Genomic DNA, 288,358 nt, shown 5'->3' on the forward strand with positions numbered 1-288,358 from the left:
TGTTATAAAATTTTGTTTAATATGTGCTGATGATTTGAACACATACAGACAAGATAATTTTTATGAATTTATGGAGATTAATTATGTCAAAAGACTGAATATCTCGTGTTAGAAAAAAAAATTAATATTTAGAAGATAAATGATTTATTTATTTTTAAATAAAATATTATATTTAATTATGTGACAATATATTTTTATCAAGCATTTTTAATCGTTAGCCTGACAAATAAAATAAAAAAAATCCCAAAAATAGGAACAGTAGTATATTTTCCTTACAAAAAAATTAAAATAAAATAAAAAATTATATTATATTATATTTTCTTTCTGAAATTATGTGGGGGTGGGATGCTCGTCGTGGCGGACTGCCATTGGAAGAGAGATGAACCCCACTTCACTCCTGGCCAATTGCAAACTGGTCCCTAAAGTTCAAACCCCAGGTCAAAGGCGGTCCCAAACGCCTCTCAGTCCCTTGGGCTCTTTACTTCGGAACTAAGCAAATATAATACAAATCTAATAAAGCATTAAGGCAATCGCCATTCTCTCCGGCACCGACACGCCCGCCGGTTGACGATCCTCTCTGTCTCACCGACGGGTAATGTCACTGGCTGCTTTGGATTCCCGATCTCCATTTAGCTGTCCCCCAGTACAAATGGAATCTCAGCGACAACAGCTATTTCCCTTTTGGAACCCTAGCCCTAACCAGCCATTTCCTTCCGAATTCGGCGGATTTTCGGGGAACAATCTTGACAAGGCCCGTCTTGCTTCGACGCAGATGGACAGAGGTTCGGAGATTGCCACCAACGGTTCCAGTTCTCGTGGCCGTTCCAAGCCGAGGCTTGTGAAGGTGAGGAGACAGCAGTGCAAGTCTACACCAGTGCCACCGTCTAACGCCCCGGGATTGAATCCTTTTCAGTCTGTTGCTTCAGAGAATTTCAATCAAGTTGGTAGTGGTGCTAGTAGGGCGTCAAATGGGTGCAATGCTTCAATCGCGGATGACAAGGTTGGGAAAAGCGATAATGTCGGTTTTGTGTTTGGTAAAGATTCCGAGAAGAATCCGTTGACCGGAAATTTTGGACGATCTTGTGCCGACGGGGTGCTGAAAGTTAGTGAGCCGAATTTGGATTCAAATTCATTTCCAAAACATGAGGAATCTAGTGGGCGGTGTGGTGGCAGTGAGTGCAGGAAATTTGAAAACAAGGGATTCCAGTTTGGTGCTAATACCAGCGGCTGTAGTTCCTTTCTCAATTCGAAATTGGAAAATGAGAAGCGTTGTGAAAGCTATGGAAGGTCTGGGGCTGTTAATTCGGAAGAGCTCGACAAGATTGGTTTTGTGTTTGGTCGTAACTCGAGTTGTTCAAGGGCGACTTTGGTACCTGAAAAGAAACAATCCAGTGGAAGCGTGCATCAATCAGGTTCTGACGAGCTTGGGAAATTCAATGATACTGGTTTTGTGTTTGCTGCTAATAATAATTATTCAGCTTTAGATAGAAATCCAGAACAGAGAGCACCAGACGAGAGTGCAAGACAACTGCACTCCGACGAGTGTATGAAATTAAAAAATGAGGTTTTATCCAATCTGAGTGCTGCGAAATTGGAGTTTGAGGATGGAAGAAAAATGACAGAAGATGCCGAATCAGAGCTTCATAAAGTAAAAGTTACTGATGTTTTTAAGTTTGGAAGTAGCAGAGAGAAAAAAATCACTTTCAATGAGATCACTAAACTCAGCGGGGAGATGAACGAAGTGAACGGTGGAGATTCTGAAAATTATGCTGACTTTGCAAACCCTGCTACTACTGATAACTTGGATTCTGTTGTAAATAAGAAACTCACTTTTGTGTTTGCTGCCAGTGTTAGCACCACCAGTGCTTCTGGGACAAGCACAGCATGCAAACTTTCAGATGATATGAGGAAATTGACCCTTAATAATTGTGAAAAGATTCATTGTTCTGATAGCTCTAAGGATGCTAATATTAACACTCCTGGCAGTTCCAATCATGTGTTTGTATTTGGACAGAATCAGAAGTCCCAGGGTTCTAGTATTGGAAATCAGGGAAATACTTCTTATGATCAAGTCAAGGATGCAAATTTGCAAGGTCCTGGGAATGACAACGCAGATGAAGAGGTTGATGGAATAAATGTTCAAGCCATTGATGATAATCTATTTGTATTCGGAAGCAGTAAAGATTCTACTCCAAAACCATTTACTTTTCAGGCAGGGGTAAATAAAAGTTCAAGCGGACCTCAGGATCTACTTAACAATGATCCTTTAATGGGAAAAGTCATGAATCAGTCTTTATTTTCATCAAGCCGGCCTGGTTTTGAAGCAGCGCCCGTGGGCAGATCTGAAAATATTGATAAATTTAACTTCACAGCCACAACATTTGGAGTAGAGGCATCCGCTACAGACTTTAGAACACCAGCTGGGGATACGTCTTGTTCATTTTCAGTGAATCTATATCCTGAGTTAAACAAAAAGTTGGAGTTTGGTGAAAAATCTAGATCCAAGAGATGGAAGAAGGTAAGAGGAAAGTTGAGGCGGGCTATTCCAGTTCAGCAGCAGTTGAGGCAAAATTGTGTGTCAAAACAAGGATTCCAGCAAAACCTTGAGTCTCCTGGCTGCAGTTCACCGATGGATTTTTCTCCATATCAGCAAGACAACCACGCACCTTCCACCAAAGAGCCCAGAAGTTCAGCAGATGTAAAAGATGATTATTTGGCAGCTAATATCAGTGAAAGTGAGAAAAAGAATGAGCAGAAAGATGTTCTTGAGAATGATTGTGAAAGATGTTCTTCTGATTCTCCTTTAGAAGAAGTTGAAACGAAGTGCACTAGTTCCAAAGATGAACAGTTCAGCAGTAGCAGTGGTGGTGTTGGTGTCAGTTCAAGCATGAACAGGGAAGAAACTTTGTCTAAAAAGCAATTTAGTGTTGCCTCAACTACGGAGGATGTTGGTCAGAGAAATTTTACCTTCTCTGCATCTTCTGAACAAGAAAAACTTTCAGCAACAAATCGTCAAAACCGAAAAAAGTATAGGATGAGAGTTGGTTGCCGTCCGAATTGTACAAGTAGGAAAAATGATACTGCATCTTCCTCCATCCATTTTTCACCTCTTGGAAGCAATTTTTTGCATGTTAATCAGGTAAAGGATAATGAAAGGAATATGTTTAATTCTGAAACGAAGGGGAAGAATAAATTTAAAGGGGATGAAGAAAATGAAAAGCAGGGGTCCTTTGCTGTTACTGAGGAAGCCTGTGAGAAGTGGCGAATTAGGTACTTCTTGTATCATATCATGATAGTTTATCTGCTTCTGAGACTGCCCACAACGCCCCCCCTCTCTCCCCCCCCCACCCCAATTGGTTTCATTACCAACTTGGTTTTGATGCTATGATTTATTATCATATCTTGTACTTTAGATATCATCAGTTGTTACTCATGTTGAAAGAAAATGATTTTTACCAGGGGAAATCAAGCTTATGAGAAAGGAAATATGTCAAAAGCTGAGGAATTTTATACAAAGGGTATAGATTCAGTCCCTCATAGCAAGGCATCAGAATGGTGCATTGAGCCTCTTGTGCTCTGTTATAGCAACCGTGCTGCAGCAAGGATGTCTTGTGGAAGGATGAGAGAAGCCTTAGGTGACTGTATGATGGCTGCTGCACTAAATCCCAACTTTCACAAAGTCCAAATTAGAGCTGCAAAGTAAGGCCTTATTTTGTGCCCTTATTGTGTATGCAATATTTCCTATTAATGCATGTTTGCATATTTTCTATATTCAGTATTACTAGTTCTGGATTTTGTGCCAATTTGTTTATGTTCAGTTCAGCTGATGATGGGATGATTGTGGGCCTGCATGATTGAATTTTCTCTCTCTCTCTCTCTCTATATATATATATATATCTATATCTATATATATATCGTATCAAGTCCTGTATATGTAATAGGAACTGGCTTTAGCAGGCAGATATCTCAAAAACTGTATTTCTTACTGTTATCTTAAATATCTAAACCATGCGGGGATCTACCGCAGAGAGGAGCAAGTATGATACTTCTTGTGAGACTCCTGCCTCATCAATAAAACTGGAGTCCTTGGCTATTAGTTTGGGTTTTCCATCAGGATTGATGTAAACCAGGATGGAAAAAAATCTCGAGTTCAGAATGGTTAGATGGAGTTCAACCAAATTGGGGGTAGGGTGGCTTTGAGATAAGATTTAGAAGAATCATATTTTCAGTTGGAAAATGAAGTCTACCTTGTTGACTTTGAGACTGGAGTCAGAAGAATCACACTTGCTTTTGGGAGATGGGACCATGCAGAAACATTTTAAAATTGTGTTCCCTGGTACTTTACTACAAAAAGATGTCCGTTATAACTTGTTTCTAACCATGGGATCCCTCTTATATTCTCATTTGTTGGTTCTTGATTACCACCTGAGGCAAAATGCTGCTGATGCTATGTTTGACATTGAATGCCCTACTAATAAGGTGGATAGAAGAGTTCCTTGCTCCAAAAGATCTTGGAATGACTACGTTTGTGTAGACTCAGAGTAATGGGAACTAAAAGTTTTCAACTTTGATGGCATTTCTGTTGGTTGCTGAGCAAGAAAAGTGTGCCTGGAATAGTGTACTCTGTGCGACACAACCTTCCTGTTGATTCTCATCCTTGGTATCCACTTAAACAGAGGTGTGTTATAGGGAAAATTATCCGTTCTTGATGCGTAGTGGAAATTTAGTCTGCTAAAAGAGACATTGTGACAGATCCTATAAGATTTTTTTGTTTTGATTTTCTTCTTTCAGAGCGAGCAGTTTTGTGATTTCTCCAAAATATGAGACCATGTCTTAATTTTTTCATAGAGTTTATGGTTGTTTTGACACCTAAAAGTGTTACTTTCCTATAATTTGACCTTCTTTTGCATATAATTTGTTTTTCAATAAATATTGACTAGTTAACATGTGCTTTATTTTTAGGCATATCTGTATATAACCAGAATCTATGCTTTTACTTTTAAGTGTATCATAAAACAACCGGAACAGCTTCAGAAATTGAGAAGTTATTCTTGCCCATCTTTCATGCCTAGTTGATACATCAATCATCTTATCCAGTTATGTACTGAATTACTAATATATGTTTGGCTTTTTTTTTACCTTTTAGTGTTGGTAGATGAGAAAAGTTTGGATTAAAGGCTAGGAAAGAACTCCCTCAAATCTCATATACTGTGAGTAAATAAGCCATTACAAAACTAGTGACTCCAAAAGATACCATACAACCAACATAAGATACATGTCCAGGTTTAAGTCTTGCCAAAATATAGGTAACTAAAAGGTGTGTACACGGCTACACTTCCAAAAATAACTGGGAGCCTAGCTATACCACCATCTAAGACAGCTTAGCAATTTTGTTCACTCAACTAGTTGATGCCCCCCCAAGAAAGATAGGAGTGAGCAGAATCTGAGTGGTTCAGAATTCCCAGGTAGTGGGTGAAGTATGAGGGTAAAACTAAAATGGCAAGCACACTTGAAGGTGCTGTTTGAACAGGGACAGGTGCTGTTCTTGTGCTAACTGCTTGGTTTTTGTGGACTAAGTCCTGTAGGGGGCCCAAATTTGAAGAGTTACTGAAGATAGCACACAAGGCCATTTTCCATGAAATAAATAAATATTTTTGTTCAGGAGTCTATTTTTAACATTTCAAAAGTTCAGATTAAAACAAGGCTCCTAGGTTGGTCAAAATTTGGAATTTTCAGAAGGTGTTTAGGATACTATGTCATGTACCTACTACTACAGGGGGGTTATACGCTGTATTGGTAGTTATGGCTGTGATTGATTGTACCTAGATGGTAGCTTAAGCAGTTGTACCCATTTGAATTTGGTGGCCTTTTGGCGCCATTCTTAGTGGCTAGGATCACAGTTGTTAGAATCTTACGATTCACGATTCGAATCGCACGATTCGACTCGATTCATATAGAAATCGAGTCGAATCTATAGGGTGAATCTAAAATCCCTTAGAATCGTACGATTCACGATTCGAATCGTACGATTCGACTCGATTCATATAGAAATCGAGTCGAATTTATAGAGTGAATCGAAAATCCCTTAGAATCAACTATGAATCGGATGAATCGACCGTGAATCGCATGAATAGCACGATTCGTCCGATTCATCCAATTCGTGCGACTTCATCTGCATGTGTGCTTTAATCAAATATTCGTTCGATTTGGCTATCTTTGAAAACAAAGAAGATGATGAAAATGATAATGCTCTTGAACTTGAAAATGAAGATTTTTGATAACTAGTGAAGATTATGGACAATGGAGTTTATTAGTAACCTTATAGTTATAGGTTTTTTTTTTTTTTTTTTTTCTAGCTTGTTATTTTGAAAGTGGCTTGGTTTGGTGCAATTTGAATTTAAAGACAACATAAATATACTTTTGCCTTTTGGTATAATTTTAAACTTAGCAAATATATTTAGAAGTTTATTTATCTATTTATATTTAAAAGAATTGATCATGGTGGGCACATTATTTATTTTCTATAGATATATATTATTTATAATTGAAATTGAGAATGTGTACCGAATCTTACGATTCGATTCGATTCTCGATTCACGATTCATAAAATAAGCATTTCGATTCTCGATTCGAATCTCGATTTAACAACTATGGCTAGGATCAGTATATAACAACTGATCCTGCTAATTCAAAGGCGTCAAAGAATACATTTGAGATAAATCTATTTTCCCACTCCAAATTCTCTCTCTCTTCTCTCGATCCTTCCCTCTCTCATTCTCTGTTCTACTCTCTCTCCCTGCATTCCCCTTCATTTCTCCCTAATTCCCTTCCCAATTCTCGCCAATTTGGCTGACCGAGTGCAGTGTGCATCATCAAGACATGGAATAAAGCATGATTTGGAGCGATCCTTTTCAGAGCTCCAAAAGCGATCTGTGTCCGACCACATAAGGTTTGCATACAAGCTAAATGCATGGAAGGAATATGGGAAATGATATCTTTGATGCCACCTCATGTTTGAAAATGAAAATTCAAGTGTCTACATATCCGAAGTGCTGCCCCTCCTCTTTTCTTAGTTTCTTTCCCTCCTCTTATTGTCAGCTAGCTGTATTTAAATGGCTCTTCACTCTCTGTCCTCATGACCAGACAATTGAAGAACAAACATATACAAGAGCGTATAGCTTGGTGTTAAGGGTAACAAGATTAAGGTCTTTGTTTGGCAAAGTCTAAAGGTATTTTCAACTTAATTCTTGTGCTCAACCAAATGCAGGCTTAACAAATTATGAGTAACTCATTAAAAATGAAATCTAGTATATCACATAAGGCACTGAATTCTCAGAAATAGCAGTACAGAATATCACACACCCAGTTAATATAATCTGTGTTGGGGACGTTGGGGTTAAGATATCATGCACACGGATGTGATAGTTCTCCAGTCTTACAATATAAACAAACTTTGTATACGTGTTTGCTTGTGGCTTTTGTCATCTTACATTTTGTGAAGTCAATTGCACCCCATGTTATGAGTTTGCCCCTGGCATTGAGCTTTGCCGCTTACTGCTAGCTATGGGATGAAACTGTGCTTTTGTACGTGTTGCTTGGAGAACCATTCGAGTTTACACCAAGCAATTGTGTCTTTGCACTTTCAAATGTGTTCCCCTGTGCAGGATGCTGATACTTTTTTAGTTGGTGAGATAATCCATTCTATAGCTGTCTGGTTTTTATATTTCCTCCAATTGTTTTATAGATTGCTTTTTGGTGTTCCATCCATTGAGCTTACCAAAAGAAGTTGCTGCCATAGCAAGAGATTTTATATAAAATCAGGTGTTTTTCTTTTTGGTTTGATCCAATTTTATTGTTTTTTTAATTTGTTGTGTTGTTTTTGATGATTTCTAGTTGCCATCTTGCATTGGGGGAAGTTGAAGATGCACTCCGATATTTTAGCAAATGCTTACAGTCAGAGAATGATGTCTGTTTGGATCGTAGAGTTATAATAGAAGCAGCCAATGGTCAACAAAAGGCTCAGGTACCACATTTGGGCTTTAACCTTTGCTTGTTTTGGTTTCTCATAAATCATATATTAATTGTTTGACAATTTGTACACTATTATAAGAAGCTTGCCTATGTGGATGCCAAAAATGAAGGACTACTCTTCCAAATGGTACCTGTCCAACATGGTATTCCATTTGTCAAATATTTAAGTCGACAATTTACAAATACTTGGGGAAGTAGTTTAAAAAATGGGTGCCCTTAATATACGAGCTCCCCACTTTGTGAGGGTTAGGGAGGGTTTTTTGTATGCAGCCTTGCCCTTGTTTTATAAAGAAATTGCTTCTGAAACTCAAACTAGTGATATGTTTCCTGTCAAAAGGAGCACCTCACCATTACTACCAAAGCTAGCCTCAAGTGCAGTTGCACAATCTTGAATGAATTAGACAAACAAGAACCACAGTATAAGTTTAAGAAAAGAAAAAAAAAAAGAATACATTCAAAAATAGCTTTACAAGAACAATGCGGATTTATGATTGTTAGTCCTCCAAGTTTTTTGGAGTTCAATTATCCAAGTTCCTAACTTTTATAAGTAGAGTTTTCTAATATATATGCTAAGTTTTTCAATCGACCTTATTTATTTTTGGCTAGTTAAGAAGGGGAAACCTGGGTGACCTTGGTAATCATCCTTATTTTACATTATATAGAATTTGACTTATTTTCATGTTGATATACAAGGCGTATTACTTAATTTATTCAATGGGGTCCTTGTCATGCTGTATCCTAATTATCTTGAAAATTACCTTCTTGAGGTGTTTGTTTCTTGTTGTGTATGTGATGAAGATCGTAGGAACAAATATTTTGGGCATAAAAAGGGAAATTAATTTTTATCAGTTTATTTATTTTTGAAACAAGCTAAAAACCTCAAAAGCTTGATTGATTTCTATTGAACACGAGGAGAGAAATATATACAGCTTACATCCTACTTTTTCTCTTATAAAGGAGGAGAAAATTTAAGTTATTTATCCCCTAGAAACTAAGAAGATTTATCTCCTAAAAAATAGGAACAAGATCAAATTTTAAACTTTTAGAATTATCTATCTGATTTAAACTTCAAATCATGTGCTTTTTCCTTTATCCTCGGCCTCTATCCATCTGTTATGCTCCATTTTTTACTTTGAATCTTCTAATCTTGTCCAACGCTCTCCCTCAAGTTGGAGAATAGATATAAGTCATTCCTAGTTTACCAATTAATGTCTTAAACCCTAGTCTAGTCACAACTTTTGTGAATACATCAGCTACTTGATTAGTGGTGGGAATATAGGATAAACTAATCCCTCCTTCCTCAATCTCCCTTTTTATAAAACTTTGATTTATTCTCACATGCTTTATCCGATTATGTTGAACTGAATTTTTCACAATGCTAATAGCTAATTTACTATCACTGTATACCTTTGTTGGTTGAGATAAAGGTATTATCAAGTCTTCCATTAGTCTTTTTAACCAAATCACCTCACAGATTCCTTGAGCTATGGCTCGGAATTATGCTTCAACACTACTGCGAGCAACCATTGATTGTTTCTTGCTTCTCCATGTGACCACATTTCTCCATAGCTTGGTACAATAACTAGAAGTTGACCGAATGTCCTCACGTGACCCTACCCAATCTGCATAAACAAAGCCTTTAATTCCCCTTTCCTTAGTTTTCTGGAACATTAAACCTTTTCCAGGTGTCCCTTTGAGATATCTTAGAACATGAAACACAACATTCATATGCCTTTGAGTAGGAGAATGCATATATTGACTAATTACACTCACTGCATAGGCTATGTATGGCTTAGTAAGTGACAAATAAATCAGCTTTCCAACCAACCTTTGGTACCTTTTTTTTTCTACAGGTGTATCATTATCTTTTTCTTCAACCTTCCAGCCTTTTCTAAGGGAGTCCCAGCAAGTCTGCATGCTAACATTCCTATATCTTTCAGCAAATCAAGTGCATACTTCCTTTGTGAAATGAATAGGCCTTCTTTGCTCTGAGTCACCTCCATTCCTAAGAAATATCTAATGGTCCCTAGGTCTTAACTTCAAATTCAGCCTTCAATTACTTCTTCAAGTTTTTAATATCCTGCATACCATCCCTTGTCACAATAATATCATCAACACAAACAATTAGTATGAATTTCTTTCCATTTGCTATGGGTTTTATAAACAAGGTATGGTCTTCTTGTCCTTGTTTATACCCTAATCGGTTTAGGGTCATGTTGAATTTCTTAAACCAAACCCTTGGAGATTGCTTTAAACCATATAGAGACCTTTTAAGTTTACAAACATTTCCATTGTCAACTTCATGCTCAAACCTTGGGGAGATCTTCACATATATTTCCTCATCCAAATCACCATTAATAAATGCATTTTTAATGTCAAATTGGAATAGGGGCCACTCTAAATTAATAGCAATAGAGAGTAATACTCAAATGGAATTAAGCTTAGCAACGGGAGTAAAAGTCTCCTCATAGTCAATCCCATAGGTTTATGTAAACTCTTGGGCCACCAATCTAGCCTTATATCTTTCAACACTCCCATCTGTATATGTTTCATAGTAAATACCCACTTACATCCAACTACCTTCTTGTTTGGAGGCAGTTTCACGATATCCTAAGTATCATTTCCAACTAGGGCAATTATTTCTTCCATAACAACAACCTTCCACTTAGGATCATTCATAGCACTTTGAATATTTTTTGGAATTTCAATGTTGTCAATTTTTGCAACAAATCCTCTGAACTGAGGAGACAATTTTGTATAAGTCAAATGGTTAGAAATAGGGTACTTGACGCATGATCTTACCCCTTTTTGTAGAGCTATAGGAACAGCCCAATTCATATCATCCCCCCTTATAGTATTGTTGTCAGTGCTTGTGAACAACAATATCCTTTGATGGACTAGCCTCTGGAAGTGATGGTTGACTATGTTGAGATTCCTAATGTCCTTTAGGTTGTTTGGAGTAGACAAGCAGAGGGTCGTTGGCTGTTGAATTTGGGGAATATTGAGGGATAAAAACTGTCATCTCAGGTTTAGAGGTAATATGAGAGTCAAAAGGAGAATTAGGAGCAAAGATTAGAGGAATTAGAAAGAAGAGGGTTTGCTAGTGTGTTGTCAAGAGTTGATGCTGAGGATGCTCCTCCTTGAGAACATATTGGCAGTGTAGGATTAAGAGGGGATGGGAAATGAGAGGATCCCTATTGGGTTCATTAGTTACCTCTCAAGAAGCATTAGGTTGATAAAATGGAAGATCCTAATGGAGGGTGACATCGATGGACACAAAGAATTTTTTGTTTGTAGGACAATAGCTCTTGTATCTTTTATGGGACGGCGAATACCCAATAAAGATACACTTGAGAGCCTTGGGGTTTAATTTGGTCTGAGAGAGACTATTGTTGTGAACATACACAATGCATCCAAATATCAAAGGATCAATTGAAGAAAGAAAGGGAGCATTTGGATATATATCACGAAGGATGCTGAGAGGAGTTTGGTATTGCAAGGTTTTAGATGGGAGATGATTGATCAAATAGGTAGCTGTAAGAACAACTTCCCCCCACTAGGAATGAGGAACATTGGTAGTAAACATCATAGCTCTGGCCATATCTAGGAGGTGTCTATTTTTTCTTTCAGCCATCCCAACATGAGCTTTGATGAAAAATACCATGTTCGGACAAGTAGTTAGTGAAGTCATGAGAAACATATTTTCGGCCATTATCAATTCGAAGGATATGAATAGAAGTTCAGAACATATTCAAAATGAATTTGTGAAATCTTTTGAAAATGCTGCTAACTTCTTATTTTTCCTTCATTAGGTATACCCAACAAGGTCTAGAATGGTCATCAATGAATGTTATAAATTATCTGGAACCAGTGATATTAGGGTATTTAGAAGGGCCCCAAATATCACTATGTATCAAATGGAATGGTTTAGAGGGCTGAATAAAGTGGTGAGATCTAGGCTGTTTTACAAGAGTGCATGTTCACATGAAAAATTTGTTCTTTATTGATGAAAATTTCAGGATACAAGGATTTTAGGTAAGGAAAACTAGGGTGTCCTAAACATTTGTGCCATAACAAGACTTTGGCATTAGTTGTTACATTTAGAACAACTTTATTTGTAGAAGAATTGGGAAAATCCTCTGCCATATAGTAAAGGCCATCCCTAGCCTTAGCACTACCAATCATCCTCCTCGATGTTTGATCCTGAAATAAACAATAGGATGGGAAAAATGTTACACTGCAGCTTATATCCTTGGTTACCCTATTGACTGATAGTAGATTGCATTGTAATCCTAACACATGTAGGACATATTTTAGCCTTAGTTGTGAAACACATACTGTTCCAAGTCCCAAGGCAGGGGAGGTTGTGCTATCAGCCATAGAGATATCAATAGAGGAGTCACAAGGGGTATATTCAGTCATTAAGGTGGTGTTTTCTTCGCGTTTCAATTTTGAGTTTTGAATTCATTTTTAGTTTTGTGTTTTGAGATTTTTGAAAACGAGTTTTTTTTTTTTGTCATTCTAAAAAATTGTTTCTTAAAATAGAAAATGCGTTTACTTTGAAATTTTGAAAAACTGTTTCTTTTTTGTCATCATGATATTTTATTCAATGAATTTAATTATTAAATAATAAAATTAACTCTTTTTAATGAAATTCTATTATTAAAATAAAACAATAAATTTGATTAATAAATTACTAGCATACATCTTAACAATAATTTATATTAAATTATGCACTTAATAATATACTATATGTTATCCTATATTTTTAATTTTAATATAGATATATTACATTTTAATTTTTTTTAAATTAATATATAATTTTATTTTCAAAATTTAATAATAAATTTTTCTTCTTTTTTCTCTAATCTTATTCTTCGGCGCTCTGCATCTTCTCCATCGTCGGTGACCACTGTCAGTCGGAGATTTACACGATTAGAGCCTACCATTAGAAACTCTAAGTCAATGAGGTTAACATACATGAAAATGAGCTAGATTTAACAGCTGGATTTTCATAGATCTAATTTTTAATTTTCGACCATAAGTGAAAAATGCACTGCCAGTTTCCATCGGCCACCGTAGCCAGTGGTTTCTGGTGATTAGAGGCAACCACTTGACACCCAAGGGCCCATCGACCAATATACCCAAAAACTAGCAAGATCCAACAGCCAAATCTCCCTTGATCTAAGCTTAAACGTTCGATCTACCTGCCTATATACGCATTGCTAGTCGCCACCGGCTACAATGATCGGTGGTTTCCGGTGATCAAAGGCAACCACCTGACACCCAAGGGCTTATTGACCAACATACCAAAAATCAGCAAGATCCAACGACCAAATCTCCTTAGATCTAAGTTTAAACGTTCGACCCACCCACCTATATACGCACTGCCAGTAGCCATTGGCCATCGTGGTTGGTGGTTTTTGGCGATCAGAGACAACCACTCGACACCCAAGGGTCCATTGACTAACATAGCCAAAAACCATCAAGAGAAGGAAGAGAAGAGAAGAGAGGAGAAAAAACCAACAAGAGAGCAATGGGGGGCGGTTGACAATAGCTTGCACCGCTAGTGGTGGGTGTAGTCGACGACGATGGTCGCGGTGGTGGGCGCGATCGATGGTAGTGGCAGTGGCAGTCGACGATCAAAGGAAGAGAAGAGAGGAGAGATGCTAGGTTTGTGTGAGTTTTTTTTTTTTTTGGGGGGGGGGGGGGGCGTTGGCTAGGCGTTTTCAGCGTTTTGGGTGTTTTTAGCGTGTTTTGGCTGAAAACACCTACAACAACAAAATGTTGTTGTGGGTTTTCTTTACAATTTTTTTTTCTTATTTTCGAAAATGCGTTTTTGAAAATAGTAAAGTAAATGCGTTTTTAGTGTTTTGAAAAACTGAAAACTCAAAATGGGTTGAAAACAACAAAGAGAACGTAGCCTAAATTTACAGAATTTGACATATGATCCGATGCACTAGTATCTACTATCCACACATTCTTAGGAAGCCCTTTTGAAATTAGGGAGTAGTATTGAGAATTACCTTGCAAGGCTATGGATGTTGTGGTCTAAGGATTAGGAGAACTTGATGAAGTGATACCTTGATTAAGCAGCCTATATAAGGCTTGAATCTGCTCTTCGGAGAGGTTCAAGTTTGTGCTATTTCTGGTTTGAGTAGAAACTACAGCAGCATAGGCTGATCTTGGGATTTCCTTTCTGATTTGTGGCTTCCAACTAGCTAGTTTTCCATGAATCTTCTAACATGTCTCCTTTGTGTGGTAGAGTTTTTTACAATGGTCACACCACAATTTTTCCTTTCCTTGATTCTTTGATAAGATCTCCCCCTGTTTGACAGTAGCAAGAACCGAATTTTGATGGTTTAGGATAGGATCATTTAGTTGCTGAAGCATTACCTTCCGTCTGCCTTTTTCTCTCCTTACTTGTGCAAAATACTTCTCTAAGGGATGGTATGGGCTTTGTACCCAAAATCCTTCCCCAAACTTCATCTAATTCAATGTCAAGGCCATGTAGAAAATAAAAAATATGATTCTTTTCTATCATCTTATTGTATTTGTTACTATCAGTTGGGGATTCCTAACTGACAATATAAAACATGTCCATTTCATGCCATAATTCCACCAAAATGTTAAAATATTCAATAACATTGAGATTATCTTGTTTGGATGTTCTAATGGCTGATTTAATTTCAAGACATTGGGAGGATTTTTCCAAGTCTAAGTACATCTCTTGGACTGAATCCCATATCTTCTTTGTTGTCTTGTAAAAGAGGTATGTTTTGCCAATTCTCGGCTCCATAGAATTTATTAACCATGCCATGATAGTTGAGTTTTCCACCTCCCAAATGCCCTAAGTAAGTGGTTGCAGGTGTTGGTGGAGGGGGGACAAAACTAGTTAGGTACCTTGCTTTGCCTTTTCCTTTAATCACCAGCATCACCGATTGAAACCACTCTCTAAAATTACTCCTATTCAACTTGTGTTGAGTAATTTGTAGAGGGTGATTATCAATAGGATTTGTGGAAAAATTTGGTGGAGGAGGAGGAGGAGGAATGGTGCTCGGAGAGCTTGTGGCTGAGGCTCTGGTTAGGGTTGGATTTTGTTGGGCTTTGGCCATGAGCTTGTAAATAGCCAATACTTCAATGTTGTTTAGGATAGGAATAGGGCTTTGATACCATGAAACAAGCTAAGAATCAGTATTCTGAAACGTGCTAGGCGCTAGTTGGTGCCCGAGTCGGGCACCAGACTAGGGCCTAGCTCCTAGGTGGGGCCTGGAAAAACTGTTTTTTTTTTTTTTAACATTCTTCATAAATATTGATACTAAACATACTGAAATCACAAAACAATTGTTCATATACATACTATTAAATAAAATAAGTATGGGGTATTAGTATAATTAACTTAAAAATACTTGTATATGTATTCTTTTGTATTATACACTTTTGATAGCATATACACATTATTTTATTCACATTGTATCAGAGCAGTTGCTCGTTCTTCCCTTCGTTGGCTGCATCTGTCCATCGTTCAAGACGCGACCACCGTTCTTGCGCGGCCACTGCCTTTGTCCAATCAATCTTTTGCCAACCGCCTCTTCTCTCCGTCGGCCACCTCTGTTACACGTTTGCGGCCAACCCAAAGTAGCTCAAATCTGCCTTGCCATCACAACCGCTGACCGTCGATCTTCACGCACGTTGTCGTCCTCTCGGCCACCTCTGCTCTGATCGGTCATTGCCTTGGTCACACTCGGGAGGTTAGGCGTCGATTGGGCCCGATTAATCGGGTTCGACGCCTAGGATGCCGATTGGCATGAATTTGTAGCAGCCAAGGGTTGCTTAATGCCTTGACGGTGTCGGCTGCCTTTTTGAACACTGCTAAGAACCTCAAAAGCTTGATTGATTTCTATTGAACATGAGGGGATAAAAATATACAGCTTACATCCTACTTTTATCCTATAAAAGAGGAGAAAATTTAGGTTATTTATCCTCTAGAAATTAGGAAAATTTATCTCCCAAAAAATAGGAACAAGATCAAACTTTAAACATTTAGAATTATCTATTTGGTTTAAACTTCAAACTGTGCGCTTCTTTCTTTATCCTTGGCCTCTATCCATTTGTTATGCCCTTTTTTTAACTTTGAATGACTTATCTCGTCCAACAATTTTTAATTTAATTTCTTTTATTTTTGAAAATCCTAATTAGATTAGGATTATCTTTATAATCTTTAATTAGATTGGGTCAAGAAATCTTAGTTAGAGTAAATTTTTATCTAATAGTTGTCTATAAATAATCCTTTAGTGATGTATTGTAGGTCAGACTTCAATGAATACTATTAACCAATGATATTTGGTTTGAGTAATTAGGATTGCTCGTTTCTTTGGTTTGGGTTCTTCATCACTTGGTATCAAAGCCAAAAGTCCTGAATCGTTTTAGGGATTTTCTGAAAATTTTCTGGAATATTATTAGAAAATCAACTAGCTTCATCAACCATCATTGTTTGTTCCAGTACACAAATCTGCATCGTTGAAGTTCTTCATGCTTTCAGCAAACTGCACCATTAACTTTCTGCTATCAAGGCCATCGTCTAGAGCCGACGACAGTCTTCTGCACTTAGCAGAGCCCTTGTCGGAGAAGACAAGACCCTAAGATACAACCTCGCCAGAATCCTCACAACCTCTAGTTATCATCAACAAAGTGGACATCATGCTCATCTGCCATTGGTCAGAAGTCCTTCACTGTTGCAACACCTTGCCATTATCTCATCGAAAGACCACAACATCACAACCTTCGTGGCCTACTCATCCAATTGTAAGCCATTCTTTACTTGACCCTTAACAGAGACCCAATTTCTCAACCCATCATAGAGACCCAATTTCTCAACCCAAACCCTACCCCAGTTTTATTTAACCCTGAAACCCAGCAACTGGACCCAAATCTCCCTTGAAAATTGGCAACCTGCCCCTTTAACTTACTTGTTCAGGCTGGCCCAAAGTTTTCTCTTATGATCCATTAGCTAGCCCAACCCCATTGCCACTACACAACCCACCTTGCTGTGAACCCAACTACTGATTAGGCAAATTCCAACCTATTGCAGGAATAATTAGATCTAACCAAAATTAAATTCAACCTTGCTTTGGTTGAAGGCACACTCTTCACTTCACAAGCTTGATTGATATTTAGTAAATTGTTCTAGGTCCATTTAGTTTTCTTTCACAGCCAACGAAGAGAGAGAGAGAGAGAGAGAGAGAAATTCTTTACCTAGTTTGTTGCATCTCGAGTAGTTTTTTGTTATTTGACCTTGTCGTCTAATTTAAATTTCTTAGTCTCCTTTGTGCGCCCTGGCAAGTTTCTTGTTTGCATTTAAGTTGCGATTTGAGTATTCTCAGCATTCACTTAATTTGTTAAATCACTCTTTGGCCTTCTCCCATTACTATTTGTCTACTTGTCCATGACCCCCCAACAAACGTGAACAACCTTTTTCCACCACACCAAGATCTTCAGTCATTACAAAATTCCATAAAATCCATTGAAACTAGAATGAGCAATCTCGAGTCATTTGAGTACAATGAGAACATTTACTAAATAGATGGCATAGGTCCTCAAAATACTATATAAGCTAAAGAAAGATGATTTTGTAGATTTCCCCCATTCTAATGAGTTTGTGCATGGTGCATTCAATACTCTTGGGATACACATTGCTGCCAATAAGATTCCTCACTCACATGAGACACTGCCTCCTTTAGAACCTAGGCAACCCCTCGATAGAAAGAAATACACGTCATGAAGCACCTATGCATGACCACAGGTTCCCAAACTTTGAAGAACCCGCAGGTGGCAATCCTAGAGTAGGCACACTTCGTGAAAGGAATCTAGAAAAAGAATATAGACAATCACGTCTACCCCATAGGTATAGAAAGGAAGAGGTTGATGAAGAACTTGATATGGTTGAACAGGTCAACATTGTGAGGTGTGTGCTAACTGAGAGTGGCCATGGTGATGAATGGAAATGGACAAGTATTTTTCTAACATGCATTAGGAGTGGTGAGAGAACTTGCATACTAGTTATTGATGGGGGCGGCACCATGAATGTGGTTTCTAAGTCTAGAATTACTTGACTCAACCTTACGGTAGAACCACATCCAAAACCATTTGAAGTTGCATGGGTGAATTAACACAACTTTTCTAGTCATCGAGAGATGCCTTGTCTATCCAATTAGGTGACTACAAAGATGAAATTTTCTATGATGTGTTGCTTATGGATGTTGCCCATATCCTTTTAGGTCACCCTTGGCTTTATGATATGAGTGTAGTTCATTATGGGCGAGAAACTACCTATGTCTTTAACTAGAAGGGTAATAAACTCATATTGATCCTTGCTAGACCTTTTAGTAAAGGCACTATGACCAAGCCTAAGCAAGCACCACTAGTCCCAAGTAAAAAGTACATCCATCTTATAGCTACTAAGGCATTTGAAAAAGATTGTCAAGAAAGTGAATATGGGTTAGCCATTGTAGCTAAGGAGTCCATTTTGAGTTCCTTTGAGAGTTTGGAGTTTCCATCTCATAAAAAGTCAATGTTAGAAGAATTTTTTAATATCATGCCCAATGAGCTCTTGTTACCTACCACCTATGAGGATATCCAACGTGCTATTGAACTAGTTCTTGGGTCTTAATTACCTAATTTTCCCCATTATAGGATGAACCCAAAAGAGCTAGCTAAATTGCATATACAAATGAATGTCCTTTTGATTAAGGGATTTGTTTGACATAGCCTTACCCCTTGTGTTGTACCCACCCTTTTAACCCCAAAGGAAGATAGATCTTGGAGAATATGCATGGACAGTAGAGTCATTAACAAAATCACCATCAAATACCGATTTCCCATTCCGAGATTGGAGGATATGTTAGATGGTTCTAGTTGGTTTTCAGAGACTTGCATAGCAGGTATCATCAAATTTGTATCTGGCTTGGAGATGAGTGGAAAACTACCTTTAAGGCCTAGGATGGACTATATGAATGGTTAGTTATGCCCTTTGGCCTATCCAATGCTCTTAATACCTTCACGAGACTTATGACACAAGTACCCAATCTCAACCACCTCAAACAAGTTTTCCTAACTCTTCGGGTAGCCAAATTATATGTTAACCTTAAGAAGTGTTCCTTTCTACCACCTTATATACTCTTCTTAGGCTTCATTATTTTTGCCCAGGTGTATTTGTTGATTTTGAGAAAGTTCGAGCTATTAGAGAGTGGCTTGAACCAAAGACAATTTTGAAATTCACTTCTGCCTTTTGTCCCCAGCCTAATGGACAAATTGAAGTTGTGAATCATAATTTGGGAGACTTGCTTAGGTGTCTTGTGGGAGAGAAGCCTGGTAATTGAGACTTGGTTTTGCTAATTGTTGAATTTGCTTATAATAACTCAGTTAATAGGTCTGTTGGTAAAAGTTCTTTTGTGATTGTTCATGGTTAGTCCCCTCACACCCTATTGATGATTGATCTTGTACTCTTACCCATGGATGCCAAAATTTTTGAGTTTGCTGAAAATTTTGCCCAACACATCCATGCTCAAATTAGAATGAATAATGCTGACTATAACCTTGTTGCTTGTGTACATTGTAGGGCTTGAGAATTTAACAAAGGTGATTATGTCATTGTCCGTATTTTCCCTTATCACTTCCCTAAACATTCCTTCAAGAAATTGCATAATTGAGTTAGTCCCTTTCCTATTGTCCGCCTATTCTATTCCGCAAGTGGACAGATCGTGACAAGTAATATAGTGATGAATAGAGTGTCGTACCCACGAGGACTAACTTTTAATGTTTACTCTAACTGATTTAACCTTAATCTAACACACACATTGATATAGCTATTAACAATGATTTCAATTGCAATGAAAACTAATTTACTAATAAAAGATGCAATTAAAACAATTTCTTTGATTCAAAAACTCACAAGGATAAGGCACTAGGGTTTGTGAATCCACCGTCGTCCTTCTATGATTCAATTGTTCATTACTCGGATCTTGTTATATCTATTATAGGATCCTACGTTGTTTGTTACCATGTCTAATCCATATTGAATCTCTTGTAAGCAATACAAATCACAAATACGCTTCAATGGTGATGAGACATCAAAACGACATTATGAATATAACAAACAATCAACCCGAATGAACAAGAAAATAACAAACCGAGATTGAGAAAGAACACTTAGCAATGCATTCTTACAATCAAAAGAAAAAGAAAAGAGTTGGAATCCATAGCAGAGATTGAGAAAGAAAAGAAAAATACAACCTAAGAGTATAGTCTTCAAGTTGCCTTCCTTCACCTCTTCAATCTTCCGTCGGCTTCTCTTCCATCCAAAAAACTCCCAAAATCCCTCAAGAATAAGTCTTTATATAGTGTTTTTTAGGTTATTAAAGTCGTGCACAGTGAAAACTCTTGTTTCCTATTGATTCAAATGGAGATGGGCCGAAATCGTGCTTTGAATTGAAGTTCAGAACTCTATCGCGGTCCTATCACGGTATGCTTGTTGCTGCAGACCTGTGAGCTCCAGATAACAATTCCTAAAGCGGTATGCATTCCGTTGTAAGACTGTGAGCTCTAGAAACTAATTCTTATAGCGATCCTACAGTAGAATGCATACCGCTGTAGGCCACTAGATTTCTTCCTTAGCTTCTTTCTTCTTCGCCTTCCACTTTTCGCTCTTGTTCCACTTTCACTTTCTCCACCTCATTTCGAGTTGATAGCTAACCATGCCTTCAAGTTTTATTTCCACTCCTATCATGCACCGAAATGGTTTCTTTTTGTTCTATGTTCGCTTTGCATGTGATGTGTACTTATATTGATAATATTGAGCCCAAAATGAATAGCAATCATGTTCATTGAATACTTAAATGCTAAGTTTGGACAACTAAATAAGAGTGCAAAATATACTGATCACCTATCATTTGAAAACTTAGACCTAATGCTTCTTTAGTTGACTTACCTAATAATATGAATATTAGTCATGTTTTCAATGTAGAAGACGAAACTATTTATTGAGGCACATTTGAGCCTTCTCTCTTGCCTACTAGTGTTCTTGTAGGCCACCAAGTTCCTTGTATCCCACACATACTGCAACAAAAGGATGTGATTGATCTTGTGCTTGACGATGAGATTGTGGCTTCTTCCCATGGTGGTGGTTATTGACGATTTCTTATCAAATGGAAAGATCAACCAAATTTATATATTACTTAGATTACTGAAGAGGATTTTCAAGTCTTAGATCTTGAGCTCTTAGAGTGGTTCCTTCGGTCTAAATCGTTAGAGTTGAGTTCTTTTCAACTGAGGGAGAATGATGAAGATCGTAGAAACAAATATTTGAAAAATAATATTTTAGGTGTAAAAAGGGAAATTAGTATTGTTTTATTAGATAATTTATTTTTAATTTGTTTCCTAGTTTCTTTTTGATTTTTTTATTTCCTAGAATCCTAATTATGTTGGAATTATCTTTATAATCTTAATTAGATTGGGTCAAGGAATCTTAGTTGGAGTAGATTTTTATCTAATAGTTGTCTATAAATAATGCTTTAATAATGTATTGTAGGTCAGCCTTTGATGAATGATATTGATTAATAATATTTGGTTTGAGTAATTGAGATTACTTTGTTTCTTTGGTTCAAGTTTTGCATTAATATGTCTGTTTGTATCCATGTTCTGTAGTTGAAAATACATTTTGAACTTCAAAATCAATAATTCAGTGTCAAAAAATTGCTAGAATATACTAGATCTATGGATTTTTTGGTTATTGGAGAGTAGAGCATTTTCTAGTTTGTCTCTTTCTACTTTTGTGCCTTTTTTTAGATTTAAGCACTGTACCTTGAGTCTTTTAAATCTAAAAAAGAAGTTTGTATATGGAAAATCTTAATTTTAAATGCATTTTTTGTATTTGAAGTATGTGAGAAGAAGACCAATAGACAACGAATGGATGGAATGGAAGAAATTTGTAGCGAAAAAGGTAGTGGTAAAAAAAGGGTGTCCCTAGTGCATGAGGCTCTTCACTTTGTGAAGGTTGTTTTGGTACGTAGCCTTACCCTTGCTTTTTGATGGGACGAGAGTGTTTGAGGAAGATAAAAAGAGCTTGGCTGGAAACCCTTAGGCATGATACAATGATATAATGGCCTTATAGAAGATATGGCCATGGATATAAATAATTGTTGAACAAGAATTCATGTAGCTTGCCCTGCCTATTGGAATTAAGCCTTGTGATGATGATGGTAATGATTTATCTCTAGTGTTTGGTTGATCATAGAATTTTCATAGTTCTTTCTTGAATTACTGACTTTTTCTCTCCTTATGCAAGTAGCTGATTTTGTTATGGAGTGAAACATATCATTCTTTTGTGGATTCCTCTCTCTCTCTCTCTCTCTCTATATATATATATATACATATATACCTACTGTTTGGCTAATGAAAACACCTAAAGAGTTAATTTTCCTGAATGCAGAATGTGGCCAACCGCATGAATAAATGTGCTGAGCTTTTGCGACAGAGAACATCCAGTGCAGCAGTTAGTGCTTTAGAAATAATCTCTTCGGTCTTGCCTATGAGTCCTTACTCAGAAAATTTTCTTGAAATGAAGGGAGAGGCTCTTCTCATGGTGTGTTCCCTACAACTAACGAAATTTTTTAATTATTCAATCTCTTTTAATCAGTTAATGAATTTTTATTTCTTGAAGCTTTGATTTTTTATATCTGAAACTTTGTTCACAGCATTTTATCTAATTTATGGTGGCAATGTAACAGCTTCAAAGGTATGAAGAGGTAATTCAACTCTGTGAGCAGACTCTCGTTATTGCTGAAAAGAATTTTTCTATGGTAGTTGGTGATAACAACAAAGTTGATTGTGGACCCAAATACAATAACTCATCTATAAGGCTGTGGAGGTGGCGTCTGATATCTAAGTCCTACTTCCATTTGGGAAAGCTTGAGGTGGCTCTTGATTTTCTGGAGAAGCAAGAGCTATTGAGATCTTCTGAAGCAAAGTATACCTAATTTTCATCATATACAATTACAATTTCTTCCTTTATCCTACTCTAACATAGCATACTCATCTTCAGTTTGAATATGATAGTCAAATGTTTATTGTTTAGGTATGGAAGCAGTACTGAGGAATCGTCAATTCCATTTGCTGTAACAATTCGTGAACTTTTACACCACAAGGTATTTTGGAGATTCCTTTACCTCCTCTTGTCAAGGTCTGAATCATGAGGTTCAGACATGGTGTGATTCAAGACAATTGGAAATCTCTGAAATTTAATTGCTAACCAGGCAAAAAGCTTGCTGCAAAACTGATAGGAAGATAATTTGGATTCATTTGGTAAATGGTGTCATGGGAAGATGAAGGCTTTTCAATTCCCTGATTATTTTAGCTTTTGTTTATGGAAGTCCTTTACTGCACAATTATAGGAAAATGCAGCAATAGAAAGAAAGATTTGAATGATATTAGAAGTAGGAATAGAGAGAAGAAAAAAAGTAAAAACAATAATTACGAGAAAGAAGATCAGAAGATCACACAATGCCCTTTTATTCCATATTCACCAACTTGGATGAGTTGAATGCAAACCTTGAAGAAGATATTGAAATATTCATTAAAAAATAATTTCTATACCTCAAATCAGATCAACTGTGACTTAATAATCTTAATGGTAGAATTTAGAAACAGAAAAGTATCCTAACCTGGCAGCTGCTCAAGAGTTGGGACGTAATGTTGGTATTACCCACTACAACATTGTCCTACGGTGTTGCTAAAGTATTGTCGTAAAAAAACTTCAAATACATCCCAACCCTTGATTCCAAAAAAATATGAGCAACCCTAACACGGTAAAACCTAAAATTTCCATGAGCACTTCTATATTATTTTTTGATTGAGACTGAAGCACTTCAGGGCCTTAGTTTGAGGCTTTTGGATTGGTAAGTCTTTTTTAGGGTAGAAATAGTTAAATGTTCACATTTTTCCTTGAGAAAACCAACACCTTTAATTTAGAAGCTGGGCCATGGATACTGTGACCATTGTGTTTTAGGTGAGAACATGTAGAATTTTACCTGGAATGTACTTTAATTTTGCCTTGTACTAATGATTATCTCGATGTTAGAAAAATTTAAGTATCCTACCAGAGAGGCATATTCATTTTATTGTGGCAATCCTTCATATGTAGTGAATCAACTTGCTCCAATATCAACATGCTTCAATAGTAGCTAATGAAGCAGCCTTGATGATTGATGTAACTTAAGGAGCAGTAAGGTTATGGTGTTTGGTGTTTTGTGTGCTTAAGGGGAAGATCACTTTTTTTATCATAGTTTGGCAGTTTTTTTTAAACTAAGCTGAAGTTAACTGCTAAGCTGCCCCCCACCATGGAAAAAAAAAGAAAGAAATTTTGAATAGAATTGTCTAAAATATTTAGGGATGACGGGCTACAGAGGAACAACCTTTGAACCAACTACAGAATATCAAATTTGGAGGTATATGCTTCCTGAAAATAAGATAAAATGTGGAAGATTGATTAAAATTGTTAGGCATGTGAGAATAAGACTGTTAGATGCACCTGTGAGGCAAGTGGGAGAATGGAGGAATTGTAGCAAAAGAGGGAGATGGACTAAAGAAAACGTAGTGGGGAACCTTTAAACTTAACATAGGATGTAACTGGAATTTCAAACGTTTACCTCAATATGTTGCGTAATACACCAAAACTCACTGAAACATTTCAAGTCATTGTCTTGTTTTTATTATAGATTAGGAAATTTAGGAAAAATTGAAATACAGGACAGATAAATTAGAAGAGAAAAACTAGTCACTGCATATTCTCTTGTTTTGCAAATTACTTGTAGGAGTCTTTTTATACAAATATTTTAGCTAGACTCTAATTATAAGCTACTACTATAGCAGCCTACCCAGTTTTTTTTTTTTTTTTCTTTTTTTTTTCTGTAAATCTTATTTTGCAAGTCAAACTTTTAAAATCTAAGTTTTTTTATTATTCATTATCCTTAAGGTTGTTTTAAGACAGAAAGTTAACCATGTTCTACTAATGACCTCCCACATTTTGAAAACCTTGTAGCATTTTGTTTATATTATATAGTAACATTGTTTATTTGTAATTTTATTTGGTTTGAATTTATGCATATTCAAAATTGTAGGTACTTGTAGTTATAATATCAAATTATTAGACATTAAATTATTGGGAGTTGAATTTATTTATGAATTTTTACTTGCAACTTCATGTAGATGGATGTATACAACCTGGATATATTCTATTATTCAAGCATTTGTATAGATTTTCAATTGTCTGTCTCCAAATTTTTTCTAATATTTCTCAATTTGTTTACTGTTTTCCTTGTGCTTCTAAAAGATTTCCTAACCATTTCCATTTCTAAGATAATTGAAATAGTGCATAATCATCATCAACCGCACCTTATTGTAACCAAATTAGGATTGGTGACACAACATTGATAATGTCAATTGACTTCTAAAAGTCACATTGACAATACAAATCCATGCAAAAGAATAATGTGACAAAATTTTACACTAGATGCCTTTTTTGATGCAACCCTCTAGTGAGGGTATGATGAGATAAAATTCGAACACCATCTTCATATGAAATGTTTCATAAGATGGTAGTGAAATGAAGATAATTGATATGGTTATGATCCATCACATAGTTGATATGGTAAAATCAACCTATACAACATAGAAACATGACTAATAATTGAAAGAGAGCATTTAAATAATATTTTGATACTTGCTTGAAAAATAAATTCAAGCCCTCAACACTTAACTTCTAAGAGTTAACAAAATATATTTACGGTTGCGATACTGGGTAATTACTACTAAAGCTGTTCCTGGTGCTGTTAACCATTAATTGGGTTATGGGGGAGTCTGGTCTCAGTGCTTACCTAAGCTTTGGTTCATGCTTCAAAAAGAGATTGTATGAAGCTTTGGCTGATCCTCCACCCCCCCTCCCTTCTTGTACAGGGTTGAAACTTTCTTATGCAAACTATTAGAAGAAAAATAAAAACTTCTATGCCTCTACTTAATGTAGTAGTTTGTTTGTGCTTGACTTATTTCTGTTCCTATACTGCTGTTTGCCTATGACTGTAAATGTCGTAGTACAGCTTCCTGTAAGGAGTATGATAATTTTTCCCTATTGTCTTGTCTGCAGAATAAAGGGAATGAAGCCTTTCAGTGTGGAAGGCATGAAGAGGCGGTGAAACATTATACTGCTGCTGTACCAATCAGTGTTGAATCTCGGCCTTTTGCAGCTATTTGCTTTTGTAACCGTGCTGCTGCATATCAAGCTCTGGGCCAGATTACTGATGCCATCGCAGATTGCAGCCTAGCCATAGCTCTTGACAGAAGTTACACAAAGGTTTAACTTTAAAATATAAGCTATGTGGTCTTCCCTAATATTCATGAAGTAGAACTAATCTGTTAATAATCCAACACAACTCGGTAGCACAAGGACATGATAGGGACTCAACCAATTTTAAGTGATGAAAATGGACTGAGAACAGAGAGAAGAAAATAATAGGAGAGAGAAGGCTACATGCCAACACCTAGATTCTTTGGCATTTACTTCTGTTAGCCAGAGTGGGAACAAGTTGTGCCCGCAGCTATTTTGAATGAGTCCTATGATGAGATCATGTCCACGAGCGGCTATTTATCTACCCTAGCAATGTGCTTTTCTAACATAAGCAAGAGTAGGTTCAGCATATGACTAATAACTTGAGGAGGTTAGTATTGTTGCTTTCAGAAGGATTGGCTATCTCAGAATCCAATATTCTTGAAACTTAATTTGTTTCACGTAAAATAATTTCTAAATAAGACTTTCTAGGAAAAACTAATTATTGGTAACATATTATTTTTCTTGATTTTCTAGTCATTTGATAGTCTTCAGTTGAAAATTACTGGGAAATGTTTCTCCATTGTGTTTTTTGGATTTTATCGTTGATGATAGTTATTTATTTTTTGTACATACACACACATATATTTACTTGATTCTAGTTGAAGAAGGCATTTTTCATGGAAAATTGAATCAGTACCGTCCATTAGCACATCAAAGGAAAAAACATGCCTGTGCAACTGGAGAAGAGTTGAAACTGAAACAACTAGGCAGCATGCCCGAGGGATATGGTGGATGATGGCATAAAGGATGAGGAAGAATTAATGACAAAGGAATAGAAGACCAGAATTTCTATGTGTTGAAGATTTGTAGGTGAAGTCTTCTTTATTGTGTTATGAAAATATATACCAACAAGTTGACACGCGAGATGGAGGAAGAGCTATCTATATAAACTAGCTAAGGCAAGATAAAAAAACACAAAAGATTTGAGCCAGGTGGAATGCATAATAGGTGAAAATCAAAATATAAAAGTAAGCGAAGGGGTGATCAAGGAGAGTAGAAAGGAGTATTTCTCAAAATTATTTAATGAAGGTGAAGAAACAAGTATTATTTTGGGCATCTTTGTGACTTTGAGGAAGATAGGAAATATATGTTTTATAGATGTATATGTCTAAACGAAATAAAACAAGCATTGAAAAAGATTATGAATTGTAAAGCAATTGGGCAAGATAATATCCCAATAGAAAGGATGTTAGGCAAGTGGAGGAGGAGCGCTTTAGTTCCTATTTATAAGAATAAAGGAGATGTCCAAATTTGTGAAATAGAGGAATTAAGTTAATGAGTTGCACTTTGGAACTTTGGGAGAGAGTAATTAAGCAAAAGCTAAAAAAGAAACCAAGGTGTCTGAAAACCAACTTGGTTTCATGCTTGGTAGGTCAACAATGGAAGCTATGTACTTGTTAAGGTCCCTAATAAAAAGATATAATGATAAATAAAAAAAGATTCTACATATAGTATTTATAAATTAAGAAAAAGCTTATGACGAAATCTGGAGAAAAGTTTTATAGGGTTCTTAGAGAGAAAAGAAATCCAAATTTCCTATAAATGTTATTAGAGACCTGTATCATGGAGCAAAAGCATGTGTTAGAACATATGAAGAAGATATTGAGACTTTTCCAATTATAATTGGATTATTTCTAAGAGTTGTGTTATGCCCTTACCTCTTTGTTCTAGTAATTTATTAACTATCCAAGTAGTGGAGGTGCCTTAATGTCTGCTATTTTCGAAAGACATTGTCTTGGTGTATAAAACAAAAGGAAGGCTTGAATACTTAGCTCGAGATGTGGAGGAACATTTAGAATCTACAGGTTATTATAGGGTAAGCATATTGAAAAATGTTATGGTGAAACTTGGATCAATCATAAAAAAGATGGGAGAGATTAATGAGGATATTACTCATAGAACTAAGATAGGATGATTAAAATTAAGAAGTGTGTTCCATGTTTTATGTGATAGTAAGATCTCATTAAAGTTAAAAGGAAAATTTTATAACAACTATAAGTCTAACTTTGTTATAGTAGAATAGAAAATGTTGGGCACCAACATCTACAAAACATGAACATAATAGAGATGAGGATATCGTGATGAATGTGTGGCTAAACAAGAAAAGATAAAAATTAGAAATGAGATTATTCATATTAAAGTGGAGTGACTGCTATTGAAGATAAGATGCGTGAAACACAATTAAGGATTTTTGGTTACGTGAGAAGAAGACAATAGAGACCCTTGTGAGGAGAGTGGATGGTGTTGGACAATTATTAGAAAAAGAAGTAGAGAGATCAAGAAAAACTTGGTGAGAGACTCTTAGGTATGATGTGAATTATAAGTTCCTTACAAAAGATATGACCATAGGTTGAAATGATTGGCAAACTAGAATTTTACCTAGTAGGATTAAAGCTTCGTGTGTTGTTGTTGTAGTTTTGCTTGTGGATAAAAGCAAGAGAAGAATTAATGATCAAAGCAAAAAAATAATAGGAAAAAGGCATTGAAACATTTAAGTTTGGAAAGTTCGTTGAAGTTCTTTTCTTTTTTTTTTTTCAGTCTATTTTTGTTTGGTGGATAAGACAATTAGAGTTATGAATCCATGTCCACATGTATGCACTTGATCCTAAATTGAAAAGGGAATCTTGCATTGATAATTGGTACCAAAGAGGGGTATATGTTCATGGCCTAGGAAGTATGGCCACTTCAGTTTGGGTGTCAAACCCATGTTCAACATGTATCAGATACTAAAATGTCACGAACCGGTCGGTGACAAGCTGGTTACGCTCCGAATAAGAATGAGAGTAGGAAGAGAAGGATAGAAGAATGAGTCAGTAAGGGAGAGTAGAGAGAGATGAGAAGGTATGAGAGTAGGGAGAAATTCTGTTTCAGTAGATAGATGCCTTCTCCAGAGAACTTTGGAGAGGATATATGCTAGCTGGAGGTAGGGAGAGTTGGCCGTAGCAGATTCCCATCCCCAGGCGGTTACAACAACCTTTTTGTCCTATTCGCCTACCTTGCTCGTGGCCTAAACTAATTCATAACAGAAATTACAAAATAGCAATAAGGTAACATTTGGCTACTACAAAAAGAAAAAAAGATTCCCGGCTGATTCATCCCTTCACATAAAATTCCACAGACATGCTGGGATATGTGTTGGGCATGCTAAATGGCTCAAAATATTTGTGGCTCTTGGATATAGCAACATCCCTGTGTATTATATGGTTATCAAATGGACTTGAGGCCTTGTAGTTATTATACATTTTATGTGGGAGAGGCCTCATACCTTCATAAACTTCAAGGACATTCAGGTTTTAGTTTAGAGTTCTCTGAATACTTTTTCTCTAATCCAAATATTTTTTTGTGGGGGTTGGAGAAAATGTGATTAGGTTGAACGGCCAGGTTTCTTTTGAAAGCATGGCAGGAAGAATGTATATTACAATGTTAGCAGGTAGTTTATTTCATTTCATGGATAGCATGGGTGGGATAGGTGTTGCATTTCTATAGTTAAGTTCAAATCCTGGTAATGTGGGTTCTTTCAGTCAATGAGATATCTGCTGCAAGGAGATCCATCATTTTTTTTTTTCTTTCTATTCTGGTTATGGAAGTATTAGTAGAAAGATAGGTGCGGTAATGCAGGGTGTTATGTTCGGGTTTTGAGCGATGATGCACAAATATGGTGACATGAACATGATAGGAGATGCAGTAGACAACACAATCACTTCTCAGAAAGTACAGGACATAACATGGTAGGGACATGTCAAAATTGTATCTTTCCTGTATGCCATTACATTAATATTTTATTATAGAATATATCAAATATATGCAAGAGAAGATTAATTAAAACTAAAAAGGAAAATGCTAGAGAGCCAGACAGCCTTACCGACAGGCTTACAGAAAGGGGGGAAAAGGACGAAATTGCCCCCTCCTCTCATCTCCATGCTCTGGTCTCTCCTCTCGCCTCTCTCCTCTCATCTCCCTGCTCGCTCGCCTCCCATGGCCGCCGCCTCTCCTTTGCCTTCGCTCGCTGTCGCGCCTCGCCTCTGCCTTCGCTTGCCGCCGTGCCTTGCCTCGCCTCGCCTCTGTCGTCTCGCCGCCATCGCCTCGTCTCGCCGATTGTCGCCGAGATGCAGCGAGGCGTGGCGGTGAGCGAAGGCAGAGGTGAGGCGGCGACGGCCATGGGAGAGGAGGCGAGCGAGCAGGGAGATGAGAGGAGAGAGGCGAGCGAGGAGGGCAGTGGCCCACTTTGCAAATTTGCAAAGTGGGCGGGGGCAATTCCGTCATTTTTTCCCCTATTGGTAACCGCGTTGGTCACCCTCTCTGGCCCTGTAGAACGACTCAACTAAAAAAGAAACTACACTATACTATGACATACACATTAATCATGACAATCAAATTTTCATCAAAATGATAAACTATACAAAAACACAAATGATAGAAAGTATTTTTGGACTTTTTTATGTCAAAATAATAAGAAATGAATTTCCACATTTTTCATAATGGATAAGGGAAAAATTGAATCCCTTTTTTGGAAAGCTCTAGTCATAAATAAAGTTAATATTCCTGGTGCTAGAATTCTTAACATTAAAAAGTCTTTAAGGTATAAGAGATTTAGGGGTAGCAAACCCACGGCATTTTTTATGTTTTATAACAATAAGATAAAAAGTCCAAGGTATAAGAGAGTATTTTTATGTTCTTCAAATAGATTTCTGCCTAACACATCTCTCTTAGGTATTCTTCTTTGATAATTGTTCTACCTGTGTGTTCCTGTACTTATCCAGGCAGTTTCTAGAAGAGCCACTTTATATGAGACAATAAGAGACTATGAACAAGCAGCTAGTGACCTTCGGAGACTGATCTCTCTCCTTGAAAAGCAATCACAAGAAAACATTGGACAGTCTGGCACACCAGATGGACAAAATGGCAGCAAAGACAAGCAATTAAAACAAGCTCGTTCCCGTCTTTCCTTAGTGGAAGGAAAGAATAAGAAAGGAATTTCTTTGGATCATTATCTCATCTTGTAAGTCTTCTGCTTTATATTTCCTATGAAATCTTTATTTTGTAGTGGCCTTGATTTCTGTTTGAAGATTTGTTTGCAGCATAAATTTGGATTTCTTATTGGTACATCATCTAATTCTTGTCTTTGGTAGTTTCCAACCCAGCAACTGCCTTCCTCTCGCCGCCTTGCCGCGTGCTGATCGCCCTTGTATCCTCCCTCCTTCGTGGCGGAGAGGGAGGATGAGGATGCAGCGATGGTCGGCGAGGCAAAGGCGGTGAGAGGAAGACAGTTACTAGAGGGGGTCATGGGAAGGGAAGGGGAAGCAATTTTGCAAATGGGTGAGGGCCATTTTCATCATTTTGGTGTGTCTCGGTACCCCCCTCGGGCAGTGTAGAATAATCCTAAATATAAACCCTGACAATAATAAACATAAAATATAAACCCTAAAAACAGTTTAAAAAAAAGTCAGGCATGCCTAAGCCCAAGGCTGTGCTTGAGGGCCTGGTGGGCCTAGGCATGCCTGGGAGCATTCCAGGCACCAAAGGTGCGCATGCACCTAGGCGCACCTTTAATAACACTAGTTGAAAGCATAGTTACAGAACACCAAATGAGGACCAGCAAGACAGAATTGAAAATACAAATTATTGTCTGCTTGGCTTTGTGATTTATTACTTAAGGTTGAGTCTCTGCTTGTTAGATAAGACTAGTGTAGGGGAATGACCAATTGAATCTTGAGTTCTTGACAAAAGAATTGAGTAGTAGATTTGGTTGTATCATGTAGTCCTAAAAAAATTTATCTGCATCACTGGAAATGTGTATTTGTCTCTCAGCACAACATTTGATCTTGGAAGGAGTTTGTTGAATTGAGTGGAATTTACTTTCAGTGGCATATACCTGCTGACCTTCTAAGATCCTCATTCCATCATTCCAATTGCAGGGGGATCAAACCATCAGATACAACAGCTGAAATAAAAAAGGCATACCGGAAATCAGCACTGAAACATCATCCAGACAAGGTCTTTTGGAAATTTCAATTAGTTGTCATTACACTATTAACCCAATAGTTCTTCTTAATGGGTTTTTATCTATATATGTAGGTTGGTCAATTCTTGGCAAGAAGTGACAGTGGATATGATGGACAACTCTGGAGGGAAATAGGTGATGAAGTCCACAAGGATGCTGACAGACTTTTTAAGATGATTGGAGAGGCATATGCTGTACTCTCAGATGAGACCAAGGTCTGGTATTATATTAGTACTTCGTTCTATTGAATTAATTATCTTTAAATACTTAGATATATACAGACACCAAGGCCCTCCATATAGTTCCAAAATTAAAATACTTGGATCAGTATCCTCCCCATTCATGCGCTTTAATTCTTATCAGATCATATGAAACATGAACTTTAATCTGACTTCTCAGAGGTTAATACCGTAATATCTTGTAGCTGAAACCCATGAATAACAAATGGGTTGGGGAATAAAACTCTCAGGAGAAACAATGACTATAAGTAGTACAATGGTTTTATAAGTGGACAATTTACTGTTAATAGAAAAATTTTATGGATTTACAAATTAAATTCTTCTTGACTTGAAGAATGTTAATGATGCGAAAACTTCTCCGATACTTCTGCTGAAGCAGCATTTAAATGATTAGCTACAGTACTAAAACTATTTCTGCTAGGCTTGGAAGATAATATGATTAATATCCTCTTTAGCCTGGTTCAAAAATGAGTTTTGAGGCTCATCTGTGAACGGAACCTAGAAACTAGACTGTTATTATCTTTCTGCTGAAGCAATATACTCTGGATCTTCCCTTTCCAACTGACTTGAGTTCAGTCGCTCCAGCTCCCGGTTGGTTTTCATTCTGAAAGAGTTGCTAATGTGAGTTTGTGCCATCTCGTTTTTACAGAGGTCACAGTATGATCTTGAGGAGGAACTGAGGAATACCCAGAAGGAAAGCAGAGCTTCTAGGGGATTTTCCGATTTTCATAGCTCTCCATCTGAGAACGGTGCAAACAGGCGATATTCACAGAAGTTTTGGAAGACACACGGGAGCTCACAGTATCATTGGTGAGCAGCTGTAGATAGGAAGACGAATGGGTACTCTTTTTATCAATGGTGAGAACTGAGAAGCAGTGAAAAGGATATACGTACTATTTCTTGAGCCATGCATGCTCTTAGAACCTAGAAAAATCACACAAGTGATCCCACGGACTCGCCCTCGGCCTCGGGAAAAGATGGGGGTTGACTGGCCTGCAAACATTGATGGCAGGAGAGTTCTGATGGAAGTGGTGATGGTGGCCTTGTTCTTGTTTTGTTTTTGAGGATAACTTGATGAAGAAATACTAGGAGGGAATAGCTAACAGTGATTTCTTCTGTGTTTTTTTGGTTTTTTTTTTTTTCTTGTGCCAACTTCAATGGGGAATGGAAAAGCTGGCGCTTGTTAAATCGGGTTTGCAAAGTGAACTTTCCTGAAGGTACAGGTTTAATGTACAGGTTTAATGTCATGCTTGCTGTTATTAGGTTGTTAAAGACACGGCCATTTGAAATGAGTTGTCACGGGACACAGCTGTTGGATGTTGAGGGTAAAACATAAAATTTTGCTGCCAATATATATATATATATATATATATGACCGACTTAATGAAAGTCACGACTCGTGATAACTATTTGTTTTTAATTGATTGCACTTTTGTATACCATAATTTGAAGACAAAGTGAAGTGGATGATGTTTTTTTTTTTTTTTTTCTAGTGAAGTTGGTTTTACTGTTTAGCCGTTTAGGGTTTTGATCGTCGGGCTTACCATCAAATCATATATGCTTAATTAGTTTTGGTAGTCGATCAAATGCACCGTGTCTTGTTCCAACCGTCACGCACGCCCTGCTCTGAAATAAGACAAAACGTGATCTTGTGACCCTCCTTAGAAACATTCCACGGCAGTCTTAAATCGGTGCCTAAAATTTCTATATCAGATGCCACCAAGATTGGTTCCTCTTCCATACATTCTATTCTATTCTTTAGTATAGGTTCATTTTTTCACTTTAATTATTTAATTTGATGATAAAATAGAGTCGTCGTCGACGTTTAAATCTCAGGTTGAAATCTTGGCGTATGTACATATATATATATATTTTGATTTTTTTTATACTTTAATATTTTTTTTTAAAATTATTTAATTATACTCCTGATTTAAAAATATTCTAAGACATTCAAAATGAAGCGGATTGCAAAACGGTAGCTCCAATGTAACTGCTAAAATGACTGTATGACTGACTGTATCCCCCATCAATTGTGAATTGGGTTGGGATTTAAAATAAGAATATTAATTTCTTGAAAAACAGTACCAAGCTCTACCGCGTATCACTATCAAGTTTTTTTTTTGGAATGATGCTCCATCACGAACGCCCCCTCTGTTCGGCTTCACAATTTTAGTAGAGGATGTAAATCAAGAAGTCGTAGCAGCCAAGATTAGAACACTAACACACCACAAATATAAGGGTGAAATTTTTTTTTTTCATACTCGCCCTGACCTGATTATGTCCCTGCGATCGTATCACTATCAAGCTTAATTCAACTTAATCTTATTTGTATAAGTTTTATTTATTTGTTTATATTTTGCTGGGCTTTTTGTGTAAGTTTTTACTTCTTTGAAACATTAGCAAATTGGGACCCTAAATGGTGGAACATATTTTGGGACATTTCTCAATTAAATAAAAATGAAATCTAAGTCTCTGTTTGTTTGGTGAAAAATATTTTTTTTAAAAAAAAAACACTTTCTATGCAAAATAAAATACTAAAACATAAAGGAATTTAGAAAAGTGACTTCACTTTCCAAAGCTTCCAATGCCTTCTCTGCCTCTGTCCACCAAGGGTAGCCTCGCGCCGTCTATGCCAATTGGCCTCTTTCTGTCTCCATTGCACTTTATCAGCCTTTGTTTGCATTGTATTAGTCGTTGTATTTGTCGAGTTTCATCTTTGTCTAGATTTGTCTTTATATATATATATATATTTGTAAGTAAAATTAAATAAAATAAAAAAACACCATAAAGAGTCTACAACTTACACTAGAAGATACCCCAGACACAAAAACACCAAACACCCCACATCAAGACAAAATAAACTAGCAAAATATAATAAAATGAAAGAGAGAAAAAAAAACCTCATGTCGGATCCATGAGCACCAGACAAGCATCCTCAAAATCATGCTTGACTCAAACAAGAGCATTCAACTTCTTCTTTTCTTTCTTGCAGTATGACTTGGTCTTCACATGAACATAGTTTAAATAAGAATTATCATCTCTATTAGATGTAGAAACATCCTCTTCAATTGAGTCACCCTTGCCTCGATCTCAACAACCACCTCATTATTCCTATACAACACCCCCTCCATATCCTCATTTGATGGAATATCCCTATCTTCCTTCATAAGTGAACTAAATTCATTCTCAAGCAGTAATCCCATATCCTGAAAACGAGTAAAAATAGCCATAAATGCATGCTCCATGTTTACTTAGAGCATCTCTCTGTGTCATCATAATGATTGTTGTCTTCGTTCTTCTTCACCTATATTTGTTTTTATTGAGATTCGCCTCTCTCAATCTTTAGTTACATTCTCGAAGTCATATTTCATCTTAGCCGTCTAGCCTCTAGCCAACCACCGTTATTGTCTGACCCTTTGTCCGGCTCTCTCTCTCTCTCTCTCTCTCTCTCTCTATATATATATATATATATATATATTCCTCAATGTGTTTATTATGTTTTTATTTTTATTTTTATGTCATAAATTTGATGATAAAGAAAAAAAAATTATTGTAATTTTTTAAGTGCTAGTCAAATACTAAAAATTGTTTTCCAACAACATTTTCAAATTATAATCAAATAATAGAAAATACATTTTGAGAATTTATTTTTCAAAAAAATGATTTTTCTAAAAAAAAACACTTTTTTTTTTTGGAAACAAAGAGAATTTAAGAGTAAGACAACAATGTCTTCACTTGAAATTGAGTAGGTAGGTGAACTAGTTCTTGTTGTTTTTTGACTGGCGACTATCTTTTGCTCTCTAATTATAGATTTTGCTCTCTGTACTTGTAACATCTAGTCACTGTGTGACCTCTCCTTTTGCTAGAATTGAACAATTGGGATATGATGATGATAAAAGTATATATGTGGAAGATTAAGAGGGTACGTACGTTTATCCTTTCTTTTCTCTACATTTGATTTGTTGGATATCTAATACTATACTATAAAATAAATCTTCAACTTCTAGTTGATTTGTTTTCAAGATTAACTTTATTTCGTAGTTATTGCAATTATTTTAATTTTTGTGTTTATATATTTATTCATATCTATATAAAAATACAAAAATTCCTGCATTAATTGTATGACAAGCATTATTTAACAGTAATATTATACAAATGGATGGAATTACTTTCATTCTTTCATGAAAATTCTATGCTTGTTCAGTGCCATCATATTTAATTCTAGTTCTTACTACAACAAACAGGCAACCGAAGCCCCTATAGCTCAGTGGTAGAGCGTCAGTCTTGTAAACTGAAGGTCTGTAGTTCGATCCTGCATGGGGGCAGGTTGGTTATTCTAGTAAAGGGCATGTTTTTTTTTTTTTTTTTATTTCTTGGCTTTGTTCTGAAACTGTTAAATTCTATGGTTTGAAATGAACGATAGAATCATGTTTGTAATTAACTGTTCTTGTGAGAATCTAATCTATAGTTTAAAACTTTTTGATAGAATATTATTTTTAATTTTTACTGTAGAACTGAATTATTGAATTACGTATACGTTTGAACTTTGAAGTAATGCCATGCCATGCCACGCCAACAATAATGCTTCAGCCCAGCATCCTCACTGTTTTGTTTTTACATTAACATCAAAATAATTCATATTAATTGTTAGAAGTGAGTGTGTGTGGTTTTTGTCTTTATTTTTATTTTCTTTTCTTACTTGGTCCCCAAGGTGTTCTAGATTTTCTTAGCCCCCAAGGTCTTCTAGAAATACTTGGCCCCCAAGTTCTTTTAAATTAGATTGGTCTCCAAGTTTCCTTTATTGCTAAGTTTATGGGGTGCCTATATATATTGGTTGTGTTGGCTCATTTTTGCGTGTGAAGTTTTCCATTTCTCCACAAGCTTTCAAGTTGTTCTCTCTTCTCAAGTTTTGCCTCCCATCTTGAATTTTCTTCATTGAGAGCAAGCCCGTCTTGAGTTCTGCTAGCTCCGGTTGTTCGTGACTGCCGTTCACCGGAGAGGTCGTTTCATCCTGCTGAGACAGTCGTCGTAGTCTGCTTGCCGCCGGTGCATGGCGCTAACTGTCTTCAGGACAGCGCAAAACGCGACTCGACCTACTTCTGTTCCTGCCTCTTCCACGATCCAGAAGTTTGTTCCTGATTTCTTGTCGTTCCAGCTGGGAGCAGTGCTGTTCAACCATCTTCTCTTATTTGTTGTTTTAGTCTGGTAACCTCTGTTGTTGTTCATTTAATTATAAGCTCTTGTTACCGTAAATATCAGTTGTTATAATAATGGTCAAGTATATAGTATATGTTTCTTGTATCGTAGTCGGTTAGAACTACTTTCTTGTATCAAGCAAGTTATTTTTGTATTACATACGCATCTATACTCTCTATATTCCTAACATTAATTACATACGCACAAAGGGTAGTGTTGGGTTGGGTTGCAAAATTGTATCAATTCGTTGGTCAGGTAAGAAAATCCATTCTGATGACTCAAAATATAACCATTATGTTATTCTAATAACGCTTTTTGCATAAAAATTTTACAATTTTTTTTTTATATGCTTGCTTATTAGAATTCGTGAGCTATTATAGGTGTCAAGAAAATTTTATCTAACAAACACTAAAAGAAGTACTTACTTATAGAATTCTATCATTAAAAAATTATTTGTTGATTTGTTATTATTATTATTATAAAAATAACACCGAATTAGAACAAAGTCGCAATTAATAATTTGAGAAAAATAATAATAATAAAAAAATTAGATACAGATTTTACGTAAAAAACCCCCCAATGAAATCAAGATAAAAAGCCTCAGATAAGGATAGGAGAATTTACTACAGAAAAATAATAAGAGTTGTAACCTTCTCTCTAAATTATAATGAGATAATAACAATAATCTTTTCTTGAAAATAGGAGAAGACTTTCTGATATTTTTAACTCTATTTTTCTCTCTGCAAGGGATACTTAGGATGCTCAACAGATGAGCTAGGACATGTTAAAAAAACGTGTTGGTGGTGCCGCATTTCGACGAGTGCGATTTTGTTCACCCTAAAAAACGAGGGTGATGGTCACCCTCGTTATTTTTAGACTTAAAGATGACGGAGGGCAGGGCAGGCAAACATTACCGCCCAAAATTTTACCCCCCAGGTAGCCAAATATTACCGCCCCCCTTCCTTCCATCTGGGTCTCTCTCTCTCTCACTCACTCTCCCGCTCCCCAACAATAGCACCGGCGTCCTCACCAGCACACCACCGACGTCGGACCTCCGGGGTCCCCCCACTAGCGGCGTCTCTCTGTTCTCGCCCTTCTTCAGGTAAATGTTACTTTAGTTTTTTGTTTGGAAATGCTCCGACGTCTCCCTGTTCTCTTTTAACGATTTGCTTTCGTGCATCTTTGATTTTTTGACGTTGTTTCACTCGTTTTCGTGCATCTCCGAAGTCCTATTCAATATTTAAGTTTACAGTTAAGAACATTGATTCAATTGGCTTACCAGTAGAATATTACTGAATATTTAGTTTTCATGTTCATTGGAGTAATTTCTCGGAGATGGAAGCCACTGTCTTATATGTATAGCTCAAACTACTACTTATACTTTTGTCCGCTAAACTTGAACCATTATTTTCTATTTGAAAAATTTTGTGGTTATTATGATTTTTTACTCTTTCTTGAAATATGATATATGTACCCTTAAAATTTTCAATTAATATATATTTAATAGGGAATGTAATGTTACAATTAAGACTCTAACCGTATAAAACTAATGTTACAATTAATGTTGATTAGTTGTTTGCTTTTGTGTTTTTGTTTCTTTTGTAATCAAAGATGGTCTTTTTCAAAACTAATTAGAACTAATAGAACTATAATGAGAGAATAGATGGTGAGATAACAGGATCAGCAACTTTACATTTTCATACTTTCCACATTGTGAGATTCTTGATATGTTGTTAGTTACATGTTCATACTTGACATGAGAGTTTCACCAAAGCAATCCAAACTTTTCTTGAACTACAGTAATGCAGAATTCACCATAATTTTATCTACCCTCACTTGAAAACAATCTGCATTATTCTTCACAAATGGGTAAAAGAGCATGTCAATAAGAGCTACTCCAACCTTGTTATAAATGAATGACCTTATTTTTAGTTTTATCTTTTCTTGTATTGCTACACCCCTACCGTAACATCTTCTTCTCTATTACGTTTATATTTTGCACATATGGATGCTTTACTGCTCAAAATGATGTTCCATATAACATAGCTGGCCTTGTAGGCATCTTATAAAATTTTCCTTTTAGAGGGTTTCTTTATTAAAAATTTTTGACAGCAATGATAATAACGCATAATTGATGGCTAAGATTGCCGATGAGAGTTTACTTTATTAGGGTACCCTACCATCACACATATTAAGTAGATGAAAACCTAGCAAAATTTTATTGCAAGTCAATCTAGTAATGCAATGATCTTCACTCAACCCTATTGACTTATGAAAGGATATTATAGATCATAGATTTATTTTACAAACAAACAGTAAAAAGAAATGCATGGGTAAAAATGCAGACACCTACCCAAAACTTGGAAATAATGATCAATTAGTTGTTACCTATGAACTGCATAGCACTGTTAACTAAAATAAAAGTGCAACTTACTTCTAAGGATGCAGTTCATATGAAGAACACATGTGCATCATCTGTCATTATTCTATTTTTGTAATCAGGATTCACTTGCACTTTGGTATGGAACTATTCTATTTTTTTATTCATTTGTCAGTAAAATTAGAACTTACTTCTAAGGAAATAAATTCAGACCAACTTTTATCTAATAAATCCACAAGATTAGCTTATTCACTTGTGAGTTAACTATATATAATTCGTCAACTATACATATTAACTGCTTTTAAGACCTAAAATTGATGTATTTATTTATTTATTTTTTTGTGTTCTGCAGAACATAAAGATGGAGTATGTAGTTGATGTTAAAGACAGGGTACGTGGCAAAATAAGCAACCGATGTAGGATACAAATGATTCATGATGTGTATTACAGTTTAGATGCCGAACACAAAGACCTTTTTACAAAATCATGCTTTGGACACTTATTAAATGTTGCAAACATGAAAATAGCTCTGCAAATGGTTCACCAGTTGATTCTTAGGTCGGTCAAGACCTCCAAACAGAATGAAGTATGGTTCAAATTTGGGAACCAGCTTGCAAGATTTGGGCTCGAAGAGTTCACTTTAGTTACAGGCCTTAAAGCTGGAGAATTGGAATTTGAGGATGAGAGCTTAGGCCTACAATGCCATCTTTTGCAGAATCACTTCAAGAAGAATAAAGGAAAAATAACGAGAAAACAATTGTTGAGTGCGTTCCAAAAATGTAGTGATCAGCCTGACAAGTTCAAGCTGGGCCTTCTTTTAATTTTGGCATATGTTTTGTTGGCCACTGAAGAGAATACAAATTTGAACTTGTGGTGGTTTTATTTGGTTGATGATCTAGATCGATTCAACAACTACGCCAGGGGAAAGAGATCGTATAAATATACAATTGCGATATTCAAAAGTGATTTGGGGAAAAAGTTGAAGCAATGTGGAAAAAATGATCGATATCCATACAACTTTCACGGATTTCCATTTGCAATCATGGTAATGGTTTTCAAAATTCTTTTCTTGTATAATGTTCTAATTAACTTGTAAACTGTAAGAAATGTTTTCCTTTCTACAGATTTGCGCATTGGAAGCAATTCCCGGTCTTGGGGAGGAGTTTGCTCACAAACTAGAAGGTGATAGAATTCCAAGAATGTTGGGGTGGGAATTTGAGCAGCTTATGCGAGAGGGAGAAAAAGTTAACAGGTTTTTGGAATATGAAATTACAATGAGGAAGGTCAAGGTAAATTGCACATTAGTTCCTACATTGAAAGAAGCTGACGAAGAATTTTGGCAGGGAATGACCCCTCTTGATGATGTAGAAGATTCCAGAGTGGATAACAGCTTGAATGAAGATGGAGGAAAAGAGTCTAAGGAAGATGCACCATCTATTTCCATGCATCATCAGCCATGCGATCGACCATCCTCTTCTCATAATAATAATGTAACTCAGGTTGATATACAAGAAATGAAAGAACTTGAGAGGAGGCTACTACGTGTGATAACAGATCGATTTGATCAGTTAACAGGCTGATGTGATCGGATGGAGACCAAAATTGATAGGTTACTCCAGTTGGTTGAAAAAGATGGGTTTCAGTCAGAAAGAGGCAATGTTCGTGAAGATTACAAGGGCCAAGAGGAAGAACGTGTGTTTGAGGGTTGGTTTATTTTTTCGTTTCGCAAAGTCTTGAAAATAATTAAATTTTGATTGATCTCATTTCGCAGGCAAGCTCTCAAACCCTTCAACTGCCATAATTGTTTACTAACGAATGCCTCGTGTGTTGATCGCAGATTTTGAACACAATTTGGATGAGCAAGTTCCTGTTGAGTTTGTGACGCCAAATCAACCAAAGCAGCCTGCAGAAAGCTGCACTAAATGTATGTAATTTGTAAATTGAATACGAAAGCAACTATTGATGTATGAAATGATTGTCGACTGAATATTGTTTTACCCAATTTATAGGTGAAGTGGGAGAATGTTGTGCTGTTTTTGTTGAGGATGATATGGATGATAAATCACCTAAAGGAAGAGGGCATAGGAGAAAGAGGAGAGCACGTGCATTGTGTTCCCCATTCACTAATCCCTTAAGAGAAGGAAGTTGTTGAATGTGAAGGTGTTTGAACCGTTTCGAGAAGTGGATCTTGCAAAAGTCAGTGATCTCACAAAGTGGTTGGAAAAAGCTTCACCAAGGTAATGTATTCTCTTATTAACCTTCTCCTAGTGCTCTTCGGTCTTCACTGAAGTTTTGATTTTTCTATCGTCTCTATTATACAGTGACGATATGCCATTAGCAATCTGTGACGTTCGGAGGAATTTTTTTGATGATTTGCTTAATGAGAACGGGTGGCTTATTGATGACGTAAGCAGAATTTTATAAGTTTTATATGTTAATATTTGATTTCAAATTATTAATTGTGCTTTTACGTACAGCATGTGGATTCGGCATTATTTCATATAAGAGAGCGAGCAGTGAAGTATGAAAAACTCTTTCGACAAGACTGTGCCATTATGGACTCTGGATTTTGGCAATTTGTGAAGAAGGCCTACCATGAAATGGGGAATCCTGGCAGGAAAAATTTGGAGTATGAATTTGGCAAAGAGTTGGTTAATTACGTCAAAGGGGTAATTCCTAGTCTAGGAAAACCTTGGAGTATTTGTCGTCATCTTTATCTTCCATATTGTATCCCGAGATCACATTGGTTTGCAATCGAGGTCGACCTGCAAGAGCGACAAATCAACATCTTGGATAGCTTACCGAGTAGTGTACATGATGCCCAGCTTAGCAATTACATGAAGCCCGTACGGATGGTCATACCATGGCTTATGAAACTACACGTAAATGAGAACTACAACACATCAATGCTAAAGTATAAAAGGGTCAGACCACTTCCTGAACAAAACAATGGGTAAGTATTTTTAGCGAAACATTGGTTTGTGTGCGTTGATTGTTTGACTAAAAATATCTCTCAATTGCTTTGCAGATCTGATTGTGGGCTTTTTACAGTGAAGTTCATCGAATTTTCGTTAGCAGGACTAGATCTGAGTCTTGTTTAGGCTGAACATATGATGATGTGGAGGGTAAAAATGGCAGCTGAAATTTTTGCATGGCATTTTGACCCTTAGCTCAGATAGTATGGTTGAATTTCTTTTGTAAAATTGCTTCTATCATTGCTAATGTAAAATTTGTCACATTGCTAGCCTTTTTTTGCCATAACTTAGCTGTTTTATGGGCAATTTTGTGGACATATTTTTGGCACTTTGTTACATATTTATTTTGTAAAAAGCGAGAAGTAAGCTATATATATGACAATAATGGCACATAAGTCATTCTTGACGCTATCCTCGACGTGGAAAATGCATGTTTATGTATGGTACATAAGCTATATACATCATTTATTTTGTCTTATAAGTTATTTTGTAACTCATGTTTATGCATGGTTAAATGATAATGAATGCAATATCATTTGTGAAATGCATTATCTCGATTTTTGTTATGTCTATAAAATAATAATAATGCATAGTTTTTGTTGTCTCCAAAATAATAATAATAATAATTTTTTGTTATAATATTTTTATTTGTCTCTTATGATATAATATGAGGTCTCCACTGGTGAAATGACTACATTTATGCCACTTAAGCAAGATATGATCGTTACAGCAGATAAGCCGTTTTAGTTTTATTATAATGTTGTCTATGTCGTTATGCGTCAAAACACTATTAGATGGGTTCTACATTGACAAAATCAGTACATTTATTCCACTTAAGCAAAAGTTAGATGTCTTTAGGTGATGGAATCGAGTTGAAGGCTAGATATGACAATAACGGTACATAAGTCGTTTTAGTTTCACCATAACGCCGCCTATGTCATAAGAGGCCGAAATGAGTGTTCTCGAGGTCATGATCACAACTAAGCATCCAAACTCCATTTAAGATGTTATTATAACCAAATTAATATTTCTGGGGCAACAAATAATCGGAAACAACCAAGATATGACCATAACAGCAGATAAGCCGTTTTAGTTTGTAATAACGCCGTATGTGTCATTATGCATCAAAACACTATCGGATCGGTTCTACACTGAAAAAATCAGTACATTTATTCCAATTAAGCAAAATTTAGATGTTTTCAGGTGATGGAATGGAGAAGAAGGCTAGATATGACAATAACGGTACATAAGTCATTTTAGTTTCACCATAACGCCGCTTATGTCTTAAGAGGCCGAAATGAGTGTTGCCGAGATCATGATCACAACTAAGCATCCAAACTCCATTAAAGATGTTATTATAACCAAATTAATATTTTTTGGGGAAACGAATAATCGGAGACAAGGAAGATATGACCATAACAGCAGATAAGCCGTTTTAGTTTGTAATAACGCCGTATGTGTCATTATGCATCAAAACACTATCGGATCGGTTCTACACTGGAAAAATTAGTACATTTATTCCAATTAAACAAAATTTAGATGTTTTCAGGTGATGGAATGGAGAAGAAGGCTAGATATGACAATAACGGTACATAAGTCGTTTTAGTTTCACCATAACGCCGCTTATGTCTTAAGAGGCCAAAATGAGTGTTGTCGAGATCATGATCACAGCTAAGCATCCAAACTCCATTAAATATGTTATTATAACCAAATTAATATTTTTAAAGGCAACAAATAATTGGAGACAAGCAAGATATGACCATAACAGCAGATAAGCCGTTTTAGTTTATAATAACGCCATATGTGTCATTACGTGTGAAAACACTATCGGATCGATCAACGAAAAATCGGAGCCCCTTCATAAATAAAATTTTGAATTCTTTAGAAGTTAATTATGATTAATTATGTCATGACTGATGGTCTCTAAGTTTGTATACTCTTCCAAAAATGATTTTCTTAAATGTTATATGTATTTAAATGGTTTCACGGCCAATTATCATAATTTGTCGTCAAAATAAGATAATTTGTCGACAAAGTGTTCATTGTCCGAGATTTTATATGATAAAACCATCTCTATGTGTCGACAAAACTTATAAGTTAGTCGACTAAATGTCATCTATCGGTCGACCAAGCATATGTTTTCTTTTCTGTTGGTCGAAAAATAGCCTAGCATCGGTCGACCAAGTCTATATTTTGTATTCTGTTGGTCGACAGAATCCTAGCATTGGTCGACCAAACGTGCGTTTTTTATTCTGTTGGTCGACAAAGACAGCATCGGTCGACCAAGTCTATATTTTGTATTCTGTTGGTCGATAGAATCCTAGCATCGGTCGACCAAGTCTATATTTTGTATTTTGTTGGTCGACAAAGAGCCTAGCATCGGTCGACCAAGTCTATATTTTGTATTCTGTTGGTCGACAAAGCACTCGATATCGGTCGACCAAATGGGTCGATCTATTTAAGGGTTAGGCGACCATTCGCATTCGAAACCTTAGTTTTTCTTTGAAATCTGACCGATTTTTCCTCTATCTGGCTCCCTTGATCGAACTCTGCCCGCCCTTGTGTGATTTCTCTCCATTCTCGGCCATTTCATTTTCTTTGATTCCTTCTCCTTTCCCCTTCATCCTTCATCTCATCGGTGTTCCTTTGTACGATTGTCTCCGACAATCTGACGACACGTGCATCTATTTCATTTGTCATGGCCAGAACAAAGAATCCGGGCAAGGACAAACGGAAAGGCAAGGAAACTGCATCCTCGAGCCATCCACCGCCTCCATTTATGCCTCAAATCCGTCCTTTCATCTCAGCAAGTCAACAAGAAAGGTATTCAATTAATTTTGAATCCAAGGAAATTATGGCAGGACGATATTTGGATATAGGGTTTTTGCAATCAACTGGTTTTCCATATATTGAAACCCTTAAGGAATTTGGTTGGTGGAATTTTTTGATTATCCATAGAAGTATCTATGAGGATCTAGTTAGGGCTTTTTATTCAAATGCCAGCAATTCGTATCATAAACGTCAATCACATGACAAGTTCAAGACAAATATAGGGGATACGAAATTTGAAATTACTACTCTTGTGATCCATAACAAGTTTGGAATTCCTTTGGATGGTGAAGATTATGCTTCTTGGACCCAGGATTATGTCAAGGCTAGTCAAGAAGTCACTGGAGATGACACCCTCACTACTAGAATCACTGACACAAACCTGATGGATTTGAACACTAGGCTCTTACATCTTATTTGTTGCCAGATGATATATCCTAGAAATGACAGTTTTTCATTTGTCACTAGAATGGATTTATGGCTGTTACAATGCATTAAGGCAAAGAGAAGGCCAAATTTGTGTCTATTAATGATCCACTTGATGATAGAATCATTTTCGGGAAAAAATAGAACTTTGCCCTATGGTATGGCTATTAGTGAATTGTTGGATAAAGATGTAGGCAATCTGGACAATGAGAGAAAAACCTACTTATCTCCATTTCAACACATCACTGGAAACACAGCTATTAGAATTGGATATCACAGGGTGAAAGAGGATTGGGTAAGATATGAGAAGGCAGAGAATAATGAGAAAAAGAAGAGAAAAACATCTGAAGGACCATCAGTGGATTCTCAAGATGAGACAGTCATTCAGGGGTTAGCAGATCTCAAATTGGATATTGCAAGAGTGGACCATAACTTCTCAGAATTCAAGGACGAAGTCAGAGCTGATTTGCAGAGCTTGCATCAGCAGCAGCAGGAGATGTCATCCCAGTTGGGCAGTTTAGTGCAAATGATGCACAGGCAGTTTCCTCATCCTACTTCATCCGCATCTCTACCGTCTGCTTCTCCTCATCCATCAGATCCATCCTCTCCTTCTTCCATTTCCCCTGATCCTTAGATATTGCTTTTGTCAGACATTTAGCTCTCGAGTATTTCTCTTTGGTACTTCAGCTTAATGTGTAATCTTAGAAATATTTTATTTTGTATGCATGTCTTCTGACTTTACATCATGCATAGTGCCTGTTTTCTATTTCATGCAATGAAGCGTCTCTTGTTACCTTTATCCAGCCTTATCGTAAGGGGGAGTCTTTTCATTCATAGTTCTTGTTGATCATGACAAAAAGGGGGAGACACATTTAATTATGTGAAAAATGTAAATTGATTTTTTTTGTGTTTTGTCATGACACATTTTTTGTTCTTGTTGATCATGACAAAAATGTAAAAGGGGGAAACACATTTAAGCTATATACATCTATAATCAATTTTATGAAGTTGTGAAAAACGAAATGAAGTTGACTTGGTCGACCAACAAGTTGAAAAGATCTCAAGTGTTTCTTAACAAGTGTGGTTTTCTAAGCATTATGATTATTTTCTGAATAGGTTGACTTGGTCGACCAAGATCAAGCCTTGGTCGACTAACAGTGTGTTTGTTTTTGTCTTGGTCGACTGATTATAAGCATTGGTCGACTAACAGTATATATGTTGCGGTCTTGGTCGACTAACCTTAAATCTTGGTCGACCAACCTTAACCCTTGGTCGACTAACTGTTTGAGTCTGTCGACAGATGGGTTCCCTTGGTCGACTAACTGCTTTCCCTGTTATGGTCTTTGTCGACTAAGTGACATGTTCTCTTTATGACTTGGTCGACCAACATGTTTTATTTGTCGACCAATCCGAATGGGCAGGAAGCCTTTCAAAATTAAGATGGTTACGAGCAATCCAAATCTGATAAATGGTGCTGCCCAACACAATGCATTTAAGCCTGCTATGCCATATGTATTGTATTTTTTTGTTTTTTTTTTTTATCAACAGGTAAATATATAGATCAAAATGTACAATGTACACCGGGCATACCCGGGAAACAAAGCAATTGCCTCAAACTGAACTAAAACTTGAGGATACAAGGTAAACATGGCCCTGTATTGTATGTTTTTATTCACTACGTGTTGCGGGCCATTGGCTTTTGCGTTGGGTCTTGTCATTGTATCAATACACCTAGGTATGCCCAGTGATATCTTGTACACTTTTTGATCCATACACATTTACCTTTGATAAAAAAAAAAAAAATTACACCATATGTCAAATTACTAATAATAAAGCAAAAAAAAAAAAGTTAACTCAATGTACACAAAATATTATATGAGATTTCAATTAACACGCTCAATGTTAACTTCATTTTTTGGGCTATTGGCTTTGAAGGATCAACATCAGTTCCACTACAAATATTCTTACCCAAGTATTGGGAAGACAGATAACCAACTGTATCAGATTCTTTTTTTTTTTTATCAAAGGTAAATAGTATAAATGATCAAAGAAATGTACAAGATACACTGGGCATACCCAGGCAAGAGCAACAATGAACAAGCTAACACCCAATAGCTAAAGACTCAAATAGAGTTAAAACATACGGATACAAAGAAAAAATAACTCTGTATACATCTGTTTTGACTCTAGAAAAGATGGAATCAGCTATAGGGGCTTTGCCTTCGAAAATACAATAATTCCTTGCTGTCCATAAATAGTAAACAGCACTAGCAAAAGTAATTTTCTTGGCTTTACATATCCAAGAAGACCCACGAGCATCCTTTTTCAGCCACTTAAGGCCACTAGCCAACGATGACATCTGTCTTCGAATACCCAACCAATCTTTGACTCGGTCCCAAAGCTGTAAGCTGACAGGGCATTGAAAATAAATATGCTGAATTGATTCAGCAAAGCAACCACACAGCCCGTAGGAACTGTCCGTATCCAAAAAAGATAATTTATCTCTTTGTGAGCAGCTTTTTTGTCGCCCCAAGCCACAAAATAAATGCATGTTTGGGCTCAATAGCAGATTTCCAAATGACACTGGCCCAAGCTTTCGGCTGGCCTCTTGGCCGAAAATAATCATAAACAATATCAAGAGAAAGCGAGATACCTGGGCCCCAACTCATAAGCCGAGCAGCGGCTTGCTCCACGGAACCTTCTTTCTGGCAAAGGTAATCACGAAGAGAAAAAATTCTCTTAAGCAGTGGAGAGTCCCTTTTATTAGGGACCCACGTCCAAATGGAGGAATTCTTTAAATAAATCTGGTGGACCCATCTCACCCATAAGGAATCCTTTTTATTATGAAAATTCCAGAGAGCTTTGATTAGCAAAACGGAGTTCCAGGAGCTTAAATCTTTCAAACCCAGCCCCCCCTCAGCTTTAGGCAAGGAAATTCCCTTCCAAGAGACTAAGGAATGCTGCGAGTTCCATAAGAAAACTCTGCATAAACGGATGATCTTGTCAATAACACCAGCTGGAACGGGCAAGATCGAAAGCCATAAACACTCAGCGCCTTGAAGAATCGATCTAATGAGCTCCAATCTCCCTGCATATGACAAGGAAGAACACTTCCAAGAGCAAATATAATCAGCAATCTTATCCAAAATAGGAGCATAATGGACCATTTTCAATCTTTCAGCAGCGAGAGCAATCCTAAGATAACTGTATCAGATTCTTGTTTTCTCCTTTTGGAGTTTGCAATTCCCCTGTTCTGTTCCAGTAGAGGAAATAGAACACCAAAGTCACATTACAGATGAAAAAACACAGTGAATGCAGCATATTTTGTTTCTAAACAAAAGGTAGAAATGATCATCAATCTTATGCTTACTATATACATGGATAGTCCCCCGAAAAAAGAAACTACACTGGAGTAAAAGGAGTCCTCCCACCCCCATTTTTGGGTGAGTGGGGGCATACATTAATTAAACAAATAACTGGTTACACATATCTTAGTATCTTTTACAACCTCAAAAGAAAAAACTGAAAAACCTAAACTGTCCAAGAAAATTCACCATCAAGCTTCAAGGGCTTCTGCTTGTTCAGCATCAGGGTTTGGTTTATTTGACGCATTCGCCAATTGAGTACTCATTTTCGTTGCTTGTCTCAAAAATCTTCTGCTAGGAGCCACTCAAATTGGTCTTCCCATACATAACTGTTATAAAACAGGTGCTCAAGAATAAGGTTTTGCACAGCAGACAAAGTCTAATATGCTTTGAACCGACAAATAAATAAATAAAAGAAGATAAGCAGCACAATATAGGGAAATGACATCTTATAGAACAAATTAGGCAAGCACGAGTAACTTCTCCAAAACATACCTTTCCTTCAAAAGCAGTGAGAGTAGCTTTAGCCTCCTTGGAATTGGAGAATACAAATCCATACCCAACAGACCTTGGATTTTCATGAAATATAATTTCCGCAAAAACAACATTGGCATTATCAGAATTGAAAAACTCCTTAAGATCCTCATCCGTGATTTCGTATGAAAAATTTGCAACAAACAAGTTGCGGATAGGCACGGACTTACGCTGCATGGCAGAAGAAGGTTTCTTTTTCCATGGCCTCGCCCAATTAAGCTTAGGATGCATTGTTTAGTTCACACTAGCAACTTCAAAATCTGAACAAAACCAAAGCTAAAGAAAGATTTTCCAAGGAATTTTTGAGTTTTCAAACAAACTAACCTTACACTTAGTAACTTACACTTAGTGAACCACTGCCTTTTACAATGTCGATTACTTCATAATGTTTGATGTTGACGAACTCACAACTTGTTGGCTTGTAGTTATTGTCGGAGATGCAAACATTTGTAATGAAGAAGCCTATATATGTATATATATCATGGGTTATGTTAACAAGTCTATTAGAAAAGTGTTCTCAATATAAAGACCTACAAGTTAAAATAGGTTATTAATACATCTAGAATTGATGTACCTCCTGTGACATTAAGAAATCATTTGAGAGGAATTCCCTTTGTTGAGACGTTGTAACATTCCACAGTTGAAACATGCCTTGAAGTGGTAAGCTTGCATGTGGATGTGTGTCTCTTAGATGCATCCATTGCCAACTATTATTGTTACAATATCCTTGTTGCGCCATTCCAAACACTCCCTACATAAATATAAAAGAAAAATATTGATCATTCACAAAAAATAGCGTAATTAAAAGGAGAATTAACAACAAACATTTCCTTTATAAAAATAAGATCGTTGTTTACTGCCTCTACAACATGATTAGAGTTTAAGGCTCCTTCAGTCATGACATGGCCTGCATCCCTATTACCTGTCATGCCATCTTCAAAAGACATCGTGTTATTTTTCTTTATCACATACATAAATGAGTGTAAATGAATATATTAATGCAAGTATACAAGTAGGTTTGGTTAGCAACTGACCCATTACTTTTGGTGAATTATTCTTTCGTGATTTGCTTTCCAATGGACCTTTAATTCTTTTGCTAGATTGGCCTTTCAAGCGTCTTTTTGTTGGCTCTCTCAATTGTGCCTCCTGCTGCATGTTTGATACCGATTTATGATGTGTGTCGATTCGAATACTCTTGTTCACATCTTCATTGGAGGCTATAAAGGCGTCAATCTTTGCTTCTACTTCTACCAATAGTGATTTGCTTAATGAAAAAACATCAATACACCTTGAACCCTTGGACACAATTCTTTGTGAAATATGTGATAACTCACTATAATGAGCTGTTAGCATTGGATCGTTGTCATTTGGAATTATCTCTCCCATGGGATCACAAATAACTTCATATGTAGCTGCTCGTGTCCATCTTTTCAAATAGTATTCAGGAGGTAAACTTTTGAACTCTAAGTGGCGGAACAACTTCAATGCATGCGAACAAAGGATTCCATTGAACTCAAATTTTTTACATGTGCATGACACTGTTTGTTCCAAGTGGTTGTATGTAAGTGTGCAAATCCTTTTTCGACCTTCAATCTCTTTAGCTCTATAGGTACGAATAGTTCCATCATCATTCTCCAATTCCAATGACAAATCAATGGTTTGCTTAATACATTCTTGAAACCAGTAAAATATTTTTTTTGTATATTTTTTTGCTGCTTCACGCTCTACAGACCAATTACAAATAAAATTAGGTGTTGTTTGTTGTGTTAAATGTTCAGCCTCCCTTTCTTTTTCACGACGATTATCCATGGCCCTAGAGTATAGACTTACAAACTCCCGAAGAACAATTCTACCATGATTAAAATAATCCTTCAAAAACTTATTGATACTTTCATTTCTCTGTGAAGTAGTCATGCCAGCACAAAAGTGAGCATGACTATACACTTGAGCCCATTTCTTTCTCAACTTATATGTTCTTTGCAACCACTCATTACCTCTTAGCCCATTATCTTCAAGCAATTTGTCCCAACTTTGTTCAAATTCTTCAACTGTTTCTGGATTGTAAATACAAGCTTTGAATTGTGGTGCAAATGTTTTATATCCATTATTACTCAAATTCTTTGCAGCATTTTAACATAAATGCCACAAGCACAATCCATGGTGGGCTTCAGGCAATACCGTATCAACAACACTTGATATAGCTGCAGACTGATCTGTAAATATGCTTTTCGATTTTTTTCCTCCCATAGCCTCAAAGAAAGTAGTAAACAACCACATTACCGCATCAATTGTTTCACCATCTAGTAGACCGCACCCAAAAAGTGATGTTTGCCCATGATGGTTGATGCCAACAATTGGTGCACATAACATATCATAATTGTTTGTTCGAAATGTTGTATCGAAACATATCGCATCACCAAATATCCCATAATCTCGTCTCGATTTTGCATCACAAAAAAATACACCGCATATCTCACCATCTTCATGGGTTCGAAAAGAGTAAAAAAAAATGTTTGTTTTCCCCTTTCTTTTGTTTGAAGTATTCAAGGAGACATTTGGCATCACCCATCTTGAAAAATTTAGCCCGTGTTCTTTGCAATAAATTGTTACAATCAGCTTTTGTGAAATTAAGGTTTTGGGCTCCACCAGCTTCTTCACACATGTAGGAGAAAATTTGTCCTTGTTTTATTCCAGAGGAACGCATTTTCTTCATAAGTTCAGCTTGTGAAAAATCGATTTTCCTTTGAGACCTCAAATAATGGGAATGCTGAAGTGGGACAAGATCATGAGTATGCTCCGATTTGAACTCAATTAGTCTATACTTATCGTCGGGAACCAGTTTAATCACAAATTTTGCCTTACAGTCAAATCGCCGAATATCTCTTTTTTTTTTCAGGTGTCTTGATTTTTTTGGAAGTGCCCTCACATGAACAAACTAGTGCTTGCCGTTGGATTTTATTTTTGTCAGATCTATTCTTGTTTGTTCTTAATATCCTAACACTGAAGCCAACTCGCCTTGCATATGTATTATAGAAATCATATGCTTCTTTTGTTGTGTCAAATGTCATTCCAATTTTTGGATCTACTTCGCAATTTATATCCTTTTCAAACTGATCATTTGAAACCCCATATCCTTCATCAATTATAGGAGATTTCTCATCATCACTAAAATTCAAGTCTTGAATACTCATTCCCTCACACGAACTAGTGATATTTGCATCCATCACTAAAATCCAAGTCTTTAACTATGACAAACTAGGCTGTATGTTTTAAATAAATGAAAGAAAATAAAATAGTGAGATAAACTACATTTGTGACTTTTTAGCACTTGATACTTAAAAGAATAGCACTTCCATAATCACAAACAATCATACAATATTGTCAGTGCTAGTGAAAGAAGATTGATAACAGTCAACAAATGTTTGCAAAGAGAATAAGTTATGAATTTGATATTCAGATGAAACATACTAAGGCGATGTTCGGAAGTAGAAAGAGAGAGAGGATAGATAACATAAGCCCATACAATGGTAATCGAATGATAAATAGAAATTAAGAGGATATAGTTTAGGTTTTGGGCAAGTTCCACATTCTTTCTTATTTCTTATAATCTTTAAAAGTTTAATTAAGTACTCTGCAACATACATTCAAGTCAGCATCTTGTTACCCATTACTTCATTATACATCTAAAAATTTTAAGGGTACATATATCATATTTCAAGAAAGAGTAAAAAATCATAATAACCACAAAATTTTTCAAATAGAAAATAATGGTTCAAGTTTAGCGGACAAAAGTATAAGTAGTATTTTGAGCTATACATATAAGACAGTGGCTTCCATCTCCGAGAAATTGCTCCAATGAACATGAAAACTAAATATTCAGTAATATTCTACTGGTAAGCCAATTGAATCAATGTTCTTAACTGTAAACTTAAATATTGAATAGGACTTCGGAGATGCATGAAAACGAGTGAAACAACGTCAAAAAATCAAAGATGCACGAAAGCAAATCGTTAAAAGAGAACAGGGAGACGTCGGAGCATTTCCAAACAAAAAACTAAAGTAACATTTACCTGAAGAAGGGCGAGAACAGAGAGACGCCGCTGGTGGGTGGACGCCGGAGGTCCGACGTCGGTGGTGATGCTGGTGAGGACGCCGGTGCTATTGCTGGGGAGCGAGAGAGTGAGTGAGAGAGAGAGACCCAGATGGAGGGAAGGGGGGGCGGTAATATTTGGCTACCTGGGGCGTAAAATTTTGGGCGGTAATGTTTGCCTGCCCTGCCCTCCGTCATCTTTAAGTCTAAAAATAACGAGGGTGACCATCACCCCCATTTTTTAGGGTGAACAAGATCGCACTCCATTTCGACACCCTCCTCGTCCATTTTATTAAAATTGTAGCTGCTCACTGCGACTGTCTTTTGATTTTTATCTTTTTTTCTTCGACGCCTTTTGACACATAGCTGCACTTTACTCTTTGTCTCCTTTAATTTCAAAAGGATTGTACCTCCAATCTTCTTTTCTTTTTCGCACATCTGAACGCAACAATTATGTATTCAGAATCTATATATTTTGTCAAATATAATTAATTTACAATACCAAGTTGTTATAATGCTCATAAGTACGTCCATAGATTTTAATTAATATAAAAAAATTCTCTATTATAATAAGTTGATTTAAAGTTCATGATGTTATCACAAAAATCTAATAAGATATCATTTGAACTTTAATTTAATAACAAATTGGATGTGCCTGATAGGTGCATCTTAAACCAGCTTGGGTATTAAGCAATGAATAGGGTTATGAATTTTAAGCCATCTGACATCAAGTGTCACTTGGACTTTAGTCTTATCTTTCAAACCAATAGAAAAAACATGAATAGTTTTGGTTAAGTGGTTAACCATTGAAGCCGTGCCCAAGTCAAACTCTCATCCAAGTGTGTGTTTTTTTTTTTTAAATTAACATATTGTTAGAATATTTTGGAGAACGATTTTATATCATATAGATCTTTTATGTATTCTTTGTAATGTTTTTATATTTATTTATTATCTATTTATTTTAGCCACATAATATATATATATGTAATTGTTCTAGACAATACCAATCAAAATACAGTACCATATCAATACAATACATTTTGATACTTTTCTACTTAATTTCTTTTTATCTTTTCTAACATATATATATGGTGTTGGAGAGCCATATTTTTTTCTATCATGAAGCTATAGATTTTGTTTTTATCTTTCTCAACGTATATAATAATTAATTAGTAATTCTAATTCTATACAAAAAATGCTACATCAAGTTCCTACGTAATAGCATTGCTTGGGGAAGGATAACTTGACGTGTTTAAAAAGATGCAGCTGTGAGTTGTCTTAGTCTAATATTCTTCAAACTAATTAATTAGGTATCTATTAGCAATATATCAATTAATTCATTAGTGTTTGTCAATTTCATGTGTCTATCATATGGATGTACTTGTGAAGACCATTACTTCGATGTGGTACTGTTATATATAGATAAATTTGTTTGCACTTCATAAAAAGAATTCATCTTTCTAACGTTTCTAGGTCTATTGTTATCTTCATAGAAGAGGTTGGCAAGGCTAAGAATAGAGTCGTTGACTATGTGGGCATTTGAGGAGACTAATTGTCCTTCTCTTTTGTTTTTATCAAGATTTTTTTCTTGATCAACAAATATTAATCATTGAGGGTGTATAGGTCTGCTGACTCTGCGTGCATAATTATATATATAAATATGAGTTCAATCGAGTCCAAATTATGGAGAAAAAATCTCTTAGTTAAATCTTTCTTTGAGCCATGGCCAAGTTGTCCTTCAATTCATTCTCAATTCTCCTCTCTCTTTCCTTGGCTTCCTTCATTCTAACTTCACATAACCTCTTCTCCATCTCCACTGCTTTTGAAGCTGAAGTTGGTATTAAATTTTTTTCATTTATTAATTCTTCACTCCACTGCCTGACTGCCATCTATCAGTCTGTCTATAATTTATGCATGTACATACATATAGATCCACTGTATAAAAAAATTAATTCCTTGCTATACACACACACACACACACTCTTACAACGATAATATATACCGTTAATGCAACACAATATACGTACAGATGATGAAACAGCTTTCAGCTACGATGAAAGTAGTGGAAACGGACCATCAAGATGGGGGCAGCTCAATCCGGAATGGCGAATTTGCAACAATGGAACCATGCAGTCTCCCATTGATATTCCTGTCTCAAAAGTGCCGCCTCGTATGGGCAATTTGACGATAGACTACAAGCCTGCCCCTGCCACACTTCAAAATAGAGAGCACGATATCGCTGTAAGCACTCGTACTATAATAAACAACTCCTCTTTCCCTTTACACAACTTTCAATATGGTTACCCCAAGTCTACACTCCAAGGGTAGCCATTGTTGCTCTTTCAGTTGATACGATTGTAAAAAAGAAACACGGGATCCAGAATAAACAACTGTATATATATATATATATATATTGAATATGTATGGTTGTTTATATAGGCATTTATAGATAAACATACCTAAAATAAAGAAAAAGTTAACCAAGATATATATATGCGCCCAATTAACTCAATCAACTCTAAAGAATATTTAAATTGGCAATAAACTAACTAAATATAATTCAGACTTAAACTAATCTGATTCTAATTAATATGGTCGATCGAGACCATCTTTGGCAATGATAGTGCTAAAATCCTTTGAGCCACGAAACTGGTGGCAATGGGGTCGTCCTCCTGTCTTGTCTTCAGGTTTTTTGGAATGGAGATGCAGGTGGAATTAACATAAATGGGATTGATTTCAAACTCCAACAATGTCACTGGCATTCTCCTACAGAGCACGCCTTCGATGGAATAAGGTCTTCTTTTTCTTCTTCTTCGAATAGTTTAAAAAAAATAAAAAATAAATCCGTCTAACGAATATTTGTATATGCAGGTACCAGTTGGAGCTTCATGCTGTGCATATGAGCTCCAATGGAACAATTGCTGTCATTGGAGTTCTATACAAATATGGCTCACCTGATCCTTTCCTTGCCAAGGTATACAAATAATATGAATATGACTATGGATTGAAATGATTAGAGAGCTCAAATCTTATTATAATATGTCTTCTTAATCTAATGGAATTAAGACATATGATTGTTATTGTTAGTTATAATGAATTCAAAACAATGAGTGATGCATATTTAACCCTCGCGGGAGATAATTGAAAGAATAGCGATGGATGAAATATATATATTATTTTTTTGCTTTTAAAGCTGATGGCCATCAAGTCGCTGGGGAAGGAAGACGAAGACGTGGGGATTGTAAATCCGGAAGACATCAAGTTTGGGAGCATAGAGTTCTACTACAGATACATAGGTTCTCTTACTGCCCCTCCCTGCACAGAGGGTGTTGTTTGGACTGTACTCAGCAAGGTTCTTTCCTAACTTAATCAGATTTATAAAATAAAAAAAAAAGCAATTGAAAAAAGATAACAAAGGTGGAATTATATATATATATATATATAGATTTCTTTTCATATTCCTTTCAAGAAGAAACCTTGTTCCAAAACATAGCCTGAAGATATCTATATGTTAGTAGTACCAAGCAAACTGTTAAGAAGTGATCAAATAAATCAGTTTAAGTTTAAAATTAAATTAGTCTGAGTTAGATTGAATTTATGTCTTCAATTCAGATATTCTTTAGATTTTATTGAGTTGATTAGCATTATTTGAATTTTGTTTATTTTTTTTATAAATACCTCTGTAAATAATCATATATAGACTTCATTTTAAGTTTAATTTAACTGCTTATTGTTTTAGATCTCCTGCTTTCTCTAACCTAAACGTTAGCTAATTAGTGTTTTGCTTTTGTTGTGGTGGTGGGGGTGGGGGCAGGTTAGAACAGTTTCAAGGGAACAAGTTCAAGCATTAAGGGATGCTGTCCATGATGTAAGTGCATTTTATCAAACACCACCCCACATTGGGCTAAACATTTATACTTGATTTTTTTATATAATTTTATATATAATATGAGAAATAACTAAAAAGTATTTATATTAAGAATGTGAAAATATTTCAATTCTAAACTTTATATTTTATATGAAGTGATAATTATTATCAAGTTAATAATATATATTATACTCGTTTAGAAATTGATGATTTATTTAGTTTTAATTATTTATTGTTTTCCAGGGATTCGAATATAATGCAAGGCCCATACAACCACAGAATGGAAGAAACATTTTGTTTCTCACTTCCAAGACAGGGTAAAATTAAAATACAATCAAATAAGGTTGAGTATGTACCCAAATAAATAAGTATCTTGGAATATGGCATGGTTTGTCTCCATGCATCTTGAATGAAGTAATCAAATGAAGGCTAAATTTTATGTATTTATTTATCTAAATTATATTGATTATTCTTATATTTTTATTTTTATATACATAACATGAGTTATACACCTAATATACAGATTTTATAATAAAAATAAGAAGTTCCATATGCATAAATATATATATATCCCTAATTTACAATAAAAAAGTTATTACATTAAACAATGTCATTATTTTCACTAAGAATTACGATATTAACAAACTCAAAAGACTTTTTTTCTTTATTTGGTATCATCAAAGTATAAAGCAAACATTACCCTTAAATAGTTTTAAGGGACATGCTTCATATGTGGTGCCACCTATATTTTCAAAATTCATAGAAGGAGAGTAAATAATAAATGGGTTCAAAATGAATTAAAAAAATATCAAAAATAATTTGTCATGTCATTTATCCATTTCGACGTATTCCATTCATTTTGTTATTTCTCTATTTGCAAACTTTTTCTAAATGAATTTAAAATTTCAAATAAGTTTCTTTTTCAAAAAAAAAAAAAAAATGTTCAATGTTCCCCGGAGGCACCATTTAATTTTGTTTGTTAAGTAATCAATGGTGGAATTAGCTACACAAAATTTTATAAAATTAATTACCATATCTATGTAACATTAGTATGTTATATTGATATATATATATATATGTACAGTCTTTTGTAGTAGAATATATTTGATGTTTGTAATTTGTAGAACGCCCATTGCAACTTTATTTCACAGTCTTTTCATCAGTTAGCCTTTATATATATTAATATTTAAAATAGAACTCCGAAATGTTTGCAAACACTAAAACTTCATTCGACGAAAAATACTTCTTAGAATAATAAATAAAGAGGCTATACGATGATTTGAGAGGAATGGATGGATGGTAACGATTTAATTCATCTCAAAATTTATTGACATTCACAATTGTACTTTCAGTAAAAAAAAAGAAAAAAGAAAATAGAGCGAGGCAATTATTCTGCATGCATGCATGCCAATTATTCGCTCATGCAATTGTACTTTCAGTAGGAACATGTCTTCTTCTGCATGCATGCCAATTATTCGCTTATGCAATTCCAAGTGTTCGTGTAAGTGGGTTGAGTTGCAGAGCGAGGCAATGTTTTGTTGTTAGGGCCACTAAGAACAACTCTTCTAATTTCAAATTAATTCTTCAACCCGATCGCCAGAGACTCGACAAGTAAAGTAGATGATATCAGAGGAGGAGGACATGTTTGGTCGTTGGAGACACTCGTTGGAACAGATTTTTGATAGTAATATGTTTTAATGTTAAATCTAGATGATATCATCTAAAAGGATATTTTGATGTACTCTTGTATATTAATTATAATTTATATCATGGCACCGTATCTTTATTTATGTCTCCCTCTGATATTATGAATGAGTCTTTACAATTCTTGTTAAGAAATTTATTTTTAAGTTGTTAAAAATCTGTGAACAAGGTTATTTAGAACAATATCTCTAATCTAGTTGATGCATTTTTATTGAAAAATAAAAAAGTGCATGTAACCATATTTACATTGCACCTTTTTATTTTTCAATAAAAATGTACCAACTAAACTGGAAATTCATTTCTAGTCTAGATAAATAGCACTACTTTTCTTAAATTGTTCTTCGTTCTTAAATTCCTTAAATGAGGATTTTAATCAATTGAGTATAAACTACCACATAAGTTTACTACATTTGATTGGTATGATAAATTAATAAAAATGATGATGAGCCATAAGCCATAAAGTATAATAAGATGCATCAGCAAAAATATGGATGACTGTTAGTTGAATAATGTATCGAACTTGACATTAATAACAAATCACATGGTTAAGAAAATTAATGATTTGTTATTAGTTCTAATTGTGTAAGTGATCATCTGACTTAAACCAATATAATTGTCTTGTATATTAGTGTTTGAGATTTGTTAGAGTATGTCAACTTACCCTAATCGTGGGTGAGAATGTTTTTTGATGGTTTTCTTTTACTAGTATATGAAACTATGCGTTTGCCAGATAAGATCCATGACCTTCAATGTGAGGTGAACGTGTTATGCAATTTTATGTTGGATGGTAATAGAAGTCCTTGGTCAAGACTTGAATGATTGAAAAATAATTTTTAATGTGTCATCTCACATCACACCAAATAAGATTTATCATATATATAGACAGCATTGGTTGTCTAGGCCTGCCTAAAGCCCATGCCCATTTCAAGCCACTTTGTGAGCCATGTTCATTTCAGTTTTTAGATATTAAATTAATTAAAAAATAAAAATAATTAAAAATAATAAATTTAAAAATTAAAGAGACATTAAGGGCCTCATGCCTATTTCAAGCCATTGTAAATTTTTAATTAATCTCAATCTCTCACATAACTTTCATCTATAATTAATCTTATGAGCATCACTACAATTTTTAATTAATCTCAATCTCCCACATTCTTTTATTAATAATCAATCTCATTCCTATGCATCTCGCAGTGGCACCCATCCCCTCACAACTATTTCATGTATTTTTAATTAATTTCAATCTCCCCCTTGTATGATTGTATTACAACTATTTACATGTGCCTGGTAGTGGCTGCGACTCCATTGTCTGCCTCAGTTCCTCTCCTTCTTAATTTTTATCCATCCATTGTCACTAGCATCTACTATCAATCTACGCAAGCATAGGTCCTTAATCCAATCAATTTCATAACTATGCCTTCTCTTCAGCTATTCCATTTTTGTCCTCATCATATCCTGCTGTGTGACTTATCAAGTATATCTTTTGATTTTTTTTATTAACCCTTAAATTATCAATTAATTTTGTGTATATATTTCAATATTTGTGATCCCTCTATTATTAGTGAATCTACACTAATGGATTGAGAATGGTATTTATTGAAAAACATATGTTTGAACAAATTAATTGTAATAGTTTAATTATTGATTTTTTATTTAAAAATGTTAAGAGTAAATTTAAAGTGAAATATTATGAATTTTATATAATAAAAAAATTTATTCGTATTAATTTTATTTATAAATATATTCGTAAAGGACTCCATAAATAATTTTGCTTAGGGCCCTTAAAATCTCAGGGCCGGCCCTACATATAGAATCGAGTTAGTAAGTTTAATCAGCTCATAGCTCTTACTCAATCAAGATATTAGTAATGAAATAATTGAATTACATGATAATCATCAAAAAAATAGATTCAATCAGAATTGATTTCATTCGCTTGACAACACTCAAGATCTTTAAGGTATTTCAAGAATATATAGAGATTCTCAAAAGAATATAGAGAAATTCTTGAAATATATCAAAGAGTTCAATTAACGTCAAAGGAATTTAATGTTTCCAAATTATTTCTTGATGGTGAATCTAGAAAGTTACATGCCTAAAAGTAAAGTGATAAAATAAGTAATATTAAGCTTGTATTATGTTATTAATAGTTAATAGAGGAGCTAAATCCAACTAAGCATGTCTTTCAGCATAAAAATATAAAATGATCAATTGATTTTCCAAAGCTAAAACCAATTGCCGATTGCTTTTTAAATTTGAAGAAACTATCATATGCATGTGGCCACAGGTCGATAGTTTTTGTTCGACAAATTACTAAGAATAATTTGTCCATTAACTTCTCACATCTGCTATATTCTTAATTTAATGGATTATCAGATAATTCCATTGAATTATCTAAAGCTTTGCATATAAATAGAGAAATGGAAGAAGAGATGAAAAAGATAAATCTCTCAATAATTTTTTATTTTTCTTCCATTCTCTTCTCTTGTTCACGAGCCTCATTCTCCTTCATTTAAAAACAAAAATAAGGCTGCACGTTTCCTTTGATAGTTTTCAACTAGCACAAGGAAGCATCAAAGGCTTTTGCTACCTCACTTGGTGTGGGCAATTTAGGCCCTCTTCACTTGAGGAGAAATTGGTCAAGTTTAGAAAGCAAACACCAAAAGCTTACTCATCAACGGGTAACAATACTTAATTTGTTAAATGTTTCTTGTATCTTGCTAAAACAACTAAGCTATATGAAATTATATGTTCTTTTACTGTGCATTTGAATGCACATATATTTTAAAATCACACGAACCCCATATGTGAATCCCAACAATCTCTTCTTAATATATGGGGTAAAACCATCTCTTTCGTTTGAAACATAATAGCGACAAACAACAGGCAATAAAAAAAAAAGAATAAGTATCCCAAACAAATATGTTTTTGACAAATTCTATTCTCACACAAAATTAATTATCATATATTCTCATTAAGCACCCTTTGGTATCCTTTGAAAGGTGTTTGTGAGAAGTATTTAATTCATTGAATTCTTTTATGCCATTCATTTAAGTATCAATGAGTACTTTGAATTTGGCTATCTATACAATGTATGTACATTGAAAACAAAATAAAGCAATCAAACACTATTTCTTGTTTTTCTTTTTAAAAAAAAAAAAAACTGAAAACAAATAACGTGTCATATGACTCTTAAACTTTTTTTTTTTGGTTGATGGCACTTGCTATATTTAATAAAATTTTTTAAAAAAATCAAATTTATAATTTTTCTGCCTTTCCAAATGCCAAAAGGCCCTCTTAAATCAAAATCATTGTATGTTTATAAGCAAGTTAAAAAGTTAAATTCATGTAGTGATCACACAAAAATTTCAATTAATTATACACTTATTTTATTTAATTAGTTAAACCAAATCTATACAAGGTTAGAAGAACATTAAGACACAAATTAACAAGTGCAAGGAAATCGAGACCTGTAGTTTAAGCAATTGTTGATTAGAAGGGAGATTCATAGCCATTTATCTACAACATGTGGTCTCTTGATCCAATCACTATGAGACAACTAACTTTACCTTTTCCTAACTTAATGAAACCAAACCCACATAAAATTGAAAACATTAATTTGAGAGACCAGTCAACGATAATAGGAAAAGCAGCACCAACCCGTTCACCACTTCCAGGCTTACAAACATTTCTCGTGTAAAGAATAGCCCACTGCTCGTTTATCTTGCAAGCTTCTTGTGTTAGGCTTGCGGATCATTTATTAGGCTTATTGGAGAAGCAGCGGCCAAAGCTCAACACCAAATATTCCCTTTTTCAGGTACCAAGCTTCGAATTCTTGGTCATGTGCATGTTTTTTTAAAAATATAATACTACGCCTACCAAAATTCAAGCAAATTTAGTGATATCTATATTTCTTTTAACCACACAATCAATTCAAATAAAATTCTAAGTTATGAGGGCTCAACTGTGAATTCCTCCAGTTCTGAAGACTGTAATACAAATTAAGCTGTGAATCCATTTGGTCCAAGTATGAAGTTTCAGCATCTAATAATTGTATAACTAAAGAGAAATTTAAATAAAACTAACAAACCACTTGAAAAGGGAAAATGAGTGGCTTTATTAAAAATGGGGGAAAAGACAAATGAATCTGTATTGGCGTTGGTGGGAGTGGGGAGGATAAGGAAGAGTTGGCATAATTTATGAAAAAACGAGTGAACACGTAAAAAAATTTATGCATTCACCTAACGCATAATTTAATGCATCATTTGTGGGCTTGCGTTGCGTATCCAATAATAAAATCTTCTAAAGTAATTGTGTTATACGTAGGCATGCCATCTAATAAGAAAACTGAATGCTTTAATTAGTTTAACCATCCATGCCTTCATCAAACTGAGAAAGTACTGTGGTCTAACATTCTACGTATACTATTATATATATATAAACAGTATATATATATGTATATAAACAGATGATAATACAATTAATTATATATTATCATAATATATATATATATATATATAAACATATGATAATCCATTAATTATATATTATCATTACACGAGGGATGCTGGACAACCCAATGAAGGAGATGTTGCTATGAAATGTTAAAAGAAACAACTGGCTAAAAAAATTGACTAGAAAAGTAGAAACTATTCACACTCTAGTCTACGACTTAATTAGGCATTGACCCAGTAGTTAATTTTTAAGAGTTTGCTAATCCTATTAATAAATGTAGTTCTAATTTCATATCTGTAAACAATGTGGGTGGCTACATGCATCTCACTCATTTTAAGTTTTGTCTTACATGTAATATTTATAATAATTATTAGTTATTATTTTTATTAGTGTCTTTTTTTTTTTTTTAAAGGAAACTATAAGGCACAAGGTAAGTGGTTGCATCGAAATGAGTTTAATTAGGTTAACAAATTAGATTAATATAATTAAATAGTCTAACATAAAGATTTATTAAGGTACTACACTCGACTAATTTAAAATATAAAAACTAAACAATACCACAAGAAGCAAAACCAGACAGCCACAACAAGCCAAACAAAAACTAAGCCACAAGCAATGGAACATAATCACCATGCTCTGCCTTAAATCCCCTAATTGAATTAATTCAACGAACAAAATAAAGTTAATCTTCGAAATTCACAAAATAGAGAGAAGACAATTTTCGCCTTGGATCAGTGAAGGGAGGAAACAACTAACTGCCCTCCAATGCCATCGTCGGACAGGAGCCTTCAAGATCGATAAAGAGGAAGGAGAGGAGGGCAGGGTGGGCAAGGTAGAATAGGGCCTTGAAGACTAGGGTTTTGAGAAAATGGAATTTTGGGGGTAAAAGGCTCAAAAGAGCCCATGGAAGGGGAAGAGGGGAGATCAAATCATAGTAATGAACTACGGGAAAAATCAATCAACTAGGCTATAGCGGAAACGGAGGAGGAGGTCGGCAGGGCAGCAAAAGAGACGGCCAATGCCTATAGGAGGCTGATATGATGACCAACTTTCCACTCCCTAAGAACACTAGAGAGAGCATACTATTGTTATAGTTTACTTTTTTTGCTCTATGATATTATTGTTAAAATTTAAATAGAAGAGGAATATGAAGACTACAATTATATACATATATTCCTGTGGCTGTCCGAAACATTTGACCATTTTCTCACGCAATCTTTGTTCTTGCCTTCCTTTTCCTGATTGTACAATATGAATTAATTATCCCATGCATGCATGGTTATAAATGTGCGTGATTTACACTTGGATTCAGTGCCCAAGCAGAGAGAGAGAGAGAGAGGAGCCAAGCCATGGCCATGTTCTCCTTAAGTTCATTTTCATTCCTACTCTCTCTCTCCTTTACTTCTTTCCTTCTGTCTTCACATATCCTCTTCTTCTCCATCTCCACTGCTTTTCAATCTGAAGTTGGTATTCCCTCTCTCTCTCATGCATATCTATTCAAGAAATTCGAAAACCCTTTTCTCCGAAAATTCTGTTTGTTTTTTCCTCTTTTCTTCGGAGGTTATTCTCTTTGTATTTGTTGAATCAGAAACTTCAACGGTGCTTGGGAAGAAAGGAAAGAAAGACTTTCTCTGAATCCTTCGCTGACCATGGCTTTCAAGAATTCATTATATCTTTAATCAGTTCCAGTATTAATGCATGCCAGCCCAAAAGGCTACTCTTTAGTTTTGAACTTCATTTTGTTCTTCTCTCTCTCTCTCTCTCTCTCTCTCTATATATATATATATATGAAAATTCCTACTTATGCAAACACTGTTAATGCAAAATAGAGGATGAATCACCCTTCACCTACGCGGAAGGAAGTGAAAAAGGACCAGCAAAATGGGGGCAGATCGATCCGAATTGGCAAGTTTGCAACAGTGGAAAGATGCAGTCTCCCATTGACATCCCTTTCCCAAAAGTTCAGGTCTCCCCTGATTTGGGCAAATTGAAGAGGGACTACAAGCCATCCCCTGCCTCTATTAAAAATAGGGGTCACGATATCTCCGTAAGCAATTGTATTTTAATTTTAACAGATTATAATATTCTCTTCTCTTTTGTAATCAAGATTCAAAACTTCCAGAAATAAATTCTCAGACATGGTGGCTATGGGTACTCGATGATAACAAAAAATAAAAATCATAAAATAATGTTAACACGTGTTTTTCAATTGAAAATGGCCTTTGTCTTCAAGTGTTCTCATAAAAGCAGATGCTGTTTCAGGTTTCATGGAAAGAGGAAGCAGGAAAAATTAACATAAATGGAACTTACTATGAACTCCTCAAATGTCACTGGCATTGCCCTTCAGAGCACACCTTGAAGGGAACAAGGTTTTTCGTCTCTTCATCGGATTGAAAACAGTGATTCGTAAAAATAAAAAGGCCTCGTAGTTCAAAATCTGATACATACACCTCTGACTCTGAGATTTAGACTGAATTATGAAATGCAGAAAAAGAACACTCCATCTAGTATATATTTGGATATGCAGGTATGAGATGGAGCTTCATATTGTCCATATGAGCTCCAATGATGAAGCAATTGCTGTTACAGGAATTTTATACAAATATGGCCGACCTGATCCTTTCCTTGCCAAGGTACAAGTACTCTCAAAAAGTGCCATATAATGCACACATATAGATGATTTCTACTTCTGCTTTGGCTACAAACAAAATTTGCCAAAGCATTACAGTTGCAAATTTTATAGAAGTCATATTTACAAAAATTGGACCTCACCAGATGGAATTAAGACATTTGATGATTGTTCTTGGTCTTTATAATCATTTTGAACCAATAATTGGTATATAATTATTATAAGATTTTTTTATTTTTTTTAAGCTGCTGGAACACATCAAATCGATTGGGAAGGAAGAAAAGGAGCTGGGCATAGTAAACCCAGGAGACATCAAGTTTGGGAGCAGAAAGTACTACAGATACATGGGTTCTCTTACAACCCCTCCATGCACGGAGGGTGTTGTTTGGACAGTACTCAACAAGGTTCTTTCCTATCTTCATTCGACACTTGCAAAATTAATGGGATCTAAATCTCAACTCAAGCAATGGTTCAATTGGTGTTGGAATGAAAGGAATTTTAAGTTTATCTAAAATTCACGCGTTTGACGTGCTAAGTTATGTCTTTTTTATGCTACGTCCGCCACCTTTTTGGGTAGAGTCCTAGCTTATCTATGCGTGAGAGTCAAGTGCGCATGAAATCGTACTAATCAAGCAAAACCTAAAACGACTAAGTTACCCCAAAAATGTAATAGGATAGAATTCTTTGAAAGCAAAAAAGGGAATATAGGTCAAGTTATTTTCTTTTCATTTTCCTTTCCAGTTGAGAAACCTTGATCCAGAACATAGCCTAAATATGTGTTTATATATATATAGTACCAAGCAAACTTTAGCTAATTTAATGTTTTGCTTTTGTGGTGGTGGGGCAGGTGAGAACGGTTTCAAGGGAGCAAGTTAAAGCATTAAGGGATGCTGTCCATGATGTAAGGAATTTTATCATTCTTTCAGCTTTCCACTGTTGTTTTATGTTCACCAATCTTTCATGTTATCAAAGACATTGTTGGGCCAAATTTTATCCTTTTGACTGCTTTTGTTGGCTGTTTTCCAGGGATTTGAGGCAAATGCAAGGCCAATACAACCACTGTATGGAAGAAGCATTTTGTTCTACACTCCTAAGATAGGATAAATAAAATCAATACTCAACTCCACAACCAAGGTTCTGTAGTGTATGTTCTCAAATAAGTATCTAGGATGGCATTGCCTGCCTCCATTTTAAAAGTAAATGATTGTATTGACTAAGTTATAGTACAAGGCTTTATGCTTGGTATTATTTGTCAGTATTGACAAAGTTACAATACAAGGCTTTACGCTTCGTATTATTTGTCTTCACCTTGAAATCGAAACCAAATCCCATCTAATGATTCAAAGCAAAAGAACAAACATTAAATAACATGAATATAAGTTAACCCAACGAATTTATTACAAGAAAGTGCAAGGAATGCTAGAAAAAGATACACGCAGATTAAAACACTGTCAATACACTCCAAGCCACAACTCTTCTACAGACTACTTTACATTCTAGGCGATGAGGAAGGACAACACAGTTAGCATAAAAGATTCATAAGTGAAGGTCGCTGATCCTGAATAACTAGTGTCCTTCTCCTTGAATTTCTCCGTCAGACCCTGAAACAGAGATACTCCCATTCAACTCAATGGTAAATGAATCCACACAATGAGCATTACTAATCCAACCAACCCACTGTAAATGTTTTTTCTGGAATATAAAGAGGGGGCTGGGGGAAAACAAGTTGCAGACGCTAAGAGTTTGTGTGATGCAGTTCAATTGATGCTATGCTAAAAATAAAGTAATGAAAGTCAAATTTCTTTATGAGGAATATATTTTTGCTTATGAATATGGACTACACTTGTAGCCACAGTAAGATTGCTCCTTCATGACTGAAAGATTATGAGTCTGAGTTGGTTGCAGAAAAAGTGTATTTGCAAAGATATACAAAGAAAATACCATGTACAAATATAAATCTCTCCTAATCCTCACAAAGTAGAGAACCTCGTGCAGCATGGCAGGGATGACCTTAATATTTTTACTTGTTCAAAATCTTCTTATTTTAGATATTATTGAGGCTTTAATGATGATATCTCAAAACTTTTAAGTAGTTACCAACAGTATTTTATACAGATAAAATTTGGTATTGAAACTACAAGGCAATTTGGCTTCATATGGACAATATGAATGATGTTTTCTTCTGGAAATTGACTATATCTCATCCATGTAAAGTTGCCTTGCCCTTTTTTGCAATTAATGTTTTCTTATTATATTCTTCCTTTTAAATTTCATCTCTTAATCACTGTTATTCTCTCCTCTTCCTTCTCTCTTCCCTCAAGTCCATCCTTATTCTTTCTCTTTGTTGTACTTCTTTCTTCCTTCTCTCTCCATGACAAGAGTCACTCAGCCCACTACTCTGTTTTCCCCCACAAGTTCTTATCTCATTTTTTTCAGGATTCTTTTCTATTTGTGCAGGTTGTCCCATCATATCTTCCATTTTCTCCTCCTTCCTCTCAATTTCTGCATCTTCTTTCGTTTGCTAATACTTCTTCTCTGTTCTATTTTTACTAAAGGCATCCCAATGCACAAAGCTATCCACTTTGTGAGGGCCGAGGGGGGGTTGTATTTGTATGCAGCCTTTCCCTTTCTGTAAAAAGGCTACTTCCACAACATGAACCCATGACCTTCCAATCATAAATGAGTTAATCTAACCTTTGCTACCAGGATTTACCCTCTCTCTACTCTATTTTTATTATTATATCTTTTCTTTTTAGGCGCCTCACGTGTCAAAGGAAGCTCCATAAGTCCAGGCTACATCACTATACAGCTTTATGAGTATCCTATCCTGTACTAACTAGACACCTAACTCAAAAGACCACTTCACCCACTAGTTCACACAGTACAAATGCAGCAAACCTGTTGGGATGAGCCAGAAGCTCAACCCTAATCAACCCCTTTAAACTCAAATAAAAAAATGACCGATTTCTTACACAAATGAACGGACAGAATCATACACAAAGCATAAAGCAAATTAACAATATCAACACAAGCGATTTATCGTGGTTCACCCGTTAAAGAGGGCTACGTCCACGTTGAGCTCCGACAAAGGGAGTTCACTGCACTATAGGGATAAAAATTTATAGCCACCGATTACAAACAAAAACAACTCTCCAATCTCACTATACAAAAAACAATCTCTCAGAAATTTAACTCAGCCCCATAACCACAATCTAAGGTTAGAGGCTTATAACTTAGAGAACAAAACAAAATGGAACATCTATACAGAGAGAATGAGAACAAGAGAATAATCAAAAACAAACCCTAGATGCAGCGGATAATCGGAGGCCGTCTCTCTTACCATCCCGAGGTGACTGTAACTGATATAAATGAGACTCAAGCGGTGGAGATCACGTCGTATAAAGAAGAGAGCAGAGCATCGACGATCGGGGAAGAGGCAAGCTAAAAGACAAAGAGAAGCACGTCAAATGAAACGGCAAAAGCGGTTGCCGTTTTGGACCTCCACCCAGGGCCCAAAACACTGTCGTTTTGGGCAGTCATAGGGGTTGCCAAAAGGCCTTCCTGCCTTTGTCAAAAACGTTGCCGTTTGAAGCTTCACTTAAAACAACAATCTCTACCTTGAAGCTTCAATCATTAAGGGACAATCCACTAACAGTGCAACAAGCTACAACCTATGCCATCATTACTCAAGATGTTTGGTTTTTCAACCAACTATGACATGCAGCAAGTCCAAACAATGTTTGAACTTGGCTACATTCACAATCTTTGTCCCCATATCAACTGGGTTGTTTTCTGTTGGGACCTTTTGAATAATTACACTTTCCTTGGCTACTTGGTCCCTTACAAAATGAAACTTAACGTCTACATGTTTGGTTCTCTCATTATATACATGGTTCTTACATAAATGTATGGCACTCTGGCTATCAGAAAATACTACAACCTTACCTTGTAACATATGAATCTCTTTTAACAAACCTTGGAGCCAGATGGCTTCTTTGAAGGCATCAGTGACAGCCACATTCTTCCTCAGTGGAAGACAGTGCAACCAGAGGCTGCAACTAAGACTTCCAATTGATGCAATTGTCTCCTAAAGTAAAGAAGAAAGAAGTTGTAGATTTTCGAGAGTCCCTGTCACCAGCAAAGTTAGAGTCCACATATCCAACAAGATTAAAAACATCAAAATTCCTTTTATAAATTAACCCAATATCAGCAGAGCCATTAATGTACCTTAACACATACTTTCAAGCTTCCCAATGAATTTTACCAGGGTTAGACATTAATCTACTAAGTAGAGAAATTGAAAAAGCTAAATCAGGCCTAGTACTAATCATTGAGTACATTATGGTTCCAATGACACTAGCATATGGGATTTTTTCCATTTTAAGCATTTCAGAATCAGATATTGGGCACTGTTTTTTAGATAAAATAAAGTGACCAGGCAAAGGAACATTTACTGGTTTACAACCAGACATGCCAAACTTTTGAACAGATTTCAACAAATAATCACGTTGATGAATTTTCAGACAAGAATTACTCCTATCCCTTTCAATAATCATTCATAGAATTCTTCTTGCAGGTCCTAAGTCTTTCATATCAAAGTGGGTATTTAACAGAGATTTTAACTCACAAATTTTAGACTTGGACTTGCTGATTAATAAAATGTCATTAACATACAGCAGCAAATAAACAAGAGTATCAGATAACATGAAGTAAAAGCAGTTATCATATTCACTTCTGTTAAAACCAATCCCAGTTGCAAAATTGTCAATTTTTTTATACCATTGACGTGGAGATTGTTTTAACCCATATAAAGACTTTTTTAACAAACAAACATGATCACGATGTTTCTTGTTAAGATAACCTACTAGCTGATCCATATAAATTAGTTCTTCTAAGTCCCCATGTAAGAAAGCAGTTTTAACATCCAGCTGTTCTAATTCTAAATTATACTGAACAACTATTGCAAGCATCATTCGAATAGTTTTAAATTTAACAACAGGAAAAAATATTTCAGTGTAATCAATACCTTCCCTCTGGGTAAACCCTTTAGCTACTAATCTAGCTTTAAATCTTAAGGGATCAGAGGGTAACATACCTTCTTTAATTTTGAACAACCACTTACATTTCACCAGCTTCTGCTTCTGAGGTCTTGGGACCAGTTCCCAAGTGTTGTTTGTCATCAAAGAGTTCATCTCTTCGTCCATAACTTGCTGCCATTTTAAACAGTCATGGGAGTTAACAGCCTCCTCATAAGAGGTAGTCTCACTTCTTCTCATCTCCAAACCTGCCACTAAGGCACAGTAAACTAAATCTGAGTAAGAATATCTTACAGGAGGCCTTATAGTCCTCCTTCTTCTGTCCCTTGCCAGCTGGTAGTCCCTTAGGTTCAGGTGAGGAGAGTCATATTGCTCTTCTTCACCTTCAGAAGCTACAGATGGCTCATCATGATCACTTTCATGATCAGAGGGTAGGTCAACTTCAAGGTTTGAAACATCTGAGGAGGAAGTAGTCGGAAGATCAGGAACATCTACCGGTTGCTCCACCTCATTTTGGGTATTACCAATTATAGGGAAGTCATCTGGGGTGCTAGGTGTGGGATAGTCTTCCAAATTTTCTGATTTACAAGTGAAGATAGATTCATTGAATATAACATCTCTGCTAATTATTATCTTAACTCCATTTGAACTCCTATCCCACAATCTATATCCTTTTGTACCATCTTGGTACCCCACAAAAACACATTTGATGGATCTAGGATCCAACTTTCCCACTGATTGGTGAGCATATGCCTCACAACCAAAAACCTTGAGATAATTGAAATTTAATTTTGTCTGTCCATATTTCTTCAGGACACTTCAAGTTTAACATAGTAGAAGGGCTACGATTTATCAAGTGGGCAGCAGTGGAGAGAGCCTTCCCCCAAAAGGTTTTAGGTAGGCCAGCTGTAAAAAGGAGACACCTAACATTCTCTAACAAAGTTCTGTTCATTCTCTCGGCCACCCCATTTTGTTGGGGTGTGTTTCTCACGATTTTATGCCTAACAATGCCATGAGAGTCACAAAACTCATCAAAGTCTCTATTACAGAATTCTAAACCATTGTCAGTTCTTAGAATTTTAACCCTCTTGTCAGATTGGTTTTCTACTAAGGCTTTCCATATTTTAAATTTATCTAAAGTCTGATCCTTAGTTCTAAGAGAAAAAACCCAAACCTTCCTTATAAAGTCATCCACAATGGATAGAAAGTACCTGTTCCCACCAAGAGTAGACTTTTGAGAGGGACCCCACAAATCAGCATGCACATACTCTAAGCATACCTTCGCCAGGCGAGTTCCTGTATGAAAACTCATCCTGTGTTGCTTGCTTAGGATGCATGACTCACAAAAGTTCAAAGGATCTGTAGACACTGAACCAAGGTAGCCTTGGTTTGTTAGTGCCTTCAGACCTTTCTGACTCATGTGACCAAGTCTCAAGTGACAGAAATCTGTCTTATCAGCTTTAGCCATGCATGCAGTTGAAAAATTAACAGAGGGTAATGAATAACCATTTAAAACATATAGACCATGTTTTTTAGTACTAGTGAGAATTAGGTGTTTATTCTTAAAGACATGCACGTATCTAACATTTGTAAGAATCTTAATCTTGTTATCATGCACTTTCAAAGATATATCACCCATGCCTTGAACACAACAAGTTTGATTGTTACCCATATATACAGTTTTTGTTTCTTTGTTACTAAAATTTTGAAACCACTCAATGTTTGGGCACATGTGAAATGAACAATCAGAGTCCATTATCCATTCATTAGCAACAGTTGAACTAGAAATAGTAAGAACTTCAGCTAGGTTATTGGAGCTGTTTGCAGCTATCAATGCATCCCCCATTGTTTTTGTTTCTTTAACAAGTCATAACAATATTTCTTTATGTGACCCTCTTTCTCACAATGGTAGCATTTTCATTTAGGCTTTTGTTTAACCTTTTTACCCTTACCCTTAAATCCTAAACCTACAGTTTGGTTACTATTTCCTATGTTATTTCTCTTATCAGGTTTACCTTTAACAAACAAGTTGTTAGCTGGTTTCTTAGATGCATTTAATTCTAATTCTTTTGCCTTAATTCCTGAAATAACAAGGTCTAAACTAGGCACAATACCAGTATATTGTAAAGCATGTTTAACCACATTATATTCATCAGGCAGTGAATTTAAAAGGATCATAGCCTCACTGGTATCACCAAGGGCTTAATCAGTTCCTCTTAACAATAAACTAAGTTTGGTAAACTCATCTATGTTTTCATCCATATATTTAGAAACATTCATCTTAAAGTTAAATAGCATACCTTTTAAATAAACTAAATTTGGAGCAGACAAAACAGAGTATAATGAATCAAGTTTATTCCACAGTTCAAGAGGGGTATTCATGCCATCTACTTTACGTATTACACTATCACCAAAATGCAGAAAGATAAGATTGAATGCTTCTTCCCTTACCTCAGCAGCTCTTGTGAGCTGTTCTGCTGTCCATTTCTCTTCGTTGGATTCAAGTGCAATAAGCACTTTATGATGAGAGAGCAAAACTCTCATCTTTTTTTTCCAACTACCGAAATCGCTTTTACCATCGAATGTATCGATTTCAAATCGGGTTGATGTCATCTTCGCCTTGCACGAAGGTACCCTAGGAAACCCTAGACACTGACTAGACTCACTCAGCAAAAATAATAGACCAACGAGAGACTTACAATAAACCCTAGGAATCCCAAAAACAAAACGACACCACACCAGTAAACCCTAACTGAGATAAAACTCAGTCGTAGGTACTGCGAGTATAAAGGTTCTGATACCACTGTTGGGATGAGCCGGAAGCTCAACCCTAATCAACCCCTTTAAACTCAAATAAAAAAATGACCGATTTCTTACACAAATGAACGGACAGAATCATACACAAAGCATAAAACAAATTAACAATATCAACACAAGCGATTTATCGCGGTTCACCCATTAAAGATGGCTACGTCTACGTTGAGCTCCGACAAAGGGAGTTCACTGCACTATAGGGATAAAAATTTATAGCCATCGATTACAAACAAAAACAACTCTCCAATCTCACTGTACAAAAAACAATCTCTCAGAAATTTAACTCAGCCCCATAACCATAATCTAAGGTTAGAGGCTTACAACTTAGAGAACAGAACAAAACGGAACATCTATACAGAGAGAATGAGAACAAGAGAATAATCAAAAACAAACCCTAGATGCAGCGGATAATCGGAGGCCATCTCTCTTACCATCCCGAGGTGACTGCAGCTGATATAAAGGAGACTCAAGCGGTGGAGATCGCGTCGTATAAAGAAGATAGCAGAGCATCGACGATCGGGGAAGAGGCAAGCTAAAAGACAAAGAGAAGCACGTCAAATGAAACGGCAAAAGCAGTTGCCATTTTGGCCCTCCACCCAGGGCCCAAAACGCTGCCATTTTGGGCAGCCATAGGGGTTGCCAAAAGGCCTTCCTGCCTTTGTCAAAAACCCTGCCGTTTGAAACTTCACTTAAAACAACAATCCTTTCAGGTTAACCAAGTTGCTTTTTGGAACCTGGCTAGACTCAACATTTCCCTATATTAAGTTAGTACACATCTGAAACCTCATATTAGTGTAGTGCAAAATCATTCTCCAATGGCAACAACCACTAATGATAATGGTGATGTCACAGAAAGCATACCTTAACAATGAGGCAACACTCAATAAAATTATCATATTCAATGGCCTTACTCCTTCCAACAGTTTTATCAAACTTGGACACCAGCAATTCCAAAACAACTGGTGAAACTGCAAATCCAAGGCTCAGCGGTGCCTCTAGCGGTTCTCCCATTTCAATCTTGCCACTTCGGTCCCTATCAAATTTCTCAAAGATTGCCTGAAACAATGAAATCCAAACAGACTTTTAAGTTATGAGGGCTCACTGAATAAAAATTCACAAATTTCAACACAGATGACAAAACTAGATGACTCAACATACCCTCCAGTTCTGGAGATTGTAATACAAAGCTGTGAAAATAATAAGAATTACATTATTCCCTCTAAGGCGATAATAATAATAATTTATTTTTGAAAATAAAAGAAGACTCTAATATTTTTATCTCTCTATTTTTCTCTCTCCAAGGAATACTGAGGGATGCTTGACAAATAAGCTGGGAGGCAAACCCATTTATAGGACTCCCTTACATGTTAAAAAACGTGTTGGTGGTGCCACATTTCGGCACCCTTCTCTTCCATTTTGTCAAAATTGCAGCTGTTTACTGCGGCTGCCTTTTGATTTTTGTTTTTTCTCTTTAACACGTTTCGGTACATGGCTGCACATTTTCCTTTATTTCCTTTAATTTCAAAATGGTTGCACCTACTTTTAACTTTCTTCTTTTCTTTTTCACACATCTCAACGTAACAATTATGTATTCAGAATCTATATACTTTGTGACATATAATTAATTTACAATACCAAGTTGTTTTAAGGGTTTTAAGTACATCCATAGATTTTAATTAATATAAAAAATTCTCTATTATAATAAGTTGATTTAGAGTTCATGATGTTATCACAAAAATCTAATAAGATATCATTTGAGCTCTTAATTTAATAACAAATTGGATGTGCCTGACATGTGCATCTTAAACCAGGTTGGGTACAGCTTACCTTATGAATAGGGTTATGAATTTTAACCCATCTAACATCAAATGTCACTTGATGAAAAGTTTAGTCTTATCTTTCAAATCAATAAAAAAAAGAATCATGTTAGATGTACAATCATTTTGTACATCTTGGACTACATAAGGAAGTATTATGACCAAAATACCATGCGCCTCATATGTGCCTCACGCACTTCTATGCATCTCATGAGGGGTTTTTTTGTCATTGACATACCTTTATGTAGCCCAAGATGTACACAAAGGTGTATCAATAACATTTTTCTAGAAAAAAACTTGAATAATTTTGGTTAAGTGGTTAACCATTGAAGCCATGCCCAAGTCAAACTCTCATCCAAGTATTTTTTTTTTAAATTAACATATTGTTAGAATATTTTGGAGAATGATTTTATATTATATAGATCTTTTATGTATTCTTTGTAATGTTTTTATATTTATTTATTATCTATTTATTTTAGCCACATAATATATATATATATATATGTAATTGTTCTAGACAATACCAATCAAAATACAGTACCATTTCAATACAATACATTTTGATACTTTTCTACTTAATTTATTTTTTATCTTTTCTAACATGTATATATGATGCTAGAGAGCCATATTTTTTTCTATCATGAAGCTATAGATTTTGGTTTTATCTTTATCAACGTGTATAATAATTAATTAGTAATTATAATTCTATACGAAAAATGCTACATCAAGTTCCTACGTTATAGCATTGCTTGGGGAAGGATAATTTGACCTGTTTAAAAAGATGTAACTGTGAGTTGTGGTAGAGGCTGTTTGGCTTAGCGGTTTGACCGCATACAAGTCATTTGTGTAGCTGATCCGCTATGGTACATTTGATGGTTAACTGTTTGGTTTAGTGTTTCAACTTATACGCTTTCCCACTAAAAAGCTGCTATAGCAACGTTTAGCAAAAGCTGGTAACCCTCAACTTTGTCATAAAACTTTGCTTCATTGACCAACAAAAATACAAAAATATCATTCATTACCGTTACCCAAAGCTCTTATCTTTTCCGAAGCTGTGCTCTGCCATTACCGCTGTTGCTACCGTCGCCCCTCCTCCATACTGACATCGCCATCGTCGTCATGCAACTGGGCGCCGCAAGCAGCTTGTGTTGGTGGGTCACGCTATCACCACATCTAGTTCCAACCTCGATCTCGCCATCACTTCATCTGGTTCCAGCCATTGTCTCATTAAGTTCTAGCCATCACCTTAGCTGGTGGGTCGCGTCATCTGGTTTCAGCCATCACCATCGTCTCATCAGGCGCCGCCTCCTTCATCACTGGTGGCATCCCCAGCCTGTAAGTGTATACAGGTATATATATATATATTATATATATATTAATGGTACTATTTTTTAAGAAACAAATAAAAGATGTATATATATTATATTGATATATTTTTTAATAAGTATGTATAATTTATCTATTTTTTATTAAAAATAATATTTTTGTAAATTTTATTTGTATTATTTAGCATCACGTCTATTTTAGTCTTTTTGTCAAGTTTTGACAACTTATTAACTTTTACAAACTAAACGCATAACTATTAATTGATAGTTTAAAAACATATTTATCCAAACAAGCTATCAACTTAAATACTACATAACTTTTATACTAACCGCTAACTAACTTAAAAGCTCCAATTAAAAAGGGTAAGTCAAACAGCCTGAGTCCAATCTTCAAACTAATTAGGTATCTATTAGCAATATATCAATTAATTCATTAGAGTTTGTCAATATTCATGTGTCAAACATATGGATGTACTTGTGAAGACCATTACTTCGATGAGGCGTTATATATAGATAAATTCGTATGCACTTCATAAAAAGAATTCATCTCTCTAACGTTTCTAGGTCTATATTGTTATCGTCATAGAAGAGGTTGGCAAGGCTAAAAATAGAGTCGTTGACTATGTGGGTATTTGAGGAGACTAATTCTCCTTCTCTTTTGTTTTTATCAAGATTTTTTTCTTAGTCAACAAATATTAAACATTGAGGGTGTATAGGTTCGTTGACTCTGCGTGCATAATTATATATATAAATATGAGTTCAATCCAGTCCAAATTAGTAGGAGAAAAAATCTCTTAGTTAAATCTTTCTTTGAGCCATGGCCAAGTTGTCCTTCAATTCAATCTCATTTCTCCTCTCTCTTTCCTTGGCTTCCTTCATTCTAACTTCACATAACCTCTTCTCCATCTCCACTGCTTTTGAAGCTGAAGTTGGTATTAAATTTTTTTCATTTATTAAAAATCTCTTAGTTAATATATACCTTATTATTAATGCAACACAATATACGTACGTACAGATGATGAAACAGCTTTCAGCTACGATGAAAGTAGTGGAAACGGACCATCAAGATGGGGGCAGCTCAATCCAGGATGGCGAATTTGCAACAATGGAACCATGCAGTCTCCCATTAATATTCCCGTCTCAAGACTGTCGCCTCGTATGGGCAATTTGACGATAGACTACAAGCCTGCCCCTGCCACACTTCAAAATAGAGGACACGATATCGCTGTAAGCACTCATACTATATATAATAAACAACTCCTCTTTCCCTTTACACAAATTTCAATATGGTTACCCCAAGACTACACTCCAAGGGTAGCCATTGTTGCTCTTTCAGTTGATACAATTGTAAAAAAGAAACACGGGATCCAGAATAAACAACTGTATATATATATTGAATGTATGGTTGCTTATACTGGCAAGCATTTATAGATAAACATACCTAAAATAAAGAAAAAGTTAACCAAGATATATATATAAGCCCAATTAACCCAATCAACTCTAAAGAGTATTTAAATTGGCAATAAACTAACTAAATATAACTCAGACTTAAACTAATCTGATTCTAATATGGTCGACCGAGACCATCTTTGACAATGATAGTGCTAAAATCCTTTGAGCCACGAAACTGGTGGCAATGGGGTCGTCCTCTTGTCTTGTCTTTAGGTTTATTGGAATGGAGATGCAGGTGGAATTAACATAAATGGGATTGATTTCAAACTCCAACAATGTCACTGGCATTCTCCTACAGAGCACGCCTTCGATGGAATAAGGTCTTCTTCTTCTTCTTCTTCTTCGAATAGTTTAAAAAAAAATAAAAAATAAATCCGTCTAACGAATATTTGTATATGCAGGTACCAATTGGAGCTTCATGCTGTGCATATGAGCTCCAATGGAACAATTGCTGTCATTGGAATTCTATACAAATATGGCTTACCTGATCCTTTCCTTGCCAAGGTATACAAATAATAAGAATATGACTATGGATTGGAATGATTAGAGAGCTCAAATCTTATTATAATATGTCTTATTAATCTAATGGAATTAAGACACATGATTGTTATTGTTAGTTATAATGAATTCAAAACAATAAGTGATGCATATTAATTAACCCTCGGGAGATAATTGAAAGAATAGCGATGGATGAAATATATATATATTTTTTTGCTTTTAAAGCTGATGGCAGACATCAAGTCGCTGGGGAAGGAAGACAAAGACGTGGGGATTGTAAATCCGGAAGACATCAAGTTTGGGAGCATAGAGTTCTACTACAGATACATGGGTTCTCTTACTGTCCCTCCATGCACAGAGGGTGTTGTTTGGACTGTACTCAGCAAGGTTCTTTCCTATCTTAATCTGATTTATAAAATAAAAAAAAAAAGCAATTGAAAAAAGATAACAAAGGTGGAATTATATATATATATATATATATATAAATTTCTTTTCATCTTCCTTTCAAGTCAAGAAACCTTGTTCCAAAACATAGCCTGAAGATATCTATATATTTGTATAGTAGTGCCAAGCAAACTGTTAAGAAGTGATCAAATAAATCAGTTTTAAGTTTAAAATTAAATTAGTCTGAGATAGATTGAATTTATCTCTCCAATTTAGATATTCTCTAGATTTTATTGAGTTGATTAGCATTATTTTAATTTTGTTTATTTTTTATAATAAATACGTACCTCGGAAAATAATCATAGATGTCAATTTAATTTTAATTTAGCTGCTCATTGTTTTAGATCTAGTACTACTTTCTCTAACATAAACGTAATTAGCTAATTAATGTTCTGCTTTCGTTGTGGTGGTGGGGGTGGGGGCAGGTTAGAACAGTTTCAAGGGAACAAGTTCAAGCATTAAGGGATGCTGTCCATGATGTAAGTGCATTTTATCAAACACCACCCCACATCGGGCTAAACATTTATACTTATATATAATTTTATATATAATATGAGAAATAACTAAAAAGTATTTATATTAAGAATGTGAAAATATTCCAATTCAAAACTTTATATTTTATATGAAGTGATAATTACTATCAAGTCAATAATATATTATTCTCGTTTAGAAATTGATGATTTATTTACTTTTAATTATACTTTATATTTTCAGGGATTCGAGTATAATGCAAGGCCCATACAACCACGAAATGGAAGAAGCATTTTGTTTCTCACTTCCAAGACAGGGTAAAATTAAAATACAATCAAATAAGGTTCACTATGGTTCACTATGTACCCAAATAAATAAGTATCTTAGAATATGACATGGTTTATCTCCATGCATGTTGAATAAAGTAATCAAATAAAGGTTAAATTTTATGTATTTATTTATCTAAATTATATTGATTTTTCTTATATTTTTATTTTTATATACATAACATGAGTTATACACCTAATATACAGATTTTATAATAAAAATAAGAAGTGCCATATACATATAAATATATATCCCTAATTTACAATAAAAAAAAGTTATCACATTAAACAGTGTTATTATTTTCACTAGGAATTACGATATTAACAAACTCAAAAATGGTACTAGACACCAAAACCAAAAGACTTTTTTTCTTTATTTGGTAACATCAAAGTATAAAGCAAACATATTACCCTTAAATAGTTTTAAGGGACATGCTTCATATGTGGTGGCACCTATATTTTCAAAATTCATAGAAGGAAAGTAAATAATAAATGGGTTTAAAATGAATTAAAAAATATCAAAAATAGTTTGTAATGTCATTTATCAATTTGAGTATTTAAACATTATTATTAACTATTAGGGATAAGGATGGAATTAGCTACACAAAATTTTATACAATTAATTACCGTATGTTTGTAACATTAGTATGTTATATTGATATATATATATATATATAATCAGATTTAAAATAGAACCCCAAAATTCTTCTAGGAAGTAGGAACATGTCTTCTTCTGCATGCCAATTATTCGCTTATGCAATTCCAAGTGTGCAAGTGGGTTGAGCTGCAGAGCGAGCGAGGCAATGCTTTGTTGTTACGGCCACTAAGAACAACTCTTCTATTTTCAAAATTCTTCAACAGAGACTCAACAAGTAAAGTAGGAGGAGGAGGAGGAGATGTTTGGTCGTTGGAGCCACTCGTAACAGATTTTTGACAGTGATGCCTTAATGTTAAATCTAGATGATATCATCTAAAAGGGTATTTTGAGATACTCTGATAAATAGTAGTACTCTTTCTTAAATTGTTCTTCCTTCTTAGATTCCTTAAATGGAGATTTTAATTAATTGAGCATAAACTACCACATAAGTTTATTACATTTCATTAGTATGAGAAATTAATAATAAAAGATGATGAACCACAAGCCATAAAGTATAATAAGATGCATCAGCAAACATATGGATGATTCTTAGTTGAACAATGTATCGAACTTGACATTAATAACAAATCACAGGATTAAGAAGATTAATGATTTGTTATTAGTTGCAATTGTGCAAGTGATCATTTGATTTAAACCAACATAATTGTCTTATATATTGGTGTTTGAGATTTGTTAGAGTATGTTAACTTACCCTAATCGTGGGTGGGAATGTTTTATGATGGTTTCCTTTTACTAGTACTAGTATATGAAACTATGTTTTTGCCGGATAAGATTCATTACCTTCAATGTAAGGTGAATGTGCTATGCAATTTTATGTTGGACGGTAACAAAAGTTCTTGGTCAAGACATGAATGAATGAAAAATAATTTTTAATTTGTCATCTCACATTACACCAAATAAGATCTATCATATAGATAGGGTTGGCCCTGGGCATAGGCTGTCTAGGCCTGCCTAGGGCCCATGCCCATTTCACGCCACTTTGAGGCCATGTCCATTTAAATTTTCAAATTTTAAATTAATTAAAAATAATAAATTTAAAAATTGAAGAGACATTAAGGGGCTCATGCCTATTTCAAGCCATTGTAAATTTTTAATTAATCTCAATCTCTCACATTTCTTTTATTAATAATTAATCTCATGAGCATCACTACAATTTTTAATTAATCTCAATCTCTCACATTCTTTTATTAAAAATCAATTCTATTCCTATGCGTCTCGCAGTGGCACCCATCCCCTCACAACTATTCCATGTATTTTTAATTAATCTCAATCTCCATCTTATATGATTGTATCATAACTATTTGCATGCATCTGGTAGTGGCCACGACTCCATCGTCTGCATCAGTTCCTCTCCTTAATTTTTTATCCATCCATTGTCATTGACATCTACCATCAATCTAAGCAAGCATAGGTCCTCAATCCAACCGATTTCACAATTACGCATTCTCTTCAGCAATTCCATTTTTATCCTCATCATCCCATTGTGTGACTTATCAAGTATATCTTTTGATTTTTTTTATTAACGCTTAAATTATCAATTAATTTTGCGTATATATTTCAATATTTGTGATCCCTCTATTATCAGTGAATCTACACTAATGGATTGGCGATGGCGTCTATTGAAAAACATATATTTGAAAAATTAATTGTAATAGTTTAATTATTGATTTTTCATCTAAAAATGCTAAAAGAGTAAATTTAAAGTGAAATATTATGAATTTTATATAATAAAAAAAATTATTCGTATTAATTTTATTTTTAAATATATCCATAAGGGGCTTCATAAAAAATTTCGCTTAGACCTCCTAAAATCTTAGGGCCGGCCTTACATATAGAATCGAGTTAGTAAATTTAATCAGCTCATAACTCTTACTCAATCAAGATGTTAGTAATGAAATCGTAACACCCCACTTCTCTAGAGCGTTAAATAACGTAAGATTCTGGGGTTATTTTTTTCTAATCAATGGAAACTCAACACAAAGTTATTCCTCGAAGATCTTGTTACACCTTCTCAGTATATCAACTATAAACCATCAATAAACTAAGACAGGTACATCATCTCAAATGCGGAAGTTAGATTGAAATCTCAATAAATCATAACCGAACCCACTTTATTTATAACATAAAGTCAAACCAACGTTTTACATGACGTCCTCAAAATAAACAATATAATTGAAACGATATAATATAAAACATCCACTAATCGTCGTCACTCCTTAGCGATCCCTTTCTCTTTCGCACCACTACCTTCACTTAGAAAGTTTGAATATTCCAGGGACATAGTCCATATTAGATGATGAATCATCTAAGTGAGAGTTCAAAAACGCATTTTTCATGAATGAATGCAAGACATAAAATAAACCAATACACTCAGTAAGCCCTAGCCCAAGAAAATCCCAAGCGCTTAACCCTACCACGAGAAAAAAACAATCTCTCTAAAAACTATGCCACCATACCGACACATCAACACGACGCGATTCTAGCTTAAGAGGGGCAAGTCAATGCATCTCTCCAACATCTCGGGAACAATTGTTACCAACTCCCGGCCCAGGAGGGTCACATCAACGCAGGAAATCGCCTCACCACATTTACGTCGGAGATTACGTTCCCACTCTAAGCATCCAGGAACCACCATACAATCCCAACTCCAAAATTTCACATGGACCACCTAGTCATCCTAGTGCAACTTCCCTAATCAAATGGCCTAGTACGAAAACCAAGGCAGCTATCCCGGCATACACACCAACACAAGATACCCCTATTATTTCGTCACGCCCTTGGAGAATTATGGCTACACTGTAACACCCCACTCTCCCAGAAGGGCGTTACGTAACGTAAGATTCTGGGGATATAATTTTTTTTTCCAAATAAAAATCCATCACAAAAACCATTCCCCGAAGATCTCGTTACACCTTCTCAGTATATCAACTATGAACCATCAATAAACTAAGACAGGTTCACCAACACAAATGCGGAAATTAGATCGAAACCTTAATAGGTCATAACCAAAATCACTTTATTTATAATATAGAGTCGAACCAACGCTTACATGACGTTCTCAAAATAAACAACATAACCGACATGACATAATATAAAAACATCCTCTAATCGCCGTCACTCCTCGGTAATTTCAAAATAATTATTTCCTCAACCATTTTCCAAAATATTTCAACACAATAAATTCTAAAATAATTAAATAAAAATTTTGGAATCGAAATTATCAAAAAGCCCCTTGTCACGCGCTTGGCGCATGTGTGAGAGTGAAGGTTGGCGCGTGGCTGCACGCGACACCGTCTTTTTCCTCGAACCAGTCGCCGGCAGTTGTTCCGATGACCCCAAAATCGATACCCCCTTAAAGCCCACGAAGAATCGATCTCAAACCCACTGGTTTCAGGTCGAAAGGCCACCGGAAAAGGCCTCGAAAGTCGAGTTGCAGGTCCGGCGATGGCGGATCGCCTCTAACCCTCAGCCAAGCTCAAACAGCCCTCAATGCTCATAAAAATGCTTCAAAACACTCACAATCTCTTCTCCTTGATACCAAGATCAAAAGCCCTCTATCAAAGCTCCCAAAATCGTACCAAAACGCGGCCAAATTGATGACAAAAATCTTGAAGTTTCGGCCACTATTTATACCCAAAACCCGGCCATTTTTCGACCAATCGTCGGCCATGGCTTGGTCCCCAAGCCTCACACCGTCGGATACCACCTCCCCCAAGCCACCCTCGGCCATCCCATCGCCTGAAACGACAGCCACGTGCAGTGGCAGTGCAGCGGTCGAAATTCATTGTTGTGCGTTCACACTGCAACTTCTATTAATTATACTTTGACCCCATGTTTTCATATAATCTCATTTTAACCCTTTTCATGCTACCCTTGATCTTTCCAACACCATCACCAAGGCCCACAAGTCTTGTACTCTTCATTTGATCCTTGAAACTTCCGAAAAATTACTGTTTTGATCTCCTTCGGGCAAATTTTAAAACTTGCACTTAGGCCCGGCTGATTGATTTAACCTTAAATCCATTTGTTTCAACCCGAAATCACCTAAGGGTTGTTCTATACATAAAATATTGGTACTTGACACTCTTCGTTGATTTTTCGGACGTCTCCTACGTTGATTCAATTTTCTCAGCCCGGTCAACAGTTGTACCGAAAACTGTTACCGATCCAATTTCTTTTCTAACTAAAAATCATAACTTTAATCACTAGTCGATACTATACCATTTTCCTTGGCTATCTAGGGTCCGGGGTACTCCCTCTGACTAATTCAGTCCCCCAAAGCTGCGTTAGTGTACCATATAGCTTTACTTTTCCGAAAATTCCATTTATGCCATTTATCAAATATTATTTGTATCCTCAACTCATTCTCAGGTATTACAAACACTATCCAGACAATATCTTAGGCTGACATTCCATATGAACAACACAATATGGACCACTTAGTCATCCTAGTGTAACTTTCCTGACCAAATGACCCGGCACAGAAACCAATGCAGCTATCCCAACATGTACACCAGCACAAGATACCCCTATTATTCCGTCACGCCCATGGAGAAATATGGCTTACACTATCTAGACAACATCCTAGGCTGACATTCCATATGAACAACAAAACACAAGACAATGCCATATTTCAAAATTCAAAGTATCATATAAACAACAGTTTTATAAAATGCAATGCACAAGTTTGAAACATTGAGGGACGAACCTCCCTTATAAAATCAACTGTCACAAGTTACTGTTTGCATACACAAAACCGTTTTGCATGAAATCTCAACACATTTGGACAGAGCAAACACAAAGCCTTTAGGTAGAACACTCACAGATCAAACCATTTGCATGAACATGCCAAGTTTGGTAGTGAACAACTCACCTCAAACGTATTCGGATTGCCTCGATCTTCGTGCACAACCTCAATTTGCGTGCTAATTCACAAACACCCGTACTTATACTCAACCTCGAGCCACGATACTCCCTAAACACCATATTTAATTAAGGAAGTATCAAAATCTATTTTCCTCAATTTTTTCATAATTTCTTCTATTTTTCTCCCAACTTTCACCTTGATAATTTCAAAATAATTATCTCTTAAAACATTTTTCTAAATTTTTCAACAAAATAGTTCCTAAAATAAATATAGAAAAAAATTGGAAGAAAAATTATCGAAACACCCTTGCTCACGCACTCAACGCGTGGCTGCATGTAGAGTGTGGAATGTGGCGCGTGCAGCCACGCGCCACCATCTTTCTCAATTCTCCGGCCGCCGCTGACAGCTCTGATGGCAAAACAAATGGTACCCTCTTGAAGCCCTTGATGAATCGATCCCAATGGCACAACTTTCAAGCCGAAAGACCATCGAAAAATGCTCCAAACGGGCGTTGTGGGCGGCCCCAAGCGGTCTGCCACCTGTCTCTGGCCAAGCTTCAAATGGCCTTCAATCACACCCAAAACACCTCCAAATGCTCCCAAACTTTTCTCCTTGATGCAAGGATCAAAAACCCCTTAATCACTCTCTCAAAAACATCCAAAATCACAATCGATTTGTTGCCAAAAATATCGAAACCCTTGGCCATTTTTATACATGAAAACCGGCCAGATCTCAGCCAATTAATGGCCATGGCTTGGTCCCCAAGCCTCCTACCACCGTATACTACCTCTCCCAGGCCCTACCGCGGCCATCCCATCACCGGAGACAGCTCCACTTGCGGCGGATTTGCGGTGGCCATTTTTGGCTTGCTGCATTCACACCACCATTTTCATTTATTACACTTTAGCCCCCCCTGATTCTTCTTATGCCATTTTGGCCCTTTGCATATCACCCCTGCACTATCCAACTATAGCACTACAACCCACAAGTTTAGTACACTTCATTTCATCCTCAAAACTCCTGAAAAACTATCATTTGGACCTCTCTCGGGCAAAATTAGAAAATTGCACTCAGGCTCGACTAATCGTTTTGACCTTAAATCCATTCGTTTCAACCCGAAATCGCTCAAGGGTTGTTTCATATATAAAATCTAGGTCCTCAAGACACTTCCTTGACTTTTCGGATGTTCCCTACGTCGATTCAGTTTTCTCAGCCCGGTCGACAGTTGTATCGAAAACTATTCTCGATCCCACTTCTTTTGATGCCTAAAATCATAACTTGTATTACTCGTTAATACCATTACATTTTTCTTAATCATCTAGGATTAAGGATACTCCCTTCGGTCAATTCGATCTATTAAAACTACGATAGTATACCCTACAGCCTTTTTTTTCGATAATTTCACTTATGCCCTTCATCAAATACCATTTATATCCTTCAGGATTTCCCGGGTATTACATAAATAATTGAATTACATGATAATCATCAAAAACATAGATTCACTCATAACTGACTTCATTCCCTTGACAACACTCAAGATCTTTAAGGTGTTTCAAGAATATATAGAGATTCTTGAAATATATCAAAGAGTTCTATTAACCTCAATGGAATTTAATGTTTCCTAATTATTACTTGATGGTGAATCTTGAAAGTTACATGCCTAAAAGTAAAGTGACAAAATAAGTAATATTAGGCTTGTATTATGTTATTTAATGTTATTAATAGTTAATAGAGGAGCTAAATGCAACTAAGTGTGTCTTGTAGCATAAAATATAAAACGGTCAATTGATTTTCCAAAGCTAAAACCAATTGCCAATTGCTTTTTAAATTTGAAGAAACTATGATATGCATGTGGCCACAGGTTGATAGTTTTTGTTGGACAGATTATTCTTCATAATCTGTCCATTAACTTCTCACATCTACTATATTCTTAATTCAATGGATTATCAGATAATTCCATTGAATTATCTCAAGCTTTGCATATAAATAGAGAAATGGAAGAAGAGATGAAAAAGATAAATCTCTTAATAGTTTTTTATTTTCTTCTATTCTATTCTCTTCTCTTGTTCATGAGCCCCATTCTCCTTCATTTAAAAACAAAAATAAGGCTACACATTTCCTTTGATAGTTTTCAACTAGCACAAGGAAGCTTCAAAGGCTTTTGCTGATGTTTTGCATTTGATATAATTTTGATGATGAAAAACAATTGTATTTTGATGATGAAATAAAGTTAAGAGAGTTCAATGTTAAAGAATTTTATGATTCAAATATTCTTTTTTCATGTTATCATTTAACGGTTCAGCCTTTATAAAAGGAATAGTCGACTATGTGTTTGTGTTCTGTTGACTATACTTATGGATAGTCAACTATGTGTTTTAGTGCTATCGACTATGCCTATCAATAGTCGACTATGTGCTTGAGGATATATAGTCGACTATGCCTATTTATTTTGTCGACTATGTATGGCTTCTGTCGACTATTTTTTATTCTGTCAACTATCATGTAAGGATAGTCGACTATGATTTTTTTTCTGTCGACTATGTTTGTATATGATTTTCAAAATCTTCTTCATATTTTTGTAGCTGTTGACTATGTGAATGTATTTGTTGACTATGGATAATTTGTGTTAGAAGATAGTCGACTATGCTTTCTTGTCTGTCGACTATGCCTTGTTTTATTTGAAAATATAGTCGACTATACATTATATTCTGTCGACTATCTCTTTTACATAAAGCTTCCAACGGCTAGTTTTTCAAACTTCAACGATCACAAACGGCTAGTTTCCTCTTCAATCTTTATAGATGCCTATATATACAACTCATGGATGATCAAGAAGAGACTAATGGACGGGAATGAATTGAATTAAGCTTACATTTGTTCTCATCTCTATTTACATCGACTATGCTTTAATTTTTCTCTCAAAAAGGCTTCAATTATCATTTGTATTATCTTATTCAAGCCTTGTACTTTATTTTTGAGAGATCATTGTAACTAAGAGATTTATCTCTTAGATCCTCTCTTTATTACACTTCTTGTATTTCCTAACTTATGTAGCTAGAGGGCCTACTTGGTTTAAGTAGGAGGTTGTATTTCCTAGCTTGTGTAGCTAGAGGGCCTACTTGTGTAAGTAGGAGGTTTTAGTGAATTGGTTTAAAATCCTTAGTGGGAGTTAAGGTAGTGGATTAGGCTTGGTTTAAGCCAAACCACTATAAATCCTTTGTGTTCTTCTCTTGTGCTTGTGTTATTTAGTTTGTTTATCATTGCTAGCATTTCCATCAAAAGCATTTCAAAGTTCTATCAAGTTTTTAAAAATAATCAATTCACCCCCCTCTTGGTGTGTGCCATAGCACCTCCTGGTTTAACAATTGGTATCAGAGCCTCATTCCCACTGTTTTCATTAGTTTAACAACCTAGGGATAAAGATCCACAATGGCACACATTTTTGGCTCATCTAAAGTTGAGGGTTGAAGCACCACTCGTCCACCTTTCTTTAATGGTACTAACTTTAATTTTTGGAAAACAAAAATGCTCATCTATCTTATGCAAAATACAAGCCTTATGCACGTGATTAAGAAAGAGGTTACATTGGCCGATATGGAAAATATGGAGACTTGGACAGTAAAGGAAATAAGAGATATGGAGATAAATGCAAGAGCCATGAACACTTTGTTTTGTGCTCTTTGCGTCGAAAAGTTCAACTGAGTCTCAACATGCACAATGGCCAAGGAAATTTGGGACAAATTAGAGGTCACTCATGAAGGCACCAGTCAAGTCAAGGAATCAAAGGTAAATTTACTAATTCGTGAGTATAAACTTTTTCTATGAAATCTTGGGAACCTATTAATGAGATGTTTACTAGGTTTAATAATATTGTCACAAATTTAGAGGCTTTAGGAAAAACTTTTCCAAATGGAGAGAAAGTTAGAAAAATCCTTAAAAGTTTACCCAAGGAATGGGATCCCAAAGTGACAGCTATTCAAGAGGCTAAAGACTTAGATAATTTATCTTTTGATGATTTGGTTGGATCTCTCATGACTCATGAGATCATGATGAAGAGAGATGATAATGAGATAAATAGAGATAAAAATCTTCTTTTCAAAGTGTCACACTCATCCAGTAAAGATGATGATGATCTAATGATAATTACTAGGAAATTCAAAAGGTTCCTTAGTAGAAAAAGATTGAAAGAATTGGAAAGAAGAAACCTAAGGAAGAAGAAGGATAAGTTTGAGGGGGAGAAATATAGAAATGGAGTTAAATGTTATGGATGTCAAAAGTATGGGCATATAATATCCGAATGTCCATCATTTAAGAGGTATGAGAAGAAGTGTAAGAAGAAAACGGATGATTCATCCTCTAGTGACAAATCTCAAGTGAAGGAAGTGGTCAACCTATGTCTTATGACCAACATAGAAGAGAATCCTTCCCATTCTAGTAATTTAATTTTAAGTTTTACTCTTGATGAATTACATGATGCATTCAATGATTTGATGAATGAACTTGAAAATATTAGTATGAAAAACATTTGTCTTAAAGAAGAAATTAAAATCTTTAGATAAAGAAGTGAGCTTATTGAAAGAAGAAAAAGATTCTTGGAATAATGAGAAGAAAATGTTAAAAGCTCAAAAGGATGAACTTCAAGAGAAAAATAAATGTCTAAAATTATCTCTTGAAAAAGCTGACAAAGAGAAATAAGAATTGAAAGATGCCCTTGAGATTCAAAGAAAATATTTTCATAAAAGAAGAAAAGGACAAGGTTGCTTTGTGAAAAGAAAACAAAATTTTGCTTTACATTCTAAAATCACTTATCATTATTGTGGTCGATGTGGGCATTCTATAAACAAATGTTTTATAAGAAACCATCCTATAAGATATAAATAAATATGGGTTCCAAAAGGAATTTTCAATGCTAACTATGGTGACCCCAAAGAGGGTTGGGTACCAAGATCTTGTGGATCATTTGTTTTTGCAGGTTTTCTTGACATTCAAATGGAACTCAAAGTGAAATTTGTATGAATGTATCGAGCATGAAGAGAAAAGGGGGACGAAGGAGAAAATCAACCCCAAAAGATGCTCATTTTTTTTTTTTTTGCCAACCAATGGTAAGAGAGATTGTTAAATTCAATCTTGGTGGTATATTTTCTATCTCTAAACTCTCCATGATTATGATGTTTATGATGATTTTGAATCATATATTGCCTTTATGATTTTACTTAAGAATTTATATCCTTTTTGATTTATGACAAAAAGGGGGAAACTTTTGGATATTTCATAAAATGTTTTGTCATCATAAAAAATGGGGAGATTGATGTTTTGAATTTGATATAATTTTGATGATGAAAAATAATTGTATTGTGATGATGAAATAAAGTTAAGAGAGTTCAATGTTAAATAAATTTTATGATTCAAATATTCTTTTTTCATGTTATCATTTAACGGTTCAATCTTTATAAAAGGAATAGTCAACTATGTGTTTGTGTTCTGTTGACTATACCTATGGATAGTCGACTATGTGTTTAGTGCTGTCGACTATGCCTCTCAATAGTCGACTATGTGCTTGAGGATAGTCGACTATGCCTATTTGTTCTGTCGACTATGTATGGCTTCTGTCGACTATTTTTCATTCTGTCGACTATCATGTAAGGATAGTTGACTATGATTTTCTTCTGTCGACTATGTTTGTATATAATTTTCAAAATCTTCTTCATATTTTTGTATCTGTTGACTATGTGAATGTGTTTGTCGACTATGGGTAATTTGTGTTAGAAGATAGTCGACTATGCTTTCTTGTCTATCGACTATGCCTCGTTTTATTTGAAAATATAGTCGACTATACATTATATTCTGTCGACTATCTCTTTTGCAGAAAGCTTCCAGTGGCTAGTTTTTCAAACTCCAACAGTCACAAACGGCTAGTTTCCTCTTCAATCTTTATGGATGCTTAAATATACAACTCATAGATGATCAAGAAGAGGCTAATAGGCGGGAATGAATTGAATTAAGCTTACATTTGTACTCGTCTCTATTTACATCGACTGTGCTTTAATTTTTCTCTCAAAAAGGCTTCGATTATCATTTGTATTATCTTGTTCAAGCCTTGTACTTTATTTTTGAGAGATTATTGTAATTAAGAAATTTATCTCTTAAATTCTCTCTTTATTACACTTCTTGTATTTCCTAGCTTGTGTAGCTAGAGGGCCTACTTGGTTTAAGTGGGAGGTTGTATTTCCTAGTTTGTGTAGTTAGAGGGCTTACTTGTGTAAGTAGGAGGTTCTAGTGAATTGGTTTAAAATCCTTAATGGAAGCTAAGGTAGTGGATTAGGTTTGGTTTAAACCGAACCACTATAAATCATTTGTATTCTTCTCTTGTCCTTGTGTTATTTAGTTTGCTTATCATTGCTAGCATTTCCATCAAAAGCATTTCAAAGTTCTATCAAGTTTTTAAAAATAACCAATTCACCCCCTCTTGGTGTATGCCATAGCATCTCCCGGTCTAACATTTGCTACCTCACTTGGTGTGGGCAATTTAGGCCCTCTTCCCTTGAGGAGAAATTGGCCAAGTTTAGAAAGCAAACACCAAAAGCTTACTCATCAACAGGTAACAATACTTAATTTGTTAAATGTTTCTTGCATCTTGCTAAAACAACTTAGGTATATGAAATTATATGTTCTTTTACTGTGCATTTGAATGCACGTATGTTTTAAAATCACATGAACCCCATATGTGAATCCCAACAATCTTTTCTTAATATATGGCGTAAAACCATCCCTTTCGTTTGAAACACCATAGTGACAAACAACAAACAATGAAAAAGGAAGAATAAGTACCCCAAACAAATATGTCTTTGACAAATTCTATTCTCGCACAAAGTTAATTATCATATATTCTCTTTAAACACCCTTTGTGATTTCTCAAGGTATCCATTGAAAGGTGTTTGTGAGAAGTGTTTAATTCATTGAATTCTTTTATGCCATTCATTTAAGTATTCAATGAGTACTTTGAATTGTATTATGAATAGGGTTATGAATTTTAACCTATCTAACATCAAGTGTCACTTGGACTTTAGTCTTATCTTTCAAACCAATAGAAAAAACATGAATAGTTTTGGTTAAGTGGCTAACCATTGAAGCCATGCCCAAGTCAAACTCTCATCCAAGTGTGTGTGTTTTTTTTAAATTAACATATTGTTAGAATATTTTGGAGAACGATTTTATATTATATAGATCTTTTATGTATTCTTTGTAATGTTTTTATATTTATTTATTATCTATTTATTTTAGCCACATAAAATATATATATATATGTAATTGTTCTAGACAATACCAATCAAAATACAGTATCATATCAATACAATACATTTTGATACTTTTCTACTTAATTTCTTTTTATCTTTTCTAACATATATATATATATATGATGTTAGAGAGCCATATTTTTTTCTATCATGAAGCTATAGATTTTGTTTTTATCTTTCTCAACGTATATAATAATTAATTAGTAATTCTAATTCTATACGAAAAATGCTACATCAAGTTCCTACATAATAGCATTGCTTGGGGAAGGATAACTTGACGTGTTTAAAAAGATGTAGCTGTGAGTTGTCTTACTCTAATCTTCAAACTAATTAATTAGGTATCTATTAGCAATATATCAATTAATTCATTAGAGTTTGTCAATTTCATGTGTGGAACATATGGATGTACTTGTGAAGACCATTACTTCGATGTGGTACTGTTATATATAGATAAATTTGTATGCACTTCATAAAAAGAATTCATCTTTCTAACGTTTCTAGGTCTATTGTTATCTTCATAGAAGAGGTTGGCAAGGCTAAAAATAGAGTCGTTGACTATGTGGGAATTTGAGGAGACTAATTCTCCTTCTCTTTTGTTTTTATCAAGATTTTTTTCTTAATCAACAAATATTAATCATTGAGGGTGTATAGGTCTGCTGACTCTGCGTGCATAATTATATATATAAATATGAGTTCAATCGAGTCCAAATTAGTATGGAGAAAAAATCTCTTAGTTAAATCTTTCTTTGAGCCATGGCCAAGTTGTCCTTCAATTCATTCTCAATTCTCCTCTCTCTTTCCTTGGCTGCCTTCATTCTAACTTCACATAACCTCTTCTCCATCTCCACTGCTTTTGAAGCTGAAGTTGGTATTAAATTTTTTTCATTTATTAATTCTTCACTCCACTGCCTGACTGCCATCTATCAATCTGTCTATAATTTATGCATGTACATACATATAGATCCACTGTATAAAAAAATTAATTCCTTGCTATACACACACACACTCTTATAACGATAATATATACCGTTAATGCAACACAATATACGTACAGATAATGAAACAGCTTTCAGCTACGATGAAAGTAGTGGAAACGGACCATCAAGATGGGGGCAGCTCAATCCGGAATGGCGAATTTGCAACAATGGAACCATGCAGTCTCCCATTGATATTCCTGTCTCAAAAGTGCCGCCTCGTATGGGCAATTTGACGATAGACTACAAGCCTGCCCCTGCCACACTTCAAAATAGAGAGCACGATATCGCTGTAAGCATTCGTACTATAATAAACAACTCCTCTTTCCCTTTACATAAATTTCAATATGGTTACCCCAAGTCTACACTCCAAGGGTAGCCATTGTTGCTCTTTCAGTTGATACGATTGTAAAAAAGAAACACGGGATCCAGAATAAACAACTGGATATATATATATATATATATTGAATATGTATGGTTGCTTATACAGGCATTTATAGATAAACATACCTAAAATAAAGATAAAGTTAACCAAGATATATATGCGCCCAATTAACCCAATCAACTCTAAAGAATATTTAAATTGGCAATAAACTAACTAAATATAATTCAGACTTAAACTAATCTGATTCTAATTAATATGGTCGATCGAGACCATCTTTGGCAATGATAGTGCTAAAATCCTTTGAGCCACGAAACTGGTGGCAATGGGGTCGTCCTCCTGTCTTGTCTTCAGGTTTTTTGGAATGGAGATGCAGGTGGAATTAACATAAATGGGATTGATTTCAAACTCCAACAATGTCACTGGCATTCTCCTACAGAGCACGCCTTCGATGGAATAAGGTCTTCTTCTTCTTCTTCTTCGAATAGTTTAAAAAAAAATAAAAAATAAATCCGTCAAACGAATATTTGTATATGCAGGTACCAATTGGAGCTTCATGCTGTGCATATGAGCTCCAATGGAACAATTGCTGTCATTGGAGTTCTATACAAATATGGCTCACCTGATCCTTTCCTTGCCAAGGTATACAAATAATATGAATATGACTATGGATTGAAATGATTAGAGAGCTCAAATCTTATTATAATATGTCTTATTAATCTAATGGAATTAAGACATATGATTGTTATTGTTAGTTATAATGAATTCAAAACAATAAGTGATGCATATTTAACCCTCGCGGGAGATAATTGAAAGAATAGCGATGGATGAAATATATATATTATTTTTTTGCTTTTAAAGCTGATGGCCATCAAGTCGCTGGGGAAGGAAGACGAAGACGTGGGGATTGTAAATCCGGAAGACATCAAGTTTGGGAGCATAGAGTTCTACTACAGATACATGGGTTCTCTTACTGCCCCTCCATGCACAGAGGGTGTTGTTTGGACTGTACTCAGCAAGGTTCTTTCCTAACTTAATCAGATTTATAAAAAAAAAAAAAAAAAAGCAATTGAAAAAAGATAACAAAGGTGGAATTATATATATATATATATATAGACAGATAGATAGATTTCTTTTCATATTCCTTTCAAGAAGAAACCTTGTTCCAAAACAGCCTGAAGATATCTATATATTAATAGTACCAAGCAAACTGTTAAGAAGTGATCAAATAAATCAGTTTAAGTTTAAAATTAAATTAGTCTGAGTTAGATTGAATTTATGTCTTCAATTCAGATATTCTTTAGATTTTATTGAGTTGATTAGCATTATTTGAATTTTGTTTATTTTTTTTATAAATACCTCTGTAAATAATCATATATAGACGTCATTTTAAGTTTAATTTAACTGCTTATTGTTTTAGATCTGCTTTCTCTAACCTAAACGTTAGCTAATCAATGTTTTGCTTTTGTTGTGGTGGTGGGGGTGGGGGCAGGTTAGAACAGTTTCAAGGGAACAAGTTCAAGCATTAAGGGATGCTGTCCATGATGTAAGTGCATTTTATCAAACACCACCCCACATTGGGCTAAACATTTATACTTGATTTTTTTATATAATTTTATATATAATATGAGAAATAACTAAAAAGTATTTATATTAAGAATGTGAAAATATTTCAATTCTAAACTTTATATTTTATATGAAGTGATAATTACTATCAAGTTAATAATATATATCATACTCGTTTAGAAATTGATGATTTATTTACTTTTAATTATTTATTGTTTTCCAGGGATTCGAGTATAATGCAAGGCCCATACAACCACGAAATGGAAGAAGCATTTTGTTTCTCACTTCCAAGACAGGATAAATTAAAATACAATCAAATAGGGTTGAGTATGTACCCGAATAAATAAGTATCTTGGAATATGTCATGGTTTATCTCCATGCATCTTGAATAAAGTAATCAAATGAAGGCTAAATTTTATGTATTTATTTATCTAAATTATATTGATTATTCTTATATTTTTATTTTTATATACATAACATAAGTTATACACCTAATATATAGATTTTATAATAAAAATAAGCAGTACCGTACCTGAGATTTGGGGGCCCTGAGGCGAAATATAAAAATAGGCCCCAAATCATAGAATACATTTAAATTTTATTTTTCATAATAAAATATAAAAAAAATAAATTAATATTTATACCATATCAACGAATAAAATTAAAAATTTTCTAGATTATCAATTAAAAACTACTCTCCTTACAGTTTTGGAGACAAAAATATCACTTAAGTTTACATAATCAAGTTGTTCTGCTAACATCAATAAAATAGACATAGCTATCCAATAATACAAATCTCCTAATGTATCATAAACAAAAAACAAAATGATTCATGAAGGAGAAACTAACCGTAACTGCTGAAAGTTGATTCGTTCAAGCTAAGCAGTAAGCAGATATGGATTTTGGAGAAGCAGATCTGCTTCAAAGACTAAATTTGATTATCTGAGGCAGCGCGATCGGAGACAGGAGGCTGCATTTAGAGGTTGGAGCGACGATGAGTGTCTGAGTGAGGCAGCGAGCCACTGAACACCAACCACGAGGGCGAGCAACCGTCGATCGAGCAGCAATGGGCGAGAAAGAGAGGGCGAGAGCGAGAGGGCGAGCTCGGCGAGGGCAAAGGGTGATGATCTGAAGGAACAGGGAGAGGATAAAGAAGCAAGAGCGAGGGCGAGCCACCGACGGCGAAGGCAAGCCGGCAAAGACGAGACACAAGGACGAGAGCAACAGAGAGGGAGTGACAGAGCTAGAGAGGGCAACGAAAGCGAGAAAGGGAGAAGGGCACGACGAACGTGAAGCTTTGCATGGGGAGGGGGTAGACCGTGGTCCGTGAGCGGCTAGGCTGGGCTGGGCGACTGGGCCCTTACCAAAAGGGGGTTTCCTATTTATGGGCCCCCAAATAGCCAAATTTTCATGGACCCTCAGGCAGCTGCCTCATGGGCCTCATGAAAGGTCCGACCCTGAAAATAAGAAGTACCATATACATAAAAATATATATATATATCCCTAATTTACAATAAAAAAAGTTATTACATCAAACAGTGTTATTATTTTCACTAGGAATTACGATATTAATAAACTCAAAAGACTTTTTTTCTTTATTTGGTAACATCAAAGTATAAAGCAAACATTACCCTTAAATAGTTTTAAGGGGCATCCTTCATATGTGGTGCCACCTATATTTTCAAAATTCATAGAAGGAAAGTAAATAATAAATGGGTTCAAAATGAATTAAAAAAAAATCAAAAATAATTTGTCATGTCATTTATCCATTTGGACTATTCGATTCATTTTGTTATTTCTCTATGTGTAAACTTTTTCTGAATGAATTTAAAATTTCAAATAAGTTTCTTTTTCAAAAAAAAAAAAAAATGTTCAATGTTCCCCTGAGGCACCATTTAATTTTGTTTGTTAATTAATCAATGGTGGAATTAGCTACACAAAATTTTATACAATTAATTACCATATCTATGTAACATTAGTATGTTATATTGATATATATTTATATATAAATGTACAGTCTTTTGTAGTAGAATATATTTGATGTTTGTAATTTGTAGAACGCCCATTGCAACTTTATTTCAGAGTCTTTTCAGTTAGCCTTTATATATATTAATTTAAAATAGAACTCCGAAATGTTTGCAAACACTAAAACTTTCATTCGACGAAAAATACTTCTTAGTATAATAAATAAAGAGGAGATACGATGATTTGAGAGGAATGGATGGATGGTAACGATTTAATTCATCTCAAAATTTATTGACATTCACAATTGTACTTTCAGTAAAAAGAAAATACATATTTGATTATGCAATTCCAAAGTGTTCGTGCAAGTGGGTTGAGTTGCAGAGCGAGGCAATGTTTTGTTGTTAGGGCCACTAAGAACAACTCTTCTAATTTCAAAATTCTTCAACCCGATCGCCAGAGACTCGACAAGTAAAGTAGGAGGAGGAGGAGGAGGACATGTTTGGTCGTTGGAGCCACTCGTTGGAACAGATTTTTGATAGTAATATGTTTTAATGAGATATCACCTAAAAGGGTATTTTGATGTACTCTTGTATATTATAATTTATAACATGGCGCCGTATCTTTATTTATGTCTCCCTCTTGAATGAGTCTTTACATTTCTTGTTAAGAAATTTATTTTTAAGTTGTTAAAAATCTGTGAACAAGATTATTTAGAACAATATTTTTTAAAGAGTAATGTTGTTTATTTAGAACAATATCTCTAATCTAGTTGATGCTTTTTTATTGAAAAATAAAAAAGTGCATGTAACCATATTTACATTGCACCTTTTTATTTTTCAATAAAAATGTACCAACTAAACTGAAAATTCATCTCTAGTCTAGATAAATAGTAGTACTCTTTCTTAAATTGTTCTTCATTCTTAGATTCCTTAAATGAGGATTTTAATTAATTGAGTATAAATTATCACATAAGTTTACTACATTTGATTAGTATGATAAATTAATAAAAATGATGATGAGCCATAAGCCATAAAGTATAATAAGATGCATCAACAAACATATGGATGATTGTTAGTTGAACAATGTATCGAACTTGACATTAATAACAAATCACAGGGTTAAGAAAATTAATGATTTGTTATTAGTTCTAATTGTGTAAGTGATCATCTGACTTAAACCAATATAATTGTCTTGTATATTAGTGTTTGAGATTTGTTAGCGTATGTTAACTTACCTTAATCGTGGGTGAGAATGTTTTTTGATGGTTTCCTTTTACTAGTATATGAAACTATGTGTTTGTCAAATAAGATTCATGACCTTCAGTGTGGGGTGAACGTGTTATGCAATTTTATGTTGGATGGTAATAGAAGTCTTTGGTCAAGACAGAATGATTGAAAAATAATTTTTAATGTGTCATCTCATATCACACCAAATAAGATCTATCATATAGACAAGGCCGACCCTGGGCATCGACTGTCTAGGCCTGCCTAGAGCCCATGCCCATTTCAAGCCACTTTCTGAGCCATGTCCATTTCAGTTTTTAGATTTTAAATTAATTAAAAATTAAAAATAATAAATTTAAAAATTAAAGAGATATAAGGGGCTCATTCCTATTTCAAGCCATTATAAATTTTTAATTAATCTCAATCTCTCACATTCTTTTATTAATAATCAATCACATTCCTATGCACCTTGCAATGGCACCCATCTCCTCACAACTATTTCATGTATTTTTAATTAATTCCAATCTCCCCCTTGTATGATTGTATTACAACTATTTGCATATGCCTGGCAGTGGCTGCGACTCCATTGTCTGCCTCAGTTCCTCTTTTTCTTAATTTTTTATCCATCCATTCTTACTGGCATCTACTATCAATCTACGCAAGCATAGGTCTTCAATCCAACCGATTTGATCACAACTACGCCTTCTCTTCAGATGTTCCATTTTTGTTCTCATCATCCTGTTGTGTGACTTATCAAGTATATCTTTTGATTTTTTTGTTAACCCTTAAATTATCAATTAATTTTGTGTATATATTTCAATATTTGTGATCCCTCTATTATTAGTGAATCTACACTAATAGATTGACAATGGTGTTTGTTGAAAAACATATGTTTGAATAAATTAATTGTAATAGTTTAATTATTGATTTTTCATTTAAAAATGCTAGGAGAAAATTTAAAGTGAAATATTATGAATTTTATATAATAAAAAAATTATTCGTATTAATTTTATTTTTAAATATATTCGTAAAGGGCTCCATAAATAATTTCGCTTAGGGCCCTTAAAATCTCAGGGCTAGCCCTACATATAGAATCAAGTTAGTAAGTTTAATCAGCTCATAGCTCTTACTCAATCAAGATGTTAGTAATGAAATAATTGAATTACCTGATAATCATCAAAAAAATAGATTCACTCAGAATTGATTTCATTCGCTTGACAACACTCAAGATCTTTAAGATGTTTCAAGAATATATAGAGATTCTCGAAAGTATATAGAGAAATTCTTGAAATATATCAAAGAGTTCGATCAACGTAAAAGGAATTTAATGTTTCCAAATTATTTCTTGATGGTGAATCTAAAAAGTTACATACCTAAAAGTAAAGTGACAAAATAAGTAATATCAAGCTTGTATTATGTTATTAATAGTTAATAGAGGAGCTAAATCCAACTAAGCATGTCTTGTAGCATAAAAATATAAAACGATCAATTGATTTTCCAAAGCTAAAACCAATTGCCGATTGCTTTTTAAATTTGAAGAAACTATCATATGCATGTGGCCATAGGTCGATAGTTTTTGTTCGACAGATTATGAAGAATAATTTGTCAATTAACTTCTCACATCTGCTATATTTTCAATTCAATGGATTATCAGATAATTCCATTGGATTATCAGATAATTCCATTGAATTATCTCAAGCTTTGCATATAAATAGAGAAATGGAAGAAGAGATGAAAAAGATAAATCTCACAATAATTTTTTATTTTTCTTCTATTCTCTTCTCTTATTCATGAGCCTCGTTCTCCTTCATTTAAAAACAAAAATAAGGCTGCACATTTCCTTTGACAGTTTTCAACTAGCACAAGGAAGCTTCAAAGGCTTTTGCTACCTCACTTGGTGTGGGCAATTTAGGCCCTCTCCACTTGAGGAGAGATTGGTCAAGTTTAGAAAGCAAACACCAAATTTAAAAGCTTACTCATCAACAGGTAACAATACTTAATTTGTTAAATGTTTCTTACATACTGCTAAAACAACTAACCTATATGAAATTATATGTTCTTTTACTGTGCATTTGAATGCACGTATGTTTTAAAATCACATGAACCCCATATGCGAATCCCAACAATCTCTTCTTAATATATGGGGTAAAACCATCTCTTTCGTTTGAAACATCATGGTGACAAACAACAGGCAATGAAAAAAGAAGAATAAGTACCCCAAACAAATATGTCTTTGACAAATTCTATTCTCGCACAAAGTTAATTATCATAAATTCTCATTAAGCACCCTTTGTGATTCCTCAAGGTATCCTTTGAAAGGTGTTTGTGAGAAGTGTTTAATTCATTGAATTCTTTTATGCCATTCATTTAAGTATCAATGAGTACTTTGAATTTGGCTATCTATACAATGTATGTACATTGAAAACAAAATAAAGCAATCAAACACTATTTCTTGTTTTTCTTTCTTAAAAAAAAAAAAAACTGAAAACAAATAACTTGTCATATGACTCTTAAAATTTGTTTTTTTGGTCGATGGCACTTGCTATATTTAATAATTTTTTGAAAAAAAATCAAATTTATAATTTTTCTGCCTTTCCAAATGCCAAAAGGCCCTCTTAAATCAAAATCATTGTATGTTTATAAGCAAGTTAAAAAGTTAAATTCATGTAGTGATCACACAAAAATTTCAATTAATTATACACTTATTTTATTTAATTAGTTAAACCAAATCTATAGAAGGTTAGAAGAACATTAAGACACGAATTAACAAGTGCAAGGAAATCGAGACCTGTAGTTTAAGCAATTGTTGATTAGAAGGGAGATTCATAGCCATTTATCTACAACATGTGGTCTCTCGATCCAATCACTCTGAGACAACTAACTTTACCTTTTCCTAACTTAATGAAACCAAACCCACATAAAATTGAAAACATTAATTTGAGAGACCAGTCAACGATAATAGGAAAAGCAGCACCAACCCGTTCACCACTTCCAGGCTTACAAACATTTCTCGTGTAAAGAATAGCCCACTGCTCGTTTATCTTGCAAGCTTCTTGTGTTAGGCTTGCGGATCATTTATTAGGCTTATTGGAGAAGCAGAGGCCAAAGCTCAACATCAAATATTCCCTTTTTCAGGTACCAAGCTTCGAATTCTTGGTCATGTGCATATTTTTTTTAAAAATATAATACTACGCCTACCAAAATTCAAGCAAATTTAGTGATATCAATATTTCTTTTAACCACACAATCAATTCAAATAAAATTCTAAGTTATGAGGGCTCAACTGTGAATTCCTCCAGTTCTGAAGACTGTAATACAAATTAAGCTGTGAATCCATTTGGTCCAAGTATGAAGTTTCAGCATCTAATAATTGTATAACTAAAGAGAAATTTAAATAAAACTAACAAACCACTTGAAAAGGGAAAATGAGTGGCTTTATTAAAAATGGGGGAAAAGACAAATGAATCTGTATTGGCGTTGATGGGAGTGGGGAGGATAAGGAAGAGTTGGCATAATTTATGAAAAAACGAGTGAACACGTAAAAAAATTTTATGCATTCACCTAACGCATAATTTAATGCATCATTTGTGGGCTTGCGTTGCGTACCCAATAATAAAATCTTCTAAAGTAATTGTGTTATACGTAGGCATGCCATCTAATAAGAAAATTGAATGCTTTAATTAGTTTAACCATCCATTTCTTCGTCAAACTGAGAAAGTACTGTGGTCTAACATTCTATGTATACTATTATATATATATATAAACAGTATATATATATGTATATAAACAGATGATAATCAATTAATTATATATTATCATAATATATATATATAAACATATGATAATCCATTAATTATATATTATCATTACATGAGGGATGTCGGGCAACCAGTGAAGGAGATGTTGCTGTGAAAAGAATCAATTGCGCCTAAAAAAATTTAATTAGAAAAGTAGAAACCACTCACTCTTTAATCTACGACTTAACTAAGCATTGACTTAACAATTAATTTTTAGGAGTTTACTAATCCTATTAATAAATGTAGTTCTAATTTCATCTCCGTAAACAAAGTGTGCGGCCTTGTAAACTGGGGTTCTAGACACTCCACATACATTCACTCATTTTAAGTTTTGTCTTACATGTAATATTTATAATATTTATAATAATTATTAGTTATTATTTTTATTAGTGTCTTTTTTTTAACAAGGAAACTATAGGGCACAAGCTAACTGGTTGCATCGAAATGAGTTTAATTAGGTTAACAAATTAGATTAATATAATTAAATAGTCTAACATAAAGATTTATTAAGGTACTACACTCGACTAATTTAAAATATAAAAACTAAACAATACCACAAGAAGCAAAACCAGACAGCCACAACAAGCCAAACAAAAACTAAGCCACAAGCAATGGAACATAATCACCATGCTCTGCCTTAAATCCCCTAATTGAATTAATTCAACGAACAAAAAAAGGTTAAACTTCAAAATTCACAAAATAGAGAGAAGACAATTTTTTCCTTGGATCAGTGAAGGGAGGAAACAACAACTAACTGCCCTCCTATAAGTATCCCTGCCCGGATATCCCAACTACTCAGTCTGTCCGAACAAAAGCGCTTATATAAGGGAAGAGAAATAGACACAAGATAAAAATACCATGGCATGCATACATAAAAAATACAACAGCGAAAGCGAAAACGGTAAACATGCACGTCTACAAGTAGCCCGCTAAAATAGCGGTCACGGAGTATATAAATATATACAAACCCTGTGCCAATAAATAGGAGATACAAGGAACAACCCGGCACAGTCAGAAATAAAAAACAGAAGTTCTAACAAAATATCAGAGATGACGGGAGGCAGTTAACTGTACACCCTACCAACACAGATGGCTGCTAGGCGGCGCGGTCCTCGCCCTCGGCCTTTGCTTTACCCTTACCTGGAATGATGAAAAGTAAGGTGAGTCGTAAGACTCAACAAATTTATATGAAAATGAAGGCTATAACATGAATAGAAGAGGAGATCACCCCAAATATAGACCCATATGTACACACAAACCATGTGACGTAACAATACAATAGTAGCGCATAATAAAAGCACATACCGGTCCTTGGGGCCCACATAAGATATCTGGCACCTAAGTCCCACACCAACCTGCCGCTGTCCTGAAAGACAACATAAATCACCACAAACCTGTGCGCACTGTCTCAGGTCGGTACTCCTATCACCCGTATCCATGTCGGTACTCCCGACACCCAAGCCATAGGCTCTCTCAGAACGGTACTCCCGTCCGAGAACTAAATACTACCAGTAACCATGCAATGCACATAAAATGCAATAGCGTAGTGAGCATCAACGTGATACATGGCGCCCATACATCCAGGCATCAGGCCATGCTTTGCCCATATAGTAAACCGCACGCGATGCATATGCTCGTGCTGGATGCATATGCTCGTGCTGGATGCATCATAACCAAGCTAGGATGTTCGTGACCAAGTATAACCAAATCATGAGAATCCCAACATGCAGCCCGTACCCATGTGCATACCAAACCATGCAACGAGAATAAAATGTAACCAGGCATGCTATAATCACATAACGGCAGAGCTAGTCAGCAGTGCTTGGGACCGGTCAGCAGTTAGTGACTAGGAGAGACTAACCGATGACCTAAGATAGACTGTACAGCAGTCACACCGTCACCGAACAGCCAATCCTTGCCCCCACTGCACAACCGCTCTAGCCAATAAACAACCAAAAATCCAATAATAATACTCGAACAGCTAAGAACCTAGCCCCAGGTGAGTACGGCATCATTCCCATAGGCTTGGGGGTGGTACAAACCCCCGTAGGCAATCAACGAATAAAATCCTCGAGACTAGATTAATAAATTAAATTTTTAAAACACACTGTTTAAAATTTCATAATTTATTAACAACCAAAACAAACGAAGGGAGGTCAAATAAACTGACAACGAAAGAATCGACGAGGTGGGTATGAAGAACTTGCCTTTACAAAGATATCCTTACGCTTGATTCAACCCAACACGGTAAAAATTATACCAACTGCAATATCCCAATTATTTACCAAAATTAATAAAATTGAGCTCTAAAAGAAATTCTAACCGTACAGAATATTAATTACTAGCTTAGCTACATACTTGGTAAATTAAATCTTGAATTAAACTGGATTTAATCCGATTTTTGGCCCCCAAAATCTCTCAAATTTCTTCTGCGCGCACGCTGTTGATTTCTGTAATTTGCTCACTGCTCAAATGCAAAAAGAAGCGCCCGAATTGGGCTTTAAATCGGCCAAACAATGAGCGGAGGAGAAGGCGCCACGTGGCAGCGCGTGGGCCAACCGCTGGAGGCCACCGCCTCTAACCGAAACGACGTCTTTTCAGACGTCCAGTGGCTGAAATAAATCAGCCAAAAATCCACCCTCGTGCGCGCACACCCGCGAATTGAACTCGTGACCTCGCCCTCGCCTGTCTCGTGCCCAAATCGCCCGCACCCACGCTCGCCTTCAACCTATATAGAGCAACCATTAAATTTAAATGATACTTCGAACCCTTTTACGAAAGCGCGCCAGCCACCCCTAACTTCCATTATTTACACCTCACCCCCTATATTAATTACACTAACACTCGGAACTTCCAAAAATCCCACAATTTAATTTATTTCAACTTTTTTTCTTATTCCATAAATTTTCTAACATAATTAATTAATTATCCTAATTTCTTATTTCCTTAAAAGCACATAATTTATTTTTTTTATTTAATCACAACAAATTTTTATAATATTTCTTTTAAATTAAATTATCTCAAAATTAAATTAAATTATCATTTATGAGACGTTACACCTCCAATGCCATCGTCGGACAGGAGCCTTCAAGATCGATAAAGAAAAAGGAGAGGAGATCAGGGTGGGCAAGGTAGAATAGGGCCTGAAGACTAGGGTTTTGAGAAAATGGAATTTGGGGGGTAAAAGGCTCAAAAGAGCCCATGGAAGGGGAAGAGGGGAGATCAAATCATAGTAATGAACAACGGGAAAAATCAATCAACTAGGCTATAGCGGATACGGAGGGGGACGTCGGCAGGGCAGCAAAAGAGACGGCCAATGCCGATAGGAGGCTGATATGATGACCAACTTTCCACTCCCTAAGAACACTAGAGAGAGCATACTATTGTTATAGTTTATTTTTTTTGCTCGATATTATTGTTAAAATTTAAAAAGAGGAGGAATATGAAGACTACAATTATATACATATATTCCTATGGCTGTCCGAAACATTTGACCATTTTCTCACGCAATCTTTGTTCTTGCCTTCCTTTCCCTGATTGTACAATATGAATTAATTATCCCATGCATGCATGGTTATAAATGTGCGTGATTTACACTTGGATTCAGTGCCCAAGCAGAGAGAGAGAGAGAGAGCAGCCAAGCCATGGCCATGTTCTCCTTAAGTTCATTTTCATTCCTACTCTCTCTCTCTCCTTCACTTCTTTCTTTTTGTCATCACATATCCTCTTCTTCTCCATGTCCACTGCTCTTCAATCTGAAGTTGGTACTCTCTCTCTCTCTCTCTCTCTCTCTCTCTCAGACGGGCATATCTCATGCATATATATTCAAGAAATTCGAAAACCCTTTTCTCCTAAAATTCTGTTTGTTTTTTCCTCTTTTCTTCGGAGATTATTCTCTTTGTATTTGTTGAATCAGAAACTTCAACGGTGCTTGGGAAGAAAGGAAAGAAAGACTTTCTCTGAATCCTTCGCTGATCATGGCTTTCAAGAATTCATTATATCTTTAATCAGTTCCAGTATTAATGCATGCCAGCCCTAAAGGCTACTCTTTACTTTTGAACTTCATTTTGTTCTTCTATATATATGAAAATTCCTACTTATGCAAACACTGTTAATGCAAAATAGAGGATGAAGCACCCTTCACCTACGAGGAAGGAAGTGAAAAAGGACCAGCAAAATGGGGGCAGATCGATCCGAATTGGCAAGTTTGCAACAGTGGAAAGATGCAGTCTCCCATTGACATCCCTTTCCCAAAAGTTCAGGTCTCCCCTGATTTGGGCAAATTGAAGAGGGACTACAAGCAATCCCCTGCCTCTATTAAAAATAGGGGTCACGATATCTCCGTAAGCAATTGTATTTTAATTTTAACATATTATAATTGTTTCTTCTCTTTTGTAATCAAGATTCAAAACTTCCAGAAATAAATTCTCACGTTATTAACAAAAAATAAAAATCATAAAATAATGTTAACGCGTGTTTTTCAATTGAAAATGGCCTTTGTCTTCAAGTGTTCTCATAAAAGCAGATGCTGTTTCAGGTTTCATGGAAAGAGGAAGCAGGAAAAATTAACATAAATGGGACTTACTATGAACTCCTCAAATGTCACTGGCATTTCCCTTCAGAGCACACCTTGAAGGGAACAAGGTTTTTCGTCTCTTCATCGGATTGAAAACAGTGATTCGTAAAAATAATTTGGAAAAATAAAAAGGCCTCGTAGTTCAAAATCTGATACATACACCTCTGACTCTTGAGATTTAGACTGAATTATGAAATGCAGAAAAAGAACACTCCATCAAGTATATATTTGGATATGCAGGTATGAGATGGAGCTTCATATTGTCCATATGAGCTCCAATGATGAAGCAATTGCTGTTACAGGAATTTTATACAAATATGGCCGACCTGATCCTTTCCTTGCCAAGGTACAAGTACTCTCAAAAAGTGCCATATAATGCACACATATAGATCTACTTCTGCTTTGGCTACAAACAAAATTTGCCAAAGCATTACAGTTGCAAATTTTATAGAAGTCATATTTATAAAAATTGGACCTCACCAAATGGAATTAAGACATTTGATGATTGTTCTTGGTCTTTATAATCATTTTGAACCAATAATTGGTATATAATTATTATAAGTTTTTTTGTTTTTTTAAGCTGCTGGAACACATCAAATCGATTGGGAAGGAAGAAAAGGTGCTAGGCATAGTGAACTCAGGAGACATCAAGTTTGGGAGCAGAAAGTACTACAGATACATGGGTTCTCTTACAACCCCTCCATGCACAGAGGGTGTTGTTTGGACAATACTCAACAAGGTTCTTTCCTATCTTCATTCGACACTTGCAAAATTAATGGGATCTAAATCTCAACTCAAGCGATGGTTCAATTGGTGTTGGAAGAATTTTAAGTACATCTAAAATTCACGCGTTTGACGTGCCAAGTTATGTCTTTTTTAAGCTACGTCCGCCACCTTTTTGGGTAGAGTCCTAGCTTATCTATGTGTGAGAGTCAAATGTGCATGAAATCGTACTAATCAAGCAAAACCTAAAACGACTAAGTTACCCCAAAAATGTAATAGGAACTAGGAATTCTTTGAAAGAAAGAAAGGGAATATAGGTCAAGTTATTTTCTTTTCATTTTCCTTTCCAGTTGAGAAACCTTGATCCAGAACATAGCTTAAATGTGTGTATATATATAGTACCAAGCAAACTTTCGCTAATTTAATGTTTTGCTTTTGTGGTGGTGGGGCAGGTGAGAACAGTTTCAAGGGAGCAAGTTAAAGCATTAAGGGATGCTGTCCATGATGTAAGGAATTTTATCATTCTTTCAGCTTTCCACTGTTGTTTTATGTTCACCAATCTTTCATGTTATCAAAGACATTGTTGGGCCAAATTTTATCCTTTTGACTGCTTTTGTTGGCTGTTTTCCAGGGATTTGAGGCAAATGCAAGGCCAATACAACCACTGTATGGAAGAAGCATTTTGTTCTACACTCCTAAGATAGGATAAATAAAATCAATACTCAACTCTACAACCAAGGTTCTGTAGTGTATGTTCTCAAATAAGTATCTAGGATGGCATTGCCTGCCTCCATTTTAAAAGTAAATGAGTTTATAGAACAAGGCTTTACGCCTGGTATTATTTGTCTTCACCTTGAAATCGAAACCAAATCCCATCTAATGATGCAAAGCAGGCGAACAAACATTAAATAACATGAATATAAGCTAACCCAACGAATTTATTACAAGAAACTGCAAGGAATGCTAGAAAAAGATACACGCACATTAAAACACTGTCAATACACTCCAAGCCACAACTCTTCTACAGACTACTTTGCATTCTAGGCGATGAGGAAGGGCAACACGGTTAGCATAAAAGATTCATAAGTGAAGGTCGCTGATCCTGAATAACTAGTGTCCTTCTCCTTGAATTTCTCCGTCAGACCCTGAAACAGAGATACTCCCATTCAACTCAATGGTAAATGAATCCAGACAATGAGCATTACTAATCCAACCAACCCACTGTAAATGTTTTTTCTGGAATATAAAGAGGGGGCCGGGGGAAAACAAGTAGCAGACGCTAAGGGTTTGTGTGATGCAGTTCAATTGATGCTATGCTAAAAATAAATTAATGAAAGTCAAATTTCTTTATGAGGAATATATTTTTGCTTATGAATAGGGACTACACTTGTAGCCACAGTAAGATTGCTCCTTCATGACTGAAAGATTATGAGTCTGAGTTGGTTGCAGAAAAAGTGTCTTTGCAAAGATATACAAAGAAAATACCATGCATAAATATAAATCTCTCCTAACCCTCACAAAGTAGAGAACCTCGTGCAGCATGGCAGGGATGACCTTAATATTTTTACTTGTACAAAATCTTCTTATTTTAGATATTATTGAGGCTTTAATGATGATATCTCAAAACTTTAAAGTAGTTACCAACAGTATTTTATACAGATAAAATTTGGTATTGAAACTACAAGGCAATTTGGCTTCATATGGACAATATGAATGATGTTTTCTTCTGGAAATTGACTATATCTCATCCATCTAAAGTTGCCTTGCCCTTTTTTGCAATTAATGTTTTCTTATTATATTCTTCCTTTTAAATTTCATCTCTTGATCACTGTTATTCTCTCCTCTTCCTTCTCCCCCTTTGTCCTCTCTTCCCTCAAGTCCATCCTTATTCTTTCTCTTTGTTGTACTTCTTTCTTCCTTCTCTCTCCATGACAAGAGTCAGTCAGCCCACTACTCTGTTTTCCCCTACAAGTTCTTATCTCATTTTGTTCAGGATTCTTTTCTATTTGTGTAGGTTGTCCCATCATATCTTCCATTTTCTCCTCCTTCCTCTCAATTTCTGCATCTTCTTTCGTTTGCTAATACTTCTTCTCTGTTCTATTTTTACTAAAGGCATCCCAATGCACAAAGCTATCCACTTTGTGAGGCCAGAGGGGAGGTTGTATTTGTATGCAGGGGTAAAATTAATAAACACTTATTAAATTTTAAAGTTGTAATTATTTGTTCGCTGAACTTTAAATTGTAACCAGTTAGTCACTGAACTTTACTCAACGTTAACCATCCATCACTCATTATAACTCTGTCAACTATTACAAACGGAAAATGCTAACGGAATTTGACATGGCTAACGGAATCTAACGTGGCAAAAAATAATTTAACATAGATTTACTGAACTTTAAAAATATAACTACTTACTCATTGAACTTTAAAGTTATGTAAAAAGGCTACTTCCACAACATGAACCCATGACCTTCCAATCATAAACGAGTTAATCTTACCTTTGCTACCAGGATTTACCCTCTCTCTACTCTATTTTTATTATTATATCTTTTCTTTTTAGGCGCCTCACATGTAAAGGAAGCTCCATAAGTCCAGGCTACATCTAAATACATCTTTATGAGTATCATATCCTGTACTAACTAGACACCTAACTCAAAAGACCACTTCACCCACTAGTTCACACAGTACAAATGCAGCAAACCCTTTCAGGTTAACCAAGTTGCTTTTTGGAACCTGGCTGGACTCAACATTTCCCTATATTAAGTTAGTACACATCTGAAACCTCAGATTAGGGAGGTGCAAAATCATTCTCCAATGGCAACAACCAATAATGATAATGGTGATGTCACAGAAAGCATACCTTAACAATGAGGCAACACTCAATAAAATTATCATATTCAATAGCCTTACTCCTTCCACCAGTTTTATCAAACTTGGACACCAGCAATTCCAAAACAACTGGTGAAACTGCAAATCCAAGGCTCAGCAGTGCCTCTCGCAGTTCTCCCATTTCAATCTTGCCACTTCGGTCCCTATCAAATTTCTCAAAGATTGCCTGAAACAATGAAATCCAAACAAACTTTTAAGTTATGAGGGCTCGATGAATAAAAATTCACAAATTTCAACACAGATGACAAAACTAGAAGACTCAACATACCCTCCAATTTTGGAGACTATAATACAACAACAACAGCAACAATATATCTAGCATTTATCCCACTATGTGGGGTCGGCTACATGAATTCTAGACTTCCATGTATTTCTGTCCTTTGACATATCTTCATTTAGATCCATACACTTCATATCAAAATTTAATGTCACTCTCAAAGTCTTCTTGGACCTGCCTCTACCTCTTTTTTTGACTAATTGTTCCATTTCATCAACTCTCCTCACAGGAGCGTCTCTTGGTCTCCTTCTCACATGACCAAACCATCTTAGTCTAGTCTCTCTCATCTTCTCCTCGATTGGCACTATTCCTACCTTATTACAAATAACTTCATTTCTAATTTTATCCTTCCTTGTACGACCGCACATCCATCTTAATATCATCATCTCCGCTACACTCGTCTTTTGCTCATGCTGGTATTAGACTGCCTAACATTCTAAGCTATACAACAAGACTGGTCTTATAGCTGTTCTATAAAAAAAAAAATTCAGTTTTAATGGGATTTTACCATCACATAACACCCTCGATGCATTTTTCCATTTTAGTCAACCTGCCTTAATTTTATGTGCGACATCCTCGTGAATTTCTCCATCTTTTTAAATCCCTGATCCCAAATATAGAAAATAGTCTTTTTTTTGTAAGATTTGATCTTCCAATTTTATTATAACATCATTCACTCTTACATTCTTACTAAATTTACATTCCATATATTCTGTTTTCTTTCTACTTAATTTAAATCCCTTAGATTCTAAATTGTTTCTCCACAACTCAAATTTAGTGTTCACTCATTCTTTTGTTTCATCCACCACAACACTATGTCATCTGCAAATAGCATACACCATGGCACCTCTATCTGAATATCTTTAGTGAGTCCATCCATTACTAGAACAAATAATTAAGTATGGACTTAGTGCAAAACCTTGATGCAATCCTATTGTATTTGTAAACGGTTCAGTATCCCCTCCACATGTTCTGACCCTTGTCTCTACACCGTGATACATGTCCTTAAGAGCTTGTATATAGGCTATTCTAACTCATTTCTTCTCTAAAACCCTCCATAATACTTCTCTAGGAACCCTATCATAGGCCTTTTCTAGATCTATAAACACTATATGTAGGTTCTTTTGATGATCCCAATACCTTTTCATTAAGCGCCTAAGTAGGTATATAGTTTCCATTGTTGACCTACCAAGTATGAAACCAAACTGATTTTTCGATATCTTTGTTTCTTTTCTGAGCCTCTGCTCTATTACTCTCTCCCAGAGTTTCATGGTATGGCTCATTAACTTAATTCCTCTGTAATTTTTATAGTTTTGAACATCTCCTTTATTCTTGTATATAGGAACCAAAGTACACTTCCTCCACTCATCTGACATCTTTTTTTATTTAAGGATTGCGTTAAATAATTACGTTAGCTAGGAGATGCCCTCTTCTCCCATGCATTTTCATGCTTCTATTGGTATATTATCTGGTCCTACTGTCTTATGATTTTTCATCTTTTTTAATGTTTATCTTATTTTATTTGAACTTATGCGTCGATAAAATGTATAGCTCACGTTCCCTTCGAAGTTACTAAGATGTCCCAACCTAATTCTTGTATCACCACTATCATTAAATAATTTTGTGAAATACTCATTCCATCTCTCTTTAATCGCTCCTTCTTTCACTAATACATTTTGATTTTCAAAAATAATAAGGATTACAATATTCCCTCTAAATTATAAGACGATAATAATAATAATTTATTTTTGAAAGTAAAAGAAGACTCTAATATTTTTATCTCTTTATTTTTCTCTCTTCGAGAAATATGATGCTTGACAAATAAGCTGGGAGGCCAACCCATTTATAGGCCTCCCTTACATGTTAAAAAACGTGTTGGTGGTGCCACATTTCGGCACCCTTCTCTTCCATTTTGTCAAAATTGCAGCTGTTCACTGCGGCTGCCTTTTGATTTTTGTTTTTTCTCTTTAACACGTTTCGGTACATGGCTGCACATTTTCCTTTATTTCCTTTAATTTCAAAATGGTTGTACCTTCCTTTTAACTTTCTTCTTTTCTTTTTCACACATCTCAACGTAACAATTATGTATTCAGAATCTATATACTTTGTGACATATAATTAATTATTTACAATACCAAGTTGTTATAATGTTTTTAAGTACATCCATAGATTTTAATTAATATAAAAAAATTCTCTATTATAATAAGTTGATTTAGAGTTCATGATATTATCACAAAAATCTAATAAGATATCATTTGAACTCTTAATTTAATAACAAATTGGATGTGCCTGACATGTGCATCTTAAACCAGGTTGGGTACAGCTTACCTTATGAATAGGGTTATGAATTTTAACCCATCTAACATCAAATGTCACTTGATGAATAGTTTAGTCTTATCTTTCAAACCAATAGAAAAAACTTGAATAGTTTTGGTTAAGTGGTTAACCATTGAAGCCATGCCCAAGTCAAACTCTCATCCAAGTATTTTTTTTTTAAATTAACATATTGTTAGAATATTTTGGAGAATGATTTTATATTATATAGATCTTTTATGTATTCTTTGTAATTTTTTTATATTTATTTATTATCTATTTATTTTAGCCACATAATATATATATATATGCAATTGTTCTAGACAATACCAATCAAAATACAGTACCATATCAATACAATACATTTTGATACTTTTCTACTTAATTTATTTTTTATCTTTTCTAACATATATATATGATGTTAGAGAGCCATATTTTTTTCTATCATGAAGCTATAGATTTTGTTTTTATCTTTCTCAACGTGTATAATAATTAATTAGTAATTCTAATTCTATACGAAAAATGCTACATCAAGTTCCTACGTTATAGCATTGCTTGGGGAAGGATAACTTGACCTATTTAAAAAGATGTAGCTGTGAGTTGAGTTAGAGGTTGTTTGGCTTAGCGGTTTGACCGTGTATAAGTCATTTGTGTACCTGATCCGCTATGGTACATTTGATGGTTAACTGTTTGACTTAGCGTTACAACTTATACGCTATCCCACTAAAAAGCTATTATAGCAACGTTTAGCAAAAGATGATATCCCTCAACTTTGCCAGAAAATACTGCTTCATTGACCAACAAAAATACCGAAATATCTTTCATTACCGCTACCCAAAGCTCTCATCTTTTCCGAAGCTGTGCTCTGCCATAACCGCCGCTGCCGCCATCGCCCCTCTTCCATACCGCCATCGTCGTCGTGCAACTAGGCCGCCGCAAACAGCTCGTGTTGGTGGGTCACGCCATCGTCTCATCTAGTTCCAACCTCGATCTCGCCATCGCCTCATCTGGTTCCAACCATCGTCTCATTAAGTTCGAGCAATCGTTGTGGGTCGCGCTATCGCCTCATCTGGTTCCAGCCATCGCCATCGCCTCATCAGGCGTCGCCTCCAACTTCGATCGCCGCCTCCCCTATTTTTTAAGAAAAAAATAAAAGATCTATATATATTATATTGATATATTTTTTAATAAGTATGTATAATTTATCTATTTTTTATTAAAAATAATATTTTCATAAATTTTATTTGTATTATTTAGCATCACGTCTATTTTAGTCTTTTTGTCAAGTTTTGACAACTTATTAGCTTTTACAAACTAAACGCATAACTATTAATTGATAGCTTAAAAGTATATTTATCCAAACACGTTATCAACTTAAACACTATACAACTTTTATACTAACTGCTAACTAACTTAAAAGCTCCAATTAAAAACGGTAAGCCAAACATCCTCTTAGTCTAATCTTCAAACTAATTAGGTATCTTTTAGCAATATATCAATTAATTCATTAGAGTTTGTCAATATTCATGAGTCAAACATATGGATCTACTTGTGAAGACCATTACTTCGATGAGGTGTTATATATAGACAAATTTGTATGCACTTCATAAAAAGAATTCATCTTTCTAACGTTTCTAGGTCTATATTGTTATCGTCATAGAAGAGGTTGGCAAGGCTAAAAATAGAGTCGTTGACTATGTGGGTATTTGAGGAGACTAATTCTCCTTCTCTTTTGTTTTTATCAAGATTTTTTTCTTAATCAACAAATATTAAACATTGAGGGTGTATAGGTTCGTTGACTCTGCGTGCATAATTATATATATAAATATGAGTTCAATCGAGTCCAAATTTAGTATGGAGAAAAAATCTCTTAGTTAAATCTTTCTTTGAGCCATGGCCAAGTTGTCCTTCAATTCATTCTCAATTCTCCTCTCTCTTTCCTTGGCTTCCTTCATTCTAACTTCACATAACCTCTTCTCCATCTCCACTGCTTTTGAAGCTGAAGTTGGTATTAAATTTTTTTCATTTATTAATTCTTCACTCCACTGCCTGACTGCCATCTATCAGTCTGTCTATAATTTATGCATGTACATACATATAGATCCACTGTATAAAAAAATTAATTCCTTGCTATATATACACACACACACACTTATTATAACAATAATATATACCTTATTATTAATGCAACACAATATACGTACGTACAGATGATGAAACAGCTTTCAGCTACGATGAAAGTAGTGGAAACGGACCATCAAGATGGGGGCAGCTCAATCCAGAATGGCGAATTTGCAACAATGGAACCATGCAGTCTCCCATTGATATTCCTGTCTCAAGAGTGCCGCCTCGTATGGGCAATTTGACGATAGACTACAAGCCTGCCCCTGCCACACTTCAAAATAGAGGACACGATATCGCTGTAAGCACTCATACTATATATAATAAACAACTCCTCTTTCCCTTTACACAAATTTCAATATGATTACCCCAAGTCTACACTCCAAGGGTAGCCATTGTTGCTCTTTCAGTTGATACGATTGTAAAAGAGAAACACGGGATCCAGAATAAACAACTGTATATATATGTTGAATGTATGGTTGCTTATACAGGCAAGCATTTATAGATAAACATACCTAAAATAAAGATAAAGTTAACCAAGATATATATATATATAAGCCCAATTAACCCAATCAACTCTAAAGAGTAATTAAATTGGCAATAAACTAACTAAATATAACTCAGACTTAAACTAATCTGATTCTAATTTGGTCGACCGAGACCATCTTTGACAATGATAGTGCTAAAATCCTTTGAGCCACGAAACTGGTGGCAATGGGGTTGTCCTCCTGTCTTGTCTTCAGGTTTATTGGAATGGAGATGCAGGTGGAATTAACATAAATGGGATTGATTTCAAACTCCAACAATGTCACTGGCATTCTCCTACAGAGCACGCCTTCGATGGAATAAGGTCTTCTTCTTCTTCTTCTTCGAATAGTTTAAAATAAAAAATAAATCCGTCTAACGAATATTTGTATATGCAGGTACCAATTGGAGCTTCATGCTGTGCATATGAGCTCCAATGGAACAATTGCTGTCATTGGAATTCTATACAAATATGGCTTACCTGATCCTTTCCTTGCAAAGGTATACAAATAATAAGAATATGACTATGGATTGGAATGATTAGAGAGCTCAAATCTTATTATAATATGTCTTATTAATCTAATGGAATTAAGACACATGATTGTTATTGTTAGTTATAATGAATTCAAAACAATAAGTGATGCATATTAATTAACCCTCGGGAGATAATTGAAAGAATAGCGATGGATGAAATATATATATATTTTTTTGCTTTTAAAGCTGATGGCAGACATCAAGTCGCTGGGGAAGGAAGACAAAGACGTGGGGATTGTAAATCCGGAAGACATCAAGTTTGGGAGCATAGAGTTCTACTACAGATACATGGGTTCTCTTACTGTCCCTCCATGCACAGAGGGTGTTGTTTGGACTGTACTCAGCAAGGTTCTTTCCTATCTTAATCTGATTTATTAAAAAAAAAAAAAGCAACTGAAAAAAGATAACAAAGGTGGAATTATATATATATATATATATATAAAAATTTATTTTCATCTTCCTTTCAAGTCAAGAAACCTTGTTCCAAAACATAGCCTGAAGATATCTATATATTAGTATAGTAGTGCCAAGCAAACTGTTAAGAAGTGATCAAATAATATAAATCAGTTTTAAGTTTAAAATTAAATTAGTCTGAGATAGATTGAATTTATCTCTCCAATTTAGATATTCTCTAGATTTTATTGAGTTGATTAGCATTATTTTAATTTTGTTTATTTTTTATAATAAATACGTACCTCGGTAAATAATCATAGATGTCAATTTAATTTTAATTTAGCTGCTCATTGTTTTAGATCTAGTACTACTTTCTCTAACATAAACGTAATTAGCTAATTAATGTTTTGCTTTTGTTGTGGTGGTGGGGGTGGGGGCAGGTTAGAACAGTTTCAAGGGAACAAGTTCAAGTATTAAGGGATGCTGTCCATGATGTAAGTGCATTTTATCAAACACCACCCCACATCGGGCTAAACATTTATACTTATATATAATTTTATATATAATATGAGAAATAACTAAAAAGTATTTATATTAAGAATGTGAAAATATTTTAATTCAAAAATTTATATTTTATATGAAGTGATAATTACTATCAAGTCAATAATATATATTATACTCGTTTAGAAATTGATGATTTATTTATTTTTAATTATTTATTACTTTTCAGGGATTCGAGTATAATGCAAGGCCCATACAACCACGAAATGGAAGAAGCATTTTGTTTCTCACTTCCAAGACAGGGTAAAATTAAAATACAATCAAATAAGGTTCACTATGGTTCACTATGTACCCAAATAAATAAGTATCTTAGAATATGACATGGTTTATCTCCATGCATATTGAATAAAGTAATCAAATAAAGGTTAAATTTTATGTATTTATTTATCTAAATTATATTGATTATTCTTATATTTTTATTTTTATATACATAACATGAGTTATACACCTAATATACAGATTTTATAATAAAAATAAGAAGTACCATATACATATAAATATATATCCCTATTTTACAATAAAAAAAAGTTATCACATTAAACAGTGTTATTATTTTCACTAGGAATTACGATATTAACAAACTCAAAAATGGTACTAGACACCAAAACCAAAAGACTTTTTTTCTTTATTTGGTAACATCAAAGTATAAAGCAAACATATTACCCTTAAATAGTTTTAAGGGACATGCTTCATATGTGGTGGCACCTATATTTTCAAAATTCATAGAAGGAAAGTAAATAATAAATGGGTTTAAAATGAATTAAAAAATATCAAAAATAGTTTGTAATGTCATTTATCAATTTGAGTATTTAAACATTATTATTAACTATTAGGGATAAGGATGGAATTAGCTACACAAAATTTTATACAATTAATTACCGTATGTTTGTAACATTAGTATGTTATATTGATATATATATATATAATCAGATTTAAAATAGAACCCCAAAATTCTTCTAGGAAGTAGGAACATGTCTTCTTCTGCATGCCAATTATTCGCTTATGCAATTCCAAGTGTGCAAGTGGGTTGAGCTGCAGAGCGAGCGAGGCAATGCTTTGTTGTTACGGCCACTAAGAACAACTCTTCTATTTTCAAAATTCTTCAACCCGATCGACAGAGACTCAACAAGTAAAGTAGGAGGAGGAGGAGGAGATGTTTGGTCGTTGGAGCCACTGATAACAGATTTTTGATAGTGATGCCTTAATGTTAAATCTAGATGATATCATCTAAAAGGGTATTTTGATGTACTCTGATAAATAGTAGTACTCTTTCTTAAATTGTTCTTCCTTCTTAGATTCCTTAAATGGGGATTTTAATTAATTGAGTATAAACTACCACATAAGTTTACTACATTTGATTAGTATGAGAAATTAATAATAAATGATGATGACCCACAAGCCATAAAGTATAATAAGATGCATCAATAAACATATGGATGATTGTTAGTTGAACAATGTATCGAACTTGACATTAATAACAAATCACAAGGTTAAGAAGATTAATGATTTGTTATTAGTTGTAATTGTGTAAGTGATCATTTGACTTAAACCAACATAATTGTCTTGTATATTGGTGTTTGAAATTTGTTAGAGTATGTTAACTTACCCTAATCGTGGGTGGAAATGTTTTCTGATGGTTTCCTTTTACTAGTATATAAAATTATGTGTTTGCCAAATAAGATTTATTACCTTCAGTGTGAAGAGGTGAACGTGCTATGCAATTTTATGTTGGATAGTAATAGAAGTCCTTGGTCAAGACATGAATGATTGAAAAATAATTTTTAATGTGTCATCTCACATTACACCAAATAAGATCTATCATATAGACAGGGTTGGCCCTGGGCATGGGCTATCTAGGCTTGCCTAGGGCCCATGCTGATTTCAAGCCACTTTGGTGGCCATGTCCATTATAATTTTTAGATTTTAAATTAATTAAAAATAATAAATTTAAAAATTGAAGAGACTTTAAGGGCTTACGCTTATTTCAAGCTATTGTAAATTTTTAATTAATCTCAATCTCACATTTCTTTTATCAATAATTAATCTCAGGAGCATCACTACAATTTTTTATTAATCTCAATCTCCCACATTCCTTTATTAAAAATCAATCACATTCCTATGCGCCTCGCAGTGGCACCCATCCTTTCACAACTATTCCATGTATTTTTAATTAATCTCAATATCCCCCTTGTATGATTGTATCACAACTATTTGCATGCACCTGGTAGTGACCGCAACTCCATCATTTGCCTCAATTCCTCTCCTTAATTTTTTATCCATCCATTGTCACTGGCATCTACCATCAATCTACGCAGGCATAGGTCATCAATCCAACCGATTTCACAACTACACCTTTTTTTCAGCGATTCCATTTTTGTCCTCATTATCTCGTTGTGTGACTTATCAAGTATATCTTTTGATTTTTTTTATTAACGGTTAAATTATCAATTAATTTTGTGTATATATTTCAATATTTGTGATCCCTCTATCATTAGTGAATCTACACTAATGCATTGGCAATAATGTCTATTAAAAACATATATTTGAACAAATTAATTGTAATAGTTTAATTATTGATTTTTCATCTAAAAATGCTAAAAGAGTAAATTTAAAGTGAAATATTATGAAGTTTATGTAATAAAAAAAAATTATTCATATTAATTTTATTTTTAAATATAACCATAAAGGGCTCCATAAAAAATTTTGTTGAGCTCCTAAAATCTCAGGGCTGGCCTTACATATAGAATAGAGTTAATAAGTTTAATCAGTTAATAACTCTTACTCAATCAAGATGTTATTAATAAAATTGTAACACCCCATTTCTTCGGAGCGTTAGGTAACGTAAGATTCTGGGAATATTTTTTTTCCAATTAACGAAAACTCAACACAAAATTGTTCCCTGAAGATCCTGTTACACCTTCTCAGTATATCAACTATGAACCATCAATAAACTAAGATATGTACATCATCTCAAATGTAGAAACTAGATCAAAACCTCAATAAATCATAACCGAACCCACTTTATTTATAATATAAAGTCAAACCAACGTTTTACACGACGTCCTCAAAATAAACAACATAATATAAAACATCCACTAATCGCCGTCACTCCTTAGCAATCCCTTTCCCTTTCACACCGCTGCCTTCACCTGGAACATTTAAATATTCCAGGAACATAATCCATATTAAATGATGAATCATCTGAGTGAGAGTTCAAAAACACATTTTTCATGAATGAATGCAAGACATGAAATAAACCAATACAGTCGGTAAGCCCTACCCCAAGAAAATCCCAAGCGCTTAACCCTACCACGGGAAAAAAACAATCTCTCTAAAAGCTATGCCACCATACTGACACATCAACACGAAGCGATTCTAGCTTAAGAATGGTAAGTCAATGCATCTCTCCAATATCTCGGGAATAATCGTTACCAACTCCGGGCCTAGAAGGGTCACATCAATGCAGGAACTCGATTTACCACATTTACATTGAAGATTACGTTCTCACTCTAAGTATCCAAGAACCACCACACTAGGGGTGAATCTAGGAATTTAGGTTAGGGGGGGCTGAAATTTAAAAAGTTAATGTAATAAAATTTTTATGTAACTAAAAAATTAGTACAATAAATTCTCACTAAACTTATGCTCAACGAAATTTTGAAACAAAGAATTCATTAAACTTGTGCTAGATTGATTTTGCTCACTATGAATTGAAGTACTTTCACTAAAGTAATGATCTCTCTTTCTAAAAAAAGATAACAATGTTTTTCCTTTCTTCGTAGAAAATTGTTATTTCATCCTAAATTCTAAGATACACAAACAAAAAATAGCACTATTTAATAATCAAACAATTAAAATATTTAACTCAAAATTTGAGGCAAATGCAAGGCCAATACAACAACTATATTTCTAGAGTTTAAACAAGAGAAGGAAAAAGTATAGTCGATTCAAATATTCAATAACATATTCACAATAACAAATTCCAGACTTCTAGCCACGCCAATTCCTCAGTTCCTAACTAAATGCAGTAGTCAAATAGGCAAGCAGACACAAAATTAGTAGAAAACCACTTACTTATAAGTTGCTAAAAAAAAGTTGCGATTTCAACAACAAATCAAGCATAAATAAGGGAAAAAAATATGGGCAAAAAATAGAAAAACTATCTAGAATTAGCTGTAAATCGAGAGAATCAATCAAAGAACTGAAAGAGAGAAAACATACTTGGGAAGGCTGGGCTCGAATGAAGCAAATAAGGAAGTTTGGGGGGGGGGGGTAAAACGAAGACCTGAATCAGAGGGCAGCGAGCAAAAAGGAGAAGCCGACTGGACAATCGAGCGTGGGAGTGGGGGTGGGGGCGAGGGCGAGCTAGAGTGAGAGAGAGGAAGTCAGGCAGAGAGCGAGGACAAGAGGCAACGAGGGCAAGCGAGAGCGAGAACAAGAGAAAGGCAGCGAGAGCCGAAGGGCGAACAAGACCAAGAAAGGCAAAGAGGGAGGGTGAGAGGCAACGAGCGAGAAGGGCCGAGCTCGAGCCATAGCGAGAGCAAGAGAGATCCAGCAAGGGCAAGCAAGAGCAAGTTAGAGGCAGAGAGCAAGGGCAAGCACGAGCGGACGAGCAAGAGAAGAGGAGGCAGAGAGCGAAAGGCAACAAGGGTGAGCCGTGAGTGAGAGCGAGGTCGAGAGAAGAAGGAGAAGAGAAGGGTTTGCAGGTAAATGGGCTAGGTTGGGTTGGACTGAGTTTAGGCTAGGCTAATACTAAATAATAAAAAAATTTACTAAAGCAATTTAATTTTTGTTGTGAGCTGCCCTCGGCTTTAGCCCAGGGCAGCTCACACATAAATCCGCCCATGTACCACACAATTCCAACTCTAAAATTTCACATGGACCACCTAGTCATCCTAGTGCAACTTTTATGACCAAATGGCCTTGCACGAAAACCAAGGCAGCCATCCCGGCATACACACCAGCATAAGATACCTCTATTATTTCATCACGCCCTTAGAGAATTATGGCTACACTATTCAGACAACATCGTAAACTGACATCCCACATGAACAACACAATATGGACCACCTAATCATCCTAATGCAACTTCCCTGACCAAATGGCCTGACACAGAAACCAAGGCGGCTATCCCGGCATACACACCAGCATCAGATATCCATATTATTCCGTTATGCCCTTGGAAAATTATGGCTACACTATCCAGACAATATCTTAGGCTAACATTCCATATGAACAACAAAACATAAGATAATGCTACATTTCACAATTCAAAATATCATATAAACAACAGTTTTATAAAATGCAATGCACAAGTTTGAAACATTTAGGGACGAACCTCTCTCATAAAACCAATCGTCACAAGTTACCGTTTGCATACACAAAACTGTTTTGCATGAAATCTCAACACATTTGGATAGAGCAAACACCAAGCCTTTAGGTAGAACACTCACAGATCAAACCATTTGCATGAACAAGCCAAGTTTGGTAGTGAACAACTCACCTCGAACGTATTCGGATCGTCTCGATCTTCGTGCACAACCTCGATTTGCCTGCCAATTCATAAACACTCGTACTTATATTCAACCTCTAGCCACGATACTCCCTAAACACCGTATTTAATTAAGAAAGTATCAAAATCTATTTTTCTCAATTTTTTCATAATTTCCTCTATTTTTCTCCCAATTTTCACCTCGATAATTCCAAAATAATTATCTGCTCAAACATTTTTTCAATTTTTTCAACACAATAATTCCTAAAATAAATATAGAAAAATATTGGAAGAAAAATTACAGAAACACCCTTTCTCACGCGCTCAGCGCGTGTCTGCGTGTGGAATGTAGCGCGTGCAACCATACGCCACCATCTTTCTCAATTCTCCAGCTATCAACGACAGCTCCGATGGCAAAACAAATGGTACCCCCTTGAAGCCCTTGATGAATCGATTCCAATGGCATAACTTTCAGGCCGACAGGCCACCGAAAAATGCCCTAAACAGGCAGTTGTAGGTAGCCCTAGGCGGTCCGCCACCCGTCTCCGGCTGAGCTTCAAACGGCCTTCAATCGTACCCAAAACACCTCCAAATGCTCCCAAACTCTTCTTCTTGATGCAAGGATCAAAAGCCCCTTAATCACTCTCTTAAAAACATCCAAAATCACGGCTAATTTGTTGCCAAAAACATCGAACCCTTCGGCCACTTTTATACCTAAAAACCGGCCAAATCTCGGCCAATCAACAGCTATGGCTTGGGTCCCAAAGCCTCTTACCGCCGTATACTACCTCCCCTAGGCCCTACCGCGGCCATCCCATCGTCGAAGACAGCTCCACGTGCGGCGGATTTGCGTTAGCCATTTTTGGCTTGCTGCGTTCACACCGCCATTTTTATTTATTACACTTTAGCCCCCCTAATTCTTCCTATGCCATTTAGCCCTTTACCTATCACCCATGCACTATCCAATTATACCACTACAGTCCACAAGTTTAGTACACTTCATTTCATCCTCAAAACTCCCAAAAAACTATCCTTTGGATCTCCCTCGAGCAAAATTAAAAAATTACACTTAGGCCCGGGTGATCGTTTTGATGTTAAATCCATTCATTTCAAACCAAAATTGCTTAAGGGTTGTTTCATATACAAAATCTAAGTCCTCAAGACACTACGTTGACTTTTCAAATGTTTCCTACGTCGATTCGATTTTTTCAGCCCGGTCGATAGTTATACCGAAAACTGTTCCCGATCCTACTACTTTTAATGCCTAAAATTATAACTCGTATTACTTGTTAATACCATTACATTTTCCTTAATCATCTAGGGTCCAGGGTAATCCCTTCAGTCAATTTGGTCTAATAAAACTGTGATAGTATACCCTACAGCCTCTTTCTTTCGATAATTCCACTTATGCCCTTCATCAAATACCATTTATACCCTTCAAGATTTCCCGGGTATTACAGAAATAATTGAATTACATGATAATCATCAAAAAAATAGATTCACTCAGAATTGACTTCATTCCCTTAACAACACTCAAGATCTTTAAGGTGTTTCAAGAATATATAGAGATTCTCAAAAGAATATAGAGAAATTCTTGAAATATATCAAAGAGTTCGATTAACGTCAAAGGAATTTAATGTTTCCTAATTATTACTTGATGGTGAATCTAGAAAGTTACATGCCTAAAAGTAAAGTGACAAAATAAGTAATATTAAGCTTGTATTATGTTATTATTATGTTACAACTAAGCATGTCTTGTAGCATAAAATATAAAACAATCAATTGATTTTCCAAAGCTAAAACCAATTGTCGATTCCTTTTTAAATTTGAAGAAACTATCATGTGCATGTGGCCACAAGTCGATAGTTTTTGTTCGACAGATTATGAAGAATAATCTATCCATTAACTTCTCACATCTGCTATATTTTTAATTCAATGGATTATCAGATAATTCCATTGAATTATCTCAAGCTTTGCATATAAATAGAGAAATATTGGAAGAAGAGATGAAAAAGATAAATCTCTCAGTAGTTTTTTATTTTCTTCTATTCTTCATGAGACCCATTCTCCTTCATTTAAAAACAAAAATAAGGCTGCACATTTCCTTTGATAGTTTTCAACTAGCACAAGGAAGCTTCAAAGATTTTTGCTACCTCACTTGGTGTGGGCAATTTAGGCCCTCTTCAATTAAGGAGAAATTGGCCAAGTTTAGAAAGCAAACACCAAAAGCTTACTCATCAACAGGTAACAATACTTAATTTGTTAATGTTTCTCGCATCTTGCTAAAACAACTAAGGTATATGAAATTATATGTTCTTTTATTGTGCATTTGAATGCATGTATGTTTTAAAATCACATGAACCCATATGTGAATCCCAACAATCTTTTCTTAATATATGGGGAGAAACCATCCCATTCGTTTGAAACACCATAGCGACAAACAACAACCAATGAAAAAAGAAGAATAAGTACCCCAAACAAATATGTCTTTAACAAATTCTATTCTCGGACAAAGTTCATTATCATATATTCTCATTAAACACCCTTTGTGATTCCTCAAGGTATCCTTTGAAAGGTGTTTGTGAGAAGTGTCTAATTCTTTGAATTCTTTTATGCCATTCATTTAAGTATTCAATGAGTACTTTGAATTGTATTATGAATAGGGTTATGAATTTTAACCTATCTAACATCAAGTGTTACTTGGACTTTAGTCTTATCTTTCAAACCTATAGAAAAAACATGAATAGTTTTGTTTTAAGTGGTTAACCATTGAAGCCATGCCCAAGTCAAACTCTCATCCAAGTGTGTTTTTTTGGTTTAAATTAACATATTGTTAGAACATTTTGGAGAACGATTTTATATTATATGGATCTTTTATGTATTCTTTGTAATGTTTTTATATTTATTTATTATCTATTTATTTTAGCCACATAAAATATATATATATGTAATTGTTCTAGACAATACCAATCAAAATACAGTATCATATCAATACAATACATTTTGATACTTTTCTACTTAATTTCTTTTTATCTTTTCTAACATATATATATGATGTTAGAGAGCCATATTTTTTTCTATCATGAAGCTATAGATTTTGTTTTTATCTTTCTCAACGTATATAATAATTAATTAGTAATTCTAATTCTATACGAAAAATGCTACATCAAGTTCCTACGTAATAGCATTTCTTGGGGAAGGATAACTTGACGTGTTTAAAAAGATGTAGCTGTGAGTTGTCTTACTCTAATCTTCAAACTAATTAGGTATATATTAGCAATATATCAATTAATTCATTAGAGTTTGTCAATTTCATGTGTCGAACATATGGATGTACTTGTGAAGACCATTACATCGATGTGGTACTGTTATATATAGATAAATTTGTATGCACTTCATAAAAAGAATTCATCTTTCTAACGTTTCTAGGTCTATTGTTATCTTCATAGAAGAGGTTGGCAAGGCTAAAAATAGAGTCGTTGACTATGTGGGCATTTGAGGAGACTAATTGTCCTTCTCTTTTGTTTTTATCAAGATTTTTTTCTTAATCAACAAATATTAATCATTGAGGGTGTATAGGTCTGCTGACTCTGCGTGCATAATTATATATATAAATATGAGTTCAATCGAGTCCAAATTATGGAGAAAAAATCTCTTAGTTAAATCTTTCCTTGAGCCATGGCCAAGTTGTCCTTCAATTCAATCTCACTTCTCCTCTCTCTTTCCTTGGCTTCCTTCATTCTAACTTCACATAACCTCTTCTCCATCTCCACTGCTTTTGAAGCTGAAGTTGGTATTAAATTTTTTTCATTTATTATTTCTTCACTCCACTGCCTGACTGCCATCTATCAGTCTGTCTATAATTTATGCATGTACATACATATAGATCCACTATATAAAAAAATTAATTCCTTGCTATACACACACACACACACACACACTCTTATTATAACGATAATATATACCTTATTATTAATGAAACACAATATACGTACGTACAGATGATGAAACAGCTTTCAGCTACGTACGATGAAAGTAGTGGAAACGGACCATCAAGATGGGGGCAGCTCAATCCGGAATGGCGAATTTGCAACAATGGAACCATGCAGTCTCCCATTGATATTCCTGTCTCAAGAGTGCCGCCTCGTATGGGCAATTTGACGATAGACTACAAGCCTGCCCCTGCCACACTTCAAAATAGAGGACACGATATCGCTGTAAGCACTCATACTATAATGAACAACTCCTCTTTCCCTTTACACAAATTTCAATATGGTTACCCCAAGTCTACCCTCCAAGGGTAGCCAATGTTGCTCTTTCAGTTGATACGATTGTAAAAAAGAAACACGGGATCCAGAACAAACAACTGTATATATATATTGAATGTATGGTTGCTTATACAGGCATTTATAGATAAACATAGCTAAAACAAAGATAAAAGTTAACCAGAATATATATATAAGCCCAAGTAACCCAATCAACTCTAAAGAATATTTAAATTGGCAATAAACTAACTAAATATAATTACTCAGACTTAAACTAATCTGATTCTAATTAATATGGTCGATCGAGAACATCTTTGGCAATGATAGTGCTAAAATCCTTTGAGCCACGAAACTGGTGGCAATGGGGGTCGTCCTCTTGTCCTGTCTTCAGGTTTATTGGAATGGAGATGCAGGTGGAATTAACATAAATGGGATTGATTTCAAACTCCAACAATGTCACTGGCATTCTCCTACAGAGCACGTCTTCGATGGAATAAGGTCTTCTTCTTCTTCTTCTTCGAATAGTTTAAAAAAAAAATAAAAAATAAATCAGTCTAACGAATATTTGTATATGCAGGCACCAATTGGAGCTTCATGCTGTGCATATGAGCTCCAATGGAACAATTGCTGTCATTGGAATTCTATACAAATATGGCTCACCTGATCCTTTCCTTGCCAAGGTATAAAAATAATATGAATATGACTATGGATTGAAATGATTAGAGAGCTGAAATCTTATTATAATATGTCTTATTAATCGAATGGAATTAAGACATGTGATTGTTATTGTTAGTTATAATGAATTCAAAACAATAATTGAAAGAATAGCGATGGATGAAATATATATATATATATTTTGCTTTTAAAGCTGATGGCAGACATCAAGTCGCTGGGGAAGGAAGACAAAGACGTGGGGATTGTGAATCCGGAAGACATCAAGTTTGGGAGTATAGAGTTCTACTACAGATACATGGGTTCTCTTACTGCCCCTCCATGCACAGAGGGTGTTGTTTGGACTGTACTCAGCAAGGTTCTTTCCTATCTTAATCAGATTTAAAAAAAAAAAAAAGCAATTGAAAAAAGATAACAAAGGTGGAATTATATATATATATATATAGACAGATAGAACTCTATGTTAAGTCTATATATAGGTAAATAATCATATATAGATGTCATTTTAAGTTTAATTTAACTGCTTATTGTTTTAGATCTCCTGCTTTCTCTAACCTAAACGTTAGCTAATTAATGTTTTGCTTTTGTTGTGGTGGTGGTGGTGGCAGGTTAGAACAGTTTCAAGGGAGCAAGTTCAAGCATTAAGGGATGCTGTCCATGATGTAAGTGCATTTTATCAAACACCACCCCACATTGGGCTAAACATTTATACTTGATTTTTTTTATATATAATATGAGAAATAACTAAAAAGTATTTATATAAAGAATGTGAAAATATTTCAATTCGAAACTTTATATTTTATATGAAGTGATAATTACTATCAAGTCAATAATATATATTATACTCGTTTAGAAATTGATGATTTATTTACTTTTAATTATTTATTGTTTCTCAGGGATTCGAGTATAATGCAAGGCCCATACAACCACGGAATAGAAGAAACATTTTGTTTCTCACTTCCAAGGCAGGGTAAAATTAAAATACAATCAAATAAGGTTCAGTATGTAATCAAATAAATAAGTATCTTGGAATATGGCATGGTTTATCTCCATGCATGTTGAATAAAATCAAATGAAGGCTAAATTTTATGTATTTATCTAAATTATATTGATTATTCTTATATTTTTATTTTTTTATACATAACATGAGTTATACATTTAATATACAGATTTTATAATAAAAATAAGAAGCACCATATATATATCCCTATTTTATAATAAAAAAATTATTACATTAAACAGTGTCATTATTTTCATTAGGAATTACAATATTAACAAACTCAAAAATATTACTAGACACCAAAACAAAAGACTTTTTTTCTTTATTCGGTAACATCAAAGCAAAAAGCAAACATTACCCTTCAATAGTTTTAGGGAAATTCTATTCATAATGATAGTTTTACTCTTAACAACTATATTTTAATATACATAAAATATTCTATTTTGAAAACTCATTTTTACCCTTACATTCACTTTCTTTCTTCAATCAATTACCCGCCACCCATTCTTTTCAAAACCGCCATCCATCCTTTCCAAAACGAAAACAATATAACAAAAAAATATCATATCCAATGTATATAATACAATAAAAAAATATCAATACAACAAAAAATACACACATGTATATATATCTATATACATTAACACAGCAAACATATATACATATATATACACACACAGAAGAAAGCACACAAACATATATATATAGGAAGGAAGGAAGATCGGCAGCCATGGCCGCTGAGCTTCATCAATCACTCCCCCGAACCCTGGAGTTCAAGGAGCTTGAAGCTCCTCGAACTCTAGCGTTCGGGGCTTTCATTGTGCCCCAAACTCCGGGGTTCATGGAAGCTCGGTAGCCATGGCCGCTGAGCTTCCTTCCTCTCTCTCTATATATATCCATATGTATGTGTGTGTATATATATATATATATATTTGTGTGTTTGTGTGTGCATGTGCATGTATATATATGTATGTGTGTGTTTGTATATATATATATGGGATTCTAGGCGTGATTGATGAAGCTCGGCAGCCATAGCCGACGACCTTCCTTCCTATATATATATATCTCTATATGTTTGTGTGTCTGTGTGCGCGTATATATATGTATGTGTGTCTTTGTATATATATATATAATGTGTGATTATTTATTTTCATCTATTTTTTGTGTCTCGTAAAGCTTGTATTTGCGAATCAAAATTATTGAGATTTGAAGATGTTAAAGAGATGAATGTTTGTGAATGGCTATCTAGCATTCGAGAACGCTAGCCTTCCCAGAATGCTAGAGTTCGGGGAAGCTGGAATTCCCCGAACCCTGGAGTTCAGGAAACATGGTGTTTCCCGAACTATGAAGTTCGGCAACATGATATTAAATAAAATTTAGGAAGAAATATGTATTTATTTTTTAAAAAAATTAAATTATTCAAGTTCAATACTTATATAAAAAATATGTTAATACAATTATATAAAATATAAAAAAATAAAACATATGTTCCCCGAACCCTGAGTTCGGGGAACTACGGATTTGATTAAAAAAATTAAGTAAAAAATATGTATTTGTTTGTATTAAAAATTAAATTATTCTAGTGCAATACTTAAATAAAAAATTAAGTATAAAAAAATGTTAATTAGCACTATTTAATTAAAATTTAAGTTTTTTCAAATATTTGTATTAAAAATAATATATAAAAAAATTAAAGCCTCCGAACCCTAGGGTTCGGAGGCATCCCAGGTTTCGGAGGCGCGTGCCTCCTCCGAAACCCAGGTTTCGGAGGGTTCTAGAGGCGTTGGGCGCCTCCGACTGCCTTCCTTCAATGGCGATGATCGATCGAACCCAGGGTTCGAAGCCCGCTGCCACCGCCTCCGAACCCATGCGGCCACCACCTTCGCCCATCCAACCTCTCCCCTTCTAGCCTCCAAGTTTAAATCTTTCAACCCAAAAAATCAAAAAATGTAAGTAAAAGTAGGGAAGCGATGGCGACGAATGGAGGTTGCAAAGAAGCAACAAATGTTGTAGAGAACGGCGGCGAGTCACAGGCGGTAGAGATGTATGGATATATGAGGGCAATTTTGAAATATAGGTGGCTGCAACAAGTAATAATTTTAACTGTGAAAAGTAATTATTAAATTTATTTTAATTATACCTGCGAAGAGTAAAAAGATGGTTGCGAATAGAATTTCCCATAGTTTTAATGGACATGCTTCATATGTGGTAGCACCTATATTTTCAAAATTCATAGAAGGAAAGTAAATAATAAATAAGTTCAAAATGAATTACAAAAATATCAAAAATAATTTGTCATGTCATTTATCCATTTCAACTATTCAATTCATTTTGTTATTTCTCTATTTGCAAACTTCTTCCGAATGAGTTCAAAATTTCAAACAAGTTTCTTTTTCAAAAAAAAAAAAAAAATGTTCAATATGTTCCCCTGAGGCACCATTTAATTTTGTTTGTTAAGTAATCAATGGTGGAATTAGCTACACAAAATTTTATACAATTAATTACCATATCTATGTAACATTAGTATGTTATATTGATATATATATATAAATGTACAGTCTTTTCCAGTAGAATATATTTGATGTTTGTAATTTGTAGAACGCCCATTGAAACTTTATTTCACAGTCTTTTCAGTTAGCCTTTATATATATTAATTTAAAATAGAACTCCGAAATATTTGCAAACACTAAAGATTGCATTCTCTTTACTATTTTCAAGTCATTTTTAGTTTTCAATTTTTTAAAATAATGAAAACGCGTTCTCTTTACTGTTTTTAAAAATGTATTTTTGAAAACAAAAAAAAAATTATAAAGAAAACTCAAAAAACAAAAAGTTATTTTGAGTGTTTTCATCTAAAACAAACTCAAAACTCAAAATACATTTATTTATTTATTTATTTATATTTTATTATTATAATAAAAAAATATTATAAAATTCATTAACTTTAAAATGTAGATATTTTTTAAATAATTTATAAACATTTAATATTTTTAATTTATTGAATAAAATATTATTAAAAAAATATTTTCGAAATTTCAAAAAGAACGCGTTTTCTAATTTTCTGTTTTGAGAAATAGTTTTTCAAAATGATAAAGAGAACGTGTTTTCAATTTTCTAAAAACAAACTATCAAAATAGAAAATTGAAAATAAATTCAAAACTCAAAATTGAAAATTGAAAAGCAAAAAAAATGGAGCTTAAAACTTTCATTCGACGAAAAATTCTTCTTAGAATAATAAATAAAGAGGCGATACGATGATTTGAGAGGAATGGATGGATGGTAACGATTTTAATCATCTCAAAATTTAATTATTGACATTCACAATTGTACTTTCAGTAGAAAAAGAAAATATATATTTGATTATTGAACCTCTAGGAAGTAGGAACATGTCTTCTTCTGCATGCCAATTATTCGCTTATGCAATTCCAAGTGTGCAAGTGGGTTGAGCTGCAGAGCGAGCGAGGCAATGCTTTGTTGTTACGGCCACTAAGAACAACTCTTCTAATTTCAAAATTCTTCAACCCGGCCGATCGACAGAGACTCAACAAGTAAAGTAGGAGGAGGAGGAGGAGGAGGAGATGTTTGGTCGTTGGAGCCACTCGTAACAGATTTTTGACAGTGATGCCTTAATGTTAAATCTAGATGATATCATCTAAAAGGGTATTTTGATGTACTTGATAAATAGCAGTACTCTTTCTTAAATTGTTCTTCCTTCCTAGATTCCTTAAATGGGGATTTTAATTAATTGAGTATAAACTACCACATAAGTTTACTACATTTGATTAGTATGAGAAATTAATAATAAAATATGATGACCCACAAGCCATAAAGTATAATAAGATGCATCAGCAAACATATGGATGATTGTTAGTTGAACAATGTATCGAACTTGACATTAATAACAAATAACAGGGTTAAGAAGATTAATGATTTGTTATTAGTTGTAATTGTGTAAGTGATCATTTGATTTAAACCAACATAATTGTCTTGTATATTGGTGTTAGAGATTTATTAGAGTATGTTAACTTTTACCCTAATCGTGGGTAGGAATGTTTTTTGATAGTTTCCTTTTACTAGTATATGAAACTATGTGTTTGCCAGATAAGATTCATTACCTTCAATGTGAGGTGAACGTGATATGCAATTTTATGTTGGACGATAATAGAAGTCCTTGGTTAAGACATGAATGATTGAAAAATAATTTTTAATGTGTCATCTTACTTCACACCAAATAAGATCTATCATATAGATAAGGTCGGCCCTGGGCATAGGCTGTCTAGGCCTGCCTAGGGCCCATGCCCATTTCAAGCCACTTTGGGGGCCATGTCCATTTCAATTTTTAGATTTTAAATTAATTAAAAAATAAAATTAATTAAAAATAATAAATTTAAAAATTGAAGAGACATTAAGGGGCTCATGCCTATTTCAAGCCATTGTAAATTTTTAATTAATCTCAATCTCTCACATTTCTTTTATCAATAATTAATCTCATGAGCATCACTACAATTTTTAATTAATCTCAATCTCTCATATTCCTTTATTAATAATCAATCTCATTCCTATGTGCCTCGCATTAGCACTCATCCCCTCACAACTATTCCATGTATTTTTAATTAATCTCAATCTCCCCCTTGTATGATTATATCATAACTATTTTCATGTAACTGGCAATGATCGCGACTCCATCGTCTACCAAAATTCCTCTCCTTCTTAATTTTTTATCTATCCATTGTCACTGACATCTACCATCAATCTACGCAAGCATATATCCTAAATCCAACTAATTTCACAATTACGTTTTCTTTTCAGCGATTCCATTTTTGTCCTCATCATCTCGTTGTGTGACTTATCAAGTATATCTTTTGATTTTTTTTATTAACCCTTAAATTATCAATTAATTTTGTGTATATATTTCAATATTTGTGATCCCTCTATTATTAGTAAATCTACACTAATGGATTAGTGATAGTGTCTATTGAAAAACATACGTTTGAATAAATTAATTGTAATAGTTTAATTATTGATTTTTCATCTAAAAATGCTAAAAGAGTAAATTTAAAGTGAAATATTATAAATTTTATATAATAAAATTTTTTATTCGTATTAATTTTATTTTTAAATATATCCATAAAGAGCTCCATAAAAAATTTCGCTTAAAGCCCCTAAAATCTCAAGGCCGGCCCTACATATAGAATTGAGTTAGTAAGTTTAATCAGCTCATAACTCTCACTCAATCAAGATGTTTGTAATGAAATAATTGAATTACATGATAATTATTAAAAAAATAGATTCACTCATAATTGACTTCATTCGCTTGACAATACTCAAAATCTTTAAGGTGTTTCAAAAATATATAGAAATTCTCGAAAGAATATAGAGAAATTCTTGAAATATATCAAAGAGTTCGATTAATGTCAAAGGAATTTAATATTTTCTAATTATTACTTGACGGTAAATCTAGAAAGTTACATACTAAAAGTAAAGTGACAAAATAAGTAATATTAGGCTTGTATTATGTTATTATTATGTTACAACTAAGCATGTCTTGTAGCATAAAATATAAAAAGGTCAATTGATTTTTCAAAGCTAAAACCAACTGTCGATTGCTTTTTAAATTTGAAGAAACTGTCATGTGCGTGTGGCCACAGGTCGATAGTTTTCGTTCGATAGATTATGAAGAATAATCTGTACGTTAACTTCTCACATCTACTATATTCTTAATTCAATGGATTATCATATAATTCCATTGAATTATCTCAAGCTTTGCATATAAATAGAGAAATGGAAGAAGAGATGAAAAAGATAAATCTCTCAATAATTTTTTATTTTTCTTCTATTCTCTTCTCTTATTCATGAGCCTCGTTCTCCTTCATTTAAAAACAAAAATAAGGCTGCACATTTCCTTTGACAGTTTTCAACTAGCACAAGGAAGCTTCAAAGGCTTTTGCTACCTCACTTGGTGTGGGCAATTTAGGCCCTCTTCACTTGAGGAGAGATTGGTCAAGTTTAGAAAGCAAACACCAAATTTAAAAGCTTACTCATCAACAGGTAACAATACTTAATTTGTTAAATGTTTCTTACATACTGCTAAAACAACTAACCTATATGAAATTATATGTTCTTTTACTGTGCATTTGAATGCACGTATGTTTTAAAATCACATGAACCCCATATGCGAATCCCAACAATCTCTTCTTAATATATGGGGTAAAACCATCTCTTTCGTTTGAAACATCATGGTGACAAACAACAGGCAATGAAAAAAGAAGAATAAGTACCCCAAACAAATATGTCTTTGACAAATTCTATTCTCGCACAAAGTTAATTATCATAAATTCTCATTAAGCACCCTTTGTGATTCCTCAAGGTATCCTTTGAAAGGTGTTTGTGAGAAGTGTTTAATTCATTGAATTCTTTTATGCCATTCATTTAAGTATCAATGAGTACTTTGAATTTGGCTATCTATACAATGTATGTACATTGAAAACAAAATAAAGCAATCAAACACTATTTCTTGTTTTTCTTTCTTAAAAAAAAAAACTGAAAACAAATAACTTGTCATATGACTCTTAAAATTTGTTTTTTTGGTCGATGGCACTTGCTATATTTAATAATTTTTTGAAAAAAAATCAAATTTATAATTTTTCTGCCTTTCCAAATGCCAAAAGGCCCTCTTAAATCATAATCATTGTATGTTTATAAGCAAGTTAAAAAGTTAAATTCATGTAGTGATCACACAAAAATTTCAATTAATTATACACTTATTTTATTTAATTAGTTAAACCAAATCTATAGAAGGTTAGAAGAACATTAAGACACGAATTAACAAGTGCAAGGAAATCGAGACCTGTAGTTTAAGCAATTGTTGATTAGAAGGGAGATTCATAGCCATTTATCTACAACATGTGGTCTCTCGATCCAATAATCACTATGAGACAACTAACTTTACCTTTTCCTAACTTAATGAAACCAAACCCACATAAAATTGAAAACATTAATTTGAGAGACCAGTCAACGTTAATAGGAAAAGCAGCACCAACCCGTTCACCACTTCCAGGCTTACAAACATTTCTTGTGTAAAGAATAGCCCACTGCTCGTTTATCTTGCAAGCTTCTTGTGTTAGGCTTGCGGATCATTTATTAGGCTTATTGGAGAAGCAGAGGCCAAAGCTCAACATCAAATATTCCCTTTTTCAGGTACCAAGCTTCGAATTCTTGGTCATGTGCATATTTTTTTTAAAAATATAATACTACGCCTACCAAAATTCAAGCAAATTTAGTGATATCAATATTTCTTTTAACCACACAATCAATTCAAATAAAATTCTAAGTTATGAGGGCTCAACTGTGAATTCCTCCAGTTCTGAAGACTGTAATACAAATTAAGCTGTGAATCCATTTGGTCCAAGTATGAAGTTTCAGCATCTAATAATTGTATAACTAAAGAGAAATTTAAATAAAACTAACAAACCACTTGAAAAGGGAAAATGAGTGGCTTTATTAAAAATGGGGGAAAAGACAAATGAATCTGTATTGGCATTTGTGGGAGTGGGGAGGATAAGGAAGAGTTGGCATAATTTATGAAAAAACGAGTGAACACGTAAAAAAAATTTATGCATTCACCTAACGCATAATTTAATGCATCATTTGTGGGCTTGCATTGCGTATCCAATAATAAAATCTTCTAAAGTAATTGTGTTATACGTAGGCATGCCATCTAATAAGAAAACTGAATGCTTTAATTAGTTTAACCATCCATGCCTTCATCAAACTGAGAAAGTACTGTGGTCTAACATTCTATGTATACTATTATATATATATAAATAGTATATATATATGTATATAAACAGATGTATATATATATGTATATAAACAGATGATAATACAATTAATTATATATTATCATAATATATATATATATAAACGTATCTAACTCATTTTAAGTTTTATCTTACATGTAATATTTATAATAATTATTCATTGTTATTTTTATTAGTGTCTTTTTTTTTTAAAGGAAACTATAAGGCACAAGGTAAGTGGTTGCATCGAAATGAGTTTAATTAGGTTAGCAAATTAGATTAATATAATTAAATAGTCTAACGTAAAGATTTATTAAAGTACTAAACTCGACTAATTTAAAACATAAAAACTAAACAATACCACAAGAAGCAAAACCAGACACCCACAACAAGCCAAACAAAAACTAAGCCACAAGCAATGGAACATAATCACCATTGTCTGCCTTAAAGCCCCTAATTGAATTAATTCAACGAAACAAAATAAAGTTAATCTTCGAAATTCACAAAATAGAGAGAACACAATTTTCTCCTTGGATCAGTGAAGGGAGGAAACAGCTAACTGCCCTCCAATGCCATCGTCGGACAGGAGCCTTCAAGATCGATAAAGAGAAAGGAGAGGAGAGCAGGGTGGGCAAGGTAGAATAGGGCCTTGAAGACTAGGGTTTTGAGAAAATGGAATTTTGGGGGTTAAAGGCTCAAAAGAGCCCATGGAAGGGGAAGAGGGGAGATCAAATCATAGTAATGAACTACGGGAAAAATCAATCAACTAGGCTATAGCGGAAACGGAGGAGGAGGCCGGCAGGGCGGCAAAAGAGACGGCCAATGCCGATAGGAGGCTGATACGATGACCAACTTTCCACTCCCTAAGAACACTAGAGAGAGCATACTATTGTTATAGTTTACTTTTTTTGCTCGATATTATTGTTAAAATTTAAATAGAGGAGGAATATGAAGACTACAATTATATACATATATTCCTATGGCTGTCCGAAACATTTGACCATTTTCTCACGCAATCTTTGTTCTTGCCTTCCTTTCCCTGATTGTACAATATGAATTAATTATCCCATGCATGCATGGTTATAAATGTGCGTGATTTACACTTGGATTCAGTGCCCAAGCAGAGAGAGAGAGAGCAGCCAAGCCATGGCCATGTTCTCCTTAAGTTCATTTTCATTCCTACTCTCTCTCTCCTTCACTTCTTTCTTTCTGTCTTCACATATCCTCTTCTTCTCCATGTCCACTGCTTTTCAATCTGAAGTTGGTACTCTCTCTCTCTCTCTCTCTCTCTCTCTCTCTCTCTCTCTCTCTCTCTCTCTCTCTCTCTCTCAGAAGGGCATATCTCATGCATATATATTCAAGAAATTCGAAAACCCTTTTCCCCTAAAATTCTGTTTGTTTTTTCCTCTTTTCTTCGGAGGTTATTCTCTTTGTATTGTTGAATCAGAAACTTCAACGGTGCTTGGGAAGAATGGAAAGAAAGACTTTCTCTGAATCCTTCGCTGATCATGGCTTTCAAGAATTCATTATATCTTTAATCAGTTCCAGTATTAATGCATGCCAGCCCTAAAGGCTACTCTTTAGTTTTGAACTTCATTTTGTTCTTCTATATATATATATATATATGAAAATTCCTACTTATGCAAACACTGTTAATGCAAAATAGAGGATGAATCACCCTTCACCTACGAGGAAGGAAGTGAAAAAGGACCAGCAAAATGGGGGCAGATCGATCCGAATTGGCAAGTTTGCAACAGTGGAAAGATGCAGTCTCCCATTGACATCCCTTTCCCAAAAGTTCAGGTCTCCCCTGATTTGGGCAAATTGAAGAGGGACTACAAGCAATCCCCTGCCTCTATTAAAAATAGGGGTCACGATATCTCCGTAAGCAATTGTATTTTAATTTTAACATATTATAATTGTTTCTTCTCTTTTGTAATCAAGATTCAAAACTTCCAGAAGTAAATTCTCACGTTATTAACAAAAAATAAAAATCATAAAATAATGTTAACGCGTGTTTTTCAATTGAAAATGGCCTTTGTCTTCAAGTGTTCTCATAAAAGCAGATGCTGTTTCAGGTTTCACGGAAAGAGGAAGCAGGAAAAATTAACATAAATGGGACTCACTATGAACTCCTCAAATGTCACTGGCATTGCCCTTCAGAGCACACCTTGACGGGAACAAGGTTTTTCGTCTCTTCATCGGATTGAAAACAGTGATTCGTAAAAATAATTTGGAAAAATAAAAAGGCCTCGTAGTTCAAAATCTGATACATACACCTCTGACTCTTGAGATTTAGACTGAATTATGAAATGCAGAAAAAGAACACTCCATCAAGTATATATTTGGATATGCAGGTATGAGATGGAGCTTCATATTGTCCATATGAGCTCCAATGATGAAGCAATTGCTGTTACAGGAATTTTATACAAATATGGCCGACCTGATCCTTTCCTTGCCAAGGTACAAGTACTCTCAAAAAGTGCCATATAATGCACACATATAGATGATTTCTACTTCTGCTTTGGCTACAAACAAAATTTGCCAAAGCATTACAGTTGCAAATTTTATAGAAGTCATATTTATAAAAATTGGACCTCACCAAATGGAATTAAGACATTTGATGATTGTTCTTGGTCTTTATAATCATTTTGAACCGATAATTGGTATATAATTATTATAAGTTTTTTTTTTTTTAAGCTGCTGGAACACATCAAATCGATTGGGAAGGAAGAAAAGGAGCTGGGCATAGTAAACCCAGGAGACATCAAGTTTGGGAGCAGAAAGTACTACAGATACATGGGTTCTCTTACAACCCCTCCATGCACAGAGGGTGTTGTTTGGACAATACTCAACAAGGTTCTTTCCTATCTTCATTCGACACTTGCAAAATTAATGGGATCTAAATCTCAACTCAAGCGATGGTTCAATTGTTGTTGGAAGAATTTTAAGTACATCTAAAATTCACGCGTTTGACGTGCCAAGTTATGTCTTTTTTAAGCTACGTCCGCCACCTTTTTGGGTAGAGTCCTAGCTTATCTATGTGTGAGAGTCAAGTGTGCATGAAATCGTACTAATCAAGCAAAACCTAAAACGACTAAGTTACCCCAAAAATGTAATAGGAACTAGGAATTCTTTGAAAGAAAGAAAGGGATTATAGGTCAAGTTATTTTCTTTTCATTTTCCTTTCCAGTTGAGAAACCTTGATCCAGAACATAGCTTAAATATGTGTATATATATAGTACCAAGCAAACTTTCGCTAATTTAATGTTTTGCTTTTGTGGTGGTGGGGCAGGTGAGAACAGTTTCAAGGGAGCAAGTTAAAGCATTAAGGGATGCTGTCCATGATGTAAGGAATTTTATCATTCTTTCAGCTTTCCACTGTTGTTTTATGTTCACCAATCTTTCATGTTATCAAAGACATTGTTGGGCCAAATTTTATCCTTTTGACTGCTTTTGTTGGCTGCTTTCCAGGGATTTGAGGCAAATGCAAGGCCAATACAACCACCGTATGGAAGAAGCATTTTGTTCTACACTCCTAAGATAGGATAAATAAAATCAATACTCAACTCCACAACCAAGGTTCTGTAGTGTATGTTCTCAAATAAGTATCTAGGATGGCATTGCCTGCCTCCATTTTAAAAGTAAATGAGTGTATTGACTAAGTTATAGTACAAGGCTTTACGCTTGGTATTATTTGTCAGTGTTGACAAAGTTACAATACAAGGCTTTACGCTTCGTATTATTTGTCTTCACCTTGAAATCAAAACCAAATCCCATCTAATGATGCAAAGCAAGCGAACAAACATTAAATAACATGAATATAAGTTAACCCAACGAATTTATTACAAGAAACTGCAAGGAATGATAGAAAAAGATACACGCAGATTAAAACATTGTCAATACACTCCAAGCCACAACTCTTCTACAGACTACTTTACATTCTAGGCGATGAGGAAGGGCAACACGGTTAGCATAAAAGATTCATAAGTGAAGGTCGCTGATCCTGAATAACTAGTGTCCTTCTCCTTGAATTTCTCCGTCAGACCCTGAAACAGAGATACTCCCATTCAACTCAATGGTAAATGAATCCAAACAATGAGCATTACTAATCCAACCAACCCACTGTAAATGTTTTTTCTGGAATATAAAGAGAGGGCCGGGGGAAAACAAGTAGCAGACGCTAAGAGTTTGTGTGATGCAGTTCAATTGATGCTATGCTAAAAATAAATTAATGGAAGTCAAATTTCTTTATGAGGAATATATTTTTGCTTATGAATAGGGACTACACTAGTAGCCACAGTTAGATTGCTCCTTCATGACTGAAACATTATGAGTCTGAGTTGGTTGCAGACAAAGTGTCTTTGCAAAGATATACAAAGAAAATACCATGCACAAATATAAATCTCTCCTTCCTAACCCTCACAAAGTAGAGAACCTCGTGCAGCATGGCAGGGATGACATTAATATTTTTACTTGTCCAAAATCTTCTTATTTTAGATGTTATTGAGGCTTTAATGATGATATCTCAAAACTTTTAAGTCGTTACCAATAGTATTTTATACAGATAAAATTTGGTATTGAAACTACAAGGCAATTTGGCTTCGTATGGACAATATGAATGATGTTTTCTTCTGGAAATTGATTATATCTCCTTCTGGAAATTGACTATATCTCATCCATCTAAAGTTGCCTTGCCCTTTTTTGCAATTAATGTTTTCTTATTATATTCTTCCTTTTAAATTTCATCTCTTAATCACTGTTATTCTCTCCTCTTCCTTCTCCCCCTTTCTCCTCTCTTCCCTCAAGTCCATCCTTATTGTTTCTCTTTGTTGTACTTCTTTCTTCCTTCTCTCTCCATGACAAGAGTCACTCAGCCCACTACTCTGTTTTCCCCTACAAGTTCTTATCTCATTTTTTGCAGGATCTTTTCTATTTGTGCAGGTTGTCCCATCATATCTTCCATTTTCTCCTCCTTCCTCTCAATTTCTGCATCTTCTTTCTTTTGCTAATACTTCTTCTCTGTTCTATTTTTACTAAAGGCATCCCAATGCACAAAGCTATCCACTTTGTGAGGGCCGAGGGGGGGTTGTATTTGTATGCAGCCTTTCCCTTTCTGTAAAAAGGCTACTTCCACAACATGAACCCATGACCTTCCAATCATAAATGAGTTAATCTTACCTTTGCTACCAGGATTTACCCTCCCTCTACTCTATTTTTATTATTATGTCTTTTCTTTTTAAGCGCCTCGCATGTCAAAGGAAGCTCCATAAGTCCAGGCTACATCAATATACAGCTTTATGAGTATCGTATCCTGTACTAACTAGACACCTAACTCAAAAGACCACTTCACCCACTAGTTCACACAGTACAAATGCAGCAAACCCTTTCAGGTTAACTAAGTTGCTTTTTGGAACCTGGCTGGACTCAACATTTCCCTATATTAAGTTAGTACACATCTGAAACCTCAGATTAGGGTAGTGCAAAATCATTCTCCAATGGCAACAACCAATAATGATAATGGTGATGTCACAGAAAGCATACCTTAACAATGAGGCAACACTCAATAAAATTATCATATTCAATAGCCTTACTCCTTCCACCAGTTTTATCAAACTTGGACACCAGCAATTCCAAAACAACTGGTGAAACTGCAAATCCAAGGCTCAGCAGTGCCTCTCGCAGTTCTCCCATTTCAATCTTGCCACTTCGGTCCCTATCAAATTTCTCAAAGATTGACTGAAACAATGAAATCCAAACAAACTTTTAAGTTATGAGGATTCAATGAATAAAAATTCACAAATTTCAACACAGATGACAAAACTAGATGACTCAACATACCCTCCAGTTCTGGAGACTGTAATACAAAGCTGTGAATTCCTTTGGTCCTGTTTCCAATTCACCATAAAATAAGTTTCAGCATCTAATACTTCAATTGGTATAGAGTAAGAGCAATTTAAATAACACTACAAACAAAATCCTCCCCCCCCCCCCCCCCCCAAACTGCATCCCGTGCCACTGAAAAAACAAAAAAATTGGAATGATAAAAAGGAGAATCAAGATTGATAAGCATCTATACTTTGATTAAATGGCTAATTTTAAATTATGAACTATAAGAACTTATAATGGAGCTGGAAAAATAAAAAATGGACCAGAATAGGGTCTGCGGTTGAGACCAATCACACAATAAATCCAGCTTAGGTCATATGCAAAAGCCTCCACTAAATCTTTACCCAAAACAACTAGAGCCTGAAAATTATCACTTCTCATATAATCATGAAGCAAATATAAACAAGAGAGATCCAAAAGGATGGCAAGAGGAAAAAATGAAAGAAAATTAAATTTATAATGCTACCTGACCAAGCCCGACCACTAAGTCCAGTATGGACATGAGTTGAGTAAAATTTTACAGTATAGAGTTTTGTAACTTACCACCGTATTTATTTATTTATGTATTTTGCAGTAAATACCTCTTACTCGTGATTTTAAGGAAAAACATACAAAACCTAGCAGTCCAAATTTATAATGGTACCTGACGAAGCCCAACCACTCAATCCAGTGTGGACATGAGTAGAGTAATATTTTACAGTATAGGGTTTTGTAACTTACCAATGTATTTATTTATTTATGTATTTTGCAGTAAATACCTCTTACTCATGATTTTAAGGAAATACATACAAAACCTTGCAGTCCTAAAGTTTAACATATAGCCGGGAGTTCCATACTTTCAAGTACCCCAAAGTATTCAAATCTTTTCAAAACGTACTTAAACTCCCCATGATTTATAATAATAAGTACCACTTGCTATATCCATAAATGTGTTAAATGATACTAGACAGTTGTCTGTCATGAGACATGTCATTTGTGAGTGGTGAAATTCATACAAATAATCTTTATTGCTATTTCAGACAACCATGTGATTGAATGTATCAAATACTTCTGGTTAAAAGGAAGTTGCTTCCATCCCTTGTACAAACTTCACATCAAGTTTCTAGATGATAAAGCAATATTTCATTATTTTTATAATCAAATAGATAATAAACAAAAAGCTTTTTGTGGATGTCATGTACCTGGGGTATACTGTAATAAACAGAATTTAGCTGTAGTTGATGCAATAAGTAATTGTACACGGGTAGAAGAGGCGTGTAATACATAGGCGGTTATCAAATCAGGTGGGAACCTATGTGTATGGCATGTGCGGGAAGGCTATAAATTGAGGCCGACCCTACTATTGGAGGCATCCAGAATTTGAATGAAATTCTCTGATTCCCTCACATTTCCCTCTCAATTCTCCTACTCCCTCTCTATCTCTTTGTTTCTCTAATTCACTCTCCCTCACTTTCGAGAGATTTATCTTGTTTCGCACTGTGATCTCTCTCCTCTTGGAAGAGATCAGACTCCAATCATTGTTAGACCCTTGCGGATCTGACAGTGGAATTTTTTTTTTTAATTATACAATTTTTTTTTAATTTTGATTTAGTGTCAGAATATAGTTTTTTGCCAAACTAGTATCGACTACCATCTGAAACTGGGCCGAACAAGACCCATTGGTTCAACCAGTGGATCAAGGCCAACGAGAGATCCGCTAGTTGAACCAGGGGGTCTCTCCCTAGCCTAGACTCCCTGGTTTAACTAGCAGGTCTTAGCCAACACTTAGGAATTGTTTTGCTAAGTGTTGAAAAATATAGGGTGCATTTGGTGTGGCTTAAGGTGGAACTAACACTTAAGCTTATGAATGTTTCTGAGAAACTCGCTTATGAAAAGCTTGTAACGCTTTTGATGCAATAATATCAAAAGTTATTTATTAATGAGCTTTTGATTTTTTTCCTCTTCAAGTGCTCCTAGAAGCCCAAAAAATGGTAGTTTTTTATTTGAAAAGTTCCTTATAGAATGGTAACCAAACACCTAGATTTTTCTACTGGCTTCCAACAGCAGAAGCAGCTAACTAAAAAGCTGATACCAAACAAGCCCACGGTATAGTGGTCAGCCTATGATCCACTGGTTGAACTAGCGTGTCTAGGCGACTAGGCCAAAAGAGAGACCTCCTGGTTCAATCAATTGAGTTCTCTTCTAGGCCTAGACGTTAAACCCAGCTTCAGATAGCTTCAGATACATCTAATGCTAATTTGGTAAATACATATATATATATATATATATCCTGATGCTAAATCAAATTAAAATAAAATTTAATTTATTAAAAAAATATGCTTTTCCAGATGGCCCTACAGCTTTCCAAGAGAAATCAAGCCGAGGTCTCAATTACTAATAAAACTGGCCCCACATTACCAGATGGATTCCCCTCTCAAAACGCATCAACCATGTGAAATGCCTTAGGGAGACCATCGAGTCAAAAAAAGATCCACTCAACCCAGAAATTATTGGAGAACTAAACACCTAATGGTTCAATCATTACCCCATCCAGCTCGACCCAAAAACGAGACTTTATGAAAAGGCACAAAAGGCAGGGGCGTCACGGCCATTTCACAGCATTAAAGGGCCCCCAGTGCGGCGCTTGCATAAAGATATACCTCAAGTTGTATCTATCTGCCCTAAATCAAACGCCACAAGTCAAGTCAAATTGCCCAACATAATCTACTTTACGCCGGGACGTTTCGTCCCCGCCCGGACCTACTGCAATATGCCGGATGCAAAGGTTACTGTTTGCCTTCTTTTCATACTTCTGCCAACCGGATCAGATTAGCAAATAGTAGTCAAGTATTCGCTTCCAAGTAATGGATTAAGTAACATGCACAATTCCCCGAAGAAGTAAATGATAGGTCCAGTTATCTAATAGCTCCCGGAACCACAACTTAAATACCTGAAATGCTAGATATCGCCCTCCAATCACTTCAAGAATACAAAATCCATATGGAAAATGTACGCATACACACTTGTGTGTGTGTGTGTGTGTGTGTGTGTGTGTGTAGAGAGAGAGAGAGCTGACCAATTTTTCTAGCATTAGAATTGGTGAAGAGATACATAAGAAGATGAACAGTCCTGAGGCTGAAACTCTGGTTGTAAGAAGACAGGGCTCTCTGCAACTCGTGGTCGTCAATTAAACCGCTCCCGTCCTGATCGGCAATCTGGAAGCACGCGATTATGTTCGGATCCGTGCCGGGAGGAAAGGACGACGGCACCAGCGAGGCGAAAGGACCGCCATAGGGCGGCGCAGCCTGAGGGTAGCCGTGAGGAGCGGCCGAAGGCGGTGGCGGATGACCGCCATACGCGTAAGGTTTATCGCCGACCTTCTGCGGCTTGTCGGCGGGCGCGTAAGGGGCGGACGGGGCGCCGTAGGGCGTCGCCACCGGTGTGTAAGGCTGTTGACCCGGCGGTGGGGCGGCGGAGTAGGGCTGAGACGGCGAAGGGGCGTAGCCGTAGCCGTAACCGTAGCGGGAAGGATTATGTGGATAGCCGGACATCTTCGGCAGTTCAGATTCCAGACTGATTTGATTTTCCAGTTCTGATTGAATCGGAACGGTGTGGATCTCATATGGAAGCTGGAATTGAAACTGTGGGCTCAGAGTTGTCTATTATTACGAAACTACCATTTTACATTTCAATAGAGACCATATTTTGAATCGAAATTAAATATAACGAAAATCAACAGCTGAGAGTGAGAGTTGCGTTAGTTTTAGTTTTATGTTTTTGTTATTCAAATTGACAGCTGAGGATGAAAACAAAAATTAAATATATAAGTTAGTTTTAATGAAAAAATATATATATAAACATGCAAAGAGTTTGTAGTATTTTAAATTAAAAAAGTAAGGTCAAACATACATGTGGAAGCTAATACTTAATTCCCAATGATTTATGGCTTTTCTTAATTGGATAAATTAATTTTAGAGCCCTCAAAAAGTTTCACTAAAACAGAGCCGGTGTTATCTTATATAATTTTTTAAAGATACTTCCTCTAATAATGTAAATCTAATTTAATACATCTTTCGAATAATAAAAATAGTTATAATAAATTTTGAAAAACAAACTATGCTCTATTACTTATATCACGAATGTTACCTTCAATATATTCTTGGGTAAATTAGTCACATTTTTTTCTAATTTTAACTATTTAACTCGGCATAAGCTAAGCTTTAAAATTGAGCACAATATTATTTTAGTTGCTAATATTGTTAAATAAATTGACTAAATACCCCCTTAAATTTTGGGTCTTTAACCAGAACATCTTCTGAATTGTGGATATTTAGGTTAAACACCAAATGAACTTTTATTTTTTTTATCAAAATCTTTAACCTTTTTTAAAAAAGTTCAATCCCTAATATTTGATCATTGAGTTACAAGAGAGAGAGAGAGAGAGAGTTACTGGAAACATGAAAATTTGAGACGATCTCTTGCCACCTTCAAGCTCCGTCTCTAGCCATTATCTTTGCCTCCGAGCACCAGTGCCACACCACGCTTGATCCTTGTCATCTCACCTTCAAGTCCCATCTCTAGCCACCATCTTTGCCTCCACACCACGCTTGATCCTTGTCATCTCACCTTCAAGTCCCATCTCTAGCCACCATCTTTGCCTCCCCACCACTACTGCCACATCATTCCCCCTCTCCCTTTTTACTTTACTGTTCCTCTTTCAACAGCCATATCACATTTATCTCATTGCCCATTCCCCCTCTCCCTTTTTACTTTTCTGTTCCTCTTTCGACAGCCATATCACATTTATCTCATTGCCCATCTCTCTCTCTCTCTCTCCCCTCGTCTTCATTTTTCTCTCTCAATCAAACATTTTCTATCTCGACCCTTTGCCACCATCAATAACCAATGCAATTATAGTGGAATAATACTATTTGTACCGATAGACCTTTGACAAGGATTTAAATAACTATTTTGTCCCTTCTACTCTTCTCACAATAACTATTTTACCCTTTTCACTCTTCTCTCTCCCCTTCCCCCTCCAACACCACCCCTCAAAGCCTTTCTCTAGTCGTTGCCTCACCCTCGCCACTCGTCACTACCTCGTACTGGTTGCTCACCGTTTGCGATGCATCCTTATTTGACCGACCGTCGCCGCCCACTGCATTCTCGCCTAGTCTACTACCGTTGCAAAAGGCAAAGTAAGGAGGCAGTGGCAAGCGTCAAGTGCGAGGCAGCGGCGAGTGGCGAGGCGAAGACGATTGTGAGAAGCGATGCTAGAGGGGAAATGGGAGAAAGAATAGCGGTTGCTAGAGGGGGAAGCGAAGAAATATGAGAGAAGAGGAGATGAGAAAATATCGCAAATTTATTGCAATAAGTCCTCCAATTTGTCGCAAGAACATCTACTTGTAAACCCCCTACGAAACCCCCATATACAAATATCATGACTCATTAGAGTAAGCCACCATCAATCGCCCTACTTGCTTTGCTTTAAATAAGCACTAGTATGATAATACGAGCAAAAATAAAAATTTTACGATGTATTAGATACACACAGCGAAATATAATATATATGTCATACAGAGGTTGGGTATTTAAACAACACGCATATTCAACAATTGAACATAAATAAATACATATCTGTTGTCCAATGTAAAGTTAGAGTACATAAACAATTTATTACTGAGACTGTATCCACATCACCTTGTGGTGATCCTAGTCTATCCATACCTATTATGTCGAATAGTATCGTTCTGATTACTTTTTCCCGTGCTAGACATAGAGGTTTCGCGTATCACCAGTACCCGCGTCTCAAAATTATATGTGTGACCTTCATACGTATAATTTCTATGACAGCATAATATTTTCAAAGAAAAAAGAAGAACAATAAAACTACGTAGGGAGATAGAGAGAGAAAATAAGGGGTCACCTCTTTTTAATCAATCCCCTATTTCCCTTTTTCTTTTCTTCCTTTTCCCAATACAATTTATTCCTCACGTTCGTCGCCCTCTCTTAATAATTCTGCAATCATTAAGAGATTATTATGCAATTTCATTATACACTTTTACTATGCACTATACACTATGCATTATTGGCTTGAAAGGGTAAGAATTAACTTTTGACCAATCACTTCCAGAGATATTTTAGGCATATGATGTTGATATTAAACGCAATACTATATGGTGTGTGATTTTTTAGGTTCACTGCCTGCTAGCAATCAGATAATACCAAAAACCCTTTCAGTATTGGTTAACCCTTTGACCCATCACTGAAACTTCTCCAAATCGCAATGACGTTTCGAGAATTCCTAAATAGCGCCTAGTAGCGGTTCATGACAGTATAGGTTTCATGACAGTATAGGTGGTAGTGAAGTCTCACTTCAAATGAACATATTACAGTTGACGATTACCGTGTGCTATAATCCTTTTATCATCTAACGTCTCGACTGAGTGAGAGTCATTAAACGATAAACTGATAAACTCAATAACTATGTGTCAAACCTCATTAATATTACCAAATGACACCTTAGGAAACACATTTCCGAACTTTCAATCTGCCTTGACCATGGGTTGTCCTGTCACATTAATTGTAAATCACATAAAACGTTTACTACATCAAATACTGACGAGAGCAACGGATCATATTCTCAGCACCTGTCTCTAATACCAGCAATATGGAATCACATAGATAAACGTTCTCACCTCCCAATTGGATGGTTCAGCTCGTTAGCAAATCCCATACATCAATACACAAAATAATTGTGTCAGTGCAAGTCTAAAGATCAACACACCATCGCAACTTGATAACTCGACCATTATCCACCATGTTATGTGGTCAGTCATCTGTATTAAATTCAGTTGATCGTTCCCCAACTACTATCCACAGGTCTACTAGCAACATCTCATGTCATATGGCGTGTGAGACATCATCCCCCATCGATATCCCCATACCGAACAAGGTAGTAACCTTTGTGTTAGTCCATACTCAATTAATCGAAGTCCCCATCTAAAGATTCTAAGGATTAGAAATAATTTAAGAAGTTATGTTACCAAATAATCTTGTCATATAATCTCAACACTATGAGAATAAAATTCTCACAAAGAAAATCTAGAAACTTATTCATATAATTGATTAGAGAAAATATGAATGAAAAAAAATATATTTTTTATAAATTTATATAAAAATACAATTAATGCATTACAAACAAACTCACTAGATATTATTCAAATATAACATTAAGACACACAACACTAACACAACCTCTACCATGACGGTCCTTTTATGCCTCTTATAAGAGTTTTCATATCATAAATTATAAAAAAAAATTTAAATCAAAGAACTTATTTGAAAACTAAAATTGCTCATAACATAAATTATGAGAATTTGAGTTATATTAAGACATAATTCAGTTGATCAAAATTAATAGCGCTTGAATCTCACAATTTTGTCTAAATTGCTCTTAGTTTGGATATATCGAGTTTTATGACCTAACATAAAGAGTTTAAATAGGACTTTGACCTATTAGATAAAGTTGTCTAAACCAAAAAAAAAAAAAAAAAAAGCCCCTAAGAACTTTAAATATCAAAAGTATTTATTTGTTAGAATAATAACCTAAATGACACAAGATATGATAGAATTTCCCATTCTCAAATTTCATGCGGTGTCTTAAAGAAGCAGAAGGAGAGTTGGGGGGGGGGGGGGGGGAGATCATAAAAACTTGAAATATTAAAAATAAATTATATAAAATGCATGTAACAATGACTTAAATTAAATAAGACTTGACGGGATTTATTCTTTTCTTAATTCCTCTGTGTGTCAGTGACTCACGCTATTGACGAAGTACCCAGCACGTCAACAATTCCTAAAACATTGCGATAATGATTATTAGGTTGAGGCAACCTAGCTATAGAGTATAGACCACGTCAACCAAATTATCTAGGTTTCAAATATTATTTTAGAGTGTGTTTCGTCGCATATTTATTATATAAAATGTATAATTATTATAATATTTTTTATAGAAATAATCAAATTTTTTTAATTTTTTTATGAAAAAATATGTATGGTACAAACATTTTAAAATTTTTTTTTCATGAAATTAATTTTCTAATGGAGTGGGGTGATTTTTATTTTCTAGGTAAATTTTACCTAGAATTAAATTTTAGATAATACAATCTAACACATCCTTACTGTTTTTTCTTTCTCTGTTTAATTTTGAGAAGATCATTTTTTAATAACTCTCGATACTTGTATTCTAGATTATATTATAGAAGATAAATCGCAAGTTAAGTTTTTAGGCTTTACACAAAACAAAGATCGAATTCGCAACCTATTAAATTAATATTGACATATTATTCATCGGACCGCTCGACCTGTGCCCTAAGAACCTTTCTCGGTTTAACCTCATAAAATCAAGTGAGGCTCAAGACTCTAGTTATTTTTCATGTATAAAAAAAAAAAAAATCATGATTTTTTATAAAAAAAATACTATAATTTTAGAAATAATACAACTTTTAAATTATAAATTTATCTGTTTTGCATTCTTAGCATATGATAAAAAGTAATAAATATACGTTGTTTGAAAATAAGGCATGTTTGTTACATTTTCTTTTTAAATTTAAAATGCTCTTCTTAATTGTTAGTGATGCATGAGAGGATAAAATAAATCTATTATTAATTAATAAAAACGCTTTAAATTTAAAAATAATATGTAACAAATACACATTATTTAAAGATAAAATATATTTGCTACCGCTTGTCTTTTGCCAAGCACAAAATACAAAAACCCTTTAAATTTAATTATAAGCAGCAATTCTGTATTTTTAATTATAAGACAGGGGCAATTCTGTATTTTTAATTATAAGGGGTACCACCGTTTACACTTGGGGTGCGTTTGATAGGCATGGAAAATGAGGGTGGAATTCGAATTCCATCTAAATTCCAAGAAATTCTATCAAACACCTTTTCAATTCCATGGAATTCGAATTCCATCTTAGTTCAAAAAGTGTAAATTTTCCTTGAAATCAAGGAATCGGAATTTACTAAAGTGTAAATTTTCCTTGAAATCAAGGAATCGAAATTTCTAAGAGTTGGGGTGAGAATTGGAATTCCATGGAATTGAAATTTCATCCTTATTTTCCACCTCTATCAAACGCACCCTTAGGGTGTGTTTGATTGCAAGGGTGAAATTTGAGTGGAAAAAAAATGAATTCCAGAGAATTGAATTGTAGGGAAAATGAATTTTTGAAAATTGAAAATTTAAGTTGTTTGATTGGTATAATTTTCTACCTAAAAAATGATGTTATTTTCTATTTTTTGGTATTTGATTGATAATATTTTTCATAGAATTAGATCATTTTCCTGGCATTTCGTGTTTGATAAGCATTATTTTTCATGGAAAATGACACATTTTTCATGGAATTCAATGGTGAAAATGTATTAAAAAATATTAAATCTTGTAAAAAAAATTAAAATAATAACATATTTTAAATTAATTAAATTATTTTCTCAAAGAAATAAAATTACAAAATTATTTTTGTTTTGTTTTTCAAAAAAATAATTTATATGTGATTTGGCATATTTTCTTTTTATACATTTATATTTATTAATTATTAAAAATATAAAATATAAAATAATTTACAAACCCTCCCCCACCCACCTTCCCTTCTCCTTCATCCCCAACTTTGCCCACCCATTGCCCTTCTCAATTGTCAAGAAAATTTCATCTCCTCTCCCCAAGGAATTTGATTTCCATGGTTTGAAAGAAAATGATCTCACGTGACCATTAATGAGAAAGTGAGTTCTTTGGGAAAAAAAATACTATCAAACAATGCAAAAGTTAAAAATTGGATAGAAAAGTTACCTTTTTTCTTGAAAAATTCGGGCTATCAAACGCACCCTTAGGGGTTTTTGATAGAGGTGGAAAATGAGTGTAGAATTCTAATTTCATGGAATTCCAATTCTCACTTCAATTCCTAGAAATTTCAATCCCTTGATTTCAAGGAAAATTTTCAGTTTTTTGAATTAAGATGGAATTCGAATTCTATGAAATTGAATAATTATTTGATAAAATTTCTTAAAATATAGATAAAATTTAAATTCCACCCTCATTTTTCACACCTGTCAAACACATTCTTAGTGGCCCACTTGCAGAGTTTGAATATGCTATGCGCAAATCTCAAAATGACAAATTAGTTTGATTTTTCTTCTCTAAGTCAACTCTTACCTTGGGTTGTCGAACTTCCTATGACTTTCTTTCAGAGAATTTATAAAAATAAAAAGGTTATTTAGAGATTTAATTTTGATATTTATAATGATATTTTATATTATATTAATATAAATATACAAAATATTAACTAAAATATTTAAATAATATTTTCATTATAAGAAATATATAATAAATAATGCGCTTAATACCTCATAAATTTTAGCTGAACGTGCCTAAGTATTATTGATATTTGAAAAAATATTAATGATTATTCTTGTATTTTAATAATATATATTATAACCTTTTATTATTAGTTTGTATTAACGTTCGTAGTTGGTCGATCATAGTTCGTCGGCCCATAATGAAAGAATCAACACCAATGCAAAGAAGAGAAACAAATAGAATAAATAATAAGTCACAGACTGAAAAATATTTACGTGGTTTGATTAGAATGATATCTAGTTCTCGACTGTTCTTTGATTATTCTGACAGAGTAACATAATGTTATTCTTGTTTTCCCTTTACAATGGTTTTTAACTCCAATTTATAGTGTGGGGTATTTATAATTTTCATAAAATCTAAAATGAGAAGATAATATTATAGAGACAATATGTCCTTATCAGCTCTATAAAATTAGAAATAGATTCTGCATTATCATAGATTTGATTTGTCTCAGATAAAACAAATGGACATCGCCTCCGATTATTCCGTGGTCTTTTTGTTATGTATCATTGAACGGTTCGGCCAGCGAGCTAAAAGTATCGCTAGGAGCTTGTTTGGTTCCACGGTCTGAGCTCGAATTTCGGCAATGTGCGACCTTACTCTGACGATCTCGGCCTTGGACCCGTTGAGTTTCAGGAGATTAGGCCGGCCTGCTAGATCGAGTCCTTCCCATAAAAAGAGATCCAAAAAATACCGTAACAATTAGTTTTAATTAAAAATTTAAAATGTCAAAATGTCTTTATACTTTAAATTTTTTTTTTCTATTATCTCTCATGTCTTTCTCAACCCTCTTTCTTGTTTCCCACGTAACACCCAATAACAAAACAAATGCAAAGTCATCTCCCATTTTTTCTCCTTTCTCAGCCCTCTTTCTTGTTTCCCACGTAACACCACACCCAATAACAAAACAAATGCAAAGTCATCTCCCATTTTTTATCCTTACCCCCTCTCTCTCTCTCTCTCTCTCTCTCTCTCTCTCCAACAATAATCCTATTGGTAACAAGGAACCACCATCAGTATAACCCCTATGGGATAGCTTAGAGGTGGAAGTGGGAAATGATGGTAAGGACATCACAGGTTCGAGTGATAGGAGGAGTAACTTGAAAACAAGCGATGTAATTTTTGTTGGACTGTGAGTTGTTGGAGCCAATACTGACTCTGCTGATTGAGATCAGACCCGAATGTACCCCTCCTGTGATTCTTAGGGGGTCATATATAGGCCCAAGATTAGGGGAGCGTAAGCACCGATGCCTGAATTATTAAAAAAAAAAAAAAATGGGGTCATGCTTTTTAACATCAATTTTACTAAAGAAGTGTTGAACGCATCATCCTTGTCGCGTATTGTTTTGTCATAACCAACAACTTTAACTTTAATCAAGATTATCTATAATATCTTGAACATTGGAAGGCCAATTACATATCACTAATGGTGTGTGTTAATTATCACGGCATGCAAAATCTATTTTACAAACTGATCTCTTTATCTTTGTCTCCACAACAAATCAATCTCTCTGTCATTTTCGTGATCGATCTCTCCCCTTTCTCAATCTCTCTCTCACCCATTTTGCCTATTTGACACCCCACTGGGGTTTGATTTGTATATATAATTGTACCATCAAAGGGTTCAATTGTTTTTTTTTTTCAATGATGAGCAAGTTTACTGTTGCATGCAACATATATAGCTTAGGGTTTCATCAACCAACTTGAGAGGTTATTATTTTTCTTCTCCCTCACCTCCCCCGTCTATCCCTATCTATTTTCAACGATGGAAATAAAGGTAATAGTAACAATCGCGAGGGGAGAGACAGCGTGAGAGAAAGTAAGGTTAAAGTGGTTATTTTATCTAATTTTTTAATAAATATTGTCATTTTATAATGTTGAGAAGAATAATGTTATTTATTTAGATCGGAGATGAATTTTCAATATAAGTGATATTTTTTTATTAGACAATAAAAAGATGTAAATGTCAATATTTATTATGCACGCTTTCATTACCTAATCAAAAGGTGCCACTTAGATTGGAGATCCATCTCGAATCTAAATCAGTAACATTATTCATAAAGAAAGAATAAAAAAGTTTAAATAGTTTTTTTATATTATCTTTTAAAAAAAGGTGACTGTGATTTTTATAATAGTCTCTCCAATTAGTTAAGCCAAACTTTATGGGTGATTATTTAATTTACTTAAATAAGAATAAAAAAATCAATAACATTTATTTTCTAAAAAAAATCAATAATATTAAACAAGTTAAATTTCTTTAAACCAAAACTAAAAACAAAAGTACAAACTAGAAGTTATGTGAAACAACTCATAGAAAATTAATTACTTTTTAGTAAAAAAAAAAATTTGGCAATACTTTATACGCGAAATCTAGTATTTACACATTTAATAAAATAGATTTATATAACTAAAAAGTCAAAAACGAGATTTTTTGAAATTACAATCCCTAAACAAAGACATCACTGCTGTTTCTCAACTACAAATTGGGAGAAAATTGCTCTCTCTATTTGCCTTTGATGGTAAGATTTAATGGAGATATTCTCCATTATGTGTAAAACATATACATATACGATACAATTGATTTGAATTTGATCTACGAAGTCAATAGTTTCAAATATATTTAATTGATGATTTTATAGTGATTAGCAAAATCAATCTTTTGTTAAAAGATTGGGGATTTAAAAGGAAATTTAATAAATTGATTTGATGAATATTCTCCCAACCCTTTAAAAAAACAAGAATTCGTGTTTAAGAGTTGTCCCGTAGAAAGAAAATTGACTTATTCCTAACATATATTTAAAAGATTGAGGATATTAATAAATTAGATTAATATAATTAGTTATAATTAAAAAGTCAAAAGTGAGATTTTTTTTTTTTATTACAATCCTTAAATAAAGACATCGCCACTAGTTGTCAACTAAAAAATAGGAGAAAATTACTCTTTCTATTTTCCTTGGATTGTAAGAAAGGAGATATTCTCTTTTATGTGTAAAGCATATATATACGATACAATTGATTTGAATTTGGTCTACAAAATCAATATCTTTTATAGTATATAATTGATGATTTTACATTGATTAGCAAAATCCCCTTTTATTAAAAGATTGGGAATTTAGAAGGAAATTTTAATAAATTGTGTTGATGAATAGTTTCAAAAGGCTTTGGAAACCCAAAAACTTGCCTTATATAAGAGTTGTCCTATAAAAAAAAGATGGATTTATACACAAGACATTCATTTTGGGTGCAAATTAGTGAGATTGGGAGAAATAATGGCATCTCCTAAGATATATTTGTTTGGAGCATTCAGTCTTCTTTCTTTACTCCTTGTTGCTGGTCGCTATGGTTTGCCTCAATTCGACAAACACGGTGTTCCTTCAGGTGGAAGTAACGATACCAATCGACATCGTCCCCCCGTTTATATTATAATAGAGAAACACGGAGTTCCTTCAGGTGGAAGTAATGATACCAATCGGCACCGCCCTCCTGCTTATATCGTAATAGAGAAACACGGAGTTCCTTCAGGTGGAAGTAATGATACCAATCGACATCGTCCTCCTTCTTATATTGTAACAGAGAAACACGATGTTCCTTCAGGTGGAAGTAACGATACCAATCGACATCGTCCTCCTGCTTATATCGTAATAGAGAAACACGAAGTTCCTTCAAGCGGAAGTAATGATACCAATCGACATCGTCCTCCTTCTTATATTGTAACAGAGAAACATGATGTTCCTTCAAATGGAAGTAACAATACCAATTGACATCGTCCTCCTGCTTATGGTGAAAGTAAAGATGCTAATCAACATCATTCTCCCACTTACAATATAATAAAGAGACACGATGTTCCTTCAAACGGAAGCAACAACACCAATCGACACCTTACTCTTGCTAAAGAGTCATTCCCTACTAGTTTCAACAATATTACAAGCGACAACCAATTTGGAAATTAGTGATAGTGTCTATGAGTCATTTGATAGCAAGTTTTGAGTCATGATTATTATAATATTGAAAAAAAAAAATCTGGCTTACTGGTTATTGTTAAGGTGTTTAAAGCTTTGGCTTTTATATCATGGTGAATAAATTCGTTTTTCTTTCCTTGTATCGTGTGAAATATGACTCTTATGATTACTTTAGGGATTGATATACTGATTATTTTATTTTTGTCTTTTATTAAACAAAAGAAAAGCTAATATATTTTTGTTCAGAACTTAGAATGATTCACACTATATAGGTCATGGATTAAAATAAGTGGATGGATGATAGTAGTTAATATGGTATTTAAAAGAGTACAAAAGATGATGATGAGGATTGTCACTATAGAATAATGTGTTACAACGAAAGGGACCATAAATTTTTTAACACCATTTAAAATAGATTAAAATATAAAAGAAAGAACAAAAATATAGATATGAGGCCATTTAATAAGTCAATTGATCAAACACATTAGTATATCTTTTCATGATTTTAACACTCTCAAATTCTTAAATTATTATTAGTTAAATAGAAAAATTATTATATGGTAGTTGCCAATAATGTATCAAATAAGGTATTGAATTTGCTATTGATATATATAATATGATATCTGTAGTTAGCGGTACCAAAATATTGCTTCAGATTCACAATAAATCATAAAATATATAAACATAAAAAATGTTTTAATAAAATATCATAATCCTACATAAACATGTATAGTCTGAACAAAATAATAATTTTGCCTAAAAAACATACATAGTATTTCCGTCTTTTGCACAACTTTGAAATTAGTGGTTGATTTCTTTTTATTGTTTTCAGATTATTTTTAATTTTTAGTTTTTCAAAATAATAAAAATATGTTTATTTTTATATTTTCAAAAATAAAAAAAAATTATAAAAAAAAAAACTCAAAACAATAAAAAGTCATTTTGGCTATTAACACACTCGAAATTTTCAAAACACAAAAAATATTACAAATAAAAAGAATGTGTTTTCAACAATCTCATAATGTAAAATTAAAAATAAATTTAAAACTAAAAACTAAAGTAAAAAAGATCAATCCCAGTTTTGACTTTTGCCTTTATTAGTTAAGTGAGAATAAAACATTACGAAAAATAAAATAAAAAATTAGATTATTAAGAAAGAAATAAATTCCTTGAAATTGGTACTGAATAATACCCTGATCTGTCGTTATTTGGATTGGATCGTTACCAAAAATATTTATTATTGTTTTGTTATAGTACAGTACATACCGTCACATAACTAGTACTAATATATTATGATATTAAGAGCTATGGTAACATGCAAGAATTTCATAATTTTAGTTGTTAAAGAGAATATTAGACTTCTTATATTGATTCAAACAAAAAAAGGAGGGAATATTGGTTTTGGATTCTCCTAATAAAAGAGACCACAGGCTAACACAATAAGCTTGTAAGATAAAACATTAAGACACTCGCATAGCATTTGTCAAGTGATTTGGTCACAATAAATTAAACTGTTAATAAATAAAAAGGGCAAGATCATAACAAAAATAAAAATAATATAGTAAACTTATTTTTAAAAAAAAAATAAAAACGAAAATAACACGGATTACCTGTCTAGTTAATTCTTAATGAATGAATTAATAGAATAGAGTGAATTAGAAACTACTCTTTTAAAGAAAACTTTCAAAAAGGAAAACTTATTTAAACACCATTAAGAGGATATCTCGAGGATTAATCACAAAGGGTGTTTATTAAGAATATATGATAATTAATTATGTCAAATTTGGGAAGCAATTTACTCCATCTTCTAAATACCAACTTTGAATATTGTACCTTAAATTTTACAGAATATTTGAAATAACTTACTGGAAGGAATGCAAAAAGTTTTAATTCTGTGATTCTAAATAATTGTTTGTTCGAAAGGATTATAATTTACCATAATATATAGATTGATAGTATAATATTTAATGTCTATTTAAGAGGAGATGACGTACTTGAAGAAGGAGCTCATCATCAAATGTTGATTGTTTCGTATATAATTAAAGCGAGCTGAAATCTTCTTTTCTTGCAGCTTCTTATTTGTTGTTATGGTTTTCCAATAGAAGAAGATGGTTTTATCTAATATATTATTGGATCTTGCTAGAATCTATCCTCCCGGAGGATAGAAAACCATTTAATGCTTATTTTATAATATTTTAATGATATTTAACAAAATAAAAAGATAATTTTAACTTTATAAAAAATTCAAAACACATACTAAATCTTTTTTACTCATATACCTCTCTCTTAAAATTACTGTCCAACACATTAAAACTGTATATTTTTAAAGCAAAAAGGTTAGTTATGAAAATAATTGTAATCAACATTCAATTTTATTCTTTTTATATTCTCCTTTTATTCTATTTCATTTCACTAATTAGCCGGACAAAAACTTCTTAATCAAAAAATAAAGAATGAGAATGAGAGAAGTTATATTAAGTATAGACGTAATTTATTTGAAGAGCTCTTAAAATATAATTATATTCATAATATATAAATAAATTAAAATATTAATTTAAATAATTAAAAATACTCAAAAAATTATATCTCACAGTGACTCCATCACTTAAAACAACAAATTAATAACTAAATCATAAGTTACAACAACATTTTGTAATGACATACTAATAACAAATAACACTTTAGGGACTGATATGCCCCTAAAATGTAATTTACTATAATATAATTTATTAAGAATAAAAATTGATATATCTTGATTGCTTATGAATTTAAATTAAAGTATAAAATTTATAACAAATATAAATTTTAAGTTTGGGGAACAACATAATATAAATAAAAAATAACATAAAAATATATTCAATTATTTATACATAAGATAATTACAAAATACATAAAATTTTATGTTTTGTATGCAAGATAAAAGAGAAGAAATATAATTATATTATGATAGATATATGAATATATTTTTTATTAAAAATAAATATTATAATATTATGATTTATAAAATAATAAATAACATAATTATTCTAATATTAATAATTGAAATGACAAAAAAAAAAAAGATAATTCTATTTGGATGGATTTTATCCAAATAGATTTATTGTATATTATTTCCTAATAACCCCAACAACGTCCAAACCCCGCCTCCTACTTTACTTGTAGAGTCCTTGTGAATCAAGAAACTTGTTCCTGGTGGCTCCAACAACAAGACATCTCCCCCCTTAATTAATTTGCTACTCTACCCACTCCATTGGAGCCACATAAGCGAATAATTGGCACAAGAAAACATGTTCCTAATCCTAGAGGTTCAATAATATTAAATATGTCTTTTATATCAATATAACATACTAATGTTACATACATATGGTAATTAATTGTATAAAATTTTGTGTAGCTAATTCCACCCTTATCCCTAATAGTTAATAATAATGTTTAAATACTCATGTTGATTGATTACTTAACAAACAAAATTAAATAGTGCCTCAGGGGCAAATTGAACCCTTTTTTTTTTTTTGAAAAATGAACTTATTTGAAATTTTGAACTCATTCAGAAGAAGTTTGCAAACAGAGAAATAACAAAATGAATCAAATAGTCGAAATGGATAAATGACAAATTATTTTTGATATTTTTGTAACTCATTAAAGTATAATGCTGATTGTGTTCCCTGCAAATTATTTTTAAAGTATAATTTCTGCACCACATCAGATTGGGCTATATTGGCACGTGTAGAGGACAATCCCAAATAATAGGCAAGACACCTTGGATTATCAATGTGGTGCAGAAATTGCTTCCAAACTGATGTAGATGTAGATGCAGTATATTTGCAATTATGGACCACAAGGGCGGGTCTTCTAAAAGAATCAAAATGAGCGAAATTATTCTAAGTAAAAAAAAATCTGTTTCGCATGGCATCATTGCTCATGCCAATAGGATACAATTATTTATCATTCTAGCATTCTGTTTTCATCCTTTTCTCACAGAAGAATAACTTATGAGAATTGGAGACTCCAACTTTTGTAGCAGTTGCAGTTACATGCTGAAATTCATAAAAATTGTTTTAAGCAGTACATTTCCAACCCATTCAACAACAAAAATCTATAGGGACAACATTTTTGGAAGTTAAAGTGGTCGGCCATGTCACATTCAGAAACAAAGTAAATTTTCTCTACTCAAAAATTTGATCCAAATAAGCCTAGATATGCAAATATATGGATTGGTCCATAGATAAACTTAACAGAATCAGATGACATAGGGCAGGAGATGTTGGTTAGTGCAGAAGTTAAATGGTCATGCTTGATCTTCACAATCAAGTTGAAGCAACAAAAGTTGTTCATTCCGCAAGTCAGGCAAAAAATATCTGTTTTGGCAAATTACAAATGTTCGGAGATTGAGAGGTTTGTGAATTGCAATATTGTGCTATAATTGGTCAACTGTGTAACAGGAATTCCCAGAGTAATCATTATACCTCAGTTTGAAGCTAACTTCATATCAGCCTCCTTTAATGCCCGAACAAGATGGGTAACTTGGTATTTGAGTTTCGCATTTTCTGCTTGAAGTTTGTCGAACTCTTCCAAAACCTGGTTAGTTATGAGCAAAGAAATTTAATGCTTAATTTCTCTGTTGCCTTTCGATTGTGTGCACAGTGCATGTGATAAAGATCTAAAGTAAAAACTAAATGGAATAACCTTTTTCCTTTCTGAAATTTGGTCAGCTTTCAAGCCTTCTAGTTTCAATTGTAGTTCAGAAGCCATCTTAAGCATTTCATTTCCAGCATCTGAGTGCCCCCCCCCCCCCCCCCCCCCACACACACACACACACAACAAAACAAAAAAAGAAAGAACAAAGTTAATTAAAATAAGCAAAGGAGGTAAGGACAGAGCATATATGCTATGGGAATCTACCTTTCTTAGTAGCAAAGGCAGCTTCAAGGAGGTAAGAACAAAGTTAATTAAAATAAGCAAAGGAGGTAAGGACAGAGCATATATGCTATGGGAATCTACCTTTCTTAGTAGCAAAGGCAGCTTCAAGTCTTGCCAACCGGTCCTTCAATTCAGTTTAAATATATTGTTGTTAGAGAAATTATAGTGATCAGGAAAGATGAGAGCTGTATGATTTTCATCGCTTTTAATGGTAATCCAAAGAATTTAGCAAGAAAATATGGTTTGCTCCGGACAAATTCAACACAAAAACAAATATGTTGACGAAACAAAAAGAAAGAAAAACTGAAAAACTATACAGTTGACACTGCTGGAAATACTAAAAGAAAGCTGAGATGATTAAAACTTGATAATACAATTTTTCTCCTAAGGTGTAAAAGCATAAAATCACAACAATAGGAAAATACAAGCATGTGGATTCATTCTTGCATATATGAAATCACAGTTTTCTATTGAAGTCGGGTAATGCCGTAAATATTTTCAATTCACAACTTTCAAGTTGGAGTACAATAGGAGCTCAACAACAATGAAAATGGCCTCTTGTTAGATGAGCTCGGGCAGATCGGTGTCCAGTGTCCATGCATTGGACCTTCTTGCGCCCATAGTCTTAGGATATTAAGATGTGCCCAAAAATTGAATATGAGTATGTGAACATGTTGCGAATGGTTACATATAATATGCATTATATGATATTATTATTTATGATCTAAAAGAAACTAAATACATTAAATATATATATATATATATATAGAGAGAGAGAGAGAGATTTCCATATACTTACAATTTCACCTATCTATCAAAGATGAAATCATAGTGCCCAATTTAGCAGGGACACATATATCATGACATTATCCTTCTTGTATGTAGTGCATCATGAGTAAACAAAGGCATGTAGAAGACTCCATATAATACTAATTTAAATAGAAATAATAAGAGTGGAAAGAAGGTTGATAAATTTTCGTTGACATGCAGAACTATATCTTAATCTAGTCAAGCTTAAGCATAACCGTGTTGGTTCTTTGAAGGAAAGGAAGTTGCCTCCAACACAAACGAATCATTACAATTGGCAGTATAGCTGGACAACAAATATGCATGCTCTTCATATCCCTTCGTATTTTCTTTCAAACAATCCTTTTCATTGCCCCAAACAATAGTCAGAATGAAAGTATGACACTTAGAGTAAGCATCAATTCATTGAAGGGTGAAGGAGAGATGCCCACCATGAAAAGCAGGTACATATGCTTGGACATGGACCATGCAACTTGTAGTTAAAATTAAATACCTTGTGGAGGACTTTCAAGAGAGATTTGGGCCCTAGATAGCATGTTGTCACAGTTCAGGACCTGTATGGCTGTATATACTCATTTTCACCCAACAAATCCTGAAGTTCTAGATTGTCATCATCCCAAGTCTCCACGTAAAAGCAGTGTAGCACACTTGTATGCTTAGGGATTGTGGTCCATCCCCATGTCAATGACATAATGCTAGCCCACAAATATTGTGCCTCACACAAAGCAATGGGCCAAAAGCTACTCCCAGGGACAAAAGCACCACAGTCCCCATTGTGCATGCTTCGCGCAAGCATTCCACCTTCGCTCAAGCATTCCACCTTCCCCCCAACACTACTACCACAAAGGCACCCATCAAGCCAAGCAAGACCCAACAAGCACTTGTACAAGGCTTGGTTCCTTTTCATGAATCTATCACACATCGATAACATTTTCCCATATAGTCAAGCTTTAGGCATATAGCGTTTGTATCCCACAAGCAAGCTCATTCCTAAGGCTCAGTCATGTCGGCCAAATAATAAAGTTGCTAGGACAAGCATGGACATATTGTTTTCATACCAAACACCAACACTCTTATGAGCATTATCTAACACACTTCAAATGCCCTGGCACCCATCTAAATGCATCCTATTAGTTCTTAATTTAGTTATAACCAATATACTCTATCGACTCTTGGAAGCATACCTACCCATTACCCAATGCACACATGAAAAAACTATAACAAGGTAACTTCGAATCTAGTTATCAAATAAGAAAACATGGAATAATACTTCAAAACTCCTCTTTTAGACTTCTAATATTGTACCATTTCTATAACTAAAACTTCTAAACCAACCTCGCTGAAACTATTTCTTTTTCCTAATATGCAGGGTGAAAATTTGACTCTTACTATTTTTTATGTGAGTGGATATATATATATATGCAATGTAAAAGACCTCATTTGTGCTTGATCACGTCATGTTTAGAGGTCATTGAACTTTAGGGGTCTGGGTTTGATCATGTCCATGAAATCTCTACCATATTGACATATCTCCATATTGCATCAAGTGCCGCGACCTATAAAGTTCAATCTCAGGGTTCCCAGGAACAAAAATAGGTAGAACAATGATAGCAACCACGCATACAAACCATTGAGCAATTAAACACGAACAAAGACAAGGATGGCCAGAGAACAGTAAGATAAAAACCCAAAACATTAACACACATACACACACGAGAACCATAAACCTAAAACCCCTTGCAAGTGACACCCAATTATAATTACGATATCGGGGATCAATAATTACATTGCCAATGTAATCCAAAAAAGATAGGCAGGGGTCGCATCAGGCCCAATTCATCAAAAATAGCAAGAACCCTGGACCTAACAACCCTTGCAGATGACACACCGCGATAATTATGACATTCTACGCCAATAATTAATTACATTACCAAGATATTCAAAAGTGGCTAGTCAAGAGTTGGACCAAACCCAATTTAATTAAAAAATCAGCAAGAACCCTACGCCTAAAAACCCTTGAAAATCAGATACGAATATAAATACGATGTGGTAAACCAATAATCAAATTGCCAATGTCCACAATATGAGTTTACATGAATATTAAACACGCATAAGCATAGGCAAGCATTTTGATAGAACTGAACTTGTGGATTATCTAACCTCAGCTTCGGCGGCTCTCTCGTGAAAAGGTTTCAATACGTCTTGATGATCGTTCGATGCCGCCATGGTAAGAAATGCCAGAAACGAAACAGGACCCTTGGACTCGGGACGAGATATCGTGCAGGAAGGTCTGGAGCTGGAACTGTTGCTCTATGACTTGTGCAGGGGGAGAGGAGACGATGATGAAGATTATCTTGGGCGATAATTCCCTTCATTTGGAGAGTTTTAAATTAGATAATATAATTTTATAAGGTAGCGTTTATTAATTAATATATACATAAAAAAATATAAAAAAATAAATCTAATTTTTTTATTATATTTATTAATTTTTAAAAAAATAAATCACGTCACTTTTTATTTTAAACTTTAAAAATAAATATATCCCTTCTTCCATTCAAATAATTTATCTTAAATTCTACAGATAAATTATCTTTATAGAGTATTATGTTATTCATTTTAACAAATACAATCTAAATAAATTATTGAAACAATATTAAGTAAAAACTATTTATTTGATTAATAGGATATTTGGCTAAATTTTGTACTAGAAGATCTAAAATTTATTATATTTCAAATGTCTACATAGATCATTTGAGATTATGATATATTTTGGACACACTTTAGATGTTTGTAACTTAGGCTTCAAATGTATGAAGCATTGCATAAAGGACATAATCCATGAAGGTTTCAGACATTTGTGGCTCATCCTTCGTACATCTATATAGAGGTTCTGAATTTTGGCTATATTTTTGACAAAATTCAGTCTTTTGAATATATTATTCAAACATTTATACGAATATCCATACAAGGGTGGCTTTTTAGAGTAGATTAATTTAAATACTTATTTATTCCCCTTCAAATATTATATCTTTCAGATGTTGTATATCCTCGAACATCTAAATGTCATTGTTCAAACATCCGAAATATTTTAAATTATTTTGAACTCCATATTTAGACTGTGTCTTTTATAAAGTGTTTTTTGTTATTATTAACATCAAAATACTTGGGATTAATATGGATAATGTCTAAATATATTAAAATTATTATAATATTTAAATTATGTTTTAAACTTTTAAATGTGTTTAACATAAAGTAAATAAATATATTACTTAGTTGACAAGCTCGTGACATCTTGCTTCTGTAATTTGATTTTGTAATTTTCCTTAAGTCATCCTTTATTTGGTTGAGAACTTAATCTCAAGTTTATACACTTTTATTGCAATGCAACATTACTCAAGGGTACACTGTAGGAGCATACTGTTAGGGAATTCCTCTTGAAGAAATGATGTTGCTTATGTTGTTTGGTGTGCTTCTTGTGATTGTTCTGTTTCAATTTTTATCACAACTTGTATTGATTATTTTGTTTTTTTTTTAATTTATTATTTTGGTTAAATAATATAATTATATGAATTATTTACTAAAAAAATGTTCATTTATAAAATGATTGTATTTTTTTCACAAACAAACTCATTTTTTATTCATGAACAAGTTTTATTTTGTTCTTGTACAAATTGCTTAATTTGTTTATGAACGAGCTTAATAACTTGTTTTTTAATGAAGTTGATAATTTTTTATTCATGAACAAACTTGACAATAAACTCTAAATCAACTCGTTTAGTTTAAATGGATTGAGTCTGAATTTGGCATAAATATAAAATTTTATTCACGAATTGAGTAAAACATTTTTCATAGAGTTTGACTCATAAATTAGTAGAGCTCAAATACCTTCAAAAGTTGAGTAAAGTTTAAATAGAGCTAAGTTTGACTCGACTTATTTACACCCCTAAAGTCAACTTAAAGCTTTAAAAAAAAAATTAGTTAAACAACTTAGTAATATTGAATTGCACTCATATCACGTAGTAGAGAGCATTATGTGATGAAAGACGCTCTTAAGAAATACGTCATATTATAAATCTTGTGTTCCAAATAGTGGTATATCGTGGTTAATTTAGATAATTTAGAAGGTATTTTACAAATCAAATTATTAATAGTGTAGCTATCTTTTAAAGCAACACCAAACTATGATTTGTTTGAAACTATCTGAACTGCTGTCTAACAATTTGGATGATTTGAAGAAACATAACATATTGGTAATTAATGTACATGCATGTCAAAGATAAATATAAAGATGTTACATAATTAATTGTTAAAAATATAAATAATTTAAAATTATTCAATCATGTGGTAATATGCCAATATAGAAACATAGTATAATTCTTAAAATTATTGGAATTTATTGATAATAGTTAGTATTTACAAAAAATCATGTACATCAATAATATTGTATCATAATTTTGTTATTCCACTTGATAATCAATTAAAATTCGTAGTTTTATAACTAAATAAAAAATTTGGAACCATACCTTTTTTTTTTATGATTCGATTGGTTTTGTGGCTTATTAAAACACAAAACCCAACTTAAGACTTCTATTAGCGATTTTTAAATTAGCAAATCATAATTGACTAATTCTTTATATTAAAAATAAGAAGAAAGGGTTCTTAAGAGATATGGTGTAAATTTAGCTTAATAGTCAATTTGTATGCGCATTTTTTAGCCTTTTTCATCAATGCCCATCTAATCAAATAAGGTAGTATTTGTTATAACGAGAAAGATAAAGTTGTATCAAAATAAAATTTGACTATTTTGGGGACTAAGATATGAAATGATGAAGATAACACTCTGAAATATTTTAAGATTTTTATTAAGCTGTTTGTTAAACTTTTTTGAATGTATTGAATGGCATGTGCATTATTTTTTTTTACCTGTAAAGTCCAATATATGTTTATCTCGATATAGAGAGAGATTAATATATTTAAAAAATGACGGATAAGAAGTCACCTGATTTATTTTCTAAAGGTCATCAGATAAATTTAACAAATATAATGAAAAATAATTTTGTCTATGATTTTTTTCATATTTCAATTTTTTTGATCTATATCTTAATTAAATTTTTTTATCTAAATACAATATTTTCAAGACAAAATCCAAAGTTTACCCTTTGAAAGTTCTAGTTAGGAAAAGAATGAAATGTTTATGAAAGAAAGATGAATAATATAAAAGAAATAGAAGAATGGGATGGAAAGAGGGTTACCCACTTTATACGGAAAAAGAATGAAAGGTTACCAAAGAAAGAGAAATAATATAAAAGAAATAGAAGAATGGGATGGAAAGAGGGTTACCCACTAAAGGAAAAGAATCTATTTCCTTTTGTACTAGAGTTAAAAAGAGAAAATGAAAATGCATGAAATAACTATGACATATTTTTATTAAAATTAGTTGGTATTTTTTCCCATTTGGAGGAACAAAGGCAACAGGGTGATTGGATACCTTTCTATCATCTTTCTAATTTTTATTTTTCTTTTTAAGTATCTTTCAAACAAAGAAATTATTTTTCTTTTATCTTATTTCCTTATTCGTCCCCTCAATTTAAATAAACCTTTAAGCAATCTCCAATAATTAAAGATCAAGCAAAATAGAAAAAAATATACACTGCTCACAATGACAAAATATAATATGAGAAAAATCTAAAAGAAAAAAGGAATAGAAAATAATAGATTAATCTAAAAGTTAAGACTGTGTTCTTTTTACTGTTTTCAAGTCATTTTTAATTTTTGATTTTTTAAAATAATGAAAACGTATTCTATTTATTGTTTTTAAAAATATATTTTTGAAAAAAAAAAAACTTAAAAAAAAAAAATTTATTTTGAGTGTTTTATTCTAAAACAAACTCTAAACTCAAAACACATTTATTTATTTATATTTTATTATTGTAATGGAAAAAAATATTACAAAATTTATTAACTTTAATATATATATATTTTAATAATATATTAATATTAAATATTTATAATTTATTAAATAATCAAATTTATTGAATAAAATATTATTATTATTATTTTTTAAAATTCGAAAGAGAATGTATTTTTTAATTTTTTATTTTGAAAAATAATTTTTCAAAATGATAAAGACAATGCATTTTCAATTTTATAAAATTAAAAAATAAAAAAAACGCAATTTAAGCATCTCATTGTCATCAAAGAGTAAATAAAGATAGTAAAAAAGACAAGGGATCAGTTGAACTGAAATTGACTAAAAAATTAGTTTAATTATTAGCAAAAAATTAATCATTTTTTCCTTGCACTAGGGTCACATCTCTTGACTTGAGTTAGTTCAACCAGTTCAACCATTTAAATACTAAATAGGACTCCTAGGTAAAAACTGTAATTTTTCATTTAAATAGGGTCAACAATATCAAATGTCGGACTCAAACTCAGTTGATTTTAACTTGTAACATTTTATGGGCAAGGTAAATCCGTTAAAAGTGATATAAGCCCAATACTGATGGGTTGTCGGTGTAATTAGGCATTTAGCCCCCTTCCCGCTCCTTTCTCTGCGCAGAGCAAAATTTAGGGCTTGTTTATTCTCTGCTATCACACAGCTTGAACTCTCCGACTGGGTTGTAGGCTTAGAGCGATACACAGAGAGAGAGAGAGAGAGAGAGAATGGCGAACGACGCAGAAATGGGTAGCTGGACGGATCTTCTCCACTCCTCCTCGAAGCTTCTGGAACAAGCTGCTCCGTCTGCTCAATTCCCTCCTCTTCAGGTTCCCTACATTTCCTTTTTCATTCGCTGCTTGGTACCCGGGAAATTTCATTAAATTGAAATAAACTGAGTTCCGAGTTGTGAAATGCTCAAGTAGCTTGCTAACGCTAAATAGTTATGCATGGCATACTGTAGTGGAGGTTTATTGGTTTTCCTTTTGATTCTCTCCATTTCTCGGCGTTGAAGAATTTGTAGACCTTTTTAGGTCCAATGTCATAGTGTATGCTTTTTTTTGCTTTGTTCTTCAGAGGAATTTGGATCAATTGGAGGCGTTGTCGAAAAAACTAAAGGCGAAAACCCTAAGGACGGAAGCGCCTACTCAGTCTATTGCTGCCACGAGGTGCAAAGGAGTTGGACTTCTTTTGAACTCTCCCCTCCCCTTTACACTTCTTTTGCTAATATTCATTTCTCTTCAATCAGCATGATAGTGACTTCGAACATCTGAATGAATGTTGATTTTCAATGGTCTGATTTTTTAAATATTTTTATTGTTTTTGATGTTCTGTTCATTTATGTATAGGCTACTAGCCCGTGAAGGAATAAACGCAGAGCAGCTTGCTCGGGATCTTAAATCTTTTGAATTAAAGGTACTCTTTAATATTTTCTAGATAGACGACGTGTAATTTTTTCTTCCATTAACTACAGAGATTAAAGTGTTTCACGCCCTTCCGCATTTTGAAGGTTGTAAGTGCATGTAATCATATAACGATTCTCCATCATTTTGTTCTTTTTCTTTCTTTAAGATCAAGTCTTTTATCAGGAAAGGGTGCTATAAAAGCCAGATGCATGCGTTTGGATGCCAATGGATCTATCATCTATCATCCACATACTGTTTTGATAATTCAACTTGCTGTAATAAAGAATTGACAGTCACCTAGGTGGTTTATCAGGTTGAAATGCAGGCACTTGCATGCTGAATTTATTTTCATCATGGTTTTTTGATTGGAAATTTGAGGTGTGCCTTGGTGAGTTTGCTCCATTTCATAGAGAGGAATCAGATCTGACTATTTTATATCTCTGAATTCAACAAGTCTTGTGGGCCTAATGTCATGCAAAAAGTTAATTCCAGAAGTGAAAAAGGTGCAAACAGGATCATATAAGCTGGAACACTTACATTGTATTCGCTAGTCATAAGCATTTAGTCCTGAAAAGTAGTGTCCCCTGCCCCCAGTGGTGTTTGTTACAATGTAAAACTCACTACCACCCTCCAACAGGACACACACAGAGGAATTGGTGTACCGCATAGGCAATCCTCAGTTTCTACATATATCCTCTTGGCAAAGGATAAATCCTGTGGCTTTAGTACCACCATCATGATACTTGGCCAAAATAGGCAGCCCCACATTGAATTACTCTTTTCAACTTGATTTTTGTCCCCAACTCTTAACTCCGCTACCTTCATTGCTTGACTTCTCTTCTAAATTTTCATTTGAAGCTTATTATTTAATCATTCGTCCTAACATATGTTTAACTTTCTTATTGAAGACAACTTTTGAAGATGTTTTCCCTGCTGAGGCAACAACTGTTGAAGACTATCTTCAGCAGGTACTGTCATTAATTATATTGTCTAGCAACAACATTATTTGAAAATGCTGCTAATCTGGCTCTTCTATCTCGCTTTGTTGTATGCATGTTACATTGATCAATGCTGAGAAGGGTATAAGTTTATATCATACTGTGACCTGTGAAATTGTTTCTTTCCTGTTCACTTCAACAGTTGTCATACTATAACAGATAATAGGCTGATAGTACCTTAGAAGGACCCCAACCAAACAACAACAACAACAACATATCCAGCCTTTATCCCACTATGTGGGGTCAGCTACATGAAGGACCCCAACCAGAAAAAAAAAAAAAAAGTGGCTTGAACTTTATCAATTAATTAGTTTGCAGAGGATTAGAAAATCATATTTTTTCTTTTTTTTTTTTGTGATGAATGTTAATGTAGCTTTTATGAATTCACATGTGTGTTGTATGTATGACTGGTTAAATTCTTTTAGATACGAGAGGAATCTCACTTTGAACTTTGTGCTGTAATCAAGTTGTACTAAAGGATTGAAGCATGCAACACTACCTATTCTAACTGATAATTACCATATACTCAGTGCTTGCAGATTCTAGCAGACAGGATAATAGTCTCATTCAATTTGGTTGTACCTTAATACCTTGTTATTGTTCTTGCTGATATCTCCTTGTGAATTTTTTCATTTACATTCTTTAACTTTCTTTCTGACCACATTATTCAATTAAGGACACATGAAATATGGGTTGTACTTTTATTTGTGACGTGTATGAGATTCTTATAAGAATGATTGGGCTATACCTTGTACTCCAAGTGGATTATTTTTTTCCCCCAATTGTTTGTTTGGTTTTCCCTCTGAAATTAGTTTTGACTTGTATGAGAATATAATGGCAAAATGGCACAGAGGGAGAGAAAGGCTTGCTCTTTCATCAACTTCTCCAGTTATTTTGATTGGTGCAAAAGATCATATAACACAAATTTTTTTTATGTTTAAACACGTTGAGAAACATTTTAGTTGCATTATGATGACAATGCTAAAACAATTAAGATAAATTTATCTGTTTCCTTTTTGATGTGAAATTTTTATTCATGCTTTGATTCTCTTGTTATTATTTTAATAGTCAAAAGTAGGTCTGCTTGTCTAAGACTCAATTTTGGTACCTGTTCATAACTATCTTCAATTGTGAGCCTATTACTGAAGCAAATTCAATTAAGCAATGATTTGGAGTACTTCGTATGCTTAGAAGGTGGGATGATTTGGAGTACTTCAGCAAAAAAGCTGCTTATTTGGCTTGTGGCTGTTATCCTCCTCCTCAGATCATACATGCATGCCTTACCTTGGGAATGTTAATAGTAATAATGGTATAAGATGTGATAGGGTCCTGCTCTCATCATATTCTGTGGTACATATATTTCCTTACATATATGCCACCATCTGTTTCTGTCTTTTTCCTTGAACTATGTCGTTCAAATTACTATGTTGTTAAAGTACCACACTACCACTTATTACTAGTCACAAATCCAGAGGTAGAACTGTTATGCAGGTGAATTGTTCTTGTTTTCTTTGAATCTGTGATTTGTTCATTGCACATAAAGTCTGATGGATTATCATGGTCAGCATGTTTTATGTTGCTTAATGATTGTTGGTTCTCTATTTCTTTTTGATTATATCCTTTTCAGTCCTGCCATTCAATTGCATGATAGAAACGAATCTCTTGCATTTCTCTGTGTTCCATCACTTTATGAACAAACACAACTTTTTGCTTCTTAGCTGGAAAAATGGTCAGTACATGGTTGGATGGTCATATTGAACTGCTGTATTTGCACTTCAGGTACATGAGATGGCAATGGTTTCAGCTATTCAGGAAGCTCAGAAGGATAACCTTAGAAGTTTTAATGATTATATGATGACAGTTTTGGAGGTTAGTGTACCATAATTTGCTCCTTAATATCTTTTCCTTCAGTTGCTTTTTTTTTTTCCCCTTTAAAAAATGAAAGCTCTATTTCCTTTAGCTTTAGCCCTGCACCTTCCCGTCAATCCTTCTCATATTGGTTGTTCTAGTTACCTTGTTACTTCTAATTATTCTTGTCAGAGCATACGGAGCATTGAGCTTCAACTGATTGATTTTATAATTGCTATTCTGTAAAAGCTTGATAATTAAAAGAACATCTATTTCAGGAGCATACAGTATTGTCATGTATAACTTCTTATGTTTTTCTTTTTTTTTTTTTTTGGTTTTATCTCCTATTCCTGATATAGGAACTAGTGAATCAATGGCTTGCATTCTTTTCTATTTTATGTTCTCTCAATTGGCTTGACAATGCATTTGAAATGTTTCTTTATGTTGTTCAGTCCTGTTGAATACTAAGATCAGCGTTGATTGCAATTGTACTGCATCTGCATTTTTTATAATATCTGCACAAATTTCCAGAACTTAAAAATAACCATCTTAAATAGTTTAAAAAATTAAATGGGTAAATTACACTGAGCACCCCTGATCTTTGGCATAGACATACACCCCTGACATTTGAGAAATGACAGGGACCTTCCATGACTTTACAAATCTGGCTTCAGTTCCCCCCGTACCATTACTTAACAGAAGTTAAAATTTTTAATATGACAACAATTCCCTCACATTTTCTCTGGCTCTTGGCTCCTCCTCTCTCCAGTGAACAACTTTTGTTGTGGCCAGATTTTTTCCAATGCTCTTTGATTTCCCTCTCCTGTTGTGGCCATTTTTCCGGGGACATAGAGGTGAGGGGAGAGACAGATTTTGTTTAAAAATTCAGGGGTAAAATGGTCTTTATATCCCTTTTTTTTAACAATAGGGCAGTCTTTGTCATTTCTCAAATGTCAGGGGTGTCTTCGTCTTTTTGCCAAACCTTAGGGGTGCTGAGTGTTATTTACCCTAATTAAATTTAAGTTTTTCAAAACATTAAAATAAAATGCATCAGGGTGCTTCCCTTTAGTTAGACATCTCTATATTTCTAGGGGCAGGATTGGTGAGAGTGTGCAAACCATATTCAGCCTTTGGGGAGAATAAATTTATGCAGTAGCATGTGAGATGTGTAACCAAATTGGCATTAGATTAAGGGCTTCGACAAGTGTTTTATTGGGTGGAAGCTGGGTATCTTATTATTGCTTATTGTGCTACTGATGGCTCTGTGTGACTCATTATGGCAGGAGGATTGGCAAAAAGAAAAACGGGACTTCCTTCAGAGTCTGAGCCGGATTTCCACTTTATCTAAGACCAATTTGGGCGATTCAGGTGCCATGGGTACTCGTCCGGGTCAAATTGTGTCTTTGACTTCGAGTTCTCAGATTTCATCTGGTCAATCTAGCATACAGCTTGCACCTCTTGCTAATAAGCCCGTCCTTGAGAAAAAAGCTGCAGCCTATGCTAAAGTTGTTAAGAACATCAATGATGCTAGGGAGCATGGTTTACCATTCAAGGTAAGGCCATTGTTTTATCACTTTGAAGTTCTTCCTGCATCATCTTAAAACACGCTGGTTTTTCCTTTTCCTTCTCTTTGGTTCTTCTAAGTAGCTTGTTAGGTGCTTTTGTTGGAAGCTATGTACTTTGAATATATACTAACTGCATTCTGATCTCTTCTATCAATGATGGTGTCAACTAGTTGCTTGTCAAGAGTCTGTTCTGTATTTAATGTTTTACTTTCAATGAATTCTGGTTTTAGTTATATTCTCCCTTTGCCTTCTACCCTCTTTATATTTTGTTACAGGAGTTTTTCTGTTAAAGTAGTATACCTTTTTATATTTTGGTGTGATTAAGTCAACTCTCAAACCTAATTTTCTATTTTTTTTTGAATTTTATGATCAATATATTTTCTTTTATTTTTTTCCTCATTGTTAGCCTGCTACGGCTTTCAAAGGTGCATATGAGAGTTTGGGCCTTGATGCTTCTGGTGGGAAATCAGTTAGCATGCAGAAGATATGGCACTTAATTCAGGTATACTTAACTATTCCTCCTTCCTTCTGGTTCTGATAATTTCTTAATTGCTGCTCTAGGAACTCATAGTTGCATTACTCACAGTTCTTTTTGCAAGGTGTCTAATGTAATACTAATGAGTGAATGTATTAAATTATTTGATAGACACTGACAGGTGAGGTCTCAGCTGTTCAATGGAACGTTTCAAAGAAAATGTCATTAGTAATTGGTGCAAGGCGCCACCTTGAGCGGGGACATGAAAAATATATCATAGATACAATACAAAGTCACCCTATCCAGGTGAAAAATTGGTTTTGATGCTTTGATCTCATCCTAACACCTAATTATTATCCGTTCCATGTCTGCCTACTTGACTCCTAATGAGTCAATCTTGTGCCTGCTTAAATTATCTATTGTAGCTGATGAAGTGAAATTACTTTTTTGTGAATGTGAAGGCTGCTCTTGGTGGAGCGGTTGGCAATTTGCAAAGAATACGAGCATTTCTTCGGGTTTGTGAACTGGTTTCTATGTTTTTAACTTCTATAATTTGCATGTGTACTTGGAAGGCAAATATTGTACAATTTGTATCATTAGCGTCTTTTGCTAATTATTATTTTTTCTTTTTATGTCCAGATACGTTTGAGGGATTATGGGGTTTTAGATTTTGATGCAGGGGATGCTTGTCGGCAGCCTCCCGTTGATACTACATGGCAGCAGGTCAGTGGGTTTTGGTGTTTTCGCTTTTCCCTGTTGATACAACCTGAAACAATCAGAAAAAGTAGAATTACCATGCACAATTATAGGTCTTATAAGTTGCACGTCTTAATCCTATTAGGTCGGTTTAGCTACATAAATTCTAGCTTGCCAATCATTTCTATGTATGATTATATCTTTTGTAAGGCCTTTATAACTCGTCTTGTACATAAGAGTTTCTCACATAGTTTTCCTCTTCCTTTTTGTTAAAAGTTTATTTGATGCCATCCACTCTCCTCATAAGAGCTACTATTGACTTCTTATCATATAACCAAGTCATCTTAATCGTATCTCACACATCTTATATTTAATAGGAGCCATTTCTACCTTATTATAAATAATCTCATTTTTAATTTTATCTTTTCTTGTATGGCTGCACATCTTTTCTATCTTAATATTCTCATCTTCTTCACATTCATATTTGGTGCATGTTGGTACTTTACTGCCTAACATTCTGTGTCATTTAACAAAGCTGGTTTTGTAAAAAAATTCTTTTAGCTTTAACAGAACCCTAATATCATATAAAATGTTTAGATGTGCTTTTCCATTGTAATCATCATGTTCTTAATTCTATGGATATCATTCTCGTTAAACTCTTGTTAACTTCATTTACTAAGCAATTGCAATAAAATACATGTGAAAAGCCTTTGATTCTGAATTTGTTTTTATTTTCTTGTTTGGTCATTTATTATTTTAAATGTCAGCAATAGAAGTATAATCATAACTGTTCTATTCTTATTTTTATGTCGTAAGCAGGCTGTTATTCTCCATGCCATCAAATTTTGCTTTTGTTTGTTGTAGTGACTTGGAATGAATTGACTTGCTTTATCACTTGTCTTCTTGTTAACTTTCATATATAATAAACAAGAACAGCTTTGTGGCAAATTTGAGCATAGAATAGAAAAATATAAGAACTTTGTATATATTGAAACATTCAGTTTTATTCTTTTATGATATGTCTCCCATATTGGAAATGATGATATGTCGGAGAAATTTGGTTGTGACTAACTACTGTTTGTTTTTAACAACAGATTTACTTTTGCTTGAGAACGGGATATTATGATGAAGCAAGGAATGTTGCCTTATCATCTCGTGCGTCACATCACTTTGCTTCCCAGGTACTCATTATTTGGTTCCTGTGCTGATGAGTCTTCATTTGGATGTAATCACTTTTTCTTTTTCCTGTTTTGACAGCTTTCTGAATGGATAGCTACTGGAGGAATGGTGTCGCCAGAGACTGCTGCTGCTGCTTCAGAAGAATGTGAGAAGTTGCTAAGGATGGGTGATCGAGTTAGTCGAGCGGCATATGACAAAAAAAAGTTGCTATTATATGCTATAATATCTGGTTCTCGTCGGCACGTTGATCGACTGCTTAGAGAGTTCCCTACACTTTTCAACACCATAGAGGATTTCTTGTGGTTCAAATTGTGTGCCATACGAGATGGTCCTGTAGGATCCAGTTCCATTGTACTCAGTGAAGGATTTTCACCCTATAGTTTGGATGATTTGCAGGCTTACCTAAACAAATTTGAGCCCTCCTATTACACAAAGAATGGAAAGGACCCTCTGGTATATCCATATGTTTTGCTTTTAAGTATCCAGTTACTACCAGCTGTCCTATATTTGTCCAAGGATGTGGGAGGTGAAGGATATAACGTAGATGCTGTTCATTTATCGATTGTGCTGGCTGACCATGGGGTCCTTTCTGTCAGTGCTGGGGCAGTCCAGAAACTGGGCATGATGGATGCTTTTGCGGAGGCATCTAGCATCATTAGGCAATATGGAGCTGTATATCTACGCCATGGTGATCTATCAACAGCATTGGAATATTATGCACAAGCTGCTGCTGCTGTGGGTGGTGGGCAATTGTCATGGAGTGGGAGAGGTAATGTAGATCAGCAGCGACAGAGGAACTTGATGCTGAAGCAACTCCTGACAGAGATTTTGTTACGGGATGGTGGAATTTATCTTTTACTTGGTCCAAGAGGCGCTGGAGAAGAAGGTGAACTGAGAAGGTTTTTGACTGACGTAAAATCAAGACAGCAATTTCTGCTTGAAGCTGCTCACCAGTGTCAGGAAGCATGGCTTTATGACAAGGTGAACATTATCTTTTCTGTATATCCATCACTTGTCTAATATTTCCCATCTAGTTTCTGAATGCACATTTTCCAAATAACACCAGTTCATCTGGTCAGTTAATAGATTCTAATGTGTTATAGATGTTTATTTTGATTCTGTAGCTAGTTTTGTACATTGGAGACGTCTTCTATTTATCTTTGCCTCTCTATTCATGTAAACTTAATTAAAAGATGCATTCCACTGGTGGAAGTGAATAGCTATTTATCAACCACCCTTAACCTTTCCAATACTTATTCAGGACTGATCTGAGCTATTACCCATATATTTCACAAAATCTATGGGTAGATTGTCTTCAAGTAGGAACTTTGGTTATTTTTCTTTTGATTTAATTTTATAATTACATGAAGGACTTCCTTAGTGCATCAGGCCCCCTGTTTTGCAAGGGTTAGGGGATGCTCGTATTTGTATGCAACCTTCCCCTTGCTTTTTTTAAGGAGGCTGTTTCCACAACTTGAATCTATGACCTTCCGGTCATCATTGAGCAACCTTACCATTGCTTCCAAGGCTTGTCTTCTTCCTTTATAATTGTCTAGTGGAAAAAACAAATCACCTTGTTAGCTTGTGTGTATCTCTCCTACATATTTTTGATAAAGGGGTATGTATCTTTATGAGTATTGCAGCTTTCCACATACTTATCTGTACTAGAATTTCCAGATTTCATAGTCTTTCTTGTGGAAGTTAGACACTTAAGACTTCTGTAGTTCTAAATTTCTCAACCAACTCTTTTGGTGGATAGAAATTTACTGTTCAGTCATTTCCTTTTTATTCCTCCAATGTAAGATTATAGTTATTAATGTGCAGTGGAGCAAATACATTTGCTTGGGAATGCAGATGGGAAGCTACCTATAGGTACAGAAAGTTAATTAAAGAAGGGGCCTGAAGAGAGGTGATCCAGGTGGAAAAACCTCAAGGAGATATCCTTAACCATCCCAGTTAAGTCAAAAGTGAGCACCTGGCTCGCCTAGGCACTCAGGCTATGCAAGGTGCTGGGGAAGTGCCTTGCCTACTGCTAGGCAAGGCTCCTTCACACAGGCGCCACCTCTGCTGAGGCGTTGAGCGCCACAAGCACTTGTCTGGGCTATAATGAATCAAAATCAAAAGAAAAATTGAAGTGAAGGGTCGTCTGCAGAAGGAACATGAAATGTCTCAGTGTAATAGGAGTAAAATGAAGAAGAAAATGAAAAAAACAAAGAAGAAAAATAGATGTACCTAGCTCCTCTTTGTTTTGTATGCTGTTGATGTTGCTTTTTAGTCACTGTTGCACTGTTTCTCAGCTAGTGTTTTACTCTTCAGAGTTGGCTAATTGTTGCTTGACAGTCACTGTTTTGTTCTGTTATATATATATATGTATATATATATTTTCTTCTAAACTTCTAGTCAATACTCAGTTAAAATTTGCATCAAAAGAGTTATGTATGTTTGCCAAAACTGTAAGCCTGTAATAGTGTAACTTATAACTACATATATAATATTGTTTGTATGTTGATATTATATATTATGCAACTTTATATAAATTATGTAACTTATATTTTTTGTGTGAATATTATATATTATATGTTTGTTTTCTTTCCTATAAGTATTTAACGTTTGTTTATATTTTTCATATAAATATTGAACATGTGTCGTATAACTTATATTTTGTGTGTTAATGTTATATATTATGTTGTCCAATTATCTTTTTCATATTAAATATAATTTTTATTACAACAACATATCCAGCCTTTATCCCACTGTGTGGGGTCGGCTACATGAATTCTAGAGTTCCATGTATTTCTATCCTTTGTCATATCTTCATTGAGATCCATACACTTTATATCAAATTTTAATGTCTCCTTCAAAGTCTTTTTAGGTCTGCCTCTACCTCTTTTTTTGATTAATTGTTCCATTTCATCAACTCTCCTCACATGAGCGTCTCTTGGTCTTTTTCTCACATGACCAAACCATCTTAGTCTAATCTCTCTCATCTTCTCCTCTATTGGCACTACTCCTATCTTATTATGAATAACTTCATTTTTAATTTTATCTTTTCTTGTATGGCCACATATCCATCTTAACATCTTCATCTTCGCTATACTCGTCTTTTGCTCATGTTGGTATTTGACTGCCCAACATTCTGAGCCGTGCAACAAAACTGGTCTTATAACTGTCCTATAGAATTTTCCTTTCAATTTTAATAGGATTTTACTATCATATAACACCCTTGATGCATTTCTCCATTTTAGCCAACCTGCCTTAATTCTTTGTGCGACATCTTCCTGAATTTCTCCATCTTTTTGAATCACTGATCCCAAATATCGAAAATGGTCTTTTCTTTGTAAGATTTGGTCTTCCAATTTTATTATAACATCCTTCACTCTTGCATTCTTACTAAATTTATATTTCATATATTTTGTTTTCTTTTTGCTTAATTTAAATCCCTTAGATTCTAAATTGTTTCTCTATAATTCAAGCTTAGTGTTCACTCCTTCTTTTGTTTCATCCACCAACACTATGTCGTCTGCAAATACCATACACCATGGCACCTCTGTCTGAATATCTTTAGTGAGTTCATCCATTACTAAAGCAAATAAGTATGGACTTAGTGCAGAATCTTGATGCAATCCTATTGTAATTTTAAACGGTTCAGTATCCCCTTCGCATGTTCTGACCCTTGTCTCTGCACTGTGATACATGTCCTTAAGGGCTTGTATATAGGCTATTCGGACTCATTTTTTCTTTAAAATCCTCCATAATACTTCTCTAGTGACCCTATCATAGGCCTTTTCTAGATCTATAAACACCATATGTAGGTCATTCTGATGATCCCGATACATTTCCATTATGCGCCTCAGTAGGTATATAGCTTCCATTGTTGACCTACCGGTCATGAAATCAAATTGATTTTCTGAGACCTCTGTTTCTTTTCTGAGCCTCTGCTTTATTACTCTTTTCCAGAGTTTCATGGTATGGCTCATTAACTTAATTTCTCTGTAATTTTCACAGTTTTGAACATCTCCTTTGTTCTTATATATAGGGACCAAAGTACTCTTCCTCCACTCATCTGGCATCTTTTTTGATTTAAGAATCGCGTTAAATAATTTCGTTAGTCAGGAGATACGCTCTTCTTCCATGCATTTTCATGCTTCTATTGGTATATTATTCGGTCCCACCGCCTTATGATTTTTCATCTTTTTTAATGCTTGTCTTATTTCATTTGGACTTATGTGTCGATAAAATGTATAGCGCACGTTCCCTTCGGAGTTACTAAGATGTCCCAACCTAACTCTTGTGTCGCCATCATTGAATAATTTTGTGAAATACTCCTTCCATCTCTCCTTAATCGCTCCCTCATTCACTAATACTTTTTGATTTTCATCTTTTATGCATTTCACTTGATTTAAATCCCTTATTTTTCTTTCTTTTGCTTTACCTAATTTATATATACCCTTTCTCCATCTTTTGTATCAAGTCATTTATATAGATTCTCGTATGCTTTTGACCTTGCTTCACTAACAGCTTTTTTTGCTGCCTTTTTTGATTCTTTATAATTTTCTTGATTTTCTTCATTGTTGCACTGATATACAGCTTTATAGCAATTTTTCTTATTTTTAATTTTCAATTGCACTTCTTCATTCCACCACCAAGACTCCTTAAGGTTAGGGGCTCTACCATTTGTGTCTCTAAGCACTACCTTTGCTGTGTTTCTCAGGGCATTAGCCATTTCTCTCCACATTTGGTTTGTCTGTCATTCTCCATTCCATTCTCTTCTACCTCTTAATTTTTCTTTGAAGATTAGTTGTTTATCCCATTTTAAATCCCACCACCTGATTCTTGGATTTTGTTTTATGTGATTTTTTCTCTTTCAATTTCTTACTTGGACGTCAAGTACTAGAAGTCTATGTTGAGTAGTCAAACACTCTCCTGGTATCACCTTACAATCCCTACAACATACTCGGTCCTCTTGTCTCACGAGGAAGTAATCTATTTAGGTGCTTGATGTGACATTTTTATATGTGATTAAGTGTTCGTCCCGTTTTTTGAACCTAATATTGGTTATGATGAGCCCATATACCATTGCAAAATCTAGAATAGACTTACCCTCATTATTAATTTCCCCAAATCCATACCCTCCATGTATCTCTCTATAGCCGTTTTCGTCTCTACCCACGTGACCATTTAAGTCACCTCCTATAATCACTTTCTCTCCTCTTGGTATCATTTGTACGAGTCCCTCTAGGTCCTCCCAGAATTTTGCTTTTATCTTCTCACCTAACCCCACTTGTGGTGCATATGTACTAAATATATTCATAGTCATTCTTCCTAGAATAACCTTCACCATAATAATCCTATCCCCTATTCTCTTTACATCCACTACCTCATCTACTAAGCTTTTATCCATAATGATCCCCACTCCATTTTTTGCTCGATCATTTCCTGTGTACCATATTTTATATTCATTTTCTGACAATTTTTGCTTTTTTTCCTACCCATCTCGTCTCTTGAAGGCACATAATATTAATCTTTCTCCTAATCATCACATCTACCACTTCCATAGCTTTGCCTGTTAATGTTCCTATGTTCCATGACCCAATCCTTAATTTATGATTTTGTTTTTGGCTTTGACTTTGAATTTGATTTTGTTTTTGATTTTGATTTTGTTTTTGGTTTTGGTTTTGATTTTGATTTTGTTTTTGTTTTTGATTTTGATTTTGATGTTGGACTAACTTCTTTACCCACATCTGTCCAAGCAAATGCGAGAACCCTTGCTCATTTGTCACTACATCCGGGCGACGATGCAATGGCCCTAGCTCACTTGCTTCGGACAAACGAGTGCCTTTTTAGTGTCCAATGCCTCATGTGATATAAGGTTCATAGTGCCTTACGAATGCCTTTTGCCTCTGACTACCTTGAACCAGCCATGAACATATCCTCTGGATTGATGATGTTAGTTCTGAAATTTTGAACCAGAGGTGTATGCATTCTATTTTTGCTTTCAACTGAGCATTAATTACTGGAACATTTGGCTTTACCATATTCTGGATATTATTATTCCTCAGTAGACCTAGATTTCCTTTTTTATCTGCTGCTAGCCACAGCAGAAACTTATACTTGGAGTAATATCAGCAATGTATTTACTGGAGTCCAATTTTATTGGTAGAATCTCAATTCGGGAATCATTTTAAGCACAAAAACAACATATCTAGCCTTTATCCCACTATGTGGGGTCGGCTACATGAATTCTAGACTTCCATGTATTTCTATCTTTTGTCATATCTTCATTGAGATCCATACACTTCATATCAAACTTTAATGTCTCTCTCAAAGTCTTCTTAGGTCTGCCTCTACCTCTTTTTTTGATTAATTGTTCCATTCCATCAACTCTCTTCACAGGAGTGTCTCTTGGTCTCCTTCTCACATGACCAAACCATCTTAGTCTAGTCTCTCTCATCTTCTCCTCTATTGGCACTACTTCTATCTTATTATGAATAACTTCATTTCTAATTTTATCTTTTCTTGTATAGCCGCACATCTATCTTAACATTCTCATCTTCGCTACACTCGTCTTTTGTTCATGTTGGTATTTGACTATCCAACATTCTGAGCCGTACAACAAAATTGGTCTTATAGCTGTCTTATAGAATTTTTCTTTCAATTTTAATGGGATTTTACCATCACATAACACTCCCGATGCATTTCTCTATTTTAGCCAACCTATCTTAATTCTATGTGTGACATCCTCGTGAATTTTTCCATCTTTTTGAATCACTGATCCCAAATATCGAAAATGGTCTTTTCTTTGTAAGATTTGGTCTTCCAATTTTATTATAACATCCTCCACTCTTGTATTCTTACTAAATTTACATTCCATATATTCTGTTTTCTTTCTGCTTAATTTAAATCCCTTAGATTCTAAATTGTTTCTCCATAACTCAAGCTTAGGGTTCACTCCTTCTTTTGTTTCATCCACCAACACTATGTCGTCTGCAAATAGCATAAACTATGGCACCTCTGTCTGAATATCTTTAGTGAGTTCATCCATTACCAAAGCAAATAAGTATGGACTTAGTGCAGAACCTTGATGCAATCTTATTGTAATTTTAAACGATTCAGTATCCCCTCCGCATGTTCTGACCTTGGTCTCTGCACCATGATAGATGTCCTTAAGGGCTTGTATATAGGCTATTCGGAGTCATTTCTTCTCTAAAATCCTCCATAATACTTCTCTAGTGACCCTATCATAGGCCTTTTCTAGATCTATAAACACCATATGTTGGTCCTTTTGATGATCCCGATACCTTTCCATTAGGCGGCTCAGTAGGTATATAGCTTCCATTGTTGACCTACCAGGCATGAAATCAAACTGATTTTCTGAGATCTCTATTTTCTTTTTGAGCCTCTGCTCTATTACTCTCTCCCAGAGTTTCATGGTATGGCTCATTAACTTAATTCTTCTGTAATTTTCACAGTTTTGAACATCTCTTTTGTTCTTATATATAGGGACCAAAGTACTATTCCTCCACTCATCTGACATCTTTTTTGATTTAAGAATCGCGTTAAATAATTTCGTTAGCCAGGAGATACCCTCTTCTTCCATGCATTTCCATGCTTCTATTGGTATATTATTCGGTCCCATCGCCTTATGATTTTTCATCTTTTTTATTGCTTGCCTTATTTCATTTGGACTTATGCATCGATAAAATGTATAGCGCACGTTCCCTTTGGAGTTACTAAGATGTCCCAACCTAACTCTTGTGTCGCCATCATCATTGAATAATTTTGTGAAATACTCCTTCCATCTCTCCTTAATCGCTCCCTCATTCACTAATACTTTTTGATTTTCATTTTTTATGCATTTCACTTGATTTAAATCCCTTATTTTTCTTTCTTTTGCTTTACCTAATTTATATATATCCCTTTCTTCATCTTTTGTATCAAGTCGTTTATATAGATTCTCGTATGCTTTTGACCTTGCTTCACTAACAGTTTTTTTTGCTGCCTTTTTTGATTCTTTATAATTTTCTTGATTTTCTTCATTGTTGCACTGATATACAGCTTTATAGCAATTTTTCTTATTTTTAATTTTCAATTGCATTTCTTCATTCCACCATCAAGACTCCTTAAGGTTAGGGGCTCTACCATCTGTGTCTCCAAGCACTACCTTTGCTGTATTTCTCAGGGCATTAGCCATTTCTCTCCACATTTGGTTTGTCTGTCATTCTCCATTCCATTCTCTTCTACCTCTTAATTTTTCTTTGAAGATTAGTTGTTTATCCCATTTTAAATCCCACCACCTGATTCTTGGATTTTGTTTTATGTGATTTTTTCTCTTTCAATTTCTTACTTGGACGTCAAGTACTAGAAGTCTATGTTGAGTAGTCAAACACTCTCTCGGTATCACCTTACAATCCCTACAACATACCTGGTCCTCTTGTCTCACGAGGAAGTAATCTATTTAGGTGCTTGATGTGACATTTTTATATATGATTAAGTGTTCGTCCCGTTTTTTGAACCTAGTATTGGTTATGATGAGCCCATATACCATTGCAAAATCTAGAATAGACTTACCCTCATTATTAATTTCCCCAAATCCATACCCTCCATGTATCTCTCTATAGCCGTTTCCGTCTCTACCCACGTGACCATTTAAGTCACCTCCTATAATCACTTTCTCTCCTCTTGGTATCATTTGTACGAGTCCCTCTAGGTCCTCCCAGAATTTTGCTTTTATCTTCTCACCTAACCCTGCTTGTGATGCATATGTACTAAAGATATTCATAGTCATTCTTCCTAGAATAACCTTCACCATAATAATCCTATCCCCTATTCTCTTTACATCCACTACCTCATCTACTAAGCTTTTATCCATAATGATCCCCACTCCATTTTTTGCTCGATCATTTCCTGTGTACCATATTTTATATTCATTTTCTGACAAAATTTTTGCTTTTTTTCCTACCCATCTCGTCTCTTGAAGGCACATAATATTAATCTTTCTCCTAATCATCACATCTACCACTTCCATAGCTTTGCCTGTTAATGTTCCTATGTTCCATGACCCAATCCTTAATCTATGATTTTGTTTTTGGCTTTGACTTTGAATTTGAATTTGATTTTGATTTTGATTTTGATTTTGATTTTGGTTTTGGTTTTGATTTTGTTTTTGGTTTTGGTTTTGATTTTGATTTTGGACTAACTTCTTTACCCACGTTCGTCCAAGCAAATGCGGGAACCCTTGCTCATTTGTCTCTACATCCGAGCGCCGATGCAGCGGCCCTAGCTCACTTGACACTACACGCGGGCAGTGTAGCGCGTCGCTATGAAGGGTTACGCCCACATCCAAACGTTTTTTCATAATTTGTCTAGAGTTCATGTTTTGGATTTGACTAAGTTTTATGTTGGCTGTCGGTTACCTAACACAACTCTTCTCCTTTATCTGGCTTAAGCACAACCTAAAATAAAATTCATCTGATGAATGCCTCTCTTCAAACCTTCTCGTCTCTTTATTCATCTCATATGTTATGGAAATTTTATGTGAATATTAATTGGAACCCAATTTTTTCCATGCTCTTAAATCATACAACTATAAACATACATGATTCACCTAACACCTTTCTTTTTTAGAGAACCTGTAGCAATGTAGCCTCTCAACTTTTAATCCTTGCATCTTTTTAGCTTTGCAGTTGTGGTTAACCCTCCATCTATTCAATATAGTATGATAAATCCATGGGAGATGACCTTTATTTTCACCTCTAATAAAGTCCCTTCAATCATAAACAAGCCCGTCTGATTTTGTTGTATTATACTGTTATATTCTTAGATTGTGGACTTCTTTAGAAGTATCTCTATGTGGAGATGCTACAGGGATTTTATACATTAGCACTTGTATCATCTGACATCGTTACCCTAAATTTAATGTTCATTAAGTTACCTTTTGTCTTTGGGTTATATTTTTGAGGGGGAGCACCTTGACCTAATCAATCATTTGTTTCAACCATGAACATGTTACTTAATATGTGTCTATACTTTGATGCTCTCTATTTTTGACACCTTCTCTCATGGTGTGTTGAAATGCTTATGAGAAACTTCTTGTTCCCTTTTCTGAGAGAGCTGCAGGAATGATTTGTTATTTTTGGCATACAGATTGAATTATATATGTATCCTTTGAGTGGAAAATCGTGATACTTGTTTAAGACAACTTCTATGTTTGTTTGTTTCCTTTTCATTTACATGCCTCATCTATTAAAAAATGTTTACCATTGCCCACTGGGTTGCCCATTACTATAGATGGTCTTAGAAACAATTTTGCAATTTTTTTTAATTATGTTGTTCACCAGGTTTTCTGTTTAGCTGATCTATTGTTTTCCATTATTTGCATTTTTTCCATCAACATTCAGTCGATAGAAATCCAGAAGAGGGTTGGGGCATTTGCATTGGCATTGGAGACGATAAACAAATGCTTGTCTGAAGCAATTTGTGCCCTATCACTGGGTAGATTGGATGGTGAGAGCCGAACTACTGGGCTAATTCATTCTGGCAACGAGATTCTGGAGACATTCAAGTATTTTCCTGAAGTCAGGTGCTTTCATGCTTGACCTTTGCGACTTTGATTTTTTTTTTTTTTTTTTTTTGTGTTTTATAATCTGCCTTTTATGATTAATGACCTATTGTGAGTAATGTGCGGGTGTGGAGAAAAGGAAAGCCCCAATCCTAACCCCAAAAAATGAAGCAAATGCACATGCAGACATTAAACAAAAAAATAAAACCGACTTTTCCGAATAATTAGCAAACACTGGAAAAGCTTTCTCAAATAGACTAGTTTTAAAACTACAGTGGAACTTCTTCCAGTTGATTGCCCCCATGTGTCCATCATTCTCTGTTTACAGGTTCTCCTTTTGTTGATTTAGCACAAGATAACTAGACTTTTCATGCGGTCCTTTTTTCAAATTGTCAACCATAATTTGATTTTGTGAATTAATTAAAAATTTTTTTTTGGTATGTTTATGAATTGCACCTGTATGATGTTGCAATCCTTTTCCAAATGTATTTGGTGTTTCTTATTTTGTTATGTGTATAATATATCAGGCGAACGGTGTAATTTTACAATTCTTGACAATTTTTATTCTGCCTTTGGACCATGTTTTGTGGTTTGATGTTTGTTGTATATTATGTATGTTGTTGCCTACCCTTGATTTTGGCTCTTCATTACTTGTGAGGTAATGTTTATGACTTCCCGCTTTCCTGACTGAAAAATCACTTGCACTATCTCAGTCTTCTGGAGCGAGAACATGTTATGGAACAAGAAACTGTGTTAAGGCAGCTGGAGGCCATTTTAACTATCCTTAGGTTGGCCAGAGCTGGCCGTTATTTAGATACTCTGAGGGAGGTTGCCAAGATTCCATTTCTTCCTTTAGATCCACGAGCACCAGATACTGCAAATGATGTGTTCCAGAATTTATCTCCCCATGTCCAAGCTTGTGTTCCAGACCTTCTGAAGGTTTCTCTTCATTGCCTGGACAATGTCACAGATTCAGATGGATCACTCCGTGCCTTGAAGGCCAAGGTATGTTCTCTTGGGCTGAGTAGATCTTGCCCTCTCTTTTGATTACTGTGTACAATGATTAGGTTTTTTTGTCTTACATAATGCAAAATTGTGCAAACTCATGCTGATTATGTGAATGCTTGATGCCATTTATTTGAAATTTTTATTCAATACAGTAGAATTCCTAGCCTGTTCAAACTTTTCTTATTGATCAAGATGCCTTCTTCACTCTGCTATAATTAACTCACTTTATCCTAGCTCTCAGCCAGTTTTAGGCCTGTGGATCAAAGTTTAATCTGAATAGGTCCCTCTATTTATGAATACTCTTAGAGCCAAGCAACTTGCCCATCTTGGTTCTGTTTAAAATGCTGTAACACGAACATTTTTTCCCTTTAGAAAGAGATGTTAAGATGCTGAATTGACTTGCTTCTATATGTGTAGCCAAATAATCACATCTACTCCCAGTGGGCTTTTTCATCACACGGCTAATAGGGTATTGCAGTTCTAAATATCTAATGATCATGGAACTTTATCCTTGTCTTTGGTTCTTGTATCAGTAATATCGGAGCCAGATGAATTGTATAAACAAGGGTAATGATTCCTTTTGAGGTGTAGTTTGAACCTCTATTACGATTATTATGAAATAGGAGCAGGTCCCACATGTTCTAAAATGTGGTACAATAGGGGTAAACTAAGATATGTTATTATCAAAGTTTAAGATATTTTTAAAGCCTTTGTCTTGGAACAGGTCCCACATGTTCTAGAATGTGGTACAATAGGGGTAAACTAAGATATATTATTATCAAAGGTTAAGATACTTTTAAAGCCTGTGTCTTTTTAACAGTTATTTATCCCATGAAATGGCACAATGTGTGTTTTTCCCCTTTAAACATATTAATCAAAACATTATGATCTTCATTTTTCAAGCAAAGACTACTATACATAAAATTGTATTTGTTATGTATGTAAATTCTCTCCTTTCCAATGATTAAAAAATTGGTGGGCATTGAACTGGAAAGGGGAGACGATCAAGGGTCAGTGGTCGGACTGCCGTTGAATTGGGATGTACTATTTATTAAATAAATAAATATATAATAATTGAAATTATGATTTAGAAATAAAAATTAAATCCATAAGATATTTTCATGAAAAATTATGATATTCATGACATATTCTCAAGACAATTCAAAATCCATGACAAATTGTGATCTTCGACAATCTTACTTTCAGTTGTTGCTAAAAAATGACTACTATTCATCAACAAGTTCCAGCTTGCCATGATCATCTAAAAAGAAGCTACTCAAACTGCTTAATAATTAATACAATTGTTGTGGTAGTCTTGTAGGTCTCTCGTCCCTTGCTACATCTGTTAGTGCCTCAAGCATGTGGGTTTCCTCCTTACCCTCCCCTTCCCTCTGATTCTCTGAACCTTGTGTTCAGTTTAACTTTAAGCAAAAAAGAAGGTTGGGTACCTTCCCCCATCCTGCACTGCTTGAGTTGAGGGACCTAATGCAATAGATAAGTGGTCATGGGATTTCCATCCAATCACCAATTGCCTGGATGTGCTGGTCTTGTGGATCCTGCTTTTCTTGCTGTATGGGTTTGTGCCTCAAGCGTGCGCCCCCTTCCCCAGCCTTGTGTTCAGTTTAACTTAAAGCAAAAAGTAATAATAATTATAGTATAATTGTGGTCTTTGCAGACCTATATATATAATATTTTCAAAAATGCACAAAAACTAAACAGTGCTGCATTAATGGTTGTTACATTCAAATAATAGAAACTTGTTAATGGATCAAAACGAAAGTGACTAAAAGAGGAGTAGAAAAAGGGTAAAAATTAACTATTTGAATTGGAATGGTTCAGCTTGTTCACAGTTGAACCACCCAGTTGAACATCGGCTGGTTGCTGATGTCCAGTACGACCTGGTTTTTACATGATTCATTCCTATGAAAGTACTTTCAAAGGATAAAATTTGAAATTATAGGGATTGTTAGGGTTGGTAAATGCAGTGTTTTGGAATGAAAATGTAATATGTTTTAGAATATGCATACCAATTCTTAATATGCTAGGGTGTTTTTTTTTTTTTTTCTTGCCAGCAGGAGTATAAACTTGTGGGGTGCATGTGGATATGCTATTCTATCATTATAAGGTTGCCGTAAGACTGGATGCACTACTGATGCCCTGCTGATGCCCGGGGGCAATAGGATTTTAATTTTGTTTATTTTTACTTTTGATGTGAATGTTTTAGTTGCTTGAACTGCAAGAAACTGGTCATAAATAATGATGATTGACGAATTAGAATTCATGTTGCCTACCACACCTAATGGAATTAAGCTTGATATGTTGAAGTGTAAGAAACTGCTTTGGGAGAATAAGTTCAGTTAGTTCATAAGCTTCTGTAGTGGTCATTTAAGGATATGGGGGTTTTCACAATTCGGTTGGTTTTCTGAACTTATCGACTGTATTAGCTATGGAGAAACCAAATAATTCATATAACAATTTCATGAGCAAATTTGATCTATGCGGACCATTCAGATTCTCTGTGGAGTCTGATTTTATCTAAGAGTATTTTTGGCCTCTGCAGATCGCAAATTTACTTGCCAACAATTTGAATAGGAGCTGGCCGCGTGATTTGTACGAAAGGGTTGCTCGAACCCTGTGAAGAACACGATGGCCGGCCGTGGTATCCAATGATGACAAGGTTAATGACGAATGTATGGATCTTGTACAAAAATGTAAGCGTTATGGCAGTGAGAAGAATCTTGGGGTGATTTGTTTTTGTTCCTCTCCTCTCTTGCCGTTGCTATTCTTGGTAACATCTTTCCTTTATACCTTCTTGATGAATTGTTTTATGTTCACCTGTTGCTTTTTTTTTTTTTGGGGGGGGGGGGGGGGGGGGGGGTGTGGTTGGTTTGGTTTCATGTTTAGGGAAAAGGGAGAAAACTAACTAGCCTGTTAAAAAAACAAAAAGTGCTGTGTACTACTATAAACAAAAGGAGGAGAAAACAAATTTTGTCGATGTACTTTGCCGCTTTCAGGAATTTGGGATGGGAGAAATGTATTAGTGGCTGCCCATTTGTAGATCTGATCTCATCATTAGCGAAAGAACTCTGCTCATTGAAGTGCAAAATACTCTACTTGCTCCCCTTTCTCCTAGTCAAAATATGTTTTAGCCTTCGGTTAGTCATTTGTTTTTCTGCTGTTTAAAATTTGATGGGTCAAACATTATGAAATTTAGATACATAAGATATTTGCGAGTTAATATATATATATATATATGTATGTATAACCCAGCTGAGGCGGTTGCACTTTCAACATGAACATGACGGAGGGGGATGGACGTTGGTTGGGATGGTGGCAGAGCAGGTGGTCGGAATATGTTTATGTTTAGGTCAGTGGGCTAAGTTAGAGCCTTGCTGGTATTGTTGTGTTTTAAAGCGTAATAATGTTTTATTGACTTATTTTTTTAAAGCACAATTGCTTTCTTTTCCAAAAAAAAAAAAAGTCAAGTTAATATCAAACAAAAATAAGAGATTTACCGGTTTTTTTTCATAAAAAGACTAACAGGAAAGCATAGTCATGAATAGTTTATTTTTTTATAATTATTATTTCTTTCGTAATTATGTTACTTTTTAAAATAGTAAGTAGTATTTTAGTTTTTTTAATCATTTTATAAATTTACTATTTTTAAATAAACATAAAATTATATTTAACCATTTAATATTATCTCACGGTGTAGCAGATACAGCAGAACATTTCTAATTCTGAATAAGATACATGGTCATAAATAAAATGTACACGTATACAGACAAGATGTCAACTTCTGTACGCATCGTATGAACACTAACCGATGCTTCTTGTGACACTGGCTAGCAAATACATAAATAATAAATATCAGTAATGGGATCAGTGGGGATCCCAGTTCCCTTGGCCTTGGGAAAGAAACCCAGGTCAAATGAACTCAATTAACAAAACTCCAACCATCAATAATCCAAGGTAGGTCTTGTAAAAGTATTCGTGAATCAGGAAGGAATTGTCATCCATCCTATCTCTTTTTGAGAAAAATATTAAAAAAAGTAATTAGCAATGGCAATTTGAAAAGCATAACCTTAACCACCAATTATGAAGCCCAATAATAATGCACCAGATCTGATCCAATTGATGAAGAGATGCAAGAAAGATTAAAATAGGACATCATTCAAAAATAAAACGAAAAAGTATAGAAACGAACACACTGCAGGCGCACTGTAGATGCAGCAGACAGACATGGGCCGGTCCCTGGCAGTGGCACACTAGTATTACTATATATAATCTCTACAAACAACATTAATCTCCACCACACCCACCTCTTCTCTTAAAGCTGAATCACTTTTCCTTTCTCATTTCACACACACATATGTATATATATATAGGAAATCATAAAGTAAAACCTTATATACCCGTGCTTGGCATGCACGTTGTGGTCCTAATCCCTTCCACTCTCAAAAACACACAAAAAAAAAAAAAAAAAAACGAAGAAATGTTTAGTTTAACCAGTGGAGCTGTCATTATGATTGAACACGGGACACTGATTCATGGGTCTGGATAGCTGGCCGCCGGCGCTGGCTGGGCAGGTGGCCAGCCCCACCAGCGGCACCATGCAGTTGTAAGCCAGGCACACTGAAGCCGAGTCCGGCAAACCACCTTCTACCGGAAACCCCGTCAAGTAATTGTGCTGCAAGTACAATGTCCTGGTGCTCCCTCGGCGCACCGCGTCAATATACTCCACAGGCACCCTCCCCATCAGACGGTTGTTATTCAAGAATACACTCTCTGCGCCCGCCAGAACAGTTGATATCTCCCCTCCCAGGGAGTTGTGACTGAGGTCCACGACTGATCCTGGGCCGTAGGATGGCGACGATGACGATGATGGTGGTAGCCCACCGGAGAGATTGTTCCGTTGCAGCAGCATTGATGAGAGAGTGGACCGAAAGAGTGAGGCCGGGATGGGCCCACTGAAGCGGTTCATGCTCAAGTCGAGGTACACTAATTCTGATGACAGTGACTGTAGACCGTTGAGTGGGCCCCACATCTGGTTGCCCGACGCCGACAGGTACCGCAGCGGCTCCGGTAGACGAAGCGGCAGCCTCCCCCAGAATCCGTTATTTTTCAGGTCCAGGTGGAGGAGTTGTGCGGGCAGCGACTTCGGGAGCTCTCCGGAGAGCCGGTTGGAGGCCAGAACCAGGACCTTGAGCTGGCTCAACCCCGAGAGGCTCGAAGGGAGAGGTCCGGTGAGCTGATTGGAACTGAGATCGAGCGTGTGGAGGTTCCGGAGGGCTGAAATGGAGGTGGGGATCGGGCCGGTGAGCCGGTTGTTGGTGAGGGAGAGGACTCGGAGCTGGGTGAGTCGACCAAGCTCGGGCGGGATGGGGCCGGTGACAATGCCGGGGAAGAGGACGAGCTGGGTTAATTGGGTGAGCTTGGAGAGGGAAGGGGAGAGGGAGCCGGCGAGCCCCGGCGAGGCGGAGAGGCCGGTGCCGAGAGTGAGGATGGTGACTCTCGGAGGTTCTCCGGAGCAGGTGACGCCGGCGAAATCAGAGCATGGATCCGGCGAGGTGAAGTCCCAGGTGGAGAAGAAGTCGGTGCCCGGCAGGTCGGTCAGGTCGTCTCTGATTTCTCGTAGTGCAGCCAAATCAAGGGCATTGATCCGATCTGCTTGAGCTGGACAGTAGAGGTGAAGGAGGAGGAGGAGAAGGAGAAAGGGTGGTAGAAGAAGAGGGTGACGAGGAGGTTGGGCCATCATCATCGTCTCTCTGCTAAATTGGGGGCAGATTTCCATAACTGATAACAGAGAGTATATATTATGGATACGAAAAGGACAAGAGTGCATGTGCTGTAAGCGTACCGTAGATTCATAGGTTTGGTGAACAGAGACAGAGCAGAGAGGGCCCCCATATTACCACTATTTTGTGTAACTGCAAACTGCAAAACATAATAATCTTGAATATAAACTATTTTATAATATTTATTAAGCCCCACTTATTTGTTCAAACCATACTTAAAACACCACTCACATCTCACAATGGAGTTCTATGCAACTATTATATACAATTTTTTTTTTTATGTAAAATTGTTGATTTGTGATTCAAAATAACTTGATAACTGTTCATTTGAATTTCATTTCATTTGCATTTCATGTTGTATTTGGTTTATGTATTATGTTAAATGGATAGTTATTTCTAAAATCCTCCATCCAAGGGTTGCTAGCGTTTTTCCCCTTTGTTTATATGACTCTCTTTTTTGCATTCTAATAGACATTGTATTGTGCACGAACAGAAACTAAATCGCAAGAGAGAGAAAGGGGCATTCGACGAGCAAAAAAAAAACGATAACTAGCAAAGCCTAAAAACCAATAGGTTTTGTATCGATTTCTCTTAAAATTCCTCGGGTGGTGTGTGGAAGAGGTTGTCGATGTGAGAATACTGGGATTGCTCTTGATGTAAGCATGTACTATAGTTTATTGTCTTCATTGCTTTGTAAGTTAGTTTTAGATTTTCTTTGACTTCTTTTATTATAATAAAATTTTTATAAATTTATTATCTATTATTAAGAGATTGACTAGGATGAAACTCTCTCATGAGTAGGATCATCTTGATCCGAATACGTAAATGTTGTGTTCATTATTTTTGTGTACATTATGTGTGTATTTTTGTATTTTTTATTCTATTTGGGTATTCTTGGATCTTGGTATTACTGGTTTGATTGTGTGTTTTATTTCACATATATTAATAAAAATAATATATTTTTTTACATTATATAAAATATCGATGATTTAGAAATCATAATTTTTTTAATTCATTATTTATTTATAAGTACCGGAATAAGAAAGATGAAAAAAAATAAAAGAAAAAAAGGGTCATATTTTAAAAATTAACCTTCTTATTATATTAGTAAATATCTATATCAAAGGTCAAGGTGGCACGCAATCTAGTCTTGAGGTGGCACATTTTTTTTTTTTTGTCAAGTCGTTATGTGTCATCACACCCCTTTCTTTGATTAATAAAATATGGAGTTTAGAATTAAGGTAGAAGTATGGATAATATACCAACTAAGACCATATTATTATATCAAATCACGTAAGATCTATGTTGTATGGAAACGGAAACAGAAACGAAAATGAAAAATGTGAAATGGTATTTTTTAAAAAAGTTAGAAAATAGAAATATAGGGTAAACTGTAATTTTTAAAAATATAGAGGTATATGTGAAATTAAATTATAATTTATATACTATAAATAATGTAAACCCTAAATTACATCGGTGGTTGCTGTTAATGGCGGACCGTCGCCGTCGCCCTATCTCGTCGCTCGCTCTCAATGGCCGATTGTCGCTGCTTCAATCGTTTCTGCCATAGTTGTCGCCTCTTTTGCCATCGACGCATCTCTTGCCCTCGCCTTCCCCGTCGATCTCGCCTCTCACAGTCAACGCGTCTCTGCCATCGTTGCTGCCTCTCTCGCCATCGACAAGTTTCTTACCGTCACTCTCGTCTTCGATCTCGCCTCTCTCACAGTCGACACGTCTCTGCCACCATCGTTCGTCTCTCTCGCCATCGACGACTCTCTTATCCTCACCCTAGCCTTCGATCTCGCCTCTCTCACAATCAACATGTCTCTGCCATCGTCACTCACTTCTCACCCTCATCGCCGACCCCCGTCCGCCGTCGTACACTCCATCTCTCGCCTCACTATCGACCGTCGCCGCATACTCCATATCTCGCCTCGCCGTTGCCTCACCTCTCGGTGACCTTTTCCTCGTTGCAGGTGACTGGTAGCTGGAAACGCATTTCCTGCGGAAGACGCGTTTCCAACATGTTTCTGTAAATTGCGAAACTCCCCCTGGAACGTTTCGCAATTTATAGAAACGTCCCAAACACGGTTTCTGGCCGTCTTCGCGTTTTCAAAATGCGAAATGGTTCAAAAATGACGAAACGACTCGTCCGAGCCGTTTTCGTGCTTCATAGCATAAGATAATCAACAAAAATCACGCCCAGCCCTTAAGGTGAAGGGAAGGTTAAGACCTTAGCCTGCTTAGCCTCTAAAGATGTTTGATTGAAGGTGAAAAATGAGGTGAAATTTTAATTTTATAGAATTTTAATTTTTACTCCATCTTCTAAAAAATTTAATTTCTTGATTTTAAAAAAAAATTTACTTTTTAAATTAAGATGGAATTAGTATTTTATGAAAAAAATTTGATTAATTTTTTTAAAATTTAGATGAAAAATAAATTATATCCCTATTTTTCATTCTATCAAACGCACCTTTACATTCGTTTTCTAAACTCTGAACCCTAATTTACTCGTTGGAACTTTTCCTGAGAAACAAAAATTAATTCCATAGTTACAAGAATTAGCAGATGGTGATTTGGGTCCCTGCTCACAAAAACATCAATAAATTTCTTCGATCACCATTTGAATTTGAATTGCGTAACAATAACATTTTGTGTTGTAGGCGCATTAAAAATTATGGTTCAGCTGTTGAAGTTAGTTAATGCGACGAACTCAAATTAGGACGTATCGCTTATGGTATGGACGATAATTAATTTATTGCCTGTTTGAAAGCCTTCTTAACACCAAATATATGTTATGAGTAGTTAATATGTTGCTATCTCACTCTATTAAACCCTACCTTATCTTAAACTAAATTTATTGTGTCTTACTATAAAAATATTGTTGAGGATTGTGTTACATGTACCGATGGAATGACATGCTCGACGACTGAATTAAATTTTATAGATCAAATTTCATCATCGATCATCAAGACACAATAGATGGAAGAAGCCTTCATGAAGCTTGATGGGGGCTTGGATAAAGCCCGATCATGCTATATGTACCGACGGAATGACATGTTCGATGACCAAAATTGGATTTCATAGATCGAATTTCACCATCGATCATCAAAGCATTGCGAATGGAAGAAGCCCGGGCTTCATGAAACTCGATCAGGCTTGTTTCATGAAGACCAATTGGGCTTTATCCAAAGGCGACAGTCGTGGTGAATATGAAAATTGGGTGATGACATTTTTGTCATTTGGCGCATTCGATCATCCTCTCAGTAACTCAATAATTTGTACAAGTAGGCTTTTAATTATCTTATTAGGAAAACAATAAAAAAAAATAGCCCACCTATTTTTTATAATCAATAAATGGAGAGAAATACATTAATTCTTGTTAGGGATTCGTAATTCTAAAATTAAAAATTTGAAATAAATATAATTTTTCTAATTTGATTTTAATATAAAACAATACTTTTAATTAATGTTGACTGTCAAGCCCAAGCAAGCTTTTCCACCACTTTAAAGCTCATTATTAAGTATTAACTACTCCTGTTAATGCTCATTTTTTATAAATATAGAATTTATCTCATTTTATTTTATTTTTTGGATCAAATTAACTCATCTTGATTGCTTTACAATATTAATTAATTGATTATTAATAATTATTATTATATTTATCTACATTTCATATGTCCAATTATTTGTTTCCAATGTTATTTTGTAGGTTAAAATATATACATCCAAGTTGGCTGCATGCTTCTGCCTTATAAAATGATAGCAAGGCATCAAGCATGCGGCTAAGTGGACAACTTTTTATGGCCCAAAGCTCACTCAACCCCCCAAACACCGGACCACTAAGCGTGCCTTCCACCATATTCTCCGATCCATAAATTTGAGATCGTTCTACCAACCAAGTTCCGGCAATTTTCGTTTTTAATTTCTTATATTTAGTTTTTATTTTTTTAAATAAAAATGAACGTATTTTTTAATAATATTTGTTGATGTTACCTGTGAACAATCACATAACTAAGACTACGGCAATACCAACGATCCAAGAAATATCCAAATAAAACGAAGATACGAAAATGAACGTAACACACTAAACACAATAGAAATTAGAAATCGAACAAGGCATATACGTGTTCGAATTAGAAAGAATTCTACTCATGGCAGATGTTTCACCTTTAGTCAATCCACTAGAATATGTACATACATATTTACATAGGATTTACAGAGATTACACAACAATCTACAAGAACCAAAGAAGACCACTTACAGTATCGCACACAAGAAGAAAAATCGAGTACAAAGCTCAATGCCCCGAGCCATTCCCAACACTCACGACGTTCTTCTTCATTCTCTTTCACACACCACACAAGGAACTTCATAGAGAAGATTGATATAAAAATAAGGGTTTCTTTCTTACCAGATTGTTGTCTCCCACTTTTGTAGTTTTTTGCTTTTGTTCTGTGCACATTCTTCTTGCTCGATCAAGGCTTCTCAATTTGTGTATGTTGCACAATGATTTTCCCCCAATTCATTGCTTTATATACATGTTGACTAAAGACATGAATGATATAAATGAGTTTGACACAATAAGCTTGGGTTTAGGCTTGGGCTAAAGACACCAATGACCCAACCTAACTTATTTATACACAACCCAAATACAAATCCGCATGTAAATGAAATTAAGACCAAATGTAATGCAAATGAAATGGAAATCAAATGCAAACATTTATCAATATATTTTGAATCATAAATCCTAACAATATTGCTTCAGGTATCCTAAATTTGATTCTAAGTTATAACTGGGCTAGGTCTAACTAACTTAAAACCTCTCGGAGTGGCGCATACAATGCACTGCACAAGTTCGAGAGTTTGAGTACCATAAAGTTATGGGTTCGAATATGACTATGTGCAACGCTTGATAATTTGTGTATATCAGTGGCGTTAGGGTCCTAGTTTCAACTCGCAATGTACATGTTCGACCCGTCAACCTAAGTGAGGCTTACCGTAATTTATAGGGAGGGTGGGAAGATTCGACCAAAGATTGTCTAGTAATGGGGAATCCTCGATTTTTGCGTTAAAAAAACTAAGTCTATTTGACATTATAACGAAGAGCAAATATTAACTATTTGTGTGTTCAAAATTTTGTAAGCTTTTTTTTTTTTAAAAAAAAAAGAAGTAATTAAACAGAATTTTTTGTGTTTATTTATAGAATTCTAAAAATAAAACTAAAAATACAATTAAAAGGCGGCATTAGGTAAGTTTATTACATTTTTTTAGTAAGTTTCTTTTTTATATTTTATCAAATATAACGCATCTCAACAATGTACTTAAATCCAAAGTGACTGAAGAATAGAAGTCTCTATGTAAATAATGAGTTACAAAAATAAATTATCTCACTCCCAACCTACAAAATATATACAGGTTAAGAGCAAATTACAGTGGTGAGATCACACTCAGGGAGTAGACCATTATTTATAGGCTTGAACCTATACATAGCTAAGATTCGAAGTTATTACCTATCTTGTATTTAAATTCACACAAAAATAAGAGAGTTTAAGTCAAGGTCAGGTCTAACCCACACTAGCTAAGAGAGGTGAAAAAATTTATAATAATTAGCATTTATTTTAACCAACCGTTGAAAACAATCAGCAATAGCACTAATCGTTGGAAATTTTTATATAATGGGCTTATATTAATGGTGAGTTTTATTATTTAAATTAAATTAAGTTAAGATAAAATGGTCTGTTATAAGACATTCGAAAACCCATAAATAATTGATCTAAATGAAGTGGGCTAATACTCTAAATTTTGTATTGTGGGCCGAATTATTAGTGTAGCCCTATAAAGCCCATTAGGCCAGTGCCACGAAGTCCTAATCAAACTCTATATAAATATAAGGTTAGATCTTCTATTTTGTCTAATATAAAATAAGTTGTCATTGTCTCACCCATTGCCAATAGTTCATGAAAAGAAAATATGAAAAAATTCCTAGTGCAAAATTAATCGGTATTTCGGTGCTTGAGTGAAGATAGATGTAACAAATTTAAATTTATTCAGTGTTCTAAGTAATCATATATGTGACCCAGTATGTATGTCATGTTAAATATTTATTAATATAAATTTTGTTTGAAAACAAGTGAGAGGTTGAGTGAAAAATACCAAAAAATATGTTGGTTGCGTAGTAAAAATTCTCTAAATATTCATAGATATACCAAAACTTGCTTCCAATAATCTACACACCGTATGAGATCTCCAAAACCAGGAATGCCTCTAGGCAGCTTTAACCTTCATTTTTTAGATCCAATGAGAAATTCTATCCATTTTGAACTCCCTAGGTTAAATTACACTTGTGGTTTGTATTGAGTTATTTGTAGAGAGACCTCCTATGGTTTAGAAATGGTTCTGAAGATCTTTGTGGTTTGTATTTTTTTGCTTATAAACCCCTCCATTGTTAATGATGTTACATAAGTCTTAATTAAACTAAATTAAGTTAATTAATATTAACCTCTAGGGTACAAATAAATAAATTTTTAATGATAGCAAAACTCATTATTCTCTTAAATTAAAAACATTTTTTGTTATGACATTGTAAGATGATTGATTTAAAATGAGAAATTCCTAAAAGGTGGTTTTTATCAATATTATTTTTATGACTGACCAATTATTTTGATTGGTCGATCAATCTCAACTAGTATGTCTTTGAATGACTGGCAAGATGATTATTTGTCTACTCAATTAAAAGTAATTAAAATGCTTGATCAATTTTAAAAAATGTTATGTTGTTCATGTCAAATAACATAATATTTGTCTGACACGAACAAAATGAGAGGGGGCATGGGCTCCACTTTTCTCTCTCTCCCCAAACACCACTTTGCATATTCGCGTTGGGCAAATTTAACACAGATAACAAAACAAATCTGATGAATATTAATGTCGATTTGCAATTTAGTATAGTTGACCATTTCATAAGCAAGGTTAAGTAAATGGTTCCACTATAAAAAAAAAAAAAAGAAGTCATTTTCTCTTCAATTTAGTTGACTAGATAAATATGGATGGTCCATAAAAAAAAAAAAATAGTGTATTCTTCAAAACTTGCTTAACACCTTTTTTTTAGTTGACCAAATGCAAATGTTGGTCGACCAAATGCATCTAGTACATATTGTAATCTTCTGGCATATCTAATCTGGTCGACCAAATTCATTTAGATTTGTTTTTGATAGTTTTGAGAAGCTTATTATGGCCAACCAAGCTTTGCGTTGGTTGACCAAGTGTTGTCAACTTTAGAATGTTATTTTCAAAGTTCAGTTATTTCTTACTCATTTATATATTCATTCCTTTTGACTATTCAAATATTTTTCTAAATGTTTTTGTTATCTCTATTCTTGTATTCAAATAAAGTTTTCTTTTTCTTTTTCCTTTTTTTGTAAATTACTTTGTTCTTTGTTCTAATTTTAAGGGTTGTAAGTGTGTTTGTATTTTAATTTACTTTAAGGTGGTCTCACATTGTGAGGGTTTTTTGATTGCTACGAGTATGATCTTGTAAAGAAAATTATTTGTAAATAAGGTTTTAACTCATATATAAAAGATAGGATTATCTCAATAAAAATAGTTTGAATATAGAGGATTATATGCATTTGTGTAAAGTCCTGAATGGTCTTTAGTCTCAACCTTTTGAGATAAACAATCAATTATTAATATATATATTTGTTTTAAAAGCCACCCAGTCCATCAAATATGAGATTGGGCTTTTTTTTAGAGATTTAATGGAACGATTCATTCCAAAAAAGAAAAGTTATGGTACGTGATGCCTTTCATTTGTATGACACGCGAACATATTATATATGCACGACTGGACATAAAGCCCGGCCTAAGCAAATAAATTGTTAATAAAATTTGAAAATAATATTTTTATCCAATTTTTTCTCCTTATCATTCAACAAAGACAAAATAAAAAATTCAAGATAGCAAACATTTTAGGGGTGTGCACGGTGCGATTTGATCGGTCTGAATCATTTTCAGCACGCCAAACTGGTGGTGCGATTTTTCAACCAAACTAATGGTTTGGGTGCGGCCAAACCGCACCGCATTTGCAGTCTAGTTTGGTGCGGTTTACCGCTGTTTGAAAATAACCTGTTGGCAATATATAATATATTATTATAATAACTTGTTAAAATTTATAATCTATTATAAAAATATTGAATATAATAGTTATATATTATTATAAACTATTATAATCTATTGGCAACTATAAAAATATAGGGTGATTTTTATAATAATAAGGGTTGCTAGAGCTATTGGAGTGATTTTTATAAAAATATTTATTTTATATTTTCTTGAGCAGTTCGGTTTAAAATTGAATTGCCTATTGTCCAAACCGTGAACCGCACGGTTTGGACAGTTTTCAAACCGTCAAAAAAATAAACCAATTGGTTCAGTATGATTTAGTTCGGTCTGACCGATTTTTACGGTGCACCAATTTTTTTAACACCCCCAAAATATTCTTTAGAATTTCTCTTACATATTCTTGTACTTTTTAGTGAAACTCTCAAGTTTTTAACTTGAAAAGGAATGTGTAGACTCTTAAAATTGAATATCAAAAAATGCAATGCATTTGATGCTTGATTGTTGTGTCTCATTTCCATTCTTTTAATCAACAAATCACACAATTAAACTCACACTCATAAATTAAAATATTGAGAAAAAGTTTTAAAAACCTATAAAACTCGATTCACGTCCCCGCTTTGTTTTTTTTTTTTGGATAATAATTAAGTTATAATGAAATAATTTCTTTCACAAAACTAATAAAAATTGAACAAAGATAGAAAATTGATGGCTGTTGAACGGATTCTTCTTTTGGCCAATAACATTATTGGTAAAAGGTCACCGCTGTTGCTACACCTTCTCTCTTCCTAGTGCTTCATCCTCCCATTTTCCTCATCACAACGGGTTCTGGATTAGATCCATCAGCATGGGTTCTGCACCAAAACCTATCTAGAATCGACCGAATTAACGAATCCATGGCCAATTCCAAATGAGTTTAAATGTAAAACCAAAAGCCATCTGGAATCGTTGAACGCGCAATGCTTTCTTCTTCGTCAATCAAGCAATCAAGAATAGAAAAAAATGAAAGAAAAATTCTACTTGTACATAATGGATGATAGAAAGGTGCTAAAATGACAAAAAAGCCCTCACTTGCAATTGTTTTTTTTTTTTTTTTTCCATGGCCGCCTCCTCTTTCATCTCTCTCCCCTTCCCATCATCTCGTCGGCCGTCACTATAATCCCCCATTCCCTTACCTGCAATTGCCTATCCCTTCCCATCCTCATTCTCTCACCTACAACCGATGATCGCCGTTGCATCTTTTTGTCGCCTTGCCTCGTGTTGACCCCCGTCACTAGGCTATCTGTAAGCACCCCCGCCCGGATATCCAACCACCCGATCTATCTGAACGAAAGCGCTTATATAAGAGAAGAGAAATAGAGATAAGACAAAAATACCCTAACATGCATACATACGAGAAATACAACAGCGAAAACAAAACAATATACATACACGCCCACAAGCACCCTGCTGGAACAACAGTCAAGGTGTAAGGGCCCACTCCCGAATGTGCCCGCTAGCATAGGACATTCGAAAGGAGGTCATCACAAGGATGATATAGAACAATACCTCATAATAAACACACACATTTATCTATTTTCACGCAGCGGAATATCAATAACTTTCGTTACAAACCAATGTTGATACATGTAGGCTCTTAGGCCATACAAACCGAATATGAGGCTCTAATGTAAAACAATAATTTAAAATCTCATCAATCTACCTCACCAAAACGCAACTAGGATCTCCGAGTTGAGTGCCTCTGTACACCACTACCCTTGGGTTGTAGTCCCACTGGACTCGCCCTTAATGACTGCTTTATCTTTACCTGGAATGGCATAAGAAGATCAAGTGAGCCACAAGGCTCAGCAAGTTCTAGTACAAAGGAGCAGTATGAAGAAAGAGAAATCATGATGATACCGAGAGGAGTGTACAACGACTTCAATCAATATTCAATTATATGAGTCGGAAATCATATCTCATAGAATTATAAATTTTAAATTTTTGTTCATGTATAATCATACAAGTGCATACATCATAAGTATAAATCCCATAGGCTCATAAGCCACGATGCAAAATATGCGTTAATCATCATATCAGTAAATCAACACATAACGTATCGAGCACAATCTGCTGGGCTATGGCCACCTCGTCCCGCGTCAGGCGCTCCTAGGGTACCCTTTATTTCCGCGCAAAATAATAAGTGCGCTAAGAGCATATATATATATGAGCATCATGTACATGTATGCATCATGTATGCATTTACCAGCAATGTAAAATTTAAATTCTCGTTCTCAATATACATTTAGTACCATTGAAGAATGTTATGGCAAAAATTGTTATTTTTCCACCATACAATCGCTCTAATACATTAAGTAAATGTTTAATTAATATTAATAAAAATTTTCGGATGGGTACTGTAGCGGGGTACTATACGGATACGGTATGGTACTGTAGCAAGATACTGTATGTATACTGTACGAATACGGTATCATACTATAGCGAGATACTATATGGTATTATATCGAGATACTGTATAGGTACTATATGGTATTGTATCGAGATACTGTATAGGTACTGTATGGTACTGTATCGAGATACTGTATTGAGATACTGTATAGGTACTGTATTGAGATACTATATAGGTACTGTATGGTACTGTATTGAGATACTGTATAGGTACTGTATCAAGATACTGTATAGGTACTATATTGAGATACTGTATAGGTACTGTATGGTACTGTATTGAGATACTATATAGGTACTGTATTGAGATACTGTATAGGTACTATATGGTACTGTAGCATCCGAATTTTTCACACATTAACTTGATAGTTTTCCACAATTTCATGGGACATTCGGGTATAGACATTAATTATCCAGACATCATTCACATATAAGATATACCAATAAATACACTACAATGAGCAATGAAGGTGAACAAACTCCCATCATAATGGAGGTGAAAAATGCCATTCACAGAATAATATTGGGGTGAATCAAACCCCTTTTGAGACATCAAATAGACTCACAATATTTAGGAATTTTATACTATGTAGATAGAAAAAATTTAATAGAGATGCTACACATGGAAGGGGAGAAAAATAAAAGAAGAAGAAGAAAGGATACTTGCCTGAGGATGAATAAATCAAGATGAAGCACCCGCACAGAAGCTCCAATTGCCACAGAAAATTTAACAGAATAGAAGCAGTAGAGAAGAAAAAGAATGCGTATCAGATGAGGAAGAAGAAGAAGAAGAAGAAGAAGAAGAAGAAGAATAGAATAAGAAGAAGAAGAAAAAGTCGGGAGGGAGAAGAAGAAAAGGAGATAAAGAGGAAGAAAAAGAAGGTGTAAAAAAAGAAGTGAAAGAAGAAAGTAGGAGTAAAAGGAAAAAGAAGAAGTAAAAGGAGGAGTGAAAGAAGAAAGGAGAAGTAAAAGAGGGAGTGAAAAACAATAAAGAAGAAGTGAAAGAAAAGGTGAAAGAAGAAAAAGAAAGGGGGGTTGGGAAGTAATGATGCGTAGATGGTGGATGTTTTTTTTTTTTTTTTGTATTGGGCTTAAGCCCAAATAAATGGCCCATCTTCTATTTCCTTAAAGGCCCAAGCCCAACTCTTAGCCCATTTGCCTTAAATAAATTGAAGCCCAACTCATTATCCCATCCATTTAATTTAAACCCATACATACAAGCCCATAAATCTATTTCAACATTAAGAATCAAATTTGCTCAACTTATATAATAACTAAAATAAGTTAATATATCATTCTAAAATTCTAAACCCAATAATGGGTCGTTACACAAAGAGTATATAAAAATATACAGACACTTGTGCCAACAAATAAAAGATACGAGGAACAACCAGGTACAGTAAAAAATGAGAGTCAGAACTCCTAACAAAACATCAGAGAAGACGGGGGCAGCTAACTGTACACCCTACCGACACGGCTGACTGCTAGGTGGCGTGGTCCTCACCCTCGACTTTTGCTTTACCCTTACCTGGAATGATGAAAAGCAAGGTGAGTCGCAAGACTCAGCAAGTTTATATGAAAATGAAGGCTGTAAATGAAATAGAAGAGGAGATCACCCCAAATATAAACCCACATGTAGACACAAGCCATGTGATGCAACAACGCAACAGTGCACCATAATAAAACACATACCGGTCCTCGGGGTCCACATAAAACACCTGGCACCCAACTCCCAAACCAACCTACCGCTGCCCTGAAAGACAACATAGATCCCCAACAAACCTGTGCGCGCTGTCCCGGGGCGATACTCCTGTCACCCGTATCCTTGTCGGTACTCCCGACAGCCGAGCCATAGGCTCCCTCGGAACGGTACTCCCGTCTGAGAACTAAATACCACCAGTAACCATGCAATGCATATAAAATGCAATGGCGTAATGAGCATAACGTGATACAAGGCGCCCATACATCCAGGCATCAGGCCACGCTCCGCCCATATAATAAATCACACGCGATGCATATGCCCGTGCTGGATGCAACCTAACCAATCTAGAATGTCCGTGATCAAGTATAACCAAGTCATGATATTCCCAACATGCAGCCCGTATCCATGTGCATACCAAACCATGCAACAAGAATAAAATATAACCAGGCATGCTTTAATCACATAACGGTAGAGCTAGTTAACAGTGCCTGACACTGGTCAGCAGTCCGTGACTAGGAGAGACCATCTGACGGCCTAAGATGGACCGTACGAGAGTCACACTGCCACCGAGCCGTCGATCCTTGCCTCCATTACACAACCGCTCTAACCGATAAACAACCAAAAATCCAATAATAGTACCTGACAACTAAGAACCTAGCCCCGGGTGAGTACAACATCATTCCCACAGGCTTGGGGGTGGCACAAACCCCGGTAGGCAACCAACGAATAAAATCCTCAAGACCAATTTAATAAATTAAATTTTAAAACAAACCGTTTTAAATTCCATAATTTATTAACAGCCGAAATCAACGAAGGGAGGTCAAATAAATTGACATCGAATGAATCGACAATGAGGGTATAAAGAACTTGCCTTTCCGAAGATAACCTTAGGCTCGATTTGACCAAACGCGGTCAAAGTTATACAAATTACAATATTCCAATTATTGACAAAATTAATAAAATTGGGCTCTAAACAAAATTTCAACCGCACAAAATATTAATTACTAGCTCGTTTACATACCTGGATAATTAAATCGCTGATTAAATGAGATTTAATTTGAATTTTGAAGCCCAAAATTCTCAATTTCACTTCGCAAGCTCGCAGTTATTTTCTGTAAATTTTTTGGCTACTGGTTGCTGTTGAATTGCGCACAAAACACGCCCGAAATCGGGCTTAATTAAAGGCAAAAGAAGAGGCTGAGGGGTGGCCATGTGGCAGCGTTGGGGAGGCCGCTGGGGAGGCCGCCGCCTCTTTTGAAACGACGTCGTTTCGATGTCCTTGGGCTGATTAAATCAGCCCAAAAACCCACCCCTCGCGCGTGCCCCTGCCGTGAATCGATCCCTCGTCCGCAGCCGGATCGCCCTCGCGCGCGCTCGCATGCATCTTCAACCTATATAGGATTTAAATTATATTTAAGGTGACTTTTTCTCTCTTTCGCGATTCACGTCAGCACTCCTAACTTTCCATTAATTACACTAACACTCACTTAATTAATTACATTAACACCCGAAATTTTTGAAAATCCCACAATTGAATTTATTTTAATTTTTCTCTAATTCCAGAAATTCCTAAATAACAAAATTAATTATCTTAATTTCTTATTTCCTTAAAATCACATAATTTAATTTTATTTAATCACCACAAATCATTTTAATATTTCTTTTAAATCAAATTATCCCAAAATTAAATTAATTGACATTTACGGGGCGTTACAAATCCTCCCCCCTTAAAAGAATTTCGTCCTCGAAATTCGTACCTGGCTAGGCAAACAACTGAGGGTGAAGTCGCCTCATGTCCTCATCTAGCTCCCAAGTAGTCTTCTCAGGGGTATGTCGCTGCCAGTGGACCTTCACATAGGGAATCGTACGGTTGCGGAGCACTTTCTCTTTCTGATCCACGATACTAGCAGGTAACTCGGTGTACGACGCGTCCTCTTACACCACGAGAGGATGATAATCAATAACATGCCCAGGATCTGCCACGTACTTACGAAGCATAGAAACATGAAAGACATCATGTACGTGGGCTAACTGAGGGGGTAAAGCTAACCGGTAAGCCAACGGTCCTACTCGTTCAAATATCTCAAACGGTCCCACATAGCGAGGACTCAACTTACCAGATACTCCAAAGCATCGAACACCCCTCATCGACATGACTCGAAGGAAAACATGATCACCCACATCAAACTCCAAATCCCGACGTCGTTTGTCTGCGTAACTCTTCTGACGGTCCTAAGCTACCTTCATCCTAGCCCGAATCAATTGGATCTTCTCTGATGTCTGCTCTACCAACTTCAGTCCAAGCAATGCTCGCTCCCCAATCTCGGTCCAGCAAAGCGGTGATCTACATGGTCTCCCGTACAACGCCTTAAATGGTGCCATCCCAATACTAGCTTGAAAGCTATTGTTGTAAGCAAACTCCACTAGCGATAAATGATCATCCCAGCTCCCATAAAAATCCAGTACACAAGCACGGAGCATGTCCTCCAAAATCCGTATGGTCCGCTTCGACTGCCCGTCAGTCTGAGGGTGGAAAGCTGTACTGAAAGTCAGCTGGGTCCCCATAGAACTCTGCAATGCCTCCCAAAATCGTGAGATAAATCGAGGATCCCTGTCTGACACAATGCTAGCTGGGACTCCGTGCAGTCTCACCACCTCATCAATGTATAACGTGGCCAGTCGAGGAATAGGATAGGTCTTCTTGACAGGTAGGAAGTGCGTTGATTTAGTCAACCGGTCGATAATCACCCATATCGAATCGTACCCCCGGCTAGATCGCTGTAATCCCGAGACGAAATCCATAGCTATGCGCTCCCATTTCCACTCCGAGACAGATAAAGGTCGTAACAATCCTGCGGGTCTCTGGTGCTCAGCCTTGACCTGCTGGCACACTAAACATCGCGATACAAACTCTGCTACGCTCCTCTTCATGCTGCTCCACCAATATTGACGCCGTAAGCCCTGATACATCTTCGTCGCCCCAGGGTGGATAGTATAGGGAGAACGATGAGCTTCCTCTAAGATCCTCTGCCTGATATCACTATCACTCGGCACACAAATCCCTCCACAGAACAATAACAAGCCATCGTCCCTCTGGCTATACCCCAGTGGACCAAATCTCTCCATATCAGCCATGATCCCGCCAAGCTCCACATCCTGTCGCTGTCTATCGCGAATCTGGCCCTCTAGATCTGAATGAATACTCATGGCAGCACAATACAGTGTAGGGTTGTCTGATGCCACGGAGATGGTAAGGTCACTCATCTGCTCCAATAAGAACCACTCCTGCACCATCATAGCTGCAACGGATGCTCCACGACGACTCAATGCATCCGCTACCACATTGGCTTTACCTGGGTGGTAGAGGATCTCGCAATCATAGTCCTTGAGCAGCTCTAACCAACGGCGTTGTCTCATATTGAGTTCCCTCTGTGAAAAGAGGTACTTAAGACTTTTGTTATCAGTGTAAATCTGGACTCTCTCACCATAAAGATAATGCCTCCAAATCTTTAAGGCAAACACTACGGCCGCTAACTCCAGATCATGTGTAGGGTAGTTCTCTTCGTGCCTCTTCAACTGTCTGGATGCATAAGCATTCACTCGGCCGTCTTGCATCAAAACACATCCTAACCCTGCATACGAGGCATCGCTATATACAGTAAATAACTCACCACACCTGGGTATCGTCAGTACTAGCGCTGAAGTTAAACGCCACTTCAACTCCTGGAAAGACCTCTCACAGGACTCGTCCCAAGTAAATCTGATGCCTTTCCTCGTCAACTTCGTCATGGGTGATGCAAGCCGTGCAAAGCCTTCTATGAATCGTCAATAATACCCGTCAAGGCCAAGAAAACTTCGAATCTCCGTCACTGTCATCGGTCTCGGCTAATCCATCACGACTCTAGTCTTTTCTGGGTCTACTGAGATACCCTCACCTGAGACCATGTGTCCCAAGAATACCACTCGGGTCTGCCAAAACTCACATTTCAAAAATTTGGCATATAACTGCTCCTCTCTGAGCTTCTGCAGAACCACGCTCAGATGCGCCTCGTGTGTCTCAGGGCTCGGTGAGTAAATTAGGATGTCGTCAATGAAAACTATGACAAAAGAATCCAAATATTCCTTGAATACTCTATTCATCAGATCCATAAATACTGCAGGTGTATTGGTCAGCCCAAATGGCATGACCACAAACTCATAATGGCCATAACGTATACGAAATGCGGTCTTCGCAATATCCTCATCTTTGACCCGCACCTGATGATAACCTGACCGCAAATCTATCTTGGAAAACACCGATGCACCACGCAACTGATCCAGTAAATCATCCACACGGGGTAGGTGATTAGTGGTTAATTTTGTAAAAATTTTGTTATAATTATACCCTTCTTTCGATCTTAAATATGGTTTAAATTAGATATTAATATATATTTTATGGTTATATGTAAATTTAAATTGAAAGATGAATGAAATGAAGTTCTAAAGTAAATAATAATAATATATAAAATTATATATAATACATATATATCATTATATGCATGCATGTAATATATATATAATATAATCTAATATATATATGTGCCATGTGTAATACATATATATAATATATAATTTATTAATAACATTAAATTATTTTTATTTTTTTTAGGCATGAAGAATTCAAGCCCATGAAGACTTAAAGTCCATGAAGAATTCAAGTCCATGAAGAAATCAAACCCATGGAGAAATCAAGTCCATGAAGAAATCAAACCCATGAAAAATTAAAGTCCATGAAGAATTCAAGCCCATGAAGAATTAAGGCCCAATTTGAACAACCCATGGAAAATATTATTTTGAGAAGGCCCAAGGATTATTTTTAATCCTAATGAAGATTAAAAACCAATTTATAGAAATCTATTTTTATTTTTTATGTGAGAGCTTTATTAGGTGTGTTTTTTAGCTAAAATCCATTTAACTATTAGGTGGATGTTATAGCTAAAATCCATTTAACTTTATGAGTGCTTTATTAGGTATGTATTTTAGCTAAAATCCATTTAATATTAGGTGTGTATTATAGCTAAAATCCATTTAACTTTAAGTGTGTGAGTGCCCATTAGATATAATTATGTCTAATTGAATAATTGAAATTGTGTGGTTTGTATTGCATCTTGTGGCCTATAAATAGCTCACTTGATTGCATTTGTAAGTGTGATTATTATTCTTGAATAAAAGTTTAGTTGTTTCCTTATAATTCTCTCTTTGAGAATTGTTCTTGTTCTTTCTTATTTTCTTTAGTACTTTCTCTTATAATCTTACTTTTTTTTCTTTCTTCTTTTAAATTCTTATGTCATTTATTATTACTTTATTATTCACCGCCTAAATGGCCGGTTAATTTGTGCCTTTAAATTTCTGTAATTTTAATTCTTGTCATTTAATTATTCACCGCCTAAATGGCCGGTTAGTTTATGCTTTTAAATTTCTGCAATTTTAATTCTTGTCATTTAATTATCCACCGCCTAAATGGCCGGTTAGTTTATGCTTTTAAATTTCTTGTCATTTAAATTCTGTTATTTAAATTACGTCATTTAAATTTCTGTCAATTAACTTTCAAATAAAAATGAGTAGTTAAATCTAATCTTGGGTTAAGGCAAGGACAGTGTCCAATGCCAATGATTCCCAAAGAAAGCTGCGTTTTAAATAAGTAACATTAATTTAAATTTCAGTATGAGTGTGTATTAATTATTGAAAAATCACTAGGTTTGGATTGGAGCGTAAGCCTAACTTAGAGCTTTCATGCCATGTATGAGAGTTACTAGAACTGGAAACGCTATCATACTCAAACCCGGATGATTAATTTAGTTGTTTTGTGTATTAATTGCAATTGGATTTATGGTGGTTGCTTAAATTAGAATCCCGCATATCATGTATGGGGATTGCTTAACCTAGAACTATCATCATCTCTAATTGCATTTAATAACAAACCCTCATATCTGAAATTAAATTAATGCTGCTAATCTTTTATGCTAAAATTTGGGAATCAACGGGTTGGTACTGAAATTGTCTTAACTCAAGTACTATCCAAATTCATATTTTTACTTTTAATGTTTATTTCAATTTTTGCCTTACTTTATTTTCTAGTATATGTTGTTTAAAAACAAAACCATAAAAAATCTTGTTGTCAATTTGTCCAAATGCGTGTGCACATGTGACATTCTTTTTCTTTTGCCATAAATAAATCTCTCAGTGGACGACCTGGATTCATCCAGAAAATATAAATTTAAATTTGGACTACAACTGCACTTGTACACTGGCGAGTATAAACCTCTCACTAAAATAAAAAAAAAATATAAAAGTTTTATTATGATTTGTTTTTATTGTGTTTTAATTGCAGGGTGAGAGTGCAGTCAGTAGGGGGTACTTATTCTTAATTGTTACCTGATTAAGCTGTCGGTAATCTATACACAGCCGCATAGACCCGTCTTTCTTACGCACAAATGATACTGGAGCCCCCCATGGCGATGTGCTCGATCGAATAAACCCCCTCTCCAAAAGATCTTGCAACTGCACCTTGAGTTCTTTCAATTCATTAGCAGCCATATGGTAAGGAGTCTTAGAAATAGGCTGCGTACCTGGCAACAGATCGACTGCAAAATCAATCTCCCAGTGAGGTGGTAGTCCCGGCAACTCATCTGAGAACACATATGGAAAGTCTCGCACCACAGGATAGGCATCCAACTCCTTCTTTTCCCAGCTATCATGGTCACAAATGCAAAATAGGCTTCACACCCACGTCGTATAAGCCTCTCAGCGTGCATAACTGATATCATCGGCATAGTCACCACAAGCTTCACACCTCGGTATGTAACAACTGGTCTCCCCGGGTGCTCAAATGAAATCACCTTCTATCGACAATCAACTCGAGCATAGTGTGGTGAGAGCCAATCCATACCCAACAGTAAGTCAAAATCCTGGATTGCCAAAACAATAAGATCCCTTAAAAATACCTAGTCGCGAATCCCTATTTCGCAATCCCTGACCATCTCACTCCCCATCAATACCGTCTCTCCCGGTGTCGAAACAGACAAATCATAAGGTAAATGGGTACACAGGGTCGGGATCTTATGCAACAAATGGGGTCATATGAAAGAGTGGGTAGAACCTGTATCAAATAAAGCATGTACATCGTGACCATGAAAAGAAAGTATACCTTGTATCGTGTCTGCCCTCAGTCGCCTCGGCCGCTGTCACCACAAACGCCTTCCCCTGCATCTGTACCCTCTCTGTGGGCCCTGGGCGCTGTGCCGCTGATAGAGGTAGTGGTGCTCTTGGACCCGGTGCCCTAGGTGTAAACTGTCTCTAAGCTGGTCTGGGCCTTACACCTCTCGTCCGTGGCCCTTCAATCTGTGGTGGCTGGGTACATACATTCGCTCGATGGCCCCTCTGTCCACAGCGAAAGCAAATGACATCCTGCCATGTGGCCGGTGTAGCTGGTGGGGCCGGTGTAGCCGGTCTAGGCCCCTGTGGACAGTTTCTCTTCAAATGACCCGGCTGACCACAGCGATAACACACGTCCCGACAAACATCTCGGCACTGACCCTGGTGTCTCTGCCTGCACTGTGGAAGCCCAAAACTCTTACTGCCCGCATCCCACTTTCTCTTCTTATTGCTGCTCCTTGCGCCCTTCATGACTGACTTATTTGATCGTGACTCCAATCGATCCCGCTCCACTGCGTGGGCTAGCTGAACAGCTGTAGGAAAGTCGGGTGCCTGGATACCAGCTATGGCGTGACGAATCTCTGGTCGTAGCCCCCTCTGAAACTTACTGACTCTACGAGACTCAAGGGTCACTAACTCTGGAGCATAACGAGATAACGCCACAAAATCAGTCTCGTACTGTGTGACTGTCTTGCTCCCCTGCTGTAAGTCGATAAACTCGAACACCTTCTGCTCTCTGACCCAAGCCGCTATATAAGTCTCATTAAACGCCGCGACAAACTGTGCCCATGTCGGGCCCCCATCACCATATCACTATCTGGTGGTCTCCCACCATCTCTTGGCGTCTTCTCGCAACAGGAAGGTCCCCAGTCGAACCCTATGGGCCTCTGCACAGCCTATAGATCGCAAATGCTTTTCCACAGCCAGTAGCCAATCCTCGGCCTCTGTCGTGTCGGTGCCTCCACTAAACTCTGGTGGACGTAGGGTCATAAAATCTTTAAGCAAAGCAGCACCAGAACTGTCCCCGACTCTCGGAGTACCTGAATGTGACGCTTGGGCCTTAGCGGTCCTACCATCATGATTGCGCTCCTGACGTAACTGAGATGCCACCAGTACGTCTACGGCCTGTAGAAGACTTGCCAATGTCTCCTGCATGTCCGGAGGCCCTGGCTGTCTCTCATCTCCTGTATCCGTCGCCTGAACCTCAGGAGTAGGAACAAGGTGCCCTCTACCTCGCGTCGGTGGTCTACCACGACCTCGTCCACGGCGTGCATCCATGAGTCCTACATAACCAAAATTAATTAGAACGCATTTCGAAATTAAGGACACGATATAACACTCTAACTCTACCTAACAGCCTTGGTGTACAGTTACTTGTCCCCCAAATTGACTCGATGATGCTCTGATACTAACGTTGTAAGCACCCCCGCCCGAATATCCCAACCACCCGGTCTATCTGAACGAAAGTGCTTATATAAGGGAAGAGAAATAGACATAAGACAAAAATACCCTGGTATGCATACATACGAGAAATACAACAGTGGAAACAAAACAATATACATACACGCCCACAAGCACCCTGCTGGAACAGCAGTCAAGGAGTATATAAAAATATACAGACACCTGTGCCAACAAATAAAAGATACGAGGAACAACCGGGCACAGTAAAAAATGAGAGTCAGAACTCCTAACAAAACATCAGAGAAGACGGGGGCAGCTAACTGTACACCCTATCGACACGACTGGCTGCTAGGTGGCGTGGTCCTCGCCCTGGACTTCTGCTTTACCCTTATCTGGAATGATGGAAAGCAAGGTGAGTCGCAAGACTCAACAAGTTTATATGAAAAGGAAGGCTGTAAATGAAACAGAAAAGGAGATCACCCCAAATATAAACCCACATGTACACACAAGCCATGTGACGCAACAATGCAACAATGCACCATAATAAAACACATACCGGTCCTCGGGGCCCACATAAAACACCTGGCACCCAACTCCCAAACCAACTTGCCGCTGCCCTGAAAGGCAACATAGATCCCTAACAAACCTGTGCGCACTGTCCCGGGGCCGTACTCCCGTCACCCGTATCCCTGCCGGTACTCCCGACAGCCGAGCCATAGGCTCCCTCGGAATGGTACTCCCGTCCGAGAACTAAATACCACCAGTAACCATGCAATGCATATAAAATGCAATGGCGTAATGAGCATAACGTGATACAAGGCACCCATACATCCAGGCATCAAGCCACGCTCCGCCCATATAGTAAATCACACGCGATGCATATGCCCGTGCTGGATGCAACCTGACTAATCTAAAATGTCCGTGATCAAGCATAACCAAGTCATGATATTCCCAACATGCAGCCCGTATCCATGTGCATACCAAACCATGCAACAAGAATAAAATATAACCAGGCATGCTTTAATCACATAATGGCAGAGCTAGTCAGTAGTGCTTGACACTGGTCAGCGGTCCGTGACTAGGAGAGACCATCTGACGACCTAAGATGGACCGTACGAGAGTCACACTGTCACCGAGCCATCGATCCTTTCCCCCACTGCATAACTGCTCTAACCGATAAACAACCAAAAATCCAATAATAGTACCCGACAACTAAGAACCTAGCCCCGGGTGAGTACAACATCATTCCCACAGGCTTGGGGGTGGCACAAACCCCGGTAGGCAACCAACGAATAAAATCCTCCAAACCAATTTAATAAATTAAATTTTAAAACAAACCGTTTTAAATTCCATAATTTATTAACAGCTGAAATCAATGAAGGGAGGTCAAATAAATTGACTTCGAACGAATCGACAATGAGGGTATAAAGAACTTGCCCTTCCGAAGATAACCTTAGGCTCGATTTGACCAAACGCGGTCAAAGTTATACAAATTGCAATATTCCAATTATTGACAAAATTAATAAAATTGGACTCTAAACAAAATTTCAACATCACAAAATATTAATTACTAGCTCGTTTACATACCTGGATAATTAAATCGCTGATTAAATGAGATTTAATTTGAATTTTGAAGCCCAAAATTCTCAATTTCACTTCGCGAGCTCGCAGTTATTTTCTGTAAATTTTTTGGCTGTTGGTTGCTGTTGAATTGCGCACAAAACTCGCCCGAAATCAGGCTTAATTAAAGGCAAAAGAAGAGGCTGAGGGGCGGCCACGTGGCAGCGTTGGGGAGGCCGCTGGGGAGGCCGCCGCCTCCTTCGAAACGACGTCGTTTCGATGTCCTTGGGCTGATTAAATCAGCCCAAAAATCCACCCCTCGCGTGCACGCCTGCCGCGAATCGATCCCTCGTCCGCAGCTGGATCGCCCTCGCGCACGCCCGCATGCATCTTCAACCTATATAGGATTTAAATTATATTTAAGGTGACTTTTTCTCTCTTCCGCGATTCACGCCAGCACTCCTAACTTTCCATTAATTACACTAACACCCACTTAATTAATTACATTAACACCCGAAATTTATGAAAATCCCACAATTGAATTTATTTTAATTTTTTTCTAATTCCAGAAATTCCTAAATAACAAAATTAATTATCTTAATTTCTTATTTCCTTAAAATCACATAATTTAATTTTATTTAATCACCACAAATCATTTTAATATTTCTTTTAAATCAAATTATCCCAAAATTAAATTAATTGACATTTACGGGGCGTTACAAATCCTCCCCCCCTTAAAAGAAGTTCGTTCCCGAAATTCGTACCTGGCTAGGCAAACAACTGAGGGTGAAGTCGCCTCATGTCCTCATCTAGCTCCCAAGTAGCCTCCTCAAGGGTATGTCGCTGTCAGTGGACCTTCACATAGGGAATCGTACAGTTGCGGAGCACTTTCTCTTTCTGATCCACGATACTAGCAGGTAACTCGGTGTACGACGCATCCTCTTGCACCACGAGAGGATGATAATCAATAACATGCCCAGGATCTACCACGTACTTGCAAAGCATAGAAACATGAAAGACATCATGTACGTGGGCTAACTGAGGGGGTAAAGCTAACCGGTAAGCCAACGGTCCTACTAGTTCAAATATCTCAAACGATCCCACATAGCGAGGACTCAACTTACCAGATACTCCAAAGCGTCGAACACCCCTCATCAGCATGACTCGAAGGAAAACATGATCACCCACATCAAACTCCAAATCCCGACGTCGTTTGTCTGCGTAACTCTTCTGACTGTCCTGAGCTGCCTTCATCCTAGCCCGAATCAACTGGATCTTCTCTGATGTCTGCTCTACCAACTCCGGTCCAAGCAATGCTCGCTCCCCAATCTTTGGTCCTAGATACACACTTAGATTATAATGGGTTCTAGACAACCACTACATTAAGGTTTTCATCCTAATTTACGTTAGAAACTAGATTTACCTATATTTTAATGGTTATAGGAAACCTATACAATTCTCAATAATAATTTGAATGTTTACAAATAATGTGTCCACACTTGGACACAAATAAGTAATTAAGTACAAAAAATATATAAGACAATAATAATTAAATAAATAAATAAATTAGTGACCTTGGAGAAATTTAGAGTGGACTCAAAAATATTTTTCGAGTCTTACCTTGTGGCTCTTTGGTTGGTGTGCAATAATATTTTGTGAGCCTCAAATTGCTTGAAGGCTTGAGAGCGTTTGAGATCTTTTGGGTATTTTGGATTTGCAATGGAAGCACTTGACATATCAAAAATGAGATTTGAGGGGTATTTTTAGGCATTTTGGACATTATTTCAACCGTAAAAAATATGACCGTTATAGGTAGGAAAGCTTAGAATTATAATTTAAAATTAATATGTGCACTCATATAACAAATGAGGCTTGTAAATCAACTGGCATGCACACGCAAGAAAAGGCTAGAGGTCATGGGTTCAAATCAAGGGGTATGCGCCCGATTGTGAAAAAAACTAGAATTTAACAACTAGGCGCATGCCTCTTGATTCGAACCCACGACCTTTAGCTTCCCTTGTGCGCATGTGTCAGCTGATCTATAAGCCTCATTTGTTATATGAGTGCACATATTAATTTTAAGTTATAATTCTAAACTTTTTTGCCTATAATAGTAAGATTTTTTATCGTTAGAAGAGTGTCGAAAATGCCTATAAATACCCCTCTAATCTCATTTTTGAGATTTCAAGTGCTTCCATTGAAAATTTAAAGTACTCGAAATATCTCAAACACTCTTAAGCTATCATCCAAGCAATTCGAGGCTCACAAAATATTATTATACATCAACCAAAGAGCCACAAGGCAAGAGGAAAAGATATTTTCGAGTCTACTTTTAAATTAAGGGTGAAATAATGTCTTTAGAAGAAAAATCACAAGAATTCAAAAAAGAAAATGAAGATAAATTAAAAGATCAATTAACTAAACTTCAAGAAGAAAATAAAATATTAAAAATCTAAAATAATAAATTGTTAGTAGAGAAGAATGTAATAGAGAAAAATTTAGCCACATTAACTTAAAAAAAAATTTAAAACCCAAACCAAAGTACAAAACACCTAAGAAAGAATGAAAACAATCTAGATGGAGACCCCAACTTAAGAAAAACAATATAGTACAAATATGGATACCCAAAGGGGTAATACAAATAATGAATGAGTTAAATAATAAAATTTTAAATATGGATTTATTTAGACCCACCCAAACTAGAAGTTACGGTAGAAAATTTTATGCATATGTTGTAGTAGATGACTTTTTTAGGTTTACATGGGTTATGTTCTTAGTATCAAAGAATGAAATATTTCAAAAATTTGTCAAACTAGCTAAAAGAATTGAAAGAGAGCAAGATGATAGAATTGTCGCTTTAGAAGCGATCATGATGGGAAATTTGAGAATAGACATTTTATGAAGTTTTGTAAAACAAATGGTATTTTTCATCAATTCTCCACACCTAGAACCCCACAACAAAATGGTGTTGTTAAAAGGAGAAATAAGACTCTTCAAGAGATGGTTAGGACCATACTTTTGGAGATTAACTTGCCAACGTATTTTTGGGTTGAAGTGGTCAATACCGTTTGTTATATCTTAAATAGATTTAATCTAAAATAAGGTATCAAGAAAACACCATTTGAATTATACTATGATAAAAAGCCTAACATATCCTATTTTAGAGCCTTTGGATGTAAATGTTTTATTTTGAACACAAAGGACAATGTAGAAAATTTTGAGACTAAAAGTGACAAATGAATCTTCCATGGATATTCAAATACTAGAAGAATATACAATATTAGAACAAATATCTTGGAAGAATTCATACATGTAAAATTTAATGAGACTCCTAAGTCAAATATAAGAATCAAAGATGAAGAGGAGATGACAACAATAGATCCATCCAAGGGGATTGAGAAATTAAGAATTCAAGAAGAATTAGAAAATGAACCATCAAGTTCTCAATCACAAAATTAAGAGAAATTATTAGACGAGGATGATTTAGGCAAACTCGCCAAGAGTTATAAATTTGTGCAAGATTATCCAATAGTTCAAATAATTGGAGAACCAAGTCAAGGTGTAAGGAATAGAGCATCCTTGCCACTACAAGAATTTGAGGGTTTTACCCACACACATAAATGTGGGTAAAAATTACCTTATGTGTCAACTATAATTTTTCCTTACACATAATGCAAATGTCAAGATGTGTGGGTAAAAGATGGTAGAAAATAACTTTTACCCACACATATATTTATGTGTGGGCAAAACTTAAGATATTACCCACACATATATATGTAGGTAAATATTTTTATATGTGTAGGTGTAACGACCCGTTAGTGGGTCTAGGTGTTATGGGTATTTTAGTTTGCACATTAGAGTTGTTGCCTTTATTAATTAATTGTTAAAAATATTATATGAGTTGGTAATGAGGGTAAATTAATGAAAATAATATTTGGTGTGAAAAAGTCTCAAAGTTGTGGGCTAACTGGGTTTGGGCCTTATTTGAATTAGACCATTGATAAATAATTAAATCTTAAGTGTAAATGAATTAGGTTGAACCCAAATCTCAAGAAAAGTCCATTGGGCCTTAATTGAATTGGGCCATATATTTTGACTTGGGCTTGGGCTATATATTTTGACTTGGGCTTGGGCCATGGGCATAGAGAATGGTATCTTAATTAAAAAGAAAAAAAGATTAAGAAAATGGTAAAATGACCAAAATGGGTAAGAGATATGTGAATTGTGTGTGTTAGTATGAAGGGTAAATTAGAGAAAATTAAAAGGGAGATGGATTGAAAGGAGTTGGGAGACAAGTCTCCCACATTTTTTTTCCTCTTTTTCTTTCTTCTTACTTTCTTGTCCCCTTCTTCTTCTCCCTCTCCCGATTGTCTCTTCTTCCTCCATTGTTCTTCTTCATTGAAGCTTTAAGTGGAGACTATGGAATTTTCAATTTCAAGGGGTGTCTTCATCTCTTTGGATTGCAACCATCTAAGGCAAGTTCTCTTCCTTCTTGTTTCAAATTCAAGATCTTCTTCTTCTTCTTCTCCTTATGATTGTGTAAGTTTTTCTTCTCTTTTTTATCTTTTAATGCAAGTTCTTGAACCTTGTTTCCATCTTAGAAGGCTTGTTTCCTTCATTTTTAAGTTGTTGCTCTTAAATTCTTATTCTCGGATTCACTGACCATGTTATGTTCTTTGGTCTATAACTCCTTGTGTTTATATCCAAATTGAGATCCGTTTGTTGGGTTGTAAACTAGACATCTTAAGCTCAATTTTAGACACAAGAATCGATTTTTTTGACTAAGATTTGATCATGTTATAGCCTTGTAAATCCCTGCTAAGATCTGGAAATTTTACTGCTTTCGAGTAAACTGACCTTGTTGTACTCTTTAGGGTATAACTCTCTGTGGTTATATCCGATTCAAGATCCGTTTGTTTCTATATAAACTAGACTTGATAATCTTCATTTGGTAAATTTTTTAGAATTTTTGGCTATGTTTTGAGCCTACAGTATCCTTGTAAATTCTTGCCCAGAATCTGGAAATTTTCTGCTCTGTTTTTGAATAATCTGTTCTTGCTTCGGTTTTTGGGGTATAATGCTCTGTGGTTATATCCAAATTGTGATCCATTTATTTTTTCTATAAAATATACTTCATGGGCTTCGATTCGGTATAAGATTTGAAATTTTTGGTTATGATTTGTACCCATAACAACCTTGTTGAATTCTATGTAGAATTCTGTAAATTACTGTTACAAATTCTGCCTTGATTCGGTTTTTGTGGAATATCTCCTTGTGGTTATTTCCGATTTCAAATCCAGTTGATGTTCCAGAAACTAGACTCATTAGGCTTTGATTTGGTATATCGTTTGTGGTATTTGACCAAATATTGAGCCCAGATTGGATTTTTGAAAATATGCTTGAAATCTGGAAATTTCTGAAATATGTTGTTATTCAACTCTTCCTATGTAGTCTATCCTTCCTACGTTTAAATTTATGATTTTTGTATAGTTCTTCCATTGTTTTTTTGAATTATTCTTGATAACCCTCATTGTTGGATAAAAGGGTTTTATTTTCCTTTTTTCGATAAATCTTGCAATATTAATTCGTTTTCTTGTTGAACATTGCAAAAATCTAAATAGGGTTTTGTGTCACCCTACATTTCTTAAGGAATGACATTTATTCATTAGGGTCTAGTGTCATGCAAGATTTAGTGTTTCTTGCATGTATAAATTTTGATTCCTTGCGATTATTATTGGGGTAAAAATATACCATAAATATTGGTTTGGGCATTTCTATAAGTATGAGTCAATAAATGTATTAAAATTTACCCTGTGATCATAAGATAGTGCACACTTTAATTTATGTAATTGTGCATGTTAAGCATGATTTGAGATTTTTCTTAATCATTGAGGATTGACATGAAATGGGGATATGCATATGTGATGCATGATTATACTGATTTGCGCACCTATTATTTTGCGCGACGGCTAAGTCCGTGGATGAGAAAGGATATCCTATGAGCGCTTGACGCGGGTGAGGTGGCCATCAACCCAGAAGGCGTGGCTCAAATTGTTATCATTTGTTGATGTATTTTCATGATGCATATATATTCATGAATGGATATATATATATATATATAGGCCGTGAGAGCCTTGAGAATTATGCAAAAAAATTCCCTACATTTGGTGCATATGCATGAGCATGGGAACGAGTGCATAATATATGTAATAATCACGGCATGGGAAATTAATGTAAACCAAGAACTTATGAGTCGCGTTATACTAATATCTCCTCATAGAGTTGTTTATTCTATCTTGATTATCCCTGCCTTTGATTCTATATCTCCATGCTTTATAAATACACTTGCTGAGCCTTGTGGCTCACCTTGTTTACTCTCATGTCATTCCAAGTACAAGTAGAGCAGTGGTTGAGGGCGAGCCTAGTGGGGCTAAAGTCCAGGGTTAGAAGTGTACAGAGACCTTCCAAATTAGATGGTCTATGTTAGCATTTGTGATGAGGGCAAGTGTGAGGAAATTTTATGTTGTAAAATTTGTTAGTGCCCTTGTATTTCATTTTGTTTAGACTATGGTCTAAGATGTTGTAAACCTTTATGTTAGCTTCCGCTGAGTTTATCTAAGGATAGTATTATGGTGTTGTATGTTATTGTTCTATATCACACTTGTGATGACCTCCTTTCGGATATCCTATGCTAGCGGGACTATCCGGTAGTGGGCCACTACAGTAGGTATTTTCATGTTAGGAAATTGTAATTGTGACATGACTGATGATGTGGCTTTAATTGGATAATGATGTGACATGACACGTGTACTTGTTTATGTGTAGGTAAAGTTAAGATTATGTGTGGGTAATAATATAAAAATTAATTTTTATATGTGTAGGTAAAAAACGTTATGTGTAGATAAAAAAAATATTATGTGTGGATAATAATTTAAATTTTTTTTTGAATATGTGTGGGTAAAAAAAATATAATGTGTAACAAACATATTATATGTGGACACAATAATATAAAAAATAATTTTTGTATGAGAGAATAATTTTCATGTGTGGCTAAAAAACATATTATGTGTAGACAAAACTAAAATTTTATATTTAAAATTTCAATTGTTACAACATCTATTATAATATAGTTCAAACATATACACACCAAAAAAGTCATAAAATCACAAAATAAACATAAAATCATAGTCATCTAAAAAGTTCAAGCATAAATGAAAAAAAAAGTATAAAATAAATTATTAAATCTCGTCGTCGAACTCTTGTTCAGTAGAATAACGGGAAGGGCTAAAGTTGAATGGGTTGAGGCGGGAAAGGCCGAGGCAAGATCGTTCAGAACTATGATCTGATGGTTTATGTGGAGTAGACGGAAAAGACATAATATTATTCTCAATCAACACTTGTAGCAGCATATTTACGTCTCCCTAGAGCTCTCGAAAAATAGACTTGTACTGGTTCAAATCTTTAACCAATCGATTGTAGATTGGACGACTAAACTCCTCACTAGTACATGATATCCTGAAAGTACTAGGAGATCGCTTCCAACCAAACAAGCTGATAAATTGTCGTCCAATGACATCCTCTCTAAGATATCTTTATTAATCATTTTATCTGGAAGATTATCTCGCCTCAACTGTATCATTTGTTCCTGTAAAAAAATGCAACATATTCTTAATCAACTATTTTTAAATTAAAAATAGAGAATCTGCAACTGAAAATAAGAGTTTACAACTTGACTCATGTGATACATTACGGGAATACCTAAAATTAGAGCACGGTACCATTTGGGAAAATAGAGGAAAATTCACTGTCACAATGTAACTGTAATAGAATATCAATTTAATTTTTAAGGCAGTAAAATTTGCACAATAGAAAATCATAAAAAGCAATAAGATCCAATTATAGGTGACAACTTGAATAATTTTTTAAGGAATTTGAATAATCATGAACAACAAGCATAATTAGGGATGAATTTAGGCCCCACAGCACTTAAAAAGGAATTCTGTAATTGTAATTTCCTAGCGTGTGTCCACTTCAACTTAAAGTACTTGAGTAGTTCAGAAGCTGATTGTAAATCCATTCCTGAGGAAAAAACCACATCATGTAAATAAAAATGTAAATTGAGCAACTAAAAAGATAATATCAAAAGTTGAATAAATACTATAACTAAACGATTAGTAGGAGGAAAGAGAAAAGAAGAAAACAAAAAAGAACCTGAAGCCTCCTTAAAAGGAAATTTGGAGCTAGTTCCATCAACAGATTTGTGGAGCAATTTAAGCTAAGTCAAGAACTTTTCAGAATTGATGGTGGACACAAGATGATCATACAACTACAAGTGGGAAACAAACACGTATTAAAAATATGGACCTGTATCAAATAAAATCCATAACACATCAAACCATCAATTGTAAGAAGATACATAACACAAATGGGCATCCCTAATGCACAATGCTCCCCCTTTGCAAGGGTTGGGAGAGTCATTTCTGTATCAAGCCTTTACCCTTGTTTCAGAAAAAAATGTTTTTGCCCCAACTAGTAGGAGTCTGTAATGAAGCCAGGCACAAGACTATATATTTAGTGTGAACACAAATTACACAATCCGTTATCTCTATCTTTCCCAACTACATCAACTTTATGTGTCGACTCAAACTGATTGAGTTATTCAGAAATTTGAAACAGAAACACATTGAAGGTTCATATGCATTATCATTAAATCTTCCCCTCTTATTAACCTTTTTTACAAGCGTAATAAGAGTTTAAAGTCCAAAAAGTTAACAAGTCGTATATCTACATACTTTATAAGGTTTAATTCCCCCCCCTCTCTCTCCATGCCTCCCATCATTACATGTTTCCAACCTCTATATACCAATATTAACTTACATTAATTTTATTTAAAACTATTTTTATTCATATTTAGTGGTTTTACAATTTAATTTATTTATAAAACCTAATATATGCATTTAATTGTTACATAATGCTAGTTTTTCAAGGCCACATTATCTCCATCACTATTTTTTTTTTATAAATGCATTAAAATCTCTATTCATATTTTTTCTTAAGTAGATTTATTAGACAACACCAAATCACATGCATTTACATGTAAAATGACATAATTCATGATATTAAGCATGTATCAGATCTATCATGGAAAATTCTCTAAAAGAAATTGTCTACCACAATTGAATCTGGCAGGTGAGACATTGAGTAGTGTTAAGCAATCAAAAATTTGAGAAGCCAGTGAATCGATTTGAAGCTACTTACTCTCAACTCAATAGATGCAAATCTAATACAGAAGAATTCATCCTTCAATTCGCCATCAGCAAAATCTGCGGTATGCCAGGCGCAAGACTTGTCGTTCCCTGCGTGCTCCTGAACCGACATAGTCGGCAGAACTGCACAACAAATTTTATGATCAGGCGCCAAAACAAAAGCATAAAATGACTTTTAAGTAAAATCGAAGAGCAAAACAAACCTAGATGGTTGGCGTAGATCTTAAGGGTCTTTGTTTGCCTCATAACGTGCCGAACTTTGCCTGATTCCTTGTGTTTCAAGAGCTTCACCGTACCAGTGCCTCTTTCCTTCCACTGATTCCCGTCCTTATCAAAGAGCTTAGCTTTCTTGTAAACAAAATTCATATAAATTGCATAAAATGAAACTGTAGATCCTGTAATTGAGTCAGATCAGAATTAATCTTTATGACTGCGGGGGAGATAAAAAGTACAGATCGAGGATAGCGTCTTCATCTTCTTCTTCGGTGGTCACGGCGACTTCTTCTAGCTTGACGATCGAGCTTAATTTAGTGATTCTTCTGGCGGCGGAGGTAATGGGCTGGAGAAGGCAGGGAGGGAGAAGGCAAAGCGATAGTGAGAGGGATTTAGGGATTTGGGGACTTGGCGGAGGGAAGGGGGAGATTTGGCCAGCAAAAGAGGCCGAGAGATTCCCGCCTTTTTAATTCTATTTTTTAAAATATTTAATAATTAAATAAAAAATTATATAATTCATAAAAATAATATTAATAATTATTTAATTGATAAAAATAATATAATTTAAGATTATGACATATGATAAAATAATTTAAATTATGATAATTATTAAATATTTTAAATAATAATTTATTGTAATTATCTAAAATGTGATAATAAAATAATTTAAATTATTTTATTTTAATTAATATTTATTTAAAAATTTAATTATATTATAAATCTAATAAATATAATAAATTAATTTGAAATATCGAATTATTTATTATTAGTTTGTTATCTCAAATAATTAATTTTTTTAATAAATAATAAAAATTTAACTTAATATATTTATTTAAATTAAAAATTTTAAATTTTATAAGTTAAATTTTTTATATTCATCTCATGTTTAAATGTATATTTAATTTTTTAAATATATTTATACATTAATTTATTTAATTTTTTATAAAATTTAAATATTTAAATATTCATCTCAAGTTTAAATATTTATAAATTAATTAACTAAAATAAATAATCCAAATATATTTATAAAAAAAAAAAAAAAGAAATTTAAAATTGACTAGGGATTTATCATTCCGTTGCTAAATCAGCGACATCGTCACTAAATCAACAATGGATTTGAGTAATCCGTCGCTAAAATTCATTTTTTATTTTTTATTTTTTATTTTAGTTACAGAATGTGAATTATTATACGTGGCTATTTACCCACACATATTACCATTATATGTGGGTAAATAGCCACGTATAATATGTGTGGATAATTTATGTGTGGGCAATATAACTCAAAAAACTACCACATTAGCTCTTACGTGAATACCCACACATATATATCATTTGTAATTATGTGTGGATAATATAATCCAAAATAAATGTCACATCAGCTAAAATTTTATTGAAAAATATCTCATAACCCCTAAAAATGGAGGAAATTTTTTCGCCAAAATAAGCGTGGGTATATCAATTTATCCACACATAACAAATGTGAATAATGTAACGAGTTTGTCTAATTTAATTACCCACATATTGCCATTATGTGTGGGTAATTACCCACGTCTAATATGTGTGGGTAATTTATGTGTGGGTAAAACTCCCAAATTCTTGTAGTGTGCATCAATATAACATTCATATCTAAAGTTGAACCAACTTCCATAGATCAAGCATTAGAAGATAAGTTTTGGATTAAGGCTAATCAAGAAGAATTAGATCAATTCAAAAGAAATAAAGTATGTGAATTAGTTCCTAGACCCAAGGATAAATCTATAATAGGAATCAAATGGGTTTTCAAGAATAAATTAGATAAAAATGGAAATATAATAAGAAACATGGCAATGTTTGTAGCCAAAGGATACTTCCTAGAGGAAGACATCAATTTTGAAGAATTTTATGCTCCCGTGGCTAGGTTAGAAGCAATAAGGATGCTTTTAGCCTTTGTCTCTCACATGAATTTCATGTTATATCAAATGGATGTGAACAATGCATTCTTAAATAGCTACATAAATGAAGAGATTTATGTGGAACAACCTCCCAATTTTGAGGATCCTCATTTAGAGTAGTGTGTATAAACTAAGAAAAACCTTATATGGTCTCAAATAAGCTCCTAGAACTTGGTATAAAAGGTTGAGTAAATTTCTTATTGAGAAAGGTTTTTCAAGGGGGAAAGTTGACACAACCTTATTTATAAGACATGAGAAATCTAATATATTAATAATTTAAATATATGTAGATGATATAGTATTTGGAGGGACAAGTGAAAAGCTTTGCAAAGATTTTGCAAATTTAATGACTAGTGAATTTGAGATGAGTCTCATGGGAGAACTCACATATTTTCTAGACCTCCAAGTAAAATAATTAAAAGAAGGAATCTTTGTCTATCAAGCAAAATATATAAAAGAAATGTTAAAGAAATTTAAGATGGAAAATGCAAAAACAATAGACACACCTATGAGTACATCTACAAAATTAGATAAAGATGATTAAAGGATAAGCGTGGATAAAAAAAAATTATAGGAGTATGATAAGGTCATTACTTTATCTAATGGCAAGTGGGCCTGATATCATGTTTAATGTATGCTTATGTACAAGATTTTAATCAAATTTCAAAGAATTGCATGTATTGTCAGTTAAAAGAATTTTTAAATATTTAATTAGAATCCAAGATATATGCTTATGGTATCCAAATGAGGATAATTTTGAATTAATTGGATATTCTGATGCAAATTTTGTCAATTGTAAGGTAAACCGTAAGAGCACCTTCGAAACTTGTTAACTATTAGGAAATAAGTTAATTTCATAGTTTTCTAAGAAACAAAACTAGGTAGCTTTATCCACTGTCGAATCCGAATATACAGCTGCTGATAGTTGTTGTAGTCAAATTCTTTGGATTCACTAAGAACTAAAAGATTTCGGAATAAATTTTAAGCAAACCCCCATTAGATGTGATAATATCAGTGCAATTAACCTATCTAAGAATCCAATGTTGCATTCAAGAACAACGTAAATAGAGGTTAAATATCATTTCCTTAGGGACCATGTTCAAAATTAAAAAATATTTCTTGAGTTTGTTCCAACGGAATTATAATTAGTGAATAATTTCACAAAACCCTTGTCACAACAAAGATTTGATTTCATTGGAAGGGAATTAGAGATAATAAACTCTTATTGAATGATACAATTATACTAATTGTAAAAATATTTTATGAAAAATACTACTTTAAGTACTTTTACTATATCATAATTTTAAAATCTTTTCATATTTAATGCCATGTAGTAATATTTTCCATTATGGGTATAATGTACTATTTTTAGTACTTCACGTTACATTTATATTTATATGGATTATGCTTGGTAAATTTCTCTCACAAAATATATTGTTTAAGTTTTTATTTTCTCCACTATCAATGTCTTTTTAATTATTACAAAAAGGGAGAGAAAAATGAGATTTAATGAGATGAAAGATTGTATGTATGAGAGTGAGTTGTAATTTTTAAGTTGTAAAAATTTTTGTATGGGAGAGAAGAATGTATGATAACTTTTATGATTGAGAGATTTTGTATGTGACAAAATTGTATATCTGAGAGATAAGAAATCAGTCTAAGCATTCAAGACAAGCATGTGTAATCAAGACAATCAGATTTGACAATCAGGTTTGATATTTAAAACTCTTAAAAAATATTTTATTTATTAAGCTATATCCAAAACATTTTTATACTATTAGTATTTTTGAAAATAAGAGTTTTTATCAAATTAATCATCTCCTAAATTATTTTTTGTTATCATAAAAAAAGGGGAGAATGTTGAGCCAACTCGATCATATTAATTACGTTTTGAAGATTAACAAAAATAGAATTTGTAATATATAAATTATAGTATTTTGGGTGATTAACAAAAAGAGTATTTTATTTAAAAATATTAATTGTAGAATCGAATTCTTTTTTTATTAATTTGTAAAATATTTTTTCATAACATATGTATTACCAAAAATATTATTTTCTATTAAAAATATTTTTTATATAATTTTTAAATTAATTTATAAAATATTTTTCATAGTATGTGTATTACCAAAAATATTATTTTCTATTTAAAATATTTTTAGATTAATTTATAAAATATTTTCATAGCATATGTACTATTAAAAATATTTTTTAAAAATATTTTTAAAATTAATTTATTAAATATTTTTTTATAACATATGTATTATCAAACAATTATCATGACAAAATTAAAATACATAACAAATGCCATGAAAATAATATTATTAATTATAAAAATTAGTATTTCAAAATTGAATATAAAAAAAATAATTCTAGAAGTTCTTTTTTTTTATTTCAAAATTGGAATACTCTAGAATTATTTTTTTAATTAATTAATTTTTTTAATCTCAAAATAAATTTATTATTTATTTTATAATTTTAAATTCAAAATTAAACTAATTACTTCATGGCCTATAAGCATAATTCAAATAATAAAAAACTCATAATATGGCCTAATACAAAATTAAGATTCAAATAATTTAAAATTAAAAACTGATTCAATTTTAAAACAAGTAGCCCAAGTCTAAGCCCCGACGAGTTTAATTGGAACAAATCCACTAGCTAGATATGATCTTAGATCTTTAAATGGATCGGATTTAACCCAGTGGGTCGACCCAACACATAATGGGTCAAGACCCATCATCTTCCCCAAACATCACTTAGGGTTTTTGGGCATTCCTGCGTCGTAGTTGCTTTCTTCCTCCATCATTCTCTCTTTTTCTCTTTCTCTCTTTCCCTTATCGCCGACGGCTTTAGCCACCGGCTTGCAACCATTTACGGCAACCATAGACGCTGTCGTTCTTGTAAGAAGGGTGAAAGAAGGAACATGCCATGGTTGCCGTCTACTGGGTTCTATGCCATGGTTGACAAATGACGCCATGGCCGACACCATGCACCATTGGTGATGATAAGTGACTCCATGGTCGTCGCTGCCACCGCCTTCTCTCATTGGTTATGGCGAACCAGGCCTTTGGCGAGGAGCATATGCAACCGGTCATGGCCAAGCAATGCGCGGCTATAAGCTGCGACCAAGCAGCCCCACACTTGTCAGCGATGTACCTTCTATTGATCGCCACGAATGTGGCTGGCGACGATTCAAATTGACGGCTATGTCAAGCAGCAAACTTGAATCGATGACCTTGGCAGAGGGTAACGACCATGGTGGTCGTCGGCGTAGGGCAAAAACGACGGACTATCGGCCATGGTAGTGACCGTCAGACACAACAGTCACTATCGCCCCACGCACAACAAACCCACTGGCCGTGACAAACACGACCGTCGACGATTGCCTCATCTATGGCTGAAATAGAGCAAACAAACAGACCAACCAAAAATAATTTTATTTGGAAAAATCACGAGTTACAAAAAAAATGTAATTACTAATGATAAATCACAACATTGTAGATATATAAATAAAATTATGATATGAGTGTAGAACTTTTAATAATTATAAACGATACGTAGAATACCTGAATCGCAACAAAATAATTGATTCTGATTTGTCTAACGTTCTTCGTGAAAGAAAATTATAAAATATTTCTTATACGTCCATCTCTTATTCTCCTGAGACTCGAATGGTGATATCAGAAACAATATATATGTAACTAGAAACTGATTCTGATTGTTATATATTTTTATTAAATTTTATATCTATTTATAGGTGTCATATAGATATAGATATACATATACATATTTTTTTAGGATTCAAATAAGTAAGAATTTGAATCTAATTTAAATTCTAATTACTTATCCCATTATCTTATTAAAATTCAAATACGAATAAAGAAATTCTAAATACTTATCTTATTATTAGGGAATTTATTTCAATGTAATCGCAATTCTAGCAGTTTAGTTTATATATATAAAAATTTTATAATTGTAAAATAAAAAGAAATGTTAGTGTATTTAGTGTTTTCTAATCAAAATTTATTTCAATTCTCATAAGTCTCGCAAATCACAACATTAGTGATCAGCGCGTTACTACTTTTGCTTAGAGCTGGTAAATAATAAATGTAATATATTTATTGTTTAAGAAAAAAATATTAAATGTAAATAATAAATATTAAAATTAAAAATAACACCGTGAAGAAAATGCATACAAAATTTAATATTTAAAATTTAATAATAACTCAAAACCAAAAAGATTACAAAATTCCCCTGCCAATGCCCACCTGCCCTCTCTCCCTCCAAATATTTCAGCGCGTTTGGTACAAAAAAAAATATTTTTAGATTCTTGAAAATATTAAGTTGATAATCTATATTACTATATTTGGTATAATATAAAAAAATTCTTAAAAAATAATATTTTAGTATTTATTTTTAATTATCTTTCCCACAAAAAATTTCTAAGGGGTTGGAAATTTTAGAATTTTACTGATTGAGAAAGTTTTTAATAACTAAAAAATCTAAAATACCTTTTATAACTCTATAATTCTTTTACGATTATTTTTTGTCATAATTTTATTCTTACAAACATATAAAATATGTATATATATATTTATACAAACATATAAAATATGTATGTATATATACACACATATATTCATACAAACACACATATTCATGCAAACATATATATTATGTATATATATACACACATATATACATAAATTATAAAAAAATAATATTTTTTGACTTCCTAAAAGATTATAGCTCTCAATATTTTATATACTAATTTTTTTATTATTTTTAAACAAAAAATAAAGTAAGAGTAATTTTAGAAAAAATATAAATTTCTAAAAATATTATATTTAAACTAAACATAAGAATTTAAAATTCTTAAAAAATAATATTCAATATTTTTAAAAATATTTAAGTTTAACTAATCATAAAATTATATAAATTCTGAGAATAATTTTTTTAAAAAATATTCTCAAAAATCATAAATTTAAAAAATTTAAAAATTTCTCTCCTACCAAACGTGCCAAATAATTCCCTCCAAATCGCCATTCTCCCTTCCTATCGGTGGAGCTGACCCCTATGTAATGCCATTCTCCCTTCCTATCGGTGGAGTGGAGCTGACCCCTATGTAATGCCGGAAATATCACCTCCTTCTCTCACTACGTTTGAGGTAATTAGGTCATGGATTTTTGTCTCAGAAGTTAATATTTGCTTTCAAATGCTTCATTTCGTATCGATCGGAGCGTTAATCTTAATTAGGGTTTGATTTTTGATTTTTGGATATTAGTAAGAAATCGTATGGGTTTTGCGAAGATCCTTGGGGGACAAGAATGTTAATATTTATTCTCGTAAGGCTTTTGGGGTAAGACAGATCTGTAAAAAACCGTGTGGGTTTTGCTGTTGCTGGTGCCCTGTCTTGCTGGTGTTGTCTGATCTGCTGCTATTTCTTCTGTATGATGATTCTAATTGGATTTTATGTCTTCTGTTTTTGACGCTTGCTTGAGTATGAGACTTCTAAATTCTATATTAATAAAGTATTGGGACTGCCTTCGTTGCTTGTTGCTGTTCTTATTGGGGCTGCCCGTTTTTACTGTTAAATGTTGTCCTTATAATGAGCGCTAGTGTTTCATTTGAAATACAAAAGATAAAAACTAAAAAAGGAAACTCCGCAAAAATTGTGTCCCTTCTGATGGAAGGGTTTCTCCATCAGAAAACATCCTGGAAAGGTTTTTTTTAGTAATTTGGAAGGATTAATGACAAGAACATGCTGCAATATACTTCTTGCTTTCATTTTCTTACATCAGAAAACTGTTCTGATTGACTGCGGTGTGCACAAAGTCTGGCACATTGCATATGGTCTGAAAGTATCCTTCAATTGCTCCTGTTTTTTCCATGAATGCATATCATAATGTAACAAGAACTCAATACACTTTTTATCTATTTACTGTTATGTTTCATTTTATATCCATTCCATGGTCCTATTCCATGTTAGGTTGGTTGAAGATCGAATGGCTTAGATATCATGGTCCCATTAACAATGTCTTAATATGACTTACCTATATTGCTGGCTTAGATTTTAAGATTTTAGTTGGTTTTGTTGGATAATCAGCTCTGATACAAGAACCAAAACACAGGAATTGAATTCTGTCATAATCATAGGATCAAAATTAGAGATACACATATTTAATGTGGTTCAACAATGTACCTACGGCCATGGCCGAAGGAGCAAAAATCTGCTATGTGAATAAAAGAAATACAAAGAAATAAAACCGTCTCTCTCAACCTAAAAACTCCAATACACCCAATCTCAGAAATCCCTCTAAAATTTGCATAGAAAACTGCACACAGAATGATCCTTAGTTCACTGAGCTCTGGATTGGTTATAGAAATTCTCTCTCTATCTCTATCATGAATTGGGTAAACTTATTAGAATTGAAGTCAATCTCAGTATGATTTGAATGTGTTTTGCCATTGATTCTAAATCGATTATAATGGATCAAAAACAGTAAAATATTCACCGCCGATTGAATTGATTATCATCATACTGTAAGCTTCCTTTTTCGACAAGACTGGAGGATTTGATGCAAGAAATCAGTTCACTCAACATACGGCTGTATCTTTGCTGGTTATATGAGCAATGAAGGAATCTAACTCCAAGCGCGAAATACCGCCAGCCTTCACCGCTTGTCGGATGACACTACCCAGCTTTTCCGCCCTTTTCCTTATCTCTTCCCCTTGTTTTGATGCCATTAAGCTTTTGACAGCTTTTGCAATGGTGGATGAACTCACTAGCTCGTCCTTGTTTAGCTGTGTGGACCACCGCCTGACGGCCACCCCAACTTTTAGTACGTCTGTTACCAGAAAGGCATTCTTGGGCTGGTCAGAATGCATTGGCCAGGCGGCAATCGGCACTTCCATACTCATACTCTCCATGCATGAATTCCATCCACAGTGGCTCAGGAATCCCCCCGTTGATACATGTTCTAGAATTTCTAGTTGAGGTGCCCAATCTCTCACCACCATTCCAACTTCGTTTATCCTCTCTTCAAACCCTTTTGGCAGTTGAGCTGATTGGCCTTCAACATCTGCTGCAAATATGTCTCCTTTATCTGCATCCCTCAACACCCAAATGAACTTCTGCTTACTTTCTTCCAACCCAAGCGCCAGCTCTTTGATCTGTTCATTTGATAACGAAATTGTCGTCCCGAAAGACACATACAACACAGATCTTGGAGCCTGTTTATCGAGCCACTCTAGACATTTATGTTGGCTATCGATCAACTTTCTGCTCTCACGATTGTTTATTGCCAAGTTCAAAGGCCCAATTGCCCAAACCTTCTTGTTACTGTCTTGATTGCTTTTCAAGTCGAGGTAAGTACCTTCAATCGTTCTGCAAGTGTTATAGATGGTTCCAGCTTGACATTTCAAAAACTCAGATTGAATTGCTACAAGATTTAGGAACTCGGATGTGAAACACCCGTCAAGAGATGGCAACCCTTCTGGTTCTGCAGTCTCGAAAGGCCTTCCTGCCAGCTGCCATCGATTATAGAAGGAACTGAATATGCCAGTGGGATTAAAGCCATAGGTTTCTGCATTCGGTATGCTAGCAGTGTCCTGCACTGCATAAGCCATAAGAACATCGTGGACAACGATAACTCGTCGAGCTGTGGCAGAGATTTTCTGCAGCAGCTCCGCCAGGGGCTGGCGGATATGCAAAGAGGCCTCAAAGGATGGTTGGAGGTGTACAGGAAATTTTGTGGTGGAGGCGGCTTTTGTATTGGGAGATGGGCTGAGGAAAGGAGGGGTGGGCAACTCATGGAAATGGATGTTGGCAGCTTGTAGAAGGCTTTTGTCACTGAAGCGGAGCTTGGCCTGGTGGATGTGGGTGGCGGAGCAAGCATAGTGGACTTGCAGCATGGCTGTGGCACCATTATTAGTGTTTCTGTAAGAGGAGATTAGGCAGGAGAGCTGGAGCAGCTGGTTGAGGTGGCTCTGGCATGGAAATGGCACCATTACCACCACCACCACCTGAGTTTCTTGGCAGCTGCTCTGCTCGTTATTGCTTGAATCCTTGGTCTGCTCGTCCATTGATAAACCAATACTATACTTTCTAGGAAGAGTTTTTGCCCTTATCTGAGTTATCTCCAATCTGGTCTCAGTTCAGCAGATCCACAAACTTTATGGCTAGGCAGCTTTTGTGGGTATAGCAATTGTCTTTTATCTTATTTGTTAATTAAATTTATTTATAGATGTTATTGTCAGAGCGAGTTTTGATAGTAACAATAATATTATTCATTTGTGGTTGATGGATCACAAACCTGAGTAAAATAAAAATAATCTCTGTAAAGAAAAAATACAAGCCTGAGTAAAGAAAGGAGATGTCCCAAGTCCAACCGTCATAATGCAAGTATTTTGTGCTTTAATTATTGAGTTTTTTATATAAAAAATTTATAGATGATATTATATATTTATATTAATGAAGAGAAGGTTGTCAATTTGCGGTAGTCCTCGTGGTCGATCTATTTTCTGAATCCGGCGGCTGTGATGTGATTCGTCTATGCAGCCATTTTTCCTGAAGAATAGTTATATTGACAAACAAATAGGCAATTGTTGTTGTTGTTGTTTATCGCGGTCTGTATGGCTCTTTGCTGTCGTCTTTTCTTTATTATTATTTCGTTGCCTCAGTCCGTGTTTTCATCCTTTTGCAACTGCCCCAAGATAATTTAAACAAAAATTTGACAGTTTCTGGTCAAAGGCAATTTTGGGCCTTTCGTCTGAATTTTTAAGATAAAAAGATAATGATTCCAAATAAAAAATGTTATCATAACAACCTGTTATCATAGCAATAAATTTTTTAAGCGTGGGGACTGGACTCGGATGATAGGAAGCTCAGTGCCCTGTGCTGTGTGGCTACCTGCTTTGCTTGATTTGTAGCCAATGCCAATCTGATTGTGTGTTGTGTAAAATGCATTTGCAGCGGTTCATCAGTTTCCTAATAGTGGCTTATCAGTAATTCAGTGTTATCAGGTATCATGTTTTCACGTTGTGTAAGGTAATTTTACAATATTAATTATAAGGTAATTTTTTTTATATAAACATGGTGTTAAAATTTTATCTTGTCATTTATCGGTAAAGAATTGTATTAGGAAGGGTATTTAGGGTAAAATTTTGCATAAAAATGGTGTTGTATTTAGGTAAATTTTCTATTGGAAGTGAACACAGAAATTTCCTATAAAGTTGAATAAACAAAAATTGTGAAAAGTCTTCAACTCCTGTAAATAAAAAAGTCATTAATTTATTTTTATTTTTTTAATACCCAAATCAGTATGAATTTTCTAGATAAAATTTCATTGTCTAAAGAATTGTTTTATTAAATTCTTCTCTTAAAATAATATTATTTTTTATTGATTTACACTTTACTATTCATTACCTAACATGAAAAATGATTCATGGGCTTAGGAAGTTTGGGAGTTTTTTCGTCTAAATAACATTCATTATTTATTGTCTAATAGTGAAAAATGATTCGTAAACTTGAGAAGTTGGGAGATTATTTTTGTTTAAATGATACTTTATTATTTATTGTCTAATATTAAAAAATGATATGTAGATTTAAAGAGTTGAGAAGTTTCCTCAACTAAATGAAAAAACAAAATAAACAAAGAATGAATTTAAATAAAAAATTATCATGAAATAGAATTAGTGTTTTTGTATTTTAAAAAATAAAAAAAATAAATTTTAATTAATTAGTAATTTTGAGCCCCTCTATTTTTGGGGCCCTAGGCATAGGGCTGCCAATGTGAATCTGCAACCCCTTTGTCACCCCTTGCCATATTATTTGTCTTTGTAACTTTCTTTGTTCTTCGTTTGACCGACATCCCTTCAACATCTCCCTTTGATTGGGAATATAGTGAGTCAATGTTAGGGTTAGGTTAAGCTTTTTCATTGCTACGAAGCCATGTTGTCGTCATTGCACCACTATCAATTTTCTCCTTTGAAAAGGTCGTTGATGCTACCTTCGAGGCCGTCGACGTTTTTGCCTTCAATGATGTTGCCTAACAACTCTTCATTCAGCAATGGTTCTAGTTGGTCAGTAGAAACCCATTGGCCATTGTCCAGATTTGGGTTGGGTTGGGCCGCCCCTGCGCCGGGGGGGGGGGGGGGGGGGGGGGGGGGGGGGGGGTGTGTTGGAAGAATCAGCCAAAAAGATGAAAATGAAGAAGAAAAAGAGGAATAAGCGAAGAAAATGAAGAATCCCTGACCATTGCCTAGGACGAAGAAAAAGATAAACGATGCTAGCAATGAAAAAGAATATCTAACAACAACCAAACTTCTCTTTCTCGATTGTTGGTGGCAAACTTGTTGAATATTAGTTACAATTATTTAGCAAGTTATTAGTAGTTAGTTGAATCAATTATATAATTAATTGGAATAACATCCATATAACAGTTGTATATAAATAGAATAGAATGATAGAAACATTTACAAGATAGAATAAATGGTATATCAGTTTTCTTCTTCTACCTTACCTTTCCATTTCAATTCTTCTATAAGGTGTGATACTTGACATGGTATCAGAATGTCGATCATGAAGATTTGTTTACTCTGAGAATTGATATCTTTTGTGGTTCTTTGCAGTCTCGATGTTGATAAGCAATATCTTTTTTTCTTGATCTCGATTAATAATCTTTCTATTTTTTCTTGAAAACAAGATGTTTTATGGCTTTAAGTGAAAATAGTATTGCAACCAGAATGGAAAATCGAAACCTTAACTTTGCAATAGGTGATCCTCTACAACTTCATGCCTTTGATCATCTAAGTATGATCTTAGTCTCAGCTCTGTTAATTGGTACCAATTATAGATCATGGAATAAGGGAATGCAAATTGCCTTTGGAACTAAGAACAAATTGGGTTTTATTGATGGAAGAATACCAATTTCAAAGGAGAATAATGATGAATTTGAAATTTGAAAGAGATGCAATTACATGGTTACTTCTTGGTTGTTGAATTCGTGGTTGTTGAATTCAATATTGAAAGATCTAGTTGATGCTTTCATTATACAACAAATGCCAAACAATTTTGGGATGAAATTGAAGAAAGATTTGGAGAAAGTTATGGACCTCTTGTAAATCAACTTTAACAAAAAATTAATTCCATTACTCAAGATAATCTTTTAGTTTCAGTCTATTATACTCAATTAAAGAGATTATGGGATAAATTAGCTCTAGTTGAACCTTTACCTATCTGTTTTTGTGGAGCTGCAAAAGCCATAGCTGAAATTACAGACAAAAACAAACTGATGTAATTCCTTATAGAGCTACATGATGGTTATGGCCAGCTTAGGAACCAGATCTTAACCAAACAGTACTCAGGTAGTAAGAAAGGCCAAAAGAAGTTGAGCAAAGGATTTTGTAATCATTGTAATCGCAATTGACATACAAGAGAAACTTATTACAAATTAGTTGATTGTATAGAGAATACAAAAACAAAGATTCTCCACAAAGGTTGATTGCTAATGTAACCAACAAACTAGACCTATATCTTGATATACCTTTAGACATCGTGCCTCTAGACAATTAGAAACGTGAAGTTTAATTACTACTACCTTTCACAAGATGCTTAAGACTAATACTTTGAACATCAACCTCACTATTGCCTTGAACAACTTTGCTAGCAACCTGAAACTAATGAAATTATGTTGCTTTGGTATGCTTGATGAAAACTCATGGATTCTTGACAGTGATGCTACTGACCACATCACATATCATAAAAAAATTATTTAATTATTTGCACAACCTTTCAAATCATGTTTCTATTTATTTGCCTACTCACACCGCCACAATTGTGACACTAGCAGGATTGATTCAATTAAGCCCTGTTATTAAGCTTCACGTTGTTCTATAGATACTTCATTTCATTTTAACCTTTTGTCTGTTAATAAGTTGCTTCATGACCTTTACCTGTAAGTAATTTTCTTTCCCTTTGGTTGCCTTATCCAGGACTTGAGTCATCTGTATATATTTTCATTTCATTTTAACCTTTTATATGTTAATAAATTCCTTCATGGCCTTTACTTGCAAGTAATTTTCTTTCCCTTTGGTTGCCTTATCCAGGACTTGATGACTCATGAAGTACTAGCTGTAAAGAAAGTTGAAAGGAGACTATACAAGATTGACAAGTCTAGTTTCCTTAAAGCCACAATTACTTCATTTCTTGCAAAGCTTCAGTCATTCAAAATTTCACCGATACCTGCTACTTTCTCTATTTACACTCAAACAAATAAAGAAAATTGTTCTTTTCCTATTACTATTGTACCTGTTACTTTATAACATCTTCATAAAGAGTTTACTACTGTTTCCAATTGTGAATTGTGGCATAATAGATTAGGTCATCTTCCTATCCGAAATGTAGTACATTCTTACATTAAAACACATATTTGATGAATCATTTTCATGCGATATTTGCCCTTTAGCCAAGCAAACGAGATTACAATTTTCTCACCACAATCCTAAAGTTATTAACCTTTTTGAGCTTTTCCACATTGACTTATAGGGCCCTTATCCGATTACTTCCTTATCTAGTGCCAAGTATTTCCTAACCATTGTAGATGATTTTCAAGAGCTACTTGGACATACATGAACCAACATAAGAGCCAAAGTCCTTCCCTCAAAATTTTCTTTAAAATGATTGATAACCAATTTCAAACCACAATAAAGACAATTAGAATTGACAACGGTTTAGAATTTCTTAATCAATCCGTCTTAACCTTGTTACATTCCAAAGGAATTCTGCATTAAATGACTTGTACATATACCCCCAACAAATTGGAGTGGTGGAGCGTAAATTGTTGGGCTGGGTTTCCTCCTTTGTGGAGAGATGGCCCACTAATTTTTATTTAATCATTAATTAAGCAAAGTAAAACTCAAATGAGTTAGGCTTATATGGAAACTTAGGGGTATTTTTGTTCTAAAAATATCAAGTATAAAAGGGTTTTAAACCCTTCTAATGTGGCAGCCGTACATAAGAAAAAGGGGAAGAAGAAAAGTGGAGAAATTGAGAAAAAGAGGTACAATCCAATTTTGATCAAGGAGCTCTTGGGGTTTGATTCGTGGTCCGATTTGACTGAAATTTGGTTAGCATGTTCACAATGTACAGCTCTACAATTTGAACGACATAGATCAGTTTAGAGCTCTCTGTTAACAAGCTTTTGTAGTAATTGCCGTTGCAGTCCAGTTTTGATCAAGAGGGTGTTTGTGGTTCATGGTCCAATTTGGTTAGCATGTTCACAACACATGAATTTACAATCTGAATGGGGGAGATCAGTTTTGGAGTTATTTGTTAACAGGTTTCTACAATAGTTGAGTTTTTTTACTTGGTGAGATCTCTTCTATTTCTTATTGCAGTTGTTTGGTTTCAAGAGTGGTTATTCTTGAAGAGATATTGTTATATGTCTCTAGTTATTGACAACTAGAGAAGATTTTTGCATATTCCCATTATTTGTTTGATAGTAAAAGTTTTGGGTGGACTTTGATCCTGTGATTTTTATTCATCGCATTGAAGGGGTTTTCCACATAAAATTTTAGAGTTATTGTAATTGAGTGATTACTACACTTATTTTTTATTACTTTATATTTGTTTGATTTAACTCTTACTAGATTCACACAAGAAAGGAGAGAACAAACTATTTGGGCATCCTTGTATTAAGTTGTTGATTTGACGTGTTTTTCTCCCAACACAAACATAGACACCTTCTTAAGGCGGCAAAAGCTCTTCAACCCTAATCCCATTTATCCAAAACTTTTTGGTTCAAATGTGTGTTAATTGCAACCTACCTCATAAATTGGATGCCTGTATCCATTTTGAATTGGGAAACCCCTTATTTCCAATTGTTTCATAAAGACCTTGATTATACTCATTTAAAAACTTTTGGTTGCTTTTGTTATGCCACAAATACTCTATCTCACATAGACAAATTCACACCAAGGGCCATCAAATGTGTCTTTATTGGTTACTCATTGTCAAAAAGCTTATAAACTTTTTGAATTTGCTACCACCACTATCTTTGTAAGTAGAAATGTTACCTTTTTTGAGACCAAATTTCCTTTTAAAGACATTGTTTTTCCTTTTATATCAGGACAATACACCATTACCTCAAATTCTTGTCATCATTTCTACTCCCACAACTATTTCATCTCCTACTTTATCACCACCTTCTTTGATTGATAGATTATCGAGTGTTCTTCCCCAATCGCCTTTTCAACCTAAATTTCGATAAAGCACTCGGATTCATCACAAACTAGTTTGGTTAATGATTTTGTCAGTTTGGTTCAAACTTTATCTGCCCATGCTTCCACTTCTAAGTCAGCAGGTAAGATTTTCCTTCCTAATTTTGAATCCATTATTTTTTCCCTTACTTATCTCTCTTTTCTTAATAATACTTCTTCCATCACTAAGGCATGTACTTTTTACCAAACATCTCGTGATCCTAACTGAGTTACAACAATGGAGTAAGAGCTAAAAGCTCTTGAACAAAATGGCACTTGGCAAATTACTAATATTTCTAAGGGCAAGAAATCTATTGGTTTCAAATGGGTATATCATGTGAAATATAAACCTAATGGAGAGGTTGACAGATACAAAGCATGATTAATAACTGAGGGCTACAATCAAATAGAAGAGTTGGACTATAAAGATCGATTTTCCCTTGTGGCCAAACTAGTAACAATCTGTCTTTTAATTACTTTTGTCATTGCTAAGGCTTGGCCTGACATTAACAATGCTTTTCTACATGGTTATCATGATGAGGAAGTTTATATGACACCTCCTGATGGTTATTCTATTGCTCCAGGCAAGGGGTGTTTTCTTAAGAGGTCTTTCTATGGCTTGAAACAAGCCTTATGCCAATGGAATTAGGAATTCAGTGGTCTTCTTCTTAAACTTGATTTTGTTCAATCACCATATGATCATTGTCTCTTCCTCCACAAAACTGATGCTCATTTTGTTATCCCACTTATATATGTTGATGATGTCCTCAACACTGGTGATGATATTGATTTTATTCAATCTACCAAGTCTGCTCTTGATAAGCAGTTTATTGTCAAGAATCTCGGCTTCCTTATGTATTTTCTTGGTCTTAAGGTAGCTAGGTCCTCCTCAGGGACTTTTCTTTGCCAATGTAAGTTTATTATGGACTTGGTTGCTGCTATCGACCTTTAAGATGCCAAATATTCACCCTTTCATCTATCTAAGGGATTACATTTGACACTTGACCAAGGGACTCCTCTTCCTAACCGAGTACACGAGATTTATTGGTAAACTGCTTTATATCAATCTAACAAGGCCTGACATTAGCTATGTTGTACAACATCTTAGTCAATTTATGGCCTCTCCTTGTCAGCCATATCTTGATGCAACTCTTCAATTGATTAAGTATCTTAAAGGCACTATTTCCCAAGGACTTTTCTATCATGCTTCTAACAACTTATCCCTCACTACCTACTGTGATGCAGATTGGGTTTCCTGCTCTTTCTCTCACAAATCTTTAATAGGTTTTTGTATATTCTTTGGTGGTGCTTTAGACTCTTGAAAAACTAAGAAACAAGCTACAATTTCTTGTTCTTCCATCAAGGTTGAATATCACACCATGGCCTTTTTCACCCTATTCTTCTTTATTGTGACAACAAAGTTGCTTTCCACGTTGCTGTGAATCTTGTTTTTGATGAGCGTACTTAACACCTTGACATTGATTGCCATTTTGTCAGAGACCATCTCAAGCAAGGTTTCATTGCACCAGCTTTTGTACCTTCTTTTTTGTTGCTCCCAAACATGTTTACTATGTCTTTTTAACTTGGGGTTTGTGTAATCCCCAATCTCCAACTTGAAGGGAGGGGGAGGGGGTGTTGAATATTAGTTAGTTAGTTACTTACAATTATTCAGTAAGTTGTTAGTACAATTAGTTGAAATAACATCCACATAGCAATTGTATATAAATAGAATAGAAGGACAAAAGCATTTACAAGGCAGAATATATCAATTTTCTTCCTCTACCTTACCTCTTTATTTCGATTCTTCCGTAATATTTGACATCAACAACCCCCTCTTTCTCTTTGCCTTTCTACCTTTCTCCTGTGGTTGCCCGTAATGGCAAGGGCCGTTAGCAAGCTTTGATTGAAGAATAAGATCTGTTATTTGACATTTTCTTTTTATTTTTTTTGTTTCTTTTTGCGTTAAACTTGGTTTTAATTTTATTTAATTATCATTTGATTAATTTAATTAAAATTTAAGTAATAAAATTAATAATGAGGGTTGTTTGAGTAAAAAATATAAATCATAAGTACCTTTAGAAATATTTTTAAATTATAAAGGGTACCCAACAAATGACCCATACCATAAAAGGTATGGGTGCAATTTACCCGTTGTTGGCACATTTTCTCCTACCAACTTTTTCAGTTAAATAAAGATATTTTGGTTGTACAAGAACAAATATACTAAGATAAATAGAGTAAAATTTGCAATTATCTTTCATATTTATTCACACAGAATTTTATCTTCATTCGACCCATAATATCTAGTCTGATTAAAACAAGGTTGCACCTTAATTAATTAGCTGAAAATTAGTTATAAAATCAGCATGAGAATGTTGGGCGACTATAAGATCAATTTTGTTATATGAGTCAGAATATTGAATAATTAAATACTAGCATGACCAAAAGATGAGCGTAGCGGAGATGGAGATGTTAAGATAGATGTGCAACCATATAAGAAAATATAAAATTAGAAATGAGTTTATTCGTAATAAGGTAGAAGTAATGCCAATCGAGGAGAAGATGAGAGAGATTAGACTAAGATGGTTTGCTCATGTAAGAAGAAAACCAATAGACACTCTTATAAGGAAAGTTGATGAAATATAACACAATTAGTAAACAAAAAAGAAGATAGAGGCAGAGTTAAGAAAATTTTGGAAGAAACATTATAGTTTGATATGAAGTATATGAACATAAATGAAGATATGATAAAAGACAAAAATATATAAAAGTTTAGAATTTATGTAGTCGACTTCACATAGTGGGGTAAAAGCTGAATATATTGTTATTTTTATGAAACCCTCCATTATTGAATATACACACCTTAAAAAGCACCCTGGCTTCCAGCTCAAGACTGCATGCTTTTTCGCTTACATAAATCATAATACACAATTGAAGCCACGAGTATGTTTTGAGTTTTAGATTGATTAATTTTTGTTTACGTATCTTGAATTAATCTGGGATTGGAAAAACAAAACAAATCCAGTAAGATTACTAATTATGGGATGGAATCAAAGATGGATGTAAATGACAATATTGATGAGAGACCATAACTACTAAAATTCGATCAAGACTGATAAGTACCTTAATTAGGGACCATAAAATGGGAAAACATTGGGTGGGATGGCATATACTTGCTAGTTCAATATTCATATGGCATCACTGCTTCTGGACTCGATCAGGGTTACAGATCATGGGATTGAACAAAGATGAATGTAAAATGACCAATGAAAAGTTGTTGCAATATTGATGAGAGTCATAGTGTTGACAACGAGGTAGGGGCCCTTGGAGCTAAATTCCAATACCCTGTCCCATACTCTACACGGGATCGAGCACCTCGAAGTCAATGTCTTTTTTGCTAAAAAAAAATAAATTAAAATACCATATTATACATATTTAAATAGTTTTTAAAATGATTTAGAGTTTAGGGGATGTATCCGTGATATGCATGTACAAATAAAAAAAATGCACTTTAAATCATATTCACATAAATTTGTATTTTTTAAAGTAAAATCAAAAAAGATATTTTAGAATTTATTTTACTGACAATATTTCGTAACTTCAAAATAATTTATTTAATTAATTAAGAGTATAAAATATTTATTTATATTCATATATCTATATAATTGTTGGCGTTTGAAAATGGTCGACCGTGATTTGTTAGCTCACACTGGTGTAATGAATCAAAGAGGGAGAATGGATTATCTGGTTCGATTTGTTGACCCGTCCGCCGATTCTTGTAAGGTACTTCGATGCTCAAGTAAGTGAACGAATAAGTAAAAATGTATAGTATTAACAAATTGGTAGAAAAAATATACCCTGCCTCTAGTAAGAGCTGATTGATATATAGGAGAAGGAGATGTTCTCATGCATGTGTCGTACGCCTGCAGGTGATGGAACAGAAAATCTAGACACGACCGTAATGATGTTGTTGCAAGGGGCCAGGATGTGACTATCATGGGCCGAGAGGACGGGGCTAGATTGGGTCTTTCAGGCCCAGCTGGGACGATTTCTAGCTCACTAATATTCTTCGGCGTCTCACCTTTTCGTTATGTGAGCTGATTGACCAGGCTAACGAACTGCAAGAGTCGCTGAGAGCTCGCTCAAAGTGTAGCTGCGAGCTTGCTAGCTAGTGTGGAACTCGTTTGGTCCTGCGATTTGAGCTTGGGCTCCAACGATGTGCGAGCTTGTTTCGACGAATTCAATTTGAGGTCTACTGGGCTGTATGCGATTGGGCGGACCTGCTGAGTTGAGTCAAGCCCATAAAGAATAGAACGAAAAATGCTCGTAACAATAATAAAATAGAACAGTTTTTGAAAATGTCTAACATACATTTTATGGCTGAGATGAATTTTAAATCTTAATCAATGGCTGAGATCAAATACCTACATATCCCCCCTCGGCCCTTGTCGCCCCCAAACACACAAATACATATATATACACACATACGCGCATACATACACACAGAGACATATATACAGAGCCATATATACATGTGTTTTAGAAAAGTAGATAACCCAGTGCACCCACTATTCCTTCTGGCCATGTTTTACCAACCCACTTGGCAGTTGAAAAACGTTTGGGATGGTGGGTGACGACTATAAGAGAGCTTATAATGCCTTAAAATGTAAATCATGAATTGCCATTATAAGAAGAATTGGGATATATGCCTTAAATATATTTTATCTTTTTTTTTTTAATCCTAAGTTCCTGACACATACATATATATACACAAACTTACACGCATACATATATATACACATACATATGTATATGGAAGAAGGGGGAAGAAGAAAATGGGAAGAAAAAAAAATAAATTAAGAAAGAAAAGAAAAGGAAAAAAAGAAAAAGAAAATATAAAATATAGAAAAAAAAAAGTTTAGGTCGTGCATGAAGGAGAAGTAGGAGGAAGAAGAAGATAAGAGGGAAGAAAGAAAAAAAAAAGAAAAAATTTGAAAAAAAAAAGAGGGAAATGATATTATTAATGGGTGTGTTTTGGCAAGAGATAGTCAAAGAGGCGATGCGAGTGTAAATGTTTGTTGGTTTCTTCTCTAGATTGATTGATGTAAAAATAATTAATAAGATAAAATTATAATTATAATTTGTGTCTATTCGACCACTATAAAATAAAGAGTATCATAGATTATAATTTTTTTTTTAATTTTTCTTAAAGAGTATCATTCTTAATATTCTAATTTTAAAAGCATTTAATACTTAATTTCTAAGTATTTTAAATATCAACAGTGTAAATTTTGAAATATCATGTAAGTTTTAAATAAAAAAATACCAATAGTGTAAGTTTTAATGTATAAGAATTGACATTTAGAATTTGACATGGATGATCTAAAAGAAATAAAAATATCTTTTTAAAATTATTGATGATCAAATGTTTTTAGTGTAAAATTTTATTCAAAGTAGGAATTTAATTCAAAATTTAATATTTTTATCTTTAGGTGTTGAATCTTTGATATTTAAAAAAATGTGAAATTGGTTAATCTATCCTATTAAGTTACTTAAAGATGCAAATATTCAAAAAAATTCATTTTCATAATTTTATTTTTAAATTTTTTAAAATTAAAATAATATAAAAATAAAAAAATTTTTGACCACGCATAGCCGGAGAACCCAAGGTTTGGGAACCCAAGGGTTCCCAACCACTCACAATCAAGAACCCAAAGTTTTCCAACCCCGAATCAGAGTCCCCTTATCCATTGATGGTTGCGGTCATGGCTACCGACGATGATTGGTATGTATTGTTTGATATTTAATTTTTAATTTAATTTATTTAGATTGTAGAACACTTATTGATATGCTTCATTATATAGATTTAATAATTTTTTTTATTATAAAACGTTAACAAGTATACAATAATTTTTATTTTTATTTTTTGTTCAATGTTTATAATTTTTTTTTTTTACTTGCCCTTATATTTTAATTTAGAATATTAATGAACATTATAAATCTTATATATTTGAGTTTTGTAGAGCATTTAATATAAGTAAAATTATTACAACATAATATGTATAAATTATAACTACATTTTAATCTTAATATTATTTATACCGTGTCTTTAGGCATGAGTATACGCTAATATATAAATATAGAATAGATGAATTTTTTATATTTTAATATATTATTATACATTTAGTAGAATAGATAATATATATATATATATACACAGAGAGAGAGAGAGAGTGCATTGGGGTGGAGAAGGTAAATACTATTCTCTCTCTCTCTCTCTATATATATAGAGAGAGAGTGCACTGGGGGTGGAGAAGGTAAATACTATTCTCGCCTCTACTTCAGTCAAATAGTCTTTATCCCTGCTCAACTAGGGTGTGCCAGGGTTGGTTTTTGTAGGTTTAAGTTACTTTACCAACACTTGTTAGAGCTACGAGAATACTATCAAAACTAGTATACCTTGGGACCACAAAAATGGGAAAAAGAATGGGTTCAACAACATATACATGCTAGATGATCAATATCCACCGTCACTAATTTTAGACTCTAGCTCACCGCATAATCAGAAATAGTACTGTTGTTTAAACTAGATTGTGAGAATAGATCCCAAAACACTAGATTTATCCCTAGATCCCATATCCATAGATTCAATCGACAGGAGACAGTGAAGAATGAAACATATATAGATGAAGGCATGGGTTGAGGGTGAAGAGAGAAATAGAGGCAAAGGGGGGCAAAGAAGCTTAGAGGTTGAATGTGAAGAGAGAAAATAGAGATGATGCGTAAAACCAATTAAGCCATAAGAGGAAAGGGGGGAAAAGGTGTGGGAAAAGAGGCCAAGCAAGAGGCATCAATAGAAAGCAAGGGAAATGGAGAGAGGCAGTGAGAAAGGGCAAAACGCAAAGGAGAGAAGAGAGAGAGAGAGAGAGAGTTTAGGAGAAAAGGTCAAAACAGTTAAGTCCAAACATAGAGAGATAAAAAAGAGAAAGAGAGAGTTTAGGAAACAAAGTCTAATTAATGGTGAAGTCCAAATAGTATAGCCAACATATACTTTTCTCAAACTTGAGAGGACCCTCAACTCTTTATGACTATGTACTAGCCTTGGTGCTAAATAGCTAAAAAAAGGTGTACCTCTCATTGTTCACATAGTTTTTCATTTTGGAGGACATTTCTCGGTCAAGTTCATCCATATGTCATATGACTCCTTTTTCAGCTAAACTTTATATTCCTTCCATTGTTTTGACATGTTCTTCAAGAATCAAACATGTCTTCTTGAATGTAGCAAGCGTGTCTATATTGTCTTTAAAGAATAAATTCAATTAAAGGAAATGGTTAAAATATACAAACAAGTAATATCAGAACATTGACCACTGTCAGGGAAATGTTTGTTTACAATGATTTCTTGTCACATTTGGACCTTGTAAGGATGTAGTTCTAGACACCTCCAATTAGTGAAGGTGATGGGACAAAGTGTGTTATCTCTGACCATGATACCCGTTGCATTGCCAACTTTGCATATGCAGTTAAGTCCACTATCTCTCTCTCTCTGTGTACATTCAACTCGACATGGAGTTTCTTGTCAGTGCCCCAACCATCGACTTGTCATGCAATTCCCTTCTTATCTTTGTTGGGACATTTGTATAGAGCTTACCTATATCAAGGGAAAATGAAAATTTAAGAAATATAGTTTTATATATGAATGGTTCACATAAAATTATAACAAAGTTGAAACTAAAACATAATTTAGTTTAAGTAGCAGTATTCTTCCAAGTGTGTGGATAAGTAAAGTGGGTGTCCTCGTCAAGATATATATTGTCTACTGGCGCCCTAATTAAGCTGGTCATCTATCAAAGGAAGTGTCCCCGAGATCTCAGGAATTGGATCAAACAATTAACTGGTTATATGAGCAATAAAGGAATCCAATTCCAAGCGTGAAGCGCCTCCTTCCATCACTGACTGCCGAATGGAAGCACGCAATTTCTCCGCCCTCTTCCTCATCTCTTCCCCTTGTTTTGAAGCCATTAACCTCTTGACAGCTTCTGAAATGGTGGAAGAACTCACAATCTCGTCCTTGTCTGGTTGTAAAGGCCACTGCTTCACTGCTACCCCAACCTTCAGTAGTTGTGTTACAAGGAAAGCATTCTTGGGCTGATCGGAATGCATCGGCCAGGCGGCAATCGGCACTCCCATGCTCATACTCTCCATACACGAATTCCATCCGCAGTGGCTCATGAATCCGCCTGTTGACTCATGCCCTAGAATTTCCAGTTGAGGTGCCCAATCCCTCACCACCATTCCAACTTCTTTTATCCTTTCTTCGTACCCTTCTGGCAGCAGTTGAGCTGATCCACCTTCACCATTAATATCTCCTTCGAATATGTCCCCTTTATCTGCGTCTCTCAACACCCAAATGAACTTTTGCTTACTTTCCTCCAACCCAACTGCTAGTTCTTTGATCTCTTCATTTGTCAATGAAGTCGTCGTTCCAAAAGAAACATAGAGCACCGAGTTCGTAGCCTGCTTGTCAAGCCACTCCAGGCATTTATGTTGGCTATTGATCAACCTTCTGCTCTGATCATAATCCTTTACCAGTGCTAAATTCAAGGGCCCAATTGCCCAAAGCTGCTTGTTACTGTGTTGATTTCTCTGGAAATCGAGGTAAGTACCCTCGATGGTTCTACAAGTGTTACAGATGGTCCCAGCTCTAAATTTCAACAACGGAGAGTGAAGAGCTATGAAATTTAGGATCTCGGAGGTGTAGCACCCGTCTAAAGATGGCAACCCTTCTGGCTCTTCTATCTGGAAAGATTTTCCCATCAGCTGCCATCCATCAAAAAGGGAACTGAAAGAGCTAGTGGGATTAAAGCCATAGGATTCTGCAGTTGGTATAGTAGCAATATCTTGGACAGCATAAGCCATGAGAGCGTCGTGGACAACAATAACTCTTCGGGCTGTGGTGGAGATTTTCTGCAACAGCGCAGCCAAGGGCTGGCGGAGATGCAGAGAGGAATCGAAGGATGGCTGGAGGTGTGCGGGGAACTTGGTGGCCGCGCCAGAGGCATTTGGGTCGGGAGAGGGGTTGAGAAAAACAGGGGTACGCAGCTCATGGAAGTGGATATTGGCGGCTTGGAGAAGGCTTTGGTCATTGAACCGTAGCTTGGCCTGGTGGATGTGGGTGGCTGCGCAAGCATAATGGACTTGCAGCAGCATGGCACCATTATAATTGTTTCTGTAGGATGAGATTAGGCATGCGAGCTGGAGTAGTTGGTTGAGGTGGCTCTGGCATGGAAATGGCACCATCACCACCGCCTTAGCTTCTTTGCTGCTGCTCCGATCATCATTGCTTGAACATTGGTTCAACTCATCCATGGATAAACCAGCACTACAATTGCCCTTAATCACCAATTTGCAAGTTTAACCTCGGCAGATCCAATCCTTTCAGAGGGCTCTTCTGTGACTATTGATTGACGCTTTTAACATAATAAGTAAGAATTTTGGGCAAAATACACGATGAATGAATTATTTGCGCAGCAAGCCTACAAAATTAAAGCAAAACCTACAAAACAAGATGAACAGAACAGAGTAGCTTAAAATTTAATCAAACATCCCCTAGTAGTTTAAATTGTAAATTATCTGAAACAAAAAGAAGGGAAACCAAACTAATATCACATACTAAAGAAAAGAAAATATGCAAGAAATTGAAGAAAAGAAACAAAAGAATAGAAAGCAACTTCTCTAGTAAGTTTTGATGTCTTTAGGTAACATTGCCAACTGACCCATGTCAGTTACAAAAATAGTATAACAAAATTTTTTTTTTATGCAAAAATATAACTTAATGTTAGAATTTATGATTCAAAATGTGTTTTCATATATTTGTTTATGTGCATTTCTATTTGCATTTTGATATATGCATTTGGGTTTCATCTTACTTGCATTTAATTGTGTATATGATCTGCTAATTATTTTGTGGGCCAAATAACCATTGGGCCGAGATTTGTTTATGAGCCAAGCCCATTTTTTCATGCGGCCCATGCAATATGCCTCAGCCCAACCTGGTTGCTTGCTACTATATAAGGGCAGCTTCATGCCCTAGCTGATCCAGATCGCTTTCTCTCTCATTTTGAAACCTTATGTTTGGTGCATGAAGTGAGACTCTCTCTCGCTTGTAAATCCTTCTCTCATTCGATTGACTTCGATTTGTGGTAAGATCACACGGTAAGGTTGTATTGTTTTAATCTCTGTTGTTGAATAGCTTGAGACGTGAGAGATTTGGTATAACTGATAGATCAGATTCTTGACACAATATTGAGATCGGTAGAACAGATACTATACTTGTTCATGTTTTTTTTTTTTTTCTTCTGATTTTAGTTTATGTATTTGCATTACGTTTTGTTCTTGTTGTGATCTTGTAATCCGGTTGTAATCGAAAGCTATTTAGTGGATTGACTAGAGGCGAAGCCTCTGCCGTGAGTAGAATTCTTTTGAATCTGAACACGTATCTCACTGTGTTGTTGTTCTGTGTGCGTGAGTTGTGTTTTGAGGGTTTCGTTTCTGTTTCTATTTTACTGCGCTTGCTCTTGGTTGGTTTGGCCAATTAAACAAGGTTGTAATACATTAACAAGTGGTATCAGAGCACTTGGGATTCAAGATCCGGGCCAAACCATTTCAGATCCAGAAAGGTAAACACGAAGATCTTTTTTTGGATCTTCGATTTGGGTAAGAATTTTTTTTTTCAGTTGTCCTAATTTTGCGATTTGTTTTGTTTTGCCCTAATTTCATAATCATTACGATTTTTCCAGTAATGGTGTATGTGATTCTGATTTGCTTAAATTCCCTTTCTTGAGTTTTTTAAAGCATGCTCAAATTTGCTTGATTCCCGTGTCTTTTCTTTCCCCAACTCTTTCTGAAGTTCTTGATTCTGTTTATCATCTAATAAGTTTTTCGTTTTGTTTTTAGCCTAATATTGTATTGATTTCTTGATTTTGTGTTTTAAATCCAAAATTGTTTTTCTTTAAAATCAGTGTTTAAATTCTGATTTGTCTTAAAAGGGTTTAGAGAGTGTCTGATAGGACTGCTTATCTTGTTCGATTCTTGATTAGCCTATTTTTAGCTTGTTTATATTTTTTCTATATGGCTCTATCTAAATTGGAAGTAGATAAATTTGATGGCCATGGCGATTTTAGCATGTGGCAGAAAAAGATGAAGGCAGTGCTTGTCCAACACCAGTGCGTGAAGACTCTGTTGGAAATAAAGGAGGAGAAGGATAAACAACTCTCCATGACCGCCCAAGAAAGGCAAGACATGGATGAGATGGCTTTTTCCTTGATCATCCTCAGTCTAGCAGACAATGTCCTGTGCCAGGTAAATGAAAAAGAATCAACTACAAAGGTATGGTCTAAGTTGGAGTCCTTGTACATGACTAAGTCTCTAACTAATAAAATATTTTTGAAAGAACAATTGTTTGGATTTAAAATGAACCCTGCAAAAAACCTAGAGGAAAATCTAGATGAATTTAAAGTGATTACAATAGAATTGGCCAATGCTGATGAAAAAATTTCTGATGAGAATCAAGCTATTATTTTGTTAAACTCTTTGCCAGAAGCTTATAAAGACCTTAAAATAGCCATTAAATATGGTAGATCTTCTTTGACCTTAGAAGATGTGCTGTTAGCTCTTAGATCTAGGGATCTTGAGGTTAAGAGGGATATTAGGTCAAGTTCTGCAGAGGGACTGCAGGTTAGTGGTCAAGTAGATAAAAATGCCACTAGGGATAAACCTACGATTGGAGGGTCAAGAAAAGGATCCTCAACAACCAAGACTTACTGGCACTGTAAGAAAGAGGGTCACTTAAGGAAAGAGTGTTTCAAAAGGAAGAAAGATCTCAAGAAAAATAAAGCTAAAGAAGAATCAGCCAACCTGCTTGATAGTTATGAGAGTATAGAAGGTCTGTAGGCTTGGAGTCTAGGCATTAAAAGGCTAGGGCATTGGTCATAAGAGAGCTGTTAGAGTTAAGCATGTTAGGCATGAATGGATTTGTTTAGGTTTGTAACCTAGAGGTCTGTATAAATCCTGTTTTATTGTATGGGATAGAGTTTCCCATAGATGCCTGTGTTTTTGATTCCCATGGGTTGTAAGTTGCTTTCTTTGTCTCTTTATTGGAAGTTATTCTGAGTTCCTGGTTTCTATCTAAGACCTGTATTTAAATTATGTTTTAGGCCTAGATGTTGATGTGTGCCTGGTCTTGTAGTATTTGATGGCCTTGTAGAATTAGACTTACCTGAACAAACTGATAATGTAGAGTTTGAGGTGGAAATTTGTTAGTCTCAAGGTGGAACCTTAGGAAATTTTTGTGTCTAATGGAAGGCTGAGTGTTAGCCCTTATTTCTTGTTTATAGAAGTCTTGATAGAGGTTTCTGTTGTTTTAATGAGGCATGTATTAATCGAGTCAATCTCGGGTTTTAAGTTTGAGCAAGCTGTGTCATTGCTCAATGTGCTCCCTTTGTAGCTGGGAGAGTTGTAGAGGTCTCTAGTCAAGGCCACTATTAATCCATTCTTGAATTAAGGTTGAATTTGTTAGGATTTATGATTCAAAATGTATTTTCATATATTTGTTTATGTGCATTTGTATTTGCATTTTGATATATGCATTTGGGCTCATCTTACTTACATTTAATTGAAGTTTAAATGTGTATATAACCTGCTGATTATTTTGTGGGCCAAATAGCCATTGGACCGAGATCTGTTTATGAGCCAAGCCCATTTTTTCATGTGGCCCATGCGATTTGCCTTAGCTTACCCCAATTGCTTGCTGCTATATAAGGGCAGCTTCATGCCCTAGCTGATCCAGATCGCTTTCTCTCTCATTTTGAAACCCCATGTTCGGCGCATGAAGTGAGACTCTCTCGTTTGTAAATCCTTCTCTCGTTCGATTGACTTCGGTTTGTGGTAAGATCACACGATAAGGTTGTATTGTTTTAATCTCTGTTGTTGAATCGCCTAAGGCGTGAGAGATTTGGTGTAACTGATAGATTAGATTCTTGACACAATCTTGAGATCGGTAGAACAGATACTATATTTGTTCTTGTATTTTTTTATTTTTTTTTTCTGATTTTAGTTTATGTATTTGCAATATGTTTTGTTCCTGTTGTGATCTTGTAATCTGGTTGTAATCGAAAGCTGTGAGTTGTGTTTTGAGGGTTTCGTTTCTGTTTCTATTTTACTGCGCTTGCTCTTGGTTGGTTTGGCCAATTAAATAGGGTTGTAATACATTAACACTTAATATAAAATATATTATACAAATAAATGATACAACTATTCAATTACAAAAATTCTATATATACATTTATAAACATGAGGTTATCCCATTTTCTCTTTCTCCCCAAGTCAAACCCCTTCCCCAAATCCCAACAAATATTTTCCTTCTCGTCATATTTAATCTTACTCTTTCCCCATTTTCTGCTCAAAAATCAACCCCTTTCCCTCCAAAACTTCTCCATAACCCCAAACACTTTCACCTCCATCCACACAAAACTTCTCAATTGCTCACAGTCACACAGTTTGATGTTGTGGGGGTTAAGGTGTCAGACCCCTTTTTCCAACAATAGCTTCAACAATCGCTATGACTCAAATCCTCGTAATCAGACCCAAAAAGAGATCGTTATTCTGGTCACCCCACCTTCCTCTTTATTTAATCCAAAAACAAAGAAAAAAAAGACCCCGCGACCTAAAATCCTGATCATGTTGCTAACACACTCACAAAAAAACAAGATAAATCTTAGAAATCCAGCCCCCTCCACCTCAGAGAAAATGCAATACAATGCACACAATCAATTTTTACAAAGATTTCTACAACTCCAAGAACCCTAGTTTCATATACATTTATACATACCAAATCAGGGGTCAAGCGACGAGACGAGAGAGTGAGAGAGATGATACAAAATACATGGCCTACCTGCGCGATGAGCGGCGGATGTGAAGGCTCTCTAGTTCCTACATCTATTTCCGGCAGCCAGGGAGACCGAGACCGAGACCGAGGGAGAGAGGGGCGGGCGGACCCTTATCCCTCGATCCAGCCCTCTTTCTCTCTTTATTCTTTTTAGTCGTTTTTTAGTTAAATGTTAATAATATTTTTATTTGCGTTGATAAAGTGATTGGTTATTGTATTTTAATTTTTATTAAAATTAAGTTATTTTTTATTTTTTGTTGAGTTTTATTAATAAAAAATGTCATTATATACATTAATATAAAATTTAAAATATTTGACATTAAAAAATATCTAATAAAATTTGACAATCAAATAATTTTGAAACTTATAGTAATATGTACGATCACGTCAATTTTTGTTAATAAAATTTAATGAAAAATTAAAAATGCTTGAATTTTAATAAAAATTAAAATATGACGACTAATTTATTTTAAAATACAAAGTTGAGGGATGACTAAGAGTATAATTTATCCTATGTTAATAACTTGGTAACATATAAAATGCTTTTCTTATTTTCTCAAAATAAAATTATATATATCTATATAGTATATTGTTATTTATTCATGAATTATTATATATTAATAGATATATGTCAATACATTATAATATTAAATAATTAATATATGACATGAAAAATAGATAGCATATTATAGTTAATATATTAATTTCTTAATAAGTACTTTAATATATATTAAAAATAATATATGAATAATTGAATATGCTCTAATAAATAATATGGTATTATATATATATATAAAATAAATTTCCTGGGGTTGCTTTGTTTGTGCCTTTTTGTTTCTTTTATTTTCTTTCTACGGGTTACACAAACACAATTGAATGAGACTATATATTAAAACAACTGAATAATCCACGCTTAAAAGTTAAAAATATGATTGGAAATTCACTTGTTTGATGCATGAGAGGTGTAATTACAATAAATTTAAAAATTAAATTTTAATTAATATTAAAAAATCTTTAGGACCTAAAAGGTGAAATCCCTCACCTTAAGGACCTCCCACAGCTCAGCCTCAAAATTTCTGCAGTAGAGATAAATCACGGAACCCAATAATGAGATTCGAACATAAGACCTGTGACTGGCTATATAGTAACTAGAATCTAAGACTCTTTTGGACCAACACATGTACGGTCTCAACCGTTGGACTATGCCCATAAGGTAATATTGAAAAATCTTTATATATATAAAAGTATGATAGTTTGCAAAAAAATTTTTTCTCTCAAAACTTGCATTAATTACTAAAAGTAGCAGTAATTAAATGCTTATATTTTCTAATAAATTAAAAATAATAATTAAATTAAAAAATTAAGCATGAAGTTCGAATACTATTTGTAATATTTATTTATAACTTAATTTTAAACTCAATTAATCTTCTCATCAATTAATTCCTCAATTAATTAAAAATAAGTATTATTTTTTTATCAATATTATTAATTAAAAATATTTATAATATTATTTTTGATTAATTTCTCAATTAATCTCTCAATCAATCAAAAATAAATATTATTTTTGAAGAATATGAATAGATAACTTAAACTATTAATTAAGTCATAAAAAATTGTTCATTTGTATAAAATAAAAATAATTTGCATTTAGTACTTATTATTCCAAAGCAATTGGAGATCTTCTATAAAGGAGTTCTTCTACAGACCCATATAGATTGACAGACAGGCTTACGGAATGGGGACTAAAAGACTAAAATGCCCTCGCCCATATTGCATTCCTATATTACATTAAAAAAAATGCAATACAATATGGGCGATGATATTTTAATCTTTTAACCTACATTCTATAAGTCTGTCTGGCTCTCAAGAATTTTTCCCTATAAAGTATCTTGGAACTTTTCATTATCAATTAAATAAATATTATTAATAAAAAATTTGAATAGACAGTTTAAATTATTAATTAAGTCATGTATAGATATATAATTTCTCAATGAATTAAAAATAAATATTATTTTTTTATAAATATTATTAATCAAAAATATTTATAATATTATTTTTTATTAATTCCTTAATTATTAAAAAATAAATATTAATGTATGGGTTTATAAATGTTAATTAAGATTTAACATATTACATTTGCAAGACTATGCAAGAAAATTAATACATAATAAAAGAAAAATAAGTCAAAATTCATATTTTCAAAGTTTTGTTATCATTGCAAAAATTAAATTTCAAGATCAGAAATTAAAAATTTCAAATGAATTTTTAATTAACATTAAAAAATCCATGTTTCCTCACATTTAGAAGTTTTAACTAATATTTATATTTTTCAATATTAATTAAAATTTAATTTTTAAATTTACTATGATTACAACTCCTGTGCATCACACGGGTGAACACTAGTTTTTTTTATAAAATTTAGGTTTTTTTTTATTATTTTTAGATATTTTTTTAAATATTGTTTGATCTTATTAATGGAATTTTTATATATTTCTTATGAAGTTTGGGTCTTTCCTTATCAAAATTAGTCTCTTTTTTTTTTTTTATATCAAACCAAATGTTAAATTGTTTAATTGTTGAGAAATTAAATGTCAAATTTTTTAATTATTGAGAGATCAAATGTCATATTTATATATTAAGTCTAATCTAATTTGTCTCGCCGACGTGGTGTTTGTTGAGCCAATTTACTCATATTAATTAAGTTTTGATGATTAACAAAAATAGTTTTATGATATAAATGTATTATTTTCTCATATAAAAAATAAATTTATTTTAAATTAAAAGTGGGTGCAAAGAGTAAATTTATTTTGAATTAAAGATGGATTATCTTTAGAAATGTTTCCTACTTTTGATCATTTATGTCTCAAAAGTTTATGTTTGAATTTTTATTTATTGATAAATACTTTTATTACTTATGCAAAAAGTATATTTATTTTAAATTAAAGGAGAATTACTTTTAAACATGTTTTCTCTTTCTCATACAAAAAGTAAATTTATTTTGAATTAAAAAAGATTGCTTTTAGACATGTTTTCTTGTTTTAATCATTCATACCTCAAAAGCTTATATTTGAATTTTTAAATCTTGATTTCTTATGCGAAAAATAAATTTATTTTGAATTAAATATGAGACATGTTTTCTTATTATTTGATAAAGTCTAAATATTTTTTGAATTTCAAATTTTATATTAATCATTTCTTTAGTGGCTAAAATGCTTATAAATACCCCATAAACTCATTTTTTGAATATCCATTGCACATATTGCACATCCAATTCTCCCAAAAGTTCTCAAGTTAATTTTCAAACATTTCAAGGCTCTCAAAGATTCATTATTCATCCACCGAAAAGCCACAAGGTAAGAGGAGAAAAAGATATCGCAAAGCCGAATCCGATCTTCTCCATTCAAACTAAGGTCACTGTTTATTTATTTATTTAAATATTATTATCTTGTATAATTTATTCTTAATTGCTTATTTGTGTTCAAGTGTGGAAAAATTATTTGTAACATTTAAATTATTATTGAGTATTATATAGGTTTCCTAGATCCGTTAAAATTTAGGTAAATCTAGTTTTTAAGGTAAGTTAGGGAGAAAACCTTGGTATAGTGGTTACCTAGAACCCATTTTAATCTAGGTGTATATCTAGTTTCTAAGGTGAGTTAGTGTGAAAATTTTGGTGATTTTGATTTAGTGGAACTCTAAGGGTAGTTAGACATTGAGAGAGTGGACTAAGTATATGTAAAAACATTGAACCACTATAAATTGTATTGTGCCTCATTGTATTTATTTTTGTTATATTTTGTGGCTTACATTTATTATTGATCTCAAATAAAATTTATTATATTTATCAAATATATATTTTTCAATAAAATCATTAATCAAGAATATTTATTAAAATTGAAAAAAATTTTAATTACTCAATTCATCCTCCCTCTTGAGTGGGCATACCCTAAGGGACTAATAATTGGTATCAGAGCGGGTCCTAAAATATTTGTGATTATCAATCTCAAATCTTAGGATAAGATCTTATAATGACTTCTTATTTTAGCAAATCCCTAGGTGATGTCTCAATCCCTTCTAGTCATCTAATGCTCATTAGAAAGGATTATATTTTTTGGAAGATTAGAATGGAATCCTATATCATTTTCATAAGCTATCTTTTATGGAGATTCGTTAGGAATAGATTTGATCTATCTTCTAAATATGAGAAAGAATGGACAAAGGAAGACCTAAAAAAAATAGATATTGACCATAGGGCAAAGTATTTAATTTTTAGTTCTTTAATGTCTAGTGAGTGTGGAAGATTGTCTTCATGCTCCACTTCTCATGAATTATGGAAAGAATTAGAGAGAATTCATGAAGGAACCAATAATTCTAAAATGAGTTTTCTTATGTCTCAATATCAAAGATATAAGTTATGGCTTAGTGAGACAATTAGTAATTTGAATGGATGGTTCGAAAAAGTCTCAAATATTTTTAGAATGTTAAGAAAAATGAATAAAGATGCTAAAGAATATAATGAAAAGAAAACATTAGCATTCAAATGTGAGGAGAAAAAGAAAAAGGAAAAGGAAGAAAAAAGAGCCAGGAAATCAAAGAAAAATGTCATTCACGCATGGGATATGGATGCACTACAAAAAATTTGATTTTTTGCGACGATTTTTTTGCGGCAGTTCTAAAAATCGCCGCAAAACATGGTATTTTGCGGCGATTTCATAAAACTACCTCAAAATTCAGTAAAACATGTTTTTTTGCGACGGTTTTCAAAAAATCGTCACTAAATTTAAAAATAATTAAATAATAAAAAAATTAAATTCTTTTTCGCGGTGGTTTCTTAGAAACCGCTACTAAATTAAAAAAAAAATTAAAATTAAAATTAAATTAATATTTGCGGCGATTTTCAAAAATCGCCGCAAAATTCAAAAAAATTTAAAGGAAAAACTGTCGTTAAATTTTAAAAAAATTAAATAGTTTAAAATTAAAATTAAATTAACATTTGCGACAGTTTTCAAAAATCGCCGCAAAATTCAGAAAATATTAAATTTAGTAGCAGTTTCTCAGCGGCGATTTTTGAGAAATCGCCGCTAAATTTAAAAAAAAAAATTAAAAATTAAAAATAAAATAAAATAATTCATTAAAAAATTAAATTTAGCGACGCTTTTCCAAAATCACTGCTAAATTAAAAAAAATTAAAATTAAAATTAAAAAAAATCTGAAATATTAAAATTCATTATTTTCATTAAAAATTAAATTTTGCTTAAGAAAATAATTAAAAATTAAATAAATATAAAATCTTAAAAATAAATATAAAATTGCATTTAAATTAATAGCAAAATTCATTAAAAATATAATTTAAAAAAATAAAAATAAATTTAAAAAAATTTAATATATAAAATTTTAATAATTTTTAAAAAATATATAAAATCTTCTTTTTTATTTTTAATAAATTAATTTATTTAATTTAACTCAACTAATTTATTTTTAATTTATTCTATTATTCTTTTAAAAATAATCAATTAATAAATATTTTTAATATATATTAAAAAATATAAAATATAATTCTAGAAATTAGTTGTTAGATTAGTATATAATATATATATGTGCATATATATTAAGGAGTTCTTCGCAGATTAGGCGGTTCACGTGCGCGCGCGCGCACAAAAGGTCTTGGGTTTTTTTTATTAATTTTAGCGGCGGTTTTGAAACCGCCGCTAAAATTAATAAAAATATTTTTTTTTAAAAATAAAATTTTAATTTAGCGGCGGCTTCAAAACCGCTGCTAAATATTATTGTAACCACCGCTAAATTACTTATTTAGCAGCGGTTTTTAAAACCGCAGCAAAATTTAAAATTAGCGGCGGTTATTCCAGTGGTTGCTGAAAGCCGTCGCTAAATGCAAAAAAAACTGCCGCTAAATGTTGATTTTTTTGTAGTGATGATTCTAATGAGTCATTCCAATCCAACAAGGAAAATGCACGTGTATGTTTTATGGCTATAGAAGAAGATGAAGAAGAAGAAGATAACTTAGAGTTAGAAGAATTACAAAAAGCATACGAAGAAGTATATATAAAATATATATCAATTAGGAAAGAAGTAAAAACAATCAAGAAGAATCATAAAGAAGAAAATGAAAAATTAAATAGTAAAATAAAGAACTTAAAAGAAAAATCACAAGAACTCAAGAAAAAAAATGAAGATAAATTAAAAGATCAATTAATTAATTTTGAAGAAGAAAAAAAATATTAAAAACTCAAAATGATAAATTATTAGTAGAAAAGAAAGCCATAGAGAAAAGTTTAGTCACATTAATTTTAAAGAAAATTTCAAAACCCAAACTAAGGTACAAAACACCTAAGAGAGAATGAAAACAATCTAGATGGAGACCCCAAACTAAGAGAAACAACATAGTACAAATGTGGATATCCAAAGGGGTAATACAAATAATGAATGAGTTAGATCATAAAATCTTAAATGTTACTCCTTATCCACATACATCAAGAATAATTAAATCATTTGATCCCAATGAAAAAAGATTCGAGGGACCCGTCTATGGATGGGTGCTTAAGGCTAAAACTTAACCTTACATGTGCCAGTGTGCATGAGATTCACATGGGAAACATGTTATATTTGTTTAAGTGAAAACTCATCGCACAAGAGAGGTACAGTTCTATGGTTTAGACTTCACTCACAAAAATATGATGGAAAGCCAATTGAATAAATGAAAATATGAGATGTTTGGATTTTGGGTAATCACCTCATTTCTAGATTCTAAAATTATTATGGTTTGAAATCTAAGTTTGTCAAATGCTTTAAAATGTGAAAAATCATTCGGTGGCATATAAAGGAATTGGACTTAATAAAAAAATTTCATGCTTAATTATGTCTAGGTTTTATTCCATGGTGTTTAAATGTTTGAAATTCTTTGAGATTTTTTTTGAAAATCCTCATTTCCATAATGTTCATCCAACTTGCATGACCTATTGTGATAGATATATATTTTTGGAGTCATTCAATGCTAGCAAAATTGGTTCGTTTGGAAGAAAAATGAGATTTTGGACAATTTAGTCTTTATTTTTTAGAAGAATTATTATTATTTTTTTAAATAGTCTAAATATGTTGTGTGCTTAAATGTTTCATTTATGAATGTATTAGGACTTGTAGTATATACATGTGTGTGAGTTATGTCATGTGTTACATAAATGTAATAAATAAATAATTTATATATTTAAAAGTTTTAGTAAAGAATATTTATTTAATCAATTATTATGCTAAGTGATGTGGAAGAAATTTGTTGTGTAAACTTCATTTATTTTCTTTTTAAATAATAATAATAATAATAACAATAATAATAAATTAAATTAAATTAAAATTAAAAAAACACAAACACTATAGTTTATAAAATAAAAAAAAACTCCCGTTGACCCTTCTTCTCTACTCTCTCTTCCTCCTCTCACTCGAACCCTCTCCGACTGCCTCTTTCTCTCTTGTCGCCCTTGACCTCCTCTCTATCTCACTCTCTCTTGTCGCATGCGTCCTTCTCCATCGTCCCCTTGTTCATCGTCCCCTCGTTCATCTTTGCCTCACCGTCGTTGCAGCCTCAAGATCTGCAGTCGCCACCGTTGTTGCCGTCGCTCAGACCTAGGCCGGTCGCTACTCTCGCCAGATCGAATCCACTAAGATCTGCTTCACCACCATCAGATCGCGGTCTCTATTATCATCGGCCAAATTCGCATCGGTCGCCGTTGTTACCGCCTTCTAGATCCACCCCGACAGCCACCCAAGTCTGCTTTCGCCGCCATCTCTCAGCCTCTGGTATCTCTCTTGTTCGCCGCCACTTCTCTATTATGCAGTCGATCAGATCCATGACATCAATTAGATTCATAGTGAGCTCTTTTTCATTTGCATTTCTTTTCTATCTTGGTGATTGTTCTTGTTAGGGTTTCATAGTAGTTTGTCCTTTGTCTGGCCCATTCTACCCAGATTCAGCTAAATCTACCAAGATCTACTCAGTCCCAACATCCAGTAAGATCTATCCAGATCCAGTCAGATCTACCTAGTACCCAGATTTAGCTAAATCTATCCAGATCTACATAGTACCCAAATTTGACTAGATCTTCCCAATCGTAAACAAAAATTAATTAAAATTAAAATAAAATTAAAAAAATTAAATTAAATTAAAATTAAAAAATAAATGGAATATCATGTCAGGACCTGGTTCTCCGTGTGGTGTCTGCAAAGTATTAAGAAGAAAATGTACTCAATCATGAGTCTTTGCCCTTTACTTCTGTCATGAAGAATGAGCTATTGATTTTGTAGCTATCCATAAGGTTTTTGGTGCCAGTAATGTCTCAAAGTTACTGGACCAGCTTCCGGTTAGTGATCGTTGTGGGGTTGTCGTTACACTCTTGTATGAAGCTCAAGCTAGACTTCAAGATCCTATTTATGGCTGTGTATCTTACATTTTTTCCCTCCAACAGCAAGTCGTTGATCTTCAATTTCATTTAGCTTTATTAGAGCAATTACTATTTGCAAACTCTCTCAATGTTTAAAATTGGTTTCACCTAGAAACCAATTTAAACCCATATTATGACAATGGATCTTTTCTCGTGGATGATCCAAAAACTCTATTTGGAATTTTGAAAATCCGGTCATCCAAGAAGAAAATGTATCGTTTCCTTATTTTCAAGAGACTAGTTTGCAACCTTACCCAGTCGAAACTAGTAACAGCCAATGGCCATTCCCATGTGATATAGATGAACTTGGATTCGTCATGTTCGACAACCATTATCAGCATTGAGTATCGACGAAATCCAAAGATATCAACGTGGGTGTCTTAGATTATCACTTTGTAAATTTTGTAATGTTACTATATCCCTTGACGTTACTGTGATTAATTTATTTAATGTTGTGTAATTGTGGATTATGCTCAATATTGTGGATTATGCTCGATATATTTATCTCATGAGCTATATTGTTTATATATCTTTATTTTCTTCGTTAACAATGTCTTTTTGATTATGACAAAAAAAGGGAGAAGAATAAAAAGTTATGAGATGAGAGATTGTATGTATGAGAGTGTGAATTGTATATTATTTTCTTATAGGAGAAGAAAAATGTATTATGATATTTTTTCGTGTATGTGAGGAAATAATATATCTGAGAGATAGGACATCAAGCAAGTGTAATCAAGACAATCAGGATTTTAAAAACTCTTAAGAATTATTTTATCTATTAAGCTATATCCAAAATACTTTTATGCTATTAGTATTTTTGAAAGAAGGAGCTTATAGTATAAAATTAAGGGGGAGTTAAAAAATATTTTATCAAATTAATAATCTCATAAATCATTTTTTTGTCATCATAAAAAAAAAGGGAGAATGTTGAGCCAACTTGCTCATATTAATTAAGTTTTGATGATTAACAAAAATATTTTTATGATATAAATGTATTTCTTTTTCATATAAGAAATAAATTTATTTTGAATTAAAAGTGGGTACAAAGAGTAAATTTATTTTGAATTAAAGGTGGATTATCTTTAGAAATATTTTCTACTTTTGATCATTTATGTCTCAAAAGTTTATGTTTGAATTTTTATTTATTGATAAATACTTTTATTACTTATGCAAAAAGTATATTTATTTTGAATTAAAGGAGAATTACTTTTAGACATGTTTTCTCTTTCTCATACAAAAAGTAAATTTATTTTGAATTAAAGAGAATTGGTTTTAGATATGTTTTCTCTTACTCATATAAAAAGTAAATTTATTTTGAATTAAAAGAGATTATTTTTAGACATGTTTTCTTCTTTTAATCATTTATACCTCAAAAGCTTATATTTAAATTTTTAAATCTTGATTTCTTATGCAAAAAATAAATTTATTTTGAATTAAATGTGAGACATGTTTTTTTATTGTTTGATAAACTCTAAACATTTTTTGAATTTCAAATTTTATATTAATCATTTTTTTAGTGGCTAAAATGTTTATAAATACCCCCTAAACTCATTTTTTGAATATCCATTGCACATATTGCACATCCAAATCTCTCAAAAGTTCTCAAGCTAATTTTCAAACATTCCAAGACTCTCAAAGATTCATTGTTCATCCACCTAAGAGCCACGAGGCAAGAGGAGAAAAATAGATTGTAAAACTGAATCCGATCTTCTCCTTTCAAACTGAGGTCACTGTTTATTTATTTATTTAAATATTATTGTCTTGTATAATTTGTTCTTAATTGCTTATTTGTGTCAAAGTGTGGACAAATTATTTGTAACATTTAAATTATTATTTAGTATTGTATAGGTTTCCTAGATCCGTTAAAATCTAGGTGAATCTAGTTTTTAAGGTAAGCTAGGGAGAAAACATTGGTGTAGTGGTTATCTATAACCCATTGTAATCTAGGTGTGTATCTAGTTTTCAAGGTGTGTTAGTGTGAAAATTTTGGTGATTTTGATTTAGTGGAACCCCAATGATAGTTAGATCTGGGGAGAGTGGACTAGGTGTATGTGAAGACACTGAACCACTATAAATTATTTTGTGCCTCATTGTATTTATTTTTATTATATCTTGTGGTTTACATTTATTATTGATCTCAAATAAAATTTATTATATTTATCAAATATATATTTTTTAATAAAATCATTAATCAAAAATATTTATTAAAATTGAGAAAAATTTTAATTACTCAATTCACCCCCTCTTGAGTGGCCATATCCTAAGGGACCAACAGTGTTCACTTCCAAAGATGAGTGCGTTTATGCACGAGATATTAAATACTTAAAATAATTATTTTTATCAATTAAGATATTAAAATTTAATATTTTGTACCATGAACTAAACATTATATTTTTAATTGTTGGGTGACCTTGAATATCTATTCAAGATATTTGGATAATGTATTGACCAAATGCTTTAAACATATAAATTACATAAGGAAATACCATACAAGCAATTGCCTTATCCTTTTTTTAGATAAAAACTTAAAAAAGTGATAAGTTGTATATTAAGAAATTCTTGTTTTCAATTGAAATGAGACTCAACTCATGTGTCTATTATGAGATTAGACTAGTGAGTTTTTAGTTATTAATAAAATTTAGAAGATACTATATTATTAAGTTTTGATGATAATATTTAAAGATTTTTACACTTAAACCTAATTAATAAGGATAAACAATCACATGAATAATTAAGAAAACTAAAAACATGTTTTCACATGCATAGCACAATGATAAAACACAAAAAAGATAACAAAAGTATCGGATGATTGAATTCTTATGACGTCTTGAAAGACATAATTATTGTAGGAAGGCAGCATTAACTGAAAAGTAATAGTAAGGTCGGAAGACAAGTCACCTAAGTGGAGGCAAGGTTATGGTATGCTTATCGCCACTTCAGAAGTCTTATCTGCACGACGTAAAGGTGGGGTCCATAGGGAGGGTAGTCATTTCATAAAAATTCACTCCGAGTGTGCATAAACTATAATCGTATCCACATTTACCTAAAAAGTAAACTAGAGAGGAATGTTGCTTTTCTCATGATTAGTTGGGTAGACCTCAGACACTTGGGTCACAAAAAAAAAAAAAAAAAACTAAAAAACATGATATCATGCCTTCACTAAACACAATTACCCATCCCTAAACAATCACACTAGTGAGAGACCAGCCATACCTTTTTAAAGATAAGATAAGCGAGACTCTACATACTAGATGGAGGCATTAAGCTATCTCTAATGGTTCTTCCTATCCCATTTCCTTTTATATTATAAACAATTCATTTCCTATTTTAATTTTGCATCGAAAATTGTGTGTGCTCCAACTATATTCCCTATCCTTTTCTCTATCTCACTCTCAGTTTCATTTATTTATTAATAAACTTCAATTCTATTTACTTTACTTTACTTATAGTTTTTACTACTATAAAAATTTATTATTTATTTTATTATTTAATAATAAATATGATAATATTAGATTTTTATAATATTTAATATATTTTTAAATAAATTTACTAATATTTTTTTAAATACAATTATTTAACAAAATTGTTTGAAATATTTCCATAATTCAAAATATTATAAAAATGGGTCTTGTTTAGTATATTCGTCTTGAATATTCTGGTTATCATTAAGCAAATTTGTATAATATTATTCATTATCTCCCTCTATGACAAACAAAAGGCAATTGATCAATTTGCGTAAAAAATCACAACAAAAAAACTATAGAGAAATTGAATAAACACTCTTATTGTGATACAATAACTACTATCTTAAATACACAAATAAATAATCTAATTAAATAACTTTGAGACCCATTTTTAGGATCAAGTTCAAAACATTACATAATTTAGAAAAAATATGCTACAAATTTTATATGATTTGGATCTTTAGTGAGATAATTCACTAGTGTATAATTTTGTATAAAAAAAATTATAAATATATTTAACACAATTATCTCTAATTTAGATAAGTGGTCATATTTTGTTTAAAAATTCATTTAATCTAAACATGAGATTATCTTTGAAAACTTAATACACAAAATAATAAAATACATAATGTAAATAATAAAATATATAAATTAATAATCAAATACACAAAATAATCATATAAATACAAAATATATAAAATCAAAAAACCGAAAAAGATGTCGCCGAAGACGCCAAAGGAAGAAGAAGTTGTTGCTGCTACTGCTTATCACCGTTGTTGCCTCCGTCACCACTGCTGCTTGTCGCTGCCATTCCGAATCTAGGGTCTGCAACGAGAAGCTGTGCTTCTACAACCTTGGTTCTTCTCCATCTGTCTTCTTTCTTACTCTGGCTCTGCGTTGATGGTTGTTAGGGGTCTTACACCGGGAGGTGCTATGACACACACCAAGAGGGGGGTGAATTAGTTATTTTAATAACTTAATTAAGCTTGAAAGACTTTTTGATACAAATTGAGGTTTTATGATTTAAAATGCAAAGCATATAAAATGATAGATGTAAGATTACAAAGATAAATATGTGAATCAAGTGAGGAATAATGAAATGCTTGGAAAGATAAATAGAACAAAGAGCACAAGCATAAGAAACTCAAGGATTTATAGTGGTTCGGCTTAATCCAAGTCTAATCCACTACCTTAGTTCCTCACTAAGAATTTTGCAAACAATCCACTAAAATCTCCTATTTAAACCAAGTAGGCCCTTTATTTCAAAACTATGAATTACAACCTTTTGCTTATACAAGCAAACCCTAGCACCTAGCTAAGAATTACAACCCCTTGCTTCAAGGAGCAAGTCCTCTAGCACAGCGAGCTAGAAAAATAAGAGTGATACAAATGAAAGAGAGAAGTTAAGAGTTAACACTCTTAGTTACAAGTTCTCTCACAATGAAAACAAGGCTTAAGAATAAATTTACAATGATAGAACGAAGCCTTGCATAGAAAAATATAATAATGAAAGCACAAACTCTTGTAAAGCTCGAATAAACTGATTTGTAATCTCTATATCAACTCGTTTCCGTCCATTAACCTCCTCAAGTTCATCCACGACTTGAATAAATAGGCATCCCAAAAGCTTTGCTCGAAACTAGCCATTTGTGACCATTGGAATTTGAAAAACTAGCCGTTGGAAGCTTTTTGTGAAAAGAGAGAGTCGATAGAAGACAATGTATAGTTGATATATTCATAAATAAAACAAGGCATAGTCGACAAAGAAGAAGACATAGTCGACTATTGTTCAACAAAATCTATTGATAGTCGACAGATACATTCACATAGTTGACAGATTCAAAAATACAAAGAAATTTTACAATATCATGCACATACATAGTCGACAGAACAAAATTCATAGTCGATAGATTAGAATATAGTTGACACAAGCCATACATAGTCGACAGATCATGCAAGCATAGTCGACTATCTTCAAGCATAGTCGACTATCCTTAAGCACATAGTCGACTATTCATAGGCAATAGTCGACAAAGCATATACACATAGTTGACTATTCACTTAGAAAAACAGAACACTTAACTGATAATATGTAGAAGAACACTTGATTGATACACGACACATATTTACGTTCTCATTTTGTTTAATTTATATTTTACGTTCTATTTACTTTAATACATAAATGTAAATAAGAAAGTACCCCCTATTTGGATTCAATAAAAATATCTAAAAAATCAAATTCTATAACCATAAGAAAATAGAATCTTGGTTTTAGTACAAATTATGGATTTAACAATTTTACCACTCCCAAAATACATACATTCTATTTCTTGAAAAATTCATTAAAAATTATTTTAACAACAATGAATACTAGCTATTAAAATACCGGGAGATAGTTTTCTAAAAAGAAAATATTTTCATATATGTCTCCTTATAAGGTGCTAACCTTCCAGACTTAGAAATATGACTTTGAAATCTCGATACTTGAAATTCATTTGGTTTTTATTCTCACAAAATAATACTTGATATCGAAATTGATTTATGTTGAAAACCACAACCTTGATTCATAATTTAGGAATTAAATAAAATATTATTTTTCATCATCAAAACTAAGTATACAAAAGTAAAACAACAAGGGGGTAGGGGGAAAGAGATGGCGAGAAGGGCTACGTTGCCAACACTATGAGCCTTTTGAAGCTTATCAAATTTTTGGTGAGTGAAAATAGGTATAGGGAGCACCGTTGGAGCTGATTTCTCCAACTCGGCTCCCTATAAATTAGCTTGGCGAGGAGAAAAGGCTGCCATTGGAGATCGCCTTAGGCCATCTCCAACCCACTTTCCTATTCTACTCACTATTATATTATAAACAATTCACTCTCTATTTTTAACTTATCTAAAAAATTGTGCGTGCTCCAACCCATACTCATCTTATGCTTTATTTCACTCATTATTTTATTTATTTATTAATAAACTTCAATTTTATTAATTTTACTTATAATTTTCACTACTACAATTTTAAATACACAAATAAATAATCAAATACACACATGCACAAAATTAATAATCAAATATATAAAAAATCAGATACACATAGACATAATCAATAATTAAATACACAAAATAATCAAATAGACGTATATATAAAATTAATAATCAAATACACAAATCAATAACCAAATATAAAAAATATCAATAAATCAATTAAAAAATAAATACAAAATACATATTGAATCACAAATTAGGTTGATTTTGGGCAAGAAGAAGACGTTGCCGCCGCCGCAACCATTGGATCTGGTGTTTGTAAGTTGTCTACGCACCTGCAACGCTCATTCTTCCTCATCGTTGCTGTTGTTGCTCGTCGTCAGCTGTCTTCTCTCAAATCCGGATATGTGGTTGTTGGCTGTTAGGATAAGACGTATAGGAAGTAATTTCTGGTTCCACAATTGTAACGAATAATTTGAAGCTTAACAAATTTTTTTGTGAGAGACAAGATAGATAGAGAGTATCGTTAAAATTGGCTTTTCAAATTTTAGTTTGACAATAATTTTTACTCGCGTTGGAGATGACCTGATAGGGCACGTTTTGAAATGTTACATCCCACATTAGGCAAGCAGGTTGGAAATAGATCGAGATCTTGTAGTGTCGTACAAAAATGGCAATAAAACACAGCAGGAACACCAATTAATCAGCTTTTCATTTGACAAGAAATCTGCCTGCCCAAAGCTTCCAAAACCTCGTACCAGTTGAGTCTCAATGGGTTCCGGATAATGCTACACGTACGTAAAGATGGACAGAAAATTGAACAACTCTAATAAAATTACTACATTAACCCTTAATCTAAAAGATAATTTTACCCTCACCTCTTACCGTCTCTCAAAACCACCTCCCAAACCCACTTCTTTCACACTCAGTTCTCATTCTCTCTCACTTTCACTTTAACTTTGACTCTCTCTCTCTCTCAAAACCACCCTCTCAAGCCCACCCCTTATATCTCCCCCCCACTCTCTCTCTCTCTCAAACCCACCATCTGTATCTCTCCCCCCACTCTCTCTCTCTCAAACCACCCCCACAGGTTGCACTGTTCGCCCTCCACATTGCTCTTGCACCGTCGTCGCGGTCACCCTCCACTGTTGCTCGCACTGTTGTCACCCAAGGATGATGCCACCATCGTCGCTCGCCGTCTCCCCCGCAAGCACCGCCTACTGTCGGCCCCCCTGCTTGCACAGTTGTCTCCCCTGCCAACACCACGAGCACTGCCCACTGTTCTTGAAATTTTTTTCAAATTTTTGTAGTTAATTTTATATTATAAAATTTATGTAATATATAATTAATTTTTCATGCTGAAATTGTCCAATTCCAACCCCCTAATCCAAAGAAATCATTCTAATCCGGTACTTACTATAGTGCATAATCACAAAAACAGATCTAACACTTCTCAGCATCTTCTTGCTTCAGTAATGCCTCTATTCCCAACTATAATCAACTTTAGTTGTTTTTCACATTCAGCTCACCTTGAGCCAATGTAGGCAAGTAAAAAATTTTACAACATCCTTATGGACTAAAATACAGGGAGAAGGAAGCTCCACTTTGTGAGGATAAAAAAAAAGTTTTCTTTACATCTAACCTTTAGTTACTATAGTGTTGCAAATAAGCCGTTTAACCAACTCAAATCCGTTACTAAATTTTTTTAAATAAATTCAGTTTCAAACTTTCATTTGTAACACACCGGAAGCTTTGTTTTCATCCCAATAATCTTAATCAGTTCATTCTTTCATTTGTCTTGACACCCCTGAATTTGATTGTTTATCCCATGCTAATAAAAATCAGGGATTTTGTTGGCTTGATCCAAGAATTATTATTTGATTAGTTTGCTGCTGTTTTTAAAAAAAAATCAACAAAATATAAATCACAACTCTGAAACTCTGCTGTCTCCATAGAAATGGCAAGAATTTATGATGTATGAACTAAGACAACAAGATATAAACAAAACCATATATAAACACCTATACACACTACAATCGACCCTCCAGAATCTATAAGCCAGAACCTCACACAATCAAATAAAAAACATATTCTTAATTTTTACAACTAAATCATCAGCAACAACGCATCAAAAAAATGCCGTCCGAGCAGCGATGAGGGGCTGGCAGTGGCCATTCAAGCGGCGTTGTGGTGAGTGCGTGCAAGCGGTTACTCGCGGCGGAGAGAGGGGGCGACGATGGCTGGGGGCGAGGTAGCTAGCATGACCGGCAGAGCGAGGGGCGATGAAGGATGGTGCTCGCGGCGGGGAGACCACAACGGACCATGCTCGACTGGATGAGGGGCGACGGCGGTGCTCGTCGATGTGGCGGGGCAAGGGTGGGGCGACGACGGACGCTACAACCAACGGGGCTGGGTTTGAAAGATGGTGGTTTTCAGAGAGAGAGTGGGAGAGAGATAAAGTGGGTCTGAGAGGGTGGTTTTGAGAGAGTAGGGGAGAGATATAGTGGGTTTGAGAGAGAGAGAGGGGGTTTGAAAATGGGCGGCAAGATGAAAATTAAAGCCAAGTTGGAGTTGTTGTAAAAATATCACGAGAATTTGGAGTTGTTCAATTTTCTGTCCACCTTTACGTACGTGTAGCATTATCCATGGGTTCCATGGTACGATTTGACTCTTTATTGCCGAACCGGAGCCCACTATCTGATGCATCGAAATCGTTCATAATTTCAGGGGTGTTATGGCCATTTGACTTTGCCTTCTTGCTTTCGTTACATGTATGGCTATGGGTTGTGAGAGGGATTTTGTTTGGGAATTTATTGTGGGGGGGGGGGGGGGGGGGGGGGGGGGGGATTGATTTAAATAAATATTAAATATTAAATATTAAAATTTGTTAGGAGTATTAAAAATTTACTGAAGTCTAATAGACTAACCCCCAAACTTTTTCCGCTGTGAGATGTATTAGCATAATTGCCCTTCTCTGTAGTTTGAACAAAAGATATATACTACCAATAACAATTTATGATTAAACAATAATTAATTTACTAATATTTTTTTCTTTTTTTCGTTTACAGTCAAGAAAAACTCTCCTGAGTGAGGGGTCATATATGTGCTTAAACCTCATTATGATATAATTAAACTAAATGCGCACATCTATTTTGATACTGATCGAGTTAAGGGTAACATTTAAATACAGCCTAATACAATTATTAACCAAAGTTAAAGCAGTGGTAGACTGGTGATTTATTTAGTTGCACAATGTTCTTAGAAAATATGCCTTTATCTTTTATATTTCCTTCAACGCTAGTGAGATTTTCATAAACAATAAAAAAAAAATCATTTTTGGCAATTGTATTTATTACAATTTTAAAAACACGATAAAAGAATGTTATTTATTTGTTTGATAAATAATAAAATTAAAGCAAGACCCAGCAGCTACAAGACACTAGAAATATCTAAACTCCGTTAAAATCCGACGTCAGTTGTTGATAATGGTTTCAGCAATTATCTTTGTTTGGATGCATGGCCAGCCAAAAACGCAGCGCCGGGGGGGTGATATTATCTGGAAGGGGGAGGTGACAGGAGAGGTGGGCATCGATATCTCGATCGGCAGGCGAGAGCGAGCTCCGAATTGCCTAATTAATTTCTATCTATCTCACACACGCATGATGACCAAACTTAATTACGGAACCTGATGAGAACCAGATCAACCAACTCTTCGTCCTTGCCAGAACTACTAAATATCCATCCATAAAAATCCTGAAAAGAGAAGAGATATTTCAGCAGCTGGCATTCACTTCGCTCGCTGCATGTATTTATAGCAGCAGGCCGCTGTGGAGGCTTCACAGCTGCATTGGAGTTTAATCCTAATTTACCCAGATCGAACACAGCAAAGAGCTTCGCATTCGCATAACAGCAGAATGGCACTCTTGACCGTCCATCAATTGGCTTTCATTTCCGGCCTCTTAGGAGCATGCATAATTGTTTTCACTACTTTCAACCAAATGGCATATTTAAATACACACACACACACACACACACACACACATATATATATCTCTAATCTTCTCTTTGATGGTTTCTTGCTTCCGTAGGTAATGTTGTGTCCTTCCTGGTGTTCTTGGCCCCCGTGTAAGCTCCCCTTAATTATATATTCTACTTCAATGCACGTTCGATTAATATATATTATAATTAATTACAAAGATAGACATTATTTTTAGATGATGATGATGATTATTTCGTGTTTGCTGATACAGGCCTACATTTTATAAAATCTACAAGAAAAAAACCTCAGAAGGGTACCAGTCAATACCCTATTCGGTGGCACTCTTCAGTGCAGTTTGCTCTTGTACTACGCCATCGTCAAGACCAATGCATTTTTGATCGTTAGCATCAACGGCATCGGAACCGTCATAGAGACAATCTACCTTGTAATCTACTTCGTATACGCACCCAAGAAGGAGAAGGTATATATAACATGACAGAAAGACTAAAATTTACAATTAATTTTACGTAATAATCATGATGATGATGAAGACTGAAGAATGTATTAATTACTGTTATTGGTGAATGGTGGTAGCTTTTCACGATGAGGTTGGTTCTGCTGTTTAACGTGGGGTGCATGAGCTTCGTGGTGCTATTCACTTTGCTATTCGTTAAGGGCCCAAACAAAGTTACCGTGGTGGGATCCATTTGTGCCGCTGTCAACCTTGCTGTTTTTGCTTCCCCTCTTTGCGTCATGGTACGTAATTCTTCACCAAAGATCGATGATATTTACATTTTATAAAAGCTAATTAAGTACCCATTTACGATTCCGAATATGGGTAATAATGACAGAGTGTTGCTTAATTTATAAGTTGAAAATGATTTTTTTTCTTTAAAAGGACAAATAAATATATATATGGAATTTTGCAATCAAATTAGTTACTTGTACAGCTCATCTAATTAATGTAGTAACTGCTGCGTGTGCAGGGGCAAGTGATAAGAACCAAGAGCGTAGAGTTCCTGCCGGTCACTCTTTCTTTTTTCCTCACGCTCTGCACCACATCCTGGTTCTTCTACGGCTTCTTCGTCAAAGATTTCTACATCGCTGTAAGTGATCAATCCCAACGTTAATTGTCTCTTCGGTTTCTTCTTCTCTTTCTTGTCTACCGCCCATCCGCCATATATATATATATATATGTTGATGATGTGATCGATCGAGTTAATTACCTGTAGGTTCCGAACGTGGTGGGTTTCCTGCTTGGGATCGCCCAAATCATACTGTACTTCATCTACAAGGACGCGAAGAAGGACGAGAAGACGGCCGGGGAGAAGGCCATGCATGCTGCGACTGAGAAGCGAGGAGAGGTGGAGATGGAACCCATTGTTTGAGACAGATGAATTTATCAAAATCCAGCGAGTTGTTGAGCAAATTTGAAGATGATCAGCAGCAGCTCAAGAAAACATTTTTAGTTTTTGGACTTGTCGTTTAACCCTGCTTTACTTTTGTTGGGAATTTGGGATTCAGATCCTTCTCCTCTGCCAGTAATTCTTTTTTAATTACACTTTTAGTTTTTGTTTAATTAAGAATAATGATATAGGGCAAATTGGGAAATTAATTTCCATGGATCTGCGTATCAATGTATTTTTATTTATAGGCTTCAATACAACGTCTTTGCCATAATGACGTCGATCTCTTGCAAAAGAGTGTTGAGATATCTCTAGTTAGTTTGAATTCAAATGCTATTTCTACATTGGAGTTAATCCGTTTAATTTTATTATTATATTATATATTATAAATCTATAAATATTATTATGGTTAATTATATTTAAAGTTTTAGTTTTTTTAATATTAGGTCTCTAGACTCCACTTTAATTTGTATGTACTATTACTCGTTTATTATTACAAATATTATTAATTATTGACATATTATTATTCTTTTAAAAAATTAAATTGACCGAATAAAATGAATTGAAATGCCTCCTATGACTAAATAGGATGGATCAAATTAAATTAGATGTTTAGATGATGCCTACTAAAAATTTGGTACATTATGCAAAATAAATATAAAAGATTCAATATTTTTTCCTTTTTAATGAACTATTCTTAGGTCGCCCGATGCTATTTTCAGATTATTTCATACAATTGCCGGAGCTCTCTCTTTCACCTTCGAGGATCATCAATTTGCTTAGAATAGAGCAAAACCTTAATTGGAGATTTTCTCCAATTGTTACCGGATCATGTTAAAGTGACATCTACTCCATTTTGTAATTTTCACTTATTTTATTTTGGTTGTCAAGTATTTTTTAAAAAGCCACATCATATGTCTTTCTTAGCAAAAAAAGAAGAGAAAATAACTATTATAGATGGTGGTATACAATTGAAGTAAGGTAAAAGTTGGATGTTTTAATTATAAAAATTAAAAGTTGGGAATAAAATTGAAAACCAGTTGAAAGTTGGGATTAATTGTTTTGGCAATTTAACATAATTTAATCATTTATTTTTCTTTATTGTTTAATAATATAACTTAGTGTAAATTACATATAAGACGCCTAAAGTTTATAAAAAAATAAAAAATACAAACACTCCTAACATTTGAGAAATAGCAAACATCTTCCTCAAATCCCATGTATCATTTTCCCCTGCCATAATTATATAGTTGTTAAATTTGATAAAATTGCAAGATACACTTCATTTCTTTTGCTCATATCTTATCCTCATTTTTCCCTTTTACAAAACTTATTTTTGAAATTATGGTAGCGCACCAAATCTATCTATCTATCTATCTATTTCTCTTTCTTTCTCACCAATATTTGGAACTCCAACAAAGTTCCAATCACTAGAACTTTCCAATGATCATAAAACTTGCTCTAGTCGGAATTAATCCAATGACCAGAAATTTGATGATTGTTAAAGTTTCAATACTTGGAACCAAGTGATTCTAGATTTTAATCTCTAGAACCCTAGAATCCTAGTTTATATATTAATCTTGAAAATGCAACATCATAAATTTTAATTAGTATTGAAAAACTCATACATTCGTCTTGCATTAAATTAAAAATAGTGATTGATTAATTATTAAAATAAAATTATTTATTATATTATATATTTATTTATAAATTATAAATATAAATATAAATTAAAACTTCTAAATGCGAGGAAACATGGATTTTTCAATGCTAATTAAAAATTCATTTGAAATTTTTAATTTTTGATCTTGAAATTTGATTTTTGCAGTAATAACAAAATTTTAAAAATATGAATTTTGACTTATTTTGCTTTCACTATGTATTAATTTTCTTGCATAGTTTTGCAAATATAATATGTTAAATCTTAATTGTTGAGCCAGCTTGTTTATATTAATTAAGTTTTGATGACTAACAAAAATATTTTTATAATAAAAATATATTTCTTTCTCATATAAAAAAATAAATTTATTTTGAATTAAAAATGAGTACAAAGAGTAAAGTTATTTTGAATTAAAGGTAAATTGTCTTTAGACATTCTTCCTTCTTTTGATTATATTTATGTCTCAAAAGTTTATATCTGAATTTTCATTTATTGATAAATGCTTTTAGTACTTATGCAAAAAATATATTTATTTTGAATTAAAGAATAATTATTTTTAGACATATTTTCTCTTTCCCATATAAAAAGTAAATTTATTTTGAATTAAAGAGAATTGGTTTTAGACATGTTTTCTCTTACTCATGCAAAAAGTAAATTTATTTTGAATTAAAGGAGATTGTTTTTAAATATATTTTCTTGTTTTAATTATTTATGTCTCAAAAACTTATATTTGAGTTTTCAAATCTTGATTTCTTATATAAAAGTAAATTTATTTTGAATTAAAGGTGAGACATGTTTTTTTATTGTTTGAAAAAGCTTAAATATTTTTTGAATTTCAAATTTCATATTAACCATTTCTTTAGTGGCTAAAATGCTTATAAATACCTCTCAAACTTATTTTTTGAATATCCATTGCACATATTGCACATTCAAAAGCTCTCAAGCTAATTAATTTTCAAGCATTCCAAGGCTTTCAAAAATTTATTGTTTATTCACCAAAAAGCCACAAGGTAAGAGGAGAAAAGTTCTTCAAATCTTTTACGAGAAATCCGAACTTTTCAATTCAAGGTTACAAATTTACTTATTTATTTAAATATTATTGCCTTATATAATTTATTTTTAATTACTTATTTGTGTCCAAGTGTGAACAAATTATTTGTAAACATTTAAATTATTATTGAGGATTGTACAAGTTTCCTAAATTCGTTAAAATCTAGGTGAATCTAGTTTTCAAGATAAGTTAGGGAAAAAATTTTGGTGTAGTAGTTACCTAGAACCTATTGTAATCTAAGTGTATATCTAGTTTACAAGGTGAGCCAGTATGAAAACTTTGGTGATTTTGATTTAGTGGAACCTCAATAGTGGTTAGACCTTGAGAGAGTGGATTAGGTGTGTGTAAAAATACTGAACTATTATAAATTGTGTTGTGCATCATATTGTTTATTTTTCTTATATCTTATGGTTTATATTTATTATTAATCTGAAATATAATTTATTATATTTATCAAATATATTTTTTAATAAAATCTTTAATCAATAATATTTATTAAAATTGAAAAAAATTTTAATCACTCAATACACTCCCTCTTGAGTGACCATACACTAAGGGATCAAAATTAATTAATATTGAAAAATCCATACAATTTCATTTATTTTTTAATAATTGAGGAATTAATCAAAAATAATATTATAAATATTTTTTATTAATAATATTTATAAAAAAATATTTATTTTTATTCATTGAGAAATTATATATCTATACATGCTTAATTAATAATTTAAATTGTCTATTCAAATTTCTTATTAATAATATTTATTTAATTGATAGTGAAAAGTTTTAAGGTACTTTATAGGAGATTTTCAATTACATTGGAATAATAAGTACTAAATACAAATTATTTTTATTTTATACAAATAAATAATTTTCTATCACTTAATTAATAGTTTAAGTTGTTTATTCATATTCTTTAGAAATAATATTTATTTTTGATTGATTGAGAGATTAATTGAGGAATTAATCGTAAATAATATTATAAATATTTTTAATTAATAATATTGATAAAAAATAATACTTATTTTTAATTAATTGAGAAATTAATTGAGTTTAAAATTAAGTTATAAATAAATATTATAAATAGTATTCGAAACCCATCCTTAATTTTTTAATTTAATTGCTATCTTTAATTTATTAGAAAATACAAGCATTTAATTATTGCTACTTTTAGTAATTAATGCAAGTTTTGGAGGAAAAAAATCTTTTACAAACTATCATACTTTTATATATATAAAGATGTTATATGTTATTATATTATATAAAGATAATATTTTATTTAATAGATAATTTTTTGTAATTTAATTAATACTTTAAGTGTATATTAATATTCCTTATAAATAGTATTTATTTTTGATTGATTGAAGGATTAATTAAATATTTAATATTCACGTAATAATGTATTGAAAAATTCATGATTAGCGTTGAAAAACTAATTTATTTAAAATTATTATTAATTTTATAGTAATTAGTACTTATTATTTCAAAGAAATTAAAAATTTTAAATTAGTAATGCTATAACTACTAAATGCAAATTATTAAAGCAAGTTTTGGAGGAAAATCTTTTTTTTCAAACTATCATACTTTTATAAATATAAAGATATTATATATTATTATATTATATAAAGATAAGATTTTATTTAATGGATAATTTTCTGTGACTTAATTAGTACTTTAAGTGTCTATTCATATTCTTCATAAATAATATTTATTTTTGATTGATTGACAAATTAATTAAATATTTAATATTCACATAATAATGTATTGAAAAACCATGATTAGTATTGAAAAACTCATGTATTTAAAATTTATTATTAGTTTTACAGTAATTAATATTTATTATTTTAAAATAATTAAAATTTTTAAATTATCAATGCAATAACTACTAAATACAAATTATTAATGCAAATTTTGAGAGATTTGTTTTTTCTTTCAAACTATCATACTTGTGTATATATAAAGACTAGTCTAAGTATTAGAATCAATGTATAGTTTTTGCAAACTTTAGGAGTGAATGAGGGGGCCCCACCCCTTATTCGGCTGACTAGTGATTATAGGATGATCGAATGTATTATTTTGACAATTAAATAATAAAAATACTTATCTGGTCTCTTTTCTTTCATTTTTATAGCTATTGCTCCTCATCTTCCTTATCGTGGCCTCATTTTGTATTGATCGTCATTGCATCTTTTCTCTTGCCTCATTTTGTATTGATCGTCATTGCATCTTTTCTCTCGGCCACAAAAGGGAGAAGAGAATACAAAAAAGAGGTGAATAAGGATAAGAAATATTTTTGTCATTAACATGTGTATATAAAGTTGAATGTGAACATCAATTAATTTACTAGTATATTACTAAATCAAAGATGCCATCTAGATATTATTGTAGGGTTGTAGATTTACTTTATCTAGTTATATGATTAATCAAGGAATCCAAATCCAAGCGCGAAACGCCGCCTTCTCTCACTGCCTGGCGGACTGCGCTACCTAGTTTCTCCGCCTTCCTCCTCATCTCTTCCCCTTGTTTTGATTCCATTAGGCTTCTGACAGCTTCTGTAATGGTGGAAGAACTCACTAGCTCGTCCTTGTCCGGCTGCACGGGCCATCGCCTCACAGCTACCCCAACCTTCGCTACCTCTGTTACCAGAAACGCATTCTTGGGCTGGTCGGAATGCATCGGCCAGGCTGCAATCGGCACTCCCACGCTTATACTCTCCATACATGAATTCCACCCGCTGTGGCTCATGAATCCGCCCGTCGACTCATGTCCAAGAATTTCCAGTTGAGGTGCCCAATCTCTCACCACCATTCCAACTTCTTTCATCCTTTCTTCATACCCTTCTGGCAGCAGTATTTGAGCTGATCCGCCTTTATCCCCTGCAAATATGTCTCATTCGTCTGCATCTCTCAACACCCAAATGAACTTCTGCTTGCTTTCTTCCAATCCAATGGCGAGCTCTTTGATTTGTTCGTTTGTAAATGAAGTCGTGGTTCCGAAAGAGACGTACAACACAGATTTTGAGGCTTGCTTGTCAAGCCACTCCAGACACTTGTGTCGGCCATTGATCAACTTTTTGCTGTGATCATAATCGTTTACTTCTAGTGCCAAATTCAACGGCCCAATTGCCCATAGCTTCTTGTCTATCTGTTCATTTCTATGCAAATTGAGGTAGGTATCCTCGATTGCTGGGCAAGTATTAGAGATGGTTCCAGCTCTAAAATTGAAGAACGGAATTTGATGAGCTATGATATTTAGGATCTCAGAGGTATAGCACCCGTCCAAAGATGGCAGCCCTTCCGGTTCTTCAATCTGGGAAGGCTTTCCCATCAGCTGCCATCCATCAAAAAAGTTACTGAAAGAGGAAGTGGGATTGAAGGTATAGCATTCTGCATTTTCTATTGTAGTAGCGTCCTGTGCAGCATAAGACATAAGAACATCGTGGATAACAATAACCCGCCGAGCTGTGGCGGAGATTTCTTGCAGTAGCGCCGCCAGAGGCTGGCGGAGACTAAAAGACGAATCAAAGGATGGCGGGAGGTGTCCCGTAAACTTGGGGACGGCGTCGAAGGCATTTGGTTCGGGAGAGGGGCTGAGAAAAGCAGGGGTGGGGAGCTCGTGGAAATGGATATTGACGGCTTGGAGAAGGCTTTGGTGGCTGAAGCGGACCTTGGCCATGCGGATGTCGGTGGCGGAGGAAGCATAGTGGACTTGCAGCAGCGTGGCCGGGGCGCCGTTATCACTACTGTTGTTTCTGCAGGAGAAGAATAGGCAGGCGAGCTGGAGCAGCTGGTTGAGGTGGCTGTAGCATGGAAATGGCACCATTACCACCACCACCACTTGAGCTTCTTTGCAGCTGCTCCGCTCATCCATTATCTCCCAATCTGCAGTTTAATTAATTTCACTTGGGCAGATGGATCCAATCTTTATAGACCGGCTCTTCTGTGAGTAATGGAATAAACATTAATAAATTTTCAATAGAAAAATATAAATATTATACACACATTATGTGGGAATTTATTTACACATTTATTGGTCATAATTGAGTAGTGTTTTAAGTATTTTATATGTGTTTTATCTATAATTATCTAATATTTTAAGTTTCTTTTATATATATTTAATTTTTAGTATTTTTTGTTATTTTATATAAATGTTATTTTGTGTTTAGGTTGAAAAAAATAAATAAAAATAAAAATAAAAAAATAAAAAGATATTATAAAGTTAATACTATAAATTAATATTACAATATAAATAAAAAATAAATACTATAAATAATTAAAATTAATATAATTAAAAGTATATTAAATATTATATTATCTATTATATTTTTTATATATAATATATATTTTATTATATTATATATATATATTTGTGTGTGTGTGTGAAGTGGCGTGCGTGAGTTAAGTGTGTGCATATAATAATTTATTAATATAATAAATGGAGTCCAATTGCAATGCAATTGGAACTCCACTCCATGCCCTACATATAGATAATAATAACATAAAGGAGGATTGGGGATTTGGCAGAGAATCAAGGAGCGGACTCAAGGCAATTGAAGGCAGCGGCACAGTGAAGGGAGATTTGGCAAAGCAGTGAACAGAAGGGAATTAAGGGCTTGCGCAAGGGAAGATTGAAGAGGGACGCAACAACAGTAGACACAGCAGACGCGAGCAACGTACATCCAGCACTCAGATCTATTTTAGATCTGGGTTAGGGAATTTTCTCTTCTTCTTCTTCTTGATTTAATTAATTCCTTTATGCTTTCATTGTTATTTTGGATTTTAATTAATTCTGCCATGAATTAATTTGTTGAACTAAGGCTATGTATTGGCTGAAACTATGATGATATATTTTTTATAATTTTATATGATTGACTAATTTGGGTTATGTTGAGTTGTGTGGTATTAAATTTAATGCTTGTAAATAATTGGCCACTATTTACATGATTTGATGCCTAATCTTGAAACCGAAAGGAGATAGTTTGGGGATTGCGTCATAGGTACCATACACCATAAAGTAAAACCGACTAGAAATAGAATTCAGTTTCTTTGTGCGGCTTTTAGCGATACGTTAGGAATTTCACAATTTGTAATGCATTTTCACTTAATTAAACTTTCATAGAAATATAGGAAGTTATTAAATGAAGATAGACTCGTTATAGCCTAGAAATAGGATAACGAATGCATTAGGAGATTTCGCCGTCACATACTCAATTGACCAATTCATTCCCATAAAAATCTATTATTTGCATTGCATAGCTAGGTTCATACATGAGCCTTAGTTATTAAAATCCATTGATTTCTTGATTCAAATTTCATTCCAAATCAATTTTATTTTGTTAATCTAATTAATTTATTTTTTCTATTCTTTATTAAATCTGAAATTTTTATTATCTAAATAATAAAGAAAGTTTATAAATTTGGTATTTGAAATCTTTTCTCGTGGGAACGATATTCTTACTTACTATTATATTACTTGTTCGACCCGCACACTTGCGGTATATTTTAGGGTGATCAAAGTTGCATGTTATTTATTATGCTAGTAGAGTTTCAAATGATGCTCAGTTGAATTATGCAACTACTGAAAAAGAATTGCTTGCTGTTGTGTTTGCTTTTGATAAATTTCGATCTTATCTTGTAGGTTCCAAGGTGATCGTGTATACAGACCATTCAGCAATCAAGTACTTGTTAACCAAGAAAGATGCCAAACCACGTCGGATCCGATGGGTTTTGTTGTTGCAAGAATTTGACATTGACATCCGGGACAAGAAAGGCATGGAAAACGTGGTGGCAGATCACTTGTCTAGATTGGAGGTGCAATCCCAAGCCAATGAGGTGCCAATCAATGATTACTTCCTCGGTGAGCAGTTATTGGCACTATCAATGGTTCCATGGTATGCCGATTTAGTAAATTATCTGGTGAGTGGTATTATTCCTCTTGGCATGAGTTACCGTCAAAAGAAAAAGTTCTTGTGGGATGTGAAATAGTATTTCTGGGAAGAGCCACTGTTATACAAACATTGTGCTGATGGCATGATTAGAAGATGTGTGCCAGAAGAGGAGATTCGAGATATCCTTGATCATTGCCATTCCTTAGAGTGTGGTGGACATTTTAGTTCCCCCAAGACGGTGGCAAAGATATGGCAATCCGAGTTCTATTGGCCAACCATGTATCAAGATGCTAGGCAGTATGTGGTTAGTTGTGACAGATGTCAACGAATGGGTAACATCACAAAAAGGAATGAGATGCCTTTGACTAGTATGATTGAGGTGGAGTTGTTTGATGTGTGGGGAATAGACTTCATGGGGCCGTTTCCATTATCTTTCAACAATCAGTACATTTTAGTCGCTGTGGACTATGTCTCCAAGTGGGTTGAAGCTATTTCGACCCAAACAAATGACTCTTGGGTAGTGATGAAATTTATGAAGAAGAACATCTTTTCCAGATTTGGAGTTCCTAGAGCCATTATTAGTGATGAAGGTTCTTACTTTTGTAATAGGTCTTTTGACATGTTGTTAAGCAAGTATGGAGTAACACACAAGGTTGCACTCGCCTATCATCCGCAAGCGAATGGGCAAGTGGCACTAGCCAACCGGGAGCTAAAGCATATTCTGGAGAAAACTGTGAGCCGTTCAAGGAAAGATTGGGCTACTAAATTGGATGATGCACTTTGGGCATACTGGACAGCTTTTAAGACACCTTTAGGCATGTCACCATATAGACTAGTCTTTGGGAAGTCTTACCACCTACCAGTTGAGTTGGAGCACAAAGCATACTGGTGCATTCAAAGTAAATGGGCAACGATTGAAGCCGTATTTTGTGGGTGACATGGTACCCAAAGGAGTCACTTACCCCTTGAAAGACTTCATTTCTGGTTGACCTTACAACAGTCAAGCTAATGACTATAAACAAGTGCTTCTTGGAAGGCAACCCAAACTCTTTTTCCTTTTTGTTTTTATTATTTCATTTTCATTTGTTGAATAAATATGGCCAATAATCCATACTTGTGATGTTGTGCAGGTTCAAAAGAAAGGAAAATAAAGCTGATTCAATTTGGACTAGCATGGGTATTCATAACGCTCAATTATGTGGCCAGGGGAGTATTCATTTTTCATTCTAGTTCTTCTTTGTCTTTCACATTGAGGACAATGTGTTAAATAAGTTTGGGGGGTGGAATTATTAATTGTTAATATATGCTATTTGTTTTGCTTGGATGTTTTTGATATGAAAATTTTTTGCGAAACTTATATCAGGTGTATATGTGGCCAACCCCTAAACTAGGAAATTTTGTGAAAGATAAAATAAGCAAAACTTGTTATTTGGAATCATGATTTGCATTTGGGTTCTTTATTTGTTTAACATTGAGTCTTTGATTTGGAATAAGCAATATCTTATAAAGCAAGATTAAGCATACTTGGGTTCTAAGATCATTGAAGTACATGTTCTTTGTGAAGTTGCGTGAGTTGTGTGACTATGCATGAAAGATAAATGCAATGTTTTTCTTATGACTATTCCTTTTGAGCTAGGCCTAAACAGGGTTTAAGTAAATAGGGTGAATAATGTTGAGCGAGATGGAGCATAAAATGCACTCGTTCAGTAAAAAAAAAAAAAAAAAAACACGAGATGGAGCATAAAATGCAATCGTTTAAGGAAAAAAAAAGAAAAAAAAAAGAGAGACGAGAATAAAA

The 288,358-nt window shown here is 34.3% G+C and overlaps 16 protein-coding genes, 1 non-coding gene and 2 pseudogenes across 24 annotated transcripts; 12 read left to right on the top strand and 7 right to left on the bottom strand.

Annotated features, from left to right (window-relative positions):
- Positions 1-473: 473 nt before the first annotated feature.
- Positions 474-33,895, top strand: LOC127789991 (uncharacterized). The gene is made up of 11 exons (XM_052319179.1): positions 474-3,270; positions 3,460-3,699; positions 7,894-8,023; positions 22,517-22,669; positions 22,815-23,053; positions 23,162-23,231; positions 26,225-26,431; positions 31,228-31,466; positions 32,383-32,461; positions 32,543-32,683; positions 33,357-33,895. Exons 1-11 carry the CDS (start codon positions 596-598, stop codon positions 33,519-33,521), a joined length of 4,338 nt encoding a protein of 1,445 aa, XP_052175139.1. The 5' UTR covers positions 474-595; the 3' UTR covers positions 33,522-33,895.
- Positions 33,896-36,960: 3,065 nt separating this feature from the next.
- On the top strand, positions 36,961-37,032 carry TRNAT-UGU (transfer RNA threonine (anticodon UGU)). The gene has a single exon. It is a non-coding gene; the product is annotated as a tRNA-Thr (tRNA).
- Positions 37,033-37,355: 323 nt separating this feature from the next.
- Positions 37,356-43,661, top strand: LOC127790500 (uncharacterized). Of its 2 annotated transcripts, none has more exons than XR_008020786.1 (9): positions 37,356-39,005; positions 40,636-41,328; positions 41,408-41,535; positions 41,627-41,987; positions 42,121-42,207; positions 42,293-42,520; positions 42,605-42,689; positions 42,761-43,236; positions 43,312-43,661. XR_008020786.1 is itself a non-coding variant. In XM_052320043.1 (9 exons), the coding sequence occupies exons 3-4, from the start codon at positions 40,645-40,647 to the stop codon at positions 41,861-41,863; spliced, it is 1,140 nt and encodes a 379-aa protein (XP_052176003.1). In that variant the 5' UTR covers positions 37,356-37,912; positions 38,651-39,005; positions 40,636-40,644; the 3' UTR covers positions 41,864-41,987; positions 42,121-42,207; positions 42,293-42,520; positions 42,605-42,689; positions 42,761-43,236; positions 43,312-43,661. The 2 variants fall into 2 exon arrangements, 1 of the variants encoding a protein (XP_052176003.1); XM_052320043.1 differs by having other exon boundaries at positions 37,356-37,912; positions 38,651-39,005; positions 41,408-41,987.
- A 12,531-nt stretch (positions 43,662-56,192) lies between these two features.
- LOC127790006 (alpha carbonic anhydrase 4-like) lies at positions 56,193-58,813 on the top strand. Its single transcript, XM_052319202.1, has 7 exons — positions 56,193-56,339; positions 56,532-56,743; positions 57,190-57,296; positions 57,374-57,476; positions 57,696-57,854; positions 58,317-58,370; positions 58,614-58,813. The coding sequence occupies exons 1-7, from the start codon at positions 56,225-56,227 to the stop codon at positions 58,689-58,691; spliced, it is 828 nt and encodes a 275-aa protein (XP_052175162.1). The 5' UTR covers positions 56,193-56,224; the 3' UTR covers positions 58,692-58,813.
- Positions 58,814-65,825: 7,012 nt separating this feature from the next.
- On the top strand, positions 65,826-68,450 carry LOC127790002 (alpha carbonic anhydrase 4-like). The gene is made up of 7 exons (XM_052319193.1): positions 65,826-65,993; positions 66,356-66,573; positions 66,789-66,895; positions 67,054-67,159; positions 67,401-67,559; positions 68,003-68,056; positions 68,182-68,450. Exons 1-7 carry the CDS (start codon positions 65,876-65,878, stop codon positions 68,257-68,259), a joined length of 840 nt encoding a protein of 279 aa, XP_052175153.1. The 5' UTR covers positions 65,826-65,875; the 3' UTR covers positions 68,260-68,450.
- Positions 68,451-68,639: 189 nt separating this feature from the next.
- LOC127790007 (calcium-binding protein CBP-like) lies at positions 68,640-147,677 on the bottom strand. Of its 3 annotated transcripts, none has more exons than XM_052319205.1 (4): positions 147,149-147,677; positions 144,046-144,092; positions 143,749-143,943; positions 68,640-68,756 (listed from the first exon to the last, which is right to left on the bottom strand). In XM_052319205.1, exons 1-4 carry the CDS (start codon positions 147,621-147,623, stop codon positions 68,652-68,654), a joined length of 822 nt encoding a protein of 273 aa, XP_052175165.1. In that variant the 5' UTR covers positions 147,624-147,677; the 3' UTR covers positions 68,640-68,651. The 3 variants fall into 3 exon arrangements, with proteins under 3 accessions (XP_052175165.1, XP_052175164.1, XP_052175163.1); XM_052319204.1 differs by lacking the exon at positions 68,640-68,756 and adding an exon at positions 110,337-110,509; XM_052319203.1 differs by lacking the exon at positions 68,640-68,756 and adding an exon at positions 141,989-142,253 and having other exon boundaries at positions 147,149-147,676.
- LOC127790004 (alpha carbonic anhydrase 4-like) lies at positions 78,931-81,465 on the top strand. Of its 2 annotated transcripts, none has more exons than XM_052319198.1 (7): positions 78,931-79,079; positions 79,163-79,374; positions 79,813-79,919; positions 80,001-80,103; positions 80,323-80,484; positions 80,967-81,020; positions 81,256-81,465. In XM_052319198.1, the coding sequence occupies exons 1-7, from the start codon at positions 78,965-78,967 to the stop codon at positions 81,331-81,333; spliced, it is 831 nt and encodes a 276-aa protein (XP_052175158.1). In that variant the 5' UTR covers positions 78,931-78,964; the 3' UTR covers positions 81,334-81,465. The 2 variants fall into 2 exon arrangements, with proteins under 2 accessions (XP_052175158.1, XP_052175159.1); XM_052319199.1 differs by having other exon boundaries at positions 78,939-79,075.
- On the top strand, positions 94,878-119,358 carry LOC127790003 (alpha carbonic anhydrase 4-like). 3 transcript variants are annotated; one of them, XM_052319197.1, is made up of 7 exons: positions 94,878-95,026; positions 95,213-95,424; positions 95,869-95,975; positions 96,054-96,156; positions 96,376-96,534; positions 97,007-97,060; positions 97,304-97,481. In XM_052319197.1, the coding sequence occupies exons 1-7, from the start codon at positions 94,912-94,914 to the stop codon at positions 97,379-97,381; spliced, it is 828 nt and encodes a 275-aa protein (XP_052175157.1). In that variant the 5' UTR covers positions 94,878-94,911; the 3' UTR covers positions 97,382-97,481. The 3 variants fall into 3 exon arrangements, with proteins under 3 accessions (XP_052175157.1, XP_052175156.1, XP_052175154.1); XM_052319196.1 differs by lacking the exons at positions 95,213-95,424; positions 95,869-95,975; positions 96,054-96,156; ... (1 more) ...; positions 97,007-97,060; positions 97,304-97,481 and adding exons at positions 117,054-117,265; positions 117,708-117,814; positions 117,888-117,990; ... (1 more) ...; positions 118,857-118,910; positions 119,147-119,358 and having other exon boundaries at positions 94,892-95,026; XM_052319194.1 differs by lacking the exons at positions 94,878-95,026; positions 95,213-95,424; positions 95,869-95,975; ... (2 more) ...; positions 97,007-97,060; positions 97,304-97,481 and adding exons at positions 116,704-116,851; positions 117,054-117,265; positions 117,708-117,814; ... (2 more) ...; positions 118,857-118,910; positions 119,147-119,358.
- Positions 108,719-110,217, top strand: LOC127790009 (alpha carbonic anhydrase 4-like). The gene is made up of 4 exons (XM_052319206.1): positions 108,719-108,987; positions 109,222-109,380; positions 109,817-109,870; positions 109,996-110,217. The coding sequence occupies exons 1-4, from the start codon at positions 108,832-108,834 to the stop codon at positions 110,071-110,073; spliced, it is 447 nt and encodes a 148-aa protein (XP_052175166.1). The 5' UTR covers positions 108,719-108,831; the 3' UTR covers positions 110,074-110,217.
- LOC127790005 (alpha carbonic anhydrase 4-like) lies at positions 128,122-130,477 on the top strand. 2 transcript variants are annotated; one of them, XM_052319201.1, is made up of 7 exons: positions 128,122-128,261; positions 128,470-128,685; positions 129,125-129,231; positions 129,311-129,413; positions 129,602-129,763; positions 130,014-130,067; positions 130,302-130,477. In XM_052319201.1, the coding sequence occupies exons 2-7, from the start codon at positions 128,470-128,472 to the stop codon at positions 130,377-130,379; spliced, it is 720 nt and encodes a 239-aa protein (XP_052175161.1). In that variant the 5' UTR covers positions 128,122-128,261; the 3' UTR covers positions 130,380-130,477. The 2 variants fall into 2 exon arrangements, with proteins under 2 accessions (XP_052175161.1, XP_052175160.1); XM_052319200.1 differs by having other exon boundaries at positions 128,127-128,257.
- Positions 139,276-141,878, top strand: LOC127790001 (alpha carbonic anhydrase 4-like). The gene is made up of 7 exons (XM_052319192.1): positions 139,276-139,468; positions 139,871-140,088; positions 140,283-140,389; positions 140,562-140,667; positions 140,905-141,063; positions 141,500-141,553; positions 141,679-141,878. Exons 1-7 carry the CDS (start codon positions 139,291-139,293, stop codon positions 141,754-141,756), a joined length of 900 nt encoding a protein of 299 aa, XP_052175152.1. The 5' UTR covers positions 139,276-139,290; the 3' UTR covers positions 141,757-141,878.
- Positions 147,678-162,766: 15,089 nt separating the features above from the next.
- Positions 162,767-166,545, bottom strand: LOC127789524 (uncharacterized). Its single transcript, XM_052318406.1, has 4 exons — positions 166,342-166,545; positions 163,456-163,498; positions 163,141-163,229; positions 162,767-163,032 (listed from the first exon to the last, which is right to left on the bottom strand). Exons 1-4 carry the CDS (start codon positions 166,405-166,407, stop codon positions 162,922-162,924), a joined length of 309 nt encoding a protein of 102 aa, XP_052174366.1. The 5' UTR covers positions 166,408-166,545; the 3' UTR covers positions 162,767-162,921.
- A 4,155-nt stretch (positions 166,546-170,700) lies between these two features.
- LOC127790745 (nuclear pore complex protein NUP93A-like) lies at positions 170,701-193,012 on the top strand. The gene is made up of 15 exons (XM_052320397.1): positions 170,701-170,946; positions 171,194-171,285; positions 171,466-171,532; positions 172,431-172,490; positions 174,300-174,389; positions 175,652-175,921; positions 176,340-176,435; positions 176,580-176,714; positions 176,870-176,923; positions 177,048-177,131; positions 178,199-178,285; positions 178,362-179,264; positions 188,681-188,862; positions 189,555-189,846; positions 192,410-193,012. The coding sequence occupies exons 1-15, from the start codon at positions 170,845-170,847 to the stop codon at positions 192,485-192,487; spliced, it is 2,592 nt and encodes an 863-aa protein (XP_052176357.1). The 5' UTR covers positions 170,701-170,844; the 3' UTR covers positions 192,488-193,012.
- A 989-nt stretch (positions 193,013-194,001) lies between these two features.
- On the bottom strand, positions 194,002-195,641 carry LOC127789776 (LRR receptor-like serine/threonine-protein kinase ER1). The gene has a single exon (XM_052318762.1). It carries the CDS (start codon positions 195,608-195,610, stop codon positions 194,354-194,356), a length of 1,257 nt encoding a protein of 418 aa, XP_052174722.1. The 5' UTR covers positions 195,611-195,641; the 3' UTR covers positions 194,002-194,353.
- A 23,272-nt stretch (positions 195,642-218,913) lies between these two features.
- On the bottom strand, positions 218,914-232,777 carry LOC127790898 (ran-binding protein 1 homolog c-like). The gene is made up of 5 exons (XM_052320627.1): positions 232,700-232,777; positions 227,786-227,892; positions 227,537-227,682; positions 227,326-227,456; positions 218,914-219,060 (listed from the first exon to the last, which is right to left on the bottom strand). The coding sequence occupies exons 1-5, from the start codon at positions 232,775-232,777 to the stop codon at positions 218,914-218,916; spliced, it is 609 nt and encodes a 202-aa protein (XP_052176587.1).
- A 2,830-nt stretch (positions 232,778-235,607) lies between these two features.
- Positions 235,608-237,664, bottom strand: LOC127789553 (zeatin O-glucosyltransferase-like). The gene has a single exon (XM_052318462.1). The coding sequence runs from the start codon at positions 237,560-237,562 to the stop codon at positions 236,075-236,077; it is 1,488 nt and encodes a 495-aa protein (XP_052174422.1). The 5' UTR covers positions 237,563-237,664; the 3' UTR covers positions 235,608-236,074.
- Positions 237,665-251,076: 13,412 nt separating this feature from the next.
- LOC127790385 (zeatin O-glucosyltransferase-like) lies at positions 251,077-257,832 on the bottom strand. The gene is made up of 3 exons (XM_052319881.1): positions 257,688-257,832; positions 251,632-253,292; positions 251,077-251,387 (listed from the first exon to the last, which is right to left on the bottom strand). The coding sequence occupies exons 2-3, from the start codon at positions 253,103-253,105 to the stop codon at positions 251,293-251,295; spliced, it is 1,569 nt and encodes a 522-aa protein (XP_052175841.1). The 5' UTR covers positions 253,106-253,292; positions 257,688-257,832; the 3' UTR covers positions 251,077-251,292.
- An 18,659-nt stretch (positions 257,833-276,491) lies between these two features.
- LOC127790870 (bidirectional sugar transporter NEC1-like) lies at positions 276,492-278,226 on the top strand (annotated as a pseudogene).
- A 4,722-nt stretch (positions 278,227-282,948) lies between these two features.
- On the bottom strand, positions 282,949-284,607 carry LOC127789805 (zeatin O-glucosyltransferase-like; annotated as a pseudogene).
- Between the last annotated feature and the right edge of the window lie 3,751 nt (positions 284,608-288,358).

The sequence above is a fragment of the Diospyros lotus genome, chromosome 14, assembly GCF_014633365.1.
Source record: "Diospyros lotus cultivar Yz01 chromosome 14, ASM1463336v1, whole genome shotgun sequence".
NCBI lineage: Eukaryota > Viridiplantae > Streptophyta > Magnoliopsida > Ericales > Ebenaceae > Diospyros > Diospyros lotus.

What these genes read in the sequence shown, in the direction of transcription:
- LOC127789991 (XM_052319179.1), top strand. Translation starts at nt 596, where the DNA reads ATGTCACTGGCTGCTTTGGATTCCCGATCTCCATTTAGCTGTCCCCCA. An exon ending in ATGGTCAACAAAAGGCTCAG is followed by an intron (nt 8,024 to 22,516) that starts GTACCACATTTG and finishes TCCTGAATGCAG; the next exon opens with AATGTGGCCAACCGCATGAA. An exon ending in TTGACAGAAGTTACACAAAG is followed by an intron (nt 26,432 to 31,227) that starts GTTTAACTTTAA and finishes GTACTTATCCAG; the next exon opens with GCAGTTTCTAGAAGAGCCAC.
- LOC127790500 (XM_052320043.1), top strand. Translation starts at nt 40,645, where the DNA reads ATGGAGTATGTAGTTGATGTTAAAGACAGGGTACGTGGCAAAATAAGC. An exon ending in GATTTCCATTTGCAATCATG is followed by an intron (nt 41,329 to 41,407) that starts GTAATGGTTTTC and finishes TCCTTTCTACAG; the next exon opens with ATTTGCGCATTGGAAGCAAT.
- LOC127790006 (XM_052319202.1), top strand. Translation starts at nt 56,225, where the DNA reads ATGGCCAAGTTGTCCTTCAATTCATTCTCAATTCTCCTCTCTCTTTCC. An exon ending in TGCTTTTGAAGCTGAAGTTG is followed by an intron (nt 56,340 to 56,531) that starts GTATTAAATTTT and finishes ATATACGTACAG; the next exon opens with ATGATGAAACAGCTTTCAGC. An exon ending in TAAGGGATGCTGTCCATGAT is followed by an intron (nt 58,371 to 58,613) that starts GTAAGTGCATTT and finishes ATTGTTTTCCAG; the next exon opens with GGATTCGAATATAATGCAAG.
- LOC127790002 (XM_052319193.1), top strand. Translation starts at nt 65,876, where the DNA reads ATGGCCATGTTCTCCTTAAGTTCATTTTCATTCCTACTCTCTCTCTCC. An exon ending in CTGATCCTTTCCTTGCCAAG is followed by an intron (nt 67,160 to 67,400) that starts GTACAAGTACTC and finishes ATTTTTTTTAAG; the next exon opens with CTGCTGGAACACATCAAATC. An exon ending in TTTGGACAGTACTCAACAAG is followed by an intron (nt 67,560 to 68,002) that starts GTTCTTTCCTAT and finishes GTGGTGGGGCAG; the next exon opens with GTGAGAACGGTTTCAAGGGA.
- LOC127790004 (XM_052319198.1), top strand. Translation starts at nt 78,965, where the DNA reads ATGGCCAAGTTGTCCTTCAATTCAATCTCATTTCTCCTCTCTCTTTCC. An exon ending in TGCTTTTGAAGCTGAAGTTG is followed by an intron (nt 79,080 to 79,162) that starts GTATTAAATTTT and finishes ACGTACGTACAG; the next exon opens with ATGATGAAACAGCTTTCAGC. An exon ending in CTGATCCTTTCCTTGCCAAG is followed by an intron (nt 80,104 to 80,322) that starts GTATACAAATAA and finishes TTGCTTTTAAAG; the next exon opens with CTGATGGCAGACATCAAGTC.
- LOC127790003 (XM_052319196.1), top strand. Translation starts at nt 94,912, where the DNA reads ATGGCCAAGTTGTCCTTCAATTCATTCTCAATTCTCCTCTCTCTTTCC. An exon ending in TGCTTTTGAAGCTGAAGTTG is followed by an intron (nt 95,027 to 117,053) that starts GTATTAAATTTT and finishes ACGTACGTACAG; the next exon opens with ATGATGAAACAGCTTTCAGC. An exon ending in ATAGAGGACACGATATCGCT is followed by an intron (nt 117,266 to 117,707) that starts GTAAGCACTCAT and finishes TCTTGTCTTCAG; the next exon opens with GTTTATTGGAATGGAGATGC.
- LOC127790009 (XM_052319206.1), top strand. Translation starts at nt 108,832, where the DNA reads ATGAAATGCAGAAAAAGAACACTCCATCAAGTATATATTTGGATATGC. An exon ending in CTGATCCTTTCCTTGCCAAG is followed by an intron (nt 108,988 to 109,221) that starts GTACAAGTACTC and finishes TGTTTTTTTAAG; the next exon opens with CTGCTGGAACACATCAAATC. An exon ending in TAAGGGATGCTGTCCATGAT is followed by an intron (nt 109,871 to 109,995) that starts GTAAGGAATTTT and finishes GCTGTTTTCCAG; the next exon opens with GGATTTGAGGCAAATGCAAG.
- LOC127790005 (XM_052319200.1), top strand. Translation starts at nt 128,147, where the DNA reads ATGGCCAAGTTGTCCTTCAATTCAATCTCACTTCTCCTCTCTCTTTCC. An exon ending in CCACTGCTTTTGAAGCTGAA is followed by an intron (nt 128,258 to 128,469) that starts GTTGGTATTAAA and finishes ACGTACGTACAG; the next exon opens with ATGATGAAACAGCTTTCAGC. An exon ending in TTTGGACTGTACTCAGCAAG is followed by an intron (nt 129,764 to 130,013) that starts GTTCTTTCCTAT and finishes TGGTGGTGGCAG; the next exon opens with GTTAGAACAGTTTCAAGGGA.
- LOC127790001 (XM_052319192.1), top strand. Translation starts at nt 139,291, where the DNA reads ATGTGCGTGATTTACACTTGGATTCAGTGCCCAAGCAGAGAGAGAGAG. An exon ending in CACACCTTGACGGGAACAAG is followed by an intron (nt 140,390 to 140,561) that starts GTTTTTCGTCTC and finishes TTGGATATGCAG; the next exon opens with GTATGAGATGGAGCTTCATA. An exon ending in CTGATCCTTTCCTTGCCAAG is followed by an intron (nt 140,668 to 140,904) that starts GTACAAGTACTC and finishes TTTTTTTTTAAG; the next exon opens with CTGCTGGAACACATCAAATC.
- LOC127790007 (XM_052319205.1), bottom strand. Translation starts at nt 147,623, where the DNA reads ATGTCCGGCTATCCACATAATCCTTCCCGCTACGGTTACGGCTACGGC. An exon ending in ACAGTCTCCAGAACTGGAGG is followed by an intron (nt 143,944 to 144,045) that starts GTATGTTGAGTC and finishes TCATTGTTTCAG; the next exon opens with TCAATCTTTGAGAAATTTGA. An exon ending in AGTGTTGCCTCATTGTTAAG is followed by an intron (nt 68,757 to 143,748) that starts GTATGCTTTCTG and finishes TCTCTGTTTCAG; the next exon opens with GGTCTGACGGAGAAATTCAA.
- LOC127789524 (XM_052318406.1), bottom strand. Translation starts at nt 166,407, where the DNA reads ATGGCGGCATCGAACGATCATCAAGACGTATTGAAACCTTTTCACGAG. An exon ending in TGCCTTTGCTACTAAGAAAG is followed by an intron (nt 163,230 to 163,455) that starts GTAGATTCCCAT and finishes GGGGGCACTCAG; the next exon opens with ATGCTGGAAATGAAATGCTT. An exon ending in AAATTTCAGAAAGGAAAAAG is followed by an intron (nt 163,033 to 163,140) that starts GTTATTCCATTT and finishes ATAACTAACCAG; the next exon opens with GTTTTGGAAGAGTTCGACAA.
- LOC127790745 (XM_052320397.1), top strand. Translation starts at nt 170,845, where the DNA reads ATGGCGAACGACGCAGAAATGGGTAGCTGGACGGATCTTCTCCACTCC. An exon ending in CTCAATTCCCTCCTCTTCAG is followed by an intron (nt 170,947 to 171,193) that starts GTTCCCTACATT and finishes TTTGTTCTTCAG; the next exon opens with AGGAATTTGGATCAATTGGA. An exon ending in ATATGATGACAGTTTTGGAG is followed by an intron (nt 174,390 to 175,651) that starts GTTAGTGTACCA and finishes TCATTATGGCAG; the next exon opens with GAGGATTGGCAAAAAGAAAA.
- LOC127789776 (XM_052318762.1), bottom strand. Translation starts at nt 195,610, where the DNA reads ATGATGATGGCCCAACCTCCTCGTCACCCTCTTCTTCTACCACCCTTT.
- LOC127790898 (XM_052320627.1), bottom strand. Translation starts at nt 232,777, where the DNA reads ATGGCCGATAGTCCGTCGTTTTTGCCCTACGCCGACGACCACCATGGT. An exon ending in GATCTACGCCAACCATCTAG is followed by an intron (nt 227,457 to 227,536) that starts GTTTGTTTTGCT and finishes TTTGTTGTGCAG; the next exon opens with TTCTGCCGACTATGTCGGTT. An exon ending in TTGCATCTATTGAGTTGAGA is followed by an intron (nt 219,061 to 227,325) that starts GTAAGTAGCTTC and finishes ATGCTTTGCAAG; the next exon opens with TACGTGGTAGATCCTGGGCA.
- LOC127789553 (XM_052318462.1), bottom strand. Translation starts at nt 237,562, where the DNA reads ATGGACGAGCAGACCAAGGATTCAAGCAATAACGAGCAGAGCAGCTGC.
- LOC127790385 (XM_052319881.1), bottom strand. Translation starts at nt 253,105, where the DNA reads ATGGATGAGTTGAACCAATGTTCAAGCAATGATGATCGGAGCAGCAGC. An exon ending in CTTTATTGCTCATATAACCA is followed by an intron (nt 251,388 to 251,631) that starts GTTAATTGTTTG and finishes CCCTTGATATAG; the next exon opens with GTAAGCTCTATACAAATGTC.